Here is a 288,358-nt window from a genome sequence, read left to right as displayed (position 1 = left end):
CTCTCCATACCCCAGACGCTGGAGCGGAAACGGAAATATAGTGCAACCCACCCGCATGCCCAAGCCCTTAATGTCCACATCTCCAGATTGCTTAGCCTGAAGATGCTGCCCTATAGGCTAGTAGAGACCGAGGCCTTTCGCAACCTCATGGTGGCGGCCGCCCCTCGGTATTCGGTCCCCAGCCGCCACTACTTTTCCCGATGTGCCGTCCCAGCCCTGCACCAGCACGTGTCAGACAACATCATCCGTGCCCTGACCAACGCCGTTTCTGACAAGGTCCACCTGACCACGGACACGTGGACGAGTGCTGCCGGGCAGGGCCACTATATATCGCTGACGGCACATTGGGTTAACTTGGTGGAGGCTGGGACCGAGTCTGACCCTGCGGCTGGTCATATACTGCCGACGCCGAGGATTGCGGGGCCTACCTCGGTCCAGGTCTTTCAGGCCTACTATGCCTCCTCCTCCTCCTCCCACCCCTCCTCCACCTCCTCCTCCGAACTACCATCCGTGGGCATGGCGCCATCAGTCGCTAGCTCTAGGCACAGCAGCAGTGCCGTCGCACAGCAGGCGGTGCTCAAACTGCTGAGCCTAGGCGATAAAAGGCACACCGCCAAGAACTATTACAGGGCATCACGGCGCAGACTGATCTGTGGCTGGCACCGCTGAACCTGAAGCCAGGCATGGTTGTGTGTGACAATGGCCGTAACCTTGTGGCGGCTCTGCAACTCGGCAGACTGACACATGTGCCATGCCTGGCCCATGTGTTAAATCTGATAGTTCAGCGTTTCCTCAAGACATACCCCAATCTGTCTGATTTGCTCACGAAGGTGCGCCGCATCTGTGCGCATTTCAGGAAGTCCAGCACAGATGCTGCCACTCTCAGGGCAGCGCAGCGCCGCCTCCAACTGCCCGCTCACCGACTGTTGTGCGACGTGCCCACGAGGTGGAATTCAACATTAACCATGTTATCCAGAGTTTACCAGCAGCGCAGAGCGATTGTAGACTGCCAGATGTCAACTTCCACCAGAACTGGTAGTCAGGTCAGTCAGCTTCCTCAAGTCTACAATGAGGAGTGGACGTGGATGTCTGATATCTGTCAGGTGCTGAGTAACTTCGAGGAGTCAACACAGATGGTCAGTGGCGATGCCGCCTTCATCAGCCTCACCATCCCGCTGCTTGGCCTGTTGAAAAACTCTCTGATCAGCATGAAGTCGGAAGCTTTGCGCTCGTCACAAGAGACGGGGGAAGAAGATTCCCTTGTTGATAGCCAAAGCACCCTTAGGTCTGTTTCTCAGCGCATATCGGAGGAGGTGGAGGTGGAGGAGGATGAGGAGGAAGAGGAGGAGGAAGAGGAGGAGGAAGAGGAGGAGAATGTTGGCGAGACACAAGAGGGGACCATTGTTCAGTCCTTCACTGTTCAGCGTGTATGGGCAGAAGAAGATGAGTTGGAGGAGTTGGAGGAGGAGGAAATGGACTGTCAGGCCAGTGAGGGGAGTGAATTCTTACGCGTTGGTACTCTGGCGCATATGGCAGATTTCATGCTAGGCTGCCTATCCCGTGACCCTCGCGTTCAAAGAATTTATTCCAGCACCGATTACTGGGTATTCACTCTCCTGGACCCACGGTACAAGCAAAATCTTTCCACTCTCATCCCTGGAGAGGAAAGGAGTGTGAGAATGCATGAATACCAGCAAGCCCTGGTGCACAAGCTGAAACAGTATTTCCCTTCTGACAGCGCTAGCGGCAGAGTGCGTAGTTCTGCGGGACAAGTAGCGAGGGAGAGTAGGCGAGCAGGCAGCTTGTCCAGCACTGGCAAGGGTACGCTTTACAAGGCTTTTGCCAGCTTTATGTCACCCCAGCAAGACACTGTCACCTGTCCACAGTCTCGGCAGAGTAGGGCTGATCTTTACAGAAAGATGGTGAGGGAGTATGTAGCTGACCATACCATCGTCCTAAATGATCACACAGCTCCCTACAACTACTGGGTTTCAAAGCTCGACATGTGGCACGAACTGGCGCTGTACGCCTTGGAGGTTCTTGCCTGCCCTGCCGTTAGCGTGTTGTCCAAGCGGGTTTTCAGTGCAGCTGGTGGCATCATCACAGATAAGCGTACACGCCTGTCGACTGACAGCGCTGACAGGCTGACGCTTATTAAGATGAATAAAGCCTGGATTTCTCATAATTTCCAATCTCCACCAGGTGAAGGAAGCTCAACCTGAATAATTTATGCACTCCTCCTCCTCATTTTCCTCCTTCTCCTCCTCTTTGTACACTAAAGCAGAGGAAACTGGCTATTTTTTGACAGGGCCCACTGGCTCTAGCTATAGTACTTTATGCATTTAATTTTTCTGGAGGGCCACCTACCCGGTCCTCTGTTTTAAACAATTTTTGGGAGTGCCACATACAGGCACTCAATCTATTCAATTTTTCTGGAGGGCCACCTACCTGCTCCTCTGGTTTGAAAACTTTTTTGGGAGTGCCACATACAGGCACTCAATCTATTCAATTTTTCTGGAGGGCCACCTACCTGCTCCTCTGGTTTGAAAACTTTTTTGTACTGCCACATACAGGCACTATCCAAATTAAATTGTCTCCATAGCAGCCTCCACACGTTGTCTCCATTGCTACCTCCAAAAGTCGTCCATATAGCTGCCTCCATACATCGTCCCCTTATCAAACGAGGTGTGTCAGGCAGAAATTTGGGTTGTTTTCATGGATTCCACATCAAAGTTGTTAACTTTGTCGCCACCCTGCTTTGTTATCCACAAAATATACTGGCAAACTTTTACCATTTATGGATATTATTTCAGCGCTTCTTGCGCATCTGTTTACATTCCCCTCACCCGCCATATCCCAAACTTATAAGAACGCTACTACACTTAACTTGGTGCAGGCTTGGACCGAGTCTGACCCTGGGGCTGGTCATATACTGCCGACGCAGAGGATTGCGGGGCCTACCTCGGTCCAGGTCTCAAAGGCCTACTATACCTCCTCCTCCTCCCACCCCTCCTCCACCTCCTCCTCCTCCGAATTACCATCCGTGGCCATGGCGCCATCAGTCGGTAGCTCTAGGCACAGCAGCAGTGCTGTCGCTAAGCGATAGCAGGCGGTGCTCAAACTGCTGAGCCTAGGCGATAAAAGGCACACCGCCCAAGAGCTATTACAGGGCATTCCACATCAAACTTGTTAACTTTGTCGCCACCTTGCTGTGTAATCCACAAAATATACTGGCAAACTTTTATCATTTACCAATATTATTTCAGCGCTTCTTGCGCATCTGTTTACATTCCCCTCACCCGCCATATCCTAAACTTATAAGAACGCTACTACACTTGATCTTATACAAAAAGGTTCTTAGAAGTGCTGTTTGGGGACTAGCCTAGAGACAGGGGCTTGGATTGGCGAAAGCTCGCCTGGCAGCGGAGCGCCAGCTCCATGCCAAGATCCAACTAACATAGTTTTAACTGCAGCACCTTTAATCTACTACTAGTTCACTGCCTCCATACATGGTCCCCTTATCAAACGAGCTGTGTCAGGCAGAATTTTGGGTTGTTTTCATGGCTTCCATGTTAACTTTGTCGCCACCCTGCTGTGTAATCCACAAAATATACTGGCAAACTTTTATCATGTACCGATATTATTTGAGCGCTTCTTGCTCACCTCCTTTGGTTCCTCTCTGCCACCCATTGGTTTGAAGCCTGAGTCCATTTAGGGTATGTCGCCATGACACTCTCTAGCCTGCCGCTGCTGCCGCTGCCTCTGCATGCCGTCCCCTATAGTGTCAGGGTCAATTATTGGATGTTTTAGATGCTATCTAGCTTCATTCTGTCACTCTGTCATGGCCATGCTGTAGCCCATAATTTTGGCATAATGGTGCATTTAAGCAGCCTCAGAGGCATCCATGCATGCTGCCCCTGCTGTTTCCTGTCCATTTCCGTGGTGTTTCCATCCTTTTCTGAGGTTCCCAGGTGTTTGGCCAAGCTTCCCTGTGCAGAGCCTTGGTCCCCTTGAAAAATGCTCGAGTCTCCCATTGACTTCAATGGGGCTCGTTATTCGAGACGAGCACTCGAGCATCGGGAAAAGTTCGTCTCGAATAACGAGTACCCGAGCATTTTAGTGCTCGCTCATCTCTACAGGGGACAGCATGCGGAGGCAGCGGCAGCAGCGGTGGGTATTTTTTTAATTATTTCTTTATGAACGAAACATGCAGAAGAAATCAGAAAGCAAACTGAAATGGGGACTGCTGAATGTCCCGGTGCTAATGTGAACAAAGAAACGTATTAGATTACGCCACACGTGCCGTACAGTACGCTTCACCGGCAGAGAGAATATGGATTGGGATTTCTGGAGACTAGCTTGCTAAACAGTAGCAGGCAGACTAAGCTAGATGAAATTGCATTTGCACCACTGACAGCACACAAAAGGATTTTGTGCTGTGACATTCACTCTCACTTTTGAAAAAAAAAAAATCGTCAGACTGTGCCTAATTCAATCAAACCCCCAATAAATTGTCCCACTTTTTAAAATGTGTGTCACTAAGAGCCAAAAATAGCGTTTGCAAGTCTCCCTGCAAATACGTCACAATATGGTACTAGCTGCACTACTAGTGCCAGGAAGCCCAGCCACAAGCAAATAAAAAATAAAATAACGCTATTGTAGCCCTAACAAGGGCTGTTGGGTTCACTCTCCCTAACAGCATCCAGGTAGAGAATTATCCGAGCTCCGAGGGCAGTGTCCTGATTTGTGTTGCATGAAAGCCGCCGCCGCTGCTCCAAAATCCAATTGTGTGAGCCAAAATCCCCTTCCAAATGCCTGTCCCAGCGGCGCAAATCCGAAAATGTCGGAATATCCGACCAAAGTGCGGTCCGCGGACCCTTAGTAAGTGTGCCCCTATGTGTTTATGTATTTATGTAGTGTTTTTACTAACTGGACCTGAAGAAGAGAGTAGTACACTCTCAAAACACATTTTCCGCTAATACAAAAAATAAAGATCTACCCATTTGTACCCAACTAGATTTGCCTATTGGTAGCACATCTCCTAAAATAAGCCTGTGTTTTGTTTCACATATCTAACCAATGTTGGGTACGGGTACGAGTATGGGTACTTGTCACTATGAAATAAAGAAGTATTGCCACACAAGAGCTGGTGAGATCTGCAATTTTCTTTTTATACTACATATGCATCCTAGATTCTACGATGAGCAACCCCTACAGTGTGGATCTGTGACAGTGTTAGCTATTTAGATCCTTGTCTGTTACTGTCATGCGTATGCCATCTACTAGTAGACTATGCCCACTGTGTGATTTTTCTGTGGAAAACTGTTTTGAATTGTATGTTTTTGTTTCTGCATGGTTTTAGCAGATCTAAATCGAGGCTGGTGCCGAATGGCAATATTTTGACAGAATGGAGATGAAAACTAGCAGCACCACAAAGTGACGATTACCTTTGTACAGGGAGAGAAAATGCAGCCAATTTCTTTAAGCAATGCAATCATAAAGACACCTTACAGATGTGAAGTACGAAATCTTTGGAACATTGAGTTACTAATATTCTTGTTATGGACTAATCATTCCCTTAGGTCCTATAATGACAATAATAGGGTTCCCAGGAGCCTTAGGGTATATAAAGAGGAAAATGTGGACTTTATATAGGAATGGAAGGAGCTGCATTTGTAACATTGACTAAGTACATTGACAAGTGGATGTAAAAAAAAAAGAAGAGAGGCAAGTTCCTGAGAGACAAATCAGATTTTAATATGGGAAAGATTTTTGATTGGAACATTATGGCCCTGAGAAGTGAATATTTCCTTACCAACTTGTTCTTCCCAACTTAAAGCAGATGATCCAGAAAGAAAAGGTGACCCTCATGATATAATGACTAATCCTCTCTGCCTTACTAATTACCCAGCTGATCTTACTGCTCCCATGACTAACCCTCTCTTGCCCACCAACCCCTTATGCTCCAATGACAATCGGAAGACTAACATTATTAACCATGCTAATGAGACTTTACCAAGTAACCATATCTCTCTTCTATCTAGGGCAGTGGTTCTCAACCTGTGGGTCGGGACCCCAGCGGGGGTCGAACAACCAAAACTGTGGGTCGCCTAAAGCCATCGGAGACGCAATTTTATTGTGTTTTTACTGCCAGTTGCATGGTTTGGGGTCACCACAACATGAGGAACTGTATTGTGGGGTCACAGCATTAGAAAGGTTGAGAACCACTGATCTAGGGGACCTCATTTTGCCGTAGTGAATTGATTTGACCAAGTGTGTTTTGAGGTTGACATGTATAAGGCTATCCGGAAATTACGTCTGTGTAAGTATTATCATGACAAACCCAGGCCCCATGATTTACGAAAAGGAGAGGTTGTGGTTACTGTGGGTCCATAAGGATTTTTCCCACCGTCTAGCCCTGTTCCTATTACTGTAAATGAGATAAATGTGTTGTTGATGTAGGGGTGGGGTGCTCTGCAGTGGTGGATAGTCAAGATGACACAGTGATGAAGATGGTTAAGTTTAAGGGTGGGGTATAATCCACATTCCCCCCCCCCCTCCTTGTCGGCAGGCTCCCCTTTGGTGATTGGCCAGCAAAGTGAAAAGTATATAGATTTTGTCTGTGAGGGCCTCTGTTTGGTGTTGTCCTACAACACCTTCACGTTTAATGGTAGGTGGTTTGCCCAGAGAACTGGCACAGCCATGGTACTCCTGTGGCATGCACTTTTGCTAACATCGTTTTGGCCTGCTTTGAGTGCCAGTATGTCTTTTCTCCTGGCAACCAATTTGTAAGGCACATGAGGGAATACTATTGTAATGTGGATGTTTTCTTGGTGTGGGAGGGTTCCCAATATGAATTTTGCTGATGGCTAGAATGATGATGATGAAGGGGGCATGCATAGTTCATTTTCAGACAGAGCCAGGAGGTGCTCAGCTGCCAGAGGCCTGAGCGCCTCCATCTCATTAGCATATTTTATTCTAGAATACTTTATTTAGTGTAGTGCACCTGCATGAAGATGGGAGAAACACTGTCCTTTAACCCCTAAGGTAATGAGCAGTGCTAACGTGACAGTCTACCACCACTAAATCTGGTGGTAGATGTCCTTTAATGGTCAACTGAAGACAGTTAAATTTGTGTTAGGCATGTTGTACGGTCATTGGTCTGATTTTGTGGTATATATTGTGCATTACACTTGTGGCCGGGTCCCCTCACCTGTCATTCGTTTTAAACTCATTTTGTCACTAGTTTTAAAATTGTCTTCGTTTACCAGGGGCAGGACAAACCTGGTTTTGTGGTACAATTAACTGTTTACATAGAAAAGAAAGCCATATCAGGGGTAATAGCCGCTCTGGGATTCCTTTCCTGCTCTCCGTATACTCTGTAATACACCATATAATCCATGTTTCACCATTTAAAGGAAACCTACCACATGAAATGGTAGGTGTAAGCTTCAAAAACCGAGCACCAACTCAGGGTGAGCTGGTGCCAGAGCATATTTTTGTTATTCTCCTAAACCGCTGTATCGTGGTTTAACCCCTAGTGCACTCAGCCTCTTTTGGCCTTAAGGACGTGGTCCCATTTTTCAAATCTGGCTTGTGTCACTATAAGTGCTTATAGCTTTGGGACACTACAAGATATCCAGGGGATTTTGAGATTGTTTTCTCGTGACACATTGTACTTCAAATTAGTTTGGGAGATGGGAGAGGCGTAACGGCATGACGTAGTGACGTCACGCTGCACAGTCGCCCCGCCAACCGCACCTGCTCTCCCCGGCTGACCGGACCTTGGCGTGCTGGATGCCGATGATGGGGGATCGCGTTCCGTGACCCCGCTCCCTTGGATGTGCGTGCTGGGGCGGGCGGACACGCTGGCGGAGGCTGTCCGCTGTGTGGAGGTCTCCGATTCTGGTCACTGCTGCCTCTGCTGTTCGCCGGCTGTCCGGGGAGTTGTCTTCTTGCTTCTCTGCTGCTCCGCTGAGAGGTTGTCGCTTTGGCGGGGCTCCTTGGCTCTGGCTCCTTGGGCATGAGGGCGGATCGCTGGAGTTCTATTGAGAAGTCAGGATACCGGGCTGGACCGTGGCGCTGACCGGTGTAAAGTGATCCCTGGGTCTGCTGCTAAGGTGGCTTGGCCGGGGGGTTATCCACTGTGTCGGCGCGGTCAGGAGTCGGATCCTGTCATCCACCTATCCCTGGTTTTCCTCCGTCCCCTGCTATGCCGCTATCCTGATCTGGATTGTTGGAGTCTTCTGGAGCAATGCTGGAGCCATTCTGCAGGATGGGTGAGACGTATCTGCTCATGGTTATTCCTGTTGCTTTGCTTATTCCGCTGGTCTTATGCTCTACTAACTGGTACTAACTGAGCCTGCTTGCTTTGCTAATATAATATTAGCCATTAAAAAGTTTTGCGCTCCTCCTAATCTAACTCTATATATTGGGACGCTGACAGCAACTATTTGCTACTAACCGGCCTGCAATATATGGATTGCTGTTTCACGCTAACTTTCCCCTAAGCATGCTCATAGGGCGTCTGGACTTCCTGGATTTCAGTTGAGACTGTACAGAAACTACCCTCACGGGGGTCTTTGGAAAGAGACAATAATGAGTCAATAACACCGCTTATTTCTTACGAACTAGTTAGCAATATATGGACTTTAATCTCATATTATCCTCTTTTAAAGCATCCCCATAGGCTGTGTCGACTTTAGTAGAGGCTGTATAGAAACTACCCTTAGAGGTGCTTTTTTCGTTTGCAGGAGACAACAACGTGGCTATATGTTACTTTGAGAGTCTGACTTTTTGAATCGTACAGATGTTATAGATCTATCTCATCAGCCTACTATTATATATTGTTTGTTTTTTTTTTGTTTTTTTTGTCATATTAATTGTATGTTTACTTCACCGGTTGGCAGTATTGGTTGTTGTTTATAGTCCTTTCAGGATGCCACCTAAGAATTCATCAAGGAAATCCCTGGGGACAACACCCCCTAGGGAGAAAGAGAAAGGGGGGTCCAAAGGGGACAACTCTACAAAAATAGACAAATTATGGAAGTCCCCATCAGTCAAAACTCGCACCGGTTTGACTACACAGAAAAATCCTGAATTAGAGGGTCAGGACCCCAAAAATAGAGTACAGGGGTCGAGATTTGCAGTGCTAGAGGCCGAAGAACAGGAGGAGGAGGAGGTAGGAGCAGGGGGAGAAAAAGCCATGCTCAGAGAGATTCTGGACTCTATTAAAATATGTAACTCTGCAATACTCGACCTCAAAGAGCAAGTGGGTGCGTTGAGAGGGGATGTCTCTCTCCTCAGAGAGGAGGTGAGCAAGGTCAGAGATAGACAGAAAATTACGGATGATAAAATTGTTAGTATTGAAAAAGAGTTAAGCTTATTAAAAAAAGCTTTTTCCTCTACGGAAAGGGAAAATAAGACTCTCAAAGGGAAAATGGCCGATATGGAGGACCGTTCTAGGAGAGCCAACCTTAGGGTTATAGGGATACCAGAAAAGGCTGAAGGAGAAGACCCCGTCACGTTTATTAAAGAGTGGTTGTTGGAGAGAATAGGGAAGGAACATCTCTCATCCAACTTTGATATAGAACGTGCCCATAGAATTCCTTCAGTGTCATACGTCCCTGGTAATAACCCCCGGACCTTTATCTGTAAAACATTACTATCTAGAGATCGGGATATGATACTTCGAAGAGCACGTGACTTAAAAGATTTATCAATTCAAGGTGCAAAAGTATCGCTTTATCCGGATTTCTCTAGGGATACCCTTGAAAAAAGGAAATGTTTCCTAGAGGTGAAAAAAAGGTTGAGAGATAAGGGCATTATCTATTCATTGATGTTCCCGGCTAAATTGAAAATTATCTTTCAAGGCCAGTCCCAGTTTTTTAGCACGCCAGACCAAGTCTCTGATTGGTTAGAACTTAAGGGACTGTGATCCATATGCTATAGATCGATATCCGTTTTGTATAGGTCAGTTTTGGGGGAGCAGGGGTTGGACGGGGGTGGGTAAGTGGCCTAAGCAGGAAGAGTTCTACCATGGTAGGACAGTTGAGTGGGAATGGGTGGGAGGGTTGCTTCGTTGCTGGAGATGTTGTTGGATTGCTAGCTGTCCCTTTTTCCCTATCCAATGGGTACTAGGTTTATATCCTGGAATATAAGAGGGTTGAAAGACCGGTTGAAGCACTGTATCATTTTTGATTATATTATTAAGCAACTTCCTGCAATTGTGATTTTATTGGAGACACATCTCGACAAAGATTCCTTAGCATTAGTAGATCGGAGATGGGCTAGTCATGTGTATAATTCAGTCTTTTCATCATTTTCCAGAGGTGTATCCATTTTGGTTCACAGGTCAATCTGTTTTCAAGTTTTAGACTCCCTGTGTGATACAGAGGGGAGATTTGTTTTTTTATTCGCTAGGTTAGAAGGTATTAAATGCGTCGTAGCAGGGGTATATATCCCACCCCCCTTTAGATATGACGTGTTGATTAGCTTGATGCGGTTCCTGGAGAAGGTGGGTGAATGTCCCGTATTGGCCCTAGGGGACTTCAACTCTGTTATGTCAGAGAAGAAGGACCGATTGGGGAAAAGGAAGTGTGCAGATACATCCGCGAGAGACACCCCCTTCGCCAGGTTCTGTCAGGAAATAGGTTTGTCGGATGTGTGGAGGTCTTTAAACGGGGATGCGCCAGCATTTTCATGTTACAATCGCTCTTATAATTCATTTTCCAGGATAGATTTGGCGTTGGCCAATGACTATGCCAGTGGGTGGGTGCGGAAAATCCGATACGATAACCGGTCCGTTTCTGATCATTCCCCACTGGTTCTTGAGTTGACTCCCTCAATCAAACCCGCTCCTAGGTTTTGGAAACTGAATGCACACTGGTTGTCCTTATTAACAGATGAAGACAAAATTAAGAAAGAAATGTGTAGTTTTATATCTGCTAACAGGACCTCGGATAATGTGGGATTGATCTGGGACGCGTTGAAATCCTTCCTTAGAGGGATAATAAACTCAGAAATTATATTTCTTCGGAAACAATGGGCTAGACAAGAGCGGAGCCTAAAAGACGAAGCTAAAAAAAGAGAAAGGGAATATCAGGCTAATAGCTCGCAAGACTCACTCGATAAGTTTAATAAAGCACAAGAGGAGTATAATAGATACATTGCTAATAAGGCTTTGCAGAAGTTATTCTTCCTCGATCAGAAGTCACATTGTGAAAGTGGTTCTCCATCAAAAGGGCTCTTGTATAAAGTTAAAAAACAACAGGAATCAAATAGGATAGCCAGGATTAAAAACTCTTTTGGCGAAGTAACCGGTAATGCTCAGGAGATTGGTGCTATTTTTCTTCAGTTTTTCCAAAAAATCTATTCCTCAGACTTGGAGGCGTCAGTAGAGGAGATATGTCAATATTTAGACAATATCCAGTTTCCTAGATTACGCACAGAAAAAGCAGATGAACTAGCTGTGCCAGTATCCATTTCGGAACTCGAGGAAGCTTTGTCATCCTCGAGACGTAACTCCGCACCAGGGTTGGATGGCCTGCCCCTAGAAATCTACCATAGATTCAGCTCTATTCTTCTCCCCCTGCTAGTTGAGATCTGGGAGACAGCACAGAGAGTGGGGAGATTACCCGAATCCTGGTACGAGGCATGCATAGTCTTGCTACCCAAAAAAAATAAAGACCCTCTGGAGGCAGAGTCCTATCGGCCGATATCTATTCTCAATACCGATGCCAAATTGCTGGCCAAGGTGCTCTCGAATAGATTAAAAGAATGTGCGTCAATACTTATACATGAAGACCAATGTGGCTTTGTGGCAGGCCGACAGGGTAAAACCAATATAAGACGGTTGTTTTCGAGCCTTCAGTTGGGACAGGGGGGGTCGCGCTCCATCCTGTCATTGGATGCGTCTAAAGCCTTTGACAGGGTGGAGTGGGACTTCCTCTGGGAGGTTTTGTCCAGATTTGATTTGGGTGTCAGATTTGTGGAATGGGTAAAACTTTTTTATCATGCTCCTAGGGTCAGTATCAGAGTAAATGGAGAATACTCCCCTTTTTTTACACTCTCGAGGGGTACTAGGCAGGGTTGCCCCTTGTCTCCCCTATTATTTGCTTTCTTCATAGAACCATTGGCAATAAAACTTAGAGCGGATAGGGAGATCGGGGGCGGAGGATTAGCTGGTTCAATGGATAAGATTATGCTGTATGCCGATGATGTCTTGCTCTGTTTGAAAGACTCTAATACATCGGTTCCTAAAGCTCTGAAGGTGATCCAGGAGTTTGGAGGGTTTTCGGGCTTCCAGATTAATACCCACAAGTCTATCCTGGTCCCAATTGACTACGATCCTCAGCCTAGTCTAACGCAAATGGATCTACAGATTTCATCGTCATGTGAATATTTGGGTTTAAAGATCACACCAAATGTGGATGACTATATTTCGATGAATGTGGCCCCACTATTAGCAAAATTAAAAAACAAGGTTAATACATGGAATACGCTACCTCTTAATCGAGCAGAGAGAATTGTTCTCACTAAGACTATCTTGCTCCCCCAATTGTTATACGTAGTATGCAACTCTCCCTGTTGGATTGGTAAGAAATGGTTCGGTTTTATTCGAGCTATCCTAAATAAATTACTGTGGGGGAGGAAAAGGGTTCGTATTAAACAGGAAACCCTAATGGTTAACAAGGAGAGGGGTGGTTTGTCGCTCCCCTCCTTGTACCATTATTTTCTGTCGGCACAATTACAGTTTATCCTGGAAAATGAATGCTCCAGTCTATCGCAGGTGATCAGTGCCCGGGTGGGGTGGAGATTTGACTCTATGCTCACCCTACTGGAGTCCGGACAACTCAAAGGTCATATTATTAAAAAACTCCCATTGGCTGTGTTGATGGGGAATACCTGGAGAGATTTTAAGAGGCTATATGGGATTAAGGGGGGATTTAAATTCACCCCATTATGGGGCAATCTTAACTTTGTAGAACTAAACAAAATGGAGGATGTCGGATTTTGGAGAAGGAAAGGGATCTATTCCTTGGAGCACCTGGGGGAACAGGGGGGGTTACCCTCCTTTCAGGTTTGGTGTAGGAAGGGGGTTTTGGAGGAGAAAGACTATTTTAGGTATAGTCAATTAGCACATGCAGTTAGTAAAGAATTAGATCACGAGAAGTTCACGATACACGAAGGGGGTAATTGTTTGGAAATTGTAGGGTTAGAGCCCTCACTTTTGAAAATGTCTAGGATCTATCGTCTGATCAGATCTGACATTGATCAGAACTTTAGTCACATAAGCCAAGTAAAATGGATAAATCAGGTTGGTTTTATCACAGCGGCACAATGGCGAGATATTTATAAGAATGTGGTAAGATCCACTATCAACTTAAATCACAGATGCACTCAACTTAATATTTTATATAGAATTTATTTTTCACCACTCTTGATGTTTAAAACGGGGCTAAGTGAAAACTCCAATTGTAAGAGGTGTAAAAGTAGCTGTGCCGACATCCTACATGTTTTATGGGATTGCCCAACTATTAGCCTATATTGGGAGGAAGTTTTTAAGATAATAGAGAGTCAGTTCCAGTACTCCTTGCCACGTGTGGCTACTCTGGGGCTACTGGGCCTGCTCTCGATTCCGATGGACTCGAAAGTAAAAAAAAAGTACTTCAAATTAGTTTAAAAATTTGGATGAAATGTTTTGCGTTTAGTCCTGAAAAAAAAAAATTTGGAAAAAATTTGGAAAAATTATTTATTTTCAACGTTCTAAATTCTCTACTTTTGATGCAGATAGTCATAGCTCCCAAATAAATTCATAACTTACATTTCCCAAATCTCTGCTTTATGTTGCCATGGTTTTTTAAGATTCCACATATTTTACTAGAATGTTATAAGGCTCAGAATATAAGGCTCAGAATTTAGGTACCATTTTTCAATTTTTTTGTAAAATCCCCAGAACCCGTATTTAGATGAACTTGTTCAACTTCTAATTGACACTGAGAGGCCTAAATAATAGCTAGACTGATAAATTACCCCAATGTGGAAACTACACACCTCAACGTATGAAAAACCACTTTGCAAATTGTAATATTTTTTCACAATACACTCATTTTGGGTGGAAAATGAAACATTTACAATGGATTAAATGAAAAAAGGTTCCACAGAGTTTGATACCCAATTTCTCCCGAGTGCACTGATACCCCATATGTGGTGGTAACCTGCTGTATGGGCGCACGGCCGGGCATAGAAGGGAAGGAGGCGCCATCAAGATCAGATTTACTATGTCACATTGTACAGGCTATAATTTTTTTTCTTTTTTTAATGTGTATAGGGGCTTATTTCTTTTGCCACATGAGATGCACTTTTCTGGTACGTAATTTGAGGGGCATCTATAGCTTATTGGTGAGATTTTATTAACTCTTAGTTGGTGGTGGAAATGAAAATCATCAATTTTCAGGAAAATTTTTATGTTTTTTTTTTTGGTCGTTAACTATAGCATAAAAATAGTATATTATTTTTATTCTATGGGTCGTCACGATTACGAAAAGACCTCATTTATATCGATTTTTTATTTTTTCCCATTTTTACTGAATAAAAAGTAATTTGGCAAAAATGTTGTTAATTTTAGCATCACTGTCTTTCATATGCATAACTTTTTTATTTTTCGCCTCACAAATCTGTTTAAGGGCTTACTTTTTGTGAGAAGGATTGTTCTTTTTAGTGGTCTTATTTTAGAGTGCATAACATTTTTTAAATCACTTTTTAGAGCATTTTTTTTATAGGGTATTAATTGAAAATTATCTTTTTTTTTGGAGCTTTTTTTTTTTTTTTTTTTACGGGGTTCACTTTACGGTTCTAATAATGATTCTGTTTTATTATGCAGATTGTTACGGATGCAGGGATACCAAATATGTGGGGGTTTTGTGTATTTTATTCAATTGTACTGAATAAAAACTAATTTGGAGAAAATCTTGTTCATTTTTGCATCATCATCTTTTCATATGCATAACTTTTTTATTTTTTGGCCCACAAATCTGGTTAAGGGCTTATTTTTTGCGAGTAGAGTTGTTCTTTTGAGTGAGTTATTTTAGAGTGCATAACATTTTTTAAATCACTTTTCAGAGCATTTTTTATAGGGTATTAATTAAAAAAAAAAGTCTTTGTGTTTCTTTTTCTCCGGCATTTACCGTGCGGGTCCAGTAACGATTCTGTTTTATTATACAGATTGTTACAGACGCGGAAATACCAAATATGCAGGGTTTTTTTTGTGATTTTGGGTTTTTTATACTTTATTAAGTGTTTTTATGGGAAAGTGACATTTTAGGGGCTTATATTTTAATGTAATTATTTTTTATTTATTCTAATGTGTAGTGTTCAGTGTTTTTCACTTTTTTTTTACTTATACAGTGTTCAATACACTGCTCTTCAATACTATTTTATTGCAGAGCAGTGTAATCTGTCTGGCATGCTCACGCATGGGGTCTGACTGCCAGGGACATAGGGCAGCTCCGAGGCACATGCCAGTCCTCGGAGCTGCCCAGAAGTGGATTGGATCCCCCGGTAAGCGGCGCGGGGGATCCGATCCACAGCGCAAACACCCTTACACGCCGCGGTCATGCTTGATCGTGTAAGCTGTGATAGACAGCTGATAGCCGCTGCTTCTGGTGCCGGGTCCATTCGTGAGCCGGTGCCAGAAGCAGGGCTTTATACTACGTCCCGGTGCGCTAAGCATGTAGCCCCGGGGACGTAGTATAACGTCGTGGTGCACCAAGGGGTTAAACACTTTAGTATCTTTATATGTTAAGCCGGTTCGCCGCACCCTGGTACACACTCCGTGCGTGCGGCTCTCCAGCATTTCCTATTTAGGCGCTCGGCGCACGGTGCGGCGAACCGGCTTAACATATAAAGATACTAAAGTGTTTAAACCGCGATACAGCAGTTTAGGAGAATAACGAAAATATGCTCTGGCACCAGCTCACCCTGAGCTGGTGCTTGGTTTTTTAAGCTTACACCTACCATTTCATGTGGTAGGTTTCCTTTAAATATTAACCCCAACAATTCCCTAGACCACAAGAGAGATTAACATTTAATCTTTCAATAGTCTTTACTACCAAGAATGTGAACATAAACTGGTTCACTAATATCTTAAAAGCAGTTCAAGTTTAACCCAAGCACAGGTGTTACTGCGGTATAAAGCATTTGTGGATCTCAAGTCTTACCACAGTGCAACTGTATAACTATTTTATTAGCTTCAGTGAGCGATCTGGTAACAAACCCCATGATAAAATGTATAGGATGACTGTCAATATTAATGGCAGGAATGATGTGTGAATTTCACTAAAAGGGTAAGGCAATAGTATTGTAAACTTATTACAGTTTGTTTATCACAGTTTTAATTTTCTAACTTATATAAAGTTCCAGGAAAAGATATTATTTTCTGGCTTAACGTTGACCCTGTGGTTTAACTCTGCGCTTTCATGAAAAACAATGATGTGAAAATATAGCGAATTACTGTGAAGTCAGGTCTTCATTTACAAAATGTGCTTTACTGTTATATTTTATTTTTGTATTACATATTTTGTTCTTTAAAATCAGCAGCAAATGCGGTAAAAGCCATGAACCTTCAGCAAATCCAATAAAGGCAAAAGCAAGATGTGTTTATCCAAAACCGATTCTAGCCTTTTCCGCTTCCTGAGGTGCAAACTGAAATACCCCCTTCCCTACGTAAAGAAAAGCTCCTAGTCCTCCTATATTCAGACTGAATTTACAGACACATCATTAAAAAGCATCTTAATTAGAGATGAGCGAACATGCTCGTCCGAGCTTGATGCTCGGTCGAGCATTAGGGTACTCGAAACTGCTCGTTACTCGGACGAATACTTCGCCCGCTCGAGAAAATGGCAGCTCCCGCCGTTTTGCTTTTTGGCGGCCAGAAACAGAGCCAATCACAAGCCAGGAGACTCTGCACTCCACCCAGCATGACGTGGTACCCTTACACGTCGATAGCAGTGGTTGGCTGGCCAGATCAGGTGACCCTGGGATAGACTAGCCGCTGGCCGCGCTGCTCGGATCATTCTGTCTCTGGATGCCGCTAGGGAGAGAGCTGCTGCTGGTCAGGGAAAGCGTTAGGGTGTTCTATTAGCTTACTGTTAGGCAGGAGTGATTCTCAAAGAACCCAACAGCCCTTCTTAGGGCTACAATAACGTTCTACTTTTTTTATTTTAATTTGCATCTTTTACCATTTTGTGAGGAATTAGCAGGGGGACTTGCTACCGTTGTGTTTAGCTCTTAGTGGCACACATATCCATAGCAAAGACCGAAGTGGGAAAATTCAGTAGGGGTTGGATTTCTATTAGGCAATAACTCAGTGTCATCTCATCTGGCATAGTACTGTGCTTCCTTTGATACTTGGCTAGAAAATAGCCATAGGAGAATACAAACAGCTTCTTGAAGCCTACAGTAGCGTTCTATATATTTGATTTCTGGTTGATCTGCTGGTGGCTGTAGTTTCTGCAGTGCATGTACTTGCCAATTCTGAGCAATTTGTAGTGAGACTTGCGACCGCTGTGTTCTGCGCTTAGTGGCGCACATATCCATAGCAAAGGCCGAAGTGGCAAAATTCAGTAGGGGTTGGATTTCTATTAGGCAATAACTCAGTGTCATCTCATCTGGCATAGTAGTGTGCTTCCTTTGATACTTGGCTAGAAAATAGCCATAGGAGAATACAAACAGCTTCTTGAAGCCTACAGTAGCGTTCTATATATTTGATTTCTGGTTGATCTGCTGGTGGCTGTAGTTTCTGCAGTGCATGCACTTGCCAATTCTGAGCAATTTGTAGTGAGACTTGCGACCGCTGTGTTCTGCGCTTAGTGGCGCACATATCCATAGCAAAGGCCGAAGTGGCAAAATTCAGTAGGGGTTGGATTTCTATTAGGCAATAACTCAGTGTCATCTCATCTGGCATAGTAGTGTGCTTCCTTTGATACTTGGCTAGAAAATAGCCATAGGAGAATACAAACAGCTTCTTGAAGCCTACAGTAGCGTTCTATATATTTGATTTCTGGTTGATCTGCTGGTGGCTGTAGTTTCTGCAGTGCATGTACTTGCCAATTCTGAGCAATTTGTAGTGAGACTTGCGACCGCTGTGTTCTGCGCTTAGTGGCGCACATATCCATAGCAAAGGCCGAAGTGGCAAAATTCAGTAGGGGTTGGATTTCTATTAGGCAATAACTCAGTGTCATCTCATCTGGCATAGTAGTGTGCTTCCTTTGATACTTGGCTAGAAAATAGCCATAGGAGAATACAAACAGCTTCTTGAAGCCTACAGTAGCGTTCTATATATTTGATTTCTGGTTGATCTGCTGGTGGCTGTAGTTTCTGCAGTGCATGTACTTGCCAATTCTGAGCAATTTGTAGTGAGACTTGCGACCGCTGTGTTCTGCGCTTAGTGGCGCACATATCCATAGCAAAGGCCGAAGTGGCAAAATTCAGTAGGGGTTGGATTTCTATTAGGCAATAACTCAGTGTCATCTCATCTGGCATAGTACTGTGCTTCCTTTGATACTTGGCTAGAAAATAGCCATAGGAGAATACAAACAGCTTCTTGAAGTCTACAGTAGCGTTCTATATATTTGATTTCTGGTTGATCTGCTGGTGGCTGTAGTTTCTGCAGTGCATGTACTTGCCAATTCTGAGCAATTTGTAGTGAGACTTGCGACCGCTGTGTTCTGCGCTTAGTGGCGCACATATCCATAGCAAAGGCCGAAGTGGCAAAATTCAGTAGGGGTTGGATTTCTATTAGGCAATAACTCAGTGTCATCTCATCTGGCATAGTACTGTGCTTCCTTTGATACTTGGCTAGAAAATAGCCATAGGAGAATACAAACAGCTTCTTGAAGCCTACAGTAGCGTTCTATATATTTGATTTCTGGTTGATCTGCTGGTGGCTGTAGTTTCTGCAGTGCATGTACTTGCCAATTCTGAGCAATTTGTAGTGAGACTTGCGACCGCTGTGTTCTGCGCTTAGTGGCGCACATATCCATAGCAAAGGCCGAAGTGGCAAAATTCAGTAGGGGTTGGATTTCTATTAGGCAATAACTCAGTGTCATCTCATCTGGCATAGTACTGTGCTTCCTTTGATACTTGGCTAGAAAATAGCCATAGGAGAATACAAACAGCTTCTTGAAGCCTACAGTAGCGTTCTATATATTTGATTTCTGGTTGATCTGCTGGTGGCTGTAGTTTCTGCAGTGCATGTACTTGCCAATTCTGAGCAATTTGTAGTGAGACTTGCGACCGCTGTGTTCTGCGCTTAGTGGCGCACATATCCATAGCAAAGGCCGAAGTGGCAAAATTCAGTAGGGGTTGGATTTCTATTAGGCAATAACTCAGTGTCATCTCATCTGGCATAGTAGTGTGCTTCCTTTGATACTTGGCTAGAAAATAGCCATAGGAGAATACAAACAGCTTCTTGAAGCCTACAGTAGCGTTCTATATATTTGATTTCTGGTTGATCTGCTGGTGGCTGTAGTTTCTGCAGTGCATGTACTTGCCAATTCTGAGCAATTTGTAGTGAGACTTGCGACCGCTGTGTTCTGCGCTTAGTGGCGCACATATCCATAGCAAAGGCCGAAGTGGCAAAATTCAGTAGGGGTTGGATTTCTATTAGGCAATAACTCAGTGTCATCTCATCTGGCATAGTACTGTGCTTCCTTTGATACTTGGCTAGAAAATAGCCATAGGAGAATACAAACAGCTTCTTGAAGCCTACAGTAGCGTTCTATATATTTGATTTCTGGTTGATCTGCTGGTGGCTGTAGTTTCTGCAGTGCATGTACTTGCCAATTCTGAGCAATTTGTAGTGAGACTTGCGACCGCTGTGTTCTGCGCTTAGTGGCGCACATATCCATAGCAAAGGCCGAAGTGGCAAAATTCAGTAGGGGTTGGATTTCTATTAGGCAATAACTCAGTGTCATCTCATCTGGCATAGTAGTGTGCTTTGATACTTGGCTAGAAAATAGCCATAGCAATAGGATAGCATTGTTTGGTTTTAAAAACTCAAAAAAAAACAAAAAACACAAAAAAAAAAAAAAAAACACAAAAAAAAACAAAAAAAAGTAAAAAAAAAAATAAAGTTATAACTCTCATTTTAAAAATGTTTAACCCGAGGGCTAGGGGTAGAGGACGAGGGCGGGGACGTGGGCGTCCAACTACTGCAGGGGTCAGAGGCCGTGGTCCTGGGCGGGGTGAGACACCACCTGCTGATGAGGGAGCAGGGGAACGCCGCAGAGCTACACTCCCTAGGTTCATGTCTGAAGTTACTGGGACTCGTGGTAGAGCACTGTTGAGGCCAGAACAGTGCGAACAGGTGATGTCGTGGATTGCTGACAATGCTTCGAGCAATTTGTCCACCACCAGTCAGTCTTCCACGCAGTCCACCCATGTCACCGAAATCGCCACTCCTCCAGCTCCTGCACCTCAGCCTCCTCCCCCCCAGTCTGCCCCCTCCCAGGAAAATTTGGCATTTGAACCGGCATACTCTGAGGAACTGTTTTCTGGACCCTTCCCACAGTCACAAACCACTTGTCCGGTTGCTGCTGAGCAATTTTCCGATGCCCAGGTTTTCCACCAGTCACAGTCTGTGGGTGATGATGACCTTCTTGACGTAGTGGAAGTGTGTAAAGAGGTGTCCGACGATGAGGAGACACGGTTGTCAGACAGTGGGGAAGTTGTTGTCAGGGCAGGAAGTCCGAGGGGGGAGCAGACTGAGGGATCGGAGGATGATGAGGTGACAGACCCAAGCTGGGTTGAGAGGCCGGGTGAACACAGTGCTTCTGAGACGGAGGAGAGTCCTCGACCTGAACAGGTTGGAAGAGGCAGTGGTGGGGCCAGACGGAGAGGCAGGGCCAGAGCTGGTGCATCAGCGCCACTGTCAACTAGTGAAGCTCCCGTGGTGAGGGCTCTTGCGGCGAGGGCTAGATCTTCAGAAGTGTGGAGGTTCTTTAAGGAAACACCGGATGACCGACGGACTGTGGTGTGCAACATTTGCCAAACCAGGCTCAGCAGGGGTTCCACCACTACTAGCTTAACTACCACCAGTATGCGCAGGCATATGAATGCTAAGCACCCCACTCAGTGGCAACAAGCCCGTTCACCTCCGGCCGTGCACACCACTGCTCCTTCCCCTGTGTCAGCTGCTAGTCAGCCCCCTGCCCAGGACCCTGGCACAAAAACCCCATCGTCGCCTCCACGATCCTCCACAGCATCCACCAGCGTTCAGCTCTCCATACCCCAGACGCTGGAGCGGAAACGCAAATATAGTGCAACCCACCCGCACGCCCAAGCCCTTAATGTGCACATCTCCAGATTGCTTAGCCTGGAGATGCTGCCCTATAGGCTAGTAGAGACCGAGGCCTTTCGCAACCTCATGGCGGCGGCCGCCCCTCGGTATTCGGTCCCCAGCCGCCACTACTTTTCCCGATGTGCCGTCCCAGCCCTGCACCAGCACGTGTCAGACAACATCATCCGTGCCCTGACCAACGCCGTTTCTGACAAGGTCCACCTGACCACGGACACGTGGACGAGTGCTGCCGGGCAGGGCCACTATATATCGCTGACGGCACATTGGGTTAACTTGGTGGAGGCTGGGACCGAGTCTGACCCTGGGGCTGCTCATATACTGCCGACGCCGAGGATTGCGGGGCCTACCTCGGTCCAGGTGTTTCAGGCCTACTATGCCTCCTCCTCCTCCCACCCCTCCTCCACCTCCTCCTCCGAACTACCATCCGTGGGCACGGCGCCATCAGTCGGTAGCTCTAGGCACAGCAGCAGTGCCGTCGCTAAGCGACAGCAGGCGGTGCTCAAACTGCTGAGCCTAGGCGACAAAAGGCACACCGCCCAAGAGCTATTACAGGGCATCACGGCGCAGACTGATCTGTGGCTGGCACCGCTGAACCTCAAGCCGGGAATGGTTGTGTGTGACAACGGCCGTAACCTGGTGGCGGCTCTGCAACTCGGCAGACTGACACATGTGCCATGCCTGGCCCATGTGTTAAATCTGATAGTGCAGCGTTTCCTCAAGACATACCCCAATCTGTCTGATTTGCTCACGAAGGTGCGCCGCATCTGTGCGCATTTCAGGAAGTCCAGCCCAGATGCTGCCACTCTCAGGGCAGCGCAGCGCCGCCTCCAACTGCCCGCTCACCGACTGTTGTGCGACGTGCCCACGAGGTGGAATTCAACACTGACCATGTTATCCAGAGTTTACCAGCAGCGCAGAGCGATTGTAGACTGCCAGATGTCAACTTCCACCAGAACTGGTAGTCAGGTCAGTCAGCTTCCTCAAGTCTACAATGAGGAGTGGACGTGGATGTCTGATATCTGTCAGGTGCTGAGTAACTTTGAGGAGTCAACACAGATGGTCAGTGGCGATGCCGCCATCATCAGCCTCACCATCCCGCTGCTTGGCCTGTTGAAAAACTCTCTGGTCAGCATGAAGTCGGAAGCTTTGCGCTCGTCACAAGAGACGGGGGAAGAATATTCCCTTGTTGATAGCCAAAGCACCCTGAGGTCTGTTTCTCAGCGCATATCGGAGGAGGTGGAGGTGGAGGAGGATGAGGAGGAAGAGGAGGAGAATGTTGGCGAGACACAAGAGGGGACCATTGTTGAGTCCTTCACTGTTCAGCGTGTATGGGCAGAAGAAGAGGAGTTGGAGGAGTTGGAGGAGGAGGAAATGGACAGTCAGGCCAGTGAGGGGAGTGAATTCTTACGCGTTGGTACTCTGGCGCATATGGCAGATTTCATGCTAGGCTGCCTATCCCGTGACCCTCGCGTTCAAAGAATTTATTCCAGCACCGATTACTGGGTGTTCACTCTCCTGGACCCACGGTACAAGCAAAATCTTCCCACTCTCATCCCTGGAGAGGAAAGGAGTGTGAGAATGCATGAATACCAGCAGGCCCTGGTGCACAAGCTGAAACAGTATTTCCCTTCTGACAGCGCTAGCGGCAGAGTGCGTAGTTCTGCGGGACAAGTAGCGAGGGAGAGTAGGCGAGCAGGCAGCTTGTCCAGCACTGGCAAGGGTACGCTTTACAAGGCTTTTGCCAGCTTTATGTCACCCCAGCAAGACACTGTCACCTGTCCCCAGTCTCGGCAGAGTAGGGCTGATCTTTACAGAAAGATGGTGAGGGAGTACGTAGCTGACCATACCATCGTCCTAAATGATCACACAGCTCCCTACAACTACTGGGTTTCAAAGCTGGACATGTGGCACGAACTGGCGCTGTACGCCTTGGAGGTTCTTGCCTGCCCTGCCGCTAGCGTCTTGTCCGAGCGGGTTTTCAGTGCAGCTGGTGGCATCATCACCGATAAGCGTACACGCCTGTCGACTGACAGCGCTGACAGGCTGACGCTTATTAAAATGAATAAAGGCTGGATTTCTCAGAATTTCCAATCTCCACCAGGTGAAGGAAGCTCAACCTGAATAATTGATCCACTCCTCCTCCTCCTCATTTTCCTCCTTCTCCTCCTCTTTGTACAGTAAAGCAGAGGAAACTGGCTATTTTTTGACAGGGCCCACTGGCTCTTGCTATAGTACTTCATGCATTTAATTTTTCTGGAGGGCCACCTACCCGGTCCTCTGTTTGAAACAATTTTTGTGAGTGCCACATACAGGCACTCAATCTATTCCATTTTTCTGGAGGGCCACCTACCCGGTCCTCTGTTTTAAAAAATTTTTGGGACTGCCACATACAGGCACTCAATCTATTCCATTTTACTGCAGGGCCACCTACCTGCTCCTCTGGTTTGAACAATTTTTGGGACTGCCACATACAGGCACTCAATCTATTCCATTTTACTGGAGGGCCACCTACCTGCTCCTCTGGTTTGAAACATTTTTGGGACTGCCACATACAGGCACTCAATCTATTCCATTTTACTGCAGGGCCACCTACCTGCTCCTCTGGTTTGAACAATTTTTGGGACTGCCACATACAGGCACTCAATCTATTCCATTTTACTGCAGGGCCACCTACCTGCTCCTCTGGTTTGAAACATTTTTGGGACTGCCACATACAGGCACTCAATCTATTCCATTTTACTGCAGGGCCACCTACCTGCTCCTCTGGTTTGAACAATTTTTGGGACTGCCACATACAGGCACTCAATCTATTCCATTTTACTGCAGGGCCACCTACCTGCTCCTCTGGTTTGAACAATTTTTGGGACTGCCACATACAGGCACTCAATCTATTCCATTTTACTGCAGGGCCACCTACCTGCTCCTCTGGTTTGAACAATTTTTGGGACTGCCACATACAGGCACTCAATCTATTCCATTTTACTGGAGGGCCACCTACCTGCTCCTCTGGTTTGAAACATTTTTGGGACTGCCACATACAGGCACTCAATCTATTCCATTTTACTGCAGGGCCACCTACCTGCTCCTCTGGTTTGAACAATTTTTGGGACTGCCACATACAGGCACTCAATCTATTCCATTTTACTGCAGGGCCACCTACCTGCTCCTCTGGTTTGAAACATTTTTGGGACTGCCACATACAGGCACTCAATCTATTCCATTTTACTGCAGGGCCACCTACCTGCTCCTCTGGTTTGAACAATTTTTGGGACTGCCACATACAGGCACTCAATCTATTCCATTTTACTGCAGGGCCACCTACCTGCTCCTCTGGTTTGAACAATTTTTGGGACTGCCACATACAGGCACTCAATCTATTCCATTTTACTGCAGGGCCACCTACCTGCTCCTCTGGTTTGAACAATTTTTGGGACTGCCACATACAGGCACTCAATCTATTCCATTTTACTGGAGGGCCACCTACCTGCTCCTCTGGTTTGAAACATTTTTGGGACTGCCACATACAGGCACTCAATCTATTCCATTTTACTGCAGGGCCACCTACCTGCTCCTCTGGTTTGAACAATTTTTGGGACTGCCACATACAGGCACTCAATCTATTCCATTTTACTGCAGGGCCACCTACCTGCTCCTCTGGTTTGAAACATTTTTGGGACTGCCACATACAGGCACTCAATCTATCCCATTTTACTGGAGGGCCACCTACCTGCTCCTCTGGTTTGAAAAATGTTTGGGACTGCCACATACAGGCACTATCCAAATTAAATTGTCTCCATAGCAGCCTCCACACGTTGTCTCCATTGCTACCTCCAAAAGTCGTCCATATAGCTGCCTCCATACATCGTCCCTTTATCAAACGAGGTGTGTCAGGCAGAAATTTGGGTTGTTTTCATGGATTCCACATCAAAGTTGTTAACTTTGTCGCCACCCTGCTGTGTTATCCACAAAATATACTGGCAAACTTTTACCATTTAGGGATATTATTTCAGCGCTTCTTGCGCATCTGTTTACATTCCCCTCACCCGGCATATCCTAAACTTATAAGAACGCTACTACACTTGATCTTATACAAAAGGTTCTTAGAAGTGCTGTTTGGGGAGTAGCCTAGAGACAGGGGCTTGGATTGGCGAAAGCTCGCCTGGCAGCGGAACGCCAGCTCCATGCGCATCATGCGCTTCTTGCGCATCTGTTTACATTCCCCTCACCCGCCATATCCCAAACTTATGAGAACGCTACTACACTTAACTTGGTGCAGGCTGGGACCGAGTCTGACCCTGGGGCTGGTCATATACTGCCGACGCAGAGAATTGCGGGGCCTACCTCGGTCCAGGTCTCAAAGGCCTACTATACCTCCTCCCACCCCTCCTCCACCTCCTCCTCCTCCGAATTACCATCCGTGGGCATGGCGCCATCAGTCAGTAGCTCTAGGCACAGCAGCAGTGCCGTCGCTAAGCGACAGCAGGCGGTGCTGAAACTGCTGAGCCTAGGCGATAAAAGGCACACCGCCCAAGAGCTATTACAGGGCATTCCACATCAAAGTTGTTAACTTTGTCGCCACCCTGCTGTGTAATCCCCAAAATATACTTGCAAACTTTTACCATTTAGGGATATTATTTCAGCGCTTCTTGCGCATCTGTTTACATTCCCCTCACCCGGCATATCCTAAACTTATAAGAACGCTACTACACTTGATCTTATACAAAAGGTTCTTAGAAGTGCTGTTTGGGGAGTAGCCTATAGACAGGGGCTTGGATTGGCGAAAGCTCGCCTGGCAGCGGAGCGCCAGCTCCATGCCAAGATCCAACTAACATAGTTTTAACTGCAGCACCTTTAATCTACTACTAGTTCACTGCCTCCATACATCGTCCCCTTATCAAACGAGCTGTGTCAGGCAGAATTTTGGGTTATTTTCATGGCTTCCATGTTAACTTTGTCGCCACCCTGCTGTGTAATCCACAAAATATACTGGCAAACTTTTATCATGTACCGATATTATTTGAGCGCTTCTTGCTCACCTCCTTTGGTTCCTCTCTGCCACCCATTGGTTTGAAGCCTGAGTCCATTTAGGGTATGTCGCCATGACACTCTCTAGCCTGCTGCCGCTGCCTCTGCATGCCGTCCCCTATAGTGTCAGGGTCAATTATTGGATGTTTTAGATGCTATCTAGCTTCATTCTGTCACTCTGTCATGGCCATGCTGTTGCCCATAATTTTGGCATAATGGTGCGATTATGCAGCCTCAGAGGCATCCATGCATGCTGCCCCTGCTGTTTCCTGTCCATTTCCGTGGTGTTTCCATCCTTTTCTGAGGTTCCCAGGTGTTTGGCCAAGCTTCCCTGTGCAGAGCCTTGGTCCCCTTGAAAAATGCTCGAGTCTCCCATTGACTTCAATGGGGTTCGTTATTCGAGACGAGCACTCGAGCATCGGGAAAAGTTCGTCTCGAATAACGAGTACCCGAGCATTTTAGTGTTCGCTCATCTCTAATCTTAATCCTGATTAAAGTATGCTGATAATATTACTAATAACACCTTAACATAGCGCCATCCAATCGCCAGAGCACTGTAATAGACACTACACATGCTGAGGCTGTGTCACACACTAATAGGTCAGTCAGGGACACAAACATTATTGGCATCTAGTACCTTACAGGTGACCATCTGCTCCATCAGGAAGAGGACTTCATTACCACTTCTCCCAACCATGGTTTTTCATTGTTGAATTCACCGGCAGATATCTTCAGTTCCTGCCATCTCCACACTGCGCCCACAAAAATACCAGTCACTTACATCATGATGTCACATGGAAAACGACACTGTGCTTCTAAATAATTTATATCCCAAACTACATAATGTTAACCCATATATATGTATATATATATATTTTTATATATATATATATATATATATATATATATATATGCACCCTCCAATCTACAAAATTAATAAAAAGACCCTTAATGATTTTATAAATGGTGCAACCCTATTATATATGCACTCACCCGCAACTTTATTAGGTACACCTGTCCAACTGCTCGTTAACACTTAATTTCTAATCAGACAATCACATGGCGGCAACTCAGTGCATCAGTGCATTTAGGCATGTAGACATGGTCAAGACAATCTCCTGCAGTTCAAACCGAGCATCAGTATGGGGAAGAAAGGTGATTTGAGTGCCTTTGAACGTGGCATGGTTGCTGGTGCCAGAAGGGCTGGTCTGAGTATTTCAGAAACTGCTGATCTTCTGGGATTTTCACGCACAACCATCTCTAGGGTTTACAGAGAATGGTCCGAAAAAGAAAAAACATCCAGTGAGCGGCAGTTCTGTGGGCGGAAATGCCTTGTTGATGCCAGAGGTCAGAGGAGAATGGGCAGACTGGTTCGAGCTGATAGAAAGGCAATAGTGACTCAAATCGCCACCCGTTACAACCAAGGTAGGCAGAAGAGCATCTCTGAATGCACAGTACGTCGAACTTTGAGGCAGATGGGCTACAGCAGCAGAAAACCACACCGGGTGCCACTCCTTTCAGCTAAGAACAGGAAACTGAGGCTACAATTTGCACAAGCTCATAGAAATTGGACAGTAGAAGATTGGAAAAACGTTGCCTGGTCTGATGAGTCTCGATTTCTGCTGCGACATTCGGATGGTAGGGTCAGAATTTGGCGTCAACAACATGAAAGCATGGATCCATCCTGCCTTGTATCAACGGTTCAGGCTGGTGGTGGTGGTGTCATGGTGTGGGGAATATTTTTTTGGCACTCTTTGGGCCCCTTGGTACCAATTGAGCATCATTGCAACGCCACAGCCTACCTGAGTATTGTTGCTGACCATGTCCATCCCTTTATGACCACAATGTACCCAACATCTGATGGCTACTTTCAGCAGGATAATGCGCCATGTCATAAAGCTGGAATCATCTCAGACTGGTTTCTTGAACATGACAATGAGTTAACTGTACTCAAATGGCCTCCACAGTCACCAGATCTCAATCCAATAGAGCATCTTTGGGATGTGGTGGAACGGGAGATTCGCATCATGGATGTGCAGCCGACAAATCTGCGGCAACTGTGTGATCATGTCAATATGGACCAAAATCTCTGAGGAATGCTTCCAGCACCTTGTTGAATCTATGCCACGAAGAATTGAGGCAGTTCTGAAGGCAAAAGGGGATCCAACCCATTACTAGCATGGTGTACATAATATATAAAGCTCCCATGTACAACACCCCACCAGTGAAATTATATACAGTACCCAAACAGCTCCCAACCCCCAGCTTTAATGTATACAATACACCTTAACCTCCCTACCAATAAATACTCCTCTTATTATTTAAGATCTGGCCCCTATATACAACCCCCCACTTTATTTATATATATACCCCATCAGCCCACCTCCCAGTTCAAATAATATCCATCCCTTATAATCAGCTCCACCCACAGTTTAGTTATATACAGAGATGGGCGAATTTTTCACGATTCGATCAGGTTTGTCAAATTTTCTCTTCAATTCCATGGGCACTTACAGGGGCACACTTGACCAAACAGTTGAAGTGGGAAAGCAGCCTGACAAGGTAACATCTGTGCCAGCTCAAAAGGACTGAGCTGAGGGCCAAGACCCCACTATAAAGTTAAAGGTTGCACTCTTTTTACATTGACATCAGATGACTCCATAGATTATGACAGCCATTATAGTGTGCAGGATAACTTTCCCCTCCCACTCTGTGCTGAAACTTCCTCTTCTGCAGTGACATTATATCAAGCAGAAGAAAGGAGAGCCCCTTCATGCCGACTGTTTCACCCCGCCCCCCACTGCTACTCAGCACTCCCCCTCCCTCTGCCTGATATAATCTCACAGCAGCACAGTGCTTGGATTTAGTGTCCTTGGTTTATCCATGTTGGATTTTGATTTCCTCTAAGTGTCATGTAACAAAATTATGCAAATGATCCTGAGGGGCTTTGGGCTCCAAAGATGTTAAATGAGCCTGGGGCCCCTCAGGCTCATTTGTGTAAAAAAAACACTGAAATACTTTTGTTATTTTAGCATAGCTATAATACAGCTAATCCGGGACAGTTTTTTTCTGGAGCAGTGAAATTGCTGGGTGGGATGGATGTTCCAGGCCAGGGCTTACAAGCCCTCTGTAAAGCCATAGCTGGGCCTTTAATGAAATACCCACTCCTGATGCCACCCTTTAACTCAATGTCCACCCCAGATACCCCAATTAAACCAAATGTCCACCCCAGATCCCCTCCTTTAACTAAATGTCCATCCCAGATACCCCATTTAACCAAATGTCCATCCCAGATGACCCCCTTTTAATTAAATGTCCATCCCAGATGGGCCACTTTATCTAAATGTCCAGCCCAGATACCCCAATTTAACTAAATGTCCATCCCATATGCCCCCCTTTAACTAAAAGTCCATCCCACATGGCCCCCTTTATCTAAATGTCCGCCCTAGATGCCCGCCTTTAATGAAATGTCCATCCCAGAAGTCCCCCTTTAATGAAATTTCAATCCCAGAAGGCCCCCTTTAATGAAATGTCCACAGCAGGGCTCTCTTGAAAGAAAAAAAAATATCTATACTTACCTTCCAGCTTCTTCTCCATGACGCGGCGGCATCGTTTCAATAAACTTCATCTAAGGAATTTGGATCTACAGCAGTGAGTGCCATCATTCCTCTTTTTCCTTTTTGAATATTTTTGCATTAACATTTTTATAAAAAGTGATTTAACGGGTTGTATAGTTCCCAAAATAGTATGTGGCACAAAAAAATTAATAAAATAAAAACACTTTAACCCTTTAATGACCAAGGGTACATGTCCAGGTCAATATATAAAGATCTGTTATAATCTTCATTAAATAATTACTGTATATCGTTGGAACAGCATTACAAATCATAACAATTTTTACTTTTTATCATGACATATAAGACTTTAAGTAGATGGGATAGTTTACATTATGAGGCACATTTACTTACCCTGTCCTGTGGCGATCCCCGCTCTGCGGTGTCCGACGATCATGGACTTCACGGTGATTCACTAAGATCATGCGCCCGGTTTCCTGTATGTGTCACTTCCCCGCTCAGGTCCACTGGAGTTCACCTTCCTCTTCCTGGTGGATGTAAGTGTACGTCTTGTGACACAATGTTAAAACCCGCGCTCAGTGCGAATCCGTCGGATCGACCGACGGCCCGCCCTGTCGCATGAAAGCCGGCACCGATGCGCCAAAATCCAATTGCGTGCAACACAATCCCGTTCTAAATGCCTGTCCCAGTGGACCCTTAGTAAATAAGCCCCCATATGTTTGTGGCTGCGCTCAAAAGACTCTTTCTCTCACCACACAGGTTATAATTCAAATGAGATAGACAGGGAACATTTCCTCGTCCAGGGTAGTGGAAAAAAGCAGAACACTCCTATGTTCCCACCTAAATGAAAGACGTAGGCAGCACCATAGTGTAGATTATCCAAGAGTAATTTTAATATCTTTTTTTAAAATTATACTCCCAAAAATACTTTGTAAAAAGGCCTATATGTTTAAACATATGCTGAACAAGCCAAGCAGTCTTAGCCCACAGTATAGGTATAGTTTACATGTTTACATGTTTAGTTAACATGTTTATTGTTTACAGAATTTGGATACATATGACTAAAATAATAAGCAGTTCAATTGTATAAACCTCTTAAATGCTGTAGCAAAATTGAATAAACCATTTAAAATAAGTTACCAATATGAACTTCATCAATCCGCCAATCTTCCCCAGGTTCAGTGACAGATGAAGAGTGTGCTTGTAGTTTTGCAAACTGTCAGTTCTGTAATTGTAGCTCTCTCCCACTCTTCCTCCTGCCTTCAGCTGACATTTCAAAGACCAAAGTAGCTGTATATAAAAATCACTCTCTCGACTGTAACTTTAACAGTCAATATCTGCAATATTAAATGCAATTTCAAAAATACAGTTCTGTTGTCAGTAGGTGTCTGGCAGTGAGGATATACATATGTGTGCAAAAATGTATAAGTGTATATGTGATTTATATATGCTCTATATGTGTGTATATGTGATATGTACATCTATATGTGTGTTTAAATTCTCTATGTGTGTATATAGTGTTTATACTGTATGTATGTGTGTGTATGTGGTGTATATACTATATATGTGTGTATATGATACTTTATGCAACACACAACAAACACCTAAGCTAACCCTAACATGCAATTACATGGATTGTTAATACAGACAACAAAAGCTAACTTTGGGTAAAGATCTATGTTACAAATAAAACTTACTGCAGTGTTAGAGCAAATAACCATGCACTTAACCATCTGACAATCAAAGCAAATATAGACACATATAACGCAACTGAATGGACCTACAAGAAGTTTTGGTGTATCAATCCAATGTTATTGGAGAACCACATCAGCCTGAATAAAAGATGGATAAAATTGTGAATAAATACCTGGTAGTAATGACAATGTAAAAAGAAAAAACAGGAGAACAAAGGTCCTGCTGACAGTCTTCCAAGTTTACAATGAAAACTTACAGCTGCCTGAAAAGTAGGTTTCTTCGTTTCCAACCTGGGGGACCAGATTTGCAGATATAATCCCCGTCCGGCGGCAAACACTTCGTGTGCGATCCAAGAAGTAGTTCTGTATGGTGATGTCACCGCAACACGGTAAGTGGTGGAAGACAAATTTCCTTTCCAATGCATTTCAAAGACTTGAAATGACTTCTTCGTCAGTGAATTGGATCTCGTGGTTCTAGTGTGATATATATAAATATGTACACTGTGACTATGAAGTACAATTTGTTAAGGAGAAAACAAGCCCTCATATAGTTCTTTACATGCAAAAATAAAAAAGTTATAGATTTTTGAAGGTGGGGAGTAAAAATTGGAAACACAAAAAACTAAAAAGGGCCTAGTCATTAAGGGGTTAATGTATTTTTTTCTTATTCATTTTTTTTTTACTTATCTTTTTTATTTATGTCCCTCAATTGTCAGAAAAGACCTTTTATACTTTTCATTTACTTTCTATTTTTAAATTTATCATTTCACTGTCTGCCTTCAGCGGGAGACCAGACACTCAGCTGTTTGATCACTCTAAAAATGTATTATGATGTGTATTATGATGTAAGCTTTAGGGTCCCCAACCAGGATTATTAGGGGAATGGGGGGACTAGAATACAATGACAGATTACAAAATTTGGGATTATTCAGTTTTGAAAAAAGACGACTGAGGGGAGACCTCATTACAATGTACAAATACCTGAACGGACAGTACAAGGATCTCTTCAAAGATCTTTTTATACCTAGGCCTGTGACCAGGACAAGGGGGCATCCTCTACGCCTAGAGGAGAGGCGATTCTACCATCACCATAGACAAAGGTTCTTTACTGTAAGAGCAGTGAGACTATGGAACGCTCTGCCGCAGGAGGTTGTTATGGCGGACTCTATGTACACGTTCAAGAGAGGCCTGGATGTCTTTCTGGAGAGAAAAAATATCACGGGTTATGGGGATAAAACATTTATTTAATTCTTGAAGGTTGGACTTGATGGACTTGCGTCTCCTTCCAGCCTTATATACTATGATACTATGATACAGCGGGTGGAGGAACCAGTTAAATATAGCCACTAGGATGGACACTTTGTTCTATAGATAACAAGCCTTCATATGCTTCTGCAAAATGGAAAAAATAAAAAGCTGGAGCTATTTGGATTATCGCGAGTACAAATATCTCTGCAGGTTTATCGAGTGGGCTCACCGGCTGAGGTCTCTCCATACAGGGTGGTTGTTTTCTGCAAAATTGTTTTCTGCAAAAACACCCAACGGGAACACCTGCAATCGTTATGAACCCTTTGATGGCCACCGGCAAAGCGCCTTTCCCTAGAACTAGATATAAAAATTAAAAAAATAGTAAAAATCATAAACATGTTAGATATCAATGCGTCCTAAAATGTCTGTTCTATCAAAATATAATAAGAGTTATTCCCGGCATTCAACCCGCATTCAAAATAGCGCCCAAAGTCAAAGATGCCACTTCTTTGCCTTTTTGCAACATATAAAAGTGCCTGGTTGTTGAGGGGTTAATTTTCACATAGTCACACATGCGGCCAAACACACAAGGATTTGGTTGTCAACCGATGGTTGATTTATCTGTGATACTGAACCCTTTAGGAGCCCATAGTTTCCCAAATAACTCAAGCAACTCAAGGGTCCCAGCAATCTTTTGACCCATTATTCTTGTTATCATCTTATCCAGAAATTTATTTAAATAAACAATGACAGATGCAACAACAGACTGGCTGAAGGAACCCCAACTTTATGGGAAAGCATACATGTGCACCAGATATATATATCACAGATTGAACATTTACTGGATGATATACAATGCCTCAGAAACCAATGCTGCACAATATAATCACCCTGAGAACATGGATACATAGAAATAAAAGAAATTCTTCTTGTCACAATACTGTTGTGATATCGGAAAGGCCACTGCGGCTTACCCCCTTTTGCAGACATAATCAATGGGGTCATAACAAAATACACAAATAAGCAAGAAAATCTTGTAAAAGTAACATATAGTAGCAGGTAAGTACGTGGACAAAGAATGTCACTGGGAACAGGTTTCTTCTGCCCATTAACAATGACCATCTAAGCTTCCGTCTAGAGCTGTGTATAGTAGCAGCAGGTTAATATATATAATAACATTTTTATTATGAACTTGAAAGCTTAGATGAAATGTATAGAAGATCGGGTAGAAAACTGTGATATGACAGACATGAGAGGAAGAGAGCTTTTATACAGCATTTTATCTGCAATTAGACAATAATGAGTTTAATGAGCAGACTTGAAAGGATCTTATGTTTTTCAATATGATTTTCCCTTTTTAAACCTCTTTGCAGTGTAAAAATTTCCATATTTTCAATCATCACTGACATTGAAATCACAGGAACAATGGATACTTATTTAACAATGTCTGACAAATATCCCAGTGTTTTATATGCTTAAGATTCTACAGTTGCTACATTTTGCTTTGTTTTACACCTGCATACATCCACATGTCTGGTTTTAGATTTCAGTATGCAGACTGGACTAAATCAAAGCATACTTAGGCTAATACACCAGAATTAGTGATAAAGTGACTAGGTGATATAGTACAATAGTACTACAGTATAGTATACTTTTTATCATAGTCTTTTTAGGGACACAATATTGTAACAAAATATTATAAGCAGTGTCCCACCTGTCAAAGGGTTTCTGATATTTCACCTCTTCTTCATTGAAGTAAATGAAGTCAAGCTGCAGTATTACACACACAAGCTCTTGACAGTTGTGGTGCTTGTTTTTTGGAAGGAAGATGTTTTAGTGTGCTATTAAATTAAGAGAATTTTTTTTTTTTTAATTTTTAAGTGTAACTGAAAGATGTTTAAAATATCAGCTACTTCTTAAGCTCTCTTAATGCCATTGATAAGCATGGCATGACATTAGTAGACATACAGTATTTTTTGGATTATGAGGCACACCGGAGTATAAGGTGCACCATCAATAAATGCCTGCTAAAACATCTAGGTTCATATATAAGGCGCACTGGCCTATAAGGCGCACCTGCTTATAAGGATGAATGACCAGCAGGTAGCAGACCTGTGCACAGATAAAGGCAGCTGCTGTCTGTAAGTATGGTTCATATATAATGCGCACTGGACTATAAGGATTTTTTGTGTGCCTTATAGTCCGAAAAATACAGTAAAAAGAAAGATAAAGTGTGCTAAATATGACAATTTATATAAGTAGCAGCAGTAGATTTGTGGAAAGATTATGGTCCCACGATATGTGAGTGTTATTTACCTTTATTTATCGAATGATTATTATAATTAATATAATACAAAAAGCTGGTTTACATGTGCCGTAGAGCTCTGGTACTTCTCCTTTAGTCTCTAATAGTGACTCATCTTAAGTTCTCTTCAGTACTTTTAGCATAAAAAGGTGATTCTGTAAAGGGGGATGGTTATTTGATGGGGTAAAAGTAGGTGAGTCCCTTTAAGTAGTATAAGAAATGTGGCCCTGTAAACTCTGACATCACATAGGTGTTAAGGAGATCGCACTGGTTTCGGACGCCATCTTGACTAAGGGACTGTCCGCCATTTTAAGTATTAGCAAAGGATCACGCTGGGGGTCAAAGCACTGTCCAGTTCAAACTTCATTTTATGTAACCGGTTTGCTCGCCTGCCAGCTAATTCCCTTTGACATTTAATGATAAGCTAGTCTGTCCTTCATCTTTAGTTCAATATTTTGATTTTTGGTGCCAGTTTATCTCTTTCTTCTCAGGAAATTAGTATAAACAATATCTGTGTAAAAGGTCCCTGAGAACTGAGCACAATTAATTAACTTTTTGTAGAATGTATTAGAGGGCGGTTGTAGTACACTTAAACTTAGCCTATAGCATCCAAGCACCTTATTTCCTTGTCACGCTCACCAATGCTGATCTTTCTGTTTTTTTATACATGCAGCGGTGAATAAAGGGGAGAAGATCTTTACATACACTAAGAGACTGACGTGTCTTGGTTTTATGTTCAGGAACATAGCTTCAATATTCACCACTATTTTAGTTTCTTCCCTTCCAATGTGTTATAGCTTCCTCATGTATAGACCTAAGTAGTTGCCATGTTGTTACTTGGCGACTTTGTTGTGTAAGTGAAGAGCGCAGGGCATTGTGATGTTCATGGTAAAATTCCATAATCTTTTGAATTTTGACATACGTTTGCTTTTCACAGCAGTACTCTATCTTTACCAGTGACTGACACAATAGATAACCTATTCTGTCAAGGCTAGATATTTAGAAACGACAAGTGATGCAAAGCGCTTTTGTTCAGATATGTGTAGTACAACTCTTTGAAGCTCTACCTAGTTGTAAGAATATGAATTTCAGCAGTTTTTCTAAATACACTTTTATAGATATCAAAAGGTTTCTTAGGTTCACGGTTCTAGAAGGTGATTTGATGCATGCTTCATGTATATAAATACAGAATAAAAATATGTGTGAATCATTTTAATTGGCTTCATCGTTTTTACATAAATTGTTTTAAAAATATGTCTTTTTTTAGTATATATACATACACACATAAATATCTAATCATATAAATTAGAAGTTTGTAGCCCAGAACTACTTAAGTGCTTTGTTTCCAGTGCTGGATTGGCTGGCGATAGCAGATGCTGGTATTTGCGAAGACTTTTGCCGTTTTGGGGTCTACAAGCTTTCTTAATAGCCCTAATTTTCCATCATTTTTTTCTTTAGGTGGTCAAAAGGTGTGTGGGATTCTTGAAAACACAGATATTTTCATAAAAATAATATTTTTTTTTTACAATGTAATGTATTGTTTGTCCATAAATACATTGAATTTGAATAGAGGTGACTTTGATGGGCAATACCAATCAATGACACTTTAACAGACTTTACGGTCACATTTACACCTTGAGCTGAATACATCAGTTTCTGAAAATTATTAGCAATTTTTTGCAAGGTTTTTTCTTGTCACTTGCAATTTACTCATCCAGGGGATCTTCTTCAGATCTGAAGACTCCAGAAAACAATGTTATTCCCTCTTAAGCATCTGTATTCTTAATGCATATCAGGGCACCTTTGGCGCCATAGTATGTAATTGGCGGCCAAGAAATAGACTGCCCCCTCCTCTATATCAGGCACTTTGCAATGCTAATCCTGCCTTATAAATATTTGAATTCACACATCAGTATTACAAGTAGTTAATGAACATTGACTCACTACGAACATGAAAATGTATAATGTCCTGCTAAAAATGATTTTGTAGCGTGCTTATGGAATTCAAAATGATGATGGTTCTTTATTTTTTATTACTATTTACATTTTCAGAATGTCATAGAATATCCCTTTGTCAAATAAAAAAAATGGAACAATGGAACAATAATTCCAAAGTTTACATTAGATGATCATCAATTAGATGTATTGTTTTTTATAATTCAGCATCTAATTATAGCTTCAGAAGTATCTAAGATAAGTCAAAAGAAAGCTAAGGAGTTTCTTGATAAATAATAAGACTATATTACCTTTGAATCCATAGGCAGATATTGGCCCAAAACATGACGGGTCCATCGGTAAAAAATATAACTGAACTTTAATTCCAATATTAAGAAAGGGGCCTGAGATATATCTCACAGTGCTATTTTATATTACAGCACAAATATATTACCCCAGAGCTTAAAAACTATAATATTTTAGACTCTTCAATATCATAAAATATATCAAAATCGTTCTTAGTTCTTTTAATATTATCTCATAATAAAATATTATCTGACCATCAAAGTCAAAATATATATCCCTTGCTTATTTTTTCTGCACATACAAAACATATTTGTCTTTGGCCTTATGTACACAAACATATGCATACATATAGCCAGGTGCAGGAGGGAAGGAGGGGGGAGCAGTCCTCACACCTCTCCATTGAATGCTGAGTGGCTGCCTGGCTTGGCCACTGTGCCATGAGATACCATGTGCTCACCACAATATGACCAGGTGCCATAGACATCTATGGGGCCATGATACACCCACAAATTGGGTGCATGATGCCTAAATCTTTAGTATTATCTTAGAGTGCACTTGTCTAATATTGTCTTATTGCATATTGACTTATTTGGGGAGATTTATCAAGCTGCCTCAGAGTACGAATGTGCAACCAATTACAGTTCCCCTTTAAAATATTCATGAGCACTGGTAAAATCAAAGCTGAGCCGTTGATTGGTTGCTATGAGCAACTATGAACATTCTTACTCTTAGGTAGATTGATAAATCTCCCCCATTACCTCAGAGTTATGGGGGAGTTGAACCTTTTTTTTTTCTTTTGGTGTACTTTGCTTCATGCTGTTGCTATAGAATTGTGGCACAGCTCAGTAATAAATGTGTTGCAAACTATGACTAAGCACTACCACGTCCCTTTGGGTGCACAATTTTCTAAAGTTTTGGACAAAGTGCAATTGAGACACAAAAGTGGCGCAAACAATTAAGAAATACATGTTCAATCTTGTAACAATATTTACCATGTCACTTTTGATATCGTTATAATATATATAATCTTGTTGCCCGACCCAGAACCCGGTACATTGCAGTGTCCTATATATTTTGTAGCAGTCAGAGAACTGTCCCATGTTATTTTAGTTTGTAATATCTCACAAACACAGTTTTGGGATATAAAAGCACACATATTATCCGATTGGCTTATCTCAAAGCCTGAAATCGTATTTTTGAGGTGAATTTAATCTCAGAACTCACACATACACACACTTGTCTGTAAGATATCTAGGTCTACTTTCACTATTTTGGCCATTAAGTGAATTTTTCTAATTAATGGATTTGATATTTAGTTACAATGAGCCATGAAATGACAACTTGAATTTCCATCACAAATCGAAATGCACTGTATGTGCCTCCACCTACAGTTCATGAACAGCAGCAACACAGAATTGAATGATAGGATATGAAATTGTGAATGAACATTGTGATTTTTTTTTTAGTTCAGCCACATTTTCCAAAATTCATTCCGTAGCAGCAAATAATCTCCTTGAAAGTTTTGCGCATCTCCAAACTGCGGAAAGCATAAATCAGGGGGTCAATGACTGAGTTGCACATAATGAGGATTAAGTACATGTTGAAGTAGGCGCCGTAGCAGATGCAGTAGGAGTTAGCAGGACAAGAAATGAAAAGGATGAGGTGGAGGAAAAAGGGTGCCCAACACACAACAAATACCCCCAAAAGTATGGTAATGGTAATGGCACCTTTCATGCATGTCCGCTGCTGCACCACACCATTCACTGGCAGTGCAGCAATCCGCTTAACATGGAGACGGGCAAAAAGAAACATGTGAACATACATGGTGGCCATCAGGACAAGCATGGTGAAGAACATGGTGATAAGACAAACAATGACTGTTTTGCTCTGGGAATAAACAATAAATACAATACCACATGTGATGCAGGATACCCAGATGACTATGATTAAGGCTAAGGCCTTTTTGACCGTCATGATGCTGTGGTAACGTAGAGCGTAAAATATGGTGATGTACCGGTCTATGGCAATAACCAAAAGGCTGCAGATAGAAGCTACCAGGGATATACAGATCAAGGAGTCAAACACATCATCCAACTGTCGGAGAAGGTTGTCTCCTATGTCTAGATACTTATTTTGCACTGCAATGACAATAGTTTCCAAGGCATTTGAGACACTGACCAACATGTCTGCAACAGCCAAGCTACAAAGGAAAAAGTACATAGGGGAGTGGAGGTTCTTGTTCTTTAGGATAGCCAGTATGACCAGTATGTTTTCCAACAAGCTGATAATCCCAAGTGTCAAGAATACCTCAGTCTTAATGAAGATCTGCTCGCAGAACTGAATGCCATCACTGATGTTGGGAGGTAGGGTTTCATTGAAGTCCAGCGTCCCATTCAGCTGAATAGAATGAATAAAGAAGAGGTCACTGGACGCATTCATGTCTGAAGCTTTGTGGAGGGTCGCAAATAAAGCATGACTGGGGGTATAGACTTCCATTCTCCAAGTGTGTTCAGTCAAAGCTTTTCAGATAAACCTTGTTGATGTTCCTGAATCATCCCCCATGGTAATGAGACTAAGACCTTGACTTTTTAAAGACTTTGGCCAGAAGATACCCAAGCATAAAGACGAGACAGCTGCTTCTTCTCCTGGATTTTCAGTTTTCTTCCCCAGTTTCCTTGCGTGCAGATGTTGGAGCCTGCACGTTGTTCTGCTTGCTGCGCTCCATCTGCACTTGATCAATGTGAAGCAGCCGTTACAAGGCAATCCTCAGGTTTTTTACATTCATTCATTGCTCGGACTCCTCCTTAGTCTCCATCATACCATGTTGTAATATTAGAGAACAGGTACGCCACTGAGTGACGGTAGCTTTGCAATGCATAGCAGCAGGTGCTACAGGACAAGTGGATTGCAAGAAACTGAAGTGATTGAGTGCCCTCTTATGGAAGGAGACGGTGGTAATCTAAAAATGATCCTGGGGTTACTGTGGGATAAACATTATTCCTTTAAGTATACTCCTCAGCTGCTGCAGAACCTCTTGATGGCTATGCAGCCTTTGAGGTAATTTTGATAATGTAATGAAGGAGCAGAGATGGGTATTGTAATAGTTGTATGCCTCTATTGTATGTTCTATAATCTTCTATAACATGTTGTAATTCTCTGCTCCTGAGATATGCACTGTCATGTACTGTCATGTACTCTACATCAAGATGTACAAAATATACATATGTACATAATAATCCTACCTGTGAATTTGTTTTTTTATGAGCAGCTGAGGTGTATATAATGTGGTTGTTCCACTATGCTGTAACATGATGTTCTTCAGCACCTAAGGCATAAATAATAATTTTTTCCAGCATCTTTTTATTGTTATCATTTTATTCAACAGCCCAAGTGTGTATAATAATACTCTGCAGCATTAGAGATGCACATTATGAGGTTGTGTACAGTCTAATGTTCACCAGCAACTCAGGTGTGATTTATTAGAATCTCTGACAGCTCAGCTGTGATGCAACGTTCTGCAAAAGCTAAGACAAGTTTTAAGATGTTCTATAATGTATGAAGTAAACCAAGAAAATATTTTACACCATGCATATTCTTTATTACATTGAATAAGTAGTTCTTCTAAATCCATGAATCCGGTAAACACAATTAATTAAAGAACACGCTTAAATTTGGACATATATATTACATATATCACCTATACATATTAAAAGACATCTAACCCCAGGATGAAGGATGGTAAACCAAGCACACTGCCATACTGGTGTGTGCCCCCTTGGCGGGATCTGCACTTCTTTAAGCTTTCTATGCCCTTGGCTTATTTTGTTTTTTTTAAAGGCTTTAAAAAATTATGCAATGAACCTGATGGGCTCCAGGCTCTATAGATGTTAATGGTTCATTTGGTATTTTTTTTTTCGGAAACACCAGGGCATTAGAAGCTAAAAAAAGAGCAGATCCTGCCAGAGGGGACGTCTAAGTGTACTTGGTTAACAATCCTTGATCCTGGTGGCAAATGTCCTTTAACCCCTAGGCGCACCAGGACGTTATAGTACGTCCCAGGGGATAGATACTTAGCGCACGGGGACGTTCTATAACGTCCTGCTTCTGGCACCGGCTCACGAACGGAGCCGGTACCAGAAGCAGCGGCTGTCAGCTGTCTAGTACAGCTGACAGCCTGCGCTAACACCCGCGATCGGAGCCGGCTCCGATCGCGGGTGTTAACCCCTTACACGCCGCGGTCAAGCATGACCGTGGCGTGTAAGGGTTTTTGCGCTGTGGATCGGATCCCCCGTGCCGCTTACCGGAGGATCCGATCCACTTCTGGGCAGCTCCGAGGACTGGCATGTGCCCCAGAGCTGCCCGGTCTCCCTGGCAGTCAGACCCCTTCCGGGGTCTGCTCTACAATAAAATAGTATTGTAGAGCAGTGTATTGAACTTGAACCAGTGATCAGAGCATCACTGGTTCAAGTTCAAGTATGTTTGATTAAAAAAAAAGTCAAAAACACTAAGTTAATACATTAGAATAAATAAAAATATAAGCCCCTAAAATGTCAATTTCCTATAAAAACACTTAATAAAGTATAAAAAACACAAAACCCCCCCGCATATTTGGTATTGCCACGTCCGTAACAATATGTATAATAAAACAGTATCATTACTGGACCAGCACGGTACACGCCGTAGAAAAAAAACGCAAAAACATTCCGAAAAAAGATCATTTTTAATTAATACCCTATAAAAAAAATGCTCTAAAAAGTAATTTAAGAAATGTTATGCACTCCAAAATTAGCTCACTAAAAAGAACAACTCTTCTCGCAAAAAATAAGCCCCTAACCAGATTTGTCAGCCGAAAAATAAAAAAGTTATGCATATGAAAAGATGGTGATGCTAAAATGAACAAGATTTTCTCCAAATTGGTTTTTATTCAGTATAATTGAATAAAATACACAAAACCCCCACATATTTGGTGTCCCTGCATCCGTAACAATCTGCATAATAAAACAGAATCATTATTAGATCCGCAAAGTGAACCCCGTAAAAAAAAACAAAAAAAAAGCTCCAGAAAAAAGATCATTTTCAATTAATACCCTATAAAAAATACTCTAAAAAGTGATTTAAAAAATGTTATGCACTCTAAAATAAGACCACTAAAAAGAACAATCCTTCTTGCAAAAAAAAACCATTAAAAACAGATATGTGAGGCGAAAAATAAAAAAGTTATGCATATGAAAGATGGTGATGCTAAAATTTACAACATTTTTGCCAAATTACTTTTTATTCAGTAAAAATGGAAAAAATAAAAAAATCTATATAAATGAGGTCTTTTTGTAATCGTGGCGACCCATAGAATAAAAATAATATACTATTTTCATGGTATGGTAAACGGTCAAAAAAAACCCCATAAAAATCTTCCTGAAAAGTGATGATTTTCATTTCCTCCACCAACAGAGAGTTAATAAAATCTCACCAATTAGCCTATAGATTCCCCCAAATTACATACCAGAAAAGTACATCTCATGTGGCAAAAGAAATAAGCCCCTATAGGTCCTCAATAAAAAAAAGAAAAAAATTATAGCCTGTACAATGTGACAAAGCAAATCTGATCTGGATGGCGCCTCCTTCCCTTCTATGCCCGGCCGTGCGCCCATACAGCAGGTTACGACCACATATAGAGTATCCGTGTACTCGGGAGAGATTGGGTAACAAACTTTGTGGAGCCTTTATTCATTTAATCCATTGTAAATGTTTAATTTTACACCAAAAATGGGTGTATTGTGAAAAAATATTATAATTTGCAGACTGCACCTCCATTTTGTTTTAACCCCTATAAAACACGTAAAGCGTTAACAAACTTCTTAAAAGTGTTTTTTCATACGTTGAGGTGTGTAGTTTCCACAATGGGGTAATTTACGAGTCTCACTATTATTTAGGCCTCTCAGTGTCAATTAGAAGTTGAGCAGGTCCATCTAAATACAGGTTTTGGTGATTTTACAAAAAATGTGAAAAATGATACCTAAATTCTGAGCCTCATAACATTCTAGTAAAATATGTGGAATCTTAAAAAGCCATGCCAACATAAAGCAGACATTTGGGAAATGTAAGTTATGAATTTATTTGGGAGCTATGACTGTCTGCATCAAAAGTAGAGAATTTAGAACGTTGAAAATAAAGAATTTTTGCCAAATTTTGTTTTTTCTCATAACTAAAAGCAAAAGATTTCATCCAAATTTTTAAACTAATTTGAAGTACAATGTGTCACGAGAAAACAGTCTCAAAATCCCCCGGATATTTCATAGCGTTCCAAAGCTATAACCACTTATAGTGACACAGGTCAGATTTGAAGAATGGGGCCGCGTCCTTAAGGCCAAAAGAGGCTAAGTCCCGTAGGGGTTAAAAAGAACCTTTATTTTTGGTAAATCACAAAAAGTAAGGAATTTTTGGCTTGTGGATGAAACTTTTGTGCACACTGCATATGCACTGTAACTGAGTTGAACTCAGTGTGAACATCTTGAAATGTTTTTTAATGTGCGACAGAGTGCGATCAGTAAGTTGAAATAGAGATAGAGAGAGACTGAATGAGTCACAAAAAGCTACAAAAGTGGATGGTCCTTGGCCACATACCACACTGATGACTACTTCATTGTGATTAGTGCCCTGTGGAATCAGAAGATAAATGCATCAAAGTTCTAGGCAGTTTTAAGGGAATGTATAGTCACCCATGCGTCATGTCAGATGATTTCAAACTGTTGACATCAACATGCTCTGCATACTAGACAGAAGCCCAGTAGCAACACAGGCCTATTTACGAGAATGGCTGCAAGAGATTGGGTTACCTCAAATAAAGTGGCCTATACTTTCTACAGACCTAAATCCCATTGAAAAAAACATGGGATTAGCTAAGCATCATGATCTGTGCCCCAAAAACCTCAATAAAGATTGGGAATCCATGCTTCAGCAGCCAATACAATACTGTATGTAAAAAAATTGTATGTAGGCTCAATGATTAGATGGAAAATTAAAAGAATGTTCGGGGATTAAGAAGATTCCAATAGAAAAATTCTCCTTTTTTAAAGTTTTAAATGCTCCGCTTTCCAGGCAGGTAGTTATACCACCTAAATAACTTGATAACTAACATTTGCTGAATGCCTGCTTTATGTTGCAATGTTTTTTATGTGTCCTCTCTGTTTACTCTGTGTCCTCTGATGTTCCAGGGTTTAAAACTTTGGGTGCAATTGTGACCAGGACAAGGAGGCATCCTCTACACCTAGGGGAACTCTCTGCCGCAGGAGGTTGTTATGGCCGACTCTATGTACATGTTCAAGAGAGGCCTGGATACCTTTCTGGACAAAATATCACGGGTTATGGGGATAAAACATTTATTTCATTCTTAAAGGTTGGACTTGATGGATTTGCGTCTTTTTCCAACTATATATACTATGGTATATTCTCATGAAATTTGGCAAAACTTCCGATTTAGGAAACAGCTCACATACATTACTCCATAGAACCACACCACTCAATGTTTGTAAAACCAATTTTAAGAAGATTTAGAAATCGAAATCTATGTTGTACATTACATTAATTTTGCCCTAAAAATCCTACAATTTCTCCTGAGTATGCAGTATACCCCATATGTGCTGGTAAACTGCTGTATGGGCACACGGCTGGGCATAGAAGGGAAGATGCATCATGCTGGACAGATTTGAATTGTCACATTGTACAGGCTACACAATTTTTATTTTATTTTTGTAATTCCAGGGATACCTCATTCTTTAGTTTTGCCCAATTTTACTGCATAAAAATATATAGAGAAAATTAAATTTGTTTTAACATTGCCATATTTTCAAAGGCATAACTTTTTCCATTTTTGTTTGGTACAGCTGGTTCAGGGCTTATTTTGTTCTTTTTTAAGTAGTACTATTTTGGGGTAAGTACATCTTTTATGATCACTTTTAAAAAATTTTGTAAAGGTATTTGATGTTTTTCAGCTTTTTTTTTACGCCACTGAAATGGTCCAATAATGATTCTGTTTTATTGTACAGATTGATACAGATACCAAATTTACAGGGTTTTTGTGTTTTTTTAAATTCTTTACATTGAATGCCTATGGAATAGAGCTGTTTTAGAGAATGTAACTTTATTTTTTATTGTTACAAAATGTTTTTCTCTTATTTTTTCTCATTTTTGTAAACTCATGGGGGTTAAAGGAGGGTGAGCCTGTGCCAGCAGCTTGACGTAAAAGTTCTGTGATTCAAGGGGTCAAAACTAAGTGACCACAGATCAACCTATGAGCAATAATTAATTGTGTATTCATTGCTACTGCCAATGAATCAGTTTACTGAGAGTAATTTATAATATTGAATGTATATATGTGTATTAAATATATGCTTAAGTATCTATGAACTTCTATTTATCTTTATACATTTATTAATTGGTTATATCCTCAACTAAATTAATTAATTGAAACCAGGGGCGTAACTAGCAAAGAGGCAGGGCCCCATAGCAGACTTATGAATGGGGGCCCTTCCCAAAGGGGGGAAAATTATACATATGCGTATACTTCAATAAACGGGTTACATACATTAAGGGGATCTTATAGTTCGTTCATGACAAACTAAACGTTGTCAGAATTCCCTTCTATAAACAGTCAAATTGGCTGTAAAGAATTAAACGCCTAGAAACAAAACATTAAGCCAATTTTGAACAAAATATCTTTCTTTTATTAAACACTCAGTTTACACAAAACAGTATGCAATAAAATAATTTTCACAAATGGGTAGATGAGGATATCACATTAAAACATAAAAATCATGGCGCAGGGGTATGAGATATAAGTGATTTTAAAAGGAGGTCACATATTCAAGATGCAAGAAAGTTTTTATGTGCAAGAAGCTGCATTAAAGTGCAAAGTGCTATAGTGCAAATCTAATGGTAATCTTGCTACCTTCAATGCACAAGGTAATGTGATTATACAGATTTTAATGACGTGACAACATACCCATGATGATGATGTTACACCCGTCCACAATGAACAAAAGATACCCTGACGCGCGTTTCGGCGCTAGTACCTAGTGCGTATACTTACACATGTGAGTACCAATCACACATTTATACACTTATGCACTCACATATAGAGAAATACACACACATAAAGTGCCATATACAAACATACAGCATACATACACACGTACAGTATGTACACAAACTATACACATACAGCATATACAAATCACAGATATATGATTGTATACATAGTATACAATGTGCAGCATAATATTTATACAATGGTGAACATCCTCCATTCTTTAGTGTCTGGTTGGATGACGGGCCCCCTGACACTGTGGGCCCCATAGAATCCGCTATGTCTGCTATCACTGTAGTTACACCCCTGATTGAAACTAATCCAAGTAAATGGAAAATATTTTTCAAACATTTTTGTATGTAACTGTTTGCTGTCTGTGTCCGTGTGTGTCCATTCTTTGTAGCTCTGATCATTCTCTCTCCCTGACAGATGACAGGGAGGAAGAATAAACAACCTTCAAAAGCAGCAGGAAAGTTTGTATTTACAACAAACTTCCATGTGAACCAGCTAGTAGTAGGGTGGATGGGAGTGCAGGTAAGCCAAGGCAGCTAGTGGTTGTAGGGGACTCTATAATCAGGAAGACGGATAGAATAATTTGTCGCCAAGACCGCCTCAACCGAATGGTTTGCTGTCTCCCTGGTGCCAGGGTTCGGCATGTGGTGGAAAGGGTGGATAAATTACTGGGAGGGGCTGGGGATGACCCAGCTGTCGTGGTCCATGTTGGTACCAATGACAGAATAGATGGTAGGTGGAGGAGCCTGAAGAATAATTTTAAAGAACTAGGTTCAAAGCTTAAGGAAAGGACCTCCAAGGTAGTATTCTCCGGAATCCTAACTGTGCCATGCGCTACACAGAGCAGACAGCGGGAGCTCAGGGAGTTAAATGCATGGCTCAGATCCTGGTGTAGAGCAGAGGGATTTGGGTTCCTAGAGCATTGGGCTGACTTTTCACTGGGGTACAAGCTGTTTTCTGCAGATAACTTGCACCTAAGTGGAAGGGGGGCTGCTGTGCTGGGGGAGAAGATCCTAGCAGGGGTGGCGGAGTATTTAAACTAGGCTCGGGGGAGGAGGAAAAGGAAGACACTGAAGGGGTAGACAGGTCAGAGAGGGGGCAGGTTATGTTGGTGGGTGTTGATGTGGGCGGTGTATGGGGGCCTAAGGCAGTGGATAAGGAGATCCACAAGTTGCAGAACAGTGGTGAGGATATATGTGCCAGTAAAATTACTTTAAATCAGATAAATAACTGTGGAAAATTAAATTGTATGTTCACAAATGCCAGAAGTATCTCAGGCAAAATGGGCGAGCTTGAGGCTCTGATATTAGAGGAACAGATAGATGTTGTTGGTGTAGCAGAGACATGGCTCGATGCATCGCATGATTGGGTTGTTAATATTCAAGGTTTTACACTTTTTCGGAAAGACAGGGCAAATAGGAGGGGAGGTGGTGTATGTCTGTATGTCAGAAGAGACTTAAAAGCGATTGTGAATGAGTCAGTGGTCTCAGAGTGTGAGGAGGCAGAAACTTTGTGGGTTGAAATTCAAAGCCAAGAGAGCTTTGAGAAAATTATTTTTGGTGTAATTTATAGACCCCCTAACATCTCTGAGGAAATAGAGGGTCACCTATATAAACAGATGGAGCGGGCTGCACAGGAGGGGACCGTAGTGATAATGGGAGACTTTAACTTTCCAAATATAAATTGGGGTCAGGGCTCGTCTTCATCTATGAAGGGGAGACATTTTATCAACTTTCTGCAGGATAATTTTATGTTGCAGCTTGTAGAAGATCCCACAAGAGGTGACGCATTGTTGGACCTTGTGATTTCTAACAATGAGGAGATTGTCCAAAATGTCAGTATCAGGGAACCCCTTGGAAACAGCGATCATAATATAATTATTTTCCTCTTAAACTTTAAAAAGCAGAAACAGGTGGGAAAATCGAAAACTTTGAATTTTAAGAGGGCTAATTTCCAAAAATTCAGGGCTGCAATACAGGATATAGACTGGGATCAGATACTGTCACATGGTGATACTAATGTTAAATGGGAGAAATTCAAATCTATCCTGGGTTTTTATACTTCTAAATTTATTCCAATAGGTAACAAGTATAGACGGGCTAGATTACACCCCGCGTGGCTTACAGCTACAGTTAAAAGGGCAATTAATGAGAAAAAGAGGGCATTTAAAAAATATAAATCTGACGGGTCACCTGAGGCTTTCAATACTTACAAAAAACTTACCAAAATCTGTAAAAAAGAAATCAAATCAGCCAAAATACAAAATGAAAGACAGGTAGCTAAAGATAGCAAAACAAATCCCAAGAAATTTTTTAGGTATATCAATGCAAAAAAAAATGGGTCACAACAGGTTGGACCCCTTTATTCTGAAAATGGGGCATCGGTGACTGGAGACCAGGAGAAGGCAGAGATACTTAATAGGTTTTTTAGCTCCGTTTATACAATAGAAGAGAGAACTTCTGACTTGGGTGGTGTCAGTGCGGGTCATGGATCCTGTGATATACTAGGCTGGCTAAATGTAGACATTATCCAATCTAAGCTCAATAAAATCAATGTGTACAAAGCTCCTGGACCAGATGGGTTACACCCCAGAGTTCTTAAAGAACTCAGTTCTGTTATTGCTGTACCGCTGGCTAAAATCTTCAGGGATTCTGTAATGTCTGGTGTGGTGCCAAGTGACTGGCGCAAGGCAAATGTGGTGCCAATATATAAAAAGGGCTCTAGAACTTCGCCTGGCAATTACAGGCCTGTAAGCTTAACTTCCATTGTGGGGAAAGTATTGGAAGGGTTAGTAAAAGACTACATACTGGAGTATGTGACATCAAATAGTATAATAAGTGACAGCCAGCATGGGTTTACTAAGAATAGAAGTTGTCAAACTAACCTTATCTGCTTTTATGAAGAGGTTAGCAGATGCCTGGATGTAGGAGCAGCTGTGGATATTGTGTTCTTGGACTTTGCAAAGGCATTTGACACTGTCCCTCATAGACGCCTGATGGGTAAAATTAGGGCTATTGGTTTGGCAAAAATCATTTGCAATTGGATTGAAAACTGGCTGAAGGATCGTATCCAGAGAGTTGTGGTCAATGATTCCTACTCGGAATGGTCACCAGTTATGAGTGGTGTACCCCAGGGTTCTGTGCTTGGCCCACTACTATTTAATATATTTATTAATGATATAGAGGTAGGAATTAATAGCACTGTGTCTATTTTTGCAGATGACACCAAACTGTGTAGTGTAATACAGTCTATGGAGGATGTTCATAGGCTGCAGGGTGACTTGGACAAACTGAATGTTTGGTCATCCACTTGGCAAATGAGGTTTAATGTGGATAAATGTAAGGTTATGCACCTGGGGGCCAATAATCCAAAGGCAAAATATGTCCTTGGGGGAGTAAATCTGGGAGAGTCCCTTGTTGAGAAGGACCTGGGGGTACTAGTAGATCATAAATTGAATAACAGCATGCAATGTCAATCAGCTGCCTCTAAAGCCAGTAGGACCTTGTCATGTATCAAAAGTGGTATGGACTCTCGTGATAGGGATGTAATATTACCACTATACAAGGCACTGGTTCGGCCACACCTGGAATATGCTGTCCAGTTCTGGGCACCGGTCCATAAAAAGGATGCCCTGGAGCTGGAGAGGGTTCAACGTAGAGCCACAAAAATGATAAGGGGTATGGAGGGTCTCAGTTATGAGGAAAGATTAAAACAACTAGATTTATTTAGTCTGGAAAAGAGACGACTACGAGGGGACATGATTAATTTATTTAAATATATGAATGGTCCATACAAAAAATATGGTGGGAAGTTGTTTCAGATTAGATCAAATCAAAAGACGAGGGGCACTGTCTCCGTTTAGAGAAATCAAGGTTTAATCACCGGAGGCGACAGGGCTTTTTTACTATGAGAACGGTCAATCTGTGGAATAGCCTGCCTCAGGCGCTGGTCACAGCAGGGACAGCAGATAGCTTCAAGAAGGGTCTAGATGCCTTTTTACACCTAAATAACATAGATGGTTATGTTATATAGAATTGTTTCCCCTAAATCCCTTCCTCATCCAATCCCTTCCCTTCCTTGGTTGAACTTGATGGACAAGTGTCTTTTTTCAACCGTAGAAACTATGAAACTATGAAACTATGAAACCCCATGATTTGGTGTTCAAATCATTGGGACTGCCTGTGATGGCTTCTCTCAGTACTTCTTCTAAACATCGCAGCAAGTACAAGGAAAAAGAGATAAATCAGAACAAGGAAACGTTGTCAGTGCTCAAGGGCTACTTCTGATGAACGTTAATTCACATGGAGTGAGCCTCATCTTGGATTTAAGTTACGATATTGAAGCTGGCTCCTTTAATAGGATTGCTAGAAATTAACTAGCTTTTATAAAATTTTGATTAATAAAAGGGTTAACAGAACACTGTCACAAGAAGAACTTCAGATACTGATAAGAGATTGTGACTGAATGTGAGAAGGGGTGACATTTATGAGAGAGGTTGTGACAGGAGATTCTGCTTTGAGCAGGGATGTTCTTTGCTAAGATGTCGAACAGAGAAACTTCTAGAAAAAGGCTCATGGATTATCTGGCTGAAATACAAAGCTTTTGATGATGTTTCTTGATTGTTACATCTTGAAGTCTGGCCAACTCTTGGACCAGGCAACCATTGTGGCAGAGCATCTAAACTGATAAATTGGTATGTCCTGAATAAAGAACTTATGTAAGGAGTTTATAATACTATAAAAGCAAGTGGCTACCAAGCCATGTTGGGGGCTCGTGAGCCACAGAATGGGGATGCCTTGCTGTGGACAGTCTGAAGGACATGGGCTACCAAAGCATGTTCCTGATATTACCGTGCCATACAAACATGTTGGCCATGGAGCTCTTCACCAACTGACTGTTGTGTTCAGCCATACCCATGTTTGTTATGTTTGACATTCCATGAACAGCCACTAGAGAGCAGCAGGTAGTCATGTTATTGTGCATACCTTTGAGTCTAGACATCATATATAAAGTGAGTAAGTTATTGTTGCTTGTTTTATTACTTTGTTGGGCATAAAAGTTTCATTTGGTTGTTTTAAAAAATTAGATTTTTGACAACCAATTCTTTGTTGTTGTACTTCCTTTAGGACAGGAATCTGAACTAGGGCTCCAATTTTGTCTTTTTAATATAACGCCACGATAGGTAGCTGCCTGTATCTCTGCTCCAGACATTCCTCTATTTCCCCAATAGCTCCCACTCACCCTCTGCACCCTCCAGGCCCGTGTGCTCTTAAGACCCGGCAGCACATAGGGGGTCAAGCAGTACATCGAACACATAATGCCAAAATTGCAGCACCCCCATCATGCACCAGCCCCCCTCAGCACCAGGACCGTAGAGCCCTGTTGGTCATGCTTCTGACCTGGGAGGCTCTGTGGACCTACCTGTGAATCTTCAAAATAGAAAGGAAAAGGTGAGCTCACCTTGCTTGATGAAAAAAGATCCTGCTGCAGACACACTTCTTAAAAAATTCCTCCGATACTTTATTCCAAGATTGTTAAAAAGTCCATACAGGCAATGATAAACTTAGGAAGATACACAATGGATTATCAGGCAAATCCTACGCGTTCTGATAGTTTGTGTAGCCATGAGATTATGTTGAAACCTGTAGGCTTTGCCTGATAATCCATTGTGTGTCTTCCTAAATTTATCATTGCCTGTATGGACTTTTTAATAATCTTGGAATAAAGAATTGGAGGAATTTTTTAAGAAGTGTGTCTGCAGCGGGATCTTTTTTCTGTTTTTGAAATTGTTCATACCTGTGAATCCTGGTGCAATGTAGTGCAATTTAGGAGCACCTACACCGACTCCAATCCTCCACAAAGGCCCTGGAAATGCATGCGGATAGGAACCAGCCCCCATCATGGAATAGAGATACACGTAGAGTAGGCCTGAACCAAAGCAAGAAACAACACTAGCCATATTCCAGCCTCCCCCTCCCTGTTCTTTCTTGAACCCTTTGGCACCCCCCAAAGCATTGAAGTGCCAGCATGTGGTAAAAACTTTCGTCCTGGCTGCTTACAGGGGCTGTACCAAGCAACAACGGATCAATATATCGGTCGTAGGCAGCTTTGTCATGAAGGAGCTTATCACTTGCCTAGCACACTAACAGAATAAATTCTGCAATCATAACCATCCTATTCATTCATCCTATGGTAAAATTATGTAACAAACTCCTGATTTTATGTTTATATTCAGTGTGGTAGAAACAATAGATGACATTTGGATGCAGTGTCCCTTCAACCAGTACCATTCTTTATAGGCTCCACCTTTACAATTGTCTAAAGTCTTGCTGCTGCCTGTGGCCTGCTGCTATGTTGGTTTGTTATGGGGGAAATATTTGCATTTAGCTGTACAACAAAGTGACCCTACAACAAATTTTACTTGTGGGCCCTAGGTATCCCAATCTGATGCTAGTAATGGAAACAAAGGTAGGATCATTACTCAAGGTGGCATGATAGAGCCAGTTTAAAATTGTAAAAGAAAAGTACTGAAAGGTTCTATACAACATTAGCTGTAACAAGCTACCTGACACCTAGTACTTGCTTGTTAACATATCCAGAATTTTATAAGAATTCTCTTTAAATGGCTTTCCTGCATATAATTCATTAGTTCTAAATTATCGCCATGATTTATGTGTTCATGTTATAACTTCCCTTGCTGAATTAATATCTGTACTATAATCCAAGGTTTTTCTGATGGGCAATAGAAAACTGAATTCCTTAGCAGATACTATCATCCAAGTTCCTCTTTCCAATAATGGATTAATACATCAAATCGAGCATGATACAAGAACTAGAATAGAAATAATTTATCTCCCACTTTTTCGCAGGTCGATAATGATAATTTATAAACCTTTGTCCTTTTCCAAACACGCCATCTGAATTATTTACAACACAGAGTTAATGGCTGCAAAACACACTTGTTTTATCGTTTGTGACACATTTTTCCAGATAATTTATAGCTTAAAATCTTATTGTTTTTCCTTTTGTTATCGAAGGCCCTATTCCCCTTATTTTGAATAACGTTGGTGATAATCAAAATTGTCGCCATTATAGATTTTGTCAGACAATTTTTCTAGTCTCATGAATAATCATATTTTATGTTCTCCAAGATAAAAATTAAGTATGTTTGTTAATAATCACTACTTTTAGCAGGGATGCAGCATAGGAATGTATTAATATATATATTTTATTTATCGTTTGGAATTAGATTGTTGTGATTTCTATGACAATATCATAGAAGCAGATCTATTTTGGGAAGTAAGTGGTGTCAAGAGCATAGCTAAGGACGCTCAGGTGCCCACTTTACTCCTTATGGCTGCCAGACACTGGATCTTTAAGCAACATCATGTGGCTACAGAGTACCTTCAATAGAAGCTTCCTGATGTTCCCTATATCTGAGCACACCATTAGTGAGCCTTTTCACTTTTGTGGCTACCCCATCAGGGTCTGGCATCCTTAAATCGATGGCACTCCACTCATATTCTGTGGATGCTTGTTCTCTAACTTGTTCTCCAGAAAGCTATACTTTCACACCACTCATGCCATCGCCTAGGACACCAGAGCTACTTTTCCCAATAACTTGGAATACATATGCAGAAATTTGCACCTGTTGGTGAATTTTTTCTTTTCTTCTTTCTTCTTTTTTTACTATGATGATATATTTTACTCTCTTGTTGTGTGTGACAAGCTTCACCTACAAATGCCCTTAAATTCCTTTACCCCAAACAAAGACTTGTGTAAAAAAAGCCCAGTACACCTCACCTCTTCCTTTCTGGTTGACACACCTGTAGCACAGATTGCAGTGTCCTTCACTTTGACACGGAAAGTTCCTTTTTGTATACAAGAAGTCCACATGTAGGATAACCAAGGAAGGATTTCTTGCACAAGACTACATATTTAAAATCTGTATTTACTTTTATTGAAAATCTATATGCTCAATGGAATCCAAAGCTCTGCTGATGCATTTTTGAGCAAAAGAAGCAACTTTACAAAAAAAAAAAAGGCAAAATGTGTGCCGCACGTCTAGTAACTAAAATTACAAATGGAGTGTCTTCATCAAAATGCACAAAATAAATTAATGATAGGCTCAACTCTCTCTCAACAAGGCATTTCCGCCCACAGAACTGCCGCTCACTGGATGTTTTTTCTTTTTCGGACCATTCTCTGTAAACCCTAGAGATGGTTGTGCATGAAAATCCCAGTAGATCGGCAGTTTCTGAAATACTCAGACCAGCCCTTCTGGCACCAGCAACCATGCCACGTTCAAAGGTACTCAAATCACCTTTCTTCCCCATACTGATGCTCGGTTTGAACTGCAGGAGATTGTCTTGACCATGTCTACATGCCTAAATGCACTCATGCACTGAGTTGCCGCCATGTGATTGGCTAATTAGAAATTAAGTGTTAACGAGCAGTTGGACAGGTGTACCTAATAAAGTGGCTGGTGAGTGTATATATATATATATATATATATATATATATATATATATATATATATACATACACATACATAGAAGTATATATAGTCTTACTTGCCATTTGGGTGGCGGCCTTGCTTGCAGGCGGTTGTTCGTGTTGGCGGTCTGGCAGGGGGGAAGGGGAGTGGTCGCATGGATTTTTTTTGGGGGGGAACAAGTTTTGACGGGGGAAGGGCGCACGTAGTTTGGGCTTGGGGGGACCCACTGAGTTTGGGCTTGGGGGGGGGGCGCATGGAGTTCTGGCAGGGGGGGGGCGCACGGAGTTTGGGCTTTGGGGGGCGCACAGAGTTCAGGCTTGGGGAAGGCACACAGAGTTTTAGCAGGGGGACTGAACAGAGTTTGGGTGGGAGGAGGGTGCACAGAGTTTGTGGGGGGTCCATGGAGTTCATGGGGGGAGAGAGCATGGAGTTTGGGCGGGGGGCTCACAGAGTTCTGGCAGGAGGGGGCGCAAGGAGTTCTGGCAGAGTGGAGAAGGCGCACAGAGTTCGAGGTGGGGGGCACGTGGAGTTCGGGGGGCGCATAGAGTTCTGGCGAGGGCGCACAGAGTTCTGGCGGGGGGCAACAAGTTGGGGGGGGGCGCACAGAGTTGGGTGGGTGCACCAAGTTGGAGGTGGACGCACAGAGTTGGGGAGTGGGCGCACGGAGTTGGGGAGTGGGCGCACGGAGTTGGGGAGTGGGTGCACAGAGTTGGGGAGTGGGCGCACAGAGTTGGGTAGTGGGCGCACGGAGTTGGGGAGTGGGCGCACGGAGTTGGGGAGTGGGCGCACGGAGTTGGGGAGTGGGCACACGGAGCTGGGCATTGGTTGCCAGAGTTTGGATGGGTGGACGTTGTTCGGCGGCCTGCCGGAGTTTAAGTGGGTGGGCGGGCCGGAGTCTGGCTGGGGAGGCGGGCCTGCCAGCCTGAGTTTGTGCTAGGCGGGTGGGGGCAAGCGGGCACACAGAGTTTAGGCGGTGGGGGGGGGGGAGGGGCAGGCGGAGTTTAGGTGAGTGGGCCGGCCGCAGTTTGAGTGGGTGGGCAGGGTTTGGCGGGTCTCTGTTCCAGAACTAACGCCACGGCAGAAGACCACAGAATTGCCGCAGGCGGCACAGCCCCCCTCCTCCCCCCCGGAATTATTCAATAGTACTCCGTCAGCCAATGCATGACGGGTAAGCCCGGGCTGCGACAGACAGAGGCATTAGTGACAGTTCATGAAGGGCATACATGTTACATACTGATTTTTTTTGAGATATCTGAGGGTTTTCACATTTATATTGGATTCTTTTTTTCTTTTGTAAGTTATGTATAAATATGTTTTATCATTTTTAATTGTTTAGAGAATTGAAACCATGAGAACTGTGAGAATGCAGTTCTTACTCTGCTTGTTACTAAGCAATAACTTACAACATATGCAAAATAGCTTATTTTCTCTACAGAAAACATTCAAAGGATGATTTATTTTTACTGTATAATTTTATAAGACAGTAACATTCATGTCAGGCTTAGTTTCAGCTGCTGTATCGCACATGAACAAACCATTTAAGACCTAGATTTTTAATTTTTTTTAAGTTTCTGTTCTCCACAAGTCGTATTCTGTAGTGGTAGAATTTGCAAAAAACACATTTGAGCCATTCTCGGATGTTCTTTACTTTTACAGCTTTCAGTGACACCTTTCCTATAATTTTCTGTCAGCACGATCATGGAGATACCAAATATATAAAGTTTAGTTATGGCTAATACCTTTCAAAAAATAAAAAATCCATGCATTAAAAAGTTGCCTTGCTTCGCCATATTCTGACAATCGTAACTTTTTGATTTTTCAAAATGGGATGAAGTTTTCATAGCTACCATTTTGACAACTGTAGGATCTTTTTTTTAAAACATTTTCAATGGAAGCAAAATGGCTAATTAACACATTTAGGTGCTGTTACCGGGTTGATGGTTGGGAATAATTGTTTTTATATTTTGGTAGATACTGAATTGCAGTATATTGAGATTATACTGCTCCTGCCTCTGACAGACTGTAATTATCTGCATATTGTCACGGAAACTGATAGGCACCCTCTGAGGAAGTCATTGGGAGTGCCGATGGCACCATCCAAGATGGTGCTAACCATAGGCATCATAGTAAGGTGCTGTGCTCAGGTTGGACCATGGCAACTAACAGGTTAACCGCCTTGATCAGTGCCAGCAGCAACTGCGTTAATTACCATCAGTTGTTAGTTGTGTAATACAGCTGACACCTGCCACATGTGGAAAGGGTTCAGCTCCTGAGCCCTCTCCCTACACCCCTTCACCGTGAAAGAGTTAATTAACGTCAGGAATACTAGTGGGGAATGAGCTAATATTAAGAAGTAGTTTGCAGAAAAATTACCAGAGCTCTTTCTCATTCTCCTTTCTAAAGTACTGTATGTCATGACTGTTTTTGTCTTTTATTAAGACATAGATATAATATATAAACCTACACAAGTAGGAGGAAGTTTGAGTTCATGGAGTGCACTATGAATTCAGCATTATGCCTTTGATGTTATCTTGCCTCATTATGTGCTCTTCATGTCATTGAGAGTGCTCCTTGAACATAAAGAGTGTGCATCTACTTGCAGTAATGGTGATCTTGGCATCAATATATAGATTTAGCAATTACAAGCCCCAGGAGATGGTTTGAGTGCTTAGAGGTGCTAACAGGGTTGCAGACATAGAGGCTGCTATGGAGCCCTTTAAATGGGACTCATTTGAACTTGGCATTTAATAATGAGAGTGGAAAGGGGCATGTATGTACTGAATTGTACTGTGGAGTTATGCCTGTGTGTATTATCCCTGTCCTGTGACATCACTATGTGTATTATACCTGTCCTGAGACATCACAATGTGACAGCACTGGGATTACGCATCCATTTGTGTACAGTGATATCGGCCTTTTGTGCTGTTGAAAGTGTCATTTAGTTTTGATATGGGGCCCCATGGATACTAAGTCACATAACTGACTCCACTGCTTGTCATTACTCCATATGAAGAAATTTCAGAGACAAACGTTGAAAAAAAACCAATGATCAACACGGGTCTTTTGGCAATTTCCAACCATTCTGGTACTCAAATTTTAGTTTTCTCTCTTACTTTTTTAATTGGGAGGGTAATGATAGACAAAAGGTGCGTCCCATGAGGGGATTATTGACATGGCTTTAAGAGACCTGCCAGCAGGAACCCTACAGTGTTGGTTGTAGTGGTGTGGGATCATTGCTCCCCTGTCACAGTGTCTAGCGGGTTATACTGGTCTCTACCACAAGCTAGGAACTGGGTACCACAGTAACGTTGGGTCCCTTTAACAGTCCCTCTCTGATTCTGACCTCTTCATACTTTGTCCATTCACCAGGTAGTTCTTAGGGTTTACCAGCTGACGACCTGCTTCCTCACCGGTGAAGGTAGCATTGATGGTCTCAATTCTCTTCTCTATCCCAAATGTAAGGAAATTTGTGAGCTGTTTACCATTGTTGTGTGTATACAGGCTGTCCCCAGGTTAAATACAAAATAGGTTCTGTAGGTTTGTTCTTAAGTTGAATTTGTATGTAAGTCGGGACTGTATATTTTATAATTGAAGCTCCAGACAAATTTTTTTTGGTCTCTGTGACAACTGGGTTTTAAAAATGTTGGGTTGTCATAAGAACCAGGATTAACAATAAAGCTTCATTACAGACATCTTTAATAACTGTTATAGCTGTTTATTGTAGCCTAAGGCTAATGTACAGTAAATTACCAATTACCAGAGGTCCGTTTGTAACTAGGGTCGTCTGTAAGTCAGGTGTTGTACCTGTAGAAAACCTAGTATCTTTTTTGTTCTGGCAGCTTCTGGTGATGCCTATGCTATTTGGCTTTGTCAAACCCAAACTTAATGGGATCCACTCTGATAAGGTAGGGAAGAGAAAATGTTCTGCTTTCTTTTGATATTTTTCTCAAATAATCAGAACAAAACATGTTAACTTTTTAGTGGCATTTTTAAACAGATGTAAATTCTTGGCAAAATATTATCAGAGTGAACTTTCTAATACAAATGAACATCATAGATCTCCAGATGTTCCGCTTTTCTGCTAATGACTGCTGCGATTAAAAGCTCTGTCTTAAAAGGAATGTCTTTACGGTGGGAACATTGGAACATCTGTGCTTCTTGGCAGCATATTGGGAATATGACTTACTGAATGTAAGCCATTGAGTAGGTCTTCAGGAATCATTGCTCACTATGTTTGCATGTAACTGTTTGATAGCACTCCTGATTATCAAGATACGAAAGCTTAACCCCTTAACCCCTTAACACCAGACAGTCTGAACTTTTTCATTATTCCACTTACAGACACGCGTGAGGGCTTGTTTTCTGCAGGACAAATTATGCTCTCTATTGGCAACATGCAATATACCATGTAATCTATTGGGAAGCTAGGAAAATTTTCAAAAGATTTGAAATAGCAATTTTGCTCAGAGGCTTTGTTTTACAAGTTCCTTAACCCCTAAGTCACCACCCATATGGGTTGACAGGCAAGTGCTGCACAGGTCTCTAATACAGATAAGAGAATTTGCTTGGCTGGCAACCAGACATCTGCATTAAAAATCCACATCTGAATGAGTTCCGAACTGGATTGTTTAATCCCTTAGATCCCTTAGTGGTTAATGCTGTGACCACGGTATCTACATACTTTTTGAGGGAGGGGATTCCCTCTCTCAAGCTAAGATCTAATGAAGGTCACTGAGTCTGTCCTGGGCACATCTGTAACCTGCTGCTCCATAGACAATTGTTAATGATGTTGTTGGCCAGAGGATTCTATGAGAGGGGTTTACACCAGAGGCTTCCTGTTGTTGGAGGAGAAGCAGACAGTCCATAATTAATAAAACGAGAGCCCCTACAGCCCCCCATTTATTCCCAGACGTCCTCCATTCTTCACCCAACAAGCATACAGCAATTCATCATCGAAGTTGAGGTATGTGACCTGTAAGTGTGTGTATATGTAAACAGTGTGTATTTACATATGTAGTCTACACTCACCGTCCACTTTATTAGGTACACCATGCTAATAACGGGTTGGACCCCCTTTTGCCTTCAGAACTGCCTCAATTCTTAGAGGCATAGATTAAACAAGGTGCTGGAAGCATTCCTCAGAGATTTTGGTCCATATTGACATGATGGCATCACACAGTTGCCGCAGATTTGTCGGCTGCACATCCATGATGCGAATCTCCCGTTCCACCACATCCCAAAGATGCTCTATTGGATTGAGATCTGGTGACTAAGGAGGCCATTTGAGTACAGTGACCTCATTGTCATGTTCAAGAAACCAGTCTGAGATGATTCCAGCTTTATGACATGGCGCATTATCCTGCTGAAAGTAGCCATCAGATGTTGGGTACATTGTGGTCATAAAGGGATGGACTTGGTCAGCAACAATACTCAGGTAGGCTGTGGCGTTGCAACGATGCTCAATTGGTACCAAGGGGCCCAAAGAGTGCCAGGAAAATATTTCCCACACCATGACACCACCACCACCAGCCTGAACCGTTGATACAAGACAGGATGGATCCATGTTTTCATGTTGTTGACGCCAAATTCTGACCCTACCATCCGGATGTCGCAGCAGAAATCGAGACTCATCAGACCAGGCAACGTTTTTCCAATCTTCTACTGTCCAATTTCAATGAGCTTGTGCAAATTGTAGCCTCAGTTTCCTGTTCTTGGCTGAAAGGAGTGGCACCCGGTGTGGTCTTCTGCTGCTGTAGCCCATCTGCCTCAAAGTTCGATGTACTGTGCGTTCAGAGATGCTCTTCTGCCTACCTTGGTTGTAACGGGTGGCGATTTGAGTCACTGTTGCCTTTCTATCAGCTCGAACCAGTCTGCCCATTCTCCTCTGACCTCTGGCATCAACAAGGCATTTCTGCCCACAGAACTGCCGCTCACTGGATGTTTTTTCTTTTTCGGACCATTCTCTGTAAACCCTAGAGATGGTTGTGCATGAAAATCCCAGTAGATCAGCAGTTTCTGAAATACTCAGACTAGCCCTTCTGGCACCAACAACCATGCCACGTTCAAAGGCACTCAAATCACCTTTCTTCCCCATACTGATGCTCGGTTTGAACTGCAGGAGATTGTTTTGACCATGTCTACATGCCTAAATGCACTGAGTTGCCGCCATGTGATTGGCTGATTAGAAATTAAGTGTTAACGAGCAGTTGGACAGGTGTACCTAATAAAGTGGCTGGTGAGTGTATGTAGGAATGGCCGAGAAGCCAAACTTTAGGTCGAGCAAACTCTGCAAAGAAAGAAAAAGCATGTTAACCCCTTCCCGCCGCAGCCCTTTTTCGTTTTTTCATTTTCATTTTTCACTCCCCACTTCAAAAATCTGTAACTTTTTTAATTTTCCATGCACAGAGCTGTGTGATGGCTTATTTTCTGCGTAACAAATTACACTTCAAAATGGTCATATTTAATATTCCATGCCGTGTACTGGGAAGGGGGAAAAAAATTCCAAATGCAGTGAAACTGGTAAAAAAAACGCATTTGTGCCGTATTCTTGTGGGCTTGGATTTTACCGATCTCACTGTGCACCCAAAATGAAATGTCTACCTTATTCTTTATGAGCTGTGGGTGGTGCCGTCTTTTGCGGATTTTGTTGTCGTTTACAATGTCATCATTTTTAGGTGTGTACAACCTTTTGATCACTTTTTATAGAATTTTTTATTTATTTTTAAATGGCAAAAAAGTGCCATTTTCAACTTTGGGCATATTTTGATAGATCAGGCATTTTCGGACGCAGCGATACCTAATGTGTTTATGATTTTTACTGTCTATTTACATTTATATTAGTTCTAGGGAAAGGGGGGTGATTTGAATTTAAAGGTTTTTTTATTATAATTTTTTTAAAAACTTTTTTTTTAATTTTTACTATTTTTCAGACTCCCTAGGGTACTTTTAACCCTAGGGTGTCTGTGCAATCCTATCATATACTGCCATACTACAGTATGGCAGTATATGTGTATTTTTCTACTCATACATTACAATGTGCTGATAGTACATTGTAATGAATGGGTTAACCGGAAGTAGCTTCAGGTCTTCGTGAGACCTGAAGCTATCATGGCGACGGATCGCCCACGAGCCCTCTCCATGCATCGGGACCCGACATGTGACGTACTATTACGTCATATGTCGGTAAGGGGTTAATCCAGCAGCAAATTTGGGCGGATATAACGCCTAAAACAATCTGACCTCCACCTGCCAATACGCAAAATATCAGCATCCGAAAGCCCCATCGCATCAGCCGTCATCGCAGCCCCAATCCGAAACTAGTGGGTCCCAAATCCGACACGGGCACACCTGCCCATGCTAGCGCCTTCTTAAACAGAGACGTAAACTGGAATTTTGTAAGGCGGGACCCGTTCTGGTGACACAAAAAGGGGGAGGCTTTAGGGCGCTGCGCAATGAAACTGCCCAGTAAATGGAAAGGGCAAAAGGGGCCACCCACCTTGCCCGACAGCCAACGCCCAGAACCATAAATGTCCGTTTTCGATCCTCTCACCAGAACCTTAACAAAATCCCCCACCAGCAGAATGTCCCCTTCGACTAAGCTAGCCGTAGAATGACTGGACTCAGCAACTTACTCACTGACCCTCAATGCACAAAAGAAAGCCAGCGCACAACTGCACTGTAGCAGTTACGCCTCACACTCCGAGGAGCATATATCCGCGGCCACCATGCATAAGCGCTGCAGCAACGCAAAGGAGACAGGTCTGCGCGAGTCCCTGCCAACTGGCTCCTTTCCCCAACCCTGTAACAGTAACTACACCTGAAAATCTTTTGTAACATCTTGCAGACCCCACAGTTTAAGAACAAAAGAAACCCCTGCCAGCCTCTTTCTAACAGCCACAACCGACAATCCTTCCGAACGCAACAGGGCCAAGTCACGCAGCGTAGTAGACTAGGCAAATAAGAAAAAAAGAAAAGGACTAGCCACTTAAAACTTAACTTTTACTACTATGGATAATTAAAAAGATAATCACTTCCAGAAGTCATGTATAAACACAAGTACAAACACAAAATGGACCCCCAGATGAAGGCTTGACAGCTGAAACGTGCGTCGGGGTCAGCGTGGAGTTCAGCTGCACTATGGGTGTGGACAATTTGACTCTTTTAACCTTATAAGAATCCCTCTTTTTATGTGCACTTGCATTGTTTTTTTGAGATATGTCTGATGGGGATTAGTTTTCACAATAGGTACTCGTTGTCCATCTCCCAGGTGTGCTTACACAATATTCCTATGTTGTTACTTAACTCCTTCCCGACATTTGATGTACTATTACTGCATGGCGGGAGGTGCGTTCCCGCAATATGCAGTAATAGTACGTCAAACTTCTGGCCCCGGCTCCTGAATGGAGCCGGGGCCAGAAGCTGCGGATGTCGGCTATATATTATATATTATAGCCGACACCCTCCTCTAACACCCGCGATCGGGAAGGCAGGACCTCGGGATGGCAGGACCTCGGGATGGCAGGACCTTAGGATGGCAGGACCTCAGGAAGGCAGGACCACAGGATGCCCACCGGGATACAGGACTGCCACAGGAATAGAGGACCGCCACAGGAATAGAGGACCGCCACAAGAACACAGGACCGCCAAAGGAACATAAGAACACCAAAGTAACACGAGAACGCCACAGGAACATGAGAACGCCACAGGAACACGAGAACCCCACAGGAACACAGGAATACCACAGGAGCACAGGAAACACGGAGGTGTCTGGAAACGTACAGTGGAATGACTTAAAGATCCGGCAGAGAGTGAAGGGAGGTGCCGGATTATAAAGGAGAGCTGGATTAGCCAGCGCCAATTAGAGGGACGTTGGCCCTTTGTATCTTAAAGAGCCGGCACGCATGCCCTAGTGAGCGTGAATGCGCGTGGCCCAGTAAGAGCAGGATCGCGGCTTCGTGGGGACTGGAGCCAAGCAGGAGCCAGGAGAGGTAAGTCCGGTCCAGGGGAGCAGATGCACCACATTGCAGAGCACGGGTGTACTGGCGTTCTTCTTCATTCTCCGCCTCCTTAAATTCTTCTCGGTGACGGGACACCTGAGGAGGAGAGCAGGAACAGTGAAGACAGGACAAACCCCAATGAGGTGTTTGGATCTGGCAGCGAACAAGCGAGGATATCCTGGAGATGTCTGGAGCATCCTTTTGCCAGGAGACTCTGGTAACTTGTACTGACCTCCCTGCAAGTAGAACAGCCAGAGGCTGAAGTGGCTCTTGGGAGGCCGGAGCAGCGCTGGGAAGCTGCGGAGGATGGGCTGGCCCCTGGGAGGCTGGACCAGCACTGGGAAGCTGCGGAGGCCGCAGCGACTCCTGGGAAGTTGCAGGCCAGAGCGACTCTTGGAACAGCTCTTTTGAGACTCTGGAGCTGCCTCTGGGAAGGCCGGATACTCTGGAGCGGCCTCTGGGAAGGCTGGAGACTATGGAGCGGCCTATGGGAAGGCTGGAGACTCTGGAGCGGCCTCTGGGAAGGCCAGAGACTCTGGAGCGGCCTATGGGAAGGCTGGGGACTCTGGAGCGGCCTATGGGAAGGCCGGGGACTCTGGAGCGGCCTCTCGGAAGGCCTGAGACTCAAAGGGCAGGTATGGGAGCCGGACTTGAGGTTACTCATACCTGGACCAGGTAGCCATGTCCGGATCAACACTATCCCATAGAGGAGTAGCCCAGGCCAGGGTCTCTCCAGAGAGCAAACAGAAGACAAACGCCACCTTAGTGCGTTTGGTAGTGAACTGGGAGGACATCACTTCAATGTGCAGCGAGCACTGGAAAACAACATTTCTGCACAATTCGGTGTTGCCGGCAAATCCGCCAGTACCAGATGTGGATCCTTAGCACAGGAGAATGCGCTAGGGACGGGTAAGTAAATGTGCCCCATTGTGCATCAGAGTCTGATGCAGTTTTTTATTCTAATGCTAGCTGTGGTTCATGGAGAGACTCATAACTCTATCTTTTTTTAGTAACATGCTGGGGGTTATGGGCAGATGGCTCCGATGGGGGCACAAGCACTGAGTGTGCCTAGGGCAGCATCAACACTAAACACAGCACATGAAACCACTGCATCCTCCATGGAGGGTGGGAAGGAGTAAAAGGACATGTCCCATATGATGCCAGATATAAGCTAAAGTTGATTTATTGGAATGTAACAACTTTTCGCTAAAAGAAGGGAGTCAGTTCGTTAATCACTAGCTGTATTTGTGAAAATGCGATGACAGGTTTCCTTTAAAGTCCTATGATCCAGGCTCAGCTACAACACAATGCTCCACTAGAACCCGGTGGCAGTAAACACAATTGACAAATTTTTACTAAGCTAACACCTCACCCCCTTTGAAAATGTATGCCCTTTTTCCACAACTGTCTCTCACACTGAAATCTGCAGTATCCTTGATAAATGGGCGTAAACAGGATTGTCCTATGTAGCATGGGAATCTGACTAACAAAGGTCTGTGCTTTATCTGTTGACATGCTGTGTTCTGATATACACATGTGAGAGACACAGACATCAGCTAAACATGTACCTGATATGTTTGCTATACATGTGTGATACAGACATGAACTACACAAGTAATAATATTAATTTATTTGTATAGCGCACACAAATTATGCAGCGCTGCACAAAGCTTTTTTTCTAAATGGTTTTTCTAACTTGACATGTTCAGCTATACACATGTGTGATGCAGACATCAGCTACACAAGTATCTGGCATGTTCTGCTATACACATGTCTCCATCCTGGAGCTGTTGAATACACACACAAGCTGCAGGGGCCATGGACACCAGACCAGGAAGTACATAGAGGAGCCGGCACCAGTAATTACATAGAGGAGCCAGCAGCAGGAGTGTTACATCATTATACAGGCCGTCAGTCACGTGTAAAGGAGTATTTCATACACGCAGGCTGCAGGGGTCCACCAGCACCAGGAAGCACATGGAGGAGCCATTGCACTATTATACCTCACATCATTATACAGGCTGACTCATTGGACATCTCACAGGTCATTTGCATACAGTTTTAGGACCTCATTGCTTAAGTTTACAGGCATGTAGAGGGACAATGAAGGGATAGGGCCAATGCTTTCTAATGGCAATTTATGAAAATATATTTAGTTTGGGGGTTAATTTGCCTAAAATGTTCCTCTTTAATTCCCAAACTGTGGAAAACCACAAGAGTTCCCTCCCTGTCTGGTTCACTAAGATGCTCATAGGATGGAGGAATTTACGGCAAACTTTAACCATACCACAGAAAAGCGCGTAAAAACTTGGAGACCCTGGCAAGACTTCAAGAACTCAACATCGTAGGTTTTTTTATCCGTTGACCCACTGGGACAACACAATTCCTCCAGACATCTATATACATACAGTACCCACCTGATTGCTCACAATACCCTTTTCTGATCATTTGGACTTCCTTTCCTCCTTCATTTTCTTTCATTTGACATACTACTGTAATGTCATAATCTCTGAGCAAAAATTGATTATTCGTTTCCACTGTCATTGTCTCTACCATTTATATCACTACATTATATAATATGATTTTATATGATTGCAATGTCTTACATATATGCGATGAAGATTCCCTTTTTGTATACTTCACATGTCTGTATATTAAACAGTGTTTACTTTACTATAATATATGGCTGCATACACAACATTATTCACTTGAATTATCCCATTTTATTATGTTTTTCTTTTATTATCTAATATATAAAGCTGAGTGTATGTATGTCTGTGTATGTGTGTATGTATGTCTGCTAAAGGAATCTGCACCATCGCGTTTACAATCACCAACTCATTAATAGACTAGGTTTTGAGCTGACATTTTCACCCAGCACTTTGCAAAATACACTTATTAACCACCATATACAGGAAACATTGTCTACTGCTCCTGTTGTGGCAGTTAGGAGCAGAGCCCTGATTTGTTGCTGTTCTGACACAGGTGATTAATATGAGCTTTGAGCTTAGATTGGGTACTAAAGGAAATAAGTAGAAGACTTATTTGTGAGGTAAGATGGATAGTGATACAGAGATAGGGGGAGATTTATCAGAAATGTCTGAGGTAAAATGGTTTCTATTGCCCATGGAAATCAATCAGATATCAGCTGGAATTTTATAAACAGCTCTGCAAAAATGAAACTTGAGCTCTGATTGGTTGCCGTAGGCAGATACAGTCAGATACAGAGGCAGTTACTAAAAGAGACAGTCAGAGACAGTCTCTGAAGGAGATGGTCAGAGACAGTCACTGGAGGAGACAATCAGAGACAGTCACTGAAGGAGACAATCAGAGACAGTCACTGAAGGAGACAATCAGAGACAGTCATTAAAGGAGACAGTCAGAGACAGAATGCCAGTGACAGTCACTGAAAGAGAAGGTCAATGACAGAGATGGTCAGTGACAAAGACGGGTTAGTAGTAGGGTAGGATAACCGGATGTAATATTGAGCTGCTTAGTGGATTAGTAGAATTAGTGTGCTGAGTGCTGGGCTTTGTAAAGTCAGACTATTCATAAAGGCAGAGATAAGTACATATAAATGCAAATATTAAGCATAAAAACATTTATTAGTGTTCGATAACACATAAAGGTATGAGGACAATGTGTTTCGGGGAGAATTTCCCCTTCCTCAGGTCCAATAGATTTTTTTGGATGTCGTTCTGGGGTGGATAAAAAAATAAAGGAGGGTACATTGTATCAAGGAGTGACGTCATATACAATAAAACATTCATATACAATAAAACTCATAAAACATATACATCAAAGATATCAAAGGTTGCGGTTTAGGAATAATACATACATATATATGTATATATACATACCTTTGGTTATTGACATAGACAGAGGAATATTACAGCCACAAATGTCTATGTCAATAACCATGACTACTCTCAAGTATTTTAATCAAATGTATGTATATATACATATATATGTATGAATTATTCCTAAACCGCAACCTTTGATATCTTTGATGTATAAGTTTTATGAGTTTTATTGTATATGAATGTTTTATTGTATATGACGTCACTCTTTGATACAATGTACCCTTCTTTATTTTTTTATCCACCACAGAACGACATCCAAAAAAATCTATTGGACCTGAGGAAGGGGAAATTCTCCCCGAAACGCGTTGTCCCCATACCTTTACACGTGTTGTCCCCATACACTAATAAATGTTTTTATGCTTGATATTTGCATTTATATGTACTTATCTCTGCCTTTATGAATAGTCTCACTAAGCAACGCCCAGCACGCAGCACACTAATTCTTCTAACCTACTATGCAGTGCAATATTACATCCGGTTATCCTATCCTACTACTAACCTGTCGTACATCAGGAACTCCTTCCTGCCCACCGGAATCTGCAGCAGCTCACATTTACTAAGTCACCAGGTGCGCAATTCCCCTTCTATTTCCAAATTCAGTAGTCACCATTTAATCCCCTCTTACTCAACCCTCCATTCCCATGGTGCGCGGTGTCCCCTTATAACAAATGACAGTGACAAAGACGGTCAGTGACAGAGGTGGTTAGTGAATGAGGTAGTGAGTGACAGTCAATCAGGGACAGAGAGACACAGAGAGAGTCAGAGAGACAGTCAGAGAGATAGATGCATATAAAATATTCCTGTTAACCCATTCTATTTTGTTATAGGTAAGAGCAGCTATTTCCTATCCCAGGCAGCGATGGGATCTACAGCTAGTAGGATGTAAACAAATTAAATCATAAACATGTTCGTTATCCCGACATACCATAATATCCATTCACAAACAATTATTCCTAATTATTCCTCTTAATTGAAAATAACCTTAAGAGCCCAAATTGGCACTTTTTTGCCATTTTGCTTCAATAAAAATGTTAATAAAAAGAATCTAAAGGTCGTACAATTGTCAAAATACTATTAATGAAAGTGTCCTCTTATTACAAACAATGACACCTGACCCAGCTCTGTACACTGAAGTTTGAAAAAGTTACAGATGTCAGAAAATGGAAACTCAACTGCATTTTTTAATGCAAGGTTTTAGAATTTTTATTTAAGGCTATTAAGATAAATATATAAATATTTTATATAATATAAATTTTGCACCTCCAAAATCAGACTGACAAAGAATAAAGAGAATGTTTCATCTGGTCCACACATTGAAAGCCGTAAAAACAAACACATCAGAATATGATTCAACTGTGTTCTTTTGCCAATTCCACCACACAATTTTTTCCAGCTTTCCAGTACATTGCACAGAATATCGAAGGGGTATTCCGGGAATATGAACTTCTGATAAAAAAAAAAAAACATAATGCTATAAATAAATGAATGCAACAAAACTCAAAGGCCCACATTTATTAATGTCCCTTCACCAGTTTTCTGTCTGAGTTTGTATATTCTTTTTGGTGCAAACTGCTTGCACATGTATTTTGTAAAGTGTCTTCGACACAAAAATCTTCTGCCCATAAAAGGGCGTTCGGGTGCATAGCCGGATCGTGCGCCATTTTTATCATGCAGTATCCGACAGAATTGAGTTGTACGCTCCAAAAAAGATTTATGCACTCTCTCAGAGAAGTGCAGGGGATGCCAGATTCCTGAAGAATGTAAGCCACAATTTATAAATCTGTTGCTGCCTGCACACTTCACAGGCAAACTGCACCTTGTGCAGTTTTCACTGTTTTTGATAAATGTGAGCCAGTTAATGACCCATTATTCACAACTGCAACTCCCATAATGTAACAGCTCCTCCCTCGTAAAGGGGTTGTCCCAGTTTTAAAAAAAAAATATATGTGGCTGGGAGCGGGCTGCCTAAAACAATAAAGCTGTACTTACCTTCCGTTGCCCTCCGGTATCCAGCGCTGCTGTCGCTCCGGTCCGGGCGCCATGTAAACAAACATGGCCGCCGGAGCAGCGGTGCATTCAGCTTCCGGCCGGCCGTGGCCGGGTACGCCTATCCGTCCCTATACAGAGCATTGTGTATGGGAGCCAGAAGGTTGTCGGGTCCGGCCGGAAGCTGAATGCAGCGCACCGAAGGGTAAGTACAGCTTTATTGTTTTAGGCAGCCCGCTCCCGGCCACACATATTTTTTTTTTCAAAACTCGGACAACCCCTTTAAGCACTGTACTTTTCCTCACAAAGATTATGTTTCACCAAAACACTGGTCATACTGGAAGCTCTGCAACCAACCAACTGGAGCCAAACATAACAGGCAGGTGCAGGACTTGTGATGTGGACATGTGACCAGCGGCCATCTTCTGTCCTGTGTCTACCTCACAGGGACAAAGTAATAGGACTTATTAAAGGGCCAGTAGCATTTTTCTGCTAAGGGGAGCAAAATTTTAACAATTAAATACATATTAGCTTATATTTTAATTACCCCTTTGACTTGAAGATAAGAACCCCTCATGCAGCTTTGTTAATGGAAAAATCTAAAATAATTTGGCTTGTGGAAGGAATGGATTCAAAAACAAAAATGCAAAAACCTGAAAAATCTTGGTTAATGGAGGGGGAGGGATGAGAAGCACTCATTCTCCCGTACTTCTCCATCGAGCTGTGTGCTGCCCCTAGGTTATGGCCTGGACAAGCACATGTTTGTGTGCAAGAAGCCTTAAATTGTAAAACAGGCTGCAAAGTCCCTGTTAGTAACACAGAGGGGGGCATGTAGCAATCACTTTTTGGAATATAAAAATAGTGGTGCAAGTCAATGGTTTCTTGTCAGTGGAGGTCTTTTTGCCATTTTTGTCACGTCAAAAAAAACAAGAGGTGCAGTGAAGGCCTATGTCAGGCACCCGGGTAATGCACCAACTGGACCTCTGCGGACCATGACTTAAGCCAACACCTGGGACGGGAATCTAAGAGGTACCCGGTTTTCAGCAGAGCCCACGAAAAGCATTGAGCAGAATCACAGTTGGGGACAGGAATGAGGTCAGGACGGACAGCACAGGATCAGAGTTGGGGATGAAGCAGTAGGTCAGAGCAGGCATCAGAGGAGCGTAGTCAGGTTCGGAATCAGGGGCCCCACAACTGGAATTCAGAACAAGAACACAGGGCATCAGGAACAAAGCTTTTGCAAAGGCACAACAATCCGCCGGGGTGTGCAGGGAGAGGCTGGGTTATAAGGGATTCTAGGAATGGCACGCCCTTGGAAATGGGGATGTGCACGCACAAATGCCAAAGCCAGAACAGGAACGGGGACAGGTAAGTAAAGCAGGTGCCGCACTGGAGCACAGAGAGGGGCACGGGTGACCTTGCGACCCGAGACATTTTTGCTCACTCATCTAATAACCTCTGCTTATACTCACCTAAGTGTTGAACTACAGCTGTGTAAATGGGAGCAGCCACCTCATTCTCTCTCCTGGTGTCACTATCTCTGCTAAACAAATCCCCACCATTAATTCTGCTTCCATCACAGGCCTATCTCTACCAAATGTTTCAATTATTCTAATCTACTACTGATCTATCCGTACCCCTTACCATCACTTCCCATGCTCTCTCACTAAAGCACTATGGAATGCATGTTTCATTTGTAGCAAAATCTCTGATATTCTTCTACTCTTTATTTCTCAAAAGCTGGCTCACTTTATTTGCCCCTGCCTCCCCTGCTGCTCTCTCTCTCTTATGGGGATCTCCACTTTACTCCTAAGCCCTGCAATATACCTGGTAGAGAAATTGGCATTCTCCTGTCAGATAACTGCTCCTTTATCCCAATCCCACCTTTACCCTCCCTTTCCTTTCCGTGCTTTATCCTCTCTTACCTTATCATCCCCACTTATGCAACCACTCCTGCAGTCCACAAGCTAATACACCCATGTAAGAATCTCAAACATCTAGACAAACTCTCTGAGACTCTTCTACCTCTCCACTTTATCTTCATTCAAGGAGGTAGAAACTGTTGTCAGCTTCTATTATACTACCATTTTCGCATACCTGGACTCCCAACCCCCATCACTCTCACTGCAACTAAACAACCCAGCTGGCAAAGCTGTCATACGAGCAGGTGATCTTTTACCTATAAATCTAGACTCACATCTTCTAAAAAGGATTACTTCATTAATCTTATATCTTCCCTATATTAGATATTTATTTTCTACCTTTACCTACCTACTCCAGCACCCCCACCAACCTCTCAAAATATCCAATGCACCTCTATCTTGAACTATCTTCTTTACCCTTATTGATAATAAAGTTTCCTCCCTGATATCGAGCCCATACCACCTTATTTGTGAGCTTATCCAAAACCTCAGCACTAACTGATGTCTCTTTAATCTTTCGAAATCCACTAGTGTTGGGCCATCCTGCTGTGTGTGCAACTGTCACACACATCCTAAAAAATATCTGATCCCCACCTTCTCCAAGTATCACCCTATCTCACTACTTCCATTTGCTTGAATATCATGTTCATCTGGATCTATCTTCCTACCTCCAATCCAACTTGCTCTTTGACAAATTACAATCTGGTTACTGATATAATCAATCCACTAAGACTGCCTTAACCAAAGTCTCCAACAGCCTACTGTCTGCCAAGGCTCAACACCACTTCTTTGCTCTCCTCCTTCTTGATCTGTCCTCTGACTTTATTACTGTATTCTCTCCAGCCCCTATGGTGTAACTAATCCTGCCCTTTCCTGGATCTCCTCTTACCTCTCCAACAGGACAACTTGTAACCTACACATCGATGAACATCTCTTGCATTTGACCTTCCTTGTCCCAGAGTCTTCAAAACTGCTGGTCCATTTTCTCATCATCTCCCACCTGGACTACTACAATATTCTCCTTTGTGGTGTCCTAGCCAACACTCCAAGGCTCCTCCAATCTGCAGCCTGCCTAATCCATCTATCTGTTAGCTTCTCCTCTGCCTCTCAACAGCAGATTCAGTTTAAAATATTGCAATTACTTACTAAGCTGACCACAACCTGCCTCCTCCTTATATCTCTGAATTAAACAGCAAATATTGTATTGTATAATATATAATATCTATAATGACTGCCCCTCAATTGTGAATAATATATATTACCTCATGTAATGAGTATTGTGCACAATATTTTGAATTGTGTTGTGGAGTTCAGCTCAAATTATAGACGTCAGAGAAATGCCAAGTAGCAGTTTTTCAATTGAAGAAAAAGAGACAAAACAGCAAAATGGAAAAAAAAACAAAGGCTTGTTACAGCCAGCAAAACAAATTATACCATCCTGATTATCAGGCGCAGTCCATATTATAAAGCACATACCCAGAATTCCGGAGTGGCTGGCTCATGCAGCCTCGGGCACGCTATGGTCACGATGCTTGGTATTGGGACAGGAGGATGGACCTAAAGCCTGACAGGTCTCTAGCAGGTGATGTGTGCAAGAAAAATGGAGGGAGAGACTGATGTACTGGTTCTCCCTGGGGCAACCCCTGAGGTGTATATGAGAATGGAGGATGGGGAGGCTGTGATATTGAAGTAGCCTGATTCAGGGATCACACATAGGAATGTTGTGCAAATCAACACACGGTTCTTTATTTGAACTGGAATAGCAAGAAATGGCTTAAAATCAACAGCAGGTTTAGCAGGTTGGAAAGCTGGTAAGAGATAGCTGGATCGCAGGAAGGGTTGCTCACTGCCTGGTAGTAGCTTCAGGCTGGGCTAAGTAAGATGGAGCAGAGTCCAGACAGTGGACCTCTGCTCTGGGGATTAGTCTCCTGACTTGCCCAAAGTGTCAGGCAGCTGGCCTAAGACACTTCTGCTTCCTGGTAATGTGTCCGGATGGCAGCTCTGCAGGAACTGCACACTGGATCTGCTTCTTAAATGCTGACTGTGCAGGACTGACTGACCATGGGCTCCTGCCCACCAGGGAATTTTTATACTCCCCTGGTCAGGTGACAGCACTCACCAATCAGTTTGCAGCTTGCTTCACAATAGTACAAAGGATATCATTGGTTAATAACATTCCACTTACCAGGCAGTGACATACATACATACAACTGCAATTACAAAGTTTGCCAGGGCGGTAGCTTCTGAGTGAGTTGCCCAGGCTCACCAGACAGCTCCTGACAAGGAGGGAACGTTATTTGCTACAACCACCTAGCCTATACATTGGCAGGAGTGTTGTATAAGTCCTGTCCTGGAATGTACTCCCTGGCCTCGGCACTCTTCTACAGAAAAACCAGTCCTGGATGCATTGCATTGCATCTATACTAAAATAACAAATGTGTATCAGCGTCTGAATGCTACTGACACCAGCAATAATGTTTTTTACTTCAGCAAGGCCAGGTACCTCTATCCACCATTTACACAACACCTTTCTACAGTGTCTATACCACATCAGTGCCTAGGAATGGATACAGCTACCGCTACACTGAATGAATGCTGTAACAATCTCAAAGAACCAATACTACACAAAAATCTGAATGGATGTTTGTGCTAGACACAATGTTGTTCATCAGCAGTATCTGAGGAGATAATAAAGCAGGCCCACGCTGAGCGCAGAGAGTCCAGATGAGTCACAGTTGTACCGAAGCACGGATTCAGCGGCTCATGTGGAGAGAGAGCTGAGGAGCCTGCTTCTTTGTGAAATGACATTATTTTCTCCTTGTCAGGGATTAGACCTTCATCCAAGATGTGACATATCTGGAAGTGTAATTGGGTCCAGTGCAAAGGAGTGAGAACAATGGATCTGTGCAGTACCAAGAACAAGAAACATGCAAACAATAATCTGCTGTAATAAAGTGATTAATAGAACCTTAAATTGAACCTTTAACATAGAAAATGCTGAATTATCTGCAAATTGCATGTCATAGAGCAAACTGAACAAATGTATACACAGTTCAGTAAAAAATTACTTGTTGAAACATTTCTTTATTTTGAAACGTAATAAACACCTTCTGAGGAGCTGCTTACGTGTTTCAGGATTTTCTGAGCCCTTACTCATAGTAATGAGGTTGGAGTGCCCTCTGAAATTCAGTTTACTCCTTCCACTGTATAATTCTTATTGTGAGAATCATCTATTGATGAGAGCTGATCAGTTTTTTACAGTATAAAGCTATGTTCCTATCATGCTTGCTTTGTACGCAAGGAAAACTACTGGTATGTTCATTCAATAGGGATCTATTATCCTGCGAGATACTAAAGACCTTCTTCCTAGGCTACTATGTCAATTTTACTGTAACGGCCCACAGACAACAGAACTAAAAGTCTCTATGGGAAGACCCTCTGGACCATTGCGGGAGACCAGCCGCAACCCGAGACCGGAATCTAAGTGGCACCTGGTCTTCACCAAAGCCAGCGGCAAAGCGGGTTGGTCTTGCTGCGGCGGGGTACCACTAGGCCGTTCCATGGGTGCGACTACGCCTGCAGTGGCAACAAGGGATGACAGGGATGTAGGCCTGAGCCGGATTAGCCAGCGCCAATCAGGAGGATGCTGGCCCTTTAAGGCTGGGAGAGACGTCGCGCACGTGCCCTAATAGCAGGAGCGCTGCCTCGGCAGGCCGCAGGAGTAAGGATGCGGCACAGGAGAGCTGGAGAGGTAAGTCAGGGCTGGGGTGCTGCACCACATGGAAGGGGAACAGGTGTACCCGCGATCCGTACTGAGGATCGCGGGTGCAGCCGTGACATGTACTTAGTAGCCTCAGAAGAATCTCTTTCCCCTTAAAGGGAACCTGTCACCAGGGACCTCATTTTCCCTAAATGCAGGTTACAGAAGCCCATTACAGCTGCAATGCAAACATACATTTCTGCCCTCTCTAAGCATTTGCATTACAATATAAGTGTGTGTTATAAATTACCTTGCACCCTGACATAATCCTCTGTGTAGTCCTAGGGGGTTTGGCTTTGGTTTGGACTCCTCAGCTCCCAGACCCTACCTTTGTGCTCCTGTACAGCTCCTCCCTCTCGCAGTGATGTCAGCTCTAGGTGTGAGCTCTGCAAAAGAGTAGGAGGAACAAGCTGTACAGGAGCACAAAGGTGGGGGCTGAGAGCTGAGGAGTCTGCAGCACACACAGGTCAAATATTGCTTTTTGAAATGCATACAAACCAAAGCCAACCCCTAGGATTCTGTCAGGGTGCAATGTAATAACACACAATTATAATCTATTGCAAATGCTTAGAGAAATCAGAAAGGCATATTTGCAATGCAGCTGTATGTGCTTCTGTAACCTGTTTTTAGTGAAAATGAGGTCCCTGGTGACAATTGCTCTTTAAGGACGCAAGCTATTTTGTTCACCCACCACCTTCAAAAATCTATAATCTTTTTTACTTTTCCATATTTCTGTGTAACATATTGCACTTAACAGTGATGATATTTATTATTCCATGCCTTATACTGGAAAGCAGGAAAAAAATTCCAAATGCGGTGAAATTGGTGAAAAAACACATTTGCACCATTTTCTTGTGGCCTTCAAATAACACCTTCTAAATTTCTACAGATTTTATCATGTTTTAATACATTTAAAAAAATGTAAACCTTGTGTATGAAAAAAAAAAGTTTGTTTTGCCATCTTCCGCAGCTAATAACTCGCAGCAAACCCCATGTCTCTATGAAGAGGACTCACAGAGCGTTCCATAATGTGCATATACGTCATGGAGCGTATCACAACAATTACATATGTTAGCTGTACTTATATAAATGCTGCAATGCTTTTATTGTATAGTTGTCTTTTGTCAACCATATATGTAAAGATATCTTCCCAAAGTACCTTTAACCCCTTAACGCTCTGCGCCGTAGCTCTACGGCGCAGAGGTATAAGGGATGTATGAAGAGGGCTCACGGGCTGAGTCCTCTTCATACAAAGGTGGGGGTTTTTGCATATTGCACAAAACCCCCACCGCTAATAACCGCGGTCGGTGCTCGCCGCCATCTTTTTTCCGATCGCCACGCCCCCTAACGTCATCGGGGGGCGGCGATCGGTTGCCATGGTAGCCTCGTGTCTTCTTTTGACACGAGGCTATCTGGCAGCTGCAGATTCGTTACAATGAGCCAGTGGCTCATTGTAATGAATGTGCTGCAAAAATGCCATATATTGCAATACAGAAGTATTGCAGTATATGGTAGGAGCGATCTGACCATCTAGGGTTAATGTACCCTAGATGGTCTAAAAGATAGTGAAAAAAAAAATTTAAAAAAAAGTTTAAAAAATTTAAAAAATTAATAAAATATTAAAAGTTCAAATCACCCCCCTTTCCCTAGAACGGATATAAAACATAATAAACAGTAAAAATCACAAACATATTAGGTATCGCCGCGTCCCAAAATGCCCGATCTATCAAAATATTAAAACGGTTACAGGCGGCGGTGACCTCCGAGGCGGGAAATGGCGCCCAAATGTCCGAAATGCGACTTTTACACCTTTTTACATAACATAAAAAATGAAATAAAAAATGATCAAAATGTCGCACAGACCTCAAAATGGTAGCAATGAAAACGTCGCCTCATTTCGCAAAAAATGACCCCTCACACATCTCTGTGCGCCAAAGTATGAAAAAGTTATTAGCGTCAGAAGATGGCAAAAAAATTTTTTTCTTTTTTGTACACATTCGTTTAATTTTTGAAAATGTATTAAAACACAATAAAACCTATATAAATTTGGTATCACCGCGATCGCACCGAACCAAAGAATAAAGTAGGCGTATTATTTGGAGCGAAGAGTGAAAGTCGTAAAAACTGAGCCCACAAGAACGTGACGCACGTGCGGTTTTTTTTTAAATTTTTCCACATTTGGAATTTTTTTTCAGCTTTGCAGTACACGGCATGTTAAAATAAATAACATTACGGGAAAGTAAAATTTGTTACGCACAAAATAAGCCCTCACACAGGTCTGTACACGGAAAAATGAAAAAGTTATGGAAGTTGGAGAGCGAGAAAAGAGCCGGAAAACCCTCCGTCCTTAAGGGGTTAAACAAAGCTCGATACAGATGTAAACAGAGCCTAAATGTCAGCCTACAACCTCCACCAAGATTAGCACATTCCTCTCCTGAAATGCTTTGTGCTGCTTGCGATTCCATTACGTAATAGAAGATGATCGCCCAGAAAAGAAACGCACTTATCTCCAGATATGATGCCCCAAAGGAATGGAGGAGAACAACAGAAAGTAAATACTGATGGTGAAAGGGATCCCTTTAGTATCAGTTACAACTGACTTTTATGATGGAGGCAAGGACTGTTAACCATTGTGCTGTATGAAATGCTCAACAACAGTTGTACAGATTTCCAATGTACAGATCCTTGCTTGCTCACGTTATTGTTGCATTTTATTGGAATCTGTCAACAAGTGAATTTATATCTTTCGGTATTTTTTCTTTTAATGTATCGTAGAAATGGTGCCATCTCCTGACCAGTCTTAGAATTGTACAGTACATCATAAGTATAATTGTGTTTTTTAAATAATTTCCCATGCAAATAGGAACACAAGTTATTTCTCCTGATATTTCTGTAAATTCTCTAGGGTTCTAACAGAGACGCAGCAGACATACACCTGTAGTGAGTCACTGATAATAAGGAACCATACACGTTCTTTGCAGACTGCAAGCAGATACCTTAATCCCGGAGATGCTCTTTGCTTTCAATTCTGCATTTTAAACAGCAGATGTCAGTAAAACACTGCACATTGGGGTAGATTTCGTCAGGCATCTCAAAGTAAGGTGTAAAGTTTGATTAGACAGTCTGAGGCCATTTTCACATGTTGCATTTACATAGTGTATTTACGTTAAACACAATGTTAACACAATGTAAATGCAATGCTAATCTACTGTAAACACTATGGCCCACATGTATCAACATAGCGCAAACTGCACTATGTGCCTGTGGAGTTTGCAGGGTGCATCAGATTAATCAAGACTGGCGCACGGTTTTCACTTATATTGTGCCCCCTACACTGCTCTGGAAGTGTGTGTATTTTTGGTGCACTTTGTTCATGCTGCAGAATTGTGACACAGACAGAATTGTACCCCATGAAATGTGGCGCAAACTCCGATTAAGCACTAATACGCCCCTTTAGTTTGTCTACTGGATACCATTGTTATACCCTTTCCCTGTGGCCTTTTTTGTCTATAGGGGGAGCTGGTGTTTCAGAGTAACCAATACTGTCACATGTTGGTTTGCTCTGTAGTAGAATATGGTGTGATTTTGCTCACAATTTTAATGTTTTTATTTTTTGGGATGTGTTGTGGTGTCTCTTGTTATATTAATAAAGAATGTACTGCATCGTGCAGACAAAAGAAGCTATTCATGAGAAGAATCTGACCATAGTCAGAAAATTTATGGTCGTATCTGCAGAAAAAAACAAAATTGTAAACACCAGGACTGTTAGAGACAGATTGGAATGCCATATTGTTGTTAATAACAATGAATTAGAGAATGTCTTATTTTGTTATGTGAGGTATATTTTAGAATCTTGTCTTCATGGGAATACCCCTTTATTGATGTTAAAAATGTAGATGTATTTTATGTAGCATTTTCCCATTGTGTATGCAATGTGTTTTAAAAAGCAATGCAAATGTGCCAGTATTCTGGCGTAGTTTGCATATGCAAACTGCTTGCATATGTATTTATGATTTCTGTGCGCCAGTATTGTGTTGCTGCTGCACTGTGTCAGCCACTACATCAATACCTACCCTTCATCTTGTGGCTCCTCCAATTTTCCCTTCATCTTGTAGCACCATGATCTCTCCCTCATATTGTGGTCTCATAGTGAATAGAGGATAGGGGGCGGCGTGTATATTTCAGTAGACAGCAGAGTCATGAGATGCTCAGGTGACATCAGTCTGAGTGCCTCAGGCTCATTTACATATTTTTATAATCTTCATTTCTTCAGAATACAGATGTCCTGGAATTAGGAAAAGACTTTACCATCCACCCCTAGAGGTAACAAGCATGTCTGCTAACAATGGTAAATGTCCTTAAAATTCCAACTTTTTTCCAGCTTCCCAGTACATGGCATAGAAAATAAAATAGTCACTAGAACATACACTTTTTTTTTTTTACAAAGAAAACAAGTTCTCATACAGCTAAAGAAGAGCAACAAACCATGGAAACTAAAGAGGTAATAAGTGTGGGAGGATGTTAAAGAAGGAGGTGAGATGACCTGTATACAGAGAGACTCAGATATCCACAAGGGGATAATTACAGCTCAGCACCACAGCAGAACAGGATTTGCGCCTTTAAGGCTATTCCTAATTACACAAGGTTTAGCTACTAGAACAGTGGTGGCTCTGGGTTACACATAATACTGCCTAATATACTTCTTATATCCAGTAGCTAAATTTTTTGAGTTGAAAATATCTAATAACAATTTTAGGAAGTTGTAGGAAGATAAAATTCCCAATAGCTTCCCTACATCTGTAATATTTCCTGACTGAACCAGATGGCAACAACTACATTCTTCACTCCTCCATTAAAATTGCAATGTAATTTCCAAAATGCTAGTACTGCATGTAATATTTAATCTAGGTAATCTCCAATATGCCAGCACATGTCCCTTTAACTATTCTCTGGTGACATCAGGCCCCAGGTGCTTGGATTTGGCAGTTTTTCTTTCGTGTAAAAGAAAAAAAACAAGGAAGTTGTAGAGAATGTGTACAAGGAAGTCTCAGCCGGGAGACACAGAACCTTTACTGTTCTTTCTCCCGATATCTGACTGATCTTCACCACTCTAGGGATTGGGCTAGCAGACGGATCACTTGGGCCATGGCAGACAATAGGAGGCAACTACCCACCCAGGTAAGTGCCCATGAGTTCATAGTAACAGCGAAGAGAATGAGGACCAGAAGAATCTGAGCCTTCACTTATGTCCTTAGCAGTTGTAGGTAAACAAATCTAAGCTATATGGGCTGAACTCCAGGCTGATCGAATCTGTGCTAATACATTGTAACAAACCCTTTAGCAGTCCAGATAAGGCTAAGGCAAGATGGGTGTTCAACCTCAGGACTGTAATTTGACACACCAAGGGGTGAAAGTTGCACAAATTGTCATTATACTGTACTGTACAATTAAACAATAAATCATATGTTAATGTCACTTTTTACATAGCAATTTGGACAAAAACTCTGTGTAACAAGGACATGTGAATATATGCAAATGTAACCCTAGCCCTCTTTATCAAACTGTAAATAGGTACCTGGAATGATCACCTGAGGTTTGTTCTGGGCTCAGCATTGTCTCTGATATAATGGAATGGTTTACTGTTACATTCCAGTTTTTCAAGAGTCCCTTGTAGAACAAAATGATTGTAAGGCTTGTTTTGTACAAGTATGTTTGGTCCGAGCGATAGGGTTATGGTGGCCACATTTCATGTACTGAACAACTAAACAAGGAAGCATCTGCATTAGAGATGAGCGAACATACTCGTCCGAGCTTGATGCTCGTTCGAGCATTAGCGTACTCGAAACTGCTCGTTGCTCGGACGAATACTTCGCCCGCTCGAGAAAATGGCAGCTCCCGCCGTTTTGCTTTTTGGCGGCCAGAAACAGAGCCAATCACAAGCCAGGAGACTCTGCACTCCACCCAGCATGACGTGGTACCCTTACACGTCGATAGCAGTGGTTGGCTGGCCAGATCAGGTGACCCTGGGATAGACTAGCCGCTGCCCGCGCTGCTCGGATCATTCTGTGTCTGGATGCCGCTAGGGAGAGAGCTGCTGCTGGTCAGGGAAAGCGTTAGGGTGTTCTATTAGAATAGTGTTAGGCAGGAGTGATTCAACAAGAACCCAACAGCCCTTCTTAGGGCTACAATAACGTTATACTTTTTTTTTTTTTGTTTGCTTGTGGCTGGGCTTGCTGGCACTAGTAGTGCAGCTAGTACCATATTGTGAGGAATTAGCAGGGGGACTTGCTACCGTTGTGTTTAGCTCTTAGTGACACACATATCCACCTCAAACACCAAAGTGGGAAAATTTATTAGGGGTTTGATTTCAATTAGGCACAGTCTGCCATTTACTTTTTAATTTTATGTTTATTTTTTCATAACTCAGCGTCATCTCATCAGTGTGCTTTCATACTTGGCTAGAAAATAGCCAAAGGAGAATCCAAACGGCTTACTTACGCCTACAATAGCGTTATATATATTTTATTTCTGGTTGATCTGCTGGTGGCTGTCCTTGCTGCAGTGCATATACTAGCCAATTGTCAGGAATTTGGAGTGAGACTTGCGACCGCTGTGTTTAGCGCTTAGTGACGCACATATCCATCGCAAAGACCGAAGTGGGAAAATTTATTAGGGGTTGGATTTCAATTAGGCACAGTCTGGCAGTTTCTTTTTATTTTACGTTTATTTTTTAATAATTCAGCGTCATCTCATCAGTGTGCTTTCATACTTGGCTAGAAAATAGCCAAAGGAGAATCCAAACGGCTTACTTACGCCTACAATAGCGTTATATATATTTTATTTCTGGTTGATCTGCTGGTGGCTGTCCTTGCTGCAGTGCATATACTAGCCAATTGTCAGGAATTTGGAGTGAGACTTGCGACCGCTGTGTTTAGCGCTTAGTGACGCACATATCCATCGCAAAGACCGAAGTGGGAAAATTTATTAGGGGTTGGATTTCAATTAGGCACAGTCTGGCAGTTTCTTTTTCGTTTATTTTTTCATAACTCAGCGTCATCTCATCAGTGTGCTTTCATACTTGGCTAGAAAATAGCCAAAGAAGAATCCAAACGGCTTACTTACGCCTAAAATAGCGTTATATATATTTTATTTCTGGTTGATCTGCTGGTGGCTGTCCTTGCTGCAGTGCATATACTAGCCAATTGTCAGGAATTTGGAGTGAGACTTGCGACCGCTGTGTTTAGCGCTTAGTGACGCACATATCCATCGCAAAGACCGAAGTGGGAAAATTTATTAGGGGTTGGATTTCAATTAGGCACAGTCTGGCAGTTTCTTTTTATTTTACGTTTATTTTTTCATAACTCAGCGTCATCTCATCAGTGTGCTTTCATACTTGGCTAGAAAATAGCCAAAGGAGAATCCAAACGGCTTACTTACGCCTACAATAGCGTTATATATATTTTATTTCTGGTTGATCTGCTGGTGGCTGTCCTTGCTGCAGTGCATATACTAGCCAATTGTCAGGAATTTGGAGTGAGACTTGCGACCGCTGTGTTTAGCGCTTAGTGACGCACATATCCATCGCAAAGACCGAAGTGGGAAAATTTATTAGGGGTTGGATTTCAATTAGGCACAGTCTGCCATTTCCTTTTTATTTTACGTTTATTTTTTCATAACTCAGCGTCATCTCATCTGGCATAGCAGTGTGCTTTCATACTTGGCTAGAAAATAGCCATAGCAATAGGATAGCATTGTTTGGTTTTAAAAATTAAAAAACACAAAAAAAACCTAAAAAACACAAAAAAACACAAAAAAAGTAAAAAAAAAATTAAAGTTATAACTTTCATTTTCAAAATGTTTAACCCGAGGGCTAGGGGTAGAGGACGAGGGCGGGGACGTGGGCGTCCAACTACTGCAGGGGTCAGAGGCCGTGGTCCTGGGCGGGGTGAGACACCACCTGCTGATGAGGGAGCAGGGGAACGCTGCAGAGCTACACTCCCTAGGTTCATGTCTGAAGTTACTGGGACTCGTGGTAGAGCACTGTTGAGGCCAGAACAGTGTGAACAGGTGATGTCGTGGATTGCCGACAATGCTTCGAGCAATTTGTCCACCAGTCAGTCTTCCACACAGTCCACCCATGTCACCGAAATCGGCACTCCTCCAGCTCCTGCACCTCAGCCTCCTCCCCCCCAAGTCTGCCCCCTCCCAGGAAAATTTGGCATTTGAACTGGCATACTCTGAGGAACTGTTTTCTGGACCCTTCCCACAGTCACAAACCACTTGTCCGGTTGCTGCTGAGCAATTTTCCGATGCCCAGGTTTCCACCAGTCGCAGTCTGTGGGTGATGATGACCTTCTTGACGTAGTGGAAGAAGTGTGTAAAGAGGTGTCCGACGATGAGGAGACACTGTTGTCAGACAGTGGTGAAGTTGTTGTCAGGGCAGGAAGTCCGAGGGGGGAGCAGACTGAGGGATCGGAGGATGATGAGGTGACAGACCCAAGCTGGGTTGAGAGGCCGGGTGAACACAGTGCTTTTGAGACGGAGGAGAGTCCTCGACCAGAACAGGTTGGAAGAGGCAGTGGTGGGGCCAGACGGAGAGGCAGGGCCAGAGCAGGTGCATCAGCGCCAAATGTGTCACGTAGTGAAGCTCCCGTGGCGAGGGCTCCCACGGCGAGGGCTAGATTTTCAAAAGTCTGGAGGTTCTTTAAGGAAACACCGGATGACCGACGGACTGTGGTGTGCAACATTTGCCAAACCAGGATCAGCAGGGGTTCCACCACTACTAGCTTAACTACCACCAGTATGCGCAGGCATATGAATGCTAAACACCCCACTCAGTGGCACTAAGCCCGTTCACCTCCGGCCGTGCACACCACTGCTCCTTCCCCTGTTTCAGCTGATAGTCAGCCCCCTGCCCAGGACCCTGGCACAAAAACCCCATCGTCGCCTCCACGATCCTCCACAGCATCCACCAGCGTTCAGCTCTCCATACCCCAGACGCTAGAGCGGAAACGGAAATATAGTGCAACCCACCCGCACGCCCAAGCCCTTAATGTCCACATCTCCAGATTGCTTAGCCTGGAGATGCTGCCCTATAGGCTAGTAGAGACCGAGGCCTTTCGCAACCTCATGGCGGCGGCCGCCCCTCGGTATTCGGTCCCCAGCCGCCACTACTTTTCCCGATGTGCCGTTCCAGCCCTGCACCAGCACGTGTCAGACAACATCATCCGTGCCCTGACCAACGCCGTTTCTGACAAGGTGCACCTGACCACGGACACGTGGACGAGTGCTGCCGGGCAGGGCCACTATATATCGCTGACGGCACATTGGGTTAACTTGGTGGAGGCTGGGACCGAGTCTGACCCTGCGGCTGGTCATATACTGTCGACGCCGAGGATTGCGGGGCCTACCTTGGTCCAGGTCTTTCAGGCCTACTATGCCTCCTCCTCCTCCCACCCCTCCTCCACCTCCTCCTCCGAACTACCATCCGTGGGCATGGCGCCATCAGTCGCTAGCTCTAGGCACAGCAGCAGTGCCGTCGCTAAGCGACAGCAGGCGGTGCTCAAACTGCTGAGCCTAGGCGATAAAAGGCACACCGCCCAAGAGCTATTACAGGGCATCACGGCGCAGACTGATCTGTGGCTGGCACCGCTGAACCTGAAGCCAGGCATGGTTGTGTGTGACAACGGCCGTAACCTGGTGGCGGCTCTGCAACTCGGCAGACTGACACATGTGCCATGCCTGGCCCATGTGTTAAGTCTGATAGTTCAGCGTTTCCTCAAGACATACCCCAATCTGTCTGATTTGCTCATGAAGGTGCGCCGCATCTGTGCGCATTTCAGGAAGTCCAGCACAGATGCTGCCACTCTCAGGGCAGCGCAGCGCCGCCTCCAACTGCCCGCTCACCGACTGTTGTGCGACGTGCCCACGAGGTGGAATTCAACATTAACCATGTTATCCAGAGTTTACCAGCAGCGCAGAGCGATTGTAGACTGCCAGATGTCAACTTCCACCAGAACTGGTAGTCAGGTCAGTCAGCTTCCTCAAGTCTACAATGAGGAGTGGACGTGGATGTCTGATATCTGTCAGGTGCTGAGTAACTTCGAGGAGTCAACACAGATGGTCAGTGGCAATGCCGCCATCATCAGCCTCACCATCCCGCTGCTTGGCCTGTTGAAAAACTCTCTGATCAGCATGAAGTCGGAAGCTTTGCGCTCGTCACAAGAGACGGGGGAAGAAGATTCCCTTGTTGATAGCCAAAGCACCCTTAGGTCTGTTTCTCAGCGCATATCGAAGGAGGTGGAGGTGGAGGAGGTGGAGGAGGTTGAGGAGGAGCATGTTGGCGAGACACAAGAGGGGACCATTGTTCAGTCCTTCACTGTTCAGCGTGTATGGGCAGACGAAGAGGAGTTGGAGGAGTTGGAGGAGGAGGAAATGGACAGTCAGGCCAGTGAGGGGAGTGAATTCTTACGCGTTGGTACTCTGGCGCATATGGCAGATTTCATGCTAGGCTGCCTATCCCGTGACCCTCTCGTTCAAAGAATTTATTCCAGCACCGATTACTGGGTATTCACTCTCCTGGACCCACGGTACAAGCAAAATCTTTCCACTCTCATCCCTGGAGAGGAAAGGAGTGTGAGAATGCATGAATACCAGCAGGCACAAGCTGAAACACTATTTCCCTTCTGACAGCGCTAGCAGCAGAGTGCGTAGTTCTGCGGGACAAGTAGCGAGGGAGAGTAGGCGAGCAGGCAGCTTGTCCAGCACTGGCAAGGGTACGCTTTACAAGGCTTTTGCCAGCTTTATGTCACCCCAGCAAGACACTGTCACCTGTCCCCAGTCTCGGCAGAGTAGGGCTGATCTTTACAGAAAGATGGTGAGGGAGTACGTAGCTGACCACACCATCGTCCTAAATGATCACACAGCTCCCTACAACTACTGGGTTTCAAAGCTGGACATGTGGCACGAACTGGCGCTGTACGCCTTGGAGGTTCTTGCCTGCCCTGCCGCTAGCGTGTTGTCCGAGCGGGTTTTCAGTGCAGCTGGTGGCATCATCACCGATAAGCGTACACGCCTGTCGACTGACAGCGCTGACAGGCTGACGCTTATTAAGATGAATAAAGCCTGGATTTCTCATAATTTCCAATCTCCACCAGGTGAAGGAAGCTCAACCTGAATAATTTATGCACTCCTCCTCCTCCTCATTTTCCTCCTTCTCCTCCTCTTTGTACACTAACGCAGAGGAAACTGGCTATTTTTTGACAGGGCCCACTGGCTCTAGCTATAGTACTTTATGCATTTAATTTTTCTGGAGGGCCACCTACCCGGTCCTCTGTTTTAAACAATTTTTGGGAGTGCCACATACAGGCACTCAATCTATTTCATTTTTCTAGAGGGCCACCTACCTGCTCCTCTGGTTTGAAAACTTTTTTGGACTGCCACATACAGGCACTCAATCTATTTCATTTTTCTGGAGGGCCACCTACCTGCTCCTCTGGTTTGAAAACTTTTTTGGACTGCCACATACAGGCACTCAATCTATTTCATTTTTCTGGAGGGCCACCTACCTGCTCCTCTGGTTTGAAAACTTTTTTGGACTGCCACATACAGGCACTCAATCTATTTCATTTTTCTGCAGGGCCACCTACCTGCTCCTCTGGTTTGAAAACTTTTTTGGACTGCCACATACAGGCACTCAATCTATTTCATTTTTCTGGAGGGCCACCTACCTGCTCCTCTGGTTTGAAAACTTTTTTGGACTGCCACATACAGGCACTCAATCTATTTCATTTTTCTGGAGGGCCACCTACCTGCTCCTCTGGTTTGAAAACTTTTTTGGACTGCCACATACAGGCACTCAATCTATTTCATTTTTCTGCAGGGCCACCTACCTGCTCCTCTGGTTTGAAAACTTTTTTGGACTGCCACATGCAGGCACTCAATCTATTTCATTTTTCTGGAGGGCCACCTACCTGCTCCTCTGGTTTGAAAACTTTTTTGGACTGCCACATACAGGCACTCAATCTATTTCATTTTTCTGGAGGGCCACCTACCTGCTCCTCTGGTTTGAAAACTTTTTTGGACTGCCACATACAGGCACTCAATCTATTTCATTTTTCTGGAGGGCCACCTACCTGCTCCTCTGGTTTGAAAACTTTTTTGGACTGCCACATACAGGCACTCAATCTATTTCATTTTTCTGGAGGGCCACCTACCTGCTCCTCTGGTTTGAAAACTTTTTTGGACTGCCACATACAGGCACTATCCAACTTAAATTGTCTCCATAGCAGCCTCCACACGTTGTCTCCATTGCTACCTCCAAAATTCGTCCATATAGCTGCCTCCATACATCGTCCCCTTATCAAACAAGGTGTGTCAGGCAGAAATTTGGGTTGTTTTCATGGATTCCACATCAAAGTTGTTAACTTTGTCGCCACCCTGCTGTGTTATCCACAAAATATACTGGCAAACTTTTACCATTTACGGATATTATTTCAGCGCTTCTTGCGCATCTGTTTATATTCCCCTCACCCGCCATATCCCAAACTTATAAGAACGCTACTACACTTAACTTGGTGCAGGCTGGGACCGAGTCTGACCCTGGGGCTGGTCATATACTGCCGACGCAGAGGATTGCGGGGCCTACATCGGTCCAGGTCTCAAAGGCCTACTATACCTCCTCCTCCTCCCACCCCTCCTCCACCTCCTCCTCCTCCGAATTACCATCCGTGGGCATGGCGCCATCAGTCGGTAGCTCTAGGCACAGCAGCAGTGCCGTCGCTAAGCGACAGCAGGCGGTGCTCAAACTGCTGAGCCTAGGCGATAAAAGGCACACCGCCCAAGAGCTATTACAGGGCATTCCACATCAAACTTCTTAACTTTGTCGCCACCCTGCTGTGTAATCCACAAAATATACTGGCAAACTTTTATCATTTACCGATATTATTTCAGCGCTTCTTGCGCATCTGTTTACATTCCCCTCACCCGCCATATCCCAAACTTATAAGAACGCTACTACACTTGATCTTATACAAAAGGTTCTTAGAAGTGCTGTTTGGGGAGTAGCCTAGAGACAGGGGCTTGGATTGGCAAAAGCTCGTCTGGCAGCGGAGCGCCAGCTCCATGCCAAGATCCACCTAACATAGTTTTAACTGCAGCACCTTTAATCTATTACTAGTTCACTGCCTCCATACATGGTCCCCTTATCAAACGAGCAGAATTTTGGGTTGTTTTCATGGCTTCCATGTCAACTTTGTCGCCACCCTGCTGTGTAATCCACAAAATATACTGGCAAACTTTTATCATGTACCGATATTATTTGAGCGCTTCTTGCTCACCTCCTTTGGTTCCTCTCTGCCACCCATTGGTTTGAAGCCTGAGTCCATTTAGGGTATGTCGCCATCTCTAGCCTGCCGCTGCTGCCGCTGCCTCTGCATGCCGTCCCCTATAGTGTCAGGGTCAATTATTGGATGTTTTAGATGCTATCTAGCCATTCTGTCACTCTGTCATGGCCATGCTGTTGCCCATAATTTTGGCATAATGGTGCGTTTAAGCAGCCTCAGAGGCATCCATGCATGCTGCCCCTGCTGTTTCCTGTCCATTTCCGTGGTGTTTCCATCCTTTTCTGAGGTTCCCAGGTGTTTGGCCAAGCTTCCCTGTGCAGAGCCTTGGTCCCCTTGAAAAATGCTTGAGTCTCCCATTGACTTCAATGGGGCTCGTTATTCGAGACGAGCACTCGAGCATCGGGAAAAGTTCGTCTCGAATAACGAGTACCCGAGCATTTTAGTGCTCGCTCATCTCTAGTCTTTATCAGTCCAGTACCTCTGGTACACATGGTTCAGGGTTACTTGTGAGCCAGTGTCCAGGAGGGCTGTGAAGGGAAGACCATCTATCACTATGGCTATCAATGACATACCTCTAATATACTTATTGCTTTAGTTAGATGCAACAGACCATCTTACTTCCGGGTCCACTACCCTGGGGCTCGCCCATTTAATGGACACTTCCTTTCAATGTGACCAACTTTATTGCATTGTCTGCATATTGGTCATCTGGTGGGATTAACTTGGTCTGTGGGACGAAGTCTGGTGCAGGGTAGTTGCTGTGGCGACAGTCTCCACCATGGCCTATGCCAGGGCAGGTCATCTGTACTGAACACTTTTAGTTAACTCCTGCACCTCCAACCTCAAATCTGTAGAGTGGTCCTCAACTTCAATCTGGTGATGTGAACTAGGACATTGTGGACACTGCCACCTGGTGACACCTGATAGATGGCTCACTATAAGCATGGGTGCTTTCCCGTAGCACTCGGATGGCTTGGTCCGTGTCTGAATTCTGTAGGGACATCATAAGCAATTGGGTCTTACTGGACGCAGATAGCAAGCCTTCCACAAATTGCTCTGTTAACATCTTATCTTCATCCTGCAAACGGTCTGGATCAATCTGTTTAACTGCCCGCAGCACCTCCTGCAGGTTAAGGGCATAGTCATGGATGGTATCCTTGGCCTTTTGCTGATGGGTGTCATAGGCGCCTTTCTAATAATAAATAAACTAGAAGTTACACATCATTACTATAGTAACAGTGCATGAAAGTCTGCTAGATCATCAATGGGAGCAGAGCATAAGAGGGAGGAAGAGTTACTGAGAACTTGATGTTTCCACTGGCGACCATCTTTGTGATAACTCCACCTACTTCAGAAAGCCTATAACATTTTGTGAATCATAAAATCAAACTATTTAAAGGGCATCTGCCACCAGGATGAAGGGCTGTTTTTTTTTTTCTTTTTGCTGTTATAGAATGTTAACATTTCATAATTTCAAAATTTTATGGTCCATTACATGGACATAATTCAAACCCCACAAATGCAAAATCCAGACCTCCGCAATCCTGGGCCATCCCCTTTTTCCTTTCATTTCATTACCCTGGTAATCTTAATGATATATTACCACAAGTACCTGTTATCTAAGTGTAGCATCTCTCAAATGTTTTGTTTTCTCTCAGTGCCTCATTTGTAACGCGCCTGATGAAGGGGCCTGTGTGACCTGAAAGCTTGCAGCAAGAAGATTTTTTCTTATTACCCAATAAAGGTATAATTCCTTAAGAACTTTTGTAGTAGTTTTTATATAACAGCGTTTAACAATGCGCCCAATTGTGATAAATTCCCCCTTAGAGAATACTTATTTCGGAGCTGCTACAGTCACATGGCAAGAATTACTGCCACTCCTCATGTGCACACATTGGACCAGGGCCACCATCTTGGAAATTTGTTTCATTAACATGTTCTATTCATTTATGCCACCCTCTGTTGTCTGAGAAACGTGTATGCCATTCTGAAAAAAATGGAAGTGAGAATGAAAAAAAACATCAGCTGGTTATTGTATGAGACAAAATTAGAGATGTCTGGAGGGAAGAGTCTAGCAGTGGTGTTAATCTTTTCTTTATTGAGAACAAAAGCACATAAAGCATTTCGATATTTGTGAAGAGTGTGACATCATGGTCCCCTTAATACTACAGGCTAAGTCAAAAGTCTTATATTTCAGAAACAAAAAAGAAAATGATATATTGAATATACTAAAGCAAGTAACGGATGATGGGATTGCCAAGTTGAAAGCCAACGTATTGGGTCGAGGGAAAGTTTTCCAATGGAAATGTGGTCATGTAGCATTGTCAAAGAAGATATTGGACCACATTTACTTACCAGGTCCCGTGGAGTTCAAGAAGTACAGTGTGTCCGATGATAATGTGATCGTGCGCCCGATATCCTGCATGTGTCGCTTCCCCTCTCAGGTCCGACGGAGTTCACCTTCTTCCTGGTGCATGTAAGTGCATTGTCCTACGACACAATTTGAATCTTAAATCCCACCCTCAGTCCGAATCAGTCGGATCGCTCCCCGATTCCGGTTGCATGAAAGCCAGCGGAACTGCCACACAATTCGATTGCGTGTGCCACAATCCCAGCGCAAACTCCTGTTAAATACCTGTCAAAGCTGCGCAAATACCGAAACCGGCAAACAGTCGAAACTGCGATCCGCGACCCTTAATAAACAAGCCCCATTATATTTAACTCTCACAGAAAACTATTGGTGAAATCATCTTTAAAATATATTTTGTGGTTTAAAAGAAATCTACCATTAAAATCAAACATGATAAACCAGAGACACTTACCAGGCACCATGACTGTTGTAATCTTCTTATATCCGTTATCCACAACCTACTTTTTCTTAACCCCTTAACCTCGAGGCCCTTTTTAGTTTTTGTGTTTCCATTTTTCACTCCCCACCTTCAAAAGACTATTACTTTTTTATTTTTCTATGTAGAGAGCTGTGTGAGGGTTTTTTTTGTATAACAAATTGCACTTCTTACTGGCAGTATTTTATATTCCATGCCGTGGGAAGTAGGAAATAAATTTCAAATGCAGGGAAATTGGTGAAAAACCACATTGGGCCGTTTTCTTGTGGGCTTGGATTTTACAGTTTTCACTGTGCACCCCAAATGACATGTTTACTTCATTCTTTGGGTTGAGGAGATAATGGGGATACCAAATTTGTACAGCTTTTATAATGTTTTTATGCATTTACAAAAATTAAAACCTCCTGTACAAAAAAAATATATTATTTTTTCATCTTCTGGCAATGCATCTATTTTTACGACTATACGGCCTTTGGATCACTTTTTATTGAATTTTTATACCATATTTTTCAAAATGGCAAAAAATTGCCATTTTCGATATTGGGCATTGTTTTCTGTTACAGGGTAATACACAATGAAAGAAAAGCGTTATTACATTTTGGGACACTGTGATTCCTAACTTGTTTATGATTTTACTGTTTATTTATATTTATATGACTTTTAGGGAAAGTTGGGTGATATGAATTAATATATATATTTTTTACTATTTTTTTTTTAGACCACTAGACTTTAGAGTACTTTAACCCTAGGTTGTCTGATTGATCCTATCAACTTACTGCCATACTACAGTGGTTAAAACCAGACAGCCTTGGGTCTTCAGAAGACCCAAGGCTGTTATAGGAAACTGATCACCGCCCCCCAATGATGCCACAGAGAGCGGCGATATTCACCAAGATGGCTGGCGCTATCTTTTTGAAGCCGCCAGCAGCTTTGCACTTCTAGCACCGATCACTGGTGTTACCAATAAATGTTTGCTGCAATATATGCAGCAAAGACTTACTGGCTATGGAGAGGGCTCAGCCCTTTAACCCCTTAAGGACGCAGCCATTTTGTAGCTTAAGGCTCAGTCCGATTTTTTGGATTCGGACTTGCGTCGCTTTATATGGTTATAACTTTTGAACACTGTTACTTATCAAAACGATTCTGAGATTGTTTTTTCCCCACATGTTGTACTTCATTTTAGTGGTAAATTTTGGCACATAAGTTTTGCGTTTATTTACAAAAAAAAGAAAATATGATAAATTTTTTGAAAAATTTGCCATTTTCGAAATTCTAAATCATTGCGTTTTCAGGCAGATAGATTTACCACCTAAATAAGTTGCTGAATAACATTTCCCATTTGTCTACTTTACATTTTCATAATTTTTGATATGTCTGGATAATTTATTTTGATGTCACGCGGCTTACAAATAGAATATCGCTTTTCCGGATTTTCAGAATTGACTATTTTGGGGATAAATACAGTTTTGAATGAAATTTTACATATTTAGCATCAAAACCCCCTATATAACCAACCCATTTTCAAATCTGCACCCCTCAAGCTATCAGAAACAGCTTTTACGAAGATTGTTAACCCCTTGAGATCTTCATAGTAATTGAATCAAAATGGGGGTGAAATTTAGAATGGTCATATTGTTCCCTTATACGTTCATTTAGCACTAAAATTTACACATTTCCAAAATATAAAAAGAGAAAACCCACCATACAATTTGTTCTGCAGTTTCTCCCGAGTACAGAGACCCCCCACATGTGGCCGTGACTTGTTTTATGGGGGCACAGCGAGGCGCAGAAGGGAAGGAGCACCCTGCAGCTGCCAGGATTTTAGTTTCCTCATTGGCCCCTTTTGAAGGCTATAACATTTTCGCTTTTTCATTATTGGGGTCATGTGACAGCATTTTTTTTGCGGGATAAGATGCTTTTTCCATTGTTACCATTTTGGGGTTGGTATCACCTATTGTTGAAAATTTAGGAACTTTTTTTGAGGGCAGGAGTAGAAAAGCATCAATTCTGTACTGGATTTTTTACTTTTTTTTTTTTTGGTGTTCACCGTATAGCAGTGATGGCGAACCTATGGCACTGGTGCCAGAGGTGGCACTCAGAGCCCTTTCTGTGGGCACTCAGGCCATCACCAGAGATGACTCTAGGTATCTTCCTGCTGTCCCAGACAGCCCAGGACTTACTGTGCACAGAGCTATTTTAAAGTGACAGCTCTACCTGGGACTATTTTCTGCTATATTGGTGTCCTCAGGTGCTGGTATCAATGAAAACTGTGAAACTGTGTGAGCAGGGAGTATAAATCACAAATAGAATTTCTGTGTTGGCACTTTGCGATAAATAAGCGGGTCTTTGTTGTAGTTTGGGCACTCGGTCTCTAAAAGGTTCGCCATCACTGCCGTATAGACTAATAATCCTGTTATCTTTATTCTATGGGTCGATACGATTACGGGGATACCAGACATGAATATATTTTCTTACGTTTTACTAAATTTGTCAAACAAAACCCTAATGTGGGGAAAAATCTATCATTTTTGTATTGCCGTCTTCCAAGTGGCATAACATTGTTACTTTTTTGGCTACGGAGCTGGTTGATGGCTTGTTTTTTGCGGGACATGTTGTACTTTAGACCAGTATCATGTCTGAGTACATATGGTTTTTTGATCGCATTTTATAGCATTTTTTGTGGGATTGAAAAGGTAAAAATCATAATTTTTGGAGGGTTTATAGCAGTTTTTTTTTACGGCGTTTATCGTGGGGATTCAATAATGATTTACTTTTATTCTACGGGTTGTTACGGACGCGGTGATACTATATATGTGGGGTTTGTGTTATGATTTACACTTTTTTTTTAGTTATATGTCTCTTTATATGTTTTGGGGCTTTTGGGCATTTTTGGTGATTTATTACTTTATTTTTTTATTGAATAACATTTTTTTTTTACTTTTTCACTTTTATACCATGGGACATGAAGAAGCAATCATCTGATTGCTTCTTCATGATAATATTCTGCAATACTAATGTATTGCAGAGTATTATCAATGTCAGCCTATGCACTTGCATAGGCTGGCACTGTGCCAGTAAGATGACGTCACAGACGCCATCTTACTGGCAATTCTTGCAAGTAACTCTGGGGTCCAGATCGGACCCCAGAGTTACTATAGCAACGATCGGCGCCCCCCGAAAACGGTTCGGGGGGGCCGATCGTGGAGGAAAGACCCCCCAGATACATGTTAGATGCCGCGGTCGCGCTGACCGCGGCATTTAACGGGTTAAGCACCCGCGATCGGAGACAACTCCGATCGCGGGTGTTACACTGGGGTGCCGGCTATTAGTTACAGCCGGCACCCCGTGTTTCCCGATGCCGGTTCGGCTCTGATCCAGAGCCGAGCCGGCATAAGCGCCGTGGCGGATATATCCGCCACTGAGCGCTAAGTCACTGCGCTCCGTGGCGGATATATCCGCCACGGAGCGTGAAGGGGTTAAAATTATACTAATGAGTCTGAAGGGCTACTGTGGCTGTTTCCAGAGCCTCTCGATTTGCAGACTGCTTGGCACTCCCCTCTACCTCTTCCTGATGTAATTTCACTGAAGCACCGGAAGTTTAGCACTCATTGTGAGGAGGAAGTGCACCTTAACACTGTAACAGCTGTGAATCCACATCACAGCGGGGCTCATTAGCATAAATTTTAAAGGTTGATTTTGAAGGATGAAGGAAGGAGGTCATGGATAACAAATATAAGAAGATTACCACAGTCATGGTGCCTGATTTATCATGCTTGTTTTTAATTTTAGATTTCCTTTAACCCCTAGGTCACCCTCTTTTGGCCTTAAGGACGCGGCCCCATTATTCAAATCTGGCCTGTGTCACTATAAGTGGTTATAGCTTTGGGACGCTATAAGATATCTAGGGGATTTTGAGATTGTTTTCTCGTGACACATTGTACTTCAAATTAGTTTAAAAATTTGGATGAAATCTTTTGCGTTTAGTAATAAAAAAAAAAAGAAATTTGACAAAAATTTAGAAAAATTCTTTATTTTCAACGTTCTAAATTCTCTACTTTTGATGCAGATAGTCATAGCACCCAAATAAATTCATAACTTACATTTCCCAAATGTCTGCTTTATGTTGGATGTTTTTTTAAGATTCCACATATTTTACTAGAATGTTATGAGGCTCAGAATCTAGGTACCATTTTTCAAATTTTTTGTAAAATCACCAGAACCCGTATTTAGATGGACCTGCTCAAATTCTAATTGACACTGAGAGGCCTAAATAATAGCTAGACTCATAAATTACCCCATTATGGAAACTACACACCTCAACGTATGAAAAACCACTTTTAAGAAGTTTGTTAACCCTTTAGGTGTTTTATAGGGGTTAAAACAAAATGGAGGTGCAGTCTGCAAATTGTAATATTTTTTTTCACAATACACTCATTTTGGGTGGAAAATTAAACATTTACAATGGATTAAATGAAAAAAGGCTCCACAAATTTGATACCCGATTCCTACTGAATACACCGATACCCCATATGTGGTGGTAACCTGCTTTATGGGCGCACAGCCGGGCATAGAAGGGAAGGAGGCGCCATCCAGATCAGATTGTCACATTGTACAGGCTATAATTTTTTTTCTTTTTTTAATATGGACCTATAGGGGCTTATTTCTTTTGCCACATGAGACGCACTTTTCTGGTAGGTAATTTTGGGGCATCTATAGTGTTTATATCTATGTTTTTTTTTTTTTTTTTGGTCGTTAACCATACCATAAAAATAGTATATTATTTTTATTCTATGGTTCGCCACGATTACGAAAATACCTCATTTATATAGATTTTTTATTTTTTCCCATTTTTACAGAATAAAAAGTAATTTGGCAAAAATGTTGTTAATTTTAGCATCACCGTCTTTCATATGCATAACTTTTTTATTTGTCGCCTCACAAATCTGTTTAAGGGCTTATTTTTTGCAAGAAGGATTGTTCTTTTTAGTGGTCTTATTTTAGAGTGCATAACATTTTTTAAATCACTTTTTAGAGCATTTTTTTTATAGGGTATTAATTAAAAATTATCTTTTTTCGGAATGTTTTTGCAGTTTTTTTTCTGCGGTGTTTACCGTGCGGGTCCAGTAACAATTCTGTTTTATTATACAGATTGTTCTGGACACGGCAATACCAAATATGCGTGGCTTTTTAGTGTTTTTGTATACTTTATTAAGTGTTTTATGGGAAAGTGACATTTTATGGGCTCATATTTTAATGCATTTATTTTTTATTTATTCTAATGTGTAGTGTTTAGTGTTTTTCACTTTTTTTTACTTATACTTACTTGACTTTGAACCAGTGATGCTCTGATCGCTGGTTCAAGTTCAATACACTGCTCTACAATACTATTTTATTGTAGAGCAGTGTAATCTGTCTGGCATGCTCGCGCATGCTCAGACAGTTTGCAGTCAGACCCGGAAGGGGTCTGACTGCCAGGGAGAGCGAGCATCCCCGGGGCACATGCCAGTCCTCAGAGCTGCCCAGAAGTGTATCGGATCCCCCGGTAAGCATTGCGGGGGTTCTGATCCATAGCGCAAACACCCTTACACGCCGCGGTCATGGTGTGTAATGGGTTAACACCCGCGGTATTACCACATCCACTAGGTATTACCGCTTTAAGAGCCATTATGCCAGCAAATTGGGGAAACACAAGGTTACAGCATTGAATCACCAAGGGAAGGAAGAAGTTAGTAGTTTTTATGTTATTTTCTACACGTGGGCCATTTTTTATAGTGTTTGGCCAGATAATAAGCTTTTAACTTGGCAGAGGGAACTGCAGTGAAGTAAATTTACATAAGGTCTAAAGTTTGCTAACACATTTTGTCACCAATCCAAGAATCTGACATTCATAATGTGTTGATACAGTGACATTTCTGGAGACAGGGAGTGGCACAGTTTTATGTGGTTTTACATGCAGTGGGTTTTTCTTGGCGTATTATGAGCCAAAGCTGGAAAAGGGTTCAAAGAACAAGGAGTATATTAAGGAAAAATATATAAGCTTTGTTCCTGATGGATCTACTTCTGGCTTTGTAAAAAAACAAAAAAACCACATGCAATGGGTGTACACCCTCCTCTCAAATCCTATGTATACAACCTGAAAACACCCTAATAATGTTTGCTGAGATATAGTACCTAATTTTGCTTTGTAAGTACTGAGATTGCCATCCAGGCACTGCATCATACTGTTACATTGCAGACATTGGGGGATATTTATCATGCACCGGCATTTGTGGGCCTGTCGTACAAATAAAAGCAGCCTGTGACTTACCACATGTAAAAAGTCACCAGCTGCAGTGAATGTGACAATAACAGCAGTAACGCCCCGTGCAGGGCCACTCCCAGCCGCGCCCTCCACATGCCCATACACGCCCCCCTTCATGTCCCACTGGTGTAAAGGTGGCGGATTGGGCAAAATAATCGCAAATTCTAAAAATAAGCTAGCATTTTCGATTATTTTTAGGGCTTCTACGCCACAGATGTGGCAAAGAGGCCCTGAGGAATATGCCCCATTATGTCTACTGTATGGCTCCATTTAGAGTGCAGCATTCTGGTCTGTATTTTTCTTAAAGGGATTGTCTAGATATACTAATTATTTATACATGGCTAGGGGGTGCTGGAAGAGACCTTAAAAATAATAAAGAGCATATATTCACCTCTCTCCTAGCATCAGCTCTGGTTGTATAACAAGGCCAGTGGCGACGTCCTGACCACAGTCAAACACCTGCAACCAAAGCTGAAGCCAGAATATGGCTGTTTTCTGAAGGGCTTCTTTATATGAACAGATGCTGACAGCGACAGGCAGTGCTGCGGCTTAATAAGAGTGGGGAGAGAAGTGATTCTATGCTTTTTATTATATTTAAAGGCTCCTCAGCCTTATGTAAAAATTATTGCATTCTTGGACGACCCCTTTAAGTATTTGAAAAGCAAAACCAAGAATGGAACAAATACAAAAGAGCTGCAAAGTTTACATCAGTTTTTCTTTTTCAGGTTTACTGTTCATATACTTCCGTCTGCATGGAGCCTAAATTTAGGGCAAATCTGCATGTAACATGTACTTAGTTTGTAGATAGATTGCAGAAAAATATGACATATCTTTATCTTATGTCTTATGCTGAGGAGAGACTTGGAATGTTTACTGCCTCAAGCATAGGAATAATTTTTAAGTGTCTACATAACAGATAAACATTAACATAATTCCTGAACAAAGTACAATGCTGGCCATCAAAACACGCAACACAGACAAAGCACAAGGTATATCAAAGCCTGATTTATTATACAAATGACATAAATCACAGGGGGAAATGATTGTAATACATATCTCTATTCAACTTGCCAAACATGTAAAAAAATCTATATTTACTGTAGTCCCTGTCAGCGGCATTAACTACTGCTACGTGTCTCGGCTTTAAAAAGAACAGAAAGAGGCTTGTTACCCATTCAGGACCAGGCCCTTTTTTGTTCTTTTGTTCAGTTTTTGACTTCCCACCTTCCACAAACCATAACTGTTCTATTTTTCCATTTACAGGGCATTATGAGGGCTTGTTATCAGTGGTATATTTTAAGGTATTAGTGGAACCATTAAATATTCAGTATGGGGAATGTATTGGGAAGATGTCGTTTTCTCACAGTTTTATTTTTTCGGTTTTGAAGTTGTGTTCCAAATTTCACATCACCTTCATTTTTGGGTCAGTAACATCACAGAGATAATTTGATGTAGTTTTTGCACTGTATTATCATTCCCCCATGAGGTCATGGATATGCCAATCGTTCTAATGACAGCACACATTCTGTAAACATGACTGTGCCAGTGGCAGACTGGTACAGATCAATACCAAAATCCCCATATACTGCAACACAGTAGAAATGTAGTATATGCCAAGAGAGATCAGACCCCTAAGGGTTAAAGTACCCTAGGGAGTCAAAATATACAGAAGAAAAAAAAGTTTAAAAAAAAAAAAAAAACATTCTGGACTAAGCCATTTTATAGTTTTAGAACAAGCCCAAATTTTAAAATCTGGTATGTATCACTATATTCGGTTACAACTTTAGAATGCTTTAACTTACCCAAGTGCTTTCTTTTCAGATTTGATTTCTAAATGTTTTGCCCATTGTACAGTTAGGCTACCACCAATATTGGTCACTAATTAATGTCTGCTTTATGGTGACATCATTTTTTAAATGTTATTTTATTAGAAAACTAGGAGGCTCACAAAATAATTTTATTCCCGGCGGTGGACCCCTTAGCCAAAAATTGTACCCAAATGTCTGAAATACCACTTTTTTGCCATTTTACAACATATAATTATTTTAATAAAATACAATCAAAAGGCTGTAGAGTCCCCAAATTGGTATCAATGAAAACATCATCTCATTCCGCAAAAAAATTACACCTTACACAGCTCTTTACACCAAAGTATACAAAGTTATTAGCCTCAGAATAAGACAAAAAATGTTTAAAGCTACTAAAACATAAATAAAACCTATATATATATATTTAGTATATATATATTGGAAGTGTCATTTGGAGTGCACAATGAAAGCTGTAAAAACAAGACCCAAAAGTACTGGTGAAATGCACAACCACCTTCCCTTATACTCCTGGGGCACTTTCTTGAATAAACCACACAAAATACTATTTTATCAATACCTGTAAGGAAATAATTGACACTGAGGGTCATGTTGGGTCATGGAAACCAGTCACAGATTTACTATCACATATCTTAGCTATAAATATGAATCATTATAAATATCGGAAATCTCAGCATCGTACACATTTTAATTTAAATATCCACAGTGAAGAAAAATGGCTCGAATGTACTGTGCGCATCCGGACTCCAAGATGACAAGTCGACCAGACGAGCCAACCAGAATTCCATTATTTTTCCATTTCTCACCGCCAGACTTTGTTATAAAACTCGGATATATCAACATCATAGACATTCCAACGTAAATCTCCACAGTAAAAAACATGGCTCATCTGGACTCCCAGATGACAAGTCGGCCAGACAAGCACCACATCCATCTTCTCTCCATTTCTCATTGCCATTTGTGACTTCAGAACTATAAACAGAAAAAATGTTAAAAGTACAACAAAAAAAAACCCTGCAACTCGTACGGAGGGAGGGCGGAACTGCTTTGGTGCCGCAGATCCAAGATGAAGAGAAGTAGATGACAGCCCCTTATAAAGCCAGGAACAGCAAAGAGAAGGATAGGGGAGGACAAAACACTCTAGAAACACACAGCTCAATAAAGTGCTAAGTTAACCCTGTAGTGCAGAGACTAGAAACAGCATTGACCAGAAAATGTTTTTTTTTTAACAGTTTCACTGGAATTGGAATTTTTTTCCAGTTTCCCAGTACATGGTATGGAATATTAAATATCATCACTAGGAAGTGCATTTTGTTATGCAGAAAACAAGCCCTCAACAGCTGTGTACACAGAAAACTGAAAAGTTATGGAATTTTGAAAGCGTGGGAATGAAAAATGGAAGTGTTAAAATCAAAAAAGGCTATATCCTTAAGGGGACACCATCTATATGGCTTGGATAAAAAAGGATTGGGGTTGGCTTCTATAAATTGTTGAGCATACAAGGTGGTCAGCTCAACACAAATTTCTGCACTGAAATGGGTATTCCAGCGCACAGTCGGACCGTGCAACACATTTATCATGCAAAGTCTAACCAAAAATCCGGAATCTGGCATCCTATGCACACTATGCAGTTAAACTGCACATACTGCAGTTTGCGCTGTTTTTAGTAAATGTGGGTCTATGTTTTCTCTGAAACATTTAGTGTTCTATATTTAAATATAATAATAAATATATACATGAATAATTTTATTCTGATTTTTTTCACATAAAACAGCAAGCACGATAAGCATAATATTTTTTATTTTTTTTCTTGTAACACCGAGACTGACGCTGACACGGACTGATGCTTATGAACTGACACAGATGAACAGATGTACTAACAGTGACGCTAATGACAGTGACTGATGCAGTCTTTCCCCATAACCTGTGATATTCTTTCTCTCCAGAAAGGCATCAAGGACCTTCTTGAATATATACATAGAGTCCACCATAACAACCTCCTGCGGCAGAGAGTTCCATAGTCTAACTGTAAAGAACCTTTGTCTACACTCACCGGCCACTTTATTAGGTACACCTGTTCAACTGCTCGTTAACACTTAATTTCTAATCAGCCAATCACATGGCGGCAACTCAGTGCATTTAGGCATGTAGACATGGTCAAGACAATCTCCTGCAGTTCAAACTGAGCATCAGTATGGGGAAGAAAGGTGATTTGAGTGCCTTTGAACGTGGCATGGTTGTTGGTGCCAGAAGGGCTGGTCTGAGTATTTCAGAAACTGCTGATCTACTGGGATTTTCACGCACAACCATCTCTCAGGGTTTACAGAGAATGGTCCGAACATCCAGTGAGCGGCAGTTCTGTGGGCGGAAATGCCTTGTTGATGCCAGAGGTCAGAGGAGAATGGGCAGACTGGTTCGAGCTGATAGAAAGGCAACAGTGACTCAAATCGCCACCCTTTACAACCAAGGTAGGCAGAAGAGCATCTCTGAACGCACAGTACGTCGAACTTTGAGGCAAATGGGCTACAGCAGCAAAAGACCACACCGGGTGCCACTCCTTTCAGCTAAGAACAGGAAACTGAGGCTACAATTTGCACAAGTTTATCAAAATTGGACAGTAGAAGATTGGAAAAACATTGCCTGGTCTGATGAGTCTCGATTTCTGCTGCGACATATGGATGGTAGGGTCAGAATTTGGCGTCAACAACATCCTGCCTTGTATCAACGGTTCAGGCTGGTGGTGGTGGTGTCACGGTGTGGGGAATATTTTCTTGGCACTCTTTGGGCCCCTGGGTACCAATTGAGCATTGTTGCAACACCACAGCCTACCTGAGTATTGTTACTGACCATGTCCATCCCTTTATGACCACAATGTACCCAACATCTGATGGCTACTTTCAGCAGGATAATGTCATAAAGCTGGAATCATCTCAGACTGGTTTCTTGAACATGACAATGAGTTCACTGTACTCAAATGGCCTCCACAGTCACCAGATCTCAATCCAATAGAGCATCTTTGGGATGTGGTGGAACGGGAGATTCGCATCATGAATGTGCAGCCGACAAATCTGCGGCAACTGTGTGATGCCATCATGTCAATATGGACCAAAATCTCTGAGGAATGTTTCCAGCACCTTGTTGAATCTATGCCACGAAGAATTGAGGTAGTTCTGAAGGCAAAAGGGGGTCCAACACGATACTAGCATGGTGTACCTAATAAAGTGGCCGGTGAGTGTATGTTGATGGTAGAATCACTTTTCCTCTAGGTGTAGAGGATGCCCCCTTGTCCTGGTCACAGGCCTAGGTATAAAAAGATCTTTGGAGAGATCCTTGTACTGTCCCTTCAGGTATTTGTACATTGTAATGAGATCTCCCCTCAGTCGTCTTTTTTTCTAAACTGAACACAAATAATTTTGTAATCTGTCATTGTATTCAAGTTCCCCCATTCCCCTAATAATCTTGGTTGCTCTCCTCTGCACCTGTTCCAGTTCTATTATGTCCTTTTTATATACTGGTGCCCAAAACTGTACACAACAATGTGTGGTCTGAGCAGTGATATGTATAACGGCAAAACTATGTCCTTATCATGCGAATCTATTCCTTTGCTGATATATCCCATAATTTTCTGCTCACTAAAATTATGTTTACCATCCACCAATACCACCAAGTCTTTTTCAGCTCCAGTTTGACCAAGTAATTGACTCTTTAGAACATAATTAGACTTTTTTGTTTCCATGGCCCAAGAGCATAACTTTTCATTTATCTACATTAAACCTCATCAAACCTTTTCTCTACCCACTCTTCAAGCTTCCACAAATCCCTCTGTAATGTTAAATATCAACCTCAGTATTAATTACTTTACACAGCTTAGTATAATCTGCAAATATTGAAACTTGACTGTGTAAACCCACTACAAGGTCATTAACAAAAATATTAAAAAGAAGTCGCCCCAATACTGACCCCTGTGGCACTCCACTGGTAAAGTCAACCCAATTTGAGAATATGCCATTAATGACGACCCTCTGTTTTCTATCACTAAGCCAATTACTTACCCAATTACACAGATTTTCCCCAAGTTCCAGAAGTCTCATTTTATGTACCAACCTTTTATGTGGCACTGTGTCAAATCCCTTTAAAAAGTCCACATACAACATCTACAGAGTCCCCTAGATCCAGTCTGGAACTTACTTCCTCATAGAAGCCAATCAGATTAGTCTGATAGGACCAATCTCTCATAAACCCATGCTGATGTAAAGGTTACATACAGTGAGATACTCCAGGATAGCATCTCTAACAAACCCCTCTAATATTTTCCCCACAACAGAAGTTAGGCTCACAGGTCTGTAGATTTGGCTATCTTTGTGGTTGTGAAGTGGTGCTGTACCTCCTGGGTTAAACTGTTGACATTCCAAAGAGAATTTACATCATTCCTCATCGTGACTTCCACCAGTGGATTTTACTGGGCAAAGACAGTTGAGAAGGCGACATTCAGTAGATTGTCCCTTTCCTCATCTCCTTCCACCATGTTACTCCTCTGAGGGCCCACACTCTCAGTTTTTAGTTTCTTATCATTTATTGACTTGAAACATAATTTGGGATTCTTTTTGCTCTCCCTGGCATTATTTCTCTCAGTCTCTATTTTCGCAGCCTTTATCTTCTCTTTACAAGATTAATTTTTCTGTCTATGATCCAGTAACGCCTCATCGCTCCCTTTGAGCCATGTCTCACTGATACCCACTATCTCATATTTGCGCTCCAACATCTAGTTCCTCCATTTTGTTTGTGAGGCTTCTGGCATTTGTGTACATGCACTTTATATGGTTTTTCCTATCCCTATTCTTTTGGTTCTTTTTCCCCAATATTATTCCAGCCCCTCTTCCTCCCCCATGGACTATGGCTTTTCCCAGTTACCTGTCTACACTGCCTTTTGCCCTGCACAAATGTAGTTGCCCTCCCCCCAAGTCTCTAGTTTAAACACTCCTCTAGTTTAAACATTTCCCTCAAAATAGCTGCACCCTCCCCATTGAGGTGCAAACCATACTTACCACTTATTTACCTCCCTAATCTCCCGCTGCCTTTCTGGTGTGGCACATGGTACAGGTAGTATTTCGGAGAAAACTACCTTTGAGGTCCTTGCCCTGAACTCATTGCCTAAATCTCTGAAATAATTTTTAAGGACCTTCCACCTACCTCTTACTTTGTCATTGGTGCCAATGTGGTTCCTCACCAGCTCCTTCCAATAATTTGTAAAACTGATCCTCAACATGCCAAGCACCCAGCAAACAACACTCTCTGTTCGGTATGCACGGTCTTTGTGACAGATTGCCCTGTGTGTTCCTCTAATAATAGAATCTCCCACTACCAACACCTGTCTGACCTTGCCTGTGCTCCTATTACCCTTCTTACTGGAGCAGACAGTCCCCTGGTTGCTAGAGGCCATGTCTTGCTGCAGCATTGCTACCCCAGAGCTGATATCCCCCTCATCCGCCAGCCTGGAAAACTTATTGGGGTGCACCAGATCAGGACTAGACTCCCTGCAACTCTTCCCTCTACCCCGCCTTCTACATGTTACCCAACTAGCTGCCCCCTCACTCTGCACCTCCATACTTCCATCCCCAAAACCCTACTTAACTAAGACACTAAATGATTCTAACAAATAAAAAAAAGGAAAGGTAATTTCTTTTATAGACTGGAGTTATTGGGAGTGAACACAGTGGGCAGCAGAAGGACATTGGCTCCATTCACCTCACTTTCACTATATTGCTTGGGCAGAACGGAGATTGCAGCCCTCCTCTTCTTCTGTTAGCTGATTGCAATCTGATTGGTCAGTCTATACAAATTGGCCTGTCAGAATGATTGCGGCAATGGATCACTGTGACTAGTCCCTTGCTGGTTCCTAGTATTCCAAACATGGCTGCTAGCAGTCATTTTATACAGTGACACTGTAAAGCCTAAATGTAACTGTACATCCTGGTGCTGGAAGGGGTTAAGTCACCCTTCTTTCCATAGAAATGGTATCTGATAACCGAGCTTTCAAAATCAGGTATTACAAGTAGAGAAACCCTTAACGAAGTAGGTTGATAGTAGCTGAAATGCAGTTGGTTTAACAGGAGTGTAGTGTGGATTCTACAGGTTACATTTCCTCTGGAGCAGCTGCTTTGTAGCAAAGAGGAAGGTGTGTGTCTAAAAGATAAAAAGCAGGTCTTTTTAGATTCCTGACACTAAATAACTAAAGACTGTCCATGTAGTCAAAGACAATCGGTGACAGAATTTAAGACCTCCCCTCAGCGTGTTGTAACAAACTGGATTTTGTTATAGTATTACGTATAGTGTAGCATTTAGCTGAGATTAAGTTAAACTAGAAATTTGTTCAGATTTTCAGGACATGAGGTTTGTTGAGGTCTGAAAGTTTTAAGTTCTAGAGGTTAACAGGTTGGAAAATGTCATATTGTAACTTGAAATGGAAACATTGGAGGGGTATTGTTTTTTTCTTATATTTGTGAATTTTTACCACAGCTGCGGCAAAATTAGCGAATTTTATACTCTCCCTGCAGTGTTTGCTGTTTCCTGATTCATTTACATTACAAAAATCCAGTTTAATTTTTCAGAAAAAGTTGCAATTGCGATAAATAGTTGCAACTCCAGTTCGAAGCAGGCGTAGCTAGTAATTAAGACTAGGCTGCTCAAACATAAAACTCCTGTGTAAGATAAATCACACTATAAAATAAAGCAAGCAAGCCCAAAACACAGAAAAAAGACAGGTGCCATTTCCAGACTTCGATAATTGTCCTCATTGATAAGTGATTATAAATTAGCCCCAAAGAAGTGTCTGCATTGAGCTGCTTATCTGGTATCTGTTATCCTAGTTAATAATTTTCCTACCTTACTGGATTCATCATGTGAAATCTGTTTTAATGAATGGAAGTTGTAAAGCTGGTAAAAAGCAGAAGTTATTCATCATCTCAACAAAGTGCCCTGGTTCAATGGAAAACAAAGTCTGATGATGGGCAATGTTCACACTGCAGTTACGAAACCCTTAGGCAGACATACAACAGAAGACTGCTGTTCAGGGAGCAGAACTGATCTGGGGTGCACAAGAAACCAGGCAAGATAAATATAATAGAGAAGAGGGATGAAATGTGGAACTCACCGGAGTATAGTTCAAATGTGGAACTCACAGGAGTATAGTTCAAACAAACTTCTTTATTGTTGCAGAGGTTACAGGACAGAATGAGGTGCGGCCTCGCCAAGGCGATGGACCATTTTGTGCATTCGAACGCACTTTTTCAAGCCTTCTCAACAAAGTGCACCTCACCTATAGCACAATGACTTATCTGTTCACACCTTAAAGGGGTATTCCCGCAAGACAAGATTCCTAAATATACTTAGGATAAGAAAATAACACATTCTCTAATTCACTGATAACAAAAATACAGCATTTCACAGATCTAAGTCCAACCTGTTTCTTTTTTTCCTGGTGTTTACAATTTTGGTTATCACTGTATACACCATAAATCTCCTGACTTTGGTCAGATTCTTCTCATGAACAGCTTCTCTTGTCTGCACACTGTAGTGTTCTCTTCCTCATGCCTCTCCCCCTGCATTACAAAACAGGGCAGACACAGGTACTTACTGCTGGCAAGCAGAAGTGTGCAGAGACTTACTCTACAAGCTACAGACAGATGTCATGGATATCATGTGTCAGATGCTAGTCGAATGTTCAGAAGCTAAATAAAAATGTAGATAAACTCTGTACTATGACAATCTAAGCACATTGTCTGCACACAGCATCTCATAGCACAGAAGAATCATGTAGAGTCTGCTTAGAGAGTCCCTGTCTACAGTGTAGATTCTTACACTGACCTGTCTAGGGCGTGATAGGACCAAAAACAGCAATAAAACTGACTAAAATTGCAAAGTAAGGTAAAAAATTGACCTTTATTGTGTAAACATCACTAGGGGATTAACATTAACATTTGAGAACATTCTTTCATGGGAAAGCCCCTTTAAGTACACGGCCTAAAATGGTCTTCAGGCTACAGCAATTTTTTTCCATTTTCCCTGCTCAAATTCCAAAATACATAGTTTTTTAAAAACATTTTTTATCTCATATGGGCATATGAGGGCTTGTTTTTTGAGGTAAGATTTGTATTTTCCAATGGGTTTGTTTGTATGGGAAAAAATTGCATATGGTGCAAATTTATTAACTCTTTCCTGCAGCGGAATACAATAAAACTGCTGTTTTGCCACTTGCTTTTTAGTTAAAACTGTACACTGTACAGTATTATAAACAGAATAAAATTATTCTATAAGTTAGTACAATTATGGAGACACCAAACATGTCCAGATTATCTCATGTTTTACTACTTTAGCAAATAAAAAACTTTTTAGGGAAACTACATTTGCTTATGTGTCTCCATATACTGAGAGCTATAACATTTTTATTCCTCAATCAAGAGAGGATTATTAGGACTTATTTATTGTGGGAAAGGGTAGCGGTTAGTTTGCTACTATTGTAGGGTACATCTGACTTTTTGATCACTTTCTATTATAGATTTTTGGGAGGTAGGAATCACTAAAATTAATTTTTTTTATTTTTTTATTTTTATGTTTTATACCCTTCACAGTACGGGTATAACAATGTAATATCTGCTTGGCCAAGGTCACTACAGACTTGTCAATACCAATTTTGTGTGTTATTTTATTTTTTTTTACTCAAAATATAATTATATATAGGGGAATGGGTAATTTTGTGGTGTTATATATATATATATATATATACACATATATGTATATACTATATAATTTTATTTAATTTTTTTCTACTGTCCCACTAGGAGCTTCCCTGTTGCATCTGTCTCTCTCCTTAGCTGTCGCGACAAGGAGAGATCTCCCTGACCTCATGGGGCAACGGCCCGCTAATTAGGATGAACTATTTTGTCATGCAGTTAATATAAGAAACTTTAAACATGCATATTTAGACTTCTCTAAGTAACAGAAAGAAATTTATTGAATATTTATAGAATATATATTGTTGCAATATCACAAAAAACCCCAGTCTAACCTGTGCGGGTTGAAAAGCGGCAAGGAACTCATCCAACAGCTTTTTACCAAAACTTTACTCCTTTTGCAATGTTCAAGGAGAAAACTGTGGGCAACCCCTAGTAATTATAGCTCTGTAGAATCTAGCACATTTTGGGTATTCCTTTTTTAGAATGACAGAATTTGGGAAAATCCACAGCAAATTTCCTGTGAAAACGTTGCAGGTTTTATAGTCATATTTCTCATTATGTTTGTGTAATGTTATTGAATTTGTGGTATTTGTGGTTTGAAAGGGTTAAGGGCACTGACTTGGATGAGAAAGATAACAGGTGTAAAAATTAAATCAGGAATGCCACATTTTATAGAGAGTTATGTCCATCTAGTGGACAGTCTTTGTAATACACCCATTGTAAGCTTTGAACATTTACAATAAGGAAATGATGAGTCCTGGGAATCAATGGATATAAGGTTTTGCCAAATTAAACCTAAACCTTAAATTATTTTTTGGAGCCTTATTTTTTCAAACTGGTGCAACTGAAATTTTTTGTGTGTTCATTCCTGGTGTTTCTGGTGTTTTCTACTTATATTGCTATAATGGTGGACAGGTCAGTCAATAGAAAAAGTTGACTGCATATGAATGAATCTGATGTAACTTAACAGAAATTGTACACAGCTTTGCTGAAAAGTAGATGTGGTGTGAAATTCATCTTTTTTTTTCTGAAACTTGAGTATATTTTATATATATTTTGCGTAATTGTTCTTGGTCCGATAATGGTGCATTTTAAAGGGAACCTGTCACCAGGGACTTCATTTTCACTAAAGACAGTTTACAGAAGCCTATTACAACTGTATTACAAATAAACCTTTCTGCTTTCTCTAAGCATTTTCATTACAATATAATTATGTGTTATAACTTACCTTGCACCCTGACAGAATCCTCTGTGTAGTTCTAGGGGTTTGACTTTGGTTTGGATGCATTTAAAAAAAACATGTGACTTGTCTGTGTTGCTCACTCCTCAGCTCTTGGCCCCCACCTTTGTGCTCTCTGTGAGCTGTGTGAAGGAGCAAGAGGTCTTTAGTGAAAATGAGGTCGCTGGTGACAGGTTCCCTTTAAAAACACTGAAAATGCATGCGTTTTTGTATATTTACTATGGGTCTGGCAGGTTTGAATCTGTATTTTTGGAAGTGTAAGCAGCTGAATTAACACTTTCATTGTTAGTTAAATTTCCACAAATAAAGAAAAACGGATTCAAACAAGGCAAACACATGCAATTCTTAGAGGTAGATGAAGAACACAAAAGAAATTTCCTTTCAGCGTGTTTCACCTCCAGGCATGTTCAAAGTGACATGTAAAATAAGAAAGAAAGGGATTTATGCAAATCATAGATCTTTCTTGTATTAGTAATGATCATATAAACTAAGGTCAGAGTTACCCTTTAATATTTATTATTTGTCCCACTTTGAAAAGAATAAATAAAAGTTTATTACAGTCCCACATCCATCATCCCTGACTGTAAGCATTTTCTATTTTGTGCTCACTGATTCTTGTTGGTCTTTTCCTGTCTAAGAGATACATAAAAGGACAAGAAACAATTGTTATTCTTGGTGCATACTCTGTAGGAAAAACAGAGAATGTGATTCCTGCCAAGTGGAGTTTGAAGATCAGGCAGTCAGCAAACATGGTGGACTCGAGCTCTTCCAGATCTCTGAAGGCTTCAATACATAATGAAATATGAATGATTCAATCAGATCTGGGCTATTGGCTGCAGAGGAAACTGTGCATTGCTTGGCCTCGGGAGCTTCTTGGATGTTAGCTATGGTGGGAGTGGGAGCTTTGGGAAGAATATCAAATATTTTAATAAAGTTATTATTTTTAACTTCTGAAACTTGTACAAGGTTAGATTTTGTCTCTTGGAAATGAAGTTTTATTCATAACAATACATGTGCTATGAGGTTATGATCACACCAGACTATTGTGGTGCCGCTCATTCTTGTTCCACATTTACGCTACTGCTCAGACTGTGACATTTTGTTCTGGTGTACAGTATGTGACTGCGCTCGTCCCAGAGTAGTGATAGTGACTGTGGCACTCTTATATCCAAAGTCCAAAAACCTTACACAATCCTAAAATTTCTCACAGGTGCTTAACTGCTTGTTGCTATGTAGCAGATTAAATTACTGTAAGCATCTCCAGACCTGATATGTATTTTGCAAACTCTCTTCTCTCTATTCAGCCTTTGTATCAAAAATGTTTTTAAAAAAAATTGGAACTACTTATTTTAGGAAAAGTTTACACTAGCGCTCATATCTTAATACCCCCTTCTCACCCCAGTATCATGATTGACTGTGTCTGTTGTTTTTTTTTTTTCTCTTTTATTAGTCGAGTCAAGAAGAAATCTTGGAAATACTTCGGAAGGTGAAGAAGAATGAAATTACCATAGAAGATGCCATTGCTTTATCAGAAAGAATGGGGAAGGTTAGTAATGGCACAATTTCCTTCTATCATCTACATATATCTTTCAATGATAAATTGAAGGGGGCGTTGCTAGCTGAGAAGTTGTATAGAATGCATAGAAGGAGAGGTCTTAGATATTGCTTACCATCTCAAGGGGTTGGCCACTTTACCTACATTCAGCCAGACATTCCTGTCTATAAAATGGCTGCAGATGGAGGGTCATGTGATCTCTATCTTTCTATGGACAGATAGGGATCACATGACCCTCCATCTGCAGCCAGTTTGTGGACAGGAATTTATGGCTGATGAAGTAAAAGACAGGAGGCTTCACTTCATATATCAAAAAAGTGGTGCTCAACTATCAAAACATGTATATTGGTAAATTACCTAATATCCTGCCCCTGCTCTTACACACACATTACAAAAAACATGAGGTTAAGTAGCCAACCCCTTTACATACTTTTGTGTAAAAAAAGCAAAAGTTCTAAATGAGAGATACCTGTACTCACTGTCGGACTGGGGGGACTAGTGGTCACCAGTGAAATTGCTGTTTTAGTTCCTATGTCTCCCTCGGCTGCTCAGTGTAAGATTCCAGGGTGTGGGCAGGGCCTCTGGGCAGACACATTGGGGCAGATTTATCAAGCTGTCTGAAAGTCAGAATATTTCTAGTTACCCATGGCAACCAATCACAGCTCTGCTTTAAAATATTCATGAGCACTGGTAAAATGAAAGCTGAGCTGTGATTGGTTGTCATGGGCAACTAGAAATATTCTGACTTTCAGACAGCTTGATAAATCTGCCCCATTATGACCCATCTAGTTTTGTGGAATGACAACATTATCAGGGTACAGGTGTAAATACACTTTCATCTGCCTACTGTCATGTGTGCTAACACACTGACACATAGAAAGAGAAATGAGACAGATCAGAGATGCAAGAGATGATTACACTGAGGCTGATAGACCATTGCACTGTTACACTGTAGGCTACATCTCACAGACATGTGCCTGCCTCCCCATTACCCCTGATCACTTATCTCCTTGTAGTTTCTTACACTGTGAGCTCTGCTACAACTCACAGACATGTGCCTCACTCTTCCTCCGAATCATTTATCTCCTTGTAGCTTGTAGTTTGCAGCCTCTCTGTGCTCATCATGTACTCACAGAAAGTAATCAGTGAGTGTCTCTAAGCTATGTGCAGGGGCGTGGCTACAGCCACACTGCAGAGACAGATAGTAATGTCAGCTCCACAATCTCATCCAAGATGGTGGCCACCCGACCCTAAGTGAGAAGTTACTGGGTTGTGTCTAGGGAAAACTGAAATAGTGTACAGTAGGACTGATACAGACAGGTTGGACTTATATCTGTGAAATGTTTGTGAATTAGAGAATATGTTATTTTGTTATCTTGAGTACATATAAGAAACCTGTCTTCATGGGAATACCCCTTTAAGTTGGACCTCTTATTAAAAGACACCTGTATCTCCTCCAGCTCCCACACATATTGTAACCCCCTCATCGCCCCATCCCAATGTATCGCCCATAATGTCTCCCTCATATAGTGTTGATCCCTCATATTATGCTTCCTTATATTGTAGCCCCCTTCATCATATTTTCACCCCTCATATTTTGGCCCATAATCTCCCCCACATATTGCAGCCCCTCATCTCTAACTCATATTATGGTCTTTCATATTTGTGCCCCCCTAATTTTCCCCTCATGTTGAGGTCCCCCTTTAACACCACATATTGTGGTCCCTCTCATCTCCCCCGCATATTGTGGCCTCTCATCTGTTTCATATTGTGGTCTATCTCATCTCATTAGCCCGACCCCTGATGAAGCCGGTGCTCCGGTGAAACATGTCGTGGGGCTAATTCTTTGTTGTTTTAATTAGCAGGAATACCTAGGTTCTTTTCGATACACTTTTGCTCTATTCAGTGACTATGTAGGATAGGTCATACTGATAGGGTCCAGCTAGAGTCTATGGGGCAGATTTACTTACCCGGTCCAGTCGCGATCCAGCGGCGCGTTCTCTGCACTGGATTCGGGTCCGGCCGGGATTTAATAAGGTAGTTCCTCCGCCGTCCACCAGGTGGCGCTGCTGCGCTGAAAAGCATTTTAACGCGCCGGAATTCACCGAGGCCGTCTGAGTGAAGGTAAGCGGGTCCCGAGCGACACATTTTCGGTTCTTAAATGCGGCGGTTTTTCCGAATACGTCGGGTTTTCGTTCGGCCACACCCCCCGATTTCCGTCGCGCGCATGCCGGCGCCGATGCGCCACAATCCGATCGCGTGTGCCAAAATCCCGGGGCAATTCAGGTACAATCGGCGCAAATCGGAAATATTCGGGTAACACGTCGGGAAAACGCGAATCGGGCCCTTAGTAAATGACCCCCTATGTCTGGACTTCCGTCAGGATCAGCCAAAATAAGAGGTGCTTGGCACATTGAAGTGGGCGAGCACAGAAATCCCATATGTGAGGGACGTAGCTATGTTCAGTATGTAAAGGGATCTTAATTGATCCCCCCACTACTGAACCTGCTGTACTGGGTTTAAATATAATAACCCTTTACACATGGAACGTACTGTATTAGTCTCCTTAGCCACTTTAGCCGCCCTCAGTACTCTAATACATAGTGCGGAGAGTACATACTCTCCTGACTACAGGCGCATTTCCCTTCCTACATTTGTTCGCTCTAGCCTTCTATAGATCACCTAAGAGCCATAGGCACCTGTATTTTTAAGTTGAAGTCTCTCAAGTGAAGTAGTCAACAGTTATTACACTACCACTTTTTATCCTCAGTATCATTAAAAGTGACGTTTTATATTACTTTTCTGTCTGGATATGGGCATTTTTCTGCGCTACCGTAGGTGGCGTTGGTAGTTTAAGTCTATCTCATCTCCCCCTCATCCTTTGAGCCCCCATCTTTTCCACTTAATATTGTAGCCTGCCGGCTTCTACACGCTGGCTTACCATATTTGCCCTCCTTGTCTGTTCAACTTGTGTGCACCCAGTTCTACCTTATTTACAGCTTGTAGTTTCCACCATATCACCTGGCTAGCCAGCCACTTAGGTATTCAGGGCCCCAGCTTTCTTCAGACATGAAAAAGGTTAGGCACCGGTTGAGGGGATGTTGCAGATATTAAACAGAAAGCTGCTTAACACAAACTCCTTAAATAAGGAAAAAACTCAGAGGGAAAAGTAAGATGCAGGGACAGATTTCTTAAAGAATCGTATATACCATATATACTCGAGTATAAGCTGACCTGAGTATAAGCCAGACCCCTAATTTTAACACCAAAAACAGGGAAAACCTATTGACTCGAGTATAAGCCAAGGGTGGGAAATGCATTGGTCATACCCATCCCAGTATATAGCCAGCCAGCCAGCCCCCAGTAGTATACAGCCAGCCCCAGTAGTATACAGCCAGCCTCCTGTAGCATATAGCCAGCCAGCCCCTGTAGTATATAGCCAGCCAGCCCCATGTAGTATATAGCCAGCCATCTCCTAGTAGTATACAGCCAGCCAGCCTCCAGGAATATACAGCCAGACAGACCCCATGTAATATACAGCCAGCCCCCAGTAGTATACAGGCAGCCAGCCCCCAAGTAGTACACAGCCAGCCATCCCCCAAGTAGTATACAGCCAGCCAGCCCCCAAGTAGTATACAGCCAGCCCCCAGTAGTATACAGCCAGCCAGCCCCATGTAGCATACAGCCAGCCCCAGAAGTATACAGTCAGCCTGCCCAGCACATAAAAAAAAGCCAAACTTACATACTCACCCTCCGGCGCCCCGATGCTGGCTCCTGATTCTCATCGCGGCTCCTGGCGGCTCCACTTCAGTCTTCTCTCTGCTGTATTAGCCTGCAAAGGATGCGTCTCTGCCGGCTTATAGAGCAGAGAGAAGACCGAAGAGGAGCCTCCGGGAGCTGCAAAGATCATCGGGGCGCCAGAGGGTGAGTATGTAAGTTTATTTTTTAAATTGACTCATGTAAAAGCCGAGGTGAGGTTTTTCAGCACATTTTTGTGCTGAAAAACTCAGGTTATACACAAGTATATACGGTATGTATTATAAAGAATATTAAAAAGTTCACTTTTACCATTTTAACTATTGATTTATGCAATTTTCTTAAAAATATTAAACTTTAAAGGGGTTATCCGGGTTTAAATTTTTTTTTATGGCCGGGCTGGGGAGGGCTAGTTAAACATAATAAACATGGACTTACCTCCTCCAGCGCCGCCGATGTCCCGCGCCGCGGTCACTTCGATCCGTGCCCCTGTAAACAAACAGGGGCACGGAAGCCGCGCACAGGGAGGACGGCTGTGGACGGCTCCTCCCATGCGTCCCTATCTCTCAGCGTTGTAAGCGCTGGGAGATGGCGCGCATGGGAGCTTCCGGCCGGCCGGAAGCTCCCTGTGCGCCGGTGTAATGAAACCGGCGCACGGAGAAGACGGGCCGCGGCGCGGGACATCGGCAGCACTGGAGGAGGTAAGTACATGTTTATTATGTTTAAATAGCCCTCCCCAGCCCGGACATAAAAACATTTTTAAACCCGGATAACCCCTTTAAACCTTGTGTTCTGTTTCATGTGATTGTACCAACATCTTTTGGGGTAAATAGACTGCCCAAAAATATACTCCTAGGAATGTGTATGCTCCACTTAGTCAGGCATTTTAGATCAATTGTAAAAGGGGTATTCTAGGAAAAAGCATAATTCATTTACAAATAGGTCCTTAAAATATAATCTAATATGTATTTAGTTTTTATTTAAAATAATGCTCCCCTTGGCAGAAAAATGATGTTGACATACACTATAATGGAGAGTTAAAATGCTTCTGGCCATTTAATCAGTCTGTTGATTTTCTCCACGTGGAGCAGAAACAGGACAGAAGATTGCCGCTGTTCACATCTCCACATCACATGTGAATCATAAAAGCAAACTATTTAAGCTCCATTTTGTGATTAATTACATTGGGCCACATTAATCAAAAGTAGTACACATTGCACTAGGTGCAGTTTACTTGAAGACTGTGAAGAGTGCACCAGATTCATCAAAAGTGCCGCATGCTCTTCATTAATATGGTGCATCCTGCACTATATTAGCTTTCCTTCAGTAAATTATATACCAATATATAAAAAAACTATATAAATTGAGTATCACCGTAGTCATAGTGATCCATAAAATAAGATAAATGGTACAGTGAATTGTCCCAAAAAAATACAAAAAGGAAACCAACATTGACAAGTTTCCTTTCCTCCATACATTCAAGAGTTAATAAAATTTCATTAATAAGCTAATGACCCACTTAAATGAAGTATTTGTAAAGTGTATCTAATGTCGCAGAAAATAAGCCCTTATATGTCCAAATTGCCCAAAAAAATAAAGATTGTATAGCCACTAAAAAGTGACAATGTAAATCTACTCTGAATGGTGCAGCTTCCCTTCGATGCCCTGGCGTGTTTCCATACAGCAGGTTACCTCCACATATGGGGGATTGTTATATGTGGGAGGGATTGGGTATCAAACTTTGTGGAGTGTTTTGGTATTTTAACCACTGAGAATTTGTACATTTTTTGAAAAATACCTTCATTTAGCCAATATTGCACCCGATTTTGTTTTATACCCCGTAAAACAATGGAAGGGTTAACAAACTTCATATAAGTTGTTTTACATACATTAAGGGGTGTAGTTTATATAATACATATATTACAGTTACACTTTAATGTGTATGTAAGCTAGACTGAAACTATTTTGGGGCCATACCAAAGCCCCTTCTGGCTCTCCCTGCACATCCCACATCCCCCAACAGTGCTTCTAACCTATTCGCTGTCTTCTCCGGGCCACAATTCTGATTATGTCTGCTGGCTCTTGAAGCAGAAGGCAGGGGATGGGTTAGAAGTGCTGGGTTTGGTGAGGGGCGGTAGGCAGCACCCAGTTTCCTTATGTCTAGTTTACATAAACATTAAAGTATCTTTTACAAAGAAATGCCTGCCTATTATCTTTGCTAGGAGCAATGTTTATGGTTTTTAACCTCTACAAAGCCTATCTATATAATACCTTTCAATACAATGTGCTGTGTGACTAGGCACATGGGAATGGCTGTAAAGGAGCAGTTTTCCCCCCACCTTTGGGAAAACACTCCTCCATGTGTCCTACTAGACTGCATCTAACCAGCTACCTCGGACATTGGCAGATAGGTCCACAACCTCACCCTTTTACCATTGCTGCATTAGAGTTCTGGAATAAAGAAACTGTGAGTTGATATACTACATCTTGTCTCTACTTGTGTTTCCTGGCTGCTGCTGACAACACGTGCCTCCCCTTTAACATCTACCTCCACCTTACAGTGCCTTCCCCCTCTTCTTGCAATCCCCTCGTTGGACATGCCCAACGCGGATGAGGCTTGTTCCACCTGCACCAAGCAATTGTGACAAGTCTATAGCAAGGTCACGCTCAAGCCAGCTACTCAGGTGCCAGGGGATACCAGCTGCCCCAAGCCATTGGGTCAGTTCCCTGTGGAAGTATGTTGCAAAAGCAGGGTGACAATATATGTGCAGTCACATATGAAAAATATACAGCAACTAATTTCATGCAATATGTTATCAGTTCTACCATATTTAATACTTATCAGCCATTTCCCTGGATATTGTTGGGCACATTTACTAAGGGTCCGAACGGCGCATTTTCTTCGGGTTTCGTGATTTTTTTCCGTTTTGCCCTGAATTGCCCGGGGTTTTTGTTGCACGCGATCGGTTTGTGTCGCATCGCCGTGCCGGCTTGCATGCGACACATATCGGGGGTCGTGGAAGTCGGACAACATGACCGAATTTAAAAAGCAAATTGTGTCGCAAGATCAGCGCTCACATGTATCGGGAAGAAGAAGGTGAACTCTAGTGGACCTCAGAGGGGGAAGCGACACGTGCAGGAAATTGGACGCACGGTCTTAGTGAATCGCGGCAGACCCGAATCCTCGTTAGACATTGCACGGCGGGGATCGCGATGGGACGGGTAAGTAAATGTACTCCAATAATTCAATACAGTTATCATTCACTCAGATTTAACTGTACATATTAAAATTTTTTATTTACTCCTATTTCATGGAGGCCATCCACATGCTAGGAAAATTGACAACTAAAGCTCTAGTAAAGCGTACATCCATATCTATCCAATAAGCTGTGTACATGTGCAAATATATGACAGTTCTGGCCTTTAGCCCTTGTTTTGTGTATTCATCTGTATCAGTCCAGGGAAAGCTTTAGAATTTCATTTATTTTCTTTGATAAGTGTTAAATATCAGCAGGATCAGCACTGCAATAAATCACATAGTGCAGTGAGCCTTTTATGGGTCAAAGGTGGTGCAAATATCTGAAAAATGTCTTTACTAAAATCAATCTTCTGCAGCCATCTTATTACTCTGACTCTACTATTTCCATCTTTATGTTTGGAGAAAGGTCATCTGCCGCCCTGTCCATTGAAAAGACAAGACAAGAGGTAACTTTTAATTATACATCTAGATATTTACGTTCTTGTTTACTGTGATTTCCAGATTTTTTTTTTTTTTGCAAACTGCATGGAAGTTAAAAGGGAGCCCCAGAACTGCCTATTATATTTCAGCTTCCCATTATAAACCATAAATCTCTCTCTGAGCAAAATGGGGGCGTGTCTAACCCTGTGCTGACAGCTCACAGCATCCTAGAGCTCTGTCCAAGGTTCTTTTAATCTGCCTTCATCTGAGCCTCTGTGAAAGCCAAGTAGCCCATCCACATGCCTGGCATACTCTTTAAGGACAGTGAGACTACTTTTGGGCTGATTTCCCGCTCCAGTTTCTGTGAAGCCTGGCTTAGGCTAGATCTGAGCTTCAGGAGACTGTGCAGCATCTGGCCTACTGAAGCCCTACCACATGGCTTAAGCCTCGGCTTGAGCAAGTGGCCCATGGCCTACCTCTTCTGCAGCAGCTGCTCTCCATATCCCCGGCCCCATACTTGGAGACCCAGGCCTTGCCACCAGCTTCATCACCAAAGACCACTAACAGCCCTGAGGCCTTTGTCAGCTGCCTTGCTGCAACAACTTCCCAGCAACAGTGACCCTGGAGAAGAATACACATCATCTTATTGGCAATAGCCAACCTGGGAACTACTGTATCAGACTGCAAGTGTTCAAGTCAATGTGGCCATGTCCCACTCCTCTACGTTGGCCCCCCATACAACTCTACAGTTCAGGGTATTTCCAGGTCACATAGGTTCAACCCATATGCCTCCTCGACCTCTTCTCTGACTGAATGCTGTTTTACTAGTTGCATGGATTGCTTCAGAAGGGAAGCCCTCCTAAATTGACATACCTGTTTAACTTTCTCCTTATCTACTGCCCACTGGTGATGATACCTGGTACCCTATAGCAATGTGACTGAAGCTGTGGAGTTTGTGAGTTTCAAGAGATCTGAGGCATCTGCTCCATCTGACATGGCTCTGCATGCATGCTAACCCAGAAACAAAGTCCTACTGGCTATTGAACAATATCAAACAGTCCTAATTACCAGAATTGACATGGTCAAAGTGGACATTGCTTTCATTAGGCAAGATGCCCAGTGCACCAGGGAACGTGTTATAGATGTGGAGCGCCATGTAGGCGACCCTGAGGATCACCAAATCCCACTAATGAACATTCTGCAAGAGGCAACAGCGCACCAGGAGAGGTTGCACCAGTGTATTGAGGAACAGAAAAATGACCTACGCAGATGAAATCTCCGCTTTGTCAGCCTGCCTGGGTGCGCTGAGGGACAGGTCCCTTTGACCTTCCTGGAGGTTCTACATGTCACCACTTATGGTTCTCTGTTATTAATTCTTCCTTTTCCTCCCGAGCAGAGCTGATATAATCTGAAACAGGAGTCACATTAAGTACCTGACCATATGCATGTACATATAGAGACATGCATAATGCACAATACCATCTACAGTATTTATCTACTCCTCCAATACACAGATCCACATGTGAATGGGATATGGCTACAGGTTGTAGCTACACGAATATATACACATTAACTGCAGACAGTTATGTATATATGGTAAAACACACAACACATGGAATATCTATAGGTACACATATAAAGTCTACAATATTATAATTACTCTTATAAAGTAATATACATGCACAAAAAGCACACACTGGTTTCTTATGTTAAGTGCTTCTCCAGGAGCGTTAGGAAGCAGAGAGTGAGCAAGATTTCTGGTCTCACCAGCCTAATTATCGCTGTGGGCATCCCTTGCCCACCCATCATAACCCCACCCTAATACCACTCAGGATAGACCCCAGAGAATCTCACACCTGGGTCATGATGGCTTCTTCCTGCTGGAGGCCTATGTAATACTAATGACCAATGGCCTCTGTACACACTCACTACAGAATATCAGTGAATATTCTGACACCCTCAATCCGTTCCTGTGAACGAGTTGTCAGACAGCTAAACTCTTTTCCTATCAATGCATTGAGCTGGACGCAGGGGGTCCTTTTCAACTTTTATCAATAGGATCTGTGTAAAACTACAAGAAAATAACAGTATTCAGTACAAGGTGCACAGCATATATCAGTACATAACATTGTCTAAGACGCATGAATTATATAATAAGTCACTAACTATTCTATGATGAGGAAAACAACAGATAAACTAACTGTCTAAGAGAGAGACATTAGTGTGTGCAGCTTCTATGGGGCAAGATGGCTGCTGAAGAGGCATGGGGCCAGGCTGGAGAAAGGCATGATGGGAAACTAAGGAAGCCTAAGTAGGAAAAGTTTAGTCTGCACAGAAACATGAGGAAGAATAAATGAGGCTGCAATACAACAACTTATCAACAGGTGGAGCTGCTGGCAAAACCACTTATATATATGCCTGAGAAAGCATGACAGTGACTGCTGTCAGTATATACTATATCCGTTTATCCTGTATATAATATATAATCATAGAGCAGAGCATCCAGTTAGGAATAATGTTCTCCTGTAACATTCTCTATAATAGATGCCTGGTGGAGAGGGGGGAATAGGTTGTTTAAATTTCTACTGCTGCTGTTTTTGCCTGCCTGACACCTATTGCGCTGCTGCACCTCACCATGAGGGCCCACTACTGTTGGAAATTTCCCTTGCCACAAAACTTTGGTGACAGGTAATTCAAAGATTATTTCTAGAGATGCGCGAGCACTAAAATGCTCGGGTACTCGTTATTCGAGACAAACTTTTCCCGATGCATTTTTCAAGGGGACCAAGGCTCTGCACAGGGAAGCTTGGCCAAACACCTGGGAACCTCAGAAAAAGATGGAAACACCACGGAAATGGACAGGAAACAGCAGGGGCAGCATGTATGGATGCCTCTGAGGCTGCTTAATCGCACCATTATGCCAAAATTATGGGCAACAGCATGGCCATGACAGAGTGACCGAATGAGGCTAGATAGCATCTAAAACATGCAATAATTGACCCTGACACTATAGGGGACGGCATGGAGAGGCAGCGGCAGCCGTGGCAGGCTAGAGAGTGTCATGGCGACATACCCTAAATGGACTCAGGCTTCACCAAAGGAGGTGAGCAAGAAGCGCTGAAATGATTTCCTATGTGAACAAAAGGTTGACGGTATATTTAGTCGATAACACAGCATGGTGGCGACATAGTGACCAAGTTCCATAACGTATCTGGTGAAACACCCGAAAAATGAGCCTGACACAGCTCTTTTGATAAGGGGACGACATGTGGAGGCAGCCATGGAGACGACTTCCATGATTAAGAGCGACAGTATGGGGCATTCATATTGTGCTGCTATGATTGCAACTTCAGGTCTCCAGCATGGCTGCGACAGATGGGCCGAGTTCCACTATGTATCAGGTGAAACACCTGAAAATTCTGCCTGACACAGCTCGTTTGATAAGGGGATGATGTGCTGCATATCCTCTTGTGCTCCAGCGTCTGGGGTATAGAGAGTTGAAATGAGACATTGGTGGACGCTGTGGAGGATCGTGGAGGCAAAATGGACAGAAAACAGCAGGGGCAGCATGCATGGATGCCTCTGAGGCTGCCTAATCTTGGGATGGAGCTGGCGGTCCACTGCCAGGCGAGATTTCACCTGTCCAAGCCCCTGTCTCTCGGCTCATCCCCACCCAAAATGGGCCTGGGGGCCAGAAGCGTTTACTTTGAAAAAATTATAATTTTCAAAGCAGGCCGGGTCGTTTGAATATTTCACCTAGGAATAATGGAATAGCATAGTGGTTCTATTTTTTATTGTTTTTACGGAAATGGTTCCATGATTAAGAGTGACAGTATGGGGCATCCATATTGCGCTGTTATGATTGCAACTTCAGGTCTCCAGCATGGCGGCGACAGATGGGCCGAGTTCCACTATGTATCTGGTGAAACACCTGAAAATTCTGCCTGACACAGCTCGTTTGATAAGGGGACGATGTATGGAGGCAGTGAACTAGTAGTAGATTAAAGGTGCTGCAGTTAAAACTATGTTAGTTGGATCTTGGGATGGAGCTGGCGCTCCGCTGCCAGGCGAGCTTTCGCCTATCCAAGCCCCTGTCTCTCGGCTACTCCCCAAACAGCACTTCTAAGAACCTTTTGTATAAGATCAAGTGTAGTAGCGTTCTTATAAGTTTGGGATATGGCGGGTGAGGGGAATGTAAACAGATGCGCAAGAGATGCAGAAATAATATCGGTAAATAATAAAAGTTTGCCAGTATATTTTGTGGATTACACAGCAGGGTGGCAACAAAGTTAACAAGTTTGATGTGGAAGCCATGAAAACAACCCAAAATTCTGCCTGACACAGCTCGTTTGATAAGGGGACCATGTATGGAGGCAGTGAGCTAGTAGTAGATTAAAGGTACTGCAGTTAAAACTATGTTAGTTGGATCTTGAGATGGAGCTGGCGCTCCGCTGCCAGGCGAGCTTTCGCCAATCCAAGCCCCTGTCTCTAGGCTACTCCCCAAACAGCACTTCTAAGAACCTTTTGTATAAGATCAAGTGTAGTAGCGTTCTTATAAGGAGGAGAAGGAGGACAATGAGGAGGAGGAGTGCATAAATTATTCAGGCTGAGCTTCTTTCACCTGGTGGAGAATGAAAATCCGGAGAAATCCAGGCTTTATTCATCTTGATAAGCATCAGCCTGTCAGCGCTGTCAGTCGACAGGCGTGTACGCCTATCGGTGATGATGCCACCAGCTGCACTGAAAACCCGCTCGGACAACACGCGTACAGCGCCAGTTCGTGCCACATGTCCAGCTTTGAAACCCAGTAGTTGTAGGGAGCTGTGTGATCATTTAGGACGATGGTATGGTCAGCTACGTACTCCCTCACCATCTTTCTGTAAAGATCAGCCCTACTCTGCCGAGACTGGGGACAGGTGACAGTGTCTTGCTGGGGTGACATAAAACTGGCAAAGGCCTTGTAAAGCATGCCCCTGCCAGTGCTGGAAAAGCTGCCTGCTCGCTTACTCTCCCTCACTACTTGTCCCGCAGAAGTACGCCCTCTGTCGCTAGCGCTGTCAGAAGGGAAATACTGTTTCAGCTTGTGCACCAGGGCCTGCTGGTATTCATGCATTCTCACACTCCTTTCCTCTCCAGGGATGGGAGTGGAAAGATTTTGTTTGTACCTTGGGTCCAGGAGAGTGAATACCCAGTAATCGGTGCTGGAATCAATTCTTTGAACGCGAGGGTCACGGGAAAGGCAGCCTAGCATGAAATCTGCCATATGCGCCAGAGTCCCAACGCGCAAGAATTCACTCCCCTCACTGGCCTGACTGCCCATTTCCTCCTCCTCCAACTCCTCTTCTTCTGCCCATACACGCTGAACAGTGAAGGACTGAACAATGGTCCCCTCTTCTGTCTCGCCCTCCTCATCCTCCTCCACCTCCTCCGATATGCGCTGAGAAACAGACCTGAGGGTGCTTTGGCTATCAACAAGGGAATCTTCTTCCCCCGTCTCTTGTGACGAGCGCAAAGCTTCCGGCTTCATGCTAACTAGAGTTTTTCAACAGGCGAAGCAGCGGGATTGTGAGGCTGATGATGGCAACATCGCCACTGACCATCTGTGTTGACTCCTCAAAGTTACTCAGCACCTGACAGATATCAGACATCCACGTCCACTCCTCATTGTAGACTTGAGGAAGTTGACTGATCTCACTACCAGTTCTGGTGGAAGTTGACATCTGGCAGTCTACAATCGCTCTACGCTGCTGGTAAACTCTGGATAACATGGTTAATGTTGAATTCCACCTCATGGGCACATCGCACAACAGTCGGTGAGCGGGCAGTTGGAGGCGGCGCTGTGCTGCCCTGAGAGTGGCAGCATCTGTGCTGGACTTCCTGAAATGCGCACAGATGCGGCGCACCTTCGCGAGCAAATCAGACAGATTGGGGTATGTCTTGAGGAAACGCTGAACTATGAGATTTAACACATGGGCCAAGCATGGCACATGTGTCAGTCTGCCGAGTTGCAGAGCCGCCACCAGGTTACGGCCGTTGTCACACACAACCATGCCTGGCTTCAGGTTTAGCGGTGCCAGCCACAGATCGGTCTGCGCTGTGATGCCCTGTAATAGCTCTTGGGCGGTGTGTCTTTTATCGCCTAGGCTCAGCAGTGTTAGCACCGCCTGCTGTCGCTTAGCGACGGCACTGCTGCTGTGCCTAGAGCTACCGACTGATGGCGCCATGCCCATGGATGGTAATTCGGAAGAGGTGGAGGAGGGGTGAAAGGAGGAGGAGGCATAGTAGGCCTTTGAGACCTGGACCGAGGTAGGCCCCGCAATCCTCGGTGTCGGCAGTATATGAGCAGCCCCAGGGTCAGACTCGGTCCCAGCCTCCACCAAGTTAACCCAATGTGCCGTCAGCGATATATAGTGGCCCTGCCCGGCACCACTCGTCCACGTGTCCGCGGTCAGGTGGACCTTGTCAGAAACGGCGTTGGTCAGGGCACGGATGATGTTCTCTGACATGTGCTTGTGCAGGGCTGGGACGGCACATCGGGAAAAGTAGTGGCGGCTGGGGACCGAATACCGAGGGGCGGCCACCGCCATGAGGTTTCAAAAGGCCTCGGTCTCTACCAGCCTATAGGGCAGCATCTCCAGGCTAAGCAGTTTGGATATGTGGACGTTGAGGGCTTGGGCGTGTGGGTGGGTTGCACTATACTTCCTTTTGCGCTCCAGCATCTGGGGTGTGGAGAGCTGAACGCTGGTGGATGCTGTGGAGGATCGTGGAGGCGAAGATGGGGTTTTCGCACGGGAGGTGTTTGGGCCGGGGTCCTGGACAGGGGGCTGACTAGCGAATGACACAGGGGAAGGAGCAGTGGTGTGCCCGGCCGGAGGTGAACGGGCTTAGTGCCATTGAGTGGGGTGTTTAGCATTCATATGCCTGCTTATACTGGTGGTAGTTAAGCTAGTAGTTGTGGAACCCCTGCTGATCCTGGTTTGGCACAGGTTGCACACCACAGTCCGTCGGTCATCCGGTGTTTCTTTAAAGAACCTCCAGACTTCTGGAAATCTAGCCCTCGCCACGGGAGCTTGACTACGGGAAAAATTTGGTGCTGATGCACCAGCTCTGGCCCTGCCTCTCCATCTGGCCCCACCACTGCCTCTTCCAACCTGTTCTGCTATAGGACTCACCTCCGTCTCAGAAGCACTGTGTTCACCAGGCCTATCAACCCAGCTTGGATCTGTCACCTCATCATCCTCCGATCCCTCAGTCTGCTCCCCCCTTGGACTTCCTGCCCTGACAACAACTTCCCCACTGTCTGACAACCGTGTCTCCTCATCGTCCGACACCTCTTTACACAATTCTTCCACTACGTCAATAATGTCATCATCACCCACAGACTGCGACCGGTGGAAAACCTGGGCATCGGAAAATAGCTCAGCAGCAACCGGACAAGTGCTTTCAGTGTAGGCTAGAAAATAGCCATAGGAGAACCCCAACGGCTTACTTAGGCCTACAATAGCGTTATATTTTCCTTTTTTTTGTTTGCTTGTGGCTGGGCTTGCTGGCATTAGTATTGCAGCTAGTACCATATTGTGAGGAATTTGCTGGGAGACTTGCGACCGTTGTGTTTAGCTCTTAGTGACACGCATATCCACCTCAAACACCGAAGTGGGACAATGCCCACAGCGATGATGGGCCGAGTTCCACTATGTATCAGGTGAAACACCTGAAAATTCTGCCTGACACAGCTCGTTTGATAAGGGGATGATGTGCTGCATATCCTCTCGTGTTCCAGCGTCTGGGGTATAGAGAGTTGAAATGAGACATTGGTGGACGCTGTGGAGGATCGTGGAGGCAAAATGGACAGAAAACAGCAGGGGCAGCATGCATGGATGCCTCTGAGGCTGCCTAATCTTGGGATGGAGCTGGCGGTCCACTGCCAGGCGAGATTTCGCCTGTCCAAGCCCCTGTCTCTCGGCTCATCCCCACCCAAAATGGGCCTGGGGGCCAGAAGCGTTTACTTTGAAAAAATTATAATTTTCAAAGCAGGCTGGGTCGTTTGAATATTTCACCTAGGAATAATGGAATAGCATAGTGGTTCTATTTTTAATTGTTTTTACGGAAATGGTTCCATGATTAAGAGCGACAGTATGGGGCATCCATATTGCGCTGTTATGATTGCAACTTCAGGTCTCCAGCATGGCGGCGACAGATGGGCCGAGTTCCACTATGTATCTGGTGAAACACCTGAAAATTCTGCCTGACACAGCTCGTTTGATAAGGGGACGATGTATGGAGGCAGTGAACTAGTAGTAGATTAAAGGTGCTGCAGTTAAAACTATGTTAGTTGGATCTTGGGATGGAGCTGGCGCTCCGCTGCCAGGCGAGCTTTCGCCTATCCAAGCCCCTGTCTCTCGGCTACTCCCCAAACAGCACTTCTAAGAACCTTTTGTATAAGATCAAGTGTAGTAGTGTTCTTATAAGTTTGGGATATGGCGGGTGAGGGGAATGTAAACAGATGCGCAAGAGGTGCTGAAATAATATCGGTAAATAATAAAAGTTTGCCAGTATATTTTGTGGATTACACAGCAGGGTGGCAACAAAGTTAACAAGTTTGATGTGGAAGCCATGAAAACAACCCAAAATTCTGCCTGACACAGCTCGTTTGATAAGGGGACCATGTATGGAGGCAGTGAGCTAGTAGTAGATTAAAGGTACTGCAGTTAAAACTATGTTAGTTGGATCTTGAGAGGGAGCTGGCGCTCCTCTGCCAGGCGAGCTTTCGCCAATCCAAGCCCCTGTCTCTAGGCTACTGCCCAAACAGCACTTCTAAGAACCTTTTGTATAAGATCAAGTGTAGTAGCGTTCTTATAAGTTTGGGTTATGGCGGGTGAGGGGAATGTAAACAGAAGCGCAAGAAGCGCAGAAATAATATCGGTAAATGATAAAAGTTTGCCAGTATATTTTGTGGATTACACAGCAGGGTGGCGACAAAGTTAACAAGTTTGATGTGGAATCCATGAAAACAACCCAAAATTCTGCCTGACACAGTTCGTTTGATAAGGAGACCATGTATGGAGGCAGCTATATGGACGACTTTTGGAGGCAGCTATGGCGATGACGTGTGGAGGTAGCAATGGAGACAACGTGTGGAGCCAGCTAAAAAGACGACATGTGGAGGCTGCTATGGAGACAATTTAATTTGGATAGTGCCTGTATGTGGCAGTCCAAAAAAGTTTTCAAACCAGAGGAGTAGGTAGGTGGTCCTCCAGAAAAATTAAATAAATTGAGTGCCTGTATGTGGCAGTCCAAAAAAGTTTTCAAACCAGAGGAGCAGGTAGGTGGTCCTCCAGAAAAATTAAATACATAGAGTACTATAGCTAGAGCCAGTTGGCCCTGGCAAAAAACAGCCAGTTTCCTCTGCTTTAGTGTACAAAGAGGAGGAGAAGGAGGACAATGAGGAGGAGGAGTGCATAAATTATTCAGGCTGAGCTTCTTTCACCTGGTGGAGAATAAAAATCCGGAGAAATCCAGGCTTTATTCATCTTGATAAGCATCAGCCTGTCAGCGCTGTCAGTCGACAGGCGTGTACGCTTATCGGTGATGATGCCACCAGCTGCACTGAAAACCCGCTCGGACAACACGCGTACAGCGCCAGTTCGTGCCACATGTCCAGCTTTGAAACCCAGTAGTTGTAGGGAGCTGTGTGATCATTTAGGACGATGGTATGGTCAGCTACGTACTCCCTCACCATCTTTCTGTAAAGATCTGACAGTGTCTTGCTGGGGTGACATAAAACTGGCAAAGGCCTTGTAAAGCGTGCCCCTGCCAGTGCTGGAAAAGCTGCCTGCCCGCTTACTCTCCCTCACTACTTGTCCCGCAGAAGTACGCCCTCTGCCGCTAGCTCTGTCAGAAGGGAAATACTGTTTCAGCTTGTGCACCAGGGCCTGCTGGTATTCATGCATTCTCACACTCCTTTCCTCTCCAGGGATGGGAGTGGAAAGATTTTGCTTGTACCGTGGGTCCAGGAGAGTGAATACCCAGTAATCGGTGCTGGAATCAATTCTTTGAATGCGAGGGTCACGGGAAAGGCAGCCTAGCATGAAATCTGCCATATGCGCCAGAGTCCCAACGCGCAAGAATTCTCTCCCCTCACTGGCCTGACTGTCCATTTCCTCCTCCACCAAATCCTCCAACTCCTCTTCTTCTGCCCATACACGCTGAACAGTGAAGGACTGAACAATGGTCCCCTCTTCTGTCTCGCCCTCCTCATCCTCCTCCACCTCCTCCGATATGCGCTGAGAAACAGACCTGAGGGTGCTTTGGCTATCAAATAGGGAATCTTCTTCCCCCGTCTCTTGTGACGAGCGCAAAGCTTCCGGCTTCATGCTAACCAGAGTTTTTCAACAGGCGAAGCAGCGGGATTGTGAGGCTGATGATGGCGGCATCGCCACTGACCATCTGTGTTGACTCCTCAAAGTTACTCAGCACCTGACAGATATCAGACATCCACGTCCACTCCTCATTGTAGACTTGAGGAAGCTGACTGACCTGACTACCAGTTCTGGTGGAAGTTGACATCTGGCAGTCTACAATCGATCTGCGCTGCTGGTAAACTCTGGATAACATGGTCAGTGTTGAATTCCACCTCGTGGGCACGTTGCACAAAAGTCGGTGAGCGGGCAGTTGGAGGCGGCGCTGCGCTGCCCAGAGAGTGGCAGCATCTGTGCTGGACTTCCTGAAATGCGCACAGATGCGGCGCACCTTCGTGAGCAAATCAGACAGATTGGGGTATGTCTTGAGGAAACGCTGAACTATGAGATTTAACACATGGGCCAAGCATGGCACATGTGTCAGTCTGCCGAGTTGCAGAGCCGCCACCAGGTTACGGCCGTTGTCACACACAACCATGCCTGGCTTCAGGTTCAGCGGTGCCAGCCACAGATCGGTCTGCGCCGTGATGCCCTGTAATAGCTCTTGGGCGGTGTGCCTTTTATCGCCTAGGCTCAGCAGTTTGAGCAACGCCTGCTGTCGCATAGCGACGGCACTGCTGCTGTGCCTAGAGCTACCGACTGATGGCGCCATGCCCACGGATGGTAATTCGGAGGAGGTGGAGGAGGGGTGAGAGGAGGAGGAGGCATAGTAGGCCTTTTAGACCTGGACCGAGGTAGGCCCCGCAATCCTCGGTGTCGGCAGTATATGAGCAGCCCCAGGGTCAGACTCGGTCCCAGCCTCCACCAAGTTAACCCAATGTGCCGTCAGCGATATATAGTAGCCCTGCCCGGCAGCACTCGTCCACGTGTCCGCGGTCAGGTGGACCTTGTCTGAAACGGCGTTGGTCAGGGCACGGATGATGTTCTCTGACATGTGCTTGTGCAGGGCTGGGACGGCACATCGGGAAAAGTAGTGGCGGCTGGGGACCGAATACCGAGGGGCGGCCGCCGCCATGAGGTTTCAAAAGGCCTCGGTCTCTACCAGCCTATAGGGCAGCATCTCCAGGCTAAGCAGTTTGGATATGTGGACGTTGAGGGCTTGGGCGTGTGGGTGGGTTGCACTATACTTCCTTTTGCGCTCCAGCGTCTGGGGTATGGAGAGCTGAACGCTGGTGGATGCTGTGGAGGATCGTGGAGGCGAAGATGGGGTTCTCGCACGGGAGGTATTTGGGCCGGGGTCCTGGACAGGGGGCTGACTAGCAGATGACACAGGGGAAGGAGCAGTGGTGTGCCTGGCCGGAGGTGAATGGGCTTAGTGCCATTGAGTGGGGTGTTTAGCATTCATATGCCTGCTTATACTGGTGGTAGTTAAGCTAGTAGTTATGGAACCCCTGCTGATCCTGGTTTGGCACAGGTTGCACACCACAGTCCGTCGGTCATCCGGTGTTTCTTTAAAGAACCTCCAGACTTCTGAAAATCTAGCCCTCGCCACGGGAGCTTGACTACGGGAAACATTTGGTGCTGATGCACCAGCTCCGGCCCTGCCTCTCCTTCTGGCCCCACCACTGCCTCTTCCAACCTATTCTGCTATAGGACTCACCTCCGTCTCAGAAGCACTGTGTTCACCAGGCCTATCAACCCAGCTTGGATCTGTCACCTCATCATCCTCCGATCCCTCAGTCTGCTCCCCCCTTGGACTTCCTGTCCTGACAACAACTTCACCACTGTCTGACAACCGTGTCTCCTCATCGTCCGACACCTCTTTACACACTTCTTCCACTACGTCAATAATGTCATCATCACCCACAGACTGCGACCGGTGGAAAACCTGGGTATCGGAAAATAGCTCAGCAGCAACCGGACAAGTGGTTTGTGACTGTGGGAAGGGTCCAGAAAACAGTTCCTCAGAGTATGCCGGTTCAAATGCCAAATTTTGCTGGGAGGTGGCAGACTGGGGGGAAGGAGGCTGAGGTGGAGGAGCTGGAGGAGTGCTGATTTCGGTGACATGGGTGGACTGCGTGGAAGACTGACTGGTGGACAAATGGCTAGAAGCATTGTCCGCAATCCACGACATCACCTCTTTGCACTGTTCTGGCCTCAACAGTGCTCTACCACGAGTCCCAGTAACTTGAGACATGATAAACCTAGGGAGTGTAGCTCTGCGGCGTTCCCCTGCTCCCTCATCAGCAGGTGGTGTCTCACCTTGCCCAGGACAACGGCCTCTGACCCCTGCAGTAGTTGGAAGCCCACATCCACGCCCTCGTCCTCTAACCCTATCCCTCGGGTTAAACATTTTCCAAATTAAAGTGTAAACTTTAATTTTTTTTTTTTGTGTTTATTTTTTTTTATTTTTTTATTTTTTAAAACAAAACGATGCTATCCTATTGCTATGGCTAGTTTCTAACCTACACTGACAGCACACAACTGGATTTTGTGCTGTGTCTGATGACTTTGAGTTATAAAAAGAAATAAAGGTAAAAAAAAATAAATCAGCAGACTCTTCCTAATTCAAATCAAACCCCTAATAAATTGTCCCACTTCGGTGTTTGAGGTGGATATGCGTGTCACTAAGAGCTAAACACAACGGTCGCAAGTCTCCCAGCAAATACCTCACAATATGGTACTAGCTGCACTACTAATGCCAGCAAGCCCAGCCACAAGCAAACAAAAAAAAGGAAAATATAACGCTATTGTAGGCCTAAGTAAGCCGTTGGGGTTCTCCTATGGCTATTTTCTAGCCTACATTGAAAGCACACTGCTTTGCAAGATTACTTTGAGCTATAAAAAGAAATAAAGGTAAAAAAAAATAAATCAGCAGACTCTGCCTAATTCTAATCAAACCCCTAATAAATTGTCCCACTTCGGTGTTTGAGGTGGATATGCGTGTCACTAACAGCTAAACATAACGGTCGCAAGTCTCCCAGCAAATTACTCACAATATGGTACTAGCTGCACTACTAATGGCAGCAAGCCCAGCCACAAGCAAACCAAAAAAAGGAAAATATAACGCTATTGTAGGCCTAAGTAAGCCGATGGGGTTCTCCTATGGCTATTTTCTAGCCTACACTGAAAGCACACTGCTTTGCAAAATTACTTTGAGCTATAAAAAGAAATAAAGGTAAAAAAAAATAAATCAGCAGACTCTGCCTAATTCAAATCAAACCCCTAATAAATTGTCCCACTTCGGTGTTTAAGGTGGATATGTGTGTCACTAAGAGCTAAACACAACGGTAGCAAGTCTCCCTGCAAATTACTCACATTATGGTACTAGCTGCACTACTAATGGCAGCAAGCTCAGCCACAGGCAAACCAAAAAAAAGTAAAATAAAACGTTATTGTAGCCCTAAGAAGGGCTGTTGGGTTCTTGTAGAATCACTCCTGCCTAACACTATTCTAATAGAACATCCTAACGCTTTCCCTGACCAGCAGCAGCTCTCTCCCTAGCGGCATCCAGACAGAGAATGATACGAGCTGCGCGGGCAGGGGCTAGTCTATTCCAGGGTCACCTGATCTGGCCAGCCAACCACTGCTATCGACGTGTAAGGGTACCACGTCATGGTGGGTGGAGTGCAGAGTCTCCTGGCTTGTGATTGACTCTGTTTCTGGCCGCCAAAAATCACAACGGCGGGAGATGCCATTTTCTCGAGCGGGTGAAGTATTCGTCCGAGCAACGAGCAGTTTCGTGGACGCTAATGCTCGAACGAGCATCAAGCTCGGACGAGTATGTTCGCTCATCTCTAATTATTTCCTGTTATGTCAGGGGCAAGAATGACACTATTAAGTGATACCTGGTCCTTCGCTACCTCAGGAAACATTGCTTAGCTGTCATGTGCTTACAGGAGATGTATCTGGAGGGCACCTGGCTATACTGGCTCAAAAAGCCATGAATTGGCTAGGCATATCATTCTGTTTTCTCCTCTAATGCTGGAAAGGTATCTATATTAATATGCAAAAGTGTTTTATCCTTATTGTAACCGTCATTAACCTGGACAGCTGCTATATTATCCTTCATGCGCGGTTTCATGGTGCCCCACTGATTCTTGACTTTCAGTTGCACTTTTCTTCGTCCCATTATTAATTTTATGCTGACTCACTGACTGTAGTTTGGATTGGCAATTTCCACATGGTTTGGGACAGATCCTGGAGTAGGAAATTGGCAGTGGGGTGGTCGCCTCTCTCCTCCTCGCCCACTGCTTTCCGTGCTCTTGCTGGCTAGGGTAAGATGACTTGTGACGTAGGCTTCAGCCTGCTGTCAAGGATTACTTTTGTTTCTCATCCTCCGACAACTCAATGGGGCTCATTTACTAAGGGCACTTTCGTCGGCTTTCCCGAATATTTCCGATTTGTGCCGAATTGCCCAGGGATTTTGGCGCACGCAATTGGATTGTGTCGCATCAGCGCCAGCTTTCACGTGACAGAAATCGTGGGGCATGGCCGTCGGACAGCCTGACGGATTCGGAAAAACAGCGTAATTTAAAAAATAATTACATGCACCGGGACGAAGAAGGTGTGCTACGGCGGACCTCATCGCAACAGCGTCACCTGCTGGTTATCAGGCGCACGGACCTTAGTGAATCCCAGCAGAACCAAATCGGCGTCGGACAACACGCCGCGGCATCGCAACTGAACCGGGTAAATAAATGTGCCCCAATGTCTCACATTCATATGTGTTTGGCTGACTACCTCTCTGCCTGCTCTTCAGGGATGCCTCCTACCCATCTGTCCCAATGCATGTAATATTATGCTGGGGGATTCACCCTCCCCTCCCTACGTGGAGGATCAGTCCTTTTTGGCCCACAATCCTTCCACCTCTCTCATACTTCTCTGAAAAGTGTTTTTCATATATCCTCTCCCTTTGCCCAAATGAACATGTCCTGAACCACTGGATTGATTTTAAGACCTTTCTTAGGGGAACTATATCCAAAGCTATACATGACCTCAAGAGGAGGCTAGCCTCAAGGGAGAGCTAGACTATGTGAGTTACCTTTCAAAACAGCACTTGTAGATCAGGAATGATGCTCAGAGGACATACTCAACTCTCATGACAGACAATCCTTTTAGTATACCGTATATACTGTGATGTCAGCCGCTGCTGACATCACAATTTTGCGCTGGTCGTGCTGTGTGCATGAAGCTGTAGAGGTCCTGGAGCCGGCACTCGCACACATGAGAGGAGCTGTCCAGGGCCTCGGAATGGTGAGAACTCCATTTATTTTTGGCCATACTGGGGGTTGGCAGGCTATATACTACACGGGGCTGGCTGGCAGGCTATATACTACAAGGGGCTGGCTGGTGATATACTACAGGGGGCTGGCTATATACTACAGGTGGCTAGGTGGCTATATACTACAGGGGGCTAGGTGGCTATATACTACAGGGGGCTGGCTATATAATACAGGGGGCTGGCTGGCTATATTCTAAAGGGGGCTAGCTATATACTACAGGGGGACTGGCTGTATACTACAAGGGCCTGGCTATATACCACTGGGATCTGGCTTGTTTTATTTACTGGGTTTACTGAGGGCTTGCTGGCAATACACGGGGGGGGGGGGTAGGGGCTGTCTGTCTGTCTATGTATTGGGGAGGCTGTAACCAAATCATTTCCCACCCTAGGCTTATACTTAGTCAATAGGTTTTCCCAGTTTTTGGTGGTAAAATTAGGTACCTTGGCTTATATTCGGATATATACGGTATGTGAACCATTGTAGGACACTGCTCACTTTCTGGCCAGGGTGGACTCTACGCTCACAGCACTAACAGAGTGTCGTGAACCTGGGACTGTTAACATACTGCCCCATAACCCCATGGAGATTGCAGGTGCGTTTGGGGACTTTAACGCTTCTTTATCCTACTCCACTTACTCTATGACTCGTGGTGAGACTGTTGACAATTTGACCTCACTTTCCCTTCCCTCCATCGCAGTGCTGCCCAACTGTAAATCCCTTGGAACTGACGTCATGCCAGAAAAATTCTATAAAGAACACACTGGGGAACATTTACTTAGAAATTTGGAAAATGAGTTCTATTTCCGTGTATGAGGCGGCAATTCACTAAGATTGTGCGCAAGATATCATGAATCTGTCGCTTCCCTGCACTAGTCCGACATAGTTCACCATCTTTTCTGTGGTGTATCTTTAACGTAGGGCATGCAACACAATTTGCAAGTTAAATATCGACGGCTTGTCCCCGAATTTGTGTCGCATTGAAGCCACAAAAGGGTCGCATGTGACAAAATAGCATCGCAGATACTTCTTAAATACCGGTGCAAGCTGTTTTAGCCTAGAAGAACGTGCATAGTCCAAAAAAAGTATGGAACTAAGCCCTTAGTAAATGTGCCACACTGACTCCCTTTTAATGCAGACTGTATAGGAAGGCACAAACACCATAAAGGACACAGAAAATTGGATCATGCAAAAATGTGCCTATATAGTGTACAGCAAATCGAATGCTCACAAGTCTCAATGTTAATTGCAATAAACCAAAAAGAGAAAAATGTGTTGCACAACAAAAATAAATATAGATAAAATCAATTCTCAATTTATTAAATATAATATTAAATATAATATGTTAATAATATGCAAAAAGTGTATTCAGAGGCAGGAATGCAAGAAACAGCAGTGTATACATACACAATTATAGCTAAGTAACAGAAGCACATTAACAGTACAGTATATGTATTAAAATGCTTACAGCAGAGTAAAATAAAGTTCTTTATAGAATAGCTACATTGTAGTCCCTACTGTAAGATTTCATATAATCTACATAGCTCAATGTACATAAGTGGCCTCTATAGGGAGGCATTTAAAGCAGAGTTTCTTTCTTACTTTATGGCTAAGGCACGTATTGTAGTTGTCATCAAGGTAAAGACCAAACAATGTGCATGTCTTAGGCACTAAGATGGCTTTGAAAGGAGACAGTTTTAGGTGCAAAAATTAAAGGAAAAGGCAAGCCAAAAGTTTGATACATGTTCCCCTAAGACTTAGGGGGACATGTATCAAACTTTTGGCTTGTCTTTTCCTTTGATTTTTGCACCTAAAACTGTCTCCTTTCAAAGTTCGCCATTGTCTAGCTTTCTGCAGTGTTCCTTGAGTCCAGATGTAGAAGTGGCAACTTTTTAAAAATTACATCTGACCAGCAGAAAAGCCAAGAAAAGTCTCAAAAACAAGACTGACAACATCGCATTTATGATACATGTGCTCCTTAGAGACCCATCTCCCTGCTGCAAGTGAGTGTGAAGATTCTGGCAAAAGTTCTTGCACACAGGGTAAGTCATCCACGATTTTGGTCAATCGTGACCAAAATGGCTTCATGCTGGGGAATTCCACTGCTTGTAATCTGCACAGACTCTTCCTAAATTTACAGGTGGTCAATGTTGGGTCAAGGGTCTTGGTCTCGATGGACATGGCCAAGGCTTTAGATTCGGTGGCTGGTGTTGGAAAAATATGCATTTCCCAGGCAATTCATAACTTAGGCCTACTCTTAAACTCCCCTATATCTTCTGTCATGGTCAATTGGTTCATCTCCAGACAATTTTTGTTACTCTCCAGACAATTGGTTCATCTCCAGACAATTTTTGTTACTCAACAAGGCTGCCCGTCACTCCCCACTATACACTATAGTTATGGAACCACTTACCAAGAAAGTTTAGTGTTCACAAGGTGTCCGGGGATTGATGTTGGACCATCACTGAGCACAGTGCAAAGGGAAATTACAACATTCCCTATTCAGTGCTTAGGACTGGTCCAAATCGAATATCCTCTCAAAAGACTACTTTGACCCTACTACAGAAGCTTCAGACCAACCCCCCAGGTCAACACGGAGATCATTTATTTGGGAGTCCGAGTCATGCTGTTGGCCTTGGTGTGTTTTCATGCTCAGGAATGCTCAAAATGCGCCTTTCTTTATGTACCTTGAACCTTTTTCAAAGTGTTGCATAGTCACATGTTCTCTTTTATCTGGGTTGGAAAGAGGGCTAGGGTGGTCACCCATTTGATGTTTCACTCATGGGAGGAGTGGGGCTCCCTGATTTTAAATTATGTTATTGGGCTGTCCAATTGTCCCATTTTCCCTGGATGTTTCACTTGGAAAAACTACATACCATCTTATATACTCTACCATGCATATCTAACCCCTGCTAGAGTCAGTAAGTTCCGCCCAGGCTTCCCAGACTTATGTCCCAAATGCTCCCGGACTTCTGGTATGTTCCTCTATCTGTTGTCGTCTTGTCCTATGGTCAGGGGTTTTTGGGAACAGGTTCAAAAATTTCTTCTTGAAAAGATGGCACTGGCAGTCCATGAAGATCCTAAAGTAAGCCTAGTGGAGCTGGCGATGTTTCAGTCTACTGTGGACCAGACTTTTTTTTTACCGGAACTTTGTATTGTGCCAGGAGAACAGTAGGAAGGTTTGGATGTCAGTCCATCCCCCGTCCCTTCGGGACTGCCTTAAATTTGTCCCATCCCTTAAAAAAAAATGGGTATTTATTCATAAGAAAATTTTTTTAAAAATTCCACACCATATGAGACAGGTAGCTTGAATCTTTGTATACAGCTGAGCAGAGCCCTCTTTCTCATCAGGTAATCGTATCAGTAATTTATAGCACAGAACTTCTGGGCTCACCTATCCTACAGATGGCTCTATGTCTGAGTAAATCAGAACTAAAAAACCCTACAATCAGCACTGCAAAGCTCGTTTACTTCCTTGCTGCTGCAGAGCCCTTATGTCCACACCTGATAATAAGAAATAGCTGATTTAATTTAATCGTACAATATATAGACAAATAGGATAGGTTGCTAGGTTACTGTGGCTTTAAATGCATACTGGAAGAAAGGTTAGAGTTATTTTTTTTTTTTACTGGTACAATGTATATTTTATTTGTGTTCTCTGGAGTCACCTCAGTGTTTATAAAGTAGAAACGATAATTATGTGTAATTGATGTTGTTACACTCTTACTGCGCTCTCTAAGTAAAACGTTTATTTACTGACACATCTGAATGAAAACAGCACAGCAGGTGAAATGTTCCATTCCTGTATTCAGTGTCAGAGCCTCATCAGCATAATCAACATATTATTAGCATGTTCTCATTAGTAAGTTACATTGTATCACTGCACAAGAGGCACTAACAGCTGAAGGAATACATATCAATTATAAGTTCCACAAACAAAGCATAGTGGTCTACATTAAAAATGGTTACACAGAAAGGTGCCCTCACTCGTTACCTGCTAGGATATTGTCCTCCAGATATGTCATTATCCTTTTCTTTACAGAAATAAAAGAGTGTCCTGGGACATTTCCCCCACCCTGTATATACAGTTCCCCCTAAAATTGGATATATATGGGTCCCTGATGACAAATTACATCAAATGAGAGCCTCAATAGGGAATTATTATATGCATAGTGACCTCTTTATTATAATTTATAATATTTACTGTCCCTTTGTTAAATTTTGAAATGCAGAGGACCCAACATAATGAGTTGTATATACATAGGGTCCCCATTATAAGTCAGATAAATGTTGCCCACAATATGGAGTCTCCAAGTAAATGTTGCCCCTGAATGAGATTACATAATTATTCTGTGGCTCAAAATAAAATACCACCTTTTCTGCTTCTGACTTAGGTGCCCTGGACTGAAGGACCCAGCGGTGCTGGTTCCATCAATCAGTGTATCAGAAGTATGTTGATTGGGGGAGCTTGGGTGCTCATTGGTCCAGACACTGGTTGACCCTTATAGTTTAGATCCGGTATCTTGGTTAACAAACACATAGCAATCCCTAAGCCACCGAAGCTGAACTAGCTTCTAAGAACCCCTACTTACAATTTTCCCAACACTCTGCCTTTTATGGTACTGATGAAAGGAACAGCCCATTCTGAAAGGCATAGTCCCCACCCTTACCAATAAAAACATTACCGTTATACCAGATCCTCAACTTGAGCAGCATGTTATTTCATAGCTGAACTTTTCCTCATCAGTTCCGAATCGGATGATGCCTCTACAACTAGGAACACTGGGGCACATTTACTAAGAATGTGGGAAACTGCACTAAAAGTGCTCTGCCTTCTGTATAATGCTGGGTGCGCCAGATTCATTAAGAACATGCGCCAGAAATCATGAATGTGTTGCTTCCCTGTGCTGGCCTGACAGAGTTATTTTTTTGTGATAGGGCATGCAACAGACTTCACCTGTTAAAACTGCTGCACGGTCCGACACTTCTTAAGTATCTGTGCAAGCAGTAAATATGCCCCACTGTGTGAACTATCTCTTCCCTCCATAACCAAAACACACAGATTTATCTACCAGCAACAACTATAAAATCTGAGAGATAATGCTTGAGCTATCGTACCATTACACTGCTTTACCCAAAGATACCCTTCTGGTATGGTGCATTATTGTACAGCTTTATCCAGAGACACCACTCCGGTATATAGCTCTTTATAGCACAGTTTCTTCTACAGACAACTCTCTGGTATATATCACTTTATGGCACAGCTTCAGTTAAAGGGAACCTGCCATCAGCAATTGGCCCAATAAACTACTGCCAGTATATTGTCAAATAGCGTAATACCTTGTATTTTTTTCATTGTCCAGTATGATGGTATCATCTAGAAAATCAATTTTCTAGGAATATAAAGGACAGGAGAAAGCTGGAGAAGGAGGCTAGAGAACAGGGGGTAGGAGGACAGGGGGAGGACAGAGGACAGGAGAATGCTGGAGGAGGCTGGGGACAGGAGGAGGATGCTGGAGGAGGAGCAGGCTGGAGGACAGGAGGAGGATAGACGACTGGGGGATGGAGGACAGGATGAGGATAGAGGACGGGGGGCTGGAGGCTTGGGAACAGGAGGAGGAGGCTGGGGGACACGAGGAGGCTGGAAGACAGGAGGCTACAGGATGAATAGGCTGGAAGACAGGGGGCTACTGGAGTAGGCTGGAGGACAGGAGGCCACAGGATGAAGAGGCTGAAGGACAGGGGGCTACTGGAGTAAGCTGGAGGACAGGAGGAGGTTGGAGGACAGGGGGCTACAGGAGGAGGTTGGAAGAGAGGGAGCTACAGGGGGGTCCGGAGGACAGAAGATCACTTGAGGCTGTGGAAAAGGAGGAGGAGGATGGGGGAGGAGTAGGCTGGAGTACAGGAGTAAGCGGGAGGAGCAGAAGGCAGAAGGACCAGAGGAGGCAAGAGGACAGGAGGCTGGAGGACAGGAGGAGGATAGATGACATGGGGGCTGGAGGATAGGAGGAGGCTGGGGGACAGCAGGAGGATGCTGGAGGGGGAGAAGGACGGTGGAGGAGGTTGGAGGACAGGAGGCCACAGAATAAGGAAGCTGGAATACAGGAAACTACAGGATGAAGAGTCTGGAGGACTGGAGTAGGCTGGAGGACAGGGGACTACAGGAGGGTCTGGATGACAGGAGACCACATGAGTAGGCTGGAGGACAGGAGTGAGTAACACAGACAAGCCACATGTTTTTTGAAATGCATCCAAACCAAGGCCCAGCCACTGGGACTACCCCAGGATTTTGTCAGGGTGCAAGAGTATATAGCACTTTATGGCACAACTTCGCTTAGGGGCAGCCCTCTGGTATATAGCACTTTATGGCACAGCTTAACTTAGGGGCAGCCCTCTAGTATATAGCACTTTATGGCACAGCTTCACTTAGGGACAGCCCTCTGGTATGTAGTGTATGCATATATCTGATATTATTTTAATTCCTGTATGCATTAAGTTGACCTAGAACGATGTTCTATTACATTTGGTGACAACTATTGATTTGGTAGACAAAATATGGTTATTTATGACATCAATTTGCTGTTTGATGTGTAGTTAAGTGCAGAAAAGATCAGATATTGCAAGTATCTCTTAAAAATTCTCTTATTCTTACATGCAGGGCAGACATAAGGGGGCCCCTGAAAGAGGAGAATCTCTTCTTTCAAATCTAAAACTGTGTTTCTAGGTGTCAGAGAACCTGAGATATTCACGTTTAAAGTGAGAATTTTGGGTGCGATTTTTATATATATAAAAATCACTCCCATTAATATAAAAGAGGAGACATAGTGAGATTCTAGGTGTCACAAAGTCAAAGATATAGCCCTATGATGTGTAGCCATCAGGCTGCAGGGAGAATTTGGACGATGCTGCACACACGAGCTGCTGCACCTCACAGATAATGTAAATATTGGCTTTATGGGACTCATTTACTAAGGGTTGTGCGCTGCACTTTTCTCGGACTGTTCACATGCTTCATGGCTAAAATGGCTTGCAAAGGTATGTAAGAAGTGTGCGCTGGGACTGTGTCGCATGCGACCCTTTAGTGCTGCGCTGGCTTTAATGCAACACAAATTAGGGGGGGGTGCCGTCGGACTGTCTGACTGATTCGTACTGGGCGCGGTATTTGACGTTTAAATTGTGCCGCAAGCCCTAGCCCTAAGATGCACCATAAAAAGATGGTGAACTCTGTCAGACCTGAGGGGGAAATGACACATGCATGGTTTCCTGTGAATCGCCACATGGTGCATTATAGTTAGACAATGGGGCACATTGTCCACCGGGTTTCCGAAATTTTTCCGATTTGCGCCGAATTGCCCCAGGATTTTGGCGCACGCGATTGGATTGTGGCGCATCGGCGCTGGCTTTCACGCGACAGAAATGGGGGGTGTGGCTGTCGAAAAACCCTACGGATTCAGAAAAATTGCAGAATTTAAAAAACATTTGTGTCGCAAAAATAGCACCCACATACAGCCAGACGAAGAAGGTGAATTACGGCGGACTTCAGCGCAGCAGCAACACCTAGTGGACATCGGGCGCACGACCTTAGTGAATCCCGGCAGAACCCGAATCAGTGCCGGAGAACGCGCCACTGGATCGCGACTAGACCAGGTAAGTAAATCTGCCCCAATGCACTTTCTGTGAACTCCAGTGACCGGGTAAGTAAATGTGCCCCCATGTTACTTAATTTTGATAAGGCATAACATTAAGTACTGTTCATGTTTTCAACCCTCTCCTATCCAGAACAATCTAAGAATGCCTTTTATTTCATGATAGTTTTTTTGCAAACATTGACCGATATGATGAACATTTGATCCTCTTCTCCTGATGTGGCTACATATTAACACTGCAACCCAGAACATGTCCAAAAAGTTATATGTAACACCAAAACACACACATGTTCAGGAATAAAGTTTTTATTTCACACCATCCTCCATTATTTCCACCTATGTTATGACGTTCTCACTCTCATTGTTATGAAGCGCGGAGGGTTCTGTTATCGTGCTGCTAATAGAATGATGCACATCTAAAAGTGACTTTTATTATCTCATTAGCTTGGTTTATAGATATATAGTTATTTATTTGGGTTACCATCTTGTAATGGAGCATACAATAATATATATGTGTGATGCGCAGTGCAATTTTCTGCAAAAAAATGTTTGGCACCCCCTGTATTCAGGATTTGTATGTATTTTAGAGGATTCTGAATTTTAATGCAATTTTTGCATTTTATTACTATTTGCTGCAAAGTTGCATGAAGGTGGTAATTTTTATGAATTAAAAATTTATTCTCGTCTTCATGTTGATTTGTGGAAAAAAAATTTATTTTGACAGAATAGGAGCTTTTTATTTTGTGCGATATATATTTTTAAACACATTTTTGGATATGAACCAAATTTGGCATGGTTTTTGTTTTTGCATTTTTTGGAGTGTGAATACTTGATGTTGTGCGTATATATATACATATACATACACTTACCGGCCACTTTATTAGGTACACCATGCAAGTAACGGGTTGGACCCCCTTTTGCCTTCAGAACTGCCTCAATTCTACGTGGCATAGATTCAACAAGGTACTGGAAGCATTCCTCAGAGATTTTGGTCCATATTGACATGATGGCATCACACAGTTGCCGCAGATTTGTTGGCTGCACATCCATGATGCGAATCTCCCGTTCCACCACATCCCAAAGATACTCTATTGGATTGAGATCTGGTGACTGTGGAGGCCATTTGAGTACAGTGAACTCATTGTCATGTTCAAGAAACCAGTCTGAGATGATTCCAGCTTTATGACATGGCGCATTATCCTGCTGAAAGTAGCCAATGTGGGTACATTGTGGTCATAAAGGGATGGACATGATCAGCAACAATACTCAGGTAGGCTGTGGCGTTGCAACGATGCTCAATTGGTACCAAGGGGCCCAAAGAGTGCCAAGAAAATAGTCCCCACACCATGACACCACCACCACCAGCCTGAACCGTTGATACAAGGCAGGATGGATCCATGCTTTCATGTTGTTGATGCCAAATTCTGACCCTACCATTCGAATGTCGCAGCAGAAATCGAGACTCATCAGACCAGGCAACGTTTTTCCAATCTTCTACTGTCCAATTTCAATGAGCTTGTTCAAATTGTAGCCTCAGTTTCCTGTTCTTAGCTGAAAGGAGTGGCACCCAGTGTGGTCGTCTGCTGCTGTAGCCCATCTGCCTCAAAGTTCGACGTACTGTGCTATCAGAGATGCTCTTCTGCCTACCTTGGTTGTAACGGGTGGTGATTTGAGTCACTGTTGCCTTTCTATCAGCTCGAACCAGTCTGCCCATTCTCCTCTGACCTCTGGCATCAACAAGGCATTTCTGCCCACAGAACTGCCGCTCACTGGATGTTTTTTCTTTTTCAGACCATTCTCTGTAAACCCTAGAGATGGTTGTGCGTGAAAATCCCAGTAGATCAGCAGTTTCTGAAATCCTCAGACCAGCCCTTCTGGCACCAACAACCATGCCACGTTCAAAGGCACTCAAATCACCTTTCTTCCCCATACTGATGCTCGGTTTGAACTGCAGGAGATTGTCTTGACCATGTCTACATGCCTAAATGCACTGAGTTGCCGCCATGTAATTGGCTGATTAGAAATTAAGTGTTAACGAGCAGTTGGACAGGTGTACCTAATAAAGTGGCCGGTGAGTGTATATATATCTGCCACTTTGTGTTATTATTTTTAAATCCCTATTTGTGCGCTCTGCTTTAATATCAGTTTTATGTAGAAACGTATGTTTTCATGGCATTTTCAATGCACATTTTGTTTAATAATTTGTGTTTGTCACAAAGTTATATGAGGGTGGTCCCGGCTGTCAACTGTTAATCGAGGCAAATGCAATCGCCTGGTTTTCTGCTTTTAAAATATATATAGGTTTTAGCGGTGCCTTTACTTTTTAATCTGTTTTATTGCTATATTTTGCAGGTTGTGACCGTCTTAAAATTTCTAGCTGAAAAGCAGTTATTTTGTTTTTCATTTTTAGTGATTTTATCATAAATATCATTTATTTAGTGATATTATGATGATTTATTCATGTGAACATATGACTATGAAGTATGTGTGAACTCTATACATGTCCATCTATAACATTTAGGAAATGTGAAGGTGAGCCAGTGGCTCATTGTAATGAATGTGCTGCAAAAATGCCATATATTGCAATACAGAAGTATTGCAGTATATGGTAGGAGCGATCTGACTATCTAGGGTTAATGTACCCTAGATGGTCTAAAAAATAGTGAAAAAAAAAATAAAAAAAAAGTTTCAAAAATAAAAAAAATTAATAAAATATTAAAAGTTCAAATCACCCCCTTTTCCCTAGAACGGATATAAAACATAATAAACAGTAAAAATCACAAACATATTAGGTATCGCCGCATCCCAAAATGCCCGATCTATCAAAATATAAAAACGGTTACGGGCGGCGGTGACCTCCGAGGCGGGAAATGGCGCCCAAATGTCCGAAATTTGACTTTTACACCTGTTTACATAACATAAAAAATGAAATAAAAAAAAATGTCGCAAAGACCTCAAAATGGTAGCAATGAAAACTTCGCCTCATTTCTCAAAAAATGACCCCTCACACATCTCCGTGCGCCAAAGTATAAAAAAGTTATTAGTGTCAGAAGACGGCAAAAATTTTCTTGTACACATTCGTTTAATTTTTGAAAATGTATTAAAACACAATAAAACCTATATAAATTTGGTATCACCGCGATCGCACCGGACCAAAGAATAAAGTAGGCATGTTATTTGGAGCGAAGAGTGAAAGTCCTAAAAACTGAGCCCACAAGAACGTGACGCACGTGGGTTTTTTTTTCAATTTTTCCACATGTGGAATTTTTTTTCAGCTTCGCAGTACACAGCATGTTAAAATAAATAACATTACGGGAAAGTAAAATTTGTTATGCAGAAAATAAGCCTTCACACAGGTCTATACACGTAGAAATGAAAAAGTTATGGATTTTTGAAGTTGGAGAGCGAGAAATGAGCCGAAAAACCCTGCGTCCTTAAGGGGTTAAAATACTTACTCTTGTACATATTGGGCTGTCTTATATGTCTTATAGTAGTCACATTCTTGTACATAGCTGTTAGTATTATAGTGGTTATATTTAAGTACACAGTGGGTTGTATTATAGCAGCTATATTCATGTACACATGAGCATTATTATAGCAGTTATATTTTTGTACATTGGGGCAGTATTATAATAGTTATATTCATGTAAATGGCAGTATTATAGTATTTGTATTCTTGTACATAGGGGGCAGTATTATAATAGATACCGGTATATTATTTTACATAGGAGCCAGTATCATAATAGTTATATTCTTGTACATAGGGTCAGTATTATAGTAGTTCTATTCTTGTACATAGGGGCCAGTATTATAGTAGTTCTATTCTTGTACATAGGGGCCAGTATTATAGTAGGTATGTTCAGTTACATAGGGGGCAGTGTTATAGTAGTTATATTCTTGTACATATGTGGCAGTATTATAGTAGCTATATTCTTGTACATAGGAGCCAGCATTATAATAGTTATATTTATGAACATAGGGTCAGTATAATAGTAGTTATATTCCAGTACATAGGGGGCAGCATTATAGTAGTTATATTCTTGTACATAGGGAACAGTACTGTATTATAGTAGTTATATTCTTGTGCATAAGGGGCAGTATTTTAATAGTTATATGCAGATTATAGTAGTTCTATTCTAGTACATAGGGGTAGTATTATAATAATTAAATTCTTATATGTATAAACAATAGTTAAATTCTTTTACACAGAAACAGTATCATAGTAGTGATATTCTTTTACAAAAGGGTATTATAGAATATAAATATCTTTTTTACACAAAGAGCAGTGTTATAGTATACTATTGCATGTCTCGTGCCCCCTGTTAAAGGGGCTGTCCATGTTCAGCAAATTAGTGAAATGTTTACAATTTTCCAATGTACAATCTGTATCAATTCCTCGCAGTTTTCTAGATCTCTGCTTTTTGTCCTGCTATGGAAAGCTTTACTTCCAGTAGAAAGAAATCTGTCCATGGTCATGAGATGGACACACAGGTGTAGGAGCCATTAATATCACAGAGTATATTGATGCAGAGTATAATGTAAAATTGTATAACTTTTAATTACACAGACAATATCAATTATTTGCAGAATGTGGCCAACCGCTTAAGATTTACAGCAGTAAATAAATATTCTTTAGGCTGCTATGTTAGGTCTGTTCTGTAAGTTCTGGCGATCTATCCCCAGTCACCCCTCTTAGTTATCTGGTTTATTTTCAGAGCAGTCTTATAGATGCATGTCTTGCAGTGTTAGACACGTTCAGGCACAGCTTCCATTCATGAAGTATTCATCACTCTGGTGAAGTGTGCTAGTGATGACTCCGTTTGCTGCCAGTCTGGTAAAACTAGCTTTTGTTTTCCTTTAGGAGACAGAGAATCTTCCTCTTAACCAGCAGTACAACTTCAATGTCTACAAATTTCGATATCGTTGGCAGAAGCGCATCCTACAGGTAATTCATCAAACTTTCCTGCTGCAGGTTAAACTTGTCTAAGAGGACGGCCCTCACCACAGACAGGGAATGATAAAATATTTAAATCCAATAAATTATAGAGCATTTCAGGATTTCTAAGAAATGAAATATCATGTATGAGAAGAGTTTTTTTTCTCACCTTTCTGGAGATGTACCAAAAACACATAGTCCCACAAGGATGCCAGTTAATAGGCAAATGTATATTTAATGGAAAATTATTAAAAATGGTAAAACTCAATTATACTTTCTTTCTGTATTAGCTTTTTTCAAATGTTGCTTGCTGGTATTAAACAGCATTCTTCATTGTTTAGTGGATAGAATAAGAACATCTGATGATTTAAGGTTCATTAATGGACCTTATAAAAATGTACTATGAGAGTATGTTAACACCAGCAAATTTAAAACAGGAAATCCCTATTTTCTTTGAATGTTCAAAAGTTTCAGCTTTGGACTGATATTTATCAACTAGAAGTAAACAATGAAAGATTGCATTTCTGTCCAATCTCTACTTTGGTGCCAGTGCCTTGTGCCTGTCTTTGCATTGGATACACATTCAATTCAATATCCCTAAAGCCCCCTTTCCACTACATAGTTACTAGACAATTGAGTTAAAGGGATTGGCCCCTATTAAGATATATATGTCCTTGGTAGGCTCTTCCAACCTTAGAAATGTTAGCATAACTACACATTTAAAGGTGGCTAGTTGTAAAAAATTTAATTCCAGGAATTATATTTCATACTCTGCTTGAGGGGCTGGTAGTTCACCAGGGTTATAGCTTTTGACAGGGTGATTGTAGATACGTTCAGGTACCAGAAGAACTGTGAAGGATGGGTTTGTATTTAAGGATTGCAGCTTGAGTTTTTGCACTGATTTTTTTGAGGAAATCTGCCATAAAAAACAAGCATGATAAAACAGGGGCATTTACTCATGGATCCAAACACAGTGAATGTGGTAATTTTCTTATATTTGTTATTTATGGCCTCCTTCCTTCTAAAATCAACTTTTATAATTATGCTAATGAGCCTGGAGGGCTCTGGGGATGTTAGCCGAGCCCCTCTGTTCTGCAGCTTCATAGTCTCTGCCTCCTCCCTGCTCTCTCAACACTTTCCCCATCTCTGTGCCTCATGTAATCTCACTGCAATAGAGGAAGTTTCATCACACAGTGGGAGGAGAAATGGACCATAAGCCGTGGCTCTGTGTGTGTTTTTTTTTTGTGTATCCCTCTTCGTACTTCAATAAAGAAAGTATTATGTTTTTATCCACAACCGGAGTGTCTTTTGAGCTGGACTATTTGCACTTTATGGATTTCCTTTAAAGTATTTGTAAATATAGTGCTTTAAAAAGTCAAAATTAAACTATTGTCTAACAAGCTCTTTGGGGCACTTGTGGATATATAACCCAATCTGCCTCCTTCACGCTAGTGCGGTGTGAAGTTGGCTTTAAGGGGTAACGCGGCCAGCTGCTGCCTCTTGATTATCCCGTTGTGAAAAATGCAGCAGCGGGCCTATCATATGCCAGTGCACGAGCGCCGATGTATGATAAATATCCCCCTTTGATATGATTTGTAGAGATGAGCGAGCACTAAAATGCTCGGGTGCTCGTTACTCGAGCCGAACATTTTCCGATGCTCGAGTGCTCCTTTCGAGTAACGAGCCCCATTGAAATCAATGGGAGACCCGAGCATTTTTCAGTAAAATTACAAACTGAACGAGCACTGTTCAGTGCAGATGTTTTCACTGAAAGAACACAGTGAAAGAACACTGCAGAACAGATTGCAGATGTTCGCGAACATCTGCGATCTGTTCCGGAGACACGCGTGCAGAACGGTGTTCTCCGCAATAGTATTTGAAGAACAATATGTGTGAAGAACAACTTGCAGATGTCTGGAAATCTGCTCCGGAGACACGTGTGCAGAACGGTGTTCTCCGCAATAGTATTTGAAGAACAATATGTGTAGAGAACAACTTGCAGATGTTGCCAAACATCTGCAATGTGTTCTTCACACATAGGGGCAGATTTATCAAGTGTCTGAAAGTCAGAATATTTCCAGTTGCCCATGGCAACCAATCACAGCTCCCCTTTAAAATATTCATGAGCACTGGTAAAAAGAAAGCTGAGCTGTGATTGGTTGCCATGGGCAACTGGAAATATTCTGACTTTCAGACACTTGATAAATCTGCCCCATATTGTTCTTCAAATACTATTGCGGAGAACACCGTTCTGCACGCGTGTCTCCGGAACAGATCGCAGATGTATGGAACATCTGCAATCTATTCTGCACTGTGTTCTTTCACTGTGTTCTTCAATGAAATGATTAAATTAAATATTTTAATTGTATTTTTTTACTGTTCTTCACTTCTTTTTTTTTTTATTAAATGCTCGTTATCGAGCAGGGCAATACTCGTCCAAGCAAAACTCGTCCGAGCAACGAGCCAGTCCGAGTATGCTAATACTCGACCGAGCATCAAGCTCGGACGAGTATACTCGGTCATCACTAATGATTTGTAAACAGGGCAACTATGGCAATAGTTTGCAAAGTGTGTAGGGTACATTTTTTTACTTTTAACTAATTAAGGAGACTCCTTGAGTGCTCTTAGTTCAGCTACAATCCTGGAATATAAATACATTATCAGAGCCCTGCTGCTACTGCTAGAGCATGCAAAGTTATGGTTACACAGACCCCCCAGGGCTAATTCCTAAGACTTTCTACAGCTTTGTATGGTGAAATCTTCCAGTAGACCTAATTTTTAATATAAACCCTCTCCTTTATTTTTAGATTGATTTCTTTACACAGATGATTTTCAACATAGAGAAGGGAACACTAAAGAAACAATTCCCATTTGAACAAGTCAAGTCATGTGAGGATAATGATGGCCTGAGGTTTGTCATCTCCTTTCATGGGCACCAAGACTATGAGCTGGAGGCAGCTTGTATGGAGGATAAGCAGATTGTAAGTACTATGTTGGTTAGTCTGGACCACAGGTCAATCTAGACTTTCTACTGAGGTAAAAAGTGACAAATTCCACTGCCCAGTGTTCCAGAATGCCAGTGGGGAAAATATTCCATTGCACAAATTGATCCCCAACAAGTGAATATAGTTTACGTATCAATACACATGCTTTGGTCAAAAAGGAAATAGATTTTTAATCAAATTCATAAGAAACTCTAGGCATTGCCACATATTTTCTAAGTCTTTTATGGGCATTCTCTTCTATGCCTTTGTGTAACTGTTAGGCTACACGCACACTGCCGTGAGCCCACTGCACCGTAGCACGGCCGGCACACGGCAGCGCGTGGAGAGGAGGAGGAGGTGAGCGCAGCTCACCCCCGCCCCTCTCCATAGCGATATATGGCCGCAGCGCCATAATATGGGAAAAAATAGGACATGTCCTATCTTTTCCCGGGCTACGGAGCGATACGGTGCCGTACCGCTCCTGTAGGGCACCGCGAGCCCATAGAAGTGTATGGGGGACGTACGTCGGCCGTATATACGTCCCCCATACTATAGTGTGAATGTAGCCTTAGAGTTAACATGCAGACTGGGAATGGTTACAGCCTTCTAACTAAAGCAGGAAAATAAGTTCCTTCCATCATTTTTTAAAAGGTATATCACTTGCAGGAGACAATGCGTAGCATGCACCGCATCACTGTGACATTGATTTCACCATTAGGGGCGAGATAACCTGACAGATGTCTTTTAGGGCCATGCAAAGCTGGAAAGATGTAAAACTAGTGCTTGCACATGAAATTCCTAATTGATATTGTGATATCTGTAATGATCTATTCAATAAAAGAACACATCATTTATCCTGTACAGTGAGATAAAACATTTGTAATGGATTCTTGAAAGAAGGTGACAGTTTAAAAAATAATTAAAATATAGTAGAGATAGAAAACGGCAATTCAGGGGATTGCCAGAAGTGAAAATTTCATGTACATCTTGCTCTGTGAGTTATGGTCAGAACTAACATTTTGATGTGTGTAAATTCATATATACATGAGTAGGATGCATATACACGAACACAGCTAAGCTTCCATATTGTCTGCTAAGAAGTCTGCTATCATCTTTAGCCCATTTTAACCCCCAAATTATCCTGACCTCAGAATACATATAGAAGGCCAAGGGCTTTCCATTATGTTATTGAGGCACCAGCTGTCTCCTTTAGGGCTAAATTCCAGATTTCTGAACCACAAGATATTGACAATATGCTATCACGTGTTGTTAGGATCAGTGGTAGTGAATCCTCTGTACCACCACAGACGATGACATTAGCCGACACCTGGGACCAAAGTCTAAGCGGTTCCTGGTTATCACCAGAGCCTGCCGCAAAGCAGGTTGGACTTGTTGCGGCGTGGTACCACCAGGTCGTTCCACAGGTGCGACTTTGTCTGCGGCGGCGGCCAAGATGAAGTACAGAATTGTAAGGCAGGGTCGAAGTCGGGGACAGGCAGGAGGTTGAGACAAGCAGCCCAGGATCTGAGTCGGGGATGTAGCAGAAGATCAGGACGGGTAGCACAGAAGCAATGTCAGGAACATGTCAGGTCTCAACGGGAAATCAGGATAATCGCACAGGGCATCAGGAACAAGCTTTCTCTAAGGCTATGAGACACAAAGATCCGGCAGGAATTCATCAGGACAGGTGGCTGGCCAGCGCCAATTACTGGTGCGCTTGCCTTTTAAATTTTACAGAGCCAGCAAGCACGCATTCCTCTCTCCTAGGGCGCCGGAGTGTGGGCATTTCCATAAGTTGTACCACCCATTAATACCCATAACTCCTCCTTGAGTTAACCCAGTTCCAACCTATTTTTCGGAATATATAAAATAAAGATTTTTGGGTAAGGTCTTTGGAGATCTTTCCTAAAATACAGCAAACGATGTTGGCCGTTAACATGCCTATTAATCTCCCTACTTGCCACTTTTAAAAAAGCGGGCGGAGTTGGACAGTAATCAATATGGTTCTGGAAGAGAAGCCTCCAGACAGATTTATTAGCTGTAGAAGTATTTAAAAAATAACTTTCAATCCCCTCACTGGCAGCAGCAAATGGCAGCCATAGTTTCCCTATACCCACCATTCACTCTACTGACAAGCATCCATATAAAAGAGCAAAGATTGCAAAACGTACAACAGTAACAGTGCAGTTGGAGGAAGAGCAAGCTTCAAAGTTCCTTACCTTTCTCTTATCTTCTTTGCATTCCTCTGAATTTTTTGTTTTGCAATGAGGTAAACCTGATGCGGGAGAAAAGTGGGAGAAAATGTAGCTCTGTAATGCATTTGGGTACACATTGGCAGCAGCCAAGCCAACACAGCCCTGCAGTTTATGAAGGTGTAAGTTAATGCAAATGGGATACTGGTACAGGCAGTCCCCTACTTAAGAACACTCGACTTAAAGATGACTGCTAGTTACAGACGGACCCATCTGCCCACTGTGACCTCTGGTGAAGCTCTCGGAATGCTTTATTATAGTCCCAGACTGCAATCATCAAACTGTCTGTAATTAAGCTTTAATGATAATCCCTACAGGGATTGTCACTGGGGCAAAAAAAATTTGCCTGGATCTACAATTATAAAATATACAGTTTTGACTTACATACAAATTCAACTTAGAACAAACCTAAGTAACCCGGGGACTGCCTGTATATGCAATATATTTCTGATAGGCTTGAGCCCTCACACTACAAAACCTAAAATTTACCACTTACCATTGCTCAAACTATGGTGTACAATATTACTAAATTGCATGTGGTTTGCCCATGTCTCCCCAGGTTGTGTCCATACACAACCTGGGGAGACATGGCCAAACCACATGCAATTGGCTGGAACTAACAGAAGGATAGAAGTCCCCTGTTAGTTCCAGCCATTAGAGCTTGGAACTGTAGAATAAGTACAATGAGGACAATCACATTAGGGCACTGATGGTCCATTTAATACCCTCAATGACCATCTGATGATGGACCGCATTTATGGATCCTATACATCTTGTACATGTAATAAATATTATGGTTCATATAGGAATAAATTCCGATATCCAGCCTTGTCAGGAATCATGACTGCCATGACTAGGAACGGCCAGTCCGTTTGAAACGCGTTGGCCAAGACTACTTGCTGTGGAATTTTAATATTTGCCTAAATAAAGATTACAAGTGATTCCTGACAAGGCTGGATATCAGAATTTTTTTTCATTGGTGTACACGGCCCGAGCAGAGGGGCGATCCGTGCCATACTAGGATATCCACAGAGCTGGAAGGTGAGCTGAATCTCCATTGTTACCCTTCATATAGGAATAACCTGATTTGTATTTGCTTGTAGATTCTAAGGATTGTCAATGAAATTCTGCAGATGCAGAAGAACGGTCAGACATCTCCTGTCAAATCATTTGTAAAAAAAAACGCTTTTTCTGATGTTGTCCTGGAAGGTCTCCTAGAACGCCTGGATAATCTGTCCAACAAATGGGTGAAGTATGCAAAACCGTGCAAAGAATGCATTTTTACCATTCATTATGACTCTCTTCACTGCCTTCCCCTTGAGACTTGCTACCCATGCTGCATGATTTGCCATTTGGTGTTATGCAGTCCAACACTCCAACTATTGTCCCCGAAATTTGAATCTTTTCATTTGCAGGGGCAGGAGAACGTGTTATGTGGAGCACATTGTACAGGAATCGTTTTGATTAAGGCATACCGTGTTACATAGTTACATTTGCCTCCTGTCTGCTTTGGTTTAGGATGACTGGATGCTAATGACACGTAATTACAGACCAATAAGGAAGATATAAACTCGAAAGCAGGAAGATCCTCCCTCAACAATGGAAACAGCATGTATATTATTCATGTGGTTTTTGTTTCTCTGGGCAAGAAATGGTCCTAGAATTAATGAGGCACTGGAGATGTCGAGCGGACACTGAAGATTCAGATCTAGAAATTACATTTGTCATGTGGTTAACAGTATAGGAGGCATCAAGACTATGCAGACTAATTATAAATATAGGTGGTGATACTTACCCTTAGCCCCTCATGCAGGATATGAATATGAATGTTTCTTTTTATATATATATATTTTTTCATATTAAAAAAAAAAAAAAAAATGATTTTATGTTGTTCCCATCCTAGTCCCATCCATCTAATACTAGACATCAAAAAATAAATAAATAAAATATTCACTACTTGGAAACAGTGGGGACTTCTAGAGACAATTCCAGCTACACCATAATTGTGGAGTGTAGTGTTTTTAACCCCTTACCGCATTGGATGTTACTATACATCCAGTAGCGGAGGACGAGTATAAAGCAGGCTCACGGGCCCATCGCTAACACCCGCAATCGGTGCTAGTAAAAAAAAAAATAAAATAAAACAAGTTAAAAAATTAAATTAAAAAAAGCCCTAAAATTCAAATCACCCCCCTAAAACTGATATAAATATAAATAAACAGTAAAAAATCAGAAACACATTATGGTTCGCCACATCCCAAAATGTCTAATCTATCAAAATATAATAAAGTTTTTTCCTGTAACAGAAAAAGTTGAAAATGCCACTTTTTTGCCATTTTGCAAAATATAAGAAATTCAATAAGTGATCAAAAGGCCGTACAGTCCTCAAAATGTTAGCAATAAAAACATAATCAAAAGTGGCAAAAATTATACCACCCACAGCTTCGTACACCAAAGTATGAAAATGTTATTAGAACCAGAAGACGGCAAAATAACGAATGGCAGCTTTAAAACCTATACAAATTTGGTATCTCCATGGCTGCAAAGAAAATGGCGCAAATGCGTTTTTCAACATTTTCACTGCATTCAGAATTTTTTTCCCGCTTCCCAGTACACGGCATGGAATATTAAATAACGTCTGTATAAATTGCAATTTGTTATGCAGAAAACAAGCCCATACACAGCTCTTTATATATATATAAATAAAAAAGTTATAGTTTTTTGAAGGTGGGGAGTGAAAAATTAAAACTCGAAAACGAAAAAAGGCCTGGTCGTTAAGGGGTTAAAAGATGTTGGGGTTGGCAAAGGTGGTGAAAGGTCTTCTTTAAGGGAACTTGAATTTTTTTTCTTTCTTGCATTAATATTACATCATTCATTTTTATTCATTTAATTTATTTCAAAGGACTGCTTTTTTTTACATTGAAGGGCAGGTGCCACCTATATCTTTGTTTCATAAAAATATAATATCGTCCTATTTGATTGATATTTTGGCCAATAATAACCTTGGCTAGTAGTCAGAGTTGCCAGACTTTTGCTAACTATGTCCATGAGGTTGATGCAAAGCATCATCATGAAAATCAAATTAATAATTTTTCAATTTTTTTAATAATAATTCAAATAATCATGAAAACACATTAATGAATTTTTAAAAAGTTATACATTGGCCCAAATTTATTATATTGTTTGCTCCAGTTTTTTGTCTGACTTTGCACTGAAACTGCATGCACATGTATTTAAGAAGTGTCCGTCATATTTCTACACATACCATATATACTTCAGTATAAGCCTAGTTTTTCAGCACAAAAAGATGTGCTGAAAACCCAAACTCGGCTTATACTCTAGTAAAAAAAATGTAGGTTTTACCAGGTTTTTGTGGTAAAATTAGGGGCCTCGGCTTATACCTGGGTCGGCTTATACTCAAGTATATACGGTAGTTCCAGTGCAAAGTTAGAATGTGCACCACATTTATTATCGTGACTCGACAGAATTGTTTTGCACACTCTGGGGGTCATTTATTAAGGGCCCGATTCGCGTTTTCCCGACGTGTTACCCGAATATTTCCGTTTTGCGCCGCTTGTACTTAAATTGCCCCGGGATTTTGGCGCACGCGATCGGATTGTGGCGCATCGGCGCTGGCATGCGCGCGACGGAAATCGGGGGGCGTGGCCGAACGAAAACCCGACGTATTCGGAAAAACCGCCGCATTTAAAAACCGAAAATGTGTCGCATAAGGACCGCTTACCTTCACCTGGTCCAGCTCGGTGCATTCCGGCGCGATGAGTTTACTTTCAGCGCAGCAGCGCCACCTGGTGGACGGCGGAAGAACTACCTTATTAAATCCCGGCCGGACCCGAATCCAGAGCGGAGAAGCCGCCGCTGGAACGCGAATGGACCGGGTAAGTAAATTTGCCCCTCTATATTATAGAGTTGGTGCACTCTGCAGGAGCATTGCAAGGGGTGCCAGATTTAAGAAGACTGTTTGATTAATCTGGTGCACTCTGCACACTCCACATAGTACAGTTTCCACTACCATAGTTTTAATGTGGACCATTTGGTTTTGCTTTTTTCTTTTGACAAAATCACTGCAATCACTGCATGTAATGTACACACACCGGCCACTTTATTAGGTACACCTGTCCAACTGCTAGTTAACACTTAATTTCTAATCAGCCAATCACATGGCGGCAACTCAGTGCATTTAGGCATGTAGACATGGTCAAGACAATCTCCTGCAGTTCAAACCGAGTATCAGTATGGGGAAGAAAGGTGATTTGAGTGCCTTTGAACGTGGCATGGTTGTTGGTGCCAGAAGGGCTGGTCTGAGGATTTCAGAAACTGCTGATCTACTGGGATTTTCACGCACAACCATCACTAGGGTTTACAGAGAATGGTCCAAAAAAGAAAAAACATCCAGTAAGCGGCAGTTCTGTGGGTGGAAATGCCTTGTTGATGCCAGAGGTCAGAGGAGGCAGACTGGTTCGAGCTGATAGAAAGGCAACAGTGACTCAAATCGCCACCCGTTACAACCAAGGTAGGCAGAAGAGCATCTCTGAACGCACATACGTTGAACTTTGAGGCAGATGGGCTACAGCAGCAGAAGACCACACCGGGTGCCACTCTTTTCAGCTAAGAACAGGAAACTGACGCTACAATTTGCACAAGCTCATCGAAATTGGACAGTAGAAGATTGGAAAAACGTTGCCTGGTCTGATGAGTCTCGATTTCTGCTGCGACATTCGGATGGTAGGGTCAGAATTTGGCGTCAACAACATGAATGCATGTATCCATCCTGCCTTGTATCAACGGTTCAGGCTGGTGGTGGTGGTGTCATGGTGTGGGGAATATTTTCTTGGCACTCTTTGGGCCCCTTGGTACCAATTGAGCATCGTTGCAACACCACAGCCTACCTGAGTATTGTTGCTGACCATGTCCATCCCTTTATGACCACAATGTACCCACATTGGCTACTTTCAGCAGGATAATGCGCCATGTCATAAAGCTGGAATCATCTCAGACTGGTTTCTTGAAAATGACAATGAGTTCACTGTACTCAAATGGCCTCCACAGTCACCAGATCTCAATCCAATAGAGCATCTTTGGGATGTGGTGGAACGGGAGATTCGCATCATGGATGTGCAGCCGACAAATCTGCGGCAACTGTGTGATGCCATCATGTCAATATGGACCAAAATCTCTGAGGAATGCTTCCAGCACCTTGTTGAATCTATGACACGAAGAATTGAGGCAGTTCTGAAGGCAAAAGGGGGTCCAACCCATTACTAGCATGGTGTACCTAATAAAGTGGCCGGTGAGTGTATATAAACCTAAAACCTATAATAACAAATTAACTATAAAGAATTTGAACTTTTAAGTCAATGGCCCACATTTATTAAATTGTTTTTTCACCAGTTTTCTGTCTGACTTTGTTCTGAAATTAATGTGCAAACTGCTTTTACATTTACTTATAAAGTTTCTGCGCCAGTTTTGTGTCACGGCTGCACTGTGTCCAACAAGCCAAAAAAAATGTGCACCTAAAGGGGCGTTATACTGTTTAATCGGAATTTGCGCCACATTTATTACTGACTTGCACCACAATTAGAGATGGGCGAATTTGTTAAAATTAGTTTTGTCCCGATTCGCTGAATTTTTCAAAGAAATTTGCTTCGACCCTAATCGATTCAAAACAAATCCCGTTAAAAAACAGGCATCTCCTGGCTGCAGAGAGCCTGTAGGGTGTTGTAGAACGTTGTGCCATGCTTAAATATGCATAGGTTTGGTCTTCAAACAGTGCTGTGTTTAGTATGACACGCACATGACAGCCGCGGCTCTTAGAATCGCTTCACTCTTCACTTCCATGTGCACTTACATAGGCCAACTTCCCCAAATAAGCGAAGCGGGAACGCAGCCTGACAAGGTAACGTCTGTGCCAGCTCGAAAGGACCAAGCTGAGGGCCAAGATCCCACTATAACATCAAAGAGTGCACTCTTTTTACACTGACATCAGATGATTCCATAGATTATGACAGAACCTGTTCTGTTAAACGCGGATACATGTGGAAAGCCCCCCAAAAGAGTGCAGAGGATGTCGGCAGTAATTTTGCATTGACGTCACTAATCATTTTGCCCTTCTTTTCACTGTATAAACTACTGTATAAACTACATGGATTTGACACGTGAATCTGGCTGTAAACTAGATCCCCCAAGAGGTATTGCAATGTGCGTTATACAGATACCCCACAACTGACAGTGTAATTTCAGCGAAAATCACTGTATAAACTACATGGATTTGACACGTGAATCTGGCTGTAAACTAGAGCCCCCAAAAGGTATTGCAATGTGCGTTATACAGATACCCCACAACTGACTGTAATTTCAGCGAAAATCACTGTATAAACTATGTGGATTTCACATGTAAATCTGGCTGTAAACTAGAGCCCCCAAAGGGTATGGCAATGTGCGTTATACAGATAACCCACAACTGACAGCTCACTGCTGCAGATGCATGAATGTCAAACAGATTTCTTCCTATTCGATTTTGTCACTAAATAGAACTGCTATTTGGGGTATACAGATCCCCCTTAAAGAACAACCAGGAATTGGTCCACCAATCGCTACTGCAGATGCAGTTTCGATTTTGTCACTAAATAATACTGCTATTGGGTATATAGAACCCACTTAGAGAACAACGAGGGATTGCAGCAAGAATCGCACAGTACAACAGCAGCAGCTGGACGCTACAACATGAAGTGTGAAGTGCTGAGATAGAAAATGGCTGGGTTTTATAGGGCTGTGTGCAGGGGTGAACCAAGCCTTTCTGCTGCCTGAGGCGAGCCATAGACTGCCACCCCCCCGCCATATATGTAATATATCTGATACAGCGTAAAAAACAGCGTACAGCGTAAAAAATCAGATACAGCGTGCCGCCATGTAGTGTAAAATGCAAACAGCGTTCCGCCAAGTAGTATAAAATGCATACAGCGTACCGCCATGTAGTATAAAATGCATACAGTGTACCGCCATGTAGGATAAAATGCATACAGCGTGCCACTAAGTAGTATTAAATGCAAACAGCGTGCCGCCGTATAGTGTAAAATGCATACAGCGTGTCGTCGTGTAGTGTAAAATGCATACAGCGTGTCGTTTTGTAGTGTAAAACTAAAATTGACATGGCGCAGAAGCCCTAATAAATATCCACAATACTGCATAAAAATATATATTCACACTCCTACACATACACATACACCTATACATATACACACATATACATACACACACCCCTATACATACACACACACACCTACCTAAACACACACACATATATACACATCTATACATACACACACACCTATACATACATACACACACCTACCTATACACACACACACATATATACACATCTATACATACATACCCCTATACATACACACACACACACACACCCCTATACATACACACACACCTACCTATACACACACACATATATACACATCTATACATACACACACACCTATACATGCATACACACACCTATCTATACACACACACATATATACACATCTATACATAGGGGTTGTCTTACTTTTTTCTTCTTTTCTTGTTCCGGCCATTTCTGCCTTGTCCTCCAGCGTGGGGAGGGGATTCCGGAGCGGATAGCGGACAGAGGGGAGCGGAGACCGGGGAGCGGACAGTGGAGACTGGGGAGCGGAGACCAGGGAGCGGAGACCGAGGAGCTGGGAGCGGAGACCAGGGAACTGGGAAGGGTGACCGGGGAGCGGACAGCGGAGACCGGGGAGCGGAGACCGGAGACCAAATAGCTGGGAGCAGAGAACGGGAGCGGAGACCTGGGAGCAGAGACCGAGCAGCTGGGAGCGGAGACTGGGGAGCGGAGTGCTGGAAGCGGAGAGCGGGGTACTGAACTTCGTTCCCGCAAATCAGCATAAACTTCGGCTTCCTGACAAATCGAATTTTTCCTGAAATTCTAAATGGACGAATCATTAGAATCGATTCGCCCATCTCTAACCACAATTCTATAGCATGAACAAAGTGCACCAAAAAATGGTGCACACTTCAAGTTCAGTGCAGGGGGCGCCAGATGCATGAAGACCGGGAGCCAGTTTTGATTAATCTGCCGCACACTCCATGGGCAAACTGCACTAGTTTTGATAAATATATGTCTAGGATTGTTTTTTGTGTCTAAAAATAGCAATATGATAAAAGGTTAAAAAGTGTTTTTCTGCCCCTTAATGAGGAATAAACAAGTACAAAAAAATGTATAGATCTGCTTTTTGTTATGGAGATTTTGTGAAATGTTTAAACATTCTATTTTATTGTGTAATGCCCGAAGTAAATAATATATTTCTCCTGCTTCATTTTTAGATATCTGGTTAAAGTGAAGAGAGATGAAGTTATATTTTACTGTTCCCAGAAACTGGTACCAGAAAAAATTTGTGTAAATATGCAGGACTGTGCAGTGTGTGCTGGATCATACAATTCCATGCCTACATTCTCCATCCACTGCACCGGAAACACATACATGTAAGAGCATTGTCTGACCATTGTTGTATTACGGAGGCTTTATTTCATACGCAATATATACAGTGCATGGTAGCTACTACTGCAAAATTAGAGGTTGCCATTCAGTTCAGATTAAAGGCTTTAGTTAAATCAGCAGGAGCATTACTTTATGGCTGTGACTGAGACCGCTCACATATGCAGGAAGATTCTGCAGATTCCAGAGGAAAGGCACACGCTTTCCCTTCTCCATTTCTTGCTGCAGAAAGCACATACACAAGCAAACCCCAAGCTCCATGGCTGCATCTATGTCAGCAATTAGCATAGTCTGAAAAGGTCAGACACTGCGCTGCGCTTCGGCTGATGTGTGGGCACTTTTAATAGAGATATTGTAATTTTTCCATGCATAGATACATTGTAGCACATTTTTCTTGCTTCCTATATCCCCTCATTAACTACATAGGAGATGGAGTCATCATCAGTTCTATTAAATTAATGCTTAACATTCACAAGGATACAACAGTTCCTTTTCTTATTGGGAGTCAAATGAGCCAGAAACAAAACCAAATTCTAGCATAAAAAAATTCTGGAGATGTATTCAAATGTTTATTGAATGTGATTAAACCTACAAAGTCTCCCGCAGTAAGGGCAAAATGAAAGCTCTAGAGCTGTGAATTCATCTTTATACAGTTTTGAAATATATGCCATTTATGGGTCTAAGGTGGGCAAATGCTATAGAAGAAGCAGAATCCCAAGAAGCACAGAGTATTTCATAAGAGTATAGGTCTGACCTTGTGGAAGTTAATACTAAGCCTAAGCCACAATTCTGGTGGTTTTGCACCAAAAACACTGTCTAAAATTCCTTGTACCACAGTTATCAAGGTTTTTTTGGCACTTTCCCGACTTGTCCAATAAAGGGGACGTGGCTTCTGGGTAAATGGCCGTAACCTCATGAGAAATGGGCGTGGTTTGTGGGAAATGGTCCATGCACCCAAAATTCTGGCACACAGTTTAGACCAACTTAACTCCTTCAAGCTCTGTGACGGATATATCTGCCGCAGAGCTATGAAGGGTGTATGAAGAGGGCTCACGGGCTGTGACCTCTTCATACAGGGGGGACTGGCTGTATACTACATGGGGACTGGCTGTATACTACTAGGGGCTGTTGTATACTACATGGGGGCAGGCAGTATACTACTAGGGGCTGCTGTATACTACCTTGAGGAAGCGACGGCGAAACGCGCGTCGGGGTGCTGTGGTGGTGGTCTGGGGCTAATTTGACCTGAGGCACAGGTATAACACTTTGACACTTGGTATTTAACTATGATGCAGTTTATATTCTCTGTGCTCGGTACAGCCCGTATTTTTACACTCATGGATTAATTTTGTAGATTGTCATGACGTATCATTCTATACTATGGCTAATGCATTGACCACCACCATGCTGTTTGTTCTTGTGGTTTTAATATGTATGATTTTAGTGTCTAATTTTTGATTGTCTACATGTGTTAAATAAAGATTTATATTTTGAATTTTGGTACTGGCAGTATGATACATGGTCTCATATGCGTCTTGTTGGTATTATCTGTTTGCTTAGCATAGGGGCCTGTTACCTAAGAAGTGGGTTCGATTATTGGTATTTATTGTATACTACTAGGGGCTGCTGTATACTAAATGGGGACTGGCTGTATACTACTAGGGGCTGCTTTATACTACATGGGGGCAGGCTGTATACTACTTGGGGCTGCTGTATACTACATGATGGCTGGCAGGCTGTATAATACTAGGGACTGCTGTATACTACTGGGGGCTGGCAGGCAGTATACTACTAGGGGCTGCTGTATACTACATGGGGGCAGGCTGTATACTACTAGGGGCTGCTGTATACTACATGGGGACTGGCTGTCTACTACTAGGGGCTGCTGTATACTACATGGGGACTGGCTGTATACTACTAGGGGCTGCTGTATACTACATGGGGGCTGGCAGGCTGTATTATACTAGGGACTGCTGTATACTACTGGGGGCCGGCAGGCTGTAAACTACATGGGGGCAGGCTGGCTGTATACTACTGGGGGCTGGCTGGCTGTATGCTGCTAGGGGCTGGCTAGCTGTATACTACTGGGGGCTGGTGGCTGTATACTACTAGGGCTGTCAGGCTATATACTACTGGGAGCTGGCTGACTATATACTACTGGGGGCTGGCTGGCCATATACTGGGGGGGGGGGGTTGACCAATGCATTTCCCACCCTCGGCTTATACTCAAGTCAGTAGTTTTTCCCAGTTTTTGGTGGTAAAATTAGGGGTCTCGGCTTACACTCGGGTCAGCTTATACTCGAGTATATACGGTACTTAAAGTAGTTTATTATGTCAATTTCCACTGACAGGTTCCCTTTAAATGTCAATGCCCAGATAGGAAAATCCCCTTTAAGTTAAAGACACACACAGGAAGAAAAGAGAGAGAAAGGACATACTTGCTGAGGTCCCTTTGGAAAAGCCTTGATCTATGTGCTCTATCTAATACCTATTAACAGAGAAAGAATATTTCAGAGTCTCTGCTGCAATGGGCAGCAGGAAGTTATATGAAAGGTGGACCCCTAGTGGCCTGCAGTTAGCAGCAATTTCTTTTTGTGCATTATATTGTTGAAATTTCTAAGACAATTGGGATATTTTTGTGTGAACGGCACATGGTGGAATATAGAGTATGTCCCAGTCTGATCCATTTTTTCATGGATCAATCAGAGTGTAATCTATGAAGACAAATGAGAAGTGGATGTCTCAAGGAAGCAACTAGCCCATGAAATACCAATGAAGCCAGGAATAGGCAAGGTTCTTGGTTGTATAGCCTTACTTTTTATGAATAAAGGCAATCCCCTACTTAAGAAAACCTGACTTACAGACGACCCTTAGTTAGAAATGGCCCTCTGGATGTTGGTAATTTACTCTACTTTGTCCCCAGGCTACAATGATAAGCAGTTATCAAAGGTGTCTGCAACTAAGCTTTTATTTAAACCTGGTTCTTATGACAGTCCAGCATTTTTAAAATATAATTGTCACAGAGACCAGAAAAACTTTGGCTGGGGTTACAATTATAAAATCCACAGTTTCGACTTAGATATGAAATTCAACTTAAGAACAAACCTACAGAACCTATCTTGTACAAACCTATCAAAAATTTTGTAGTATACTTCAAATACAATAAATTCTATATATCTACTTTCTATCAGTAAATGGAACACTTGGGAATTCCTCATTGACCTCCAGTGGTGGAACATTTGTACACATATGGAGCTTACTACAACTGAGGTTTTATAAAGTTGCATTCAGTATGGACTGAATTTGTTTTCCTTCTTAAAATAGTTGTCCAACCTCTTTTTGTTTCAAAAGTCTTCTCGGGTGGGTTAAAAAAAAAAACTTGTTCAATTGATTTAATACTGAATTCTAGACTTTGTCACTTTTAACAATTTGTTTTTTAAGTGGACTTTTTACATCTGTACATACCCCTGTTCATTAAAACCTTAAATTTTCATTTTTACTTTAACAATAGATTCCGGATACCATTAAATGAGCAGAACAAGAGCCTTGAGAAAACCACATCAATGAGAGACGACTGGGTATCAATCCTAAAAGAATTCTGTCTGCAAAGTCATCAATGTCCCGTTCCTGAAGGCATATCTGTGGCTTCTAAGAACTTAGAGATGGAAAAGGAGGAGAGATTTTACAGTCAACTGAACACTAGCTCTGAGTGTCTTAAGGTGGAGGATGCTTACAAAGTTTATGAGGAGGTTTCCTTAATTCCTTTAGTCCTAGAGAATTCAGGGACAGCAGCTACGGAGAAGATACCTTGCTCCACACCTTCTCCTCAGGTCACATCTCCTTGTCCCTTCTTACCTCCTCCATTACCAGTACCTTTCCGACCATTAAATCCTAGCACTAGACAAATCAAAACTAAAGCATTCCACTGGAACACTGTACCGCAGGAAAAGGTAAGGGGCAACTTCTTCTAGTGACATAACCTTAAGCACTTCAATGCAAAATATATCTCAGTGTTATTCTATAGGCCAGTGATGGCAAACCTTTTAGAGACCGAGTGCCCAAACAACAACAAAGACCTGCTTATTTATCGCAAAGTGCCAACACAAAATTTTAATTTGTGATATATACTCCTTTCTCTGTCACAGTTTTCATTGATACCAGCACCTGTGGACACCAATAAAGCAGAAAATAGTCTCAGGTAGAGCTGTCACTTTAAAATACCTCTGTTCACAGCAAGTCCTGGGCCGTCTGGGACTTCAGGAAGATACCTGGAGTCATCTCTGGTGATGGCCTGAGTGCCCACAGAAAGGGCTCCGAGTGCCACCTCTGGCACCAGTGCCATAGGTTAGCCATCACTGCTATAGGCCAAGTGACCCCTGGGGGAGATTGCGGTTTTCACAGCACCATACAGTTGAATAGAGCACTGGTCATACTTGCACACTGACGCTTCAGCTACCTAGACTGATTGGGGCACATTTACTTTCAGGGTCAACAGAGTTCACATAAAGTGCATTGTCTGACTATAATGCACCATGCCGTGACTCATTAAGATTGTACGTCCGAAGTCATGAATGTGTCGCTTCAGGTCTGACAGAGTTCACAATCTTTTTTGTGGCGCATCTTAGGGTTAGGGCTTGCAACACAATTTGAAAGTTAAATCCTGCGCTCAGTCCAAATCAGTCGGACCATCCAATGGCATGCCCCCTAATTTGTGTCACACGGAAGCCAGCTCAACTGTGCCACAAAAAGGGTTGTATGCCCTGCAATCCCAGCAAACACACTTATTAAATACCTGTGCAAGCCGTTTTAGTCCCGAAAACGGTGCACAGTCCAACAAAAGTGCATGTGTGACCCTTAGTAAATGAGCCCCATTGTCCCCCAGTCTTCTGCTGGCTGGGAAGAGGGAAAGGAGGGCAACTGATGTGCCTCCAGTGATCATACATTTATCCCCTATCCTTTAAATATTGGTACAACACTTTAAGCAATATTCAAAAGAATCCCATAGCTTGTTTTGAAATCTCTTAGAGGGACAACTTTATACACAACAGGCTCACATGGGGATCATTTCTTGAGGCACAAATTATAGGCTGTTTTATTTTTTGCTTTGAATGTAACTGCTTGATGTGTATTTCTTTCAGATTAACAAATCCATGTGGGGGCCAAAATTTGCTCAAAAGAAAATTGACACCCAAAGAATTCTACGACAGTTCCAAACCAGCGACTTTTCTCCTGTTCTGGAATCTGACATCGCAAAGCAATCAAATATCCTGTTAGACCAGAAAATTGCACATAACTTTAGTAAGGAATACCACTTTTTTTGATAAAGAGAAAACTAAATATAAAAATTGTAGATTCAAACCGAAGGCATCAAAATTATGAATTAACAAATTTGGAATTCTATACAAAAATGTGTGAAACAACTGAAAATATGTAATGTATTCTAGGTTCTAGCCACCTTTGCTTTGATTACTGATTTGCACACTGTTGGCATTCTCTTGATGAGCAAAGGTCACCAGAAAGGGTTTTCACATTACAGGTGTGCCCTGTCAGGTTTAATAAGTGGGATTTCTTGTCTTAAGTGCGGTTGAGGCCATCAGTTGTGTTGTGCAGAAGTCAGGTGGATACAAAGCTGATAGTCCTACTGAATAGACTGTCAGAATGGTGTACTATGGCTAAAAAAAGAAGCTAAGGACAGGCAACAAGCACAAGAGGCTTGTTTGGGTTAAAGAACACACCGAATGGACATTAGACCATTGGAAATCTGTGCTTTGGTCTGATAAGTCCAAATTTTAGATCTTTGGCTCCAACCATGCCTGGTTACCACCGTGAAGCATGGAGGAGGAGGTGTGATGATGTGGGGGTGCTTTGCTGGTGACACTGTTGGGGATTTATTTTTCAACAGGACAATGGCCCCAAACACATCTCCAGGCTGTGTAAGGGCTATTTGACCAAGCGGGAGAGTGATGGGGTGCTATACCAGATAACCTGGCCTCCAGAGTCACCAGACCAATCAAGATAGTTTGGGGTGAGCTAGACAGCAGAGTGATGGCAAAAGGGCCAATCTCTGGGAACTCCTTCAAGACTGCTGGAAGACCATTTCAGTTGACAACCTCTTGAAGCTTATCAAGAGAATGCCAACAGCGTGCAAAGCAGTAATCAAAAGTAAAAGGTGGCTACTTTGAAGAACCTAGAATATAAGACATAACAAAAAAGTGTGAAACAACTAAAATTAAGTATATAATTACACACGTGTTAATTCATAGTTTTGGTGCCTTCAGTGTGAATCTACATTTTTTATACAAAAAACTCTTTGAATGAGAAGGCGTGTTCAAACTTTTGGTCTGCACTGTGTATAAATATATGGTATATTATATCTAATATATACAGGGAAGTGTATGTTGAATACGTGCCGTTGCATTTACAATCACAAAATTATGCACATACGCCTACTGTAATCCAGGGAATGTAATAGAATATGGTTTGATTTTCACCCCACGCTCTCCAAAATATGCTTAGTATTCTAACCATGAAAAGAAAACACTGTAGATCTTTTATTAAAATATAAAGTATAAAACATAACTATTAATAACATAAACCAAAGATAAGGTACAATATGTACAAAATATTTGCAATAATTTACCTGTTGGTCCAGCCCCATTCACACCTAGCAAAAACAATAAAATACACCAAAGTAATTAAACACTAAATACCACAACTCAAACTCAACGATTATCACATCCTAAACCAAACCCATCGGGGATCGCGATAGGACCAGGTAAATAAATTTTCCCCAATGTCCCAAACCACACCATATACAATATATACACCATTTACAACATAACACGAAGAAAACATAATACAAAGCAAAAGCTGAACAACATTAATACCACAAAGCCCAAGCCCTCATCTCATACCGCAACACCCATTCCAGAAACGAGCTAAAAGGGCCCTCAATCCTACCCAAAGCTACCTCCTTCTGAATCTTATCCTTCAAAATCTCTGGGTGCTCTGTAGCCGACTTCAAATTTTTAGACATGCTACCCTCGTCCCTTAACTCAAACGGAATAAAAAACCAAAACCTAAAATCCTCCCACAACTGGCTCGCAGCCAATCAGTCAGGATACTGGTCGAGCCATGTCAACAGCTCCACGACGCTCACTGGCGTCTTTCCGCTCAGGAGGAGGTTGGGACCTGGTACCCTGCTTCTGAGCCACTCGGGGGCAGTGGATGACTGCGTGGCCTCCCCCACAGGACGAGCACTCGTGCTTGTACTTACACAATCCACAGAAACGGCAGTGTCCATCATTATACAACCAACACGCACCAGGTCGGCGCTGGGCAGATGCAAAGGAACCGGTGGCCAAGGGCTGAAAAGGCAACATAGGCGACACCAACAGACGCAACCACACATCCGCTGCCTTAACACCCAGACCCATATCTGGCTCCAGAGCCAAACGCCTCCTAAAATCCTCATCATATTTCCAGCAAGCATTACCACCATGAGTTTTGTATGACGAATAAATAACATCTTGATGCAGAAATAACTCAGAGAAGCACTCCGGATGCTTTTGGCCCATAACATACCCCAACACAGAGAAACCTGCAGCCAATTGTTGATAGTCTTTGCCACTTTCAGCTTCCTATCCTGAGGGCACGCAGTAGCCGCCACCCTCTCACGGTACACCGTATGCTGGTCCACCGACACCAAGGACCAAATATAAATATACGCATTGGACCAAATTTTTTCTTTCAGCTCAACACCCAAATGCGCCCTAAATGGGCTTACGCCACAAAACACAGAATCTTTATGAATCCCCGCCAGTGGTGGGGCAGAGGACATGGCAGGAGGATAACAGTCCAACATAGCTATTACTGGTCCACCGACACCAAGGACCAAATATCAATATACGCATTGGACCAAATTTTTTCTTTCAGCTCAACACCCAAATGCGCCCCTAATGGGCTTACGCCACAAAACACTGAATCTTTATGAATCCCCGCCAGTGGTGGGGCAGAGGACACGGCAGGAGGATAACAGTCCAACATAGCTATTACAGATGCTACCAGTTCCAAACCCACCCCTTGACCCTCCCCGTTACCCCATGCTCCAGCATATTGAAAAGTAACTTGAGTAGAAGCACCCGTGGCCAAGGCCACCAGCGACTTGCTCGCCACTGCTGTAACCAGGCTGGCAGCCCAGGATGACCCACTGCGGTCCCCCTTATGCCGTGCCCGGCGTTGTGGACCAGGCCCTGCCGAGGGGCTCGATGGACCGCCAGAGGATGACGGGGAGCGCTATCTCGACGACCTGGATCTCCTGTGTCTTCGAGTCAACCTGGGGTGGCCACTGTGCCGAGATACAGACACCGCAGAGCCGACTGGGCCTGCGATAATCCCGAGAGGAGGAAGAAGATGGCGAGCACCTAGCACGCTGGGAGGGGGCAGGAAGGGCCGGAACCTATGGCGTAGTAGCAGCCCCCACTGGAAAAACAGGGCAAAAAACACTGACAAAAACCGGAGGGGGGTTCGGAGCTGGCTGCACAAAAACTGCGACCTCGCCAGAATCAGATCCAGCCATCATAGAAATGGCCGGAGGAACAGACACCTGGGAAGGAGGAGGGGTGTCTGAAGAAGATTGGGCCGATGCTGTTACCCCCATGGCTGCCGCTGCTGTCGATGGTCTGGCTGTGCCGCACACTGGCTGCGAGGCGCTGTGCAGATCAGCCAGAACCGGAGCAGGACCCGGAAGTTCCGCCCTCAAAATTGGAAATGTGGCCGGAGCGCAGGCCGAGGAGGAGGATGCAGGAGACATCCGGGCTGGGCTTAAGCGCTCCGGTGGTGTAGAGACCTTCGTAGACTGCCGAGCAGTGCTAGTGACTAAAGGGGTCGGGGGCGGGGCGATAGAAGGCAGCCGGGGGACAGCTGCCTGGGGGAGAGGAACTGTGATGGCCATCCCTCCCCCTCAGCGCGAAGCGCCACAATCAAAGGGTCCTCCATATTACCAGGCAAGCCTGAAGCTCCTCTCAGCGCGCACCACAGCTTACTGCTTCTTGTGTTTGCTGCAGTCCAGAGAGGAAGAAGGAGGAGCTCACTCCTCCTTAAATACAAACGGAACAATGGGGGGAGGAGGCAAGTGCACTGCAGTAACCTCCTCCCCTTAAAGTGCAACACCATCCATTAACCCCTTTACGTCTAGCCGCCTCCACCAATCCAGGTGCACCCTCCGTAAATACGTCCGGGGTACACCACATGACAGAGAGACAGACAGGGAGAGTGAGTGACAGAGAGACAGACAGGGAGTGTGAGTGACGGAGAGACAGATAGGGAGTATGAGTGACAGATATACATACAGGGAGTGTGAGTGACAGAGAGATAGACAGGGAGGGTAAGTGACAGAGAGAAAGACAACTAGAGTGAGTGACAGAGAGTCAGACAGGGATTGTGAGTGACAGAGAGATAGACAGGGAGTGTGAGAGATGGACAGGGAGTGAGGGACAGAGAGACAGACAGGGAGTCTGAGTGATGGACAGGGAGTGAGTGGCAGAGAGACAGACAGCGAGTGTGAGTGACAGAGAGATATTGACAGAAAAGTGCCACAAAGCCAGTTTAACCTTTTTTCTTGCTAATAAATTATAACTTTTATTCCAAGAGCACTATCTGTAAGAATATCTTAGTTCTTTGGATCCTGATAGCCAGACGCCACTTTATCTCAGTCCTATAGATTAGCTCCAGTTTAACTCTTTATATCTATCGAATAATGGGCTTGTTAGCCCCCGATTTCCTATGCCCCTTATTCCTCATACATCGCATTTCATACATTGGTGGCAGCACGCTAGTTAGCTTGGCTCTATTCATCTGCTGTTAACTAGTTCCCTTCTTTCTCACTCATGCATCACACCTATTGCACCACCAATGATTTAGCTATCTTAATCCTAATAGTTCAACACCTATCCCTCACCAACTATATTAAAACCTAATGTTGCCCCACGACATGTTTCAGTACCTAACGTGGTTTCATCAGGGGTTTGCGGCAAAGACAGCATGTGGACGCCGATCACGGCGGTAGTGTTCCTCACTGTATGGAGGTAGTGTTCCTTACTGTATGGGGGTAGTGTTCCTCATTGTGTGGCCGCAGTGTTCCTCACTGTATGGGGGTAGTGTTCCTTACTGTATGGGGGTAGTGTTCCTTACTGTATGGGGGTAGTGTCCCTCACTGTATAGGGGTAGTGTCCCTCACTGTATGGCGGTTGTGTTCCTCACTGTATGGCGGTAGTGTTCCTCACTGTATGACGGTAGTGTTCTTTACTGTTTGGGGGTAGTGTTCCTCATTGTATGGTGGCAGTGTTCCTCATTGCATGGCGGTAGTGTTTCTCACTGCATGGCGCTAGTGTCCCTCACTGCATGGCGATAGGGTTCCTCATTGTATGGGGGTAGTGTCCCTCACTGTATGGGGGTAGTGTCCCTCATTGTATGGGGGTAGTGTCCCTCATTGTATGGCAGTAGTGTTCCGTACTGTATGGGGGTAGTGTTCCTCACTGTACGGGGGTAGTGTCCCTCATTGTATGGCGGTAGTGTTCCGTACTGGATGGGGGTAGTGTTCCTCACTGTATGGCTGTATTCCTTACTGTATGGAGGTAGTGTTCCTCACTGTATGGGGGTGTTATTCCTCATTGTATGGGGGTAGTGTCCCTCACTGTACGGGGTAGTGTTCCTCACTGTATGGGGGTCATGTTCCTCACCGTATAGGGGTAGTGTCCCTGACTGTATGGCGGTAGTGTTCTTCAATGTTTGGGGGTAGTGTCTTTCACTGAATGGTGGTAGTGTTCCTCACTGTATGGTGGTAGTGTTCCACACTGTTGATTACAATTTTATACTTTTTTTATTATAATTTTTTTTTTACTTTTTTATGTTTACTATTTTTCAGACTTCCTAGGGTACTTTAACCCTAGGTTGTCTGATCGATCCTACCATATACTGCCATACTACAGTACAGTACTACAGTATGGCAGTATATGGGGATTTCTCTCCTCATTCATCACAATGTGCTGATCGCACATTGTAATGAAGGGGTTACACCATGGCAGCCTTAGGTCTTCAGAAGACAGGGAGCGGCGATCCTTGGAGAAATGTCGGCGCCCTTGCACAGCCATCTTTTTGAAGCCACCGGCAGCTTTGCCACAGGCATTCTGCAGGTTAACACGCGCGATCAGTGCTAGCACCGACCGTGGGTGTTACCGGCAAGCCTTTGCTGCAATATGTACAGCTGCAATATGTAGCAAAGACTCCCCAGCTATGGAGAGGGCTTAACCCGTGAGCCCTCTCCATGCACATACACACAGCATGTGAAGTACTGCTATGTCACATTCTGTAATTCGTTTTGATCCGGTTCGAATCAAATTTTCTCTGAAAATTAGGCGAACGGGGTCGAATCGAATTTTCACTAATTTGCCCGTTTCTACTCATGATCCAAAGGTCTGTATACTAGGAATACATTGGGTATGAAGGTTGCAAGAAAAATGGTAAGATGGACCATGAAGGGTGAGAAAAGTAATATTGTATTATTGGAAGACTAGAAATACACCAAGGTTAAAGAATTGAAAGAAAAAAATAATGCCATGGTGCTAGGTGAGTTCTATAGTGAGGCAACGGGAGATGATAGGGAGGCAATACCTGAGGCCTGGTTTTCAAAAAGTGAGTCAATTATATAAAAAAAAAAGGAAAAGAAGAGAAGAATGATTATGCTACTAGCCTCCCTGGGGCCCTGAGAGGGAAGTGGGGGGGAGGCTTGATGTCTTAAATTTAGAGGTTATTTTGCTTTATGCTAAATATGTTTGTATAATGTGTTTGTAAATCAACAAAAAGTTGTATGTCATAGTATGTCACACAGAGAGAGATTACGGGCTGAGCCCTCTCGATACAAGGTGGGTGTTTGCTGCATATTTTAGCGAACACCCAGCGGTAACATTGCCACCGCTCATCGGTGTTAACCATATAAATGCCCCAGTAAAAGCTGCTTGAGGCATTTAAATCCCGGCAGTGCATAGGCGCTGCTATATTGGATTTGATTGCCGCCCTGTGAGGTCATCGTGGGCGAAGATTGGTTACCATGACAGTCTCGGGTCATACAAAGACCAGAGACTGTCTCGTTTTAAACCATTTATTTTACCGTCCTTAAAATAGTAGCATTGAAAACTTTAGCAAAAGTCGAAAAAAGTGCCCCCCCACATCTCTGTACACTGAAGTATGAAAAAGTTATTATCGCCAAAATAAAGAATTTTTGTAAATCTATGAAAACATTATAAAACCCATATACATTTGATATCCCTGTCATCATACCAACCCAAAGAATAAAGGAGATTTGTAATTTGGGACGCACAGTAAAAGCTGTAAAATCCAAGCCCACGAGAAAACAGTGCATTTTTTCACCAATTACATTGTATTTGGATTTTTTTCCGGCTTCCCAGTACATGGCATGGAAAATTAAATACTGATACTAAAAGTATAATTGTTATGCAGAAAACAAGCCCTCATACAGCTCTTTACATGGAAAAATAAAAAAGTTATGAAATTTTGAAGGTAAAAGTGGATAAACAAAAACGAAAAAGGGCCTGGCCATAGTATGCTCTCAAATTATATTTCTTTTATTCCTTTAGGTATTGTCTTAAAACATTTTCACATGCAGCCAGAGGAGCTGAAGGAGAAGTTATTGATCATACAAGAATGTGACGGAGGGTTATCTGATGAAAATCTGACTAACCTCAGACGGTAAATCATTGTATTTGAACCAAAGTTATGTTTCTAATTTTGTAGAGCACCCACTGTTGATAGGTTGTCATGTTATTCCTGCTAAATGTTCCCTTTTGGGCTCTTATATAAGAGATAGTCTACTTACAATATATTATTTGTTGTCCTTAAAAGTGAGGTCTAGTGTAGTAACCCAGAGTGGGGTCTCTCTGTTACTCTATAGGGGATAGAGAACTTTGGGCCATGAAGCTTGCCCTGGAAGAATGGGGATATCTTTTGGAGGGAGCTCGTCATCCAGTCTGCGTATACACACATCATAAAAACCTCTCGTATCTTGAGACAGCTCAACGCCTTAATCCCTGGCAAGCCCGTTGGTTACTCTTCTGCTCCTGCTTTAAAATGATAATCCACTTTCGACCTGCGGAGAAGAATATCAATGCGGATGCACTTTTGCGGGCCTGTGATGTCGTTGGAGAACAGCTGGTTCCTCAGTATATTATCTCTCCGGAACAGTTGGTCGATGCCGCTCCAGTGGAACCTCCACAGCTTCCCCCTGGCAAGATCTATGTCCGACCTGCACTGCAGAAGGGGATTTTGTGTTGGGGACATTCTTCTCGCCTGGCTGGGCACCCTGGGGTGCAATAGTCCGTGGCCTTCATCTCCCGCTTCAATTAGTGGCCTGACCTGGTCAAGGATGTTCGGGACTTTGTGGGATCCTGCACTTCCTGTGTCTGCAATAAGCCTTTACGCCTGAAACCAGCTGGTCTCTTGCTTCCGTTGCCGATATGTCACATGTGGCAATGGACTTTATCACGGACCTTCCATCTTCCTTGGGCAATAGCGGCATCTGGGTGGTGACAGAACGGTTTTTGAAGGTGTCTCATGTTCCTCTTCCTCTTCCAGATGTCTCATGTTCCTCCTCCACGTCTTTCCAGCTTCTTCTTTCAACATATTTTCCGGTTACATGGTCTTTCTCAACATATCTCTGATCGGGGAGTTCAGTTTGTTTCCAGCTTTTGGCGTTCCCTCTGCAGCCATCTGCAGGTAAAGTTTGATTTCTCCTCAGATTACCACCCTCAGTCCAATGGACAAGGGGAGAGGATTAACCAGACTCTGGGATGTCACGTCAATCATTTTGTTTCTGCCCGTCAAGACGACTGGTTCGCTTTGTGGGCGGAATTCTCCTATAATACCCTGGATTCCGAATCCTCTGGCTCCGCTCCCTTCTTCATTGTCTATGGACAGCATCCACGCCCTCCTCTGCCTGTGTCCTTGGATGTCCCTCCTGTTGAGGAGTTGATATGAGATTGTTGTTTCAGGCTTCTGCGCGTACCAAGCTCCAGACTGACAAAAGACGCAGGCCTCCTCCTGTCTTCTCTCATGGTGACAAGGTCTGGTTGTCCTCTAGATACATCCGGCTGAAAATTCCCGGGTACAAGCTTGGTCCACGATTCTTGAGTCCTTCGAGGTCCTGACTCGCATCAATCCGGTGTCCTACAAGCTGCGCCTTCCTCCAACCATGCACATCACAAACTCCTTTCATGTCCCCCTGTTTAAGCCTGTCTCCCGGCAAGTATATCCTCCTACTCCTGTGGGTGACTCCTCTGACATCTATAAAATAAAGGAGATACTTGATATAAAGACGGTGAAAGTTAAGCAGATCTTCTTGGTTGACTGGAAGGGGTTCAGGCCGGAGGAGAGATCTAGGGAGCACAAGGACAACATCCTAGACCATGATCTCCTGCAGAGATTTCTCCAGCCCAAGAGGAGGGGGAGGCCAAAAGGGAGGCTTCTGTCACGGGTGTTCCAGCAACCGATATCGCAGGTCACAGGCTCACCAGTGCTCCTCAGTGCCCGCACCTGTAGCGCCGGTGCCACTGACCTGTCCCCATTCCGGATTCCCGTCCGTGGTCCATCCACGCGTGTACCTGTTTCCTAGGGCATGCGCGCCGGCTTCAAGAAATTTAAAGGATCAGCACACTATAAATTGGCGCTGGCCATAACCTAGAAGGCTATTAAAACCTGTCTCTTCCATCACACCCTCGGGGATCTTTGTGCCTACGCCTTAGAGAAAGCTCCCCTGCGATATTCCTAAGTATTCCTGCGTTCCTGTGTGTTGCTGCTCCTGAATTCCCATGTTCCTTAGTTCCTGTTCCCGTGCTCCGATGTGTTTCTATGTTCCTTTTCCTGCGTTCCTGTGTTCCTGTTCCCGTGTTCTCATTCCCATTTGCTTGGACCTCCCGTTGATGACCCCGGATTGGACTTGACCTTGCATCTCTGCCACCTGCCCTGACCCTGTGCCTGAACCTGACCACGAGAATGTCTCCTGCTAAGGTACCTCGACCCCGGCTGCCAACGTGGACTAATCGCACCCGTGGAACGACCTGGTGGTAATGCGACACAGCAAGACTATCCCACGTTGCGGCGGGCCCTGGTGAACACCAGGTGCCACTTAGATTTCCGTCCTTGGTGTCGGCTTCTACCACCTCCCGCGGTGGTCCAGAGGATCCACTGATCCCGAATCTTGACAGGATACAGATTTGGATGAATTGTGAGCCAAGGATCCCATATATCATGAAAGGAGGACACTTTTTTTATTCCTTAACGCAAGCAACCTTTCAAAGGCGCAATGGTTGGCTAGGAGTTCATGCATGGATCTCATGTTGGGAGGGGAGGTAGATTTCCATACTCTTGTAATCAGGTGTTTAACAAACCATAAAATATGACCTATAAGTTTCCTATATTTGAAGGGGATTGTGTGAATATCCAGTTCTAGAAGTGCCATCACTGGATTTATAGGCACCAGTGCTTTGACTATTTGTCAAAGCTGAAAAACCATTAACCAGAATGCTTTTAAATCTGAACATGACCAGAATATATGAAAAATTGTTCCATTATCCCTGTAACACCTCTAATACCTATCAGATGACTCAAGGTAAATTTGTGCTAGTCTAACCGGAGTAAGGTACCACCTAGTAACACGTTTCAAATGTAGCATTGGCTGAGGCCTTCCTAGCCCATGTACTAGCTAATTTCCTCTCCCTATTTTGGACTTGTTTCCTCAAGTCCTCCTGCTACTTTACTACTGGTCTAGATAAGGGGTCACATATGTCACTCTGAGCTGCAACAGTATTTTTATGCACCAGATTCAAGGGAATATTTTGTGAATTACTGCCTGTTTTGTGGATTGGGTGGAGACTAATGTCTGTCAGTTTTGCCCTCAAGCTGAGGTCATTTAGCTTGCCCACAGATCCCATGATGCCTTGTATTCTCTCTCAAAGTAACAGCATGGAATCCACTTAGTTTCCCACAAGTAAAAAAACTGAGCACTATGTGCATACAGGATGTATATAGTGACTAGTCTAGTAGCTTCCATCATGTGGAGGGGCACAGAACATGTAATTAGTGGTATAAATCCAAGTAAACCAGTTACATGAAGTCTATAGCCTGTCTATAGCCTATGAAGGTGAAGAGACAGACAGACAAAGTTCTGTCTAATCATAGACTGGGATGGAGGGGCTAATAGGGAGCTGGGATTATCTTGTACCTCACTATTCTGTGAAGAAGACATCTGCATTCACAAATCCAGCACTGCTTCAAACACTGTCACATGACCTCCTTCTCTGTGAGCAGGGAGCAGCAGCTCCTCCCCTCCCATGAAGCCATAGATTTGTTTATCTGATGTTTATACTACAGACTCCAGGGCTTATCAGCAGAGGGAGAGGAAGCAGCTATTGCAGCCCTGAGGTAATCTAAGGGGGATAGCAAATAAACTGCTGGATATAAGTAACAAAGATAATAGGCAAAGTTGTTTTACATCCCAAGAGCTATTGATATGTAAAAAAAAACCCTTTACAGTTCCTCTTTAAATAATGAAACTTTCTTTTCAATGACAGCAAGCAGCGATCTAGAAACCCATGAGAAATTGATGCAGAATGCATATAGGACAAACAATAAGAAAGTGGACTAACCATTTAATTCCCACCCACTGATTATGTCATACCATTTGAATAATTAGTTACAATAAATGTTTTTATGTATTTTCTTACAGATACGTTCCAACTGCAAAAGATCGAGGGATGTACTTAGGTTATAAAGGTTCTCCTACTGAATTGCACATTGTGGATCAGTTTATGTTGCAGGTGCTGAGATTTTTTCCTTCAGGTGTCTGTTTGAAAAGAGCATATCACATAATATAATTTAATTCAAGTTTGTGGTTTTGTGAGGGAATAGGAGTTTATCTGCAGCTTGCATTCCCAATGATGTATTTCAGTGTCGGTATTATGATTTGAAAGATGAGATGTTTAACTTTAATATGTTACCAAAATAAGTTTTCTAGATTCTATTGAGCCAAAGATAGGGTCATCTAAAAAGTGTTTTACTTGTTCAAGATATTAAGTCATAACACAACTACAGTGGGTATTTTTTGTTTCATTGCAGACAATTGGTTAGATCACTCTGTTATCCATCTTGACAGAAAAAAAAACAGAAGTGTAAATATATTTGCTAATTTATTAAACAAGAAAAAATTCAATATCACATGGTCATCAGTAACCAGACCCTTTGCTGTGACATTTAAAGGACAGCTGTCATCAGGTCTCTGTCACTATTTCTGTCACCTCTACCTGTTGGAGCAGCTCACAAGGATTCCATCCCATCCTTTATTCATACATTAATCATTATAAAATCATCTTTTCTTTATTATGTAAATGAGGCTGGTCACATGGTCAGAGGCAGTGATGTCACCCCTGTTCCCCATCCCCTCCCCCCCCCTCCCCCTGCTCATGTCTGTGATGTATAGTAAAGCATTGCTAGTGTTGCTGCATCTGCTGACATGCTGCATCCTCCTAATACACAGAGACACAGACATCAGCTACACAAATACCTGACATCTTCTGCTATAACATGGTTGCATCCTGGAGCTGTTGTATTTCTCCTATACACACACACAGGCTACAGGAGGTGTGGCCACCAGCACCAGGAAGCACATGGTTTACACCATTATACAGCCTCACACCATTATACAGGCTGTCAGTCAAGCACTGGGGGTGTGTCTGTGCCTCCCACTCATGAATAAGGTGGACAGCTTGAATATGATAATGACTCATTGGACATTTCACAGGTCATTTGCATACAGCTTTAGGACCTCATTGCTTAGGTTTACAGGCATGTAGAGGGACAATGAAGGGACAGAGGCAATGCTCTTTAATGGCAGTTTATGAAAATCTATTTAGATTAGGGAGGTTATTTTGCATGACAGGTTCTCTTTAATTCACATGCTGTCCATTTCCTTCTGATTCACTTTGAAATGGTTATACTCCTTCATTGGAGTCCCGCTAAGTTTAGATTAGAAAGGCACACACCTGTCTATGTAAGAACTTTTTCGATCTTACTAAATGGCTGCAATGAAACAAAGAGTGAAAAATTTAAAGGGGTCTGAATACTCTTCGCAACCACTGTATATCAATTGTATATCTGATGCAAAGAATAAAGGGATTACCTACTTCTTATGTGCAGAAAAAACAAGCAAAGCACATATAAATGATTGCAAGAATTATATACTTTATTAGTTATTGTGCACTCAATACATCTTTATCCATAAAAGAACATAAAATAAAGGCAGACATAAAGTGACAGACAGACTGAAAAACAGTATTTTCCAGTGAACGTATACTTGATTTTGTCTATAATTGTTGGGTTCACATATATTTAATGAGTTTACCTCTGACTGTATTAATAATTCGTGCTGAGTTACGACAAGGTTTCTTATAGTCCCGCACAAGCTAGTTGCTTTATACTGTGGCTATGCACACATGAGGGCATTCCATTTTAGCTTGACCTTGCCATGGCATCGCTTCAACTGCGGGTTAAATCTCGCGATATGTGTAGTTAGAGAGGCTTTTTCAATATGACCTTTTCACATTGCAAAGTCATGTGACTTGCGGGTTGGATCTCGCAATATCTGACGTCATCCTATGGAATCTGTGTCCCGTTTAACCTAGTTGTGCCCCGGTTCTTGCAGCCTTCTGTGTAATTCATTGGTAGGTAGGTAATTAACTATGTGATGACATAGGTTGGGGATTGTATAAATTTGTGTTGCTTTACATACTCAGCACTCCCCCAGAAGAAGCTCATTGTGCAAAACACTTGTCTGGGTCTGTATTAGTTGAAGGTTTTTCCCTTATTTTGCCTTTCTGCATTTGGGATATACTGGTTACCCCTATCTATTGCAGGGTTCCCGGTTATGTATTTGTACCTTTGTGGGTCAATTTTCTGCTGCTGGTACAGGTGTGTGTGGATTTATTTTGGTCTACACTCAGACTTAGCGGCCTTCTTGTGTTTGGGATAACTTTGCCTATTTAAATATTTTACACTGAACCGTGTGTACTGTTTTTCAGTCTGTCTGTCCCTTTATGTCTGCCTTTATTTTATGTTCTTTTATGGATAAAGATGTGTTGAGTGCACAATAACTAATAAAGTATATAATTCTTGTAATCATTTATATGTGCTTTGCTTGTTTTTTCTGAACATAGGGAGTAGGTAATCTTGTTATACTGGTGGTGACTGGCATTGGCCCATTGACCAGTTTCAACCCGGATATTTCTACTTATTGGTGGTATAAAGAATAAAGGGGACATATTATTTGGACCACATAATAAAACTGGTAAAAAAAAAGTGCATGAAAAAATGGCGCAATTTAATATTTATGTCAGTTTTTACCAGCTTTATATTAATATGTACATTTATATATAGTAAAAGGGATGTTAAAAAAGTCCTTAAACATCTGTTTACAGATAAATAAAAATGTTATAGCTTTTTGAACAAGTAACAAAAAAAGGAGTTCTTTAAGAGTTAAAGGGGTATTCCCATCAGGGCATTTACAGTTAATTTACCGTATATACTCGAGTATATGCCGACCCAAGTATAAGCCAAGGCCCCTTATTTTACGACAAAAACCTGGTAAAACCTATATTTTTTACTCAAGTATAAGCCGAGTTTGGGTTTTCACCACATTTTTTGTGCTGAAAAACTAGGCTTATACTCAAGTATATATGGTAATTAATTTGCTATATTTAAACATTTCTTCAATTGGATGTTATTAAAAAAAATGTTCCTGTGTGAAGATAATTTCTCATAAATTCTCAACAAGATGGTAGGGGCGGTGCAGACACCCTCCCAAGGATAGGCCGGCACTACCAGTCCCGTGTGTGCAGGTAAGAAGGCAAGGGCACATATAGCTTAGTACTGGGTATAAACAGGAGTATCACGGTGGTGCTCAGCCAATTATAAGAACAATGCTTCAACGTGGAATAGTAGAAATAAGGAAGCGGCACTCACCAGATACAGCCAGCAGCTGTAACAGATTAAATACCCAGCCGCCAACGTCATGTGTTACACAGTGTCATGTGACTGGGGGGTTTGTGTGTATGTGACGTCGCGGTCACGAGTCCGGCTGAGGTGGAGAGACACACCTCCCAAAAGCTCGGACCTCATGCAAGCGCCGCCCGCACACTAGGTATGTGATACAGTTAAAAAAGTATACAGACACATAGTATACACAATCAAACAATGTTAGACCGTTATAGGACTTAGAGAATTATGCAAGCAATTAGAACATTTAGAGTACTATGCATGGTAAGCTGTCGGATCTAGATAAAGACTGCCATGTCGTTTTTATCATTTAACCCTATCGGGCCCTCTGCTTCTGTTCGAGGTATCCATCTTGCCTCATGGCGGAGTAACTCCCTATGTCTATCGCCTCCATCTGTATTGACCATAGTACGCTCAATCCCTGCAAATGTAAGTAAATTAGGGTCGTCCGCGTGCATATCTCGTATATGCTTTATCAATCTCTGTGAACCTTTCCCTGATATAATGGAGTGATGATGCTCTCTAAAACGTATGTAGAGTGGTCGGAGTAAATCTCTCATGGTGGGGTTATGTTTAAATGAAATCATGGGTCTATTTTCAGTGACTTTCCTTAATTCGGGGTCCCTTTCGAGTATGACCCAATTCTTTTGTATAGCTATACGTACATTCTTTTCATTAGGGCAGAAATTAAAGGTAAAGGTAAATCAATACCTGTTTCTTTTTTTTGCCCCCCTCTTGTGCAGTAGTTGATGTCTGTCTAGCTTTAGTGCTTTTTCATAGGCTGTCCCAATGATGGTATCCAGTTAGCCCCTCAGCCTAAGTCTGTCTCTCAATTCAAGGGCCTGTTTATGGAAGGACTCATCAGAGTCATTTATGCGTCTCAAGCGTACAAATTGACCGTATGGTACAGCCTTTTTTACATGATCGGGGTGGGCGCTATTATAATGCAGAAAGGCATTCGTGGCTGTTGGCTTGCGATAGCCACTCACTTTAATTTGATCTGCGACTACATCAAGTTGGACATCTAGAAATTCTAAATGTTTATCGCCGAAATTGCACGTGAAGCGCATGTTCATCCTATCCCCTGTATTTAAAAATTCTACAAAATCAAAAAATTCTTGTTTGGAACCAGACCAAGCCATGAACACATCGTCAATGTATTTTAAGTAGGTGTGTATGTATTTGACATACGGGTTTCCCGAATTGAGGATAAATTTACTTTCGAACACAGCCAAAAAAATATTGGCGAAGGTACATGCGACAGGTGTGCCTATGGCCGTGCCTGTAACTTGATTAAACCATTGGTTGTTAAATAAAAAAGAATTGTGGGTCAGGATGAACAGTAGTTTCAGATCTTCACGCCAGTTGATGTCCTCGACCGCCCTTAAGAAAGAATTGGTGTCCTTCAAATATGATGGAATATCCATCCATCAAGATAGGTCTCAAAAGCCAGTCGAGGAACTGAGACAGAGATTCGGTCACCGAGCCGATCCCCGCGACAATGGGGCGGCCGGGGGGTCGACTCGGTGACTTGTGAATCTTGAAGAGGAAATACCAAGAGGGTTTCCTTGGAAAAGTAGGTAGAAGTTTCTCGGCCATTTTAATAGACAAAACTTTATTTTCTACTGCATGTCTTAAGATGGTGCGTAAATGAGAGATATATTTGGTCGTGGGGTCACTCAGTAGTTTGACATATGTAGATGTATCATGTAATTGCCTTTCGGCTTCTTCGACATAATAATTTTTCGACATAATCACTATATTGCCCCCCTTGTCGGCCGGCTTTATGACTAGGGTTTTATCCTTTTTAAGTTTCTGCAGAGCTTTCCATTCTGTCATCGACATATTGGGGTTCTGAGTAGGGTAAATCAGAGACTTGACATCTCTGCAAACTTGTTTATAAAAGATGTCAATTTCTCATAAATGTTGCTATGCTGTCCCTTAGAAACGAGATGGCTTCCTCGGATACGACCACCTCACATTTTGGCAGCAGTGGCCAGACATGCGCTATTGAGCCCTGCCTGACCACCTGGCTTCAGCACTCATTACCACTGGACGGCTGTGGGACATGCAGTAACTCCCAGACATTTCATATATAAACATCCTTTGTTTCTTTCTGCAATCCCTCCAGCAGAAGTGGCCGTATCCAAGGAGTCAGCCATGTTTCTATGGAGCCATATTACTACATTTATGAGAAATTATCTTCACACAGGTAAACATTTTTTAATATCCTCTAATTGAAGAAATGTATATATGTGGCAGATTAATGAAGTTGAATGTGAATGCCGAGATGAGAACACCCCTTTAAGTCATCCTATCTCCCATTTCTGTTTTTCACAGATGTGCAAAATCCCAGATCTGTGTCCCCGACTGGATACTTTACTAGCAATACGAGAGATGCCCATTTATATGAAAGACATACATCCGGTAAGCAAGAGTCACCACATATTGTGCCGTATGTGCTTTTCTTTCCCAGTCCTATGTAGGTTGTTGTTTGGTACCCAGTCACTCATGACCAGTAGTTTGATGTTCTGGAACTTTTTCACTAGATGTACTCTAATGGAGTCACTTATAACAAGTGGTTTGGTTCCCTAGTTCTTAAAGTTTTTATTCTGACCCTGTATTATATTTCTGCCCAAACCACACATACCTTTTTTTTTCTTTTACCCAAATGTTCTTCTTATGTAACATTTTATTGATGATTACAATGATATAGTGCTACCTTCACTGCAGCTGATTCTATCATTCCTACAATGTATGGTAAATGAAACATATTTTGTCATCTATGATAAATGAAAGTCAAAAGAGTTTTTCGCTTGCAGCTCATATCCCAGAAGATCAAAGCTTGTAAGCAGCTGCTCCACAGCCAGGCCTTCCCAGCAGTTCTCACTTACATCCTGGCCATGGGCAATTGTCTCAATGAAACCTCAGGCAAAGGAAAAGCCAAGGGATTCCAACTTTCTACCCTGACAAAAGTGTGTATTCTACTTTAATTCTCTATTTTTAGATATAGTACTAAATTTTTCATTGTTCACCTGACTGACATTTTGTATCTCTAAAACTGCCAATTATTTGAATATATTTGAATTACATTGGTCTCTTGTTGAAACTAATACATCAAATAGGTAGCAATGATATGTGTCCTCAATCATCATAATAATCAGTCTGTATGGGATAATAAAATAACTTTTATTCAGGTTTACAAGCTAAAAAAGGCTGTAGGTTATCCAAGAAAGTAATATAACACAGACTAGGATGCACGGAGGAGGTAAGTATACAGACACATGCATCAGTTTTATGTTCAGGTGGAGTACTCTAACTGGGAATGATATTGATCACCACCTGTTTGTCCCTTATAATCCAGACACATCAAGAACACCCTTGTGGAGATGGGCAACTTGTCCCAGGTGTGTAACATGCAGATGTATAACAAAAAGCACCAGTGTGGGAGCGCCGCCAGGCTCTGCTTTGAGTCACAGTGAAGCCTCCATCACCCCACACCATAGACAATAAAACTGGGGTTCCTGGTGTGTTTTCTTAGAGCCCCAATTCATGAGAGATGCTTCTGTCCTAGGGTACTAGAACTACCACCCTAGCAGCCCTAGAAGCTGCTAACGGGCCCTTGTAGAGAGGGCTGCATGTGGCTGCATGTACTCTGCAGACTACACAGGCAAACTGAATGGGCCCTTCAACTACAGGTGAAGGGCCCATTCAGTTTGCCTGTGTAGTCTGCAGAGTACGACAGATTCAGGATTTGTGCACACATTCTTCAAGTATCTGCCACTCCCTGCACTTTTCCGGCAGAATGCACCACCTTTTTTTGCAGCACCTTTAACATAGAGCCTTCAACACATTTCTGTCAGACTTTTCATGATAAATGTGGTGCACAGTCTGACTGAGCACCAGAACGTCAATTTCAGTGCAGAAATTTGTTTCTTCTGAAGAATAGTGAAGTCGCACCACAAACAGTCGCGTGCAACACAAATGTGGTGTGGACACTTCTTAAATACATGTGCAAGCAGATTGCAGTAAAAAGAATGTACATAAGTTACAAAACCGATTGGTGTGGGCACAACACACTACCATCAGTTTATTCAGATAATACCAAAATCTTTGAACAACATAAAAAATGCATCAATCCAGAAATATATGAAACAAATATATCTTTATTGAAAAATAACAATAGAACTGTACATGCACAATGCAATGCTAGATGAACTGCAATGAAATAAAAATGTGTGTGTCCAAAGTAGCGTCTGTAATAAGCCTAATGGTAGGTTACACAGTCATATGCATAATATAAAATAGGTACTACATTATAATGAAAGACTATCAGAAAATGTTATCACATCAGGAATGGCAATACATTCTATGAGGACAGAACATACAGAAAATCTGAGACTACCATACCAAATGAGGGACCACACATAGAATACCCCGACACGTGTTTCGCTATGTCACTTTGATATTGTTACTTTTCAATAAAGACTTATTTGTTTCATATATTTCTGGATTGATGCATTTTTATGTTGTTCAAAGTTTTTGGTATTAACTGAAAAGAATGTGCAAAGTCCAACAGAAAACTGTCGCAACGACCTTAGTAAATGGGTCCCGATAACTCTAAATAAGTGTCTAGCTAACTCATATCTGCTGCAGGTTCTCTGGAGAGTTCCTTCTTTTTCCAGAGCATAGCAGCAATATCACTACACAGAAGACCACTGTCTTTGCCCCAAAAGGTATTGCTCTTCCATATGTCCCTCTCTTTCTTGTGATTGTGTCCCCTTTACCCCTAGCCTCAATCAGTTAACCCCTTTACCTCTCCCCTTGTGTCTGCATCCAATCCTGAAAAAGCAAGGGGATGTGTAAAGGCACTTACCCTACATTAGACCTAAACACTTGTCTTGGGGAATTACAAATACAAAATCCAAAAACGTGTTGTTACTTCCAAAACATAAGCTTGTAGGACTTAACACAGTTACTACGATGTGGATGATTTAAATTTCAATATGCGATTTAAGCATAACCTGTGAATGTGGTCTGAATGCAATGTATAACTTTAGTGTTTGTAATGTAAAGCTTATATCTAGCATTGTATCACCTGTATTCCCTAATAGATAGGTGGATATGAATTTGTCTCTGTTTCCATGTTGTTTTTTGCTCAGCACCTATAGCAGAAAAACTCCTGGGATATATGCTGAAGTGTCCATAGATATGTACTGGCAGACGGAGGCATCCCTTTTGCCTCCATGTGCTGAGTATATGTAGCATCCAGGAGGATAAAAAGGATGGAAAAGTGTACTAGACTACACTATTTTATACTGCTGGGGAATAAAGTACACATTCAGTGGAGGCCATAATAGCCTGAGGAGCGATTACTACTGCATGGCATCCTTCTCCAGCCTTCTGGTTCAAGTAAATCTACCACCTGTATATGAAATTTTTTAGCTAAAGGCAATTACTGGTGAGAGAGAGACATAGGGGTTTGTCCAGCACTCGACCAAATCCACAAAATGATGAAGATTTAAAAACAACAAATTTTATTCCAAAGTATTAAAAACATGATTAGGATGCCATGACAAAAAAATCTTAGAAAAAAACTGATGCGTTTCAGGTCTGAACAACCCTTAATTGTAGTATATACTAGAGGTATGGATCAATTTCAAAATGAGGAAGAAAACGAAATCAGCGGAAACTCAGGAACTACTGTAGAGACTTAATGTATATTTACTAAATGTTTCCTGTATGTTTTTATGCCGCTGCTTATCTAATGTTCTTTCTTGCATTGTATATACCTGAAATAATCTCACTTGTAATGATGTTTTCAGACATACTTCCGGGGTGGTACCAGTAGCTAAGTTTTCATATAATAGTGTGCTGCCATACCTCTAGTATGTACTATGATTACGGGTCATTCAGACCTGAAATGCGTCTGGTTTTTTTCTAAGATTTTTTTGTCTTGGCATCCTTATCATGCTTTTAATACTTTGGAATAAAATTAGTTGTTTTTAATCTTCACTATTTTGTGGATTTTGTCTAGTGCTGGACAAACCCCTATGTCTCTCTCCAATATGAACTGACTCGGACTCAGATACTCCGTGCACTGCCTATACAGGACATTGATGAAGTGAGCTAAAAAGATACTTTTGTTTTGTTACTGGTGGGCTCTGTTCTGCTGATCCTGGAATATATTTTGGCTAGGAACAAAAACTGTTGCTTTTGTAAAAAAATCTACTTTAGATGATATTCAAATGAAGCTCACGTGCTACCTCTACGCCATAGTTTACATTCCCTGGTCTTTTGACGTCACCCTGCTCTCGGCACTTTATGCGCACGAGTTTAGTACATAACGCGCACATGCAAGAAATGCCAAAAGCCGTCACCGGCTCTAAAAAAAAGTAAAGTCATTGATCATTTTGCACAAAACTCCAAAAATGGGCCGGACAAAAGTATTGCCACCCTCAGGCAAAGACTTGGTACCACAACCTTTAGACAAAATAACTGTGATCAACAGCCCCTGGTAACCATCAATGAGTTTCTTTCAATGCTCTGCTGGAATTTTAGACCATTCTTCTTTGGCAAACTGCTCCAGGTCCCTGAGATTTGAAGGTGTCATCTCTAAACTGCCATTTCATATTGCCATGCACATGGTCAGGTAGTTCAGTGCAACCACAAAACATCAGGGAACCTCCCGCCATGTTTGACTGTAGGGACCGTGTTCTTTTCTTTGAAGGACTCTTTCTTCCCTATAAACTCTATGATGACGCCTTTTACCAAAAAGCTCTACTTTTGTCTCATTTGACCAGAGAACATTCACCCAAAACATTTTAGGCTTTCTCAGTTAAGTTTTAGCAAACTCCAGCTGGGTATCTTACAATACAGTCCCTTTTCATTCAGACGCTGACAGATAGAACGGGTTGACACTGTTGTACCCTCGGACTGCGGAGAAGCCTGAAGTTGTTTGGATGTTAGTTGAGGTTCTTTATCCACCATCCAAACAATCTTGCAATGAAATATCTAGGGAGGTTAGCCACAGGGGAATAGGCTTAATCCTTCTTGATGATACTACGCACAGTAGACACAGGAACATTCAGGTCTTTGGAGATGTTTGGAGATAATACATAGTCCTTTCTAAAGCTTTATAGTATTAATTACATCGCTAAAAGAATTGATTAAGAATTGATTAAAACAAATGATTAAGGTCTATCTGGATACCTTGGCTATCTTTTTGTCATGACACATACATATCCAGAGAATAACCCTGACTTAAACCAGCCTGTCCTACATGTTTTAACGACTTTATGATGTGGCCTGAACATGCTTTAATGACCGGGGCATTTTAGCCAATTTGTTTGCATTCTAGCTTAAAAATCTTTGTTGCGTTTTTTCCGGGACACATGGTGCTAATTAAAACATAAGTTTAAAGATTTTTTTTCATGTTTAGTTTTATATGGGATTAAAAGTTGAAAAAAGGCGTTTTTGTAATTACATAGTATATGGTTTTTAAATTATCACAATTCAAAATGAACATCATTATTGAGTTTCCTATTTTGTTTTGGTCATTTTGATATATAATATGTATAGTCTCGGGCAAACGGGATGACTATGGTAATGTTTTCTGTAGCGTAGAGGGGGATTTGGTATTCTATTTTATTATATAACTATTAACCCCTTAGCGCTCCGAGCTGTAGCTCTACGGCACTGGGTCCTGCTATTAGCGCTAAGCGCCGTAGGGCTATGGCGCAGAGATGATGCCGGTTCGGCACTGCACCGAAGCCAAGTCGGCATCAGGGGCCGCGGGATGTCAGCAGTAATCTACGGCTGGCATCCCCGGGTAACACCCGCGGTCAGGTGTTTTTTAACCCGTTAAATGCCGTGGTCAGCGAGACCGCAGCATTTAACTTGCCTTTGCGGGCTCTTTACCCCACGATGCCCCCCCCCCGCACAGTGTCTGCCTATGTATCTATGATCTAAGTGTCCCTGGTTTACATTATGGATTTTGTTAGTAGATTCCCCTTAATAATGTTTCTTTTTTCATAGGGTAGGCAGAATAAAGGTGTGTTAGACCAAGAATTTAAATGAAGTGTTTCAGAAATTACTAGGGAATATGGACATGTGTGAAGTATTTGACCCTGAGGTATCAAGCAACTTATCATTCGCAAAAGATTTTTCGCAAAAGGTTTTCAATTTAGGAAAATTATTTGCCATACAACTGGGTCAATCACAATAATTCTTTAAATGTTTATGTATATTTCTCTTTTTCCATGCATATGTCTGTGATTCATTCATTAAATAATTTGGCTTTCTTTACCTAAATTCTCACTTTCATTGATGTCCATTTCATACATTTTAAAGAAGCTCATAATAAGTGATTTATGGCCACAAGACAATAGTGTTTCAGCGCATCCAGCACCTCTGTGGTATGAGTTGTAACACCTCATTCATCATTGAGAGAAATGCAGACCAAATCATATTTTACCACTGTGCTTCCCCATGGCGTTACCACACAATTATTAAAACACCCAGGATTAAAGCAAATCACAATATGTAACATTGGGATGGCAAAAGGCCAGCAGCTGACTAAGAATATTTCCCATGGAAAGATCAGACTTCACCTACAAAATAAAACTACCAGTAAGCATCAAAGCAGCCATGCACATGAAATAGATTTATGTAAATATGTCTATAAAGGAAATGAACCAGACTTATTGGGAAGAGGTCATCTAGTAGTTATGTATTCTTCTACACAACAGGAAGTATTATAATAACATTATTCCTGTGCTTAAAGTCTATAGTAGTTAAACTGTACTGATGTTACAAGGTGCAGAATTATAGCAGTCATAGGGGGACATTTATCGGGACTTGTTTGCCAGTTTTCTGGTGTACAAGTCCTGAAATAATCGCAATGCCTAGCAAACTGTCAGTCTTTGTGATTATATGCCCCTTTGCACCACCTCCACACAAAGTGGACGTAAAGTACAGTGGACCAGGATGGGGCCTTCCTGCCCCGCATTTGCTATATACTGCGACCATTCAAGGCTGAATGGTTGCTGGTAATAGCCAATTCAGTACAATTGTACACCTGCACAGTTGGCTGGTTGATGTATCCGGTGGCACTGGAGGGGCTTTCATCATACGCCAGCGAACTAAGCACTAGCATATAAATCTCCCCCATGGTCCTGTGCATGAATTCTACTACCGCAGTTATATTCATGTACCCCGTAGGCAGTTTTTTTTTTTTTATAGTAGTTATGTTCATGTACTGTACACAATAAGCAGTATTAGTAGGATGTTATATTTTTCTTGAGTATAAAATAAACAGTACTGTAGAAATATTCTTGAACACAGAGGTCGCTATTCGTCATTAGTTTTTTTTGTCTATGTATGGTGTTGTTTTGGCACAGTTGTAGTACAATTGCAGTTTTGTGACTTTTCATTACACTAAATGAACATAGGACAGTGCAAAGTCACTTTAAAATAGCCTCTGCTTGCACCTTATTCATTATTTGCATAGACTAGCACAGTAAAACAAAATCATTATTGAACCCGTTTCATGAAGGGCGTGAAAGAATTTTTTAAAAATCCATAAAAATCATGACTTTTACCTATCTTGTACCACATAAAATGCTATAAAAAGTAACCAAAACAATGTATCTATACCAAAATGTTCCACAAAAAACAAGCTCCTAACCAGCTCTATAGACCAAAAAATAAAAGTCTTATATCACTTTGAAAATGGCAATGCAAAAAATTATTTTTTCCCCCAGATTAGTGAAATGTAAGAAAAACTAAAGAAATTTGGTATTTTTTATTCACTCACCCATAGAATAAGGATAACATATAACTTAAGGTGCACCAAATACAAATTGCAGAATTCATTCCCCCCACCCTCACACAAAAAGTTAATGCATTTTCTTCAATAGGGTATAACTACCCCAAATAAGCATAGCTGAAAACTGAATCTCATCCAGCAACAAATATGCTCTCATATGACTACAATAACAGAAAAACAAATTTTGAACGAATATTGAATGAACCAACTAAAAACCGCTAAATTTTGTAGAGCAAAACTGGGTGCTGTATGGCCCTCCTTCCCTTCTGCGCCTCGCTGTGCACCGATAAAACAGGTAACATCCACATGTGGGGCGTCTCTGTACGCAGGAGAAAATGCATAACAAATTTTATAGATGGGTTTTATCTTTTTCTCTTTTGTGAATGTATAAGTTTAAGGGCTAAATGTAAGCTTTAGCAAGAAAATTAGACCATTGTAAATGTCACCTCCATTTTGTTTTTGATAAGAAGATCTGGGTTGACATTCTCCATAAAAGCTATTATTATTAATTATGGGGTACATGTTTGAAAAAAGGATGATTTTTAGGCGTTCCTAATATTATACATTTCAAAGCTAATTGAAAACAAAAATTATCTAAAAAAAATTCTAAAATCTATTTGAAATTACAGAAAACCGATATGTGATTTAAAAGCCACGAGTAAACTATCCAGATATTTTGAAAATGATAAAAACATAAAGCAGACATATGGGAAATGTTATGTCTTTCATCCAAATTAGTAATAGGTATCTGTCTGAAAGGGAGATGATTTAAAATTTTTCAAATTTTTTTTTTATAAATAAACATAAAACATATCAAACAAGTACAACATGTGCCAGGAAACAATTTCTCTTTGGTTAAAGTGTTCAAAAGTTATAACCATATAAAGCAATACTTAAGCAAAATGGGTGCATCCTTAAGAGGTTAAAATATTAACCTCTATATACAAAAGTTTAAACAAGTTGCAGGTACAATATCAGAATGTAACAATGCAAACTCTTTTTAAAAATAAATAAAGGGGTTGTTTATTCTCAACTGCATGGTGAAATCTGTACAAATGTAGCCTGCAAGAAAATGTTGCAACAGTATTTAATTTTTCATATTAACTTCCCAGTAAACTGCACAGAATATTAAATGACACTAGGAAGTACACATTGTCCTGCAGTTTAAAAGTCCTATATATTTCTGCTTTTAGCAGTTTGGCTAAAACTTATTTCCCTTTTGTACTCACACTGATTTTCTACCAGTCTTTTCTCCAGATCCCCTCAAGTTCTGTCACGTTGAACAGTTGGACAGCCATTTAGAGATGTTGGATTCTGTCAGTTGGGACCATTTAGGAACATTCACATAGTTGTCTATAAACAACTATTGTGAGGTCCAAAGATAAGGTTTCCAACTACAAATTTCTTTGTAATCTGCTCCTTACTGCTATAACTCAAACATGACCAGTCTTCCTGCCCTAGTTGCTTAAAAGCTCTACAAAGTAAGATGCTGCCATACTTCTCTGTAAGGATTGTTTGAGCAGATGATGTACAGTTCCTCAATTCCTCCTGACATGATTTAAAGATTTAAAATTAGTTTTATCAGATATAAGAATCTTTTTACTAGGTGTTTTATTTGTATAATCCAGAATAGCTTTCCTGTGCCTTTAAGGCTGCAACATAACAAAATGTGAAAAATACCTAACTGTTCAGTATAGTTGCTGAATGCATTGTATTTCATGATTCATCTCCTTATTTTCCCAGTACATGAATTATGGCACACAATGCAAATGAAACACGGCACACAAGATCTATTAACCTCAACACAAAATGATGCACATAGGCAATGTACTGCGAAACAATCTCACCCTAGCAAACATAAAAAATAATAATAAAAAAAAACTTCCCCTACAACACATATATCAATAAATAAACAGAAAAGTTAGAAATCCCCAAGTACCAAAATGACTTTTCCAATTGGTGAACGCCACAACAGATAAAAAAATCTGACAAAGTAAGATATGATGATATAGCAATGATGGTACTCTTAACTTAATATTTTGTTCCACAGCCTTTTGAGGCAATCAAATGATTTTTTTAACTGTCAATGAGACTTCTGCACCTTTCAATAGGTACTTGGGCCCACTGCTCATGAGAAAACTGTTCCAGTTGTCTGGGATTCAAAGGGTGCCTTTTCCAGATGACATGTTTCAGTTGCTTCCAAAGATGCTCCATACTATTTATGTCAGGGCTCATAGAAGGCCACTTCAGGATTGTAGACATATGTGGTGCTAATTAGTGGGCACACTTTGATTTAACATGTCCCTTTGCTCACATTTCCTTCAGGGGTATCATCATTTCAGTCCAGGCCTGTTTCATGAGTTTTACTTTTTGTTTTTAATTTCTGTGGAAGCATGGTTGAAAAGCAATGCCCATTTGTGTGACCATTGTGGATTTTTCTTTCATTAAATGAGGGGAACCAACAATTTTGTCCATGTGTTTATAGCTGTAGTCTGGAATCTCCACTATAAATCTGCATGAAAGGTGTATATATATATATATATATATATATATATATAGATATATATATATATAGAGATATATATAGATATAGTGTACTAGTGCACTATATATAGTGGACTATATACACTCACCGGCCACTTTATTAGGTACACCTGTCAAACTGCTCGTTAACACTTAATTTCTAATCAGCCAATCACATGGCGGCAACTCAGTGCATTTAGGCATGTAGACATGGTCAAGACAATCTCCTGCAGTTCAAACCGAGCATCAGTATGGGGAAGAAAGGTGATTTCATTGCCTTTGAACGTGGCATGGTTGTTGATGCCAGAAGGGCTGGTCTGAGTATTTCAGAAACTGCTGATCTACTGGGATTTTCACGCACAACCATCTCTAGGGTTTACAGAGAATGGTCCGAAAAAGAAAAAAAATCCAGTGAGAGGCAGTTCTGTGGGCGGAAATGCCTTGTTGATGCCAGAGGTCAGAGGAGAATGGGCAGACTGGTTCGAGCTGATAGAAAGGCAACAGCAGCAGAAGACCACACCGGGTGCCACTCCTTTCAGCTAAGAACAGGAAACTGAGGCTACAATTTGCACAAGCTCATCAAAATTGGACAGTAGAAGATTGAAAAAACCTTGCCTGGTCTGATGAGTCTCGATTTCTGCTGCGACATTCGGATGGTAGGGTCAGAATTTGGCGTCAACAACATGAAAGCATGGATCCATCCTGCCTTGTATCAATGGTTCAGGTGTGGAGAATATTTTCTTGGCACTCTTTGGGCCCCTTGGTATCAATTGAGCATCGTTGCAACGCCACAGCCTACCTGAGTATTGTTGCTGACCATGTCCATCCCTTTATGACCACAATGTACCCAACATCTGATGGCTACTTTCAGCAGGATAATGCGCCATGTCATAAAGCTGGAATCATCTCAGACTGGTTTCTTGAACATGACAATGAGTTCACTGTACTCAAATGGCCTCCACAGTCACCAGATCTCAATCCAATAGAGCATCTTTGGGATGTGGTGGAACGGGAGATTCGCATCATGGATGTGCAGCCGACAAATCTGCGGCAACTGTGTGATGCCATCATGTCAATATGGACCAAACTGACCATGATCAGTGCACCTGTGTGATCGCATAGACAGAGAGCAAGCAGAAATCTAGAAAACCATGAGAAATTGATACAGAAAGTATATTGAAAAATTATATAAGTTTTTATAATAGAAATAATAACGTTAATATGCTGTAATGGGAATACCCCTTTAAGTGGAGCTCACACTGTGATGACACACGGGCCGCAAACAAGGGTCCTAAGGCCCCATGTTTTTGGACTGCGAATGCACAAGATTATGTGCAGGAGGCCATAGTCATAGGATATATAATAATGCTTTGTAAAAATGTAGGATATTGTATGATGTACGATATGAAGTATTCACAGTAAGAATACTAATATTATCATGTTCCTGTCTCCTTTTGTCTCATGCATAGTTTTTATTTTATTGTGATATGTAGATGTTTTATAATGACAGACACTTTATAAATTTCTGTAATGTGTGGAGTGATAGCTTGTGGCTCCAGAGATGTATAGATCAGTCTTTGTACAGGGCTTCTATCTGTCATGATTCTATATTCTATTCTAAGTGATGGATGCAATCTTCTCTAATACTTGCATTACTTGTGGATTGATTGCCTTGCTTGTCATATTATCTCTGTGTTCTGTCAGTAGATGTCCCAGCTGGTAAGTAAGGAGAAAAGCTTCACCTTCCTACATGCCCTTGTAGAGCAGATCTTATTACAAGAGCCTGATTTGGCGAAATTTTCTCAGGAGTTGACAGAATTTGAAGCCGTTCCTGGGGGTAAGCAGACAGAAAACATTATTCAAGCCTATTCATAAAATTTCAGGCCAAGTACAAAGTGCATTGATTTAATGGCCCCCTTTCTGTATTCATTTCTCCTCCAGCTTCCGTCAAAGGTTTGAACGCTGAAGTGGATGGTATGTAAATCCAGGAGGCTAGTGATTTACTCTTGGCCAATATCCAGGAAAAATTAATTGGGCAAATATTATTTCAGTGATAATTGGTGTAATCCCCTATACTTATGTTTACCTATGATGCTTTACTTAACAGCCATTAATTACTGTAATACAAATATGGTGACCTTAGGACCTAGGGGGAGCCAAAAAATAGTTGCATGTTCTGCCTTCACGGAACACGCATCCTTGTAGCCTCCCTGGGTAAATATCAACCACAAAGTGGCACTGCAGGGAGATAAGCAACTAGGTAGTAATACAAATTAAATCTAAGCCTATTTGTACACAATGTGGAATACCTGCCGATTTGGGGTGTGAAATTTATGCAGAGTAATCCAGTAACATTGTATGGAAAAGTGTTGATAGCATTCCCATGCACACAATACACAATTTTTATTTTATCTGCAGCCTTTGCAATGCTAAAACGGAGCTCTACCCTCCAGCCACAGAAGAATCCCTGCAGTTCCTACATTAGTAACTAGCCAATTAGCCAATTGTGGCTTGTTTCAGATGTTTGTGGAATGGCTGCAGGATTACCAATGCTATAAATCCAAAAGCCAATCCACAACATGTGCAGATGCCCTTAAGTTCAAAACCCCCTCCACAATTTTACTTATGCTAAAACCTTTGCATTGTACCTTTTTTTATTCATTTTTTGCTCCCCAAATTAAAAAATCTATAACTTTTTCATTTTTCCGTGTAAAGAGCTGTGGGTGAGCTTATTTTCTGCGTATTCTGCGAATTCTGCGTATTCCATTCTGTATACTGGGAAGGTGAAAGAAAATTCCAAATGTGGTGAAATTAGATACCATTGCCACCATTTTGAGGATAGTATGACCTTTTGATCACCTTTTATAAAAAATTTTATATGTTTTAAAATGGCTTAAAAATAGAGTTTTGGACATTTTGGCACTATTTTCTGTTATGGGGTTGAAGGGGTGATTTGAATTTGTTGTATTTTTTAAAAAAATTTCTTACAAAAACCTGAGGTTGCCATGGCAACTGATCGCTGCTCCCTGATGATGTCACAGGAGCGACAATCTAAAACAAGACGGTGGTGCCCATGCACTGCTAATCTTTGCAGGCTTCGGTGTTAGGGGTGGGTATGACCTCTTCAAACATCCTTAACAGCTCCATGCTGTAATAGTATGGCGTGGAGCAGTAAGAGGCTAAACACTAATTATCTCTAGCACTGTTACCTCTTGTGGCTTAGTTCCCCACTTATACTGCACATTGTGCTGTATTTACTTTTATCCATGTCATAGCTGCTGGCATTACAATAACAATTTTACCCTTTTAATTACTGTGGGTTGAAGGGTTAGAAAGAACGAAAATAACAACACTTTAAGATGCTGTCACTTTCCAGTGGACTTAGTCCTAATCTTATGGAAACCCAGAGAGATGGAGCAGAAGGAAGAGATCATGTCACACTCCTGGGAAGAAACCTATTATTTATCCATGAGATTTAGATGACCTGATTACATAAAGGATATTTTTAGTCCTGTCTCACTGTAGAACTTTTGTCGCACATTTCATCTACATTGCTTTAATCGCCCTATATTAGTAACATTTTTTATTAGGTATTATATTTCCAATTTTACCATTTTTTTTCCAATTCTGTATCCATTTTATTTTTAGAATTTTTATTCAATATTATTGTGTCATAATTTGTTATACTGTCATCTTTTTATATTGATTGCATTGTTGGCCACATTATATATGGATATTATACAAAAAGGTAGTAAGAAAAGTGTTAGTAGACTAATGCAATATGCAAAAAAAGAAGTTTCTGCAAGAAACCAGGAGGTAGCAGTGAGGCTGCATATAAAACCCTGTGTACATACTGTTAATATCATTTACAATCTAGGCATTCAGAAGTACGGGAGAGTTGTCATCTGCAGGAGTTATGCAGAAAAATTGCTTTGTGTCACATGCAAATGCAAGTTACATATAAATAAGGTGCACTTAAGAGAGCCATATTATCATATTTCGACACATCATATTTCCAGTATCATCCTGGAGTCACGGTATATTAAGGGATGAGAAGACAACCTGTGGGAAATTTAGTGAATTGACATGAGACTAACTGTCCAATGGTAAAAGTTGGAAAAACCCACCAAATGGTTGTTAATTTGAGAGAAAAGTTATTTATATATATATATATTACATACACAGTATATTTCGTGCTTTGTTAGAGAGCTTTTTTTGTAATCCCAATATGGCACTGTCTGCTGTCTATACATCTCTAATGTTTCCCCTACAGTTGTAATGCTGCTGTGTACAACTGCACTATTATTGGCAGATCAGTTAACAAGGATGCAAGCTATTAATGAAGTGTACATCTTTTGGGAGTAGAAGGACACATGAAGGCTCTCATTACATCTAATTACTGTAGAATTTCTTCCAGTCATTAATCAGGATTCCATATGTGAGAGCATGAGATGAAGTTCTATAGTTGTCTGTACATTAAAGAGCCTCATAAGAAACTGTTGAAGCTGGGAGACTTTTGCTTCATTGTTATTCCTCAGTCTCCACCACGCAGAGCGGAGTGTGGACTCCAGGCATAAAAAGGCTTGTATTGATCCTCATTGTGTAGCCGTAATCGATGCACTGCTGTTATTGAGCTGGGGCGGCCCGTCACTTTAAGGTCTGTTTGCTAAACAGACAACTATCAGCTATAATATAATTACTCTTAAAGAGCTTCTCTAGGCCACACAATTACAATTTATCAGGAGAATCACAAAACATTAAGGTCTGATACTGACAGAGTGATTTTTTTATCTTCATTGCTGCCAGGTGACAGGCAATACTGTCATGTGACTGCATCATAATTAGACGGCTACTACAGAAAAAAGTAGTATAGTAAAATACCTAGGTTTTTGGGTTTTTTATTTAATGAAACCCCAAAAGAATTTGAAGTTATTTTATGAAAAAATAGATCTGTTTCTCAGAGAAATCCTAACAGGAGAATTCCAATCTTGTAAAGTGATGACATTTTGCTAGGATACGCCATCATTCTATGGTTGGAGTTCAATATCTGGGACAGCCACATATAATTTGCTAAAGTTGTATTTTTTTCTTGTAAAGTGTTGCTTCTGGCTGTAAAATATTGGCAGCAAACCCAACTTACTTGCACGGAGCTACACTGCAGTCCTGTGAAAACTGCAGAGGGAATGCAGCCGTAAATTTAGTTGGTTCTTTCTTCATTCTCAGGATAAATAGGAATCCCAGAAGTTTTACTGAAGAACATGAAATACTGAAGTAATTGTTAAATAGATAATTATTTATCAGCTTCGTGAATGTTTAATTATCATTCTTATTCATATTATTAAAGTAAAATATATTTCTTGTTAGTTTTATCGAAGCAGTTAGAAACCATTGACCAGTACCGAAAGTCTTTCAAGAGCAAACACCACAAATCATCAACAAGTGAAGAACAATTTTTAAAGGAGCTAAAGGTAATTGGTGTCTATGGTAGCGAACGTACAGGTTCTGCCATCTGTCCAGTCCTAGATGTTTCTAGAGCCCCTCAGTGATATCTTTTCCCAGGATGTTACAATGAGCAGCACATACCTGCTCTGCTCATTGTAACAATCAGTAAAAATACATCACTGAGGGGCTCTGGAAATACCCCCCAGAGCCCACAGGTTCATTAGCAAAATTCTAAAAGTTTATTTTATAAGGAAGGAGGCCATGGATATCAAATATAAGAAGATTACCACAGTCAGGATTACCATGAGCCTATTAATATGTATTACATTTGTGTACAGTAATGATCCTTATGACATGCACATATTTTTAATTCTAGGAAATAATAGAACGCTATGGCATGCAGCACACAGAGCTCACCAAGAAAGCCCATGAGATGAAGAAGCTGTACTCTGAAGTTTTGGTAAATATCACCAAAAGTATATTGTGTTAAATTATTACACCAATGCTTGTTCCTAAGGAAATATTCCTATACATTTTGAAAGCCTCATGAAAGCAAATCTACCATCCAAATCAAGCATGAAAAACCAGGGACACTTTCTCATAGACTCAGGCACCATGGCTGCGGTAATCTTCTTACTTTCGGTATCATGTTCTCCTTCCATCTTAACGCAACTTTTAAAATTATGCTAATGAGCCACTGAATGGATTTGGCAGCAGCTCTGATTTACTTTAACAGTCTATTTTTTGCATTTTTTCTAGTCTACAACAAAATAATAATAGGGATTATTTGCAACTTTAAATGGCAACCATAGCTACCAGAAGGCAACCAAACAATGGGTTTTACCTTGATGGGATGCCATTCATTTTCCATTGGCAGCTCAGGAATAAAAACTGCATACTTCTCTACAGAAACCATTGTCATATTTGTCCAGGGCTATAGTTTTTACAGGGTTTTCTGATTCTGAAAAAAGCTTTTTTGTGGATCCTATTGCTTTTAGGGTTCTTCACATTTTGTCAAGTCTAAAATATGGAAGGTAGATGCCCCAATGTTTTTCACACAGAATCTTAACGCAGATCTTTTCGTACTAATATGTAATTGTTATGAGACATAAAATTACATGATTATTATATGATTATTATTATGTGTTGCTGGCTGGATGTTAGCTAACAAATTAGCTCACCAATTTATTAAAATGTATTTCAATGATAAAACAGAATTCTAGGCACGGTCATTTTGATTATACTTTTAAATACAACATGAAGCTGCTCGTGGACTTGGATAATTTGGGTCTGATATCAATCATCTCATATTGCTCCCATTCTTATTGTCTTGTTTTTGACATCCCACAGCAAAAGTTCGGAGAAGCAGAAGATCAAGATTCACAGGAGCTGTTTGGTTGGATTTCATCATTTCTAAAGGAGTTTCAGAATGCATATATAGATTTAAGACCTTCTCTTTGAAATGTATGAACTCGCAAGAGTAGTTTAAATTCTATTAGTTGATCTAGTTTATGACTGAATATTCTGGTGCTGAACTTTTGGGTCGAGAAAGTATATTGGAAAATTGTATAACTTTTCCTTACACAAACCATATCAATTATTTGCTGGAAGTGGACAACCCATTTAAATATGTAATAATTCATAATGCAATAAATTGACACACTGTAAAGTTTGTATTTATTAAGGGAAAAGATCATCATGTTTATAAAATGTTTAGGAAAGTAAATTGTGTTCACATCAGACATTTGTATTGGGCACCTAAAAATAACCAAAAAAGAACTGTATTTTCGTGGGCAGTACAAAAAGACATTTTTATGGTAAAAAAAAATAATTCACTGATCCATAGTACATTACGGTAATGATAAATACATTCCTAACTCCAAGGAGCCTTTCTGGCGTTTATTGTACAAAAACATGTTTATCACTTGTTAAGTTTACAAATGAATTAAAGAAGATCTAGCATAAGATTATCTCTTTATTAACGTTAAAGGGTAGATCCCAACAGTATGATTACAGCCATATGTTTTTTATAAGTGTTACTCCAGTACTTTTCAATTCAAAAAGTTGCATCTAGGATACTGAAGCCACTTAACGCCGTGCTGTCAATCCACATTGATAATTTTAAAAGCTTTATTCTGTAAAAAAATTATCACAATTGTATATTTTTAATAGAATAAAGCTACTAATGCCACTTGGATGAAGAGGAGAAATACTGTGGATTTGTGAGGTTGATTGACAGCGCAGCATGGAGAAGCTCCAAAATCCTAAATACAATTTTTTGATGGAAATTTGACAAATTTGTTGATCCATAATGTAGCTATAATGCACTTAGGTGAACAACACTAGGGGGGCATTGCTGAGGAAGCAAGGAGATGGTTACAAATGCTTCAGGACCATATATAAGCCAGATACCCTCCCCAAACACTTGTGCTTCACTGAAATAAAGAAGTTAATTATAAAAATTCAGTTCTAGAGCAAATTTTATAATAAAGATATAGGCGTACATATAGCTATCCATTAGCATCAATGGTTAAAAAAGAGGTCATCTAATGGTAGATTACCTGTAAATACATATACTATACAAATGCATCTAGTACATTGTTTTAAAAGTCTAGTCATCTCATTCATAATGTTTTAAGGGGAGAAGCTACTGTAATCATAGTCATTTTTTTATCAATGTCACAACTTGCTTTTTTTATAAAAATAATTTTTGTGTGTGTACTTTATGTAAATCTCTGGGGTTTATAAAATGATTGTAAAGTTTGATAAACCATGTCTTAAAATTTATTACAATGTGCATTGCTATAAAGTTGCTTGCTGTGTGTATGTAAACTAGAATATGCTGGCATGCTTAAAGTGGTACTTAAAATAATAGTAGAAAAATATTAAGTGGCATTAAAAGTAAAAATAAAAGTCTAAAATACTAACATGTACTATATTAGAAAAAAATAATATAAAGATACATTTTTTATTTACATAAAAAATACAATACTAGCAGAAAGATCTTTCTTTGATGTAGTAGATTACTGTATGATGCCAACCGCCTTGCTCTGCATTGGGTCTCTGTACAAGCAGTAACACACCGATTCTGTGTCCTGATTGTCTGAGCTGTTTGTGCATGTTCATGTGAATCCCCTGAGTACTATTGGCATCATTGCCCAGAGCTGATCATAGAATCATAGTTTATATTGTTGAAAAAAGACACATGTCCATCAAGTTCAACCAAGGAAGGTAAGGAATTGGATAAGAAAGGAATTTAGAGGAAACAATTCTATATAACATAACCATCAATGTTATTTAGGTGTAAAAAGGCATATAGACCCTTCTTGAAGCTCTCTGCTGTCCCTACTGTGACCAGCACCTGGGCAGGCTATTCCACATAATAACAGCTATCATAGTAAAAAAGCCCTGTTGCCTCCATATTTTTTTCATGGACCATTCATATAGTTACATAAATAAATCATGTTCCCTCGTAATCGTCTTTTTTAAACTATAAATCTAGTTGTTTTAATCTTTCCTCATAACTGAGACCCTCCATACCCCTTATCATTTTTGTGGCCTTCGTTGTACCCTCTCCAGCTTCAGGGCATCCTTTTTATGGACCAGTGCCCAGAACTGGATGACATATTCCAGGTAAAACCAAACCACTACCTTGTACAGTGATAATACTACATCCCTATCCAAAGAGATCATACCACTCTTGTAAATAACAAGCAGTTGTTGGCTTTAGAGGCAGCTGATTGACATTGTATGCTGTTATTCAAATTATGATCTACTAGATCCTTCTCAACAAGGGGCTCTCCCTGATTTACTACCCCAAGGACATATGCATTGCATGTGGATTATTAGCTCCTAGGTGCACAACCTTACATTTATCCACATTGAACCTCATTTGCCAATGACCAAACACTTAGTTTGTCCAAGTCAATGAGAATCCTCCATAGACTGTATTACACTACACAGCTTGGTGTCATCTGCAAAAATCGACACAGTGCCATTAATTCCTACCTCTATATCATTATTAAATATTTTTTAAAATAGGGGGCCAAGCACAGAACCCTGGGGTATACCACTTATAACTGGTGACCATTCCGAGTAGGAATCATTGACAACAACTCTCTGGATATGATCCTTCAGACAATTTTCAATCCAATTGCAAATGATTCCTTCCAAACCAATAGACCTTATTTTACCCATCAAGCGTCTATGAGGGACAGTGTCAAATGTCATTGCAAAGTCCAATAACACAATATCCACAGCCGCTCCCCCATCCAGGCATCTGCTCACCTCTTCATAGAAGCAGATCAGGTTAGTTTGACAACTTCTATCCTTAGTAAACTCATACTGGTTGTCACTTATTATAATATTTGGTGTCATATACTCCTGTATGTAGTCTTTTAGCCACCATTCCAATATTTTCCCCACAATTGCAGCTCTAGAGCCTTTTTTTTTTTAAACTGTATTTATTAAACAATTTTCAAGTTTTGTGAAACAGCAGAACAAAATCCCAACAATACAAATGTTGGGTCTAGGACCCATAGGGAAGAGATGGGGGAGGAAAGAAAAAGTGGAGGAGGGGTACAGTAGGTCATTGGGATTTATTCAGTTCCAGTTTTAGATTACAGCTTTAGTCCTCTCTTGCCAGTAGTAGAGTCTTCATTCAACTTTGAGGTCAAAAATCATATGGTATAGGCTGGCAAATTAACATCTTTACAAGATAGTTATATCCTGTTCTAGGGGATAGGATGGGGGGGGGGGAGATGGGAACAAGGGGGAGCGAAACTTGTCTATAAACATTCTGAAAGGGGGAACTGTGGGGCTGAGTCAGGTTTGGAGGATGCTTTTACAACCCGTTGCTGCTACTGCTGTCAGTAATCTCTGGTACAATGTTGTGTTTCTGTATCTACATACCAAAAGATCACCAACAGAGGGTCCATAGGGACATAATTTGTGAGATATTTAGCTGTAAAGGCTATAATTGTGTGCCAGAAAAGTTGGATGACTGAAGATGCCCACATACAATGATAAAGACTACATCCTTCCTCATGACATCTCCAGAAATTGTGGTGTGGGTTGCCCTGTTGGAAGTCGGGATTGTGGATGAAGGACAGATATGGGGAATACAAAGGATCAAGACTGAAACTTCTTCTCACCCTTGACCATGCGGGTGGACATTAGTAAATGTTAGATCTCGTCTGTGTTGTAGCATGTAGCATGTAACAAGTTGGTTAGGCCCACGCCTTCTGCAAAGTATTGATCTATGAAGAAGAGTGCTGTATGTGAGGGAGGAAGTCTGCCACTTAAAGAGCAGGTTCCTTGTCCAGAGGGGCCTAGCCGGGCCTCTCAATAGTAGGGCCTCTGTTTTATCTGAATTTAAGAAGTATCCTGATAATCGGCCTACCCTATTTCTGTCCTCCAGTAATGGTTGTAAGCGTGTCAGATACTACTAGTAATAGATTGTCTGCAAAAGCAGGGACTCAAATCTCTCTGGTTCCCAATTATGTGCCCTGAAAACTGGAGGTGGTATGTGTTAGAAATATTGAAAAGGAGAGGGGATATTGGGCAGCCCTGTCTGGTTCTCCTAAATACCGTATATACTTGAGTATAAGCCGACCCAAGTATAAGCCGAGGCCACTAATTTTACCACAAAAACCTGGTAAAACCTATATTTTATTTACTTGAGTATAAGCCAAATTTGGGTTTTCAGCACATTTTTTAGTGCTGAAAAACTAGGCTTATACTCGAGTATATATATCTGTGGTGTATTCCTTCAATTAACCGTGATTGTTTTTAGGAATCTGTGTATAGCGAGTCAATTAAGTTTTGAAAAGGCCTACCTCCGGTTCAGTGTCGCTTGTAATAAAAACCAGGAGACAGTGTCAAAGGCCTTCTCTGCGTCTAATTCAAGCAGCATGGAGATCTGCCCTTCGTTCTCCGATCCCGCTATTGAAACTGCGATCACCCGTCCAATGTTTTTAGTCGCATATCGCCCTTTTGTGAATCCTGCCTGGTGTGAGTCGGGTGTAGTATATGAGGTAAAATACATTGTAAATGAGAATAAATGAATGTCGGGAGTTTATAATCATTATTAAGTAAAGTTATATGGCGACAGGAGTTAAGAGAGTAAGGGTCTTTATTAGGTTTAATAAAAGTATAGTCCTGGCCTCTGTAAATCTATCCACCATGATACTCTTCCAATATGTTAAATTAAACAGTTCATTGAGTAGTGGGATTACGTCAGGGACTAATATTTTGTAATATTCCGCTCATAGGCCATCTGGACCTAGCGCCTTTCCTGAGGGGGCCTCTAGTACCTCCCTCTGTGCCTTCATCACCCCTGGTAAGGAGAAAGAATCAAGGAACGTCTCAATAGTGGTCGTAGTAGTAGAAGATAGCGCTCGGCACTATCCAATTTCGCTGATCGCGGTGCATACCAATCGTAAGGCACTATTATATCACTGTAGCGGACTCTGGCAATACAATCCTTATTATCGTTTACACTGCTGGTGGTGCTCTGCTAGGTAGACAGGTCGTGTCTGTGGGTACAGCCCGATATAGATATTCCAAATAGTTATGTATCAGGGATGCTATCTCATCAGTTTGAGACTAGCTGGCCTGAAATTGGGTCTCGTAGGCGGAAAATGGGTTTGGTGGTTCTCCAGGGTTTGGTCAAACACCCCAGAAGTCATCCCATACGATTACCTCCCATATAATATCTGTTTTGTGTTCCCCAACACTCCAGTGTGCCTGTTCCTGGACATAGGTGCCCAGCAATCTCTTGGCGTCCATGTAGGCCTGTTTAGATTGTGGTGTTGTGAGGGTGGCATATGTCTGTTGTGCCTACAGTAAGGAGGTGGGGAGTTTTTAAAATTTCTCCAGTGCGGCTTTGCGTTTGTGTGCAACATAGGCTATCATGTGGCCTTTCATAACTGCTTTTGATGCTGCCCACATTAAAGTCGGATCATCAGAGTGTTCCAAGTGTTCATCTAGGTTAGTTGCCCAATTGAGCTTGAGGAATGTCAGAGATCCTCGGACTCTGCTAGATAAGTAGGGAAGTGCCATACGTAGGACTCTGTGTGTTCAGGTAAGGCTGTTAGAGTCAGTGTGATTGGAGCGTTGTCTGAAATGGTAATTGGGTCAATGTCCACGGAGTGGAGGGAATCCATCAGAGTGATGGGTAACAGGAACAGATCTATACAGGAAAAGGTGTTGTGTACGGCTGAAAAACATGTATATTCCTTATCAGTGTGCGTCAGACATCACACAGTGAGAGTTTTTTCATTAAGTGTGATAGCGATCTAGAGGAAGGTTTTGGTCTACTGTCAGATGAGGAGCGGTCAAGTACAGGGTCAGTCACTGCGTTGAAATCTCCCCCCACTATCAGATATTGTGTTCGTTTACCTCCAGCATCATTTCGATCAGTTTGGGAAAAAAGTCAGTGTTGGACTCATTTGGGACATATATGTTTCGTATGTTATAACGGGTACCTTCAATCAGAGCTTTAAGTGAACCCAGTGCTGAATGCTTCCAATGAATCTCCTGCAGTAGTATGATGTCTGGTCTAAAGCGGTAGAGGTGCTGGAGAACCTTTTTTCGCTTAATGGGGGTATTTAGCCCTGCTACATTCCAAAAGAGGTATTTAAGGTCAGGGGTAGTTGTGTATGTGTCAGTGGTGTTAAATGTAAATTCGGAATTACTCATCTGTACCAAGGAACAAGGGGTTGGAAGGTTGGTAAATTATCTTAACCTGTAGAGTCAATCCTATCCCGGACAGCAGGAGGACTTCTGTGTTCTGGCTCAGACGAACGAAACGGGGGATCAGTAGGCCCCCCCAGCAATCTGCAATAACAACAAGAATGATGAGCAAGTGTCACACAAAAATAACAAACAACTACAAACATAAGTTGGACCAGACCCCGGAGCGATGCTGTGGCAGCTCCGGCTAAGCAGGGGTTACCTCTCTGATGTTGAGGAAGAAGTTCGGTGCCCCGAGAAAACACCCATGGTGTCAAGCAGGGTCCTGGATTAGGCAGCCGGAGGGGAGCCGAGGTAAAACGCGACCATGCTCGATGCCCTGCCCCTGGAATTCCCTAGAGCAATTTATTTTATTGAGTTTATACTGGATCATGTCTACATTCAGCCAGTCTAGTATATTTCAGGATACATCACCCACACTTGCACCTCCAACGTCAGAAGTTCTTTCTGCTTTTGTATAAATGGAGAGAAAAATTCATTTAGTACCTCTTCCTTTCCTTAGTCTCTGCTCACCAATGCCCCATTTTCAGAATAAAGGGGTCGAACCTGCTGTGACCAATTTTTTTCGCATCAATGTACTGAAAACATTTCTTAGGATTCGGCTTGCTATCTTTGGCCACCGGCCTTCCATTTTGTATTTTGGCCGATTTTATTTCTCTTACGGATTTTGGTAAGTGTTTTTTAATTATTGAAAGCCTCAGGCAACCCATCAGATTTATATTTTTTGAATGCCCTTTCTTTAATTGCCCTTTTAACTGTAGCTGTAAGCCACACGGGGTGTTGTCTAGCCCGTCTATATTCGTTACCTATTGGAATAAATATAGAAGTATAATGACCCTGGATATATTTGAATGTCTCCCATTCAGCATTACTATCATCATGTGACAGTATCTGATCCCAATCTATGTCCTATAGTGCAGCCTTCAATTTCGAGAAATTCTTAAATTTACTGCCTTGGTAATATTTAATGTTTTCGATTTTCCCACCTGTTTTTGTTTTTTACAGTTCCCTGGAAATGCATATGTGAGTGGGCCAACGCTAGCCCCTCCTATGCTAGCGTTGCATTAGGAAACGCAACAATAGTGGCATATATGACTGCAGCCTTTTCATTGTGTTTAAAACCCTTCAAAAAACAGCAATGTGTGAATGCAGCCTCAGTCACACTTTGCAAACATTCACGAATGGCTTTTTTGGATGCAGTTTTAAATGCATGCGTCTAACCACATGCATCTGCATGTGTTTGGTTTTCACCGCATTTTTCTTCATAAGTGGCGTTGAAGCATGCATTTTGAAACTTAATACAACAGCGGAGAAGTGGAGATTTTCACTCATCAATTACATTGATTTGCATTTAAAAAATGCAAGTTAACATGATGTTAACATATATGTAAACATGTTAATGTACATGTTCTGGTAAAATTTTCTAACAATCCGACCATCTAGAGTTAATGGTCTAAAATAGTAAAAAAGTTTAAAAAGTTTAAAAATAATAAAAAATTAAACTTAAAAATTCAGATCATACACCACTTTCCCTAGAACTGATATAAGACGTAATATACAGTAAAAGTCACAAACACGTAAGGTATCCCCACATCTCAAATGTGACAGATTGACCAATATTTCAAAATATATGTTATTGGCGGAAGTGAACACCATATTAAAAAATAGCGCCCAATTTCCAAAATGCTACTTTTACACCATTTTAAATTACATAAAAAATTTTAACAAAAAAGTGATCATAAGGTTGCACATTCCTCACAATGGTAGAAATAAAAACGGCAGCTCATTTTTCAAAAAAATAACACCTCACACAGCTCTGTACACCACAGTATGAAAAAGTTATTAGCCTCAGAAGATGGAGAAAACATTTTTTTTCATACACATTTGTTCAATTTATGAAAATGTATTAAAACACACCTATATAAGTTTGGTATCACTGTGATCATACTGAACCAAATAATAAAGCAGAGGTGTTATTTAAAGTGCACAGTGAAAGTCGTAAAAACGGTGTTTTTTTTGCCAATTTCACCATACACCTAACACGCGGCATGGAATAATAAATAACATCACTGAGAAGTAAAAAATTATTACGCAGAAAATAAGCCTATTTTGTTCAGGCATTGTGAACCAAACATACCATATAATGTGCTTATGCATGGCAGGCAGACAGTTTTCACCCAGCTTTCCCAAGACTCTGAATTTTATAATTGTTTTTTGAGCAAAACCACTTGAATCAGGGATTAAACAAGATATGTTTCTTCGTCAGTATAGCTACATCATTCTCAAGGTATGTTTGGTTCACAATTCACAAAAACAAGGTGTTAAGGCAGTGATGGCGAACCTTTTAGCGGCCGAGTGCCCAAACTGCGACCCAAAACCCCCCTTATTTACTGCGAGGTGCCAACCAAAAATTAAAGCAGTAACTTATTGCTCCCTGTTCCTCAACAACGTTCGATCGTAGTGGCCTCCTCAGGACAAGATGGAAAATTTGCAACATTTTAGTTTCTTTCCAGTGTCCCTCTGTACTCGAGATTCGTGGGGCCAGCAGGAGGTCTTCCAAAGATAATTTGGTTCTGTCTACTCATTCTCCCTCTTCCTACAGTCCCAAGTAGCAAAGTAAGTTTCACTTTTATATATATCTGAAAGCAGCATCTTTTAACTTGCTTGGAACTGCAGGAAGATTCTTTAAGTCCGGTCTGGTGCGCTGGGGTGAGGGCCCGAGTGCCCACAGAAAGGGCTCTGAGTGCCGCCTCTGGCACCCGTGCCATAGGTTCGCCACCACTGTGTTAAGGTATACTGTAGATGGCAAATACGCTGTTCCTTTCCGTGCAAAAAAAAAAAATCTGGCTGCAAAAATTTTTTAAAATAAGAGCAACATTTTTCTTTATTTGCTATAAAATATCCTCATTGGTCATATGCTAAAAATAAGTGAAAAAAATTTGTTCTCATCAGAATAAAGTTTTTGGACAGTTTTCTTCAACACTTCAGGCATTTGTTAAAAAGAAAAAAAACATACTGTCAGTTTTTATTTTGCTCGTTTAGTTTTAATTATTAATAACAATATATAATTAGGCATAAAACCGTCGGATACCTTTCTACTTATCTTGGCTTCAGGATAAACTGAAATCCAGTTTCCCCTGTGACATCTCCCTCTAGCAGGTAAACAGTGCAAAATTTAGAAAAATACAATCCATGGCAAATAAGAAGAGTTTGCTGTTTGCTTGCAAAACTGATAACTCATAATAATCACTGTTGAACTTGCAGATCTTTCACCAAGGGCATGTAATGTAGATAATGCCGTCCATCTCCTGAATCTGGTTCATGGTACCACAATGCTCTACACTACATTCATGAGAGCTCTTTCATTAAAGAACAAGCACAATAAACCTTAGTGCCCCCACCCCATTGCCTTTGTTGAAAAGTGCAGCGCAGGTGTCCCAGCTTGAATTGCCTCCTCCCATTACTAAATAGTTTCCCAAACTTTTTCTGCCTTTGTCTGTGTTGGTTCCACCCATTGCGGAATGAATGAAATGGTAACAATATCTGCAGTTTCCCAAACAGTGCACACTTCCTTTTAAACCATGCATTAAGAGGGACTGCATTCTAACAAGGACAGGAAGTGGACTTGAGAGGACTTCCTGTGTACTCAGGCTGAGATCTGAAGAGACACTGAGCTGTCAATCAAAATAAGAAGGCGTGGTTGACTAGCAGCCAGGAGAAGAATAACTTTTCTCTCTTCAGAATTTGACTCTTTTTGCATATAATTGTAATTAAGATACACTGCTTCAGTGGCAGATTATTTTAGCTGACATAGGGAGGACTTTTAACCCTTTTACAGCAGATATTACTAGTGGGAGTGGTAACATTCTGTTAACAGGCCTTCTTTGAAGAAATTTTCCACCAAACACACCAAATTTAACAAAATATCACGATTCTGCATTTACACATGGCGTTTGCCTTGCACTTTAACATGCAAGGTAAACCTTCATGGAGACCTCATATGCGTTGCCATGCATGCAATCAGTGCATAACTGTGGGTGCTCATTACCGATCTCATGCGTTGGAATTGTATATTTGATCAGACTGAGCACCGCCCACGGGGCTTTGCCTTGTTTTTCAAAAAGTGAACAATGCCTTAATGTGTGTACTAACAACCCATATGCTCCAACGCTGCTTCCGGACCCGTTTCTCCTCCATGAGCTCCAGTGTCTACTTATCAGGATGGCATTGGTTTGATGGGCATGCCAAAGGCATTGTAATACCCTCCTGCTAATGATTATGGGCGAAGCACAGGGAGAAAGGGTGCATAAACTTCATGGATGATAAATCGACCAACCATCTTCACATAGAATCCTAAAAGGCACGGGACCTCACAGGTAGTGCCAGAAGCTGCTGTATGTGAATCAGAAGCAAGGATATCAGCAGAGGGAGAAGAAGGAAGTTTATCACCATTACTATGAAATTAAGACAGCATTCCCACAAAGTCACCAACAGGATAAGAATGTGGAGGTTACTCACATTTTGTCAACGCTGGGCAAAATTTTGGGCATACTGGGGGCTGGCTGGCTGTATACTACAAGGGGCTGACTGGCTGTATACTACACGGGGCTGGCTGGCTATATATTATAAAGGGCTGACTGGCTATATACTACAGGGGGTGGCCTATATACTACGCAGGTCTGGCTGGATATATTCTCCAGGGGGCTGGCTATATACTACATGGGACTGGCTGGCCATATAATACAGGGGGTTAGCTATATACTACATGGGCAGGCTGGCTATATACTACAGGAGCAGGCTGGTTATATACTACAGGGGGCTGACTGGCTATACATATTACACAGAATTGGCTATATACAACAGGGGGCTGGGCATATACTACAGTGGGATGGCTATATACTACAGGGGGCTGGCTGGTTATATTTTACTGGGGGCTTGTAACTGTATACTGAGGAGGCTGTAACCAATGCCTTTTCCACCCTAGGCTTATTCTCTAGTCAACGGGTTTTTCCAGTTTTGTGTGATAAAAATAGTTCCCTTGGTTTATATTTGGTTCAGCTTATACTCGAGTATATAAAGTATGTCCATTATTTCACAGATCAACAGTTTATTTAGCAAAAAAAAAATCATATTTCTCATTTGTGTCTTTGTTTTACTTGTGGAAGTCCATTGAGCCTCAAAACATGCATTGCATACATATGTCATTCATTTATCATCCATGTTTTATAGTCCATAAAATAATTCATAAAAATATAAAGAGTAGATCGGGATCACAAAAGAGCATAATTTGGATATGCAACAGTTTGCTTGTTTAAGGGTGCAGTCTGGAAGTCTAAGCAGCAGTGTAAACATTGGCAACATAGCTGCTTACACTTCCACTTTTAAACCAGCCAAATGCATGGTAACATGTAAAACACATGCATTTTTAAGCACATTGGGCCACATATGCTAAAGACACTGCACCAGTTTTCGGTGGGAAAACTGCTTGCACATGTTTTTAAGAAGTATCTGCACCACACATGTGTCGCTACGCCACATTTTTCATGTAAAGCCTGATAGAAGTGTGTTGCGCAGCTTACGTTATAGGTGCACCAAACAAAGGTTGGTGCAATCTGTCGAGGCAGTGCAGGGAGCGCCAGATTCATGAAGAATATGCACCACAATTTCTAAATAAAGTGCGCCATTGCACTCTTCACAGGCAAACTGAACATAATGCAGTTTGCACTGTTTTTAGTAAATGGGGACCATTGACCATAGAGGATGCCTGTTCTTCATGAAAAAAATTTTTTGGTGCACCTCTAACATGGGGCATGCAACACATTCAGCAGACAATGGCAAACATTCAGCTTTATATATTAGATGTACAAGCATTTTGCATGTTCTTTCTAGTGCAAAGTCATACAGAAAACAGGTATAAACACTTTAATAAATGTGGCCACTGAATTTTTAAACACACTGGGGGAGAGTTATCATAAGTGTCTGAGAGTAGAACTTTTCTAGTTGCTCAAGGCAACCAATCAGAGCCGTGCGGGCATACCGCCGTGTGCTGGAGAGGAGGAGGAGGTGACTCATCCTCCCTCCAAAGAGAATAGCGGCGCACGGCCGCACACACGCCGAAAGATAGAGCATGCACTATCTTTTTGTGGTGTGAGGCCCGGATCGGTGTCACCCATGTGTGGCACCCTATCTGCGCCGTGCCGCTATTGCGGTCTATGGGGACGTACATGCGGCCGCATGTATGTCCCCACAGACAGCCATGGGAATGAACCCTTAACCTTCCCTAACATCTCCTTTTCTCATTTAATTATTCAAGTTATATTAGGGCAACAGTAACACTACATAAAACACTTATTGAAATGTATATATTTACAGCTTTCTAAGTGACTGACTGACATTCAGTAAGAAACTTACATAGGTTGCGTATTTTGAAGCAAAATTGTTAATATTTTATTTATTTATTTAGTTATTAATCTGTTAATTATCTTCAAAAAGAGTGGGGTAGGAGGGGATATGCATTATGACGAAACCTTTGCACTTTTGTAGGTCTACCTAAACTACATTGTTCCAAAAGTTATGTTTAGATGCAACTTTGAAAACGATGCAACGATTCAAGTGGTAAGGATGAATTCATGGCACTTTTATTTTTCCAACACAGTCTGTTCTGTGTTGTTCAATGAGGTTGGAATTCAAAGACTTCTAAAAACCAGATATTTTGATATTAAGTCATGATACGTAAAACCACAAGTGGGTAAGCATTCTTTTTTTCATGATTTTATGTTTTACACTTCAGACTTGTAAGAGTCAATTATATGAAAGAATGTACTGATATGGTGAAGAAAAGGCTTCCAACTTATTTCCTGTGTGTTTCAGAAGGTTTCTTCGAAAATCAGATAGAACGGGGTAGTGTATTTTCCTTATAATGATCTTGAGTTTTAGCACTGGGCACCTTGTCATTTGCTCCCTTAATGCACTTGAACAGGCAGCAGGAGCTGCACTTTGCAGAAGGAGGCGTTTCGTTAGAAGATAGCTATCCTGCGGATGCCGTAATTCTTAGATTACAGTTCAAAAGGGTGAAAATCCCAGAAGAAAATAAAACACCATAAAGACAAATGGCTTCTGATAAATTCTCTTTACTTCTTGATTTCTCTTCTTTTATTGCTTCTTTGTGGCCTGTATCTCTTTGCAATCTCGCTCATCCAGCCGTGTAGCCTCCAAGTGCTGGAGCCTTTACCACCAAGAAGAAAATATATATGGATGGCCAAGTGCAGTTAGAGAGATACGACTCTGAGGCGATAAAATGGATTTTTCATTGCAGTTTTAACACATTATTCATCTCTTGCTGCCATATTTATTAATAACAGGACACAATCGCTTATCCTGCATTCTTGTGCTCTTTGTGCTGGGTCTTGTGTTTCAAAATGGCACTAATGGAGCACCAGAAGACAGCTTTACTTAAAGCAGATAGGTGAACTTCATATAGAAACAGAAATATTGCAAAGTGGAGACCTAAGGATCATAAATTTTACTCCAACCAGTGTACGTCAGTGTTATGGAAAATAGTGCCCTAGGCAAGAAGCAAGTATAGTAAGCAATAAGCAATGTAAGCCCTTACTTTTCGTTTAGACATTTAAACCAAACCACAAAGGGTAGCTAGCTCTGCAGTTTGCAAGAGGTGTTTTCATAGTTTCTCAGTGTTGTAGCATGCCTGTAAAAAACCCTCAAACCTTTTTCTCGCTAAGTCAAAGAGGTGGGGGAAGCAGTCAAGCAACCTCGTCTTCTGATGGCTGCTTGCACTCCCATCTCTCCCCTATTGTCAACATCATTCTCCTGCTCGCTGGAGTACTTAAGTATGTGCACTTCAACTCTGATCATGGCGATTGTCCAACACATACCCAGCCGTCATCACAGGCACACCGCACATGCTTTGCACTATCCTGCCGTGATGTCGACCGGGTAGGTGCTGGACTGTTTCCAAGATCAGAGAAGCAGTGAGCATGCACAAGTTCACCGGCAAGCAAGATAATGACTCCAGTGATAGGGGAGGGAGGGAAGTGAAAACCCCCATCAGGAGATGGGGTTGCTTGACTGCAACCCCCCCTCTTACTTGACTGCATCTTAGAGGGGAGAGGGGATGAATAAAGGTAATTATCACAGGCATGCTACAACATTGAGGAACTATAAAAACACCTTTTGAAGACTGAAGGACGAGGTGCTATTTGTGGTTTTGTATGGGTAGTGGAGGTGCCAGGTTCCCTTTAAATTTGAATGACCTCCTATATTAAATAATTTCACTAGATAACATCTAATTTTTCAAACTGCACAAAGTAAATGTTCCCCGATGTTCTGAGTGCACCAAATACAGGTTTTCTGGCGGACATTCTGTATGAATCTCATGCTCCCTGCACTGCCCCAACAGAGTGCACCACTTTTTTTGGCATACTTTTAACATTGGGCTTGCAACACATTTCTGTTGGACTTTGCATGTTAAACCCGTGTCGTGGTCCGATTCAATGGACGGAGCACAGTGCAGTGAATAGGAATCCTTGTATAGTACAGAAATATGATGCAAGGGTTCACTGCACTGGTACTGCAGGTTTATGTGAGCCAATGTATCCACACACCTTTTAACATGAGCCTGACCCTCATTGGTGCTGTGATTAATGAATAATATCATTGTGTAGACACAAGGAGGGGATTTTTTTTTAGGATAATGTAGGTGCTTATGCAAAAGTATCTTGCATTTTCATCCATCTGATCGCCAAGTAGGGTCATGGATATACTCAAAGGGAATGTGTCACCAAAAATTACTTACACTTATTTTTAAATAATTATTGCTGATTTATTTATTTTAATTAATTGTTTTATGTTTTTCTCAGTCTATGGTTAAAAAACATACAAAAATGCTATGTTTTCCTTTATCACACCCCAGAAAAGATAGATAGGATTATATTAGAAGATAGCACCACTATGTACAAAACACCACTGACCCATGTCATCATGCATTACTCACAATAGATGATGAAACACCTTATCTATCCTTACACTGTACAAGGCATCTATAGAAAGTTCTCCCATGCTCCAGTTGATTGTTACCTATAGCTAAAATATTTCATTTCTGCAAATCACTAAATTGTTATTGTTAACAGAAAAGGGGTCAGGTAATATGGAACCTCGTTATATAAAAAATAGAATTAAAAAAACCTCTTTAATCCCAAAATAGAAAAAGAGTACCGTATAACAAAGTTTTACTAGCTGTTTTAAGCTCTCACTCACCAGCTAAACCAGTTCCTTACATTGTGCTAAAGAGATGCAACTACATCGAAGTGCTGTCTACAGTTGGAATCTGTTCCTTCTGGAATGGATATTGTGGGGATTTGGCCCAGTAGAGACCGTGGTAGCGGGGTGCTGGGATGCAGTTCAAGACAGGGACGCCAGGGTACAGTCCAAACAGGTCTCGCCTGCGTTTATTGCAGCAAAATAAAACCAGCCTTTACATTCAGGTATTTGAATAAACAAAAGAAAACCTACCCGTCAGGGTGCTAACTATACAAATAGTCCACTAGCTCACACTAAACCAAGTTCACGTGGCTGCTCCAGACACACAGGTCAGAGCTGTGTCCTCTCAGCCTCCTTCCACAGAGAGACAACCCACTCAACTCTGCTGAGTCATTTTATCCAGGCTAATTAGGCTGTTCCCATCACCTGTGTCCAAGGTGCTGGACAAACCCACCTCAGCACTAAGGCCTTGCATAGAAGCAAAACCTAGGGGAAACATACCGCCCATCCACAGTTAACCCCTTCAGTGTCTCACATACCCTCCCCCTCTGTTTGACCCTGTGGGGACGAACACTTTTGGCCATCAGACAGTGGGTACGGGATAGGGCATCGGCATTCCCATGCAGCTTTCCTGCTCGATGTTCCACCGTGAATTTAAAATTCTGGAGCATTAGGAACCACCTTGTGACCCTGGCGTTCCTCTCCTTGGCCTGACTCATCCAGGTTAGGGGAGAGTGATCGGTCACCAGTGTAAACTGCCGCCCTACCAAATAATACCTCAGGGATTCCAGAGCCCATTTGATCGCCAAGCACTCCCTCTCAACTATACTATAGTTCTTTTCAGGAGGTGTGAGCTTGCGGCTCAGGAATGTTACAGGATGTTCCTCACCCTCCACTACTTGGGACAGGACAGCCCCTAAGCCCACGTCCGAAGCGTCAGTCTGCACAATAAAGGTCTTGGTGAAGTTAGGGGTGATCAGTATTGGTCCCTCACACAAAACCGTCTTAAGTCGCTGAAACGCCCCCTCAGCCTCTTCACTCCACTTTACCATCACCGCCCTGCTACCCTTAGTCAGGTCAGTCAGAGGTGCCGCTATTGTCGCAAAATCGGGGATAAATCGGCGATAATAGCCCACTATGCCCAGAAAAGCCCTCACTTGCTTCTTGCTCAAAGGTCGTGGCCACTGCTGGATCGCCTCTACTTTGTTTACTTGGGGTTTGATGACCCCTCGCCCAATACGGTACCCCAGGTAACGGGCCTCTTCCAGACCCAGTGCACACTTTTGGGGGTTCGCTGTCAGCCCTGCTGCCCTCAGGGAGTCTACCACTGCTTGTACTTTGGCTAGATGACTCTCCCAGTCGTTACTATAGACTATAATGTCATCTAAGTAGGCCGAGGCATAACTCCGGTGAGGTTTTAGCACGAGATCCATTAACCTCTGGAATGTGGCGGGAGCCCCATGTAGCCCAAAGGGGAGTACCACGTACTGAAAAAGCCCATCAGGGGTAACAAAAGCGGTCTTCTCTTTAGCCCTGTCAGTCAGGGGTACCTGCCAATACCCTTTCGTCAGGTCAAGGGTGGAGAAGAACCTAGCCTGTCCAAGTCGTTCTATCAACTCGTCAACCCTGGGCATGGGATAGGAATCAAATTTGGACACCTCGTTCAACTTCCTAAAATCATTGCAGAACCGTAGGGAACCATCAGGTTTGGGAATCAACACAATAGGACTCGACCAGTCACTTTTAGACTCCTCGATAACCCCCAGGTCTAACATCTGCCTGACTTCTTCGGATATGGCAAGCCGGCGCGCTTCAGGGACCCGGTAAGGTTTTTGGTGTACCCGGATGTGGGGTTCGGTTATGATGTCATGCTTGATGACTGAAGTACGTCCCGGTAACTTAGAGAACACCTCCATATTTCGGAGCACAAACTCCTTCGCTTCCTGAATCTGGGCCCTGGAGAGGGACTCCGAGATCCGTACTTCAGGCACCTTGGCATCGGGTACACCTACCTCCGGTGTCCCCTTCTTGGAGACAGACGCCTTCTCTACTCCCATGGCCATCAGGGACTCTCTTTCCCTCCATGGCTTTAGGAGGTTCACGTGGTATATCTGTTCGGGTTTCCTCCTCCCCGGCTGAGATACCCTGTAGGTTACCTTCCCCACTCTCTCCATGACCTCATATGGCCCTTGCCATTTGGCCAAGAACTTGCTCTCCACGGTGGGCACCAGAACTAGCACTCTGTCGCCTGGGTTAAAGGTCCTGAGTCTGGCTGACCTATTGTAGACCCTAGACTGGGCCTCTTGTGCCCTTGTCATGTGTTCCTTTACAAGGGGCATTACCGCCGCTATGCGGTCCTGCATAAGGGAGACGTGTTCTATCACACTACGGTGGGGGGTCCTCTCCTGCTCCCAGGTCTCCTTGGCTACATCCAAAAGCCCACGTGGGGAACGGCCATATAACAGCTCAAAGGGTGAGAAACCCGTGGAGGACTGGGGAACTTCCCGTATGGCAAACATCAAGTAGGGCAACAAACAATCCCAGTCCTTCCCATCTTTGCTGACCACCCTCTTAAGCATCCCCTTCAAGGTCTTATTAAACCTCTCGACCAAGCCATCTGTCTGAGGATGATACACAGAGGTGCGGAGCTGTTTTACCTGTAGTAACTTGCACATCTCCTTCATTACCCTAGACATGAATGGGGTACCCTGGTCAGTCAAGATTTCCTTGGGGAGGCCTGTGCGTGAGAACACCTGGAACAGCTCCCTAGCAATATTTTTGGAGGAGGTGTTCCTTAATGGAATCGCCTCGGGATACCGCGTAGCGTAGTCCAGGATAACTAGGATGTATTGGTGCCCCCTGGAGGATTTGACTATGGGGCCAACCAGATCCATTGCAATCCTTTCAAAGGGCACTTCTATGATCGGTAGCGGGACCAAAGGACTCCTGAAGTGGGAGACCGGGGCAGTAAGTTGACACTCAGGGCAGGAGCTACAATACCGGTTTACCTCCTCCCACACCCCGGGCCAGAAAAATCTCTGCAGGATCCTTTCTCGGGTCTTCTCAGCACCTAAGTGCCCTCCCAGCACATGTTTGTGTGCCAACTCTAGCACCAGCCTACGGTGAGATTGGGGTACTACAAGTTGCTCAACCTCCTCACCCCGTATCTGGTCGACCCTGTACAACAGTTCCCCAATAATCACCATTCGGGGGTATATTTTATCAACCCCTGGTATTTGGAGTACCCCATTTATCACCTTAACGTTCTCCCGTGCTTTAACCAAGGTAGGGTCCTGTAGCTGTGCAGCCCCAAAATTTTCACGGGAAATCTCAAGGTCCAGCACGTCGGCCACCTCCTCGTGGCCCTCGACCTCACCAGCTAGGACCTCTAGGGGAGAGAATTCATCACATGGGGTCACCCCTACTGCTGGTGTGTGTACATCGGCCTCAAAGGGTTCAGGGGCCAAGGCCGGACATACCTGATGTCCATTATCTGCAACAGCACCTGAGGTGGGTCTTCGTCTCCAGAGGTCCCAAAACACCGGTAAGTCTCTGCCGATAATAGCCTCATGAAAAAGGGTCCCCACCACCCCCACTTCATGGGTAACAGTACCACAGGGGGTATGTAGGTTGATGACAGCAGTGGGATATTCGCGAGTGTCCCCATGTATACACAACACTCCCACTCTCCGCCCACTGTATAGTCCAGGATCAACCAAAGTTCCCCGCACCAGGGTGACCAGACTCCCTGAGTCTAGCAAGGCTTCCACTGTGTGACCACCGATTGTGACCATGCACACTTGGGGTTCTGCATCCGTGACTGACTCTGCCGCCAGAACTGGCCGGGCAAACAGTGACACTCGCCGGGTCTGGTTGCAGTCCATTGGCTCCACTGACAGTGGACAGTTGGCAGCAATATGGCCCATTTCATGGCACCGCCAGCACTGGATACGGCCATGACCTCTGTCACGAGCCTCACTGGGTTTCTGGGTATCCACGCCCCCCAATGAACCCCCTCCCAACCTGACATGTCTCCCCTTTTCCGCAGTAGCAGTCTTACCAGCTGGTTTGGTGACCCTGTCACTGGCACTGCTTCGTGTGGGAGAGGTAAGTAGAAGGTCCTCCGTAGCCCGATACCTCTCTACAAGGGACACAAGCTCCTCAGCTTTTGTGGGACCGGCCTGTCCAACCCACCGCTGGAGCCGAGAGGGCAGAGAACGGGTGAACTTGTCGAGGACCACTCTCTCTACCATCTGTGCTGGGGTGCAGTCATCGGGTTGTAGCCACTTCCGGACAAGATGGATCAGGTCATGCATTTGGGAGCGTGGGGTAATTTTTCTGAGTAAGCCCACTGGTGGACCCGGCTGGAGCGAACTTGAACGGTGACCCCAAGACGAGCCAGAATCTCCGCCTTTAGCCGTTTCACTCAGGTCGTAGTAAGCCTTCTGCGACTCGCCGGTCAGGAACAGTGCCAGGACATCTGCCCACTGCTCAGCCGGTAACTCCTCTCGCTCAGCTACTCGCTCGAACACTGTGAGATACGCCTCCACGTCGTCGGTCGCCGCCATTTTTTGTAAAGCCTTTTGTACTGCAGCCCGTGCGGAATGCTGGACAACCGGGTACCCTTGTAGACCAGTTTGGGACCCCTCAGTAGCCGACGCTTGCGGTGCTGCCATAATGCCAGAAAACTTCTCCATCATCAGCTGGAACATGGCTCGGGACTCCTCCTGCTGTTGCTGGAGCATGGCTTGCTGCTGTCGGGACCTCTCCTCCTGCTGCTGGAACATGGCTTGCTGCTGTCGGGACCTCTCCTCCTGCTGCTGGAGCATGGCTTGCTGCAGCTGCCGATTAGCCAGGGACTCTTCCTGCTGCTGCTGCCGATTAGCTCTGGCCTCCTCCTGCTGCTGGCGGGACCTCTCCTCCTGCTGCTGGAGCATGGCCTGCTGCTGCTGCCGATTAGCTCTGGCCTCCTCTTGCAGGTATTTAATAAAGTCCTCCATCTTGGCTGTATCCTGCAATTTGCCTGCTGCTGCTTTCACCCAGGCCATGCAATGTTGCAGGATGTATCAAGCCTTTCAGGTGTATGTCTTTTTGAACTGCCCGCAATCCGAAGCACCATATGTGGGGATTTGGCCCAGTAGAGACCGTGGTAGCGGGGTGCTGGGATGCAGTTCAAGACAGGGACGCCAGGGTACAGTCCAAACAGGTCTCGCCTGCGTTTATTGCAGCAAAATAAAACCAGCCTTTACATTCAGGTATTTGAATAAACAAAAGAAAACCTACCCGTCAGGGTGCTAACTATACAAATAGTCCACTAGCTCACACTAAACCAAGTTCACGTGGCTGCTCCAGACACACAGGTCAGAGCTGTGTCCTCTCAGCCTCCTTCCACAGAGAGACAACCCACTCAACTCTGCTGAGTCATTTTATCCAGGCTAATTAGGCTGTTCCCATCACCTGTGTCCAAGGTGCTGGACAAACCCACCTCAGCACTAAGGCCTTGCATAGAAGCAAAACCTAGGGGAAACATACCGCCCATCCACAGTTAACCCCTTCAGTGTCTCACAATATACTGATTTGGCTTTAATCCTGAATCATGTCATCAGGCTTCCTTAAAGGGGTATTCCAGGAATCAACATAATTTATATACAATTAGGTCCTTAAAATATAAACTAATATGTAATTAGTTGTTATTTAAAATTTTTCCCCCCTTAGCAGAAAAATGCTGTTGTCATACACTGTAATGAAGAATTGCTACTGGCCCTTTAATTAATCCTTTGATTTCCTCCGCACAGAGCAGACACAGGACAGTAGATGGCCGCTGGTCACATGTCCACATCACATGGGCAGGTCATGTGATCAGCATTAAGTTTGCCTGTACTCGGTTGGTTGCAGTGCATTCAGTATGGCCATAGTTGTGGTGATGTGCAGCGATGGCAGTTACCCACATGGTAACAGAGCAGCACAGTCTGTTACATTATCACTAGGAGCAGCGCAGAAGAGGAGGAGCTGTTACTGAGAACTAAAAGATCATGAGACTTGTAGTTTCCAATGGCGGCCATCTTGGTGATAACTCTGCAAAATTTAGAGAGGCCATAAAATTTTGTGAATCATAAAATCAAAATATTTAAGCTCCATTTTGTAACGTTGAGTTTTGTTGTATTCATTTATTTATAGCATTATGGGTTTTTGTATCAGGCGTTCATATTCCTGGAATACCCCTTCAAAGTCATACTTGATGGTAAGGGGACTTGCTTTCAAGGTAGATTTCATATCTGCATATTTCCCAGATTCCCCTAGTGGAGCATCAATGGCTATGAGTCTCCACACTTCTGCAAGGCGGCTTTAATTGGCAAACTTTCCTTAAGAAGAACTCTTATTCCCTTGACCTTAAAAAAAGTCAGTCATTTAGAAACTGCATCTTGTGGTTACCTGGTGCACAAATACCTTCCTGTTGTGGAAACCCTCAATTTCTATCTTTGCACTGCTATATGTCTGCAAATTTTGTTATCGACTTGAGAGAGTTGGAAGAACATGAAAGCTGACATGACCTTTGGGAATTAGCAATTCTTAGCACCATCCATTCCAGAAAGCATCTCACTTATCTGCCTATACTATGCAGATGCTACACACACACAGTTGCACGGCAGAATTGTCCTTGGCAAAGTCAATATCAGCATCCTGCAATAAGGCAGACTACCATGTACTACAGTGCACCCCTGATCCCTGTGGTAGTGATGGAGGCACTTCGTAGACTGACCCCTTTCATATCATGGATCAGCCACAACCACATGCTGTATATAACGGACTGTTTGTCCCGTACGTTTTATGGAGAAAAGTGGAGGAAAATGTCAGTTTATCAAGGCTGAAAACTGGCTTGGCTAACATTTTCTTGTTATCTTCCGGTGTGTTAGTTTTTCTATAGCAGTGATGGCGAACCTATGGCACGGGTGCCAGAGGTGGCACTCTGAACCCTTTCTGTGGGCACCCAGGCTGTCTCCCCAGAACAGAGTTCACCAGATAGGACTCAGACAGTCCCAGACAACTTGAAATGAACTGCAGGAAGAGTGAACAGGGCTGGATGATCTTAGGAGGTCCCGCTTTCAACTGTAGTGGTGTTCTCACAGGGCCAGTTCGATTGAATGTTGTGAAAGAACAGGGAGCAATATGTTACTGTTTAAATTGTCATGTTTGCACCTGATGGAAAATAAGTGGGTTTTGGTTGTAGTTGGGCACCTAGTCTCTAAAAGGTTTGCCATCACTGTTCTATAGCATTAGCATTCTATACAGCAATCACGTACAACTTCAATAATTTCTACTAGTTTACTCTTCAATTAACAATATGTTATCAATTCCTAATGTTAGTGGTGTGTTCCGGAGCGGGAATAATCCCGAACTCATAGCACTACTTTCTCTACTTTGCATGCGGTTCCCTCGGACAAAGTAGATGCAGTTCCTAGAAGTATCCACTTGGGGGCGCTAGCAAATAACAGAGCGCAGCATTTATCTTCATAGAGAGCTCGTCAATAGCGCGGCGGCCTGGGAGCCGGTAATTGTTTTACATCGGGACTCTGTGCGCTGGGTCATTGCAGATTTTATTAAGATAATCAGTCTTAATGATTTACAGCAGATCACCCTACTAAACCCCAGCACTGACTGCTATGTGTCTTTTACCACTGCACATGGTGGGATAAGTTAGAAATCGTATGCATCTGTCTTCGCTGTTTGAGCCGCAGCTTTTGAGGAACTGTAACTCCCAGTATCCATCACTACTGTACCTGGAGGTGTACATCTGCATTAGTCATAAACTATAGGATTGGGCTTGAGAGATGCTCCAGATATGGGAGCTAAAACATAGCACTTTTGGAATAAAATAATTCCTTTTTCACAAGATAGATAGATAGATAGATAAATAGATAGATAGATAGATAGATAGACTGACTAAAGATGTTGGTAGTTTCCAAAATATATTCCACTTTCTCTATGTGTGATGAGCTTTGGATTAGATAGACAATGGTATGTAAAGTGCCTCATAAATAAGTTTCATGATACTTTGATATCTTCAGCTCTTTTGGAGTAGGCTGCTATTCTGTATACATTTGAGCTGTGGATTTGATAGACAATGGTATATATAGTGCCTTATAAATAAGTTTCATGATACTTTGATGTTTCTGTGGATAACACGAGCTTCTTACGATCAAATCGTTGCAGACTAGATCTTACAGAGTGATCGGTCCCTCCCCCTCTCCTAGTGAGGAATAGTGCAGGCAGGCTGAGGGCTGAGCTACTTTTCATGACATAAGACTTTGGGGAATAAGGATTGAGGATTTTGCGTGCAGTGAGATGAGAGCCTGGATCTGGGCTGCAGAGTGGATCAATACCCCACGAGCTCTCGGATGATCTGATGGGGGTGGTAGTTACATGATGGCCACCTCCAGGCTGCTGTTCCAGGAGCCTCCTCATCTGTGATTCACTCTGGATGTGGAGTTGGATGCAGAAGAGTTGAGGATTTGGAAAGTGGACAGGAGACAGGAGTGGGGGGACATTTTTGGAAACTGTGAACTTTTTTTTTTTTGCGTGTTGTGGGCTTTATTTGTGCTCGGCTGCTAGAGAGGAGAAGGGACAGGATGGCGGGGCTGAACACTCCGGAGCTGTCCGTGGTGCTGACTGCTGTCACCTGCGCCCTGCTGCTCCAAGCCTGCCCTGCCAGGGCACAGAACGACACAGAGCCCATTGTCCTGGAGGGTAAATGCCTGGTGGTCTGTGACTCCAACCCCGCTACTGACTCCAAGGGATCGTCCTCCTCACCTCTGGGCATCTCAGTGAGGGCAGCAAACTCCAAGGTGGCATTCTCTGCTGTCAGGAGTACCAACCATGAGCCGTCCGAGATGAGCAACAAAACTAGGATTATCTACTTTGACCAGGTAAAGGTTCCTTGCATATCATACCTGATATACTGCCTATCATACAGATACACATCGTATCCTGCCTAATATTCCCACTATGTACCTTGTCCGACATAACTGATACCTTTCATTACATACCTGACAACATGTTCAGGTTATCTTACCCTGCATAACAGTCCTTATATGTACCTAGTCCGACATAAGTGATACCTTCCCTAACATAACTGATAACATGTCCCATCTTGTTCCTGCATAATATTCCTCATACGTATCATGTTAGACACAACTCATACAGTACCCTGGCTATCGAATGCAGGACATTTCCTTTCCTACCTAAAACACAAGATCTGATCTAACTCATAGTATGCCCAACATAAGTTATCATTTGTACCTCTACCCAACAAAATAACACTCCCAACATTTCCTATCCTACCTAACATATCCTGCCCTACATAACTTTATCAGTATTATAAGTGATAATAAGTTTCTAATAATTGATTACTCATCTTACACAGTACCTTATACATCTTATAAAGTACAATAATTAAGAGTAACTGCCCAGTAAAATAATAGCCAACAGAGCATAGGCAATGTAACATAATTGCTGGAGAACGTGTGAGTATTACTATTACAAAAGGTAGGTAGTGACTCTGTTCTAATCAGGTAAAGCATTGACTTACTAATATTACAGAGAAACGATAGTCTCCATTCCATAACAGAATAAGATATCCTCTCACATAAGTGATAAAGGATAGCTTCCCTTCTATAACATACATGATATCCTTTCACATAAGTGATAAAGGATAGCTTCCCTTCTATAATAAATATATGATTACCTATCACGTAACTGATAAACTATAGGTTCAATTCTATAACAGATATATGATATGATCTCATATAACTGATTCCCTTCTATAAGATACCTGATATCCTCTCACATAACTTATAAAGGATAACCCCCATTCTATAATAGATATATGATATCCTCTCACATAACTGATAAAGGATAACCTCCCTTATATAAGATATATGATATCCTCTCACATAACTGATAAAGGATAACCTCCTTATTTCTGATAGCGTATAGTATACAAAATATCAGAATCAGCTACAGGATCCCCTCTTTAATATGACAGTCTCCCTGCTAGAAGCGGACTCTGAAGCCAGGAGCTGTAACTACTTGTATGGTAGATTGAGAGCAGTGAGATGACTGCAGGGACTGGAGAATCAACAGGTGCCTGGCAAGAGCTTCTCCTCTGGGCTACATTGCCATGCTAAGTGCACTGCAGCAAGTCGGCAGCATATTCCTCACCTGCTACTACCCCCTCCACCCTGCACTAACACACCCCTCTCCGGCTCTAAATAGAGTGCAGCATCTGATGAATATTTCATGCATTGTATTCCTGGCTGCTGTAATTAAGCATTGATAACTATAGCACTATATTAATGCTGTATTTACTCCTTCTTATCCTGTACTTTATGACTCCCTCAAACTACAACTCTCAGTGTAGTCCTACAGCTTTCTGCAAGCAAGAATTCTCTCTAGCTGCAGTAGAACTACAACTCCCAGCAGCCACTCACAGCTTCTGAACGAGTTGGAGCAGGTTTCTAAGACTCATGTCCTCATTGTATGCTGTTTGATACCTGCAATACAATGAAATGTGTTAGTTTTGTGAATATACAGCTGGAAATGAGCAAAACCTGGAACAGCCCCACAGAAAATTAAATGAAGCCATTAATTAAATACACACCATGGAACTGTTTAATTCTCTGCTGCTGAGGAGAGAACTGGCAAGTGAGCATTAGCAGGACACAGCAGAGAAAATCTATCCATAAGTCACATTGCCTCATTGTCTGATGCTAGGGGAGACTATGGGAGATTATGCTGTTAAAGCCTTTAATGCACTCCTCAAACTCCACGGGCCTTCAATACAATGGCTGGACAGAAGAAGCTAACTGAACAAATCTTTCATCATTACCTCCAATATGTCCACATTCAATATTTAATACTCTCATTTATTCCCAAACACTCCAACTGTACCCACATAGACTAATAGGGAGAGATTTATCATTAGTCCTATGTAGCTTCTTGGCGTATAATTGTCACAAAATTTTGTGCAAACATCATTTTTTCTGGGTTTTTTATGCGAGAAAAAAAACGCAACTTTAAAGTCATGCAAAGGCAGAAAAAATACACCACAGAATGTGTAACACCACATTTATCAACTGCGAATTTTCAAAAGAAAGCAAATTTAATTGCAAAACTACACCACATAGGAGGGGGTGTATGTGCGTCTATTGCTACTACAGGGGGAGATTTATCTCAAACTTGCTCAATTTTGAAGTTTTTGCTCAATTTTATGTTTGAGGTATCTGAGAATTCCCTGTGCAAAAACATTGCAAAAAGGCAGAAATTAAGCAGATGTTAAACATATGTGCGACTGGTGCAGTCTATTCGCATATAGCACACAGCTGATCAGAAGGTATTTAACACTGCACACACCGGACTATAAATCTGACTGGTGGAAACCTGCCAGTCTAACACATAGACAACTGCTCAAAATCCTGCCTAATGATAAATCGCCAGCACTCCTACAAAACTTATAGTGCAGTTGTATGCTAACACTATGGAACCCATGAGCCTGCAACAACTCCAGAATGTCTCTAAGTTTTACTACTCTACAGGCCAACAGTAACTTGTGACCCCTAGCCTCTCACAGTATACCCTAACAGACTCTGTGTATGCAATTTAGCCTAGAGACCTATTTCGTAGAACATGGAGCATTCTATCTATTGTAGGACAACAGCTCCCAGCATTTCCTCACTGCCTGTGCTTGAATTAAATATAGTTACAGACTTGTATCTACTACCTATGGTCTTCAACTCTTGACATACCTTAGCAACCTGATTGTAGAAAGTTTTTTTTATAGACTCCTATACGTGCATCACTACTCTCAGTATGTTATATACCAGAGCTATACACATAAGTTGCAGATATAGTAGAGCTGAGCTTTTTGTGGAACCAGTATTTGTACAAGTGATAACCTTGTTTATATGATATATGGAAAAGAATTGACTGATGATTTTCTTCTCTTCAGACTTATCACAAATATACCTTCCAAATCATACAGTTATGTCACTGACTCAAAGCTGCCCTATTCTATCTTAACCCTTCCAATCCAATTCTCCTTTGTATTCTGGAATTGAGACTGAGGTTTTCCTTGCAGTCCTATGTAAGTAGGCATTATTGTTAGTTCTATATAACACTACATGATAAAACCCCCAGTATACATAATATGTAAGGCGTTACATACAGCCCCATGTAACACCACCCCTGATTTCTCTCCTTTGTTAGGTGATCGCATATGTTATCCAGCAGCACAATGCCCCATGTAAACACTACACAGTGTTCTGAAATATTTGGTATGTATGGTAAAGCCTTGATTAGGCAATGGCCATCATTTCTCCACTCTTTGGCCTGTATAAAAGGTATCCTGCTAGCAGTCCTATGTAACAAGATAAATAAAACACGGGTAACTATTTTAATACAGATAATGCAGTCCTGTGCCGCAATACAGGAATGGCAATGGTGACACCATTTGGTATAGGTAAAGTAAGAATAACCTGCAGACCATGTAATACAACAGAACAATATCATAGCATTCAGACAACACAGTAAATGGAATCTGCTGTCTTGTTTAAAAATAATGATGCAACTTATTTCTCAGAGAATAGATAATAAAGTAGACATTATTAGCGCGTTGCAGTCCTTAGATAACACCACAAATATAAAATTGGAGTACATATAATGTAGTAGATTCAAAGATTGCATGAATGAAGACTCTAAGTATCTTAACTCTTTGCGTAGTATCCCGCAGTCCTATGTTGCATGTTTTCAGCTCACCATGTGTTAAATATTGACCTGAGCCCTGCTACATCTGTCTATCATAAGACACTACTATTTTCATAATACACTTGATATTTCCTGGAGCCTTGTACATGTTATAATTAATGTAGGAACATATGTAGCAGAATCTTTCCAGATGTGCAGGAACTAAAACGATACATTTAGTATATAATATGAGTAGGTTGCATTTTAGATTTTATCTTAGATTACTACTAATCTCAGAAGGGGATTTTTATCTGATATCTGACTGTACAACCAGAGTTAGAATGACTGAATGTAGAATTCTCTCAGTTTCAAATGGGTTAGTTGCAGTGTCTTAAAGGAATGAATGATGATGAATGATGTTGGAATACAGCTTTGAATTAATTATTACATCCGTTTTTGATTTAAGCAATATTAATTTTGTTAAATTATCTAGGTGAACATGAAAGATAAGATTTTGATTTGATTATTAAAAGAATGCATGGATCTGTAAATGAATATGTAGATGTCAATGCATCTCCTTGTCTTGGGGAGGGCATTGTTCTGCTGCTTTCTAATGAGGTTGATGAAGTTATAATCATCTGTCCATTATAAATGCGGTAATTATGGAGAAGGGAAATTCGAACTGATAATGAGTCATTATTATACGATCATTGACTGCGCCTGGAAATCAAGAGACTGAAAACCTAGAAAACATCCACAGAACCTCACACAATCTGAGGAGTCTTATAAGAAGAAACTAGAACTTTAAAGGGTTTTCCAACTATTATAACTTATTACCTGTCCTCAGAATGGGCAATAGGTGTAAGAGCTCTTTCACATTGGCGTTGTTTTTCATGTCCATGTTTCAGCGTTTTCCACAGATGCCTCTCAAAGCCATTGTTTTCAATTGGTGTTTTCACATTGGCTTCAGTGTTTTTCACTGATCCATTGTCCATGAAAAAAAACTATGAAACCTGTCCTATTTTTTTCACGGATGCAGACCACGGAAGGCATTAGAAGTCTATGGGTCCACAAAAAAAAACGTGAAACATCCTTTTTTTTCACAGAGGAGGTTAAAAATACAATTTTTAATGTTTTCAAAGAAATGTTAAACCTTCGTTCTTTTTTTTTTTTGCGGAAAGAGACAAAACAGGTGCTTCACAGAGACAAAACAGAAGAAAAACGGAGACAAAACACAACGGACGAGCAACGGAAGCTGAGCACCAATGGCAATGTGAATGAGCCCTTAGGACTGTTGAGTAGCAATTATGTATGTCCACAGCTGTTCATTCTCCTCTGTGGGACAGGCAGAGTTTGTCCTATTTTTTTCACTGATGAGGATCAAGGACAGCAATACCAGGTGTGATGTTTTTAAAGCAATGTTAAACATTTAATTTTTTGTGGAGACAGAGACAAAACAGATAAAATGGAACAAAAACGGAGACATAACGAAGACAAAACTCAATGGATGCACAACTAAAGCTGAGCACCAAAGCCAACGTGAAAGAGCCATAAGAAACATCTATTTGTACCTGGAAACTGTTAACAAGCTGGTAAATTGTTGCTGAAAAAAGTGCTAACATTGGTTTATGGGTATCCGACTAGAAAAGCTTCACTCAATACAACATGGCAATTCAATCTGTTTGCTTGAAAAGCTGAATACCTACTTGTACTATTAATAAATCCATAATAAAATTATTGAAAAACAATAAATAGCCTATTCATGGGATAAGTCTTTTATTGGCCAGACTCACACCAATTAGCTCTCCATACACTGTGATTAGCATTGATGTGCTATTTAAACTCAGTTTCAATTCAAAAGAATGGGAGTTTGGCTTTAATAACACAAACCAACCACAATAGAGAGTAAAAAGCTGTCTACAAAATTTTGAGGTGGTTTTTGGTGCAGTTTCGTGAATTAAACAGGTGAAAGACATGAACTGAACAGGGAAATTTGATTTTGAAGGGGAAACCTGTTCCACAAATGTCTTTCACCTGTTAAATTAACAAAACTGCACCGAAAACCACCTCAAAGCTGATTGCAATGCAGTTATTATTACAATTTGTGACTGCACTCACAAGCAGCCAAAGCAGGGTAAACATTCAAAAACACATGCGTTTTTAACCCCCTAATGACCGCCGTATCAGCTTTTTACGCCAGTCATTAAGGGTACTTCTTCTGACACGCCGCCGTAGAAAGGAGAAAGAAGATTTTGGGACATCGGGTCCTGCAAGTGCCGGTATCGGGCTGTGATCTCACAACCCAGAACCGGCACTAACAACTGGGATCGGAAAAACTTTGATCCCGTGTGTTTAACCCCTTACATGCCGTGGTCAAGCTTGACTGCAGCGTGTAAGTGTCCCCACCGGGGGACCGATCCATCCTGCCGTAGGCCCAGGTTCCAATGAGTGCCCCGAGGCTGCCAGCTTCTGTCCCCGTCAGGTTCCGCCTCCTGGCAGGACCCGGCTGTATGTAACTTAGCATGCTCAGCTACTTACACTGTACACTGCAATACAAGTGTATTGCAGTGTAAAGGCTTGAACAAGCGATCGGATAATTGCTTGTTCAAGCCAAGAAGTAGAAAATGTAAAAAAATTAAAAAAAAGATTTAGTCATTTTATAATATAATTAAATAAATAAAAGTCCCATAATCTCCCCAGTTAAACATAAAATGCAAATAAAGCATATGAAACACAAAAACATGTACACATTTTGTATCAGCGCATCTGTATCAATGTGTACAAAAAATATAAATCAATATTGAACCCGCTCAGTGAACGGCGTAAAAAAAAACCTTGAAAAACTTCCCATAATATACAATTTTCATCAAACACCATCACTAAAAATGTTCTAAAAAGTCATCAAAAACGGTACGTTCCCTAATATGATACAACTGAAAAGAACAACTCTTTTCGCAAAAAATAAGCCCTCAACCAGATCTGACAACAGAAAAATACAGAAGTTATGGCCCTAAAAAGTTGTCATTAGTAAAAAAAAATGCGATTTTCTCCAATATTGGTTTTGCTCAGGAAAATTGAGTAAAGATAAGAAAAACTATATAAATGAGATATCACCACAATCGTAGTGAACCAGAGAATAAAGATAAAATATTATTTTTATCTTACGGTGAGCGGGGGAAAAGATGCTAAAAATCCAAAATAAAAATTGACGATTTTGTTTGTGTCCCCCTTGAAATAGGTAATAAAATCTCATGAATATGCTTTAGTCTCCCAAAATGAATTATCTATACATTGTATCTCATCCCGTAAATAATAAGCCTAATATGTTCGCATTACCAAAAAAATAGAAACGTTTAGGTCGTACAATGTGACAATACAAATCTGCTGTGAAGGGCGCCTCCTTTTATTCTATACTCAGCCTTGCGCCCATATAGCAGTTTACCACCACATATGGGGTATCGGTACACTCAGGAGGAATTGGGCATTAAACGTTGCCATGCGTTTCATCATTTAATTTATTCTGAAACTGTCAGTTTTGGCCTAAATGAATGTATTTTCCAAAAAAATTCTAAGTTTCTAAATTGCAGGTTCATATTGTTTTAACCCAAGTGAAACACTTAAAGGGTTAATAGACTTAGTCGAAGTTGTTTTACATACATTGAGGGGTAATTTATGGGGTTTTACTATTATTTAGGCCATTCAAAGTCACTTGAAAGCTGAGTTGTCCCTCAAAATGTTTCATGAAAATTTGAAAAATGGTGCCTAAAGTTCTGCGCCTCATAACATCCTAGAAAAATGAGAGGATGCATAAAATATCATCCCAACATAAAGCAGACAATCCGTAAATGTTAATTATCAAGCTTTTTGGGTAGTTTTACTTCCTGTCTGGAAAGCGGAACATTTCAAACTTAGAAAATGAAGTATTTTTACAAACTTTACAAACTAACATGAAGTACAACGTGTCACGAGAAAACAGTCTCAAAATAATCTGGATATGTTAAAGCGTTCCGAAGTTATAACCAATTATCGTGAGACATGTCAGATTTGAAAAATCGAGTCTGGTCATTGAGCTGAAAACTAGTGTCGGTGATAAGGGGTTAAAAAGACTGAATACACATGCTTCAAAAGGTCCAAAAACGTGACACGTGGCATCACCCTAAGGGTGTAGTCACATGTTGCGTCTAACGCATGAGTTTAAAAACGCATTGCAAAAATTGAAGAGAGATTTGTCTAATTAAACAGCTGTTAACACTTGCATTTACAAAACACAAATGCTAACACTTGAAGGTTAACAAACGTATACATTAACAGCAGTTTAATTAGGCAAAATCTCTCTCCAGCAAGTAGAATGCATCTTTAAACACATGCGTCAGACGCGACGTGTGACTGCACCCTAAGGATGTGTTGCATTTAAAAGGTCATCATAATCAGACTCAAGGTGGTTTTAGGTGCAGTTTCTTATTTTAACAGTTGAAACACATTAACTCAATGGGGCATATTTATCAGGAGGAGGGCATGGCCTGCCGGGAGTGGTCCGGCGTGGGACATTACTGTCCCTGGCTACGTTTATTTCTACGCCAGGTGCAGCACCTGCCTGATGCATCAAAAGGCGGAAGCCTCTTGCTGCGAAAATGCAGCAGCGGCCTATCGCCGGCGTTTGATAAATATCGCTCCATAAGGTGTATTGAACTAGTTTCCCTTTTAAAATGAAATTAACCTGTTCAATGTCTTTCATTTTTTAAATGAACAAAACTGCACCTATTTTTAACCTGAATTTTCACCACTTATCAACCTACTGTTTTAGGATCCAATATTGTGTGCCAATTCATTTTTTTATATATTTGTATGGTGGTTCAAGGATTAAATCCACTGTAGACAGTCATATGAACATGCTATACAGCTACTACTAAAGGCAGCCTAATAATAGCAATGATTTATAATCTACAGTATAGATTGTATGCACTAAGCTCCCCCTAGTGGTGAATGGTAAGACTCAGATTTAATGGTAAGCTGGCGATTTAAAGCCCTGCAAAGAAAAAAGCTATACACACATAATATGTGAAAAGAATTTGATTTGAGATATTTCCAGTTTAAACAAAACAATAGAAAGAAAGCTGTGGTTAAAGGTAGAGATTCACTTTGTGTTCCCTCTTCCTTTTTATGGGGTGCAGGTTTCTATAATCCACTGTTTCTTTGTTCCTTAGATCTTAGTAAATGTTGGAAACTTTTTCACACTGGAATCGGTGTTTGTGGCTCCAAGGAAAGGAATCTACAGTTTCAACTTTCATGTAATAAAGGTTTACCAAAGTCAAACAATACAGGTAAGTGGCCACACATCTCCCTCCTTAACCCCAGGGGCTATGATCCTTAGATTATAGATATTTATTTTACTGATTACACAATGCACCAATTCTGAACAGCTCTCAAATACAGAGTGAGGAGGAGAATGACAAGAGGGGGCCAGCAGTAAAAACAAAATTGCTTTTCTGTTGCAGATGATGTGAGTGCTGCAGCAAATCCTGCTATGTATACAAGCATCATAGTAGATAAGGTACAATTAAAAAGAGAGGTAAAACAACCCTATAGGCTTATGCCAAATGGCCAATTGTAGGAAAACAAATCCAAATACGGCAGTGAGATTAAATCCCTGGACACCTGTTGCATCAAAAATACTTTCAACACATACTTTCATACCTACTCAAAGCCCACTTGTGATGGAGATGGCGTGAAGAGAAAAATAATCACAAATACAGGCATTTTGCTTAATAGTGAATATTTCAGTGCTTCTAGGCCAGTTTTGTGATAAATGTCCACCAAAGATCTTATCACCTATTAACCTTTTTTTCTCCAGATGGAGATAATTAACGATAATTAAAGATGTCTGACAGATATTCACAAGTGTTTCTTATGCTGTGGGGTTAACGGGGTTAAATTGTCATCATTGCCAGTTCTGGCCCCTTCTAATCTAAGCTCCAGACAGTCTCATAAATGCAGTACTAAACAGTAAATTCTACTTTTGCTTCAAATGTTGCATTTATGTCAAGGCCATTGCTTATGTGTGGGCACCGTATGAAAAGATTTATATTCTATGAGAATTACTTGTATGTACTATCTATTTGTTCTGTCTATCTTCTTTCTACATACCAAGTCATTTTTGAGGCTAAACAGAGGCTAACCTGTGCAGTTTGCTGCAGTGATCAGGCTTACATGCTGGTTTTTCTCTGCAGCTTTATTTGAGCATCTTATAGATCCACTGATTTCATTCTTGCTGTCAGCAGGGTACAGACAGAGATGCTCTGTAGACATTTAAAATCTTGTCTTGTCATTTTACCTCCTAAGGTAATGCTCTACCTAAGTTTTTATGCAATATTAATCACGAAAAACCTGTGGATGTGTCTGTATTATATCTATAAAAATGAAGAAAATAAACAGTATCAACAGCCCATGGGAATAGACCCAATTCCTTATTTGCTAATAAAGGAAATGTGAGCTGCTTCTTTCCTTTTTTATCAATCATACCTATCTTTAGTCAGCAATCTATTATCTACTATCCATTATTTAGAAAATCCACAACACATCACATCAATGTGCACTTGGGCCCTATTAGGCCCCTTCCACACTCGCGTTGCAGATCACGTCAGAGTATGATCAGGGTGCGATCAGGGTTTGGTCAGTGAAAAACGCGCATTTTGCATCAGAGTGCAATCAGTTTTCAGTCAGAGTTTGTTCAGTGTCTCAGTTTTTCACGCGTGTTTTCAATGCAAATTCGATGCAATTTCTATGCGTTTTTCATGCGCAGGTAATGCACGTGAAATGTACTCGGGACTGAGCTCTATCTTTTCTATGGCAATTGATGCGTGAAAAATGCATTGCACTTGCATTGCACTTGCAAGTGTCTCAGAGTGCGATGCGTTTTTGATGCATCTCCATAGACGTGTATGGTGCGTTTTTCACGCGCGTGACTTGCAAAAGTAGAGCATGTCGAGATTTAAACGCGCGTTAAAAAAAACGCGCGTGTGTGCGTGAAAAAAAATGCAAGTCTGAAAAGACCCGTTACAATGGGTCAGAGTGCAATGCAAGTTCTGCGCGTCAAAAGCACGTGCAGAAAACGCGTGTGAAAAACGCAAGTGTGAAAGGGGCCTGAGTGCCCTTTTTGCCTCTTTTTTTAGCCCAGCCTGAGGCCTTAACCCCTTAGGCCGCGGTCACACGTACCGCTAGGCGTCCGTTCATGACGCGACGCTAGCGCACAGGGGGAGGTCCTCGGCCCGAACGCACATGCGTTTCTAGAGAAACGCATGAGATTGGCTTAACAATCGCATGCGTTTCCCTGGAAACGCATGTGCGTTTGGGCCGAGGACCTCCCCCTGTGCGCTAGCGTCGCGTTATGACGGACGCCTAGCGGTACGTGGGACTGCGGCCTTAAGCACGCAGGGTTTTTCTGCTCATTTCTCGCTCTCCACCTTCAAAAATCCATAACTCCATAAAAATCCATAACTCCATAAAAATTTTTACGTGTACAGACCTGTGTGAGGGCTTATTTTGTGCGTAACAAATTTTACTTTCCCGTAATGTTATTTATTTTAACATGCCATGTACTGCAAAGCTGAAAAAAAATTCCAAATGTGGGCTCAGTTTTTCGACTTTGACTGTGCGCTCCAAATAACACCTCAGCTTTATTCTTTGGTTCGGTGCGATCGCGGTGATACCAAATTTATTTAGGTTTTATTGTGTTTTATTACATTTTCAAAAATTAAACGAACGTGTACAAAAAAGAAAAAAAAAATTTTGCCATCTTCTGACGCTAATAACTTTTTCATACTTTGGCGCACGGAGCTGTGTGAGGTGTCATTTTTTGCGAAATGAGCCGACGTTTTCATTGCTGAGGTCTGTGCGACATTTTGATCATTTTTAATTTAATTTTTTATGTGATGTAAAAAGGTGTAAAAGTCTCATTTCAGACATTTGGGCGCCATTTCCCGCCTCGGAGGTCACCGCCAGCCGTAACCGTTTTTATATTTTGATAGATCGGGCATTTTGGGACGCGGCGATACCTAATATGTTTGGGATTTTTACTGTTTATTATGTTTTATATCAGTTCTAGGGAAAGGGGGTGATTTGAATTTTTAATATTTTATAATTTTTTTTATTTTTTAAACTTTTTTTTTTCTTTTTTTTCCCACTATTTCTTAGACTATCTAGGGTACATTAACCCTAGATGGTCAGATCGCTCCTACCATATACTGCAATACTTCTGTATTGCAATATATGGCATTTTTGCAGAAGTCAGATAGCCTCGGGTCTTCGTTTGACCACCATGGCAACCGATCGCCGCCCCCGATGACGTTCGGGGGCGCGACGATCGTAATAAAGATGGCAGCGCCCACGCACCGCCGTCTTTTAAACGCCGCCGGCGACTTTGCCGGCGGCAATGAAAGGGTTAATAGCCGCAAGCACGACCGCAGTTATTAGCGGTGGGGTTTTCCTGCTATATGCAATATGCAAAAACCCCCACCCTTGTATGAAAAGGACTCAGCCCGTGAGCCCTCTGCATACACTCCTTATACCTCTGTGCCGTAGAGCTACGGCGCAGAGCGTTAAGGGGTTAAAGAGTGTGTATATTTCTATGTATAGTATATTATTTTTATTTTTAACTGTTATGCTTCAAGTGTTTGCACTAAGGTATACCTTTTAAGTGGATGAATATTCCGGGAATATTTGTGAAAAGTGAAAAATAAATTTTTTTTTTACTTATACATATACAGCTACAGTGTGGATTGGTGCTTGGTGCTACTTTCTGTTCAAATTTGCTGATACAGTTAAGCACCTGTATGTCGCCATCAGCACGCCCACTGTCCATTTCATATCAATGTTAATGTCAGGGTAGTGCTGCGATAATAATGTTTTTTCTTTAAACATTTCAAAATACTCATCTGTTTTACTTTAAAGAGCTATTCCTATATTAACAATTCAAGACATATTCTTATATCCATGCACAAGCGTGGCTGTCACACTCTCCATTCAGCTCGGCTGAGGTAAAAAGAGGTCCTTTCCCAAGATAGATGTGAGTCCCAGAAGTGGGACCCACATCTATCATCTATTAATGACATATCTTGTGGTATGTCATAAATAGTTCAAATGGGAATTCCTCCTTAAGCATCGTGGAATGCTGTCCATTTTTTCATCTATCTACCCATAGTAAATGAACCTTTAATTAATTAAATTTCATAAATCACTAACTGCAACCTATTTTTCGTGGTTCCCAAATGGCACCAAGGGATGTTTTCTTTAATACTTGGAACAAGCAAATGGAACAATGAATAAAACATCAGAAAAAAGATGACAAAGTTATTGTGTGAGGGTTGAAGATTTTATCTGCTTTCAATAAAGCCTACGTTAACTAAAGAAGCTGCGTAACTTTAACAAAATAACCATCCCAGCAAATATCTTAATTATACAGATCAGAACTTTTTGTCCCTTCCTTCTACTTTGATGTTTTGCTTTTGAACTTGAATCACCATTATAAAAAAATGACTTTCAAAAAGAGACAGTAATGAATCACATTCCCTGTGTTTTCATCCATCCTCGACGTATCTGCAGTATTGTAAAGGTCGCCAATGTTCTTTGTTAAAAGGGCATAAAATATCAGAAATAATCTACATAAAACATTTGTTCTTCATGTTTCATCCTGTTACCTTTTTCTGAACATTAATGAAAATTTGGGTAAGAAAATAAATGATGTTACTTATGGCAACAATGCCTCACAGAATGCCTGACTTCAGCATAGGTGTCCACATTTACAGATTACTGCCAGGCTAAGATCTTATGTGTGATATTTGGATTTTACATACATTATCTATACAGATACATACAGTCCCTCAGCAGAAGGAAAGCAACGACTTTCTGTTAACAAAGGGTGACTGCAAAGTGTGTCTTATAAGTCCCTATATCATTTATTATAATCCCTGTCACATTGGGGCACATTTACTAAGGGTCGCGCAACACACTTTTGTCGGATCATGCACGTTCTTCATTGCTAAAACGGCTTGCACAGATATTTAAGAATTGTCTGTGCTGAGATTGTGTCACACGTGACCCTTTTGTGGCACAGATGCACTGGCCTCCATGCATCAGTGTTGTCGGTCAGTCTGACTGATTTGGACGGAGCACCGTATTTAACTTTCGAATTGTGTTGCGGGCCCTATGTTAAAGGTGCACTGATGGTGAACTCTGTCGGACCATTTAGAGAAGCGACACATTCATAATTTCTGGCGCACAATCTTAGTGAATCACTGCACACAGAATTATAGAAGGACTATGCACTTTTATCAAACTCGAGTGACCTGGTAAATAAATGTGCCCCATGGTGTGCATTATAGATTCTTGTTCGTAATTGTATAGTTTGTATTATAATCCCTGTGAGAAATCATCTAGTGAGTAATTCAGCATGTATTATAAGCCCATGTGAACAGTCACAAGTGTGCTACCCTGTTTTCTCAAAAATAAGACACCCCCTGAAAAGAAGAACCAGTGCAATTTTTTGCACCTCCCCTTAAAATAAGACCTAGGGGCAGTCATTGCTACAGCTACGCCCACCATACATAATTTAGATATGTGAAGAGGTTGTGACATGGAGGAAAATGTCGTCGGATAAAATCATTGCCAATGCGCAAATGTTGCAAATGCGCTACAAGCAGCTACCAGGACAAGAAGGGATCATTGAAGGAAAGTGCTAAACATGAGATATTGGGGTTGATGATTGTAAGAAAAATGGAGTCATAGGAAACTCAGAATGAAATTCAGAGTTTGAAGTGTTATAAGGATGTTAGAGAAGTTGTTGCCTAGATGGTGCTTAACCCCTTACCGACATGTGATGTAATAGTGCATCACATGCCTGGTGTGGGTGCATGGAGAGGGCTCTTAGGCTGAGCCCTCTCCATAGTCGGTAAGTCTTTGCTGCATATTACTGGTAACAACCGGGTGTTAACCCGCTGCCAGCAGCTTAAGAAAAATTGCGGCGCATGGGCACCGCCATCTTGCCGAGGATCATCGCTCCCCATGATGTCATCGTGGAGCGACGATCCACCGTCATGACAGCCTCGGGTCTTCCTAAGACGCGAGGCTGTCTCACTTTAACCCTTTCATTACAATGTACAATCAGCTCTGCTTTCTCCCTGGCTGCAGTATGCACTGAGCATTATTTTCAAACATCAAGCTGAAAGTGAAGGGGTTAATCCTCATTACCAGAGTTGTTTAGCCAAACACAGGGAGATAAGATGTGAGCTCATGCAGTCTCCATAGACATGCAGTGTACAGGCAGGAATACACATCTCTATGGGAGGGAGGAGCTTGAGTTTTTTTTTTTTTTTTTTTACAAACAAAGCAAAATTTGTTAATAAATTGTATTAGAAAAATGTTCACTACATCCTCCAATACATAATATAAAATATTATTTCAAATGGCGGTTACACTTTAAATAAAAAAATCTATCTCTTGGATTGGTAAATGTACCATAGACTGTTGTACGTGGAAATAGAGACAAAAGACTTTCTTAATGGAATTCAGATGGTTATACTGATGTATGTGATGGCATAACTATAGTATACTAAAACATGTTGATTTTTTTTGTTCAACAATTATTGTGAATTCTTGTTCATGGAAAAATGTAGGATGTATAGTAAGCTACTGTTGACAGTGCTATAGTGTGTATCTTAAGACCCCGGAAACAGTCTCCAGTTTTGTAGTCTTAGTCCTTGTGGCAATCATATAGGGTGTGTAATAAGCATGTGAGGAAATTATGTGTAACATTCACGCTGTGGACATTCATCTATTTTTCATGCCCCTGTGGGAAGTTACTTGTTGTATTTTATGAGCTGCCGTGGAAAGTATATACAAGATCTTTCAGCAGTATTTGGTGAAGCAATATAGTTAGTACTATAAACCCCTGAGAGCTAACCTCTTCTATTTGCTTGCGGCAGCCAACCAGATCTCAGCTTCCATTTTCCCACAGTAGTTTATAAAATGAAAGTTTAGCTCTGATTGGTTGCCCTGACCGAGTACAACAGTTTTGATGAATGGTGTGTTATTCTAAGAGAAAAGGAGATGAGGGTGGTTGGATCAAGTTGGTGAAGGAAAAAAGAAAGCAGTGTGTCACACTCAGTCATGAGTTTATTTTTGTCAATTTGCTATTAAAATGGGCCTTTATGGATGCCCATAGATTTTGTTTTATTTGATCATAATTAGTGATGAGCGAATGAAATTGGATGTAGTGAAATTAGATCAGCATTTCAGGAAAACGTTGATTTCCTGCTGATTTATTTTAACAAAATTTAAAGGGGCATCCTGTGAATATGAACGTCTGATACAAAAGCCCATGATGCTATAAATAAATTAATATAACAAAACACAAAATGGAGCTTAAATAGTTTTATTTTATTATTCACAAAATTTTATGGCCTCTCTAAACTATGCGAAGTTATGACCAAGATAGCGCCCACTTAAACCTACAAGTCCCAAAATCCTTAAGTTCTCAGTAACTCCTCCCTCTTATGCTCTGCTCCCTGCTCTGTTACCATAGTAATGATGTGTGTAACTGCCATCACTGCACATCACCACAACACTGACCATACTGCAACCATCCAACTACAGCCAAAAATAGTGGCCCCAATGGACTGATTAAAGGGCCAGTAGCATTTTAATTCTTCATTACATTGCATGTCAGCAGCATTTTTCAGCTTAGGGGACCAAAATTTTAAATGAGAGATAATTACATGTTACCTTATATTGTAGGGACTAGAGAGGAGCGAGTATACTCGTCCGAGCTTGATGCTCGTTCGAGTATTAAGTTACTCGAAACGGCTTGTTGCTCGGACGAGTATTTGCCCTGCTCTAGATCGAGCATTTAATTAAAAAAACACAATGAAGAACAATGAAGAATAGAATGAAAACAGTGAACACAGTGAACACAGAATCATTTAAGTGAAAAACACAGTAAAAACAAACAGTGAAGAAAAGATTACAGATGTTCGGCACATCTGCTTACTTGTCGGAAGATACGCGCGGAATGGTGCGAACAAAATAGTATGTGAAGAACAATATATTTGTGTGAAGAAAACATTGAAGAACACAGTGAGCAGGACGGAGACATCAGGGAACAGGACAGAGACACCGGGGAGCAGGACAGAGACACCGGGGAGCAGAACAGAGACATTGGGGAGCAGGACAGAGACATTGGGGAGCAGCACAGAAACATCGGGGAGCAGCGCAGAGACATCGGGGAGCAGCGCATAGGCATTGGGAGCAGCGCAGAGGTGTCGGGGAGCAGCCCAGAGGCATCGGGGAGCAACGCAGAGGCATCGGGGAGCAGCGCAGAGGCATCGGGGAGCAGCACAAAGGCAATGGGGAGCAGCGCAGAGGCAATGGGGAGCAGCGCAGAGGCATCGGGGAGCAGCGCAGAGGGAAGGGGGAGCAGCGCAGAGACATCGGGGAGCAGCGTAGAGGCATCGGGGAGCAGCGCAGAGGCATCGGGGAGCAGCGCAGAGGCATCAGGGAGATTTCAGTGGAAGAAGAGGAGTGGACAGCGTATCTCCCGACAAGTAAGCAGATGTGCCGAACATCTGCAATCTATTCTTCACTGTGCTTTTCACTGCATTTTTCACTTAAATGATCCTGTGTTCACTGTGTTCACTGTTTTTAATCTATTCTTCACTGTGCTTTTCACTGCGTTTTTCACTTAAATGATCCTGTGTTCACTGTTTTTATTCTATTCTTCACTGTTCTTCACATCTGCTAACTTGTCGGGAGATAATATACGCGCGAACAGTGAAGAATAGATTGCAGATGTTTGCATACATCTGCTAACTTATCAGAAGACATTATTTTTCAATTAAATAGCACATTTTATTCCCGAACCATGGTCCCTTTGAAAAATGCTCGAGTCTCCCATTGACTTCAATGGGACTCGTTATTCGAGACAAACACTCGAGCATCAGGAAAAGTTTGTCTCGAATAACGAGCACTCAAGCATTTTAGTACTCGCTCATCTCTAGTAGGGACCCATTTGTATATGAATTATGCTGATTCCTGGAATACCCCTTTAATCTAAAAGCCCTAGAAAATTACACCACATGTCCAGCAAGCAGAGTATATGAGTATAGGGAGAGATGCTGTAAAAGGGACAGAGCAGGAACTGTCTTGTCTGGTTCAATGTCACAGTACTGGATCTCATTGATTGCTTAGATGTCCAGACAGGCTGTTCATTCCTGCTGTTGCCACCACTTGTGATTTTGGGGGTCTGTAAACCCTGATCGATGGGTTGTCTGGACTGTTTTATCAAAATATATCAACTAGTACCAGCTTAAATACTTGTATTCGATTGAATATACTGTATCTTGGGGCACATTTCCCTTAAGTTGGCTTTAAATACACCTGGATAGAATTCTTTACCAAATTACTTGCAATTGGCTGAATCTATTTTGGGGTTACCATACCCTTTCAGTCAGTTTTAAATACTGCTAAACCTTCCTTATGTAGACTCTATACCTAATTATTTGAATCTGTTTCTATTTAGGGGCCACCTTTCCCTCAGATTGTTTTCAAATGCAACATTGTATCTACCCGGGTACAAAAGATAGCAAATGACTTGCCTGTAGCTAAATACATTTTGAGATCACCTTACCTTTAAGTTAGGTTCAAATACACTGATGAGTTTCCCTGGGTGGATACCTAATATCTTTCAATTGCCTGAAAGTATGTCTGGTCACTTTCCCCTAAATTTGCTTGAGTACAATCTATAACTAATTGCTTGCACTTGGCTGAATATATATTGTTCTCATTAACTCCTGTGCATGTTCAATCTCCTGTCCTCTGGCCAGCAAGGTTTATCAGCATCCCCTTCTGGACAGGTAGTAGAGTAATTGTTCATCTCATAGTCTAGGTCACTCACCAATAACATGGGCTTATGAAAAGGACAAAGCAAACGGATGGTGTAATGCTTAATCCACTGGTTGACCTTTACACAAGGGAGCAGCTCTATCTACTAACATCATCTAGTTATTGGTCCCAACCTTGTGCTGTTTGTATAACTGTTCCTGTGCGACTGCTTTCAACTAGGCTAGACAGATAAAGAAATGTGTGACATTGCTGTGCCATGCATTGATGGTATGCATGAGGATCACTACCAATGGTTTCTTTGGTGAAGGCTGACATCATGGTATAGGATGAGAAAGCGGAGGAGTTCATTGAATCCAGGCAGGTATAACAAGTAGTTAATTAAGCAAACAAATATTTGATAAAACTTCATGGGGAGTAGGAATGGAGTGACTGCAAGACCAGCAACTTGACCAGGTGCATGTTCAGCTTCTGCACCATTGTTTGGGTGCAGCAATGCTGATGTTTCTGTAGAAATGGGGAGATGCAGGACAAGGAGGAAGATCATGACCAATTGATCATGGGACAGAGAAAGAGCTTTCACTTTCTGAGGTCCTTAGTCCTTAGGAGCCATGACTCCTGAAGAAGAAGTGCTGACAACTAGGAGTTGCAGCATTTTGGTGCCTCAGGCGAGCCACTACAGTTTTGACATAGGGCTGTCATATCAACATTAACACCCTATCTTCTGGCCACAAATTCTACATATCACTTATGTAAGGTACCCAGTAACCAATTGTCACAGAGCTCAAGAGTCCACAGTAGTTCATATTCATTGAGCCCCTATAGATACACATTGCCTCACGTAGACAGCTTGAACCATCTTTACAATATTTTTCAATGTAAAATATTCATTGTATATTTTTCAACTATTAATAGCAGAGCAGACTCATATTATTGAAAACAGACGTGATCCAGCTTAAAAATTCTTTGACTTTATTAATATCTTCATTATAAAAAGTTACATACGGAGTGAATACATATCATTGAAAGAGAGTGCCTACGCGTTTCGGGTAAAACCGCTACCCTTATTCATGGCTGAATACATATCATCGAAAGAGAGTGCTTACGCGTTACGCGTTAAGCCATGAATAAGGGTAGCGGTTTTACCCAAAACGCGTAGGCACTCTCTTTCGATGATATGTATTCACTCCGTATGTACCTTTTTATAATGAAGATATTAATAAAGTCAAAGAATTTTTAAGAAGAAAAGTGGAACGCTTGTTTTTGAGCTGGATCACGTCTGTTTTCAATTATCTCACTCCTACCTAGCTGGAGAAACCGTGCATCACTTTTGCCTCGGGGCTTTGTGATAGTTGCACAACCAAAAAGGACCAGAATCTGATGTTGCAGCAACGTACAGTCATGTAAATGCATATACTTTTCACATTTTTAAAATATATACTCGTCTTAAATAACAATAGGTGAACTATAATATGGTAGTACAAATACATTTTAAGACTAGGATGGCCACTCTACCAGTCCACTTTGACAAATATACCTTTTTTCTACTGCCTGGTAGTAGCGAAACACACCTCAGTTCCGTGAGTTAAACTGGGGACTTTGAGGTTTATTTTCTACTAAAGAAAATAGAGTAGTTTTGACAATCCACATTGTACTGTTTTAGCTCACTTGGTACTTAGTTTAAAGTGTTCAAATAAAACATTTTCCAGTTTGCCTTTAGTTTGTCTAATGACTTACATAGCTTTTCTACTGCAAAAGAAGTACAAGAAAGTATTTTTTAAAGATTTGTCATCTGTGTCTGTGTCATCCTTTGGATACACTGATAAGTGTAATTTTGTTCCATTCTATAAGTCTGCTAGTATATAAATGGGTGCAATCCTTTCCTAGCAGAAGTGATTGATTCCCACTACACCAATCTGTCTGTTGTGAACTCTGATATGGTTTAATAACTGTTAATCTGTTGTGATGGACATAATCTCTCCCCACTTTCATTGCTGCCCTGTCTGATGTCAGAGAACAAAATCAATAAGCTTCTGCATCAGAACTCTGGGATCTAATGTTTTGTGAACTACTGGGCTTGCCATAGTCTTGCACTGACCTAGCTAGTGTTCATTCTGTGTTCTGGTATCTTTGACACTTTGTATGATTTTCTGACTATTTGTTTGCCTTACGATTTTGTACTACATTGTCCTCTTGATTCTGATCCATATTTGGTGACTATCCTCATCTGTTTGCATTGTCTTGACTTGTCTCTGTGTTTGCATTTTTGGTGCAAATAAGGAACATCGACCAGTTTTCTCTTAACCGGTTTTCTCTTACTGCTTAAAATAGGCAGTGTATGGCAATAAGGCATGGGTGTCTGGGAAGGAGGTTTAGTCGCAAGACCCACTGTCTTTGTCTGTTTCACGGTCATTTCCCTGACCTTGCATAACAATCAGTTATATTTTTAGTACCTTTTTCAGAAGGGGAAAAAGATTAGCCAAGGTACTACTATAGTGTTACATACCAATACTACTGAGCTCTAACTGGTCATCACTAACTGTGTCATAAGAGAAAGAAATGAGTACTTTTTGCTGTGGAAAATTAGCCAAAAAATACACAGTATAAGTTTCTTTCTAAAACCAAAAATGTGACAATAGTGGTATTAGTTAAAAAAGTGAAGTAAGTAAAGTCCACCTTGCATCTGTTAAGATATTTTTTACATAGATATAGTAACAAAAAAAGTTTGTTTACTTCATGGATAAAATACTAGAACCATTTTACAGATGAAGTACCATAACTAAGCTAAGTATAGATATTGTTGCAGATTTTAGCTTATCTCCTGGATATGGTTATTATTATATTATGGTACCAGATCCAACCTTTCTGCATATGTACTATCCTAGAACCAGGCTTATAACATAAATACAGAAATAGAAACAAGCTTACTACATACACTCACCGGCCACTTTATTAGGTACACCTGTCCAACTGCTCGTTAACACTTAATTTCTAATCAGCCAATCACATGGCGGCAACTCAGTGCATTTAGGCATGTAGACATGGTCAAGACAATCTCCTGCAGTTCAAACCGAGCATCAGTATGGGGAAGAAAGGTGATTTGAGTGCCTTTGAACGTGGCATGGTTGTTGGTGCCAGAAGGGCTGGTCTGAGTATTTCGAAAACCGCTGATCTACTGGGATTTTCACGCACAACCATCTCTAGGGTTTACAGAGAATGGTCCGAAAAAGAAAAAACATCCAGTGAGCGGCAGTTCTGTGGGCGGAAATGCCTTGTTGATGCCAGACGTCAGAGGAGAATGGGCAGACTGGTTCGAGCTGATAGAAAGGCAACAGTGACTCAAATCGCCACCCGTTACAACCAAGGTAGGCAGAAGAGCATCTCTGAATGCACAGTACGTCGAACTTTGAGGCAGATGGGCTACAGCAGCAGAAGACCACACCGGGTGCCACTCCTTTCAGCTAAGAACAGGAAACTGTGGCTACAATTTGCACAAGCTCATCGAAATTGGACAGTAGAAGATTGGAAAAACGTTGCCTGGTCTGATGAGTCTCGATTTCTGCTGCGACATTCGGATGGTAGGGTCAGAATTTGGCGTCAAACACATGAAAGCATGGATCCATCCTGCCTTGTATCAACGGATCAGGCTGGTGGTGGTGGTGTCATGGTGTGGGGAATATTTTCCTGGCACTCTTTGGGCCCCTTGGTACCAATTGAGCATCGTTGCAACGCCACAGCCTACCTGAGTATTGTTGCTGCCCATGTCCATCCCTTTATGACCACAATGTACCCTGTAACATCTGATGGCTACTTTCAGCAGGATAATGCGCCATGTCATAAAGCTGGAATCATCTCAGACTGGTTTCTTGAACATGACAATGAGGTCACTGTACTCAAATGGCCTCCACAGTCACCAGATCTCAATCCAATAGAGCATCTTTGGGATGTGGTGGAACGGGAGATTCGCATCATGGATGTGCAGCCGACAAGTCTGCGGCAACTGTGTGATGCCATCTTGTCAATATGGAGCAAAATCTCTGAGGAGCTTCCAGCACCTTGTTGAATCTATGCCACAAAGAATTGAGGCAGTTCTGAAGGCAAAAGGGGGTCCAACCCGTTACTAGCATGGTGTACCTAATAAAGTGGCCGCTGAGTGTAGATAAAATGAAGATCCCTTCCATCAGATTTCTGTTTTGTAGAAAAAGAACCGAAAGTTGATGGAAGTGTCCTATCATCTTTGTTTTCCCATTGCTACTGAGAACAGTTTCTCAGTTTCTGTTGTTTTACTCCTCTGACAGATCGAACAAACAAGAAAAGAGAACAATGCCCATATAAGAAGAATAACTGTAGTATACAGTATATACAGGAGAGGAGTAGTAGTACTGTGCTTTGCTCATCTACAGTATACAACTAGTAGGTGAACCCCCTTTCAACACTACTTGGAGTTCTGCCTCTTCACTTTGATATATTTGGGATTCTCCGCCAAGGAATCACCGGCTACTGCACTCACTGCTTCAGCTGTGCTGCTCAGGACTCTCCCTTGTTTGTTTAGATAGCTAGATAGATAAAAACTTTAATACAGGCAGTCCCTAGGTTATGTACAAGATAGGTTCCATAGGTTTATTCTTAAGTCGAATTTGTATGTAAGTCGAAACTGTATATTTTATAATTGTAGATCCAGAGAAAAAATATTTTTGTCCCAGTGACAATTGGAGTTTAAAATTTTTTTTGCTGCAATTGGACCAAGGATTATCAATAAAGCTTCATTACAGACATCTTACAGCTGATCATTGCAGTCCGGGACAATAGTAAAGCTTCCAGAGAAGGGGTCGTCTGTAAGTCAGGTGTCCTTAAGTAGGGGACCGCCTGTAATCCCAAAAAGGGAAAACATATATACACATACATAAAAGATGATTACATACTGTAAGAACAATATGTGAGGTTCATATTGATTCGGCAATCATTGAACTCTGAAATATCAGTAAATCCCCCTGAAGATTCCTGGTTGCTGTCACAACTTTCTGTGTTGATATCTTTTGAGCCACAAGAGATATTAGCAAACTAATTGCAGAGACAATTCTAGTCTACCGTGACAGGAATTCTACATGAACACCTTCTAAATGTAAAAATTTACATTTGACCCACTATCACGGCTTTGAAGATAGCTTGAAGACCCATGTTCTAGACCTAAAAGTTAGGTCCCCTCTCTCATTACTTGCTAAATATATACATTTAACCAGCTATTATACTACTTGTCCCCATCAAGCTGATACTGTTGTGTTTTCAGATGGAAGTGTTATTGGAGGGAAAGTGCTTGACTTGGTAATTTTTGTTTCCTCTTGGCCTCTTACTAAAAATTTTCAATTAATCTAATTTTTCTCTTTCAACTTTTATAGCAATTATTCTATATGTAAATTGGTGAAAGTGAATATTATGCAGCATTCTCAAGATAACTGCCTCCTTTATTGTGCAATAATTGTTTAAAAACGGCTTTGCCAGAATTGCTGGAGCTAATAGAAAGCTCTGACATTCTACAAGGCGCATTGCAGTAAATGAGTATTATAGCAATGCCCAGATAACAACATAAATGATAATGATATTTATAATAGCAACAGCCCTGGAGGCTTGTTACATAGGGCAAATGATGAACTCAGTAATCACTCACTGCACACAGGTCTGGAATAAACATGTCGATTACAATTGATAAACTTCCAAAAAAAGCTGCAAACAAATTAACATAATGAAATTAAAATCTATAATCCTTTATGTATTTGGTTTTCATGATTCTTTCTCGTAAGGCAAACGGCAAACAAAACTTATGTGGTTACAAAACCGCAGTCTTTAGTTACCTTTATTCTATCTATCTATGTCTTTTTGTTAACCTATTCACGACATAAGCTTTTGATTGCAGTCTGTAACCATGGAGATACTTGACTTTATTGCAGCTTTGTGTTAAAACTAGAAGAATAAACTTACCGGTCTTTTGAGGTCAATCAGTTACATGCTTGTGTGTAGATTTGACCATTGAGCCTGCAATAAAGAGGCAGACATAGAATTGGTGCAAACTGTGCAGCTACACGTGGGCCCAATAGATAAGACACAGTCACCCTTATGCTACTTCCTGTCTTGTATAAGATGCATCATTAGATAAATAATGGGGAATAAATACATTTTTAACAAGATATAAGGATGGGTAAACAAGGGACTCAGACTATTTGTCCATTACCACACTGCAATAGTAACCTGCCGTCAAAATCAAATCAAAGGAGTCATGTAAGTTATTTTAATAAAATGCTTGAAAGTAAATTCAATTATGTGGTGTGTGCAAGTCAGAAAACCCCTTTGGTTATCAGTTATTCTTCCAAAAGTAGGGTTTTACAATATCTTCCACCAAAGGTAGTGTACAGGACTGTTAATATATAGTTGAATATATAGTGTACTAGCTGTAACTCCCAGTGTTGCCCAAGATAGTAAATAACTGTTCTAAGCTATGCCAAAATAGGGAATGGGTTATCAAAATATTTTATATGTATCTATCTCTCTCTGTCTGAATGTCCATCTCTCTCTCTGACTGTCTCTGTCTCATGCTGTCTGTGTGTGTGTCTGACTGTCTCTCTGTGTCTGTCTCTGTCTCTGTCTCTATCTCTATCCATATTATCTCAAACATAAGCTGTCTTATACTCATTGTTTTTAGTAACCATTTAAAGCTCAGATTCTAATTGCCATAGCAGCCAGCAAACAATGAGTTTCCCTGAGTCACAGATGGCGGTTGTGCAAAATTTGGTGATTGTAAACACGACGGTGTAGATTCCTTTAGCAGACATACATATACATACATACACATACATCCAGCTTTATATATTAGGTGCACTTACCCAGAGTATATAAGAACATCTTGAATAAGGGAGCACTCCTTGTGTACATAACCATCTCATATAAAAAATAAATCTAAGGCAAACAATGAGCACCTGCTAAGGATAATTTATGGTGGGATTGACATTTCAGTCTTTGGTTCAGATCTTTCTCCGCAGAAGTCTGCATAAAATCAGAGCCATAGTTATGTCTATGTCCATACAAGACAAACATAAAATGGATGAATACAAAGAAGAGTTGTAATACAAGGGTTCCAATACCAGCTGGAGAGATAAATAGATCTTCTAGCTAAGTGTGAGCTAACATTTGGTTGTTTTAAGGCCTCTTGCACACTAGCGTTGCGTTTCACGTCAGGGTGCAATGCGTGAAAAACTGACGTTTTTGCTGCGTTTTTGTTTCATTTTTGTTCGCGTTTTTTTGCGTTTTCGGTGCGTTTTTCACGCGCGTTTTTTTAAGTCAATGGGACTTTTTCAAAGGGACCAAGGTTCGGGAATAAAATGTTTTATTTAATTGAAAAATAATGTCTTCTGATAAGTTGCAAACATCTGCGATCTATTCTTCACTGTTCCGCGCGCGTATATTATCTCCCGACAAGTTAGCAGATGTGAAGAACATTGAAGAATAGAATAAAACCAGTGAACACAGTGAAAACAGTGACCACAGGATCATTTAAGAGAAAAACACAGTGCAGAACACAGTGCAGAATAGATTACAGATGTTCGGCACATCTGCTTACTTGTCGGGAGATACGCGCGGAGCGGTGCGAACAAAATAGCATGTGAAGAACAATATATATGTGTGAAGAAGACATTGCAGATGTATGGAAACATCTGCAATGTGTTCTTTACACACATATATATTGTTCTTCACATGCTATTTTGTTCGCACCGCTCCGCACGTATCTCCCGACAAGTAAGCAGATGTGCCGAACATCTGTAATCTATTCTGCACTGTGTTCTGCACTGTGTTTTTCTCTTAAATGATCCTGTGGTCACTGTTTTCACTGTGTTCACTGGTTTTATTCTATTCTTCACTGTTCTTCATTGTGTTTTTTTAATTAAATGATCGTTCGCGAGCAGGGGAAATACTGTTATTCTGGTCACCTAGCAACCCTTACGTTTAAAACGCATTGCACTCGCATTGCACTTGCAATGATTGCGAGTGCAATGCGTTCTTGATGCATCTCCATAGACTTTAATGGGGCGTGAAAATTGCGCGTGACTCGCAAAAATAGAGCATGCTGCGATTTTGACGCGCGTGCAAACGAACGCAAGCACGCGCGTTGAAAACCACGCAAATGGAGAAAGACCCATTGAATACAATGGGACAGAGTGCAATGCGAGTTCTGAGCGTCAAATGCACGCGCAGAACTCGCGCATGAAAAACGCCAGTGGAGAAGGGGCCTAAGTGTTTTCTTTGATCTCTATTAATTGTAACTGTATATATTTAAACTCTATCTCCAGTAATAGTGACTTTATAATAGTGACTCTTTATTATGATTCAAAATAATTCCTTGCTGCAGGGAACTCTGATTCAATGCAATAAAACAACTGAGAAGAGAAGATTTGCCTAATGTCATTGTTGTTAACATTTACATTAACAAAACGCAATGTTAACTATGTGTGGTAACAGCATATCAACATATAACAAAACTCAAATGTTAACAGAAATGGAATTGGGCAAATATAGAATAGTTGGCAAGAAGCTTAAAACTGTAAGTGTGGTCCCTCTGAGGAGTAACCTGACTGTTAGTGGAGGAAGGCGAGGAAAGAGTCCATTTATTAAATGTTACCTTCTCAACTTCTTTACCTGGACCTTACAAGCAGCATCAATTTTTTTATTTAATCTTGGATGTTTAACCAGCAGAAAAAGTGCAGCACCACCTAAACATCATTAAAATAGACAAACCACCAGACCTGGATGGCATAAATCCCAGGGTACTTGGAATTTATACTGTGATAGGCAGACCATTATTCAGAATATCTTGAAAAAGGTTCTGTTCCACAGGACTGGTGCATAGCAAATGTGCTGACAATATTTAAATGGGGATAAAATGTGAATCCATAAATTACAGACCTTCCTGTTTAGCATTGGTTGTGGGGAAAATGTTTTTGGGCTTTCTTAGAGACCCTATCTTAGTGTTTCTTTAATATATCCTCTCAATGTGGATTGTGGTTGGGAGTCTCCTGTCTCCCTCATACACATGTATGATTGGCTTGTTCAAGCATGCATGTGTAATAAATGGAGAGAATGCTACAAGTAAAGTGTCAGAAGAAAAGGAACAAGTAGTTGAATTCTAATGCACCTTCCTCATGATAGCTATATGGTGTTCACTCTAACTTGGCAGAAATTTAGATGAATTTTGTTTTTAAATGTTTATGGGACCCTTAACAGGTCAATACTATACTCTGCATACTGTACACTGCAAAAATAGGAAGCATGTAAAGTACATATAAGGGTGCTGCTGGGGTGGGAACCGACCGGTTTACCCCAGCTTAGGTGAGCCAGTTGTTAAAATCACAACAGGCTCACCATCCAGGGTGTAGCTGTTCAGAGAGCTAGCTCTGCTGCTCTCTATCCATCACACAGGCTGAGGAGATTACCATGGCCACTTGGCACTGGGACTACTGACTACTGTTGGCAGGTATCATAGTATATAAGGCTGCAAAAAAGACGCAAATCCAATCATTAAGAATTAAACAAATGTTTTTTTTCCTATAACCTGTGACATTCTTGCTCTCCAAAAAGGCATCCAGGCCTCTCTTGAACATGTACAAACACTGCTCTTACAGTAATATACAAAGAACTGGTTAAACCTCTTGGTCATCATCAGTAGATCTCTCGGGAAACCAGAGGAATATATGAGAAAAACAAAGTGACAGGATGTGCTGACATATAATATGTTTGATAACGTAAAATGATAGAAAGAGTGGAACGCTGCTCACCTTTTTACATGAGCTTATGCACATGCATATATGTGATAAACACCGGCAGCCGAGGTCAGCGCTTCCCGTACCAGGGTATAAGATTGCAGATGACAAGTAAAAGTACCCAACAAGGATATGGAGGTATTTAGGCCCCTTCTACAATCACGAGTGTGATGCGATGAACTTGCATCACAATCGCAACGCGTGCTGCCTGGATCGCATGCCCCGAACGCTGCGTTCGGGCCGTGCAATCCAGGCAGCACGCGCTGCGATTGTGATGCGAGTTCATCGTATCACACTCGTGATTGTAGAAGGGGCCTAAGGCGTTCGGATACAGCGTATTGTTCAACTCGAGTAGTTTATTTAAAGGAGGGCTTCATTCTGAAAACCCCTCCTTTGTTGTAATTGTCACATACTGTAGCAACCAGTTGTTTTTTAGCGTCCTACAGTAATATTTATTATTATTATTGATTGATGTTTTAATTATGTCAATCAGTTTTTATGTGTTTCTTTTGTGTCTGACAAGTGCGGAATAACTGTTATTCACCCCCCAATGATTTTGATGATGTCAGATAGGAATAACATGGAATAAATGGTCTGGATGTCCCTGGTAAATCCTGGTCTGTTTGTCATTATGTTTGTACATAAGTACAATGCCTACTGTGTACCGTTATGCCTGATGAAGGCTCATGTATTGAGCTGAAACTTGTCGCATTCTAATCAATTCTACTTGTTTAAATCAACTACTCCAGTTGAACAATACGCTGTATCCGAGCGCCTGACTCCCTCCACATTCATGTTGGGTCCTTTTAATGCTCTTACAGTAAAGAACCTTTGTCTATGTTGATGGTAGAATCGCCTCTCCTCTAGGCGTAGAGGATGCCCCCTTGTCCTGGTCACAGGCCTAGGTATAAAAAGATCTTTGGAGAGATCATTGTACTGCCCATTCAGGTATTTGTACATTGTAATGAGGTCTCCCCTCAGACGTCTTTCTTCTAAATTTAATAACCCCAAATTTTGTAATTTTCATTTTATTGTAGTCCCCATATGTATCAACCTTTTATGTGGCACTGTATCAAATGTCTTGGAAAAGTCCAGATATACAACATCCACAGCCCCCCAAGGTCCAATCTGGAACTTACCTCCTCATAGAATTCAGATTAGTCTGACAGGACCGATCCCTCATAAACTCATGCTGATGCTTGGTGTAATGCACCTTCAGCTGCTGTGTCCGGCGTATCTCTCTCCTTCTTAAAGGAGCAGAGCATTTCCCAACTTCCCAACAGAGGAGACTTTCCCCTGGTAGTCTTGGGACCCTTATGGCCCCCCTACACTTATTCGCACGCATCTCATTTTTCCCCACACACACACAAACGGTGTGACCCAGACCCCTTTTTCACACTTAATTTCGATTTCTTATCACGTATAATGATTTTAATTTCTTTTGCTCTCTCTGCCCTTTAACACTATTTGATATGAACATTGATTGTTAATTACTTTGGATGTTTTTTATAGCTCTCTTGCTCTTTTCGATACCTATCGATAAGATTTTCCATACAACCATGATGCTGTGCGGGTTGCCCCATGACCTGGAGAGCCCGTGTTTCTCTCGACTCTGGAGTTGAATCGACTGTCGATATATATTCGCCCTCACATGACCCCTGGGACCTCCCAAGGACGAGCACCGATTCAACGAAAAATGAATAACTATCTGTTTATCACTGAATTTACCATCAGACTCTATTCGAATCCTTTGATTAGCCTCCAAGCCTTCTGGATTTTATTGACTTACTTACCTTTTTTGGTTTCTTATATGAATGAATTTATTAATGAATTTAAGATTATGATTTGATTATATATACTATGTACATCAAAAAATCCTTTTCTAGATCTTGTGAACTAACTTTAATGTTCTAAGTATCTGGGGAATTGCCGAATCCCGAGGTGACCACCTCCACTTTTTGCATTTTAAGTCCTTATTGGAGATGAGTGAGTATACTCGTCCGAGTATACTGCTCGGTCGAGTATTAGCATACTCGGACCGGCTCGTTACTCGGACGAGTATCTCGCCGGCTCGAGATCGAGCATTAAATTAAGTGAAGAACAGTATTTTTATTACATAATAAAATAACCCAGATGTTTACTGATGTTTTGCTTGTAAGAACACATTGAAATAACACTATTCTTCACTTTCCTGGTGTTCGCGCGTGTCTCCCGCTAAGTTAGGAGATGTTCGGAACATCTGGAATGTGAAGAATAGTGTTCTTTCAATGTGTCCTGCACTTAAATGTTCGTGTTTTCACAGTTTTTAATGTTTTAATTCTATTCTTCACTTTGCAGCTGTGCGCGCGTATCTCCGAACCTATCGGGAGACACGCGCGCACACCTGCAATGTGAAGAATAGAATTAAAACATTAAAAACAGTGAAAACACGAACATTTAAGTGCAGAACACATTTAAATAACACTATTCTTCAGATTGCTGATGTGCGGGCGTATCTCCGAACCTATCGGGAGACACGCGCTAACATCTGCAAAGTGAAGAATAGAATTAAAACATTAAAAACTGTGAATACAGGACCATTTAAGTGCAGAACACATTGAAAGAACACTATTCTTCACATTCCAGATGTTCTGAACATCTCCTAACTTAGCGGGAGACACGCGCGAACACCTGGAAAGTGAAGAATAGTGTTATTTCAATTTTTTCTTACAAGTAAAACATCAGTAAACATCTGGGATATTTTATTATGCACTGTTCTTTTAATGTTCTCTTTTACTAAAAAAATGCTCGGGTCTCCCATTGACTTTAATGGGGTTCGTTATTCGATACGAGCACCCGAGCATCGGGAAAAGCTTGTATCGAATAACGAGCACCCGAGCATTTTAGTGCTCGCTCATCTCTAGTCCTTATGACTAATCACCAATGTTGATTTATGATATGTAGATATATTTTTTAGGATCATGAATGTGTGACACTATACTGTACTTTAGATATAATTTTGATCCAATGACCCTCTTTCTGACAGTATTTTTAATTATGCACGATCATGCACTTTCTTATGCACTTTATTTCATTCTATGCTAAACCTATTACGGTTATCACATAGTTCAATTTCCTTTGATGATTTTATTGGTACTTCGGACTTACCTCTTCGAATTGAGCGTCCTAGCGCAATGTGGGACCGCATATTGATGGACAGCGGTTCCACATTCACTTTGTCTTATGTGTGGGTACGGCGCAGGCGCATATACGTAGAGCTAGAACACATGCGCATATCTACAATTGTGTCGCCAAATCACCATGCAGTCCGTATTGCGCATGTGCATAATATTGCGATACTTCAGATTTATATGCTATGGCGCATGCGCATAATATTCAGTGCGACCAGCACGCGTGGAGACAGCACACAGCTGCTGTGTATTTAAAGCACGCAATTTGATTGGAGATAGGTGGTCACCCCGGGACACTTAAGGCAGGACCTCTCAACATGCAGGCACTTACCCCTGAGGAAGTCGCAGGACTGCGACGGAACGCGTGGGATGCCTCCAGCCACATGTAACACTGTTACCGTATCTTCCCATTCTTTCGTTTCCGGCGTATCTCTCTCCTTCTTAAGGGAGCAGAGCATTTCCCAGCTAGTTGAGAAGGCAACATTCAATGGCTTGACCCTTTCCTCATCTCCCTTCACCATAGCTCACATGTTATTTGAAATGAAGAAAAAAATAATAACTTTATTAAATAGTACGTGTCAAAATTCACAAATTGTTCGGATGGGATCAGGTTTCGGACTTCTTGCCAGAAAACCCCACCCAAAGCTGTCTGTGATTGACAGCTCCATTTCTGATCTTGGGAAAGCTGGGTGTGTCTTTGAACTTGTTTTGTCTGCAGCTGCAGTTTGAGTGATGGACGGCTGAGCCAGTCAGTGCTGGAGGTAATGTCCATTACTGCCTTATATTCTGCCAAGCCCCTTCATTGGCTATTGGTTATTCAGTCTCCTGTGATCTCTCGAGCTCTTGCGGTTCTTTCTATTCTGTGTATTGATTTCTGCTTTGCCTACTTACCATTCTATTTGCTTTAAAATTCTGTACCTTTGCCGCCATCTTGGTTTTGACCCGGCTTGTTTGCCTGTATCTGTTGTTTGTCCCTCAGATAAGAATAAAGAGGATGAAGCAGCACTCCAATTTGAATGAAAAAAAGTGAAGATTTATTCCACCATAAGAGCGACGTTTCACCTTATCAATAAAGGCATTCTCATGCTTGAGAATGCCTTTATTGATAAGGTGAAACGTCGCTCTTATGGTGGAATAAATCTTCACTTTTTTTCATTCAAATTGGAGTGCTGCTTCATCCTCTTTATTCTTATCTACAGTTCGGGGCCAGGTCGGGCCCCATGTGAAGACCTGCACCCGCCTCACACGGTGCCGTTCCACAATCTCTTTTCCTTACCTGTTGTTTGTCCCTCAGTATTGTTTATCTCCTAGTGTGACCTCACTTTCCTGTCTGTCTTGTATCGGTTTCTGTGTTCCTGTGTGAGCACTGACCTATATCTGTTTCTGGTTACCTGTCCGCTCCACAATCAAGTAGCAGCCAGATAAAGTAAGTTTTCCCTGTCACCTTGTGGGTAACTCAGGGACCCTTAGTTAAGTTCCAGATAGTGGGTTCGCCATTGTCAGGGTGGTTTATCTGCTGCAGGCAGGGCCTTAGCCTGCAGGGACATCGCAGGGTGAGTTCTCCACCACTTATCTAGTCTGACAGCTAGTGCCAAGCCTGGTTGTGGTTGCGCGGTTGCTGGACAGGCACTGACAGTACAATTATAAAACATCTAAAAAGCTATGAAAAGCTGAACATATTACAAAAACCTAGCTCTCAGGGTATGGTACACATGTACATGGACGGTAGTATGCTAATTGAGCTCCAAAAACAGTAGGTCAGTATTAATAAATATTATCCAAAACGTGATGGTGGAGCAAAAGAAGCATTACTGCCACATTGTTGCACAACAAATGCACTACAAATTATCCATGTTGGATAATATTTATTAATACTGACCTACTGTTTTTGGAGACCAATTAGCATACTACCGTCCATGTACATGTGTACCATACCCTGAGAGCTAGGTTTTTGTAATATGTTCAGCTTTTCATAGCTATTTAGATGTTTTTGTACTATTTAATAAAGTTATTATTTGATCCATATACACATCTCTTTCTCTTTTTCATGTATTTTTTGGATGTGTGGACTTTGCATAACACACAAACTAAGTTGTTGTTTTTGTGGCTAGCTCACAGGTTATTCTTCAGAGGGCCTACACTCTCGGTTTTTAGTTTATTATCATTTATATACTTGAAAAATATTTATCTTTCTCACGTATTACTTGGTTTGCAGTACTTGCTAACCACATTGGCTTTTCCTTATTTCTCTTATGCTTTTTTTCCCATATAGTATGTGTTTCTTAATGGCCTCTTTTAGAATATTTGTCAACTGAGACTACTGGCTACTGGGGGCATTGCTGTGGCTGCTGGCGGCAGGCACTGTGACTACTGGCTCCTGGGGGGCATTATTTTGGCTACTGCGAAGACACTGGGACTACTGACTGCTGTAACTGACTACTAGGGACAGGGACTGTAAATAATGGATGACGACGACTGCTGGTGGGACTATTGGCTACTGTGTATGGCTGTGACCATTGGCTACTGGCTGGGAGCAATGTGACTATTGCCTTCTAAGTGGAGATACTGTGAACAATTTGCAGACACTATGACTAAATAAGCTACTGTGGGTGAGCACTTTGAATATTGGCTGCTGAGTGAGAGGAACAACATTAATAATTTGGTGACTGGGGGGCACTGTTAATATATTGGCTACTGTGTTGGGAAACCTTTATTATATTGGCTTTTGTGGGGGGTCATTTTTATCAAGGGCTTGATTATGGGGAGAGCTCCTGGGACACATACGGGCTTCTTGCTCCCACAATACAGATCCTGTTGTCAAAAAAGTGCACTGGAGCACTGTACCCTAAAAGTGAAGATAATACTTCCAAATTGTACTGTACATACGGATATTACTAGTATATTTTGTAATTCAATAATGTTGCCATCTCAGAGGAATGATATTGGTAGTACAGTGACAATATTCTGCTGCCTATGTCAAGGATGGAGGCAATTAGAGAGGCAATCTATATGCAATCAATTGTATTGGACTTGAAATGCATTTGATTATTCTGGACTGCACAATACTTGAGCACTTGCTTTTAAAATAATATGGTCACGTTGAGTACTTCTGCAGAAAAAGAGAATCCTTGCACTCTTTAAAACAACTTCTTCTTTATTATTATTATTTCAGCTTAAAAGTTACATAGCCATGCTGTACTCAAGTCAACTTATGCAGTTTTAGTGTACAAACACCCTTCATCATATCAAAGCTGCTATGACTAAGAGTGTTGTCACCTCACCTAAGCATATAACTGTGGCAAAAGTAGTACATTGGGCAACATTTATTAATAGTGAGGCAAACTGTACAATATGCGGTTTGCCTCGCTATTGTGCAGAGTGTGCAAAATTATTAAAGACTGATACATGGTCTTCAATAATCTGGTGCACCTTGCACGCATTGATTAAAGGGGTTGTCTGAGTTCTGAAAAAAACTCAGGGAGGCCGGGAGGGCGCTGCTTAAAAAATAAAGTCCTACTTACCTTCCGGTGCCCTCCGGTATCCAGCTGAAGCTGAATCCAGTTAGTTTACATGGCGCCCGGACTGGAGTGACAGCAACGCTGGATACCGGAGGGCACCGGAAGGTAAGTAGGACTTTATTTTTTTAAGCAGCGTCCTCCCGCCCTCCCTGAGTTTTTTTTTAAGAACTTGGACAACCCCTTTAAGCTTAAACTGAGTGTACCAGTTTTTTTTTTTTTGGTGCACTTAGTTTAACTGCGTGCAACACATTTCTGTCAGACTTTCAAGAAAAATGTGGTGCACAGTGTGAATCGGCACCCCTTTAGATGCAAAGTTTGACAGAAGTGTGTCGTAAGCCATATGTTAAAGGTACACCACAAAAAAGTTGGTGAACACTGTTGGGGCAGTGCAGGGAGCAACAGATTCATGAGCAAAGTGCCCCAGAAATCCTGAATCTGACGCACACTGTATTTCGTGCAGTTTGCACAACTCTTAGTAAATGTGCCCCAATACGTATCCAGTCATCTGCTTGTAGGGTGCTAATGGCATAGTTGGTGTCCTACCATGTGTATGAATGTAGGAGCATTAATCCACAACTCAAACTACTGCAATAAATAATAGAGCTATGCAGATTGCATACAATTATTTATTTTGCTTATTGCCAAAGAGATATAATATATGGATGTTTTTTGATTACTGTATATACTCAAGTATAAGCTGACCCGAGTATAAGCCGAGACCCCTAATTTCAACACAAAAAACTGGGAAAACCTATTGACTCAAGTATAAGCCGAGGGTGGGAAATGCATTGATCACAGCCTCCCAGTATATAGTCTGCCAGCCGCTGTAGCATATATCCTGCCCAGCCTCTGTAGCATACAGCCTGCCCAGCCCCTGTAGAAGACAGCCTGCCCAGCCCCTGTAGTAGGAAAAAAAAATAACACTGTACTCACCTTTCCAACGTCCCCCCTATGTCCTCTTCTGTCTCAGACTGCCTCAGACAGAAGAGGACCTACGGGTGACGTCAGAAATTATTTATTATTATTATTTTTTATTATTTTTTAGTTGACTCGAGTATAAGCCGAGCTAGGCTTTTTGAGCACAAATTTTGATCTGAAAAACTCGGCTTATACTCGAGTATATATGGTCATTTTAATCTTCCACTTTGTGTGAGATGCCCCAGGATTATTGAAAGGTTCTGACCTCTTTGGTCAGTTTTGGTGCACCACTTGCATGGCAAAATTGAAATCTAGATTTCTGGGAAAAGCCTAGTTCCAGGCACTAGAAACTAAGGGGGTTAAAGGTGGTCAATGTCAAACCCACTCATGCTGTATATTCTAAGAGACTCCTGCCTCTTAGTATATATGGCTCATGACTTTGTGGCCGGATCAATTCCAGAATTGTGCTAAAACCTGAGTCCATTCTATGGTCTGGCATGGCCCACTCCACACCCCAGCCCACATGAAGGTAGTTTAGGGGGGAAGTACAAGACTTGAAAATTCCCCTTGTAAGACTTTGATAGATCTGCGCCATTGTTTCTTCCAATACTTTTTGTGTGTATAAAAGAGCTGGAAAGTGGTTGGATATCAAAAAACATTTCAGAGCTTAGAAATTTTTCCCATCTCTATTGATCATACCTCAAAGTTAACCCTAGACCTTGAACAAAGATGGTGGTAAAACATCTTCATAATTTTCAAAGAAATCTCTTTTCTATTGATTTATTTATAATTCATATACTATAACCTTCAAGACGCATTTTGCTGCTTCCTAGAATAAGTTTGTAATGCATTTATTGTAATTTTCATTACTTTATTGTAAGTGGTACATTTTGGTTACTATTAGTTTATTTATGAAAAATGGAAATGTAAGTAGGAATTTGTATACCATTGATGGTAAAGTAATTTTTGTAAGTTATCACATAAAATGAGCAGTTTGCTTTATTGACTCAAACTTTATGTTATTACATCAAAAGATGAGTGGATATGCAGTGTCAGTCCTGGTTCAGTGTTTTTTTTAGTTTGATACGTGATCGGATTTTGCCGACGGACAACCCAACTGATTCGGACTAAGCACAGTATTTACAATTCAAATTGTGTCTCAAGACAATGCACTCATGCACCGGGAAGAAGAAGGTGAACTCGGGCGGAACTCAGCGGGGAAGCGACAGATGCAGGAAATTGAACACACGGTCTTGAAGAATCGCGTCGGACTTTATCTTCGTTAGAGAACGTACCTCGAGGATCGGACAGGACCAGGTAAGTAAATGTGCCCCAATGTGTTTTAGGTGCAGTTTTGTTAATTTAACAGGTGAAAGACATGAACTGTATGGGTGAATTTTAGTTTGAATGGGAAACCTGAGTTTCTGTAGCTGTATACAACCTCAGTAAAGTTGTTATTAGCACAAGCAAATGGAAGGGGGTTATGTACAGGTTATTACTGTATTGGTTATTACTGAAAGTAGAATACTCATGCATTGGAGCCCATGCCCTGGATATTTTGCCAGCATAGCAACGCCCCTTGCAGTGCAGGCTAAGTTATAATATCTGGTTAACAGGTTAAGCCTGTCATGTTATCCAGTGAATCATCTACCTCCCTGAAAGCAAAGAGGATTGAGTCCTGGAGATGTCTGTTATAATCCTCTACCAGCTCTTTCTCTTGATAATGTCTTCCCCAACATTACTGGATATTCTTACAATGAGTTGTTAAAGTCATTGACATGGTAACTTGACCCCAGATGCAACAATTAAAATGTATTGTTGATGATTTTGTTTCTGATAATTACTCAATACTTTTTTGTTCTTCAGGTTAATCTGATGCTAAACGGGAAGCCAGTAATCTCAGCTTTTGCTGGGGACAAAGATGTCACTCGTGAGGCAGCGACCAATGGAGTCCTTCTATATTTGGATAAAGAGGACAAAGTTTACCTAAAACTAGAAAAAGGCAATCTTGTTGGGGGCTGGCAGTATTCCACGTTCTCTGGCTTTTTGGTGTTCCCCCTGTGAAGTATGTGACAATCACCCTGGTGCAGGATAACGGACAAATCTTTCACCTTTGTAATTTGAAGATCATCCTTGTCATTGATGGATTGTTGTCTCACTTGACTGATGTCCCATAGTGGAACTTGGAACAGAATTTCAAAAACATTTCAAAGAAAATATTTTGTGTGTTTGCAGTATATATGGAGTCTATGAGGCAATTAAATGATATACCTAATGTTACAAGTTAATGCTGCCTGCAACTTCTATTCATTCAAATGAATTTTATTGCCTAAAAGAGGAAAACAAAGTTTATTGGCTGATAAAATAAGGACAACAAAGATTTATTTAGCTATTTTTGTGTTGCAGCCTTTATAAGTGGATTGTCCATATACTGATAAGTACAGAGAGTCTTATATTATTTCTATGATAAGGATATATCATCATGTTGGTTGTTATCCTGGCATTGTTGAGTTTTACCAATGTTGTCAACTAAAATATCAAAAATTAACAGTTTGATGTAATCTTGTAAATGTGTAAAGCTAACCAACTCGTTGACAGTTAAAGAGGATTTTCTCTTAAAGGTAACCTACAGGCTTTCACGTTACATCTCTACATGCGCTCTGCCGCGATTACAGTATGCTTTCTGCACTGTAAATCGATTGAGCCCACAGTACTTCCATGATAACATGCCCAATCCTCTTTAGTTTCCTGCTTAGGGTTTAGATAGTGTATGCCGGTGATTACTGAAGTTTCCTTTAAGAGTATCCGCATTTGCATCTACTTTTTAATTTGCTCCAATACATCAAATGTAAATTTAAGTCAGCTTTTCATATAGTCTTGATTATAAATCTCCTGCCGTTTTGTGTAAACAGCTTTTATACAGAGTTGACTTTTTATTTCTAGGATACAGCAACTCCTGTATGTTGTCTGATTTTACAGCCATATATTTTGCTATCTTCCTACTGAGCACTGTAGAGGCATCTGTGAACAGTCCAAGTCAGTTTAATTCACACACAGCATGTATCTCCCTGAAGATACTTCCAAATTTTCAACTAAAGAGAACTGCATTTCTGGTATGTATAAAGCATAGCTTGAACAGCTAGGTCTGCATAAGCACTGAGAGAAGTAAGGGTTAGAAGCAAAAGCTTTTTACAGAACGTCCACTGAGTCTTGAACCTGCAGCCCTACAAGAAGTATTTCAGGGAAAATAGGTCTGAAAAATGTAATGCAACTAGAACCAGACAAAAATATATCCAGCCACCTAAACCTCTCAATGTACACAGACAATTAAAATTACCTACTTTTCATGCACCCTTGTTATGTGGACTGTATCTACAACCTATGACATTTCCTAATCTTAGACAAATTATAAATGTTTGTGAAAAAGAGGAATTTGACAATATGTCCCCTTTAATCTCTCCTTCTGTCTAATTAAAAGTTGAAAAAGTTTTTGCAAGGTGTTCCGAAGCAGCACGCTCAAACAATAAAACATATAGATCATAACAATGACAAGAAAATGCTTACCCAATCTTCAAGTCATCCATCTTGTCGAGCTCTGCAAAAAACAGCTTTGCCCTACAGGATGGCTCAGTCTCGCTGCTCAAGTTTAATTAGCATGACTGATCATATGCACTTTATTAGAAACCTGGGGATGATTTTTATACCAACGCAATCGCTTTTATCAGCCTAGGAACAGAATTTTTTTTCATATTATATCTTATGATTTATGGATTGCACATAACATATCAGTTGATGCCTTAAAATGATATAGCAAATTATGGGAAAATAAAAATAAAAAAACCCCATATCATTCATTAATTGTAGAGACGTTAATCATGTCTTTTTGAAGAGAAGAAGTCAATAGATTTATGGTTACCTCCCAGTGTCACAATGATACATAATAAAAGTTCACCTTTGCGTGTTTAAAAAAATATTGACAGGTAAAGATTAATTGCTCTGATTCTTCTGTTATTACACATACTTTTAGACTAAAGTAAAACAATAAATGCCAAATATCTGAGCAATGTTTAGCCCTTAAAAATACATGTTCCGACTAATATATGTGACATGAACAGAACTATGAACATGTCCATGTAGGATATTCTGTTTGGAGTAATGGTTTGGTCAAATAAATGTGTTGCTTTTTCTAACTAAGGGTGAGTATATTTCCTAAGTAAGTAAAATATTGTTTATACATGTGTTGCTGTGATCTGATGTGGAGCTGTGAACTAGATCAGGATGTCAGAAACAACATGAATTTGAAATGGGCACCAACGGCAGTGATCACAAGTAGGTCCCCAAATGGAACAAGTAGAAACCAGCAATAGTGACCAGTGGAAGCCCTACAACTTGGAACTGGGAGAAACAGGTCTGGAAACCAAAGACAGAAACACGTAACAGCAGGAACAGAGGGCTGACTCACATCATGAGACTGAAGCTACATGACATGCATATGGTCATAAGAGCAGGTTAGTAGAGTAATCACCATAGCAGGAGTGCACATGCTAACTATAGTCGCCAAGTACAGAACTATGGTCGCTGTAAAGAGGTCTACAATACCCACTGTAATCAGGAGAGTGAATAAAGAACATATTATTTATTAATCTGCACCAGAATTCTGGAGTATTTTGCACCAAAAGAACTTTATTAAATGCCTTGCACCACAATAAAGGAAACCTACCATCACAGATCTACCTAACAAGGTAGATCCGATGGCAGGTTCCTTTACTAGGAACCTTTTTATTTCAAAATCTTGACTAGCTTATATTTTGATAAAAAGTTTATCTTGTGTATATGCAAATTACATGAAGAGGCTACTGTGGCATGGAGTAGCCTCTTTGTTGCCCTTTTACCCTATCTTCAGAATCTAACTTCCATTCATTCGTAAAGCCAATTGGACAAGTGTGAGCTGTGCGCTGAAGATGGGTCTGTTTATACTGACCCATGTTCTGGTCAGATCTGATGAACCGAGCACAGTGGAGTGAATGGGAGTCCAAGGATGCAAGGAGTCCCTACCTGATGGACAAACAGCCGTGCCAACCCTTTAACAGTTGTTAGAATGTGAAGTCTAACTCTGCACAGGTCTTGTCTGTGATACTGTGATAACTCTTCTCCAATATATGTAAACATGTGGATGAAAGACTAAGAATCTCCTGAATGTTATGGCATCCTGCCAGAAAGGGTAAGATGAGTAACTGCGCGGTTTGAGACACAAAAGATGCACTAATTTTGGAAGCATCTGGAAGCTATAAAAAAATACTGTTAGGGACATGACTTGGGGCTTTCACACAGTCCCTCATACTGGGCCATATTTCATAAAATACCTTAGCCCCTACACCTACCTGAAATAAGTGTCGTCCTAATTCCAGTAGTAATATAGTGGTTAGGTCTTCTGTTCTAAGAACTTGAGAGTGAAAAAACAAATAATAGATTGAAGTTCTGAGGAAACAGTACATGTTTCTAGGCCCAGTGCTAAATTGGATTCTTATAGCTTAATGTGAACCCTGAATACATATTCTAATTAATATTTTACTATCAAGCACCAGATATTGTGAAGTTTAGCTGACCACTCTGTAGATGTGTGATTATGATGGTCCTCAGGGAAACACAAAATAAATCCTGCACTTGTAGAAACAGTTGTGGTAGATAATCCTCTAATTCCATTTTAAATAGTGTTGATAACATAATCCCATTGCGCCACTTATTTAATTAGGTAATTTTGTATACGAGTACCCCATGGGATCCTCTGTGATGCATGCTAAGCACTCCTGGGTCTTAACTTTTCGTAAAACCGGTTCTTAACTTTATTAGCAGTAGTTTTTAAAGCAATGTAGTACTCAGTGGTATTGCGATTAACACGCAAGGTGAAGTCAACAGCACAGAGGGTATCAAAGTCGAAAAACATCATGTCTGGCTGGGTAGTCTCCTCTGTTCAGAGGCAGCTGCAGAATACGTTAATCCCAATTAATTTACAAACTACCAAAACTTGACATTTATTACATTATAGTTAATATGTTTAACATGATAAATCACAATTAAAAATGCATGAGACACAGTCTCACAATAGAAGCCACCCTTTCCAAAATATAGTTCTAGCAATTAACCCCTTAAAGGGATATTCCCACAAAAGCAAGGTTCTTAAAGAGAACCTGTCAAGCAAAACTAAATATATTTAATTTTTATAAACTGCCATAAGAAAGCATTGCCCCTATCCCTTCATTGTCTCTGAACATGCCTGTATACTTAAGCAATCAGTTACTAAAGCTGTATGCAAATGGCCTGAGAGAGGTCCAATAAATAATTATCATATTCAGCAGTCTAGTTTATTCATGAGTGTATAATGATGCTGGTCATTGCTCCTCTATGTGATTCCTGGGGCTGGCGGTCACGCTCCCTGCAGCCTGTGTGTGATAAAACTGCTCAAGGATGCAGCCATGTGTATGGAAGTACATATCAGGTATTTGTGTAGCTGATGTCTGTGTCTCACACATGTGTATAGCAGAACATGTCAGCAGATAAAGCACAGACACTAGCAATGCTTTACTATACATTACACACAGACATGAGCAGGGGGAGGAGAGGGGAGGAGTAACAGAGGTGACATCACTGCCTCTGTCCATGTGCCTAGCCTCATATACATAATAAAGAAAAGATGATTTTACAATGAATAATGTATGAATTGACTAGATAAAGGCTGGGTTGGAAGGACTAGAGACCTAACGACAGGTGTCCTTTAAATATACTCAGGATAATAAAATAACACATTCCCTTATTCACTGTTATTAATAAAAATGCAGCATTTCACAGATATAATTCCAACATGTCTCTATCATTCCTGGTGTACACAGTTTCGGTTGCCCCTGGAGCCGACCATGAATCTTCTGACTTTAGGGTCGGGAAGACATATTGTTCTCCTGTCTCGTGTTTCACTGAGCTGCTCTCTGCACTTTCCCACCCTTGTATTCCAAGATTAGCTCACACAGAGACTTCCTGCCGGGAAATAATCGCGTGAGGAAAGTAAAGTTTAAAGCTACAGACAGACAAGGTCTCCAGGGAAAGGGGAGGGAGATTGAAATTGAGATTTGTTTTCAGGGGAAAACCCCTTTAAGGAACAAGTAATCTCTTTTATTTTCTTTAGTCTGACATTCCAAAACAATTTTTTAGCAATGTAGCCTTGTGGCTGCTTGCTTGTAGGCAAGAGTGTTTTCAAGGAAACAATTTAAGAGTATGTAGAGTTGAATCATCAGATTTTATTATTATAAAAGTACAGTTTTAAACTTTTGCTCATTATAATTAATCATTATATTGTTTATGTTATTATAATTATATAACAAATTTCTGTGATATTTTTATGAAGCAGAGCAACATTCAAAGAGTCCTACCCGGTCCACTCAATAACTCAATGCAACCAAATGAAGGCTTTTTTTTTGGTTGTTACTATTTAGGGTACATCAAGGGCGATAAGCCAGAAAACTGATTGCCATGAAATTCCTGATGCAAGTGCAAACAAAAATACAGATATTACAGTTGGAATAATGTGTAACAGATGTAATAGAGAGAAAACTATCTAAAATGATTGTCATCAAACACCAGACCTCTTGAATTCACTCCACTATGATTGGAAGTTAATTGCTCTTCCAATGGATTGGGATGACTTCCCTAGCTGCTGGACAGTGGTATCACTGAGTCAAAATCTTGGAATTTGAAGACAGTGACATGTTTTGCTCAGATACTGTGTCTAAAAAGATATATACCAATCATCTTGGTCAGGGAAGATTGGCAGCCCTCTAAGCGCTAATTCGAATGGAGTTTATACAGCAATAACTGCCAACTAAGAAATTAGTTTATCTGGGCTAAACGCTTGACATAACTCTAAAAAAACATAATGCATCCTAATGTCATCTCACACTCTCCATTAGACTAATCTGGTGGCAGAGAAACCTTGGAAACTGGGGGGGGGGGGTTAGTTATACAAAATTGGGTCAGAGGGTCATGTCTTTTAGAATTAAAACCCAAGGAGACCACACTTTTCCATCTATCCAATTAAATAAGAAGAGAGAGTTACTATTTTATATGTGTTCTAGGGAAATGGGGGTCATATAAATTTTAATAATAATTTAATTTAATTTTAATTTTTATTATTATTTCAGGCCCCTAGGGTACTTTAACCCTAAGGGATCTGATTACTCATACAATATACTACAATACAATTGAATTGCAACATATTGTGAATATACTACGTCTATATAACACACTTCCATGCTTTTAGCTCTTATGGCAACTGATAACATCACATGGGGGTAGGATTTGAACAGCCACCCAAGTTGGGGGTGGCCAGGTAAAGCACTTTTAGCTTCTGCGGTCAACTACAGTAGCTACTGGCAGGTGTTATCTGTGTTTACAGCAAGAGAGAATGGTCAACAGAGTCAAAAGAAGAGCACATATCAAGATGGAGGAGAACAATGTGGTATTGTTTTGCCTTGGTAGAAAGCAGGTCATTAGAGACCTTTGTCAGGACAGTCTCAGTGGAGTCATTGGCTCAGAAACCAGATTGCAGCTTGTCAAAGAACTAGTTTGAAGAAAGGTAGGGGTTAGTTCTACATGGACATGTTGTTCCAGGAGCTTTGAAGCAAATGGAAGTAGTGAGATATTGGCGATTTAGGTGGAATATATGGGTCCAGAGATTCTTTAGTAGCATCCCATCCCACCCCACCCAAACCATCTCGATTGGGTTCAAGTCTGGTGACTGTAGAGGCCAGCTCATCTGACATAGCACCCCATCACTCTCCTTCTTGGTCAAATAGCACTTACACAGCATGGAGGTACTGTATGTTTGGGGTCATTGTCCTGTTGAAAAATAAATGATGTTCCAACTAAATATGTCTGTTGCTTGACCTCCGTGTGGTATTGACCTGGTCTCTAATCTGAGCTGCTGTTAACCTGTGATTTCTGAGGCTGAAGACTTGGATAAACTTATCCTCTGCAGCAGAGGTAACTCTTGGCCTTCATTTCCTGCAGTGGGCCTCATGTGAGCCAGTTTCTTTGTAGTGCTTGATGGTTTTTGCAACTGCACTTGGGGACACTTTCAAAGGTTTTCCATTTTTTAGACTTACTGACTTTCTTAAAATAATAATGGCCACTCATTTTTCTTTACTTAGCTACTTTTTACTAGCCATAAAACCAATTCTAACAGTCTATTCATTAGGACTATGAGTGTGTACCTTACTTCTGCACAATACAACTGATGGTCCCAAACCCATTTATAAGGAAAGAAATCCCACTTATTAATCCTGACAGGGCACACCTGTGATTTGAAGACCTTTTCAGGTGACTACCTCTTGAAGCTCATCAAAAGAATGCCAAGAGTGTGCAAAGCAGTAATCAAAGCAAAAGGTGGCTACTTTGAAGAACCCAGAATATAAGACAGAAGAAAGCGAGAAAATTGGAGCAACCCTTGTATAGGTAAATCACAGGTGTAAGTTTTCAAAAGCAGCAGATCCAGATGCATCAAAAGTTCACCAGAAAAATATAGTAGCGAGGCAGCACTCCTTAAAAAAGTATTTCTTTATTCCACCATAATAAAAAAGCAATGTTTTGCCCGCTTTTTAATACAGAGAACAAAACGTTACTTTTTTAAGGAGTGCTGCTTCGCTACTATATTTTTTTTGTAGAATATAAGACATATTTTCAGTTGTTTCACACTTTTTTGTATATGAGTACATAATTCCACTTGTGTTAATTCATAGTTTTGATGCCTTCAGTGTAAATCTACAATTATAGTCATGAAAATACAGAAAACTCTTTAAATAAGAAGGTGTATCCAAAGGTCTGTGTTGTATATTAGCTGACAATCATATCATGGCTTGTTAAAAGTTTGATAATAACTACAGCATATGTAGAAATTCAATAGGTTGTAGTTCTTAACCCCTTACTGACATGTGACACATTATTATGTAACATGTCGGCTGCAGAAGTATGGAGAGGTCTCGCGGGCTGAGCCCTCTCCATACAAGGTGGACATTTCCTGCATATTGCAGCAAACACCCACCAGTAACACTTGTGACACAACGTTATCAGGGGTAGCAATTGGTGGCAATGACAGCCTTGGGTCTTCTGGCTGTCTGGTTTTAACCATTCATTACAACGTGTGATTAGCACATTGTAATGAATCATGAGGAAAATCCCCATATACTGCCACACGGTAGTAGGGTAGTATATGGCAGGATCAATCAGACAACCCCAGCCTAGGGGTCTCTAAAATAGTGAAAAATATTTTATGAAATCTAAAATTCAAATCACTTCCTGTCCCTAGAACTGATATAAATATAAATAAGCGATAAAAATTATAAACATGTGCTTTTCAGACCAAATTTAAATATTTCATATGGTAGAAACTTTCTCATCAGTGAGGGATATGGCGGAGATTTATTAATCTGTCCACAACAGAATTCTGTTGTAGGTTGCACTTAAAAACTGTCTGCACCACATTTATAAAGGGTTTTAGACAGTTTTCTGTCCCTCCTACGTCTAGCTTGACCAAAGGGCGTGGCGTAACAAAAGGGGTGTGTCTTAGCGCCATAAAGGTGCGTGGGAAAAAATTCCAAATGCTATGAAATTGTTTAAAAATACATTTGCGCCCCAAATGACATGTCTTCTTTATTTTTTGGGTCAGTGCGATCACAGGAATAACACATTTGTATAGGTTTTATAATGTTTTCATAAATTAACAAAAATAAAAAATAAATTTTAGATTTTGTCATTTTCTGGGGCTAATAACTTTTTCATACTTTGTTGTACGGAGCTGGTGGTGAAGTCATTCTTTAATGTTTTCAATGCTACCATTTTATGTACTGTACGACCTTTTGATCACTTGTTATAAAAAAATTTCTAATTTTCAAAATGGCAAAACAGTGACTTTGGGCACTGTTTTACGTTAAATGGTTAAACACCCGGAAAAATATTTTGATAGATCAGGCTTTTTCAGACATGGTTATGATTTTTACTGTTTATCTATATGACTTCTAGGGAAAGGGATGATTTGGATTTTATGGGGTTTTTTTTTACTTTTTTTTTTAAACAAATTTCTACTATTTTTCAGACCCCCTAGGGTACTTTAACCTTAGGTTGTCTGATTGATTACCATATATATAGTATATGGGGATAAAAATCCTGCATTGTAATGAATAGGTTAAAACAAAACAGCCTTGAGTCTACGGAAGACCCAAGGCTGTCATGGAAACCGGTTGCCACCCCCGATGATGTCACGGGGAGAGACGATCGTCACCAAGATTCCGGTGGCAGTCTGTGGGTTAACACCAATATGCAGCAAAGACTTTCCTGCTATGGAGAGGGCTCAGCTTGTAAATCTCCATTTACTCATAGCAGCCCCTTGACATAGCACTAAATCATGTGTTGGTAAGGGGTTAAATGCTTTTTGGTCTGCCAAAAAACACATTATGGACTCCCAGGCTATGAGAAATAAGATTCTCCGGTTAGATGAGTTGAAGACTAAACTTTTTGGTGTTAATTCTAAGCGGTATGTGTGGAGAAAAACAGGCACTACTCATCACCTGCCAAATACAATCCCCACAGTGAGACATGGTGGTGGAAGCATCATGCTATGGGGGAGTTTTTCAGCCGCAGGGACAGGACGACTGTTTGCAATTGAAGCAATTGAAGGAAATATGCCAATAAACACCTGGATTTTTAAAAAATATTCTATCTCTCAATGTTAAAATTTAACATATCAAGGGGCAAACTTCCAAAGTCAGCATGGACAATCGAGATATAGAAAGAAAATTTGGAAGATTCTTCTTCTCATGCTTGGCTATTATATACTTGGCTATTTTACAAAACTCTGCATTTTCTCCATTACTTAGAAGTCATGAATATCACCTTGCTTTTTAGATGTGTTTATCTTGAAGATCTTCCATGCCTACAGGCCATCTACATTTTGCTTGTTTCCCATGACACTATCTACAAGTGATTTCATCCTTCCAGCAATTAGTGATAGTGAAGCAGCAAATACTATATCGGTTCATTTAGAGCGAGCTCCATAATGATTGCAAGTAATTATCAATAGTCGACTCATTAGACTCATAACTAGTGCTAATTGATACCACTCCTACTCGTCTCAGCAGAAATTAACCTGCATCACCCCAGACTGCACATTAATGAAGATAACATTTCGGGCACATCCTTACTCAAACCCGCATCCAGCCGCAGACAAGCATCATTCACTTGTGTAATAATGCCTGCCAACAATAAAACATCCTGAATATGAAAGCTAAACATGACATTTCCAGCTACTAATTATACAAACAGCAAATCCATTATTATAATTCTGGAGAATTCTGTACAAAAGAAAAAAAGGAGGCGGATATCAAAGAAAGGGATAATCTGTAGCACACAGTGTATAAAAAAACAACTGATTCAAACAATGAACTAAACTCTGTACCTAATGAGGCAGTATTAAGCTGGATATATTCTTGTATTCAAACAGTTGTATTGGTTATTTATTTGGCACATAGAGATAATGGGGGGATATATCACAAATGTCTGAAGTAAAGCTGTTGTAGTTGCCCATATAAAGAAAAGAAAAAGAGCTCAGCTTTCATTTTATAAACAATTGTGGGAAAATTATATATATATATATATATATGTAGTAATTAAAGATGACCAACCTGAGCATGGTCACGTAGTTTAAATGTTACTGGAAACTTTTCCAGCAGCAGTTCAAAGTGCCAGCACTGATCGCAGGTTTTACTGGTTGTGGTCCAGGACCCAAATCTGATTTTTTAACAGGCTCGCTAATCACTAGTAATAGTTATTAGTTTATTAATTATAGGGAGTTATTGGGAGTTTTCCATTTTCCCTGTTCTGAAGCTACATGCCCAAAGTCTTCCTAAGAAGTATTCCCTCCTTCTATGTCTGCACTAGGACTATTCTTAAAGGGGTATTCTCGTCTGGGCACTCACATTCAATTTCACTAATCTGCCAAATATAAACATTTCTTCAATTGGATGTTATTAAAAAAAACGTTCCTGTGTGAAGATAATTTCTCATAAATGTAGTGATTTGGTCCCTTAGAAACCAGATGGCTTCCTCGGATACGACCACGTCACACTCTGGCAGCAGTGGCCAGACTTACGCTATAAAGTCCTGCCTGACCTCCTGGATTCAGCCATCATTACCACAGGACGGCTGTGGGACATGCAGTTACTCCCGGACATTTGATATACAAAACCTTTTTTTGTTTAATTGTGCAATCTCTCAGGCAGAGGTGGCCGTATCGGAGGAAGCTATCTCGTTTCTAAGGGACAAAATCACTACATTTATGAGAAATTATCTTCACACAAGAACATTTTTTTTAATAACATCTAATTGAAGAAATGTTTATATATGGCATATTTATCAAACTGAATGTGAGTGCCCAAACGAGAATACCCCTTTAAGTCTTCATTTACTTGTCATGATGCCTTGTGTGTTCTCATGAAGGAGCTGGGCTGCTTACCTGAGTGAAGTTGCCCCCCACCACCACCACCACCTTGTTCATTGTTCATTTCTTACAAACGTGTGAAACCAATTCTGTTAGAAATGCGTAAGGGAGGGGGGGGACACTACTCCCATTGGATGAGCAGCTAAGGCAAATCCACCAATTTAAATCCACTGATTTTCAAAAGTTTGGCACATGCATTGAAGATGGTAGGAGGCAGATGGTGCAATTAGCAGCAGATGTGTGGCATCAGGCGGGTGGCAGCATCAGAATAGTAGCTGAGGCAGGTAGTTAGAACCCCGACTCATTTCTCAACGCTTGGAGGAGGCGTCATGGCTGATCTAATCTGATGCATAAGGCATTGGTGAGTTGAAATCCTGGCCGATCCAAGCCTGATTCATCTTGACAAAGGTCAGTCTCTCCACATTACGGGTGGACAAGCAGGTTCTCCAGGGGGTAATGATACCCCCCGCCGCACTGAACACCCGCTCTGATGCCACACTACTGGCCGGGCAGGACAGCTTCTCTACTGCAAACTCCGCAAGTTGCGGCCACGCATAAAGTTTGGCTGCCCAGTAGTCCATGGGATCCTCTACCTCAGGTGCAAAAGTGCTGTCCAAATAGGCCACCACCTGCTGGTGCAGGCTCTGCTTCATGTCCTGCTGCTGCTGGTGGCGGCTACCCTCCTCACTAGGTGGGTGAAGGAAATTGCTCAGTAAGGAATCCAGACTTAAGCGACTGTTGATAGAACTGCTACTGCTCCTACCCCAGCTCCCCACATCAGCCATGGTAGTAGTACTTGAGCAATGACTGCCAGGAATCCCCCAGTCAGACCAGACATAGGATGGACAATGGCGCATATAGGTAGAGGCCAACTGTGTGCTCAGTATTTCTCTATAGTATGCTAGTTATTTCTTCCTCTCAGCAGCAGGAAAAAAGTCACCCATTTTGGACCGGTAGCGAGGGTCCAAGAGGGTGGAGAGCCAAAAGTCATCCCTATGCCGGATGTTGACTATTTGGCTGTCACTAGTTAGGCAAAGCAGCATGCTGCGGGCCATCTGCACAAGTGACTCTGAGGTACTTCCGGCCTCCATATCCACAGTATACTGCCACGGTGCTTCTGGGTCATCTGCCTCGTCTTCTACCTCCTCCAGATGCTTCTGCTCCACCTCTCCTGTCACCTGAGTAGAAAAACCACAAATTGCACCAGACTCTGCTTGTGCTCCAATGTCCTCCTACTCCTCCTCCAGTTCAGCCCCCACCGGACTCATATGGCCATGAGATGTAGTCTCCACTTCTCCAGTGCCCTGACCAGACAGAATTTGCAGCATGAGTTCCAGGACATGAAGCAGTGGAATGACATTATTCATCCCGCAGTCCTAGTGAATGGCAAATAACGTGGCCTCTTCAAAAGGCCTGAGCAAACGGCAGGTGTCACGCATGAGCTGCCAGTGGCTGACATCAAAGTTACACAGGGGAGTACTACGGTCCGCTTGCAACATCAAAACATTCATCAATGGCTTTTCTCTGTTCATACAGGCGGTCTAACATATGGAGGCTAGAATTTCAATGGGTGGAAACATCACATATCAGACTATGTTGGGGTAGGCCGTTCTGGCGCTGCAAATTGAGGAGGGTGTGCTTGGCTTTGTGCATGCACAGTGTCCTGGCCATTTTTAGAATGTCTCGCAGATGGGTGTAGGACTTCAGGAACTTGTTGACTACCAGATTGAACACGTGCGCCATGCAGGGCGCAAGGACCATCCCTCCCCGGTGCAGCGTGAACACCATGTTCCTCCCATTGTCTGTCACCATGGTTCCGATTTTTAGTTGTCGCTGAGAAAGCCACACATTGATTTCTTCTTGCATGACGCGGAGCAGTTCCTCCCCTGTGTGACTTCGTTTCCCAGGCAAACCAGGTGTAGAACTGCTTGACACTGCTGTGCCCTGCACATGTGGTATGATGGAGCAGCACTTGTGGAGGCTGAGGTGGTGGTGGAGAAGGAGGAGGAGGAGGAGGAGGAGGAGGCGAACACTGGCGCAGGAGCAGCAGTTTGACAATGTGGAGGAGAAAGCGCCGTCTCTTGTGGAAGTTGTTGGTGTGGCTGGGAGGGAAACACATTCACCCAGTAGGCCGTAAAGGACATATACTGGCCCTGACCATAATTACAGCTCCACACGTCCGCGCTGCCATGCACCTTGGAAGAAACTGATAAACTCAAGGACTGGCCCACCTTCTGTTGTACATATTGGTGAAGGACTGGCACAGCCTTTTTGGAAAAAAAATTGCGGCTTGGAACTCACCACCTCGGTTCGGCACAAGCCATTAGTTCTCTGAAGGGTGCAGAGTCCACGACTTGGAAAGGGAGAGACTGCAGTACCAACAACTTTGACAACAGCACGGTCAGCTTCTGATCCTTAGGATGGCTGGACGCAAAGTGTTGTCTTTTCGTAATCGCCTCGCTCAATGATTGCTGGCACCATGCGTAGCGAGGAGCAGGAGCATCTGGACCAGGAGATGATGTCAAAGACAAACAGCTCCCTTCGGCAGAGGTGCTGGAGCCTTGACTTGCTGTAACAGCATGTATGCCACTAGGTGCTGCTGCTGTTGCTGTGCCTGCAGTATGAACCGCAGACACCCGTTTATCCCAGGCCATTGGATGGTGACGCTGCATGTGTTGGCGCAGGGCCATGGTGCCAAGGTTAGCTCCCTGGACACGCTTCACTTTCTGCCCGCAGATACATATACCCACGCTCGGCTCCTCTGGTGTCTTTACACAAAACTGCCACACCGCTGAGGTATTTTACCGCCAACACTCTCTTTACCCGAAGATGATGAATCCCCTGCTACACCCGGCTCCTAATTGCGATCGGCTACATCATCGTCAATTTGCGTTTCCCCGTCATTGCTACTCTCCTCACCGGTGTCAGTAGGCACAGCCTGCCTACTGCAGGAAGCAGCGGAAGTCTGCCCCACCTCTTTACTGCAAAGCAGCTGCTGACTGTCCTCAAACACATTGTCCTCGCTGAATAGTGGCGCTGAGCCCAGACCACCTAGAAGCTCTCTGGCTGCGGGAAAGGAACAGGACTATACCCTTACTGTGCTGCCACATCTACTGCTCCCCCTGCTACCTTTCTGTCTGACATAGGGGTTTATAAACTACGTGGATTTGACACATAAATCTGGCTATAAACTAGAGCCCCGAATAGGTATTGCAATGTGCGTTATACAGATACCCCACAACTGACAGTGTAATTTCAGCGAAAATCACTGTATAAACTACGTGGATTTGACACGTAAATCTGGCTGTAAACTAGAGCCCCCAAAAGGTATTGCAATGTGCGTTATACAGATACCCCACAACTGACAGTGTAATTTCAGCGAAAATCACTGTATAAACTATGTGAATTTCACACGTAAATATGGCTGTAAACTAGAGCCACAATAAGGTATGGCAATGTGCGTTATACAGATACCCCACAACTGACAGTGTAATTTCAGCAAAAATCACTGTATAAACTACGTGGATTTGACACGTAAATCTGGATGTAAACTGGAGCCCCCAAAAGGTATTGCAATGTGCGTTATACAGATACCCCACAACTGACAGTGTAATTTCAGCAAAAATCACTGTATAAACTACGTGGCTTTGACACGTGAATCTGGCTGTAAACTAGAGCCCCCAAAAGGTATTGCAATGCGCGTTATACAAATACCCCACAACTGACAGTGTAATTTCAGCAAAAATCACTGTATAAACTACGTGGATTTCAAACGTGAATCTGGCTGTAAACTAGAGCCCCCAAAAGGTATTGCAATGTGCGTTATACAGATACCCCACAGCTGACAGTGTAATTTCAACGAAAATCCCTGTATAAACTATGTGGATTTCACACGTAAATATGGCTGTAAACTAGAGCCACAATAAGGTATGGCAATGTGCGTTATACAGATACCCCACAACTGACAGTGTAATTTCAGCAAAAATCACTGTATAAACTACGTGGATTTGACACGTAAATCTGGCTGTAAACTGGAGCCCCCAAAAGGTATTGCAATGTGCGTTATACAGATACCCCAAAACTGACAGTGTAATTTCAGCAAAAATCACTGTATAAACTACGTGGCTTTGACACGTGAATCTGGCTGTAAACTAGAGCCCCCAAAAGGTATTGCAATGTGCGTTATACAAATACCCCACAACTGACAGTGTAATTTTAGCAAAAATCACTGTATAAACTACGTGGATTTCAAACGTGAATCTGGCTGTAAACTAGAGCCACAAAAAGGTATGGCAATGTGCGTTATGCAGATACCCCACAACTGACAGTGTAATTTTAGAGAAAATCAATGTATAAACTACGTGGCTTTGACACGTAAATATGGCTGTAAACTAGAGCCACAATAAGGTATGGCAATGTGCATTATACAGATACCCCACAACTGACAGTGTAATTTCAGCGAAAATCACTGTATACACTATGTGGATTTCACATGTAAATCAGGCTGTAAACTAGAGCCCCCAAAAGCTATGGCAATGTGCGTTATACAGATACCCCACAACTGACAGTGTAATTTCAGCAAAAATCACTGTATAAACTATGTGGCTTTGACACGTGAATCTGGCTGTAAACTAGAGCCACAAAAAGGTATGGCAATGTGCGTTATGCAGATACCCCACAACTGACAGTGTAATTTTAGAGAAAATCAATGTATAAACTACGTGGCTTTGACACGTAAATATGGCTGTAAACTAGAGCCACAATAAGGTATGGCAATGTGCATTATACAGATACCCCACAACTGACAGTGTAATTTCAGCGAAAATCACTGTATACACTATGTGGATTTCACATGTAAATCAGGCTGTAAACTAGAGCCCCCAAAAGCTATGGCAATGTGCGTTATACAGATACCCCACAACTGACAGTGTAATTTCAGCAAAAATCACTGTATAAACTATGTGGCTTTGACACGTGAATCTGGCTGTAAACTAGAGCCACAAAAAGGTATGGCAATGTGCGTTATACAGATACCCCACAACTGACAGTGTAATTTCAGCGAAAATCACTGTATAAACTATGTGAATTTCACACGTAAATATGGCTGTAAACTAGAGCCACAATAAGGCATGGCAATGTGCGTTATACAGATACCCCACAACTGACAGTGTAATTTCAGCGAAAATCACTGTATTAACTATGTGGATTTCACACGTAAATATGGCTGTTAACTAGAGCCACAATAAGGCATGGCAATGTGCGTTATACAGATACCCCACAACTGACAGTGTAATTTCAGCAAAAATCAGTGTATAAACTATGTGAATTTCACACGTAAATATGGCTGTAAACTAGAGCCACAATAAGGTATGGCAATGTGCGTTATGCAGATACCCCACAACTGACAGCTCACTACTGCAGATGCATGAATGTCAAACAGATTTCTTCCTATTCGATTTTGTCACTAAATAGAACTGCTATTTGGGGTATACAGATCCCCCTTAAAGAACAACCAGGGATTGGTCCACCAATCGCTACTGCAGATGCATGAAAGTCAAACAGATTTCTTCCTATTCCTATAGAACTGCTATTTGGGGTATATAGAACCCCCTTAGAGAATAGCGAGGGATTGCAGCAAGAATCACACAGTACAATAGCAGCAGCTGGACGCTACAACATGAAGTGTGAAGTGCTGAGATAGAAAATGGCTGGGTTTTATAGGGCTGTGTGACATCACATAAGCCTACCGGTCGCTGATTGGCTTATAGGTCTGCAGATGTCATCGGGGGTGTTGCTTTCTCCTTCCCAGAGTCCTCTGCCCCATGTAACACGTTGTTCTCACGCCCATTTAGCAGAAACATGAGGGGAAAAAAACCAACTTCGTTCCCGCGAATCAGCATAAACTTCGGCTTCGTGACGAATCGAATTTTTCCTGAAATTCTAACCGAAGTTAGAATCATTAGAATCGATTCGCCCATCTTTACTTCCAACATCTAGAATTCATCTTAATCCCCGTTTTGGAAAGACTTTGTGGAGTATAATAAATTTGGTGAACAATCCTAAAATGAATAATCCTGTGGTTGCCATTTATTGACCCTTTTTTGAGTTCTTGTCAATCTTAACCCAGTTACCCTCCCCAATAGGGCCTATCACTCTTTCCCATTTAGTTTTAGATCTAACCCCTCCAAATTTGACTCGCCACCAAGTGTCTGTATATCTTAGAAACCAGTTTCCTATTATTTCCTACTGTGATAACTAAATTTAAACAGTCATGTGCTTCTATCCAAGCATCTGACTTATGCAAATCCCCCTTAAGTGCATGTGACAATTGAAAGTATTGGATCCAATCCCTCTCTCTTAGGCCGTACGTACGTCTTTTGTAATGACCTAAATTATTTTATCTTGTCATCCTCCCATATTTGCGCTACATATCTAATCCCTAGTTTCCCCCAAAATACCCTGTCTGGCACTTTATCTGTTTCAACTAAATTCACGTTAAACCAGAGGGGAGATTCTTCAATAAAACCTGTGATGTTTAAGATTTTTTTGCATGCCTTCCAAGATTTAAACCAGAGGGGAGATTCTTCAATAAAACCTGTGATGTTTAAGATTTTTTTGCATGCCTTCCAAGATTTTATTACTCCATTACATAATGTCCATTTATTAAAAGGTTCTTCCTTCCCCAAATAGCTTTCCAGAAATTCAAAAATGGATCTCACCTTACCCTGAGTACATGTCACCATCTTGCTTAACCGATATGTTTCTTTCCATTTTCCAAACGTGCCATCTGCCTGGCAAGAAAGTAGCCTCTAAAAAAGGGATCCCTAGCCCTCCTTCTCCTATTGGGCTATAGAAAAAAAAATCATTTTTCACATTTTTGTCACATTTTGTCATTTGTCACATTTTTCCACTTAAAGTTCTGATTAATGGTTGCAGGTTCAGCTTATAAAATTCTGGAATATTTCCGGAGACCTGGATCCCCAGATATCGGATTTTTTCCCTACACAGAATATCGCAACTTTTCTCAGACCATTCTTTAGTTTCTAGATTTAAAGGTAAATGAATGGATTTTCTCCAATTTATTTCTAGTCCCGATAGAAATCTAATTACTGTATATAATCGAGTATAAGCCGAGTTTTTCGCACAAAAAATGTGCTGAAAAAAACTTATTCAACTTATACTCTGTACTCAGCTTTCCAAAGCTCCCCTGCAGGTCCTCTACTTTCTTTTGAAGCTCTGGCTCCATCTCTGGGTCCCTGCACACTGCCGTTACACACACTATGACATCAGCCGCTGGCGGACATCATAGTGTCTGCAGGCTGGCTATATACTGGGGGCAAGTGCAGGCTGGCTATATACTAGGGGGCATGGGCTGCTGGTGATATACTGGGGGCATGGGATGTGTGAGGGCTTGTTTTCTGTGTAGCAAATTGTATTTCCTAATGACGGTATTTTAGTTTCCCTGCTGTGTACTAGAAAGTGGAAATAGAATTCAAATTGACAAGAAACCGCATTTATGCCATTTTCTTGTGGGCTCTGTTTCTACATCTTTTAATGTGTGCTCCAAATGGCATCTCTAATATATTCTTTGGCTTGGTGTGATCACAGGGATACCAAATTTATATAGGTTTTATTAGGTGTTATTTTACCCCATTTCAGGGATGATACTTCAATTATTCCATTTTGGGGACTGTGCGACTATTTGATCACTTTTTATTAAATTTTTATGTGTTGCAAAATGACAAAAAAATTGGTGATTCGGACATTTGAGCACATTTTTCTGTTACAGGGTTCACCACCATGAATAACTGTTTTTATATTTTATTGATTTGGAATTCTGGGACGCAGTGATACATACTATGTTGTGTTTTTTTTATACTTTTTTCCCCACTTATTTATTTTTTGTTTTATATTTGTTTGGGGCTTTTAGGACATTTTAACCCCTTAAGGACGCAGGGTTTTTTTTGCTCATTTCTCGCTCTCCACCTTCAAAAATCCATAACTTTTTCATTTTTACGTGTACAGACCTGTGTGGGGCTTATTTTGTGCGTAACAAATTTTACTTTCCCGTAATTTTATTTATTTTAACATGCCATGTACTGTGAAGCTGAAAAAAAATTCCAAATGTGGAAAAATTGAAAAAAAAAACGCATGTGCATCACGTTCTTGTGGGCTCAGTTTTTACGACTTTGACTTTGCACTCAAAATAACACCTCAGCTTTATTCTTTGGTTCGGGTGATCGCGGTGATACCAAATTTATATAGGTTTTAATATATTTTCAAAAATTTAACAAATGTGTACAAAAAAGCAAAACATTTTTTTGCCATCTTCTGAAGCTTTCTGAAACTTTTTCATACTTTGGCACACAGAGCTGTGTGAGGTGTAATTTTTTGCGAAATGAGCCGATGTTTGCATTACTACCATTTTGAGGTCTGTGCGACATTTTGACCATTTTATATTCCATTTTTTATGTGATGTAAAAAGGTGTAAGTGTCGCATTTCGGACATTTGGGCGCCATTTCCCGTCTCGGAGGTCACCGCTGGCCGTAACCGTTTTTATATTTTGATAGATCGGCATTTTCGGAAGCGGGGATACCTAATGTGTCTGTGATGCAGCCCACCCGTGACAAGAACTGGACCGGGGGGCTGCATGGCACACTGTATACTAGTGGTCTTCCGAGGTCCTGCCAGCCATCCTGCCGAGGTCCTGCCAGCTGTCCTGCCTTCCTGTAGTCCTGCCTTTCCATGGCCCTGTCTTCCCGTGGTTCTGCCTGCCCTGTGTCCCTACCTTAGCTGCCACCACGGGCCTAGTCACACCCGTGGAGCGACCTGGTGGCTCCCTGCCGCAGCAAGACCATCCTGCTTTGCGGCGGGCTCTGGCGAGACCAGGAGTCCACTTAGACTCCGCTCCCGGGTTGCGGCTGGCATCTTTATCTCCCACGGTGATCCAGGGAGTCTACAAGACTTTAGTCCTAAGGGACTATTCCCCAAGATTGTGACAGTAAGATCCGGCCATGGACTCCACCAAGATCATGATATCTGCAAAAGCCATGGACAGTGTCAAGGATTCGTACCAGCTTCTGGGTGACCTTCCCAGCACTATTGCCCAGCAGTTCCAAGAGATTGTTGCGCAAAAATAACTCCTGGATAAACTCGCTACCACTCTGTGGATTATTGCCTCCCAGCAGCAGGCTCCTGCGACTCCTCCTGTTGCTTCCGTCTCACATTTTTTGATGAAATTTTAAGGCAACCCCAATTTTTGCAGGAGCTTTGTTTCCAAATGCTCACTGTACATCAAACTGATATCCTCGCAGTCCACCCCCGAATGCACTAAGTTGGCATTTGTTCTTTCTTTACTCACTGGAGAGGCTCTGGACTAGGCTACTCCTCTATGGGATAGTGGTGACCCAGACATGGTTACCCATATCAAGTTCCTGGCAAAAATCCAGTCCAGGTTTGAATCATCTCAAGTTCGGCTACCTCACCTGTCCTGCCTGGTCCCGGTGTCCGCAGTGTCTCCACAGCCTCCCAGAGTTGCTCCCATGACTCTGCAGCTTCCCAATGGAGAATACTACCCCCATACATTGAAGAATACTACCCCCATACAGTGTGGAACAGTACCGCCATATAGTGAGGAACACTACCGCCCGACAGTGAGGAATACTACCACCATACAGTGAAGGACACTACCGCTATACAGTGAGGGACACTACCGCCATACAGTGAGGGACACTACCGCCATACAGTGAGGGACACTACCCCCATACAGCGAGGGACACTACTGTCATACAGTGAGGAATACTACCCCCATACAGTGAGGGACATTGAAATTGGATGGGACTATGAAACGTTGACATCATATATTGAAAAGAAAATCATGCCGAGAGGTCTGAGAATTAAAAAGTTCCCTACCACAGTGTATTCAGAATCCTTTCAAGAAGCATGGAACTCAATTCAAGTGAATGCTCGATTAAACGAATGGAATTGATTACATCTAGAGATGAGCGAACATACTCGTCCGAGCTTGATGCTCGATCGAGCATTAGTGTACTCGTAACTGCTCGTTGCTCGGACGAGTATTTCGCCCGCTCGAGAAAATGGCAGCTCCCGCCGTTTTGCTTTTTGGCGGCCAGAAACAGAGCCAATCACAAGCCAGGAGACTCTGCACTCCACCCAGCATGACGTGGTACCCTTACACGTAGATAGCAGTGGTTGGCTGGCCAGATCAGGTGACCCTGGGATAGACTAGCCGCTGCCCGCGCTGCTCGGATCATTCTCTGTCTGGATGCCGCTAGGGAGAGAGCTGCTGCTGGTCAGGGAAAGCGTTAGGGTGTTCTATTAGCTTACTGTTAGGCAGGAGTGATTCTAAAAGAACCCAACAGCCCTTCTTAGGGCTACAATAACGTTATAATTTTTTTTTTTTTTTATTTGCAGCTAGTACCATATTGTGAGGAATTAGCAGGGGGACTTGCTACCGTTGTGTTTAGCTCTTAGTGACACACATATCCACCTCAAACACCAAAGTGGGAAAATTTATTAGGGGTTTGAGTAGAATTAGGCACAGTCTGCCAGTTTCTTTTTATTTTACGTTTATTGTTTTAATAACTCAGTGTCATCTCATCTTGCATAGTAGTGTGCTGTAATACTTGGCTAGAAAATAGCCATAGGAGAATACAAACGGCTTAATTACGCCTACAGTAGCGTTATATATATTTGTTTTCTGGTTGATCTGCTGGTGGCTGTAGTTGTTGCAGTGCATCTACTAGTAAATTGTGAGCAATTTGGAGTCAGACTTGCGACCACTGTGTTTTAGTGACGCACATATCCATCGCAAAGACCGAAGTGGGAAAATTTATTAGGGCCCGGGGTTGTATTTCAATTAGGCACAGTCTGCCATTTCCTTTTTTATTTTACGTTTATTTTTTTCATAACTCAGCGTCATCTCATCTGGCATAGTAGTGTGCTGTAATACTTGGCTAGAAAATAGCCATAGGAGAATACAAACAGCTTAATTACGCCTACAGTAGCGTTATATATATTTGATTTCTGGTTGATCTGCTGGTGGCTGTAGTTGTTGCAGTGCATCTACTAGTAAATTGTGAGCAATTTGGAGTCAGACTTGCGACCACTGTGTTTTAGTGACGCACATATCCATCGCAAAGACCGAAGTGGGAAAATTTATTAGGGCCCGGGGTTGTATTTCAATTAGGCACAGTCTGCCATTTCCTTTTTTATTTTACGTTTATTTTTTTCATAACTCAGCATCATCTCATCTGGCATAGTAGTGTGCTGTAATACTTGGCTAGAAAATAGCCATAGGAGAATACAAACGGCTTAATTACGCCTACAGTAGCGTTATATATATTTGATTTCTGGTTGATCTGCTGGTGGCTGTAGTTGTTGTAGTGCATCTACTAGTAAATTGTGAGCAATTTGGAGTCAGACTTGCGACCACTGTGTTTTAGTGACGCACATATCCATCGCAAAGACCGAAGTGGGAAAATTTATTAGGGCCCGGGGTTGTATTTCAATTAGGCACAGTCTGCCATTTCCTTTTTTATTTTACGTTTATTTTTTTCATAACTCAGCATCATCTCATCTGGCATAGTAGTGTGCTGTAATACTTGGCTAGAAAATAGCCATAGGAGAATACAAACGGCTTAATAACGCCTACAGTAGCGTTATATATATTTGATTTCTGGTTGATCTGTTGGTGGCTGTAGTTGTTGCAGTGCATCTACTAGTAAATTGTGAGCAATTTGGAGGCAGACTTGCGACCACTGTGTTTTAGTGACGCACATATCCATCGCAAAGACCGAAGTGGGAAAATTTATTAGGGCCCGGGGTTGTATTTCAATTAGGCACAGTCTGCCATTTCCTTTTTTATTTTACGTTTATTTTTTTCATAACTCAGCATCATCTCATCTGGCATAGTAGTGTGCTGTAATACTTGGCTAGAAAATAGCCATAGGAGAATACAAACGGCTTAATAACGCCTACAGTAGCGTTATATATATTTGATTTCTGGTTGATCTGCTGGTGGCTGTAGTTGTTGCAGTGCATCTACTAGTAAATTGTGAGCAATTTGGAGTCAGACTTGCGACCACTGTGTTTTAGTGACGCACATATCCATCGCAAAGACCGAAGTGGGAAAATTTATTAGGGCCCGGGGTTGTATTTCAATTAGGCACAGTCTGCCATTTCCTTTTTTATTTTACGTTTATTTATTTCATAACTCAGCGTCATCTCATCTGGCATAGTAGTGTGCTGTAATACTTGGCTAGAAAATAGCCATAGGAGAATACAAACGGCTTAATTACGCCTACAGTAGCGTTATATATATTTGATTTCTGGTTGATCTGCTGGTGGCTGTAGTTGTTGCAGTGCATCTACTAGCAAATTGTGAGCAATTTGGAGTCAGACTTGCGACCACTGTGTTTTAGTGACGCACATATCCATCGCAAAGACCGAAGTGGGAAAATTTATTAGGGCCCGGGGTTGTATTTCAATTAGGCACAGTCTGCCATTTCCTTTTTTATTTTACGTTTATTTTTTTCATAACTCAGCGTCATCTCATCTGGCATAGTAGTGTGCTGTAATACTTGGCTAGAAAATAGCCATAGGAGAATACAAACGGCTTAATTACGCCTACAGTAGCGTTATATATATTTGATTTCTGGTTGATCTGCTGGTGGCTGTAGTTGTTGCAGTGCATCTACTAGTAAATTGTGAGCAATTTGGAGTCAGACTTGCGACCACTGTGTTTTAGTGACGCACATATCCATCGCAAAGACCGAAGTGGGAAAATTTATTAGGGCCCGGGGTTGTATTTTAATTAGGCACAGTCTGCCATTTCCTTTTTTATTTTACGTTTATTTTTTTCATAACTCAGCGTCATCTCATCTGGCATAGTAGTGTGCTGTAATACTTGGCTAGAAAATAGCCATAGGAGAATACAAACGGCTTAATAACGCCTACAGTAGCGTTATATATATTTGATTTCTGGTTGATCTGCTGGTGGCTGTAGTTGTTGCAGTGCATCTACTAGTAAATTGTGAGCAATTTGGAGTCAGACTTGCGACCACTGTGTTTTAGAGATCGGGAAAAATGGGGCTTCAACGGGAAATAAGGGAGACCACCATGAATTTTGAGGAATTTAAAATCAAAAACGAAGAAGACAAACTTGTAATTAACCTATCAACACATGTACTCGACGAACATGAATTGAGACTTCTCAGAAAAGGTCTCTCATTTACTCCTACTCCGACTTTCGACAGTTTTTTATGGGTAAAAGACATAAACTTGTTTGCCAGGAAACTGGCACTACATAAACAACATCTGAAGGAAAACACAGATGTTGAAATGACGAATCAAAAAGATGATAGAGTGTTACAACTACTATTAGATCTAGAACAGGAGAATATCATCACTCCACAGGGCATAAACCCCCCACTTACACGTCTGAAACCCAGATCAAAAAATACACCTCCCTTCTCACAATACCCTCTCATTAACACGTTCGTTCAAATGGTCACCAAAGAGATCAAAAATATAAAACCGAGGACTGAGAAGATAGCATCCAACCTGGAGCGACAAGAAAAACTAGCACTTGAGAGACTAGAAAAAGCTAGAAACCTAGTTTTAAAGCCATCTGATAAAGGGGGCAATATTGTCCTCCTGGATAGTGAACATTATATCTGGATGGTGAGACGTCTACTTGATGATAGAGACACATACTCTGTCTTATCGAGAGACCCAACAGAACAATTCATAGAAGAACTAAAAGAATTACTTGATGATGCCCAAAGGAAAAATTTAATATCAAAAGATGAGCACAAATACATGTTCAATAAGAAACCCACTCTGCCAACCTTTTATGCACTACCCAAAGTCCACAAGAAGATCACCCCTATCCCAGGAAGACCGATCGTATCCGGAACAGACAATCTAACACAAGGCATTAGCGAATACGTGGATCACATTTTGAGACCCTTTG

General features: G+C 42.0%; 3 protein-coding genes across 5 annotated transcripts; 2 read left to right on the top strand and 1 right to left on the bottom strand.

The window, feature by feature from the left end:
• Window positions 1–38,838: 38,838 nt before the first annotated feature.
• MC3R (melanocortin 3 receptor) lies at window positions 38,839–40,354 on the bottom strand. The gene has a single exon (XM_072110676.1). The coding sequence runs from the start codon at window positions 39,943–39,945 to the stop codon at window positions 38,917–38,919; it is 1,029 nt and encodes a 342-aa protein (XP_071966777.1). The 5' UTR covers window positions 39,946–40,354; the 3' UTR covers window positions 38,839–38,916.
• A 40,243-nt stretch (window positions 40,355–80,597) lies between these two features.
• Window positions 80,598–201,648, top strand: LOC140064118 (formin-H-like). 3 transcript variants are annotated; one of them, XM_072110674.1, is made up of 18 exons: window positions 80,605–80,745; window positions 111,306–111,401; window positions 118,832–118,871; window positions 146,993–147,076; window positions 149,875–150,048; window positions 153,407–153,555; window positions 160,680–160,838; window positions 164,363–164,801; window positions 165,990–166,149; window positions 173,505–173,616; window positions 177,647–177,737; window positions 183,307–183,393; window positions 183,789–183,941; window positions 195,026–195,155; window positions 195,260–195,292; window positions 198,683–198,786; window positions 199,137–199,220; window positions 200,111–201,648. In XM_072110674.1, the coding sequence occupies exons 2-18, from the start codon at window positions 111,370–111,372 to the stop codon at window positions 200,219–200,221; spliced, it is 2,142 nt and encodes a 713-aa protein (XP_071966775.1). In that variant the 5' UTR covers window positions 80,605–80,745; window positions 111,306–111,369; the 3' UTR covers window positions 200,222–201,648. The 3 variants fall into 3 exon arrangements, with proteins under 3 accessions (XP_071966774.1, XP_071966775.1, XP_071966776.1); XM_072110673.1 differs by lacking the exon at window positions 118,832–118,871 and having other exon boundaries at window positions 80,598–80,745; XM_072110675.1 differs by lacking the exon at window positions 80,605–80,745 and having other exon boundaries at window positions 118,828–118,871.
• A 22,374-nt stretch (window positions 201,649–224,022) lies between these two features.
• CBLN4 (cerebellin 4 precursor) lies at window positions 224,023–267,527 on the top strand. Its single transcript, XM_072110672.1, has 3 exons — window positions 224,023–224,715; window positions 233,734–233,850; window positions 262,691–267,527. The coding sequence occupies exons 1-3, from the start codon at window positions 224,419–224,421 to the stop codon at window positions 262,886–262,888; spliced, it is 612 nt and encodes a 203-aa protein (XP_071966773.1). The 5' UTR covers window positions 224,023–224,418; the 3' UTR covers window positions 262,889–267,527.
• Window positions 267,528–288,358: the final 20,831 nt, after the last annotated feature.

The sequence above is a fragment of the Engystomops pustulosus genome, chromosome 6 (genome assembly GCF_040894005.1).
Source record: "Engystomops pustulosus chromosome 6, aEngPut4.maternal, whole genome shotgun sequence".
Lineage (NCBI taxonomy): Eukaryota > Metazoa > Chordata > Amphibia > Anura > Leptodactylidae > Engystomops > Engystomops pustulosus.
Note: the sequence above shows the minus strand (reverse complement) of the source record. Positions and strands in the feature narration are given on the sequence as shown.

Coding starts and splice junctions, on each gene's coding strand:
- MC3R (XM_072110676.1), bottom strand. CDS start 39,945: ATGGAAGTCTATACCCCCAGTCATGCTTTATTTGCGACCCTCCACAAA.
- LOC140064118 (XM_072110673.1), top strand. CDS start 80,713: ATGGCAGACAATAGGAGGCAACTACCCACCCAG. Junction 153,556..160,679: donor CTGTCCAACAAATGGGTGAA/GTATGCAAAACC, acceptor CTTCATTTTTAG/ATATCTGGTTAAAGTGAAGA. Junction 164,802..165,989: donor ACACTGTACCGCAGGAAAAG/GTAAGGGGCAAC, acceptor TATTTCTTTCAG/ATTAACAAATCCATGTGGGG.
- CBLN4 (XM_072110672.1), top strand. CDS start 224,419: ATGGCGGGGCTGAACACTCCGGAGCTGTCCGTGGTGCTGACTGCTGTC. Junction 224,716..233,733: donor GGATTATCTACTTTGACCAG/GTAAAGGTTCCT, acceptor TTTGTTCCTTAG/ATCTTAGTAAATGTTGGAAA. Junction 233,851..262,690: donor ACCAAAGTCAAACAATACAG/GTAAGTGGCCAC, acceptor TTTGTTCTTCAG/GTTAATCTGATGCTAAACGG.